At 41.1% G+C, this 277,572-nt stretch overlaps 16 protein-coding genes and 22 gene segments (V, D, J or C); 15 read left to right on the top strand and 23 right to left on the bottom strand.

The window, feature by feature from the left end:
• The first annotated feature begins 6,457 nt into the window (after positions 1-6,457).
• Positions 6,458-9,459, top strand: LOC118233490 (receptor-transporting protein 4-like). The gene is made up of 3 exons (XM_035429288.1): positions 6,458-6,618; positions 6,753-6,918; positions 8,470-9,459. Exons 1-3 carry the CDS (start codon positions 6,609-6,611, stop codon positions 8,807-8,809), a joined length of 516 nt encoding a protein of 171 aa, XP_035285179.1. The 5' UTR covers positions 6,458-6,608; the 3' UTR covers positions 8,810-9,459.
• Positions 9,460-9,831: 372 nt separating this feature from the next.
• LOC118233633 lies at positions 9,832-10,467 on the bottom strand. The segment is given in 2 exon segments: positions 9,832-10,157; positions 10,338-10,467. Coding segments are annotated over 2 exon segments (375 nt in total).
• Positions 10,468-11,870: 1,403 nt separating this feature from the next.
• On the bottom strand, positions 11,871-12,415 carry LOC118233536. The segment is given in 2 exon segments: positions 11,871-12,178; positions 12,364-12,415. Coding segments are annotated over 2 exon segments (360 nt in total).
• A 2,206-nt stretch (positions 12,416-14,621) lies between these two features.
• Positions 14,622-15,191, bottom strand: LOC118233533. The segment is given in 2 exon segments: positions 14,622-14,929; positions 15,115-15,191. Coding segments are annotated over 2 exon segments (360 nt in total).
• Positions 15,192-16,367: 1,176 nt separating this feature from the next.
• On the top strand, positions 16,368-18,999 carry LOC118233632. The segment is given in 3 exon segments: positions 16,368-16,388; positions 16,657-16,720; positions 18,411-18,999. Coding segments are annotated over 3 exon segments (405 nt in total).
• Positions 19,000-20,688: 1,689 nt separating this feature from the next.
• LOC118233631 lies at positions 20,689-21,229 on the bottom strand. The segment is given in 2 exon segments: positions 20,689-20,996; positions 21,195-21,229. Coding segments are annotated over 2 exon segments (330 nt in total).
• Positions 21,230-23,960: 2,731 nt separating this feature from the next.
• Positions 23,961-26,596, top strand: LOC118233630. The segment is given in 2 exon segments: positions 23,961-23,970; positions 26,277-26,596. Coding segments are annotated over 2 exon segments (330 nt in total).
• A 1,866-nt stretch (positions 26,597-28,462) lies between these two features.
• LOC118233629 lies at positions 28,463-29,764 on the bottom strand. The segment is given in 3 exon segments: positions 28,463-28,485; positions 29,271-29,549; positions 29,730-29,764. Coding segments are annotated over 3 exon segments (324 nt in total).
• A 1,619-nt stretch (positions 29,765-31,383) lies between these two features.
• On the bottom strand, positions 31,384-32,029 carry LOC118233541. The segment is given in 2 exon segments: positions 31,384-31,810; positions 31,994-32,029. Coding segments are annotated over 2 exon segments (348 nt in total).
• Positions 32,030-32,352: 323 nt separating this feature from the next.
• Positions 32,353-35,520, top strand: LOC118233628. The segment is given in 3 exon segments: positions 32,353-32,494; positions 33,604-33,681; positions 34,935-35,520. Coding segments are annotated over 3 exon segments (540 nt in total).
• Positions 35,521-40,525: 5,005 nt separating this feature from the next.
• Positions 40,526-41,096, bottom strand: LOC118233511. The segment is given in 2 exon segments: positions 40,526-40,874; positions 41,045-41,096. Coding segments are annotated over 2 exon segments (378 nt in total).
• A 1,682-nt stretch (positions 41,097-42,778) lies between these two features.
• LOC118233498 lies at positions 42,779-45,048 on the top strand. The segment is given in 2 exon segments: positions 42,779-42,914; positions 44,464-45,048. Coding segments are annotated over 2 exon segments (438 nt in total).
• Positions 45,049-47,346: 2,298 nt separating this feature from the next.
• On the bottom strand, positions 47,347-47,951 carry LOC118233527. The segment is given in 2 exon segments: positions 47,347-47,663; positions 47,848-47,951. Coding segments are annotated over 2 exon segments (369 nt in total).
• A 6,085-nt stretch (positions 47,952-54,036) lies between these two features.
• Positions 54,037-56,235, top strand: LOC118233494 (receptor-transporting protein 4-like). Of its 2 annotated transcripts, none has more exons than XM_035429293.1 (3): positions 54,037-54,178; positions 54,310-54,475; positions 55,216-56,235. In XM_035429293.1, exons 2-3 carry the CDS (start codon positions 54,348-54,350, stop codon positions 55,553-55,555), a joined length of 468 nt encoding a protein of 155 aa, XP_035285184.1. In that variant the 5' UTR covers positions 54,037-54,178; positions 54,310-54,347; the 3' UTR covers positions 55,556-56,235. The 2 variants fall into 2 exon arrangements, with proteins under 2 accessions (XP_035285184.1, XP_035285185.1); XM_035429294.1 differs by having other exon boundaries at positions 54,043-54,178; positions 54,315-54,475.
• Positions 56,236-56,576: 341 nt separating this feature from the next.
• Positions 56,577-63,069, bottom strand: LOC118233627 (immunoglobulin lambda-1 light chain-like). The gene is made up of 5 exons (XM_035429434.1): positions 62,987-63,069; positions 62,501-62,801; positions 60,744-60,786; positions 57,108-57,159; positions 56,577-56,927 (listed from the first exon to the last, which is right to left on the bottom strand). The coding sequence occupies exons 1-5, from the start codon at positions 63,036-63,038 to the stop codon at positions 56,602-56,604; spliced, it is 774 nt and encodes a 257-aa protein (XP_035285325.1). The 5' UTR covers positions 63,039-63,069; the 3' UTR covers positions 56,577-56,601.
• A 595-nt stretch (positions 63,070-63,664) lies between these two features.
• LOC118233626 (immunoglobulin lambda-like polypeptide 1) lies at positions 63,665-66,860 on the top strand. The gene is made up of 4 exons (XM_035429432.1): positions 63,665-63,806; positions 64,443-64,576; positions 64,938-64,989; positions 66,271-66,860. Exons 1-4 carry the CDS (start codon positions 63,665-63,667, stop codon positions 66,588-66,590), a joined length of 648 nt encoding a protein of 215 aa, XP_035285323.1. The 3' UTR covers positions 66,591-66,860.
• A 2,696-nt stretch (positions 66,861-69,556) lies between these two features.
• LOC118233625 lies at positions 69,557-85,847 on the bottom strand. The segment is given in 3 exon segments: positions 69,557-69,873; positions 75,180-75,204; positions 85,804-85,847. Coding segments are annotated over 3 exon segments (369 nt in total).
• Positions 79,301-79,858, bottom strand: LOC118233504. The segment is given in 2 exon segments: positions 79,301-79,635; positions 79,805-79,858. Coding segments are annotated over 2 exon segments (387 nt in total).
• LOC118233535 lies at positions 82,810-83,356 on the bottom strand. The segment is given in 2 exon segments: positions 82,810-83,117; positions 83,305-83,356. Coding segments are annotated over 2 exon segments (360 nt in total).
• A 385-nt stretch (positions 85,848-86,232) lies between the features above and the next one.
• On the bottom strand, positions 86,233-86,838 carry LOC118233624. The segment is given in 2 exon segments: positions 86,233-86,567; positions 86,738-86,838. Coding segments are annotated over 2 exon segments (387 nt in total).
• A 671-nt stretch (positions 86,839-87,509) lies between these two features.
• On the top strand, positions 87,510-91,719 carry LOC118233623. The segment is given in 3 exon segments: positions 87,510-87,551; positions 89,797-89,848; positions 91,131-91,719. Coding segments are annotated over 3 exon segments (414 nt in total).
• Positions 91,720-94,024: 2,305 nt separating this feature from the next.
• On the bottom strand, positions 94,025-94,552 carry LOC118233544. The segment is given in 2 exon segments: positions 94,025-94,332; positions 94,501-94,552. Coding segments are annotated over 2 exon segments (360 nt in total).
• A 7,181-nt stretch (positions 94,553-101,733) lies between these two features.
• Positions 101,734-103,386, top strand: LOC118233492 (receptor-transporting protein 3-like). The gene is made up of 3 exons (XM_035429291.1): positions 101,734-101,964; positions 102,096-102,261; positions 102,948-103,386. Exons 1-3 carry the CDS (start codon positions 101,955-101,957, stop codon positions 103,285-103,287), a joined length of 516 nt encoding a protein of 171 aa, XP_035285182.1. The 5' UTR covers positions 101,734-101,954; the 3' UTR covers positions 103,288-103,386.
• A 472-nt stretch (positions 103,387-103,858) lies between these two features.
• On the bottom strand, positions 103,859-105,882 carry LOC118233622. The segment is given in 3 exon segments: positions 103,859-104,598; positions 104,769-104,828; positions 105,809-105,882. Coding segments are annotated over 3 exon segments (438 nt in total).
• A 1,475-nt stretch (positions 105,883-107,357) lies between these two features.
• On the bottom strand, positions 107,358-107,967 carry LOC118233502. The segment is given in 2 exon segments: positions 107,358-107,698; positions 107,883-107,967. Coding segments are annotated over 2 exon segments (387 nt in total).
• A 1,951-nt stretch (positions 107,968-109,918) lies between these two features.
• LOC118233545 lies at positions 109,919-112,339 on the top strand (the record flags this gene model as incomplete). The annotated part of the segment is given in 2 exon segments: positions 109,919-110,036; positions 111,788-112,339. Coding segments are annotated over 2 exon segments (438 nt in total), but the record flags the coding sequence as incomplete, so codon positions are not given.
• A 2,358-nt stretch (positions 112,340-114,697) lies between these two features.
• On the bottom strand, positions 114,698-115,710 carry LOC118233523. The segment is given in 2 exon segments: positions 114,698-115,466; positions 115,652-115,710. Coding segments are annotated over 2 exon segments (372 nt in total).
• A 2,568-nt stretch (positions 115,711-118,278) lies between these two features.
• On the top strand, positions 118,279-128,195 carry LOC118234574 (lysine-specific histone demethylase 1B). Its single transcript, XM_035431193.1, has 21 exons — positions 118,279-118,478; positions 118,848-118,996; positions 119,594-119,715; positions 119,858-119,947; positions 120,244-120,355; positions 121,026-121,139; positions 121,233-121,271; positions 121,452-121,644; positions 122,200-122,384; positions 122,904-123,074; positions 123,600-123,674; positions 124,005-124,139; positions 124,555-124,726; positions 124,892-125,019; positions 125,422-125,553; positions 125,883-125,957; positions 126,094-126,210; positions 126,315-126,440; positions 126,641-126,763; positions 126,998-127,150; positions 127,324-128,195. Exons 1-21 carry the CDS (start codon positions 118,424-118,426, stop codon positions 127,405-127,407), a joined length of 2,550 nt encoding a protein of 849 aa, XP_035287084.1. The 5' UTR covers positions 118,279-118,423; the 3' UTR covers positions 127,408-128,195.
• Positions 128,196-129,434: 1,239 nt separating this feature from the next.
• On the top strand, positions 129,435-145,656 carry LOC118234575 (probable C-mannosyltransferase DPY19L4). Of its 6 annotated transcripts, XR_004766687.1 has the most exons (21): positions 130,629-130,880; positions 131,797-131,946; positions 132,464-132,598; positions 132,860-132,984; positions 133,797-133,887; positions 134,006-134,127; positions 135,598-135,743; positions 136,138-136,261; positions 137,144-137,278; positions 137,691-137,822; positions 137,937-138,038; positions 138,279-138,352; positions 139,679-139,837; positions 139,980-140,099; positions 140,503-140,623; positions 140,845-140,901; positions 141,448-141,530; positions 142,125-142,257; positions 142,450-142,608; positions 143,420-144,074; positions 144,234-145,656. XR_004766687.1 is itself a non-coding variant. In XM_035431199.1 (20 exons), the coding sequence occupies exons 2-20, from the start codon at positions 131,802-131,804 to the stop codon at positions 143,582-143,584; spliced, it is 2,328 nt and encodes a 775-aa protein (XP_035287090.1). In that variant the 5' UTR covers positions 129,435-129,457; positions 131,797-131,801; the 3' UTR covers positions 143,585-145,656. The 6 variants fall into 6 exon arrangements, 5 of the variants coding, with proteins under 5 accessions (XP_035287090.1, XP_035287087.1, XP_035287086.1 ...); XM_035431199.1 differs by lacking the exon at positions 130,629-130,880 and adding an exon at positions 129,435-129,457 and having other exon boundaries at positions 143,420-145,656; XM_035431196.1 differs by having other exon boundaries at positions 132,467-132,598; positions 143,420-145,656.
• A 1,468-nt stretch (positions 145,657-147,124) lies between these two features.
• On the top strand, positions 147,125-159,119 carry ints8 (integrator complex subunit 8). Of its 2 annotated transcripts, none has more exons than XM_035431191.1 (27): positions 147,125-147,274; positions 147,548-147,863; positions 148,027-148,167; positions 148,337-148,408; positions 148,511-148,562; positions 148,735-148,917; positions 149,122-149,229; positions 151,211-151,366; positions 152,015-152,115; positions 152,459-152,600; positions 152,694-152,761; positions 152,960-153,135; positions 153,739-153,869; positions 154,621-154,731; positions 155,261-155,462; positions 155,692-155,813; positions 156,137-156,321; positions 156,659-156,692; positions 156,791-156,850; positions 156,935-156,996; positions 157,520-157,638; positions 157,746-157,849; positions 158,009-158,059; positions 158,346-158,419; positions 158,499-158,563; positions 158,675-158,718; positions 158,917-159,119. In XM_035431191.1, the coding sequence occupies exons 2-27, from the start codon at positions 147,559-147,561 to the stop codon at positions 159,031-159,033; spliced, it is 2,985 nt and encodes a 994-aa protein (XP_035287082.1). In that variant the 5' UTR covers positions 147,125-147,274; positions 147,548-147,558; the 3' UTR covers positions 159,034-159,119. The 2 variants fall into 2 exon arrangements, with proteins under 2 accessions (XP_035287082.1, XP_035287083.1); XM_035431192.1 differs by having other exon boundaries at positions 147,156-147,274; positions 147,545-147,863.
• Positions 159,120-159,951: 832 nt separating this feature from the next.
• Positions 159,952-170,493, bottom strand: nagpa (N-acetylglucosamine-1-phosphodiester alpha-N-acetylglucosaminidase). The gene is made up of 11 exons (XM_035431200.1): positions 170,359-170,493; positions 168,478-168,966; positions 167,424-167,563; positions 167,209-167,317; positions 166,513-166,641; positions 165,724-165,926; positions 164,879-164,926; positions 164,333-164,461; positions 163,779-163,910; positions 163,360-163,441; positions 159,952-162,920 (listed from the first exon to the last, which is right to left on the bottom strand). The coding sequence occupies exons 1-11, from the start codon at positions 170,442-170,444 to the stop codon at positions 162,614-162,616; spliced, it is 1,854 nt and encodes a 617-aa protein (XP_035287091.1). The 5' UTR covers positions 170,445-170,493; the 3' UTR covers positions 159,952-162,613.
• A 1,732-nt stretch (positions 170,494-172,225) lies between these two features.
• Positions 172,226-178,143, bottom strand: LOC118233163 (vesicle-associated membrane protein 2-like). Its single transcript, XM_035428547.1, has 6 exons — positions 177,852-178,143; positions 177,354-177,373; positions 176,545-176,668; positions 176,132-176,290; positions 175,012-175,063; positions 172,226-173,995 (listed from the first exon to the last, which is right to left on the bottom strand). Coding segments are annotated over exons 2-6 (354 nt in total). The 5' UTR covers positions 177,356-177,373; positions 177,852-178,143; the 3' UTR covers positions 172,226-173,978.
• Positions 178,144-179,297: 1,154 nt separating this feature from the next.
• On the bottom strand, positions 179,298-185,968 carry LOC118232902 (glyceraldehyde-3-phosphate dehydrogenase-like). The gene is made up of 12 exons (XM_035428142.1): positions 185,788-185,968; positions 185,116-185,155; positions 183,480-183,579; positions 183,116-183,222; positions 182,923-183,013; positions 182,270-182,385; positions 181,643-181,724; positions 180,543-180,694; positions 180,200-180,278; positions 180,011-180,094; positions 179,776-179,873; positions 179,298-179,590 (listed from the first exon to the last, which is right to left on the bottom strand). The coding sequence occupies exons 1-12, from the start codon at positions 185,951-185,953 to the stop codon at positions 179,521-179,523; spliced, it is 1,185 nt and encodes a 394-aa protein (XP_035284033.1). The 5' UTR covers positions 185,954-185,968; the 3' UTR covers positions 179,298-179,520.
• A 4,309-nt stretch (positions 185,969-190,277) lies between these two features.
• LOC118232864 (inhibitor of growth protein 4-like) lies at positions 190,278-197,149 on the bottom strand. Of its 2 annotated transcripts, none has more exons than XM_035428044.1 (8): positions 197,018-197,149; positions 196,437-196,508; positions 195,978-196,144; positions 195,211-195,325; positions 194,211-194,325; positions 192,889-193,033; positions 191,836-191,897; positions 190,278-191,517 (listed from the first exon to the last, which is right to left on the bottom strand). In XM_035428044.1, the coding sequence occupies exons 1-8, from the start codon at positions 197,052-197,054 to the stop codon at positions 191,478-191,480; spliced, it is 753 nt and encodes a 250-aa protein (XP_035283935.1). In that variant the 5' UTR covers positions 197,055-197,149; the 3' UTR covers positions 190,278-191,477. The 2 variants fall into 2 exon arrangements, with proteins under 2 accessions (XP_035283935.1, XP_035283936.1); XM_035428045.1 differs by having other exon boundaries at positions 194,211-194,322.
• A 5,021-nt stretch (positions 197,150-202,170) lies between these two features.
• LOC118234710 lies at positions 202,171-224,344 on the top strand. 11 transcript variants are annotated; one of them, XR_004766703.1, is made up of 10 exons: positions 202,171-202,381; positions 209,342-209,379; positions 213,589-213,624; positions 214,516-214,630; positions 216,361-216,579; positions 217,758-217,898; positions 219,107-219,405; positions 219,590-219,844; positions 220,081-220,823; positions 222,231-222,367. XR_004766703.1 is itself a non-coding variant. In XM_035431480.1 (9 exons), the coding sequence occupies exons 1-9, from the start codon at positions 202,303-202,305 to the stop codon at positions 222,447-222,449; spliced, it is 1,392 nt and encodes a 463-aa protein (XP_035287371.1). In that variant the 5' UTR covers positions 202,171-202,302; the 3' UTR covers positions 222,450-224,344. The 11 variants fall into 11 exon arrangements, 8 of the variants coding, with proteins under 8 accessions (XP_035287371.1, XP_035287370.1, XP_035287373.1 ...); XR_004766704.1 differs by having other exon boundaries at positions 220,084-220,827; positions 222,231-222,359; XR_004766702.1 differs by having other exon boundaries at positions 220,081-220,827; positions 222,231-222,359.
• Positions 224,345-224,801: 457 nt separating this feature from the next.
• Positions 224,802-248,354, bottom strand: LOC118232754 (chloride channel protein 1-like). 4 transcript variants are annotated; one of them, XM_035427824.1, is made up of 23 exons: positions 248,102-248,354; positions 242,228-242,447; positions 241,702-241,833; positions 238,852-238,980; positions 238,087-238,220; positions 237,780-237,857; positions 237,012-237,090; positions 236,118-236,243; positions 234,301-234,385; positions 233,999-234,100; positions 233,639-233,723; positions 233,070-233,225; positions 232,559-232,628; positions 232,241-232,351; positions 230,646-230,859; positions 230,308-230,441; positions 229,872-230,068; positions 229,633-229,714; positions 229,420-229,505; positions 228,433-228,477; positions 228,225-228,329; positions 227,873-227,959; positions 224,802-227,733 (listed from the first exon to the last, which is right to left on the bottom strand). In XM_035427824.1, exons 1-23 carry the CDS (start codon positions 248,150-248,152, stop codon positions 227,365-227,367), a joined length of 2,877 nt encoding a protein of 958 aa, XP_035283715.1. In that variant the 5' UTR covers positions 248,153-248,354; the 3' UTR covers positions 224,802-227,364. The 4 variants fall into 4 exon arrangements, with proteins under 4 accessions (XP_035283715.1, XP_035283716.1, XP_035283718.1 ...); XM_035427825.1 differs by having other exon boundaries at positions 233,112-233,225; XM_035427827.1 differs by having other exon boundaries at positions 229,884-230,068; positions 248,102-248,167.
• A 1,309-nt stretch (positions 248,355-249,663) lies between these two features.
• On the bottom strand, positions 249,664-269,871 carry LOC118234141 (solute carrier family 2, facilitated glucose transporter member 1-like). The gene is made up of 11 exons (XM_035430517.1): positions 269,156-269,871; positions 268,372-268,501; positions 265,575-265,676; positions 261,783-261,943; positions 260,814-261,054; positions 260,270-260,432; positions 256,882-257,069; positions 255,145-255,249; positions 254,664-254,762; positions 253,758-253,961; positions 249,664-253,263 (listed from the first exon to the last, which is right to left on the bottom strand). The coding sequence occupies exons 2-11, from the start codon at positions 268,384-268,386 to the stop codon at positions 253,000-253,002; spliced, it is 1,542 nt and encodes a 513-aa protein (XP_035286408.1). The 5' UTR covers positions 268,387-268,501; positions 269,156-269,871; the 3' UTR covers positions 249,664-252,999.
• A 122-nt stretch (positions 269,872-269,993) lies between these two features.
• LOC118234143 (adaptin ear-binding coat-associated protein 1-like) lies at positions 269,994-277,190 on the top strand. The gene is made up of 8 exons (XM_035430518.1): positions 269,994-270,345; positions 272,281-272,381; positions 272,855-272,959; positions 274,282-274,363; positions 274,559-274,667; positions 274,815-274,962; positions 275,277-275,370; positions 275,667-277,190. Exons 1-8 carry the CDS (start codon positions 270,251-270,253, stop codon positions 275,722-275,724), a joined length of 792 nt encoding a protein of 263 aa, XP_035286409.1. The 5' UTR covers positions 269,994-270,250; the 3' UTR covers positions 275,725-277,190.
• The last annotated feature ends 382 nt before the right edge of the window (positions 277,191-277,572 follow it).

The following is a 277,572-nucleotide window of genomic DNA, read 5'->3' as shown; positions in this document are numbered from 1 at the left end:
GGTGTTCCAGAACAGTGCCTCCCCGCTCAGCACCTGCAGTCGGTCCCAGCTGCAGCAGTGCAGTCTGACTGAGGGAGGTTTTTGTACGGCTCTGTATCACTGTGTGAGCGGCGTGCTATAACCCTGCTGACAGTAATAATCTCCTGCATCTTCAGCCTGGACTCCAGTGATTTTCAGTGTAAACTGAGTCCCAGATCCACTCCCACTGAAACGATCAGGAATCCCAGACTGGCGTTCTGTGGAAACATAAATCAGAAGTTTAGGAGCCTGACCAGGTTTCTGCAGTACCAGTGGAGGTAGTGGTAGTAGCCAGTAACGCTCTGACTGGCTGTACAGCTGATAGAGACAGTGTCTCCCAGGTGAACAGACCAAGCTGCCGGATCCTGAGTCAGGACTATATCTGCCATTGATTCTGAAAAAGAGCACAAGGAAATGGATGTCAATACAAATCAATATAGTCAAACACTAATATTCTCGTAACTCTGGCCAGACATTAATGGCCCTGTTGTGAAAACAGTTGTGTTGTGAAAAATAAACAACAAATATGTGAACTATAACTAAAATCCCAAGTTAAAATAATTCCATCTTTCTCACCTTCTACAAAGAGTCCCAGTGTAACCAGCAGTAGGAAGACCGACATCATCATATTTCTGTCTGTGTCAGTGTCTGTGAAAAGACTGGACAGTCATTGATCAGTACTGGAGGTCTTAAAGTGTGAGGAGCAGTGAGGCAGGACAGGTATGCAAAGCCCCCTCCTCTATACAAATCCTGTCACACACAGTTAGAGGAGCTCTGGTGTGTGAACAGCAGTGGGTCTGTAGAGGGCTGGGACATGTGGACTATTCACCGCTATTTTTATCTGTCGTGATGCAAGAACTTCATGCCCCACCCAGGGGTGCTCGCTTTTATCTCTCTTGCCCACACTCTCAAAAAAGATTTGTTAATATCCCACACACAGCTTTTGTGTTACTACTTTTGCATTACAATTATGCTGTACAATTAATGTGTTAGGAAGTGGGACTTTTTTTAACACAGACTGTGTTGAAATTACACAAAATGTTTTTTTCTTAACCAGGCACAGATGTGTGTTAAATAATGATACATTACGTGTTGTTTTTAACACTAGAAAGGCTGACACCATCGGATGTCTGGACTTTAAAATGCAAAGTACTCCAACAATGCAAATGTAATACCCTCCTCCATCCATAACTTTTCCAAAATAACTGGGCTTAAAATAACTGCATTGTCAGAACTGTAAAAAAAACAAATAAAAAACATAAAAATAAAGAGTCATTGAAGAAATACAGGCAGTTTGTGCCATTTTCTTCACAAAACCCCCCACCAAACAATCGGTAGCAGGTGCTGATAACCAGGTGTGGATTGGTTTCTCTCTTCTCTGGCACGCTATGCAGCAACTGAATGGCTGATGTTACAAATTTCTCAGTCAAGAGCCATCAAAACTAATTTTGCTCATATAATCACACAAAATTAATTCACTGCAATTATTTGATGAACGTGATTTGCTTTGATTATTGACATCAGTGTGGGGATCAATGACTGTGGCCATTGTATTCTAGAAAAGATCGGTTTATAACTCCCTGAAAATAACACCCCTGACATACGTTCAGGTTTTCACTGAAAAGGTACCTTCAGATATAAACTCTGAATAGACTACAGGATGGCAAAATCATGCAAGTGAATGGGACTGGAGGAAGCACTGAAATTCAGAAGCAGCAGCTGCCAAAGCAGCCATGGTCACAGCATCACCTCACACACACATCACTCCTGGGAAGAAAACTGAGTGCCAGGTTGGCAATGCGGTCGGAACGTAACTAAAGATGACTGTGTGACAAATCAATTTGTGTGTGGTACCTGCCCACGCAAACAACCAAAACAGTGCGTTCCCTGTGGAATTGATGTGTAAGAGGACAGAAAGTACATTTATAACCTCAATCAAAATAGCGGGAGCCAACGAAAGATGAAGCGAGCGGAATTTGTCTTAAATATTGCACTTAGTATTTCAACTACTTTTTCCAGGATGTGTTTTGCTTGTTTTAAGTGCTTTTCTGTCAGGGAACGGGGGCCAGGACCCAAACGCAGAGTGTGAAAAACTCAAACTCAAGGCAAATCCAAGATAGTCGGGCAGAATACACATAGGCAGGAACACACAGGCAGAAAACACAAGCAGAAACACATGCGGAAACACAAGAAACCAGCACCTGAGTCAGGGAAGCAAAGAACTTAAATAGACAGGAAAACTGATCAGACAAAGGTGAGCACAATTCACAATTAGACCAAACAGGGAAGGGATAACTTGTTAAAGAATCTCCAGCTTGTGCAGAATGCAGCTGCTCGTATCTTGACTAGAACTAAGAAGTATGAGCACATTACACCAGTACTAGCGTCACTTCACTGGCTACCCATTAAGCATAGGATAGACTTCAAAGTTTTGCTCCTGACTTTTAAAGCTCTGCATGGACGTGCACCTGTGTACATATCTAACCTGCTCCTACCATATAAGCCCACAAGGTAACTCCGATCCCAAGACGCAGGCTACTTGGTCATCCCAAGAATTTCCAAAAACCTAAAAGGTGGTAGGGCTTTCTCCTACAGGGCCCCACTATTGTGGAACCAGCTTCCAAAATTTATAAAGGAGTCAGACACAGTCTCAATATTTAAATCTAGATTAAAAACGCACCTCTATGCTCTATTGTTGTCTACCCCTCATCACTGCATGGGCTCTCCATCCCTGTCCTAGTAGATATGCAGCTATATTCTACTCCTGGCGGGGTCCCCCCAATACATACCACTGCCACCTTACTCACTGTCTGCTATATTGCAAATTCCCTAATTACCGTTTCTACCCTCTTCCCCATGCTGCCGGCGGGGCTCTTGCCCCAACCCTCGAGAGTACTTCGAGAGTCGTCTGGTCTCCCCCACCTCTGCGGTCCAGCCCCTCCTTCGTCATTGCCTCCACCCTGCCCACATCTGTCGCCACCTGCTGTTCCCCATCACCGCCACCCGGCCCCACCCATCATATGAGCCACATCACATATCTTATAAAACTGGCTGACATTCTGGTCACCAGTCGGCACCCTGAGCCGACCAGAGGAGGATAGGTTTCCCCCTTGAGCCTGGTTCCTTCCAAGGTTTCTTCCCATCTGCCACAGGGAGTTTTTCCTTGCCACTGTTGCCTTAGGCTTGCTCCTGTGGGGGTTTAGGCCAGGGTTGTCTGTAAAGCGTATTGTGACAACTGCTGTAAAATACGCTATACAAATAAAATTTGATGGTTGATTGATTGATGGATAACGAGACGCAGAGAGAAACAATGATAGAATCATAGAAAACAACGATCCAATTAACACTGGGGAAACTAAAGGGGGAGCGAGCAGAAATTCAAACTGAAGTGCTGCCATCTGGTGGCCCAAAAAGGAAAAATAGAAACAGAGCCGAATCCTGACGTTTTCTCAAACTGCTTGTAATAAATCTTTATGCATTTTCCCTTACCAATATAACAAAACCTATATAAATAAGAAATAAATATGTTAAACTTGAATTTCAAGAAAATAGTTTTGCAACGTTTCATAATATTCATGAAATTAGGTCACCGTGTGGCTAGACCTTGGAGACCTCACTTTGGGACTGCTTTACTAATGGTAGATTTTCCCCATAGACATAGACTGAAGCTTGGAAGCCTTTTTGAAATCAGATCTTGGCATTACTGTACAAAATTAGTCAGACAATGGGAGTATAAAGATTGAGTCCTGGTTTCAGAGGACATTTCCCCTTAACTTGGAGTAAAACTGGATGTCCAGCTGCATTTCTTCGCAGTCTAATTTGTGAGTTCAGCAATCAGTGAACCTAAGTTTCCAAACTAAATTTGGTCAATGAAAAAGTGTAATGCTTGTAAAGTAAAATATAATGAGGACACATGTTAAGTATCTGAGATGAGAAATTTTTCAGTTAAAATATTTTGAAAAAATATTGTTTATTGTATATTTGAATGTCCCCGATATTGTGGGATTTTGCACAGTAGAAGGCATGGCCATTGATATTAGGAACAAACCAAGTAAAACATATCCTCTCTAGAGTGTAAGTTTTCATAAGCTATTTAAAATATGAATTTAAATAATGTTTTCTTCCATGAGGCAATGCTTGTTATTTGATACTTTCATGTGACACATTAATGATGAATGACCACATTCTCTTCAGCTGATTTAACAAGTTTTAATTAAAGGCTTTTAAACAGTGCTTCGTATGCATGAGTAAATTGGCTGTAGGAATAGTAGGAAACCCTGAAAACTGCCAAACTCTTGGTGCTGTATATAGGTATGGGCCATGCCACCCGCCAAGGCATAACTAGGAGGGATGGCATACCTGTCATTCCAATATATGCATATTTATCTGAAAATTGGCATACATACATGTTCCCACTTTCCAGCCTGAACGAGCACAAACTTAGCAAAGCCGAAACTAACCCTGCTTTCAAGTGATGACCCTGTCATAGTTTTCTAAGAGTCAAGAATATGTTGGAGATCCCATTAGGTTGGGAATATCAGACTACTGAAGGCAACATAAAACATCAGATGTAGCCATACAGGCCCAAGCCATCACAATGCCTCCGCCATGCTTAACAGAAGAAGTAGTATGTTGAGGGTCCAGAGCAATTCTGCTCTTTCTCCACACTTTCACCTTTCCATCACTCTGGTCAAGGTTTATGTTTGTCTCATCTACTAATCAGGCTTATCTTTGTTTTTGTTTTTTTGTTTTTTTCTTTTTTGTTGCAAATTCCAATCTCTCCTTTCTGTCCTTGTTGCTGATGAGAGGTTTACATCTAGAAGTGTAGCCTTTGTAATTTGCCTCTATGTTTTTTCACACTGTGTCCTGTGATACTTTCACTCCTAATGTATAGAGATCACCAGCAATTATTTGAGGATTTAGATTTTTTTCCCCCACAACTTTTTCACCACTTTCTCATTTCCTCCAGGTTTCATTGCAAGCAAGTTTAGAAAGAACCCATTTGTCCTAATGCTTATGTTGACTTAGAAAAAGAGTATTTGAATGGCATTGTTGTAATATATTTCAATATGAGTTAAAAACATATGAAATCAATGCACATACTGAATTTAGCACCATGGTCGTTTGCTTTGAAATACAAATTTGATTACTACAGAGGGAAACAACTGCAACACAACTGTCCCAATACATTTGCATGAAACTGTAGTGGATCCCAAACATGATAGTGGCAGAGGTTTCCTAACAAGTTCATACCTCAATTGAAATCAGAATGCGTAAGCTGCTGTATACTAAAGATTTATTTACATTAGTCCACTGTATTAAAACTATAGTACGTGTAACAACGTATTGTTGTAAGGGATGCAAGGGAATGAAAGGGATTAGTTCATCCCACAATGGTAAAATCAGGGAAAATGTCGTAAAGATATATAACTAGTAAAATAAATATTTTAGGCCACACTGGACGCTCCATATAAACAAAACAACTCAGCTCTTACTCCGCACTTTCACCTTTCTATCACTCTGGTCAAGGTTTATGTTTGTCTCATCTACTAATCAGGCTTATCTTTGTTTTTGTTTTTTTGTTTTTTTCTTTTTTGTTGCAAATTCCAATCTCTCTTTTCTGTCCTTGTTGCTGATGAGAGGTTTACATTTAGAAGTGTAGCCTTTGTAATTTGCCTCTATGTTTTTTCACACTGTGTCCTGTGATACTTTCACTCCTAATGTATAGAGATCACCAGCAATTATTTGAGGATTTAGATTTTTTTCCCCCACAACTTTTTCACCACTTTCTCATTTCCTCCAGGTTTCATTGCAAGCAAGTTTAGAAAGAAGCCATTTGTCCTAATGCTTATGCTGACTTAGAAAAAGAGTATTTGAATGGCATTGTTGTAATATAGTTCAATATTAGTTAAAAACATATGAAATCAATGCACATACTGAATTTAGCCCCATGGTTGTTTGCTTTGAAATACAAATTTGATTACTACAGAGGGAAACAACTGCTACACAACTATAACAATACATTTGCATGAAACTGTAGTGGATCCCAAACACGAAAGTGGCAGAGGTTTCCTAACAAGTTCATGCCTCAATTGAAATCAGAAGGGATTAGTTCATCCCACAATGGTAAAATCGGGGGAAATGTCGTAAATATATAACTAGTAAAATAAATATTTTAGGCCACACTGGACGCGCCATATCAACAAAACAAAGCTACAAACCAAACGCCGCGTAGAGTAGCCTACGTGTTTTGATCTCTGTTGCCTTGCTGTTGAAATAAAAATAAATGCATTATTATAAATACAGTGGAGTATAAAACCTACGCACGGTGTTTACGAATCATGGAAACTTGGCTGCTGGCCACATGCTGACTCAAATTTGCAAATCGAAAGTTGTTTTTACAACAGCGGCGAAACAAAATAGAGGACTTAAGTTTCGTTTTCCAAATTCCACACGTGATGAGAGGGACGGACAACAACATGAGCTGTGCAGCGAAGCCTATAAAAGTGCTCGGGCTGAAAAAGTAGACTACATCCTGGACATTTCAGCAGTTTGGAAAGCTTACATCTTACGAACAGAAGAGATACAGAATGAACACAGGTGCGTATGTTGATAGCAATTCTTCAGTTAGCTTGACGAATATTGTTCGAAATTCTAGATGTACCGCCTATAGATCCAGTAAAGAGAATAAAGTGACTTACATTGCCATGTCTAAATATGTACTAATTTACCAGATTGGACTCCCACGCTGTGGCGTGATACTTTCGACGAAATGTTGGAAGAAGAATTAGAATACAATGACAGCTGGGTTTTTCAGTTCAACTACAGCCTACAAGATAATCTCTCTGAAGAGGAGAGGAGGAGGGGATGGAAGATCTACTGCCATCGTGCCTACGGAAAGTACGTATTCAGCTGTCTTTTCGTGAGAAAACAATGTTCTACAAACTGCGACTGTCATTAACCATCTTCGTTGTATGTATAAACAAGCAGGCAAAAAACAAACAATGAAATAAATATATAAATAACGTCCCTATAAGTGAGGGATCTTATTAAAATACCCTGTGTGTGTGTGTGTGTGTATATATATATATATATTGAAAGTCTAGTCTTTTGTTGACTTAACCTTAATTTTGTGGCAATTCAAACATTTATATGTTAGACATTGTATTGTGAGGGAGGGGAAGTGTGAAGATCAGACGCGACCAAACAGGGGATCTATAAGTTACCGAAGGGCACTCCAGTACCCACTAAGTTTCGTGAGAGACGAAATAAGGGGGTGCTATACTCCTAAGGGACGTATCCCAAATAATTAATAATAAACCCCTAAACGGGTAACTGAGGAAGGAGTATTAAAAAAAAGGAACAGGGAAACGAGAATTAAAGAACAAACGACTTCAAACCGAAGCTGAGAACAAGAAAATGTCTTTTCACAAACAAACAGAAGACGTTCTGAGGCCAACTAAAACCAGGGGGAAAACTGGTTAGTAAGAAGCGGAAAGATTTGTGCCACGAAGGTGACACAGTCACCCCTAAAAACCGCCAACCTCAGAATCTGGACAAATTCCGTCCTAATACCTTTCTCCCAAAAAAAAACAAAACTGAAGTCTGAATTCCTTGGTTCATAAAATACTTGTACCTTGCTCAGAAAAGAGCCAGGGAACTGGCTAGAGCAAAACACGTTACACTCAAGCACCGTTCCACTGCCTACTGACGCTTTAAATACCCAGCCACAGGTGTGGCTGGTAATCAGCGGAAGATGTGAGCAGCCAACAGGTGAAACAGATCACCATGGTAATCCTGCAGGAATGCAAGGAATGTTAGGGCAGGAACAATCATCCCACAGGAACCAAAAATAATGATTAGCCGAGCGGCTAACCTGCGAGCTCGAAACTAATCGTCCCCAAACACCAAAAGAACGATTAGCCGAGTGGCTAATCTGAATGCTAACAACTGAGCCGGTGCAGACACGGAAAAATGATCTACCCTGCACAGAAACCGTGACATGTATGTGTCCCCCCTGACTCCTGCATTGGTGGTGTATTTCCTTAGTCCTTAATCAGGGGTAGACTGCTAGAGATGCTTCTAGAGAGGTTTCTGGATTTATTCTTTCCTGGCTTGATTTAACTGCTTGATTGATTATTACGAGACTAAGGCTGAATATTCAGTCTGAATGGTGCCATGCTGCACATCCCAAGCTTATAGTCATCTGTATTCAATAGCCTATTGAATCTAATTGTTGAGTTCATTATATTGTTGCTCGTTGTAGTTACCTCCAAAAAAGCCATTTTTGGTCAGTCACACAAATATTGCGCTGTCACTTTTGTCAGCAAATCAATGATGGAACACTGTCACCATGTGGTTCAAATGCAGTCCCGTATGTTTTCAGTTGATTAATGGAAATACAACAAAATACAAAGACTGAACAATCGCCTTCTTGGCCTCTTATCTCAGATTTAGGTGTGGTAACTGTTCCAAAGATTGGCCATCGGCCCGGGTTACTCTTCTCTTCCACTACCGCCTGCGCAGCGAGGCAGCCCGGGGGACGGTGATCATGCGACCCTTCGGACAGGCGTGCCGGGGCTGCAGTGGGAACTTTGAGCTCCCAGGGTTCTCCACGGCGGAAGTAGAGAAGGTCCTGCTCAAGCTGATTGGCAAGATCAAGAAGAACTGCTACGGTGAAGAGGAAGAGGACAACAGCGATTCCTGCTCCCCTGAGAAAGTGCGGACGAAGCCGCATGAGAGTTCGCTGTGTGAGGCCTGTAGTCAGGGGATCTGCTGTGTGGAAGACTAGTTTCCACAGAGCCTAGTCTAGGAACTGGGAAAGGAAACATGATTACCTCAGGAGCCCCAACAGGCAACATGAGGTGCTCAACTGGTTACCTGAGACAAATAATTTCAAAATGGTTTTTTGTTTTTTTTATCGATGACAGAAAAAATGCACTTTACGCAATATATATTTAACCAACGTAATATGGAAGAACATATTTTGTCTAATAATATGTTTGGAACCATATATATATATATATACATATGTGGAGGTGTAGCAGGGCGGTATGGTTATGGCTCTGGGCGGAGATAAGGGGGGAGGAAATGAGATAATCAGCGTTAACCATAATCTGCCTGCAGTGCCATCGCAGTCTCTGAGAGGAGACTCACATGAGAGAGAGAGAGAGAGACAGAGAGAGAGAGACAGATGGCGTGAGGGCTAGGAGCTTTTTGCAGGGGTGATTAATGAAAACTCATGTGCATCTCACAACTCTTTGGAGTGATATTGTGTATACGCGTTAGTGTACTTTTTATCTTTTTTAATGGTACTTTTGATATGATATTTTTGAATACTAATGATCTAAATTATTGTTGCAATGCTTGAGGCTCATAAAAATGTTGCCAGAATTGTTTATTTGTTGAGATAATTGCTTTTAATAAAATACTTTTGTATTATTTTGAGAAATGTTTGTCATTTATGAGAAACAATGCTTTACGCAATTTAAGGTCTTTAAGAAAAATTCAAGTTATCTTCCTTATGTTGCTGTTAATACAAAACTTTCTCATTATTTTATATGTTAAATGACTAGATAAATACATTTTAATGTCAACTTGTAGTGTTACTAGCTTGCTGAGAACACATGGAACGTTTGTACTCTCTTGTCAAATAACAAACAAAAAATGTATTACGGAAGTTTGGTGTTTTAGCGCTGAGCCCCTCAGTGTCCCGGGTCAGTGCCTCCCCCCTCAGCACCTGCAGTCGGTCCCAGCTGCAGCACTGCAGTCTCTGTGCAGTCTGACCGAGGGAGGTTTTTGTACGGCTCTGTATCACTGTGTGAACACATAGCCACTGTGGTAACTCTGACAGTAATAATCTCCTGCATCTTCAGCCTGGACTCCAGTGATTTTCAATGTAAACTGAGTCCCAGATCCACTCCCACTGAAACGATCAGGAATCCCAGACTGGCGACTCGTGGCATAATAAATCAGAAGTTTAGGAGCCTGACCAGGTTTCTGCAGGTACCAGCTGAGTCTGCCACCACTGCTGTCAGTGTAAACACTCTGACTGGCTGTACAGCTGATAGAGACAGTGTCTCCCAGCTGAACAGACTGAGCTGCTGGAGACTGAGTCAGAACTACATCTGCAATTGAATCTGAAAAAAAAATGGAAATGGATGTCAATGCACATTTTAATTTAGTAATTTGCAGTATTCTGGTAAATTTGATTACTCTATAATGGCAGCTTGCTTCAAAACAGTTGTTTTGTGAAAAGAAAAAACAAAAATGTGAACTATAACTAAAACCTCAAGTTAAAATAGTTATTTCTTTCTCACCCTGTACAAGGAGTCCCAGCATCACCAGCAGTAGAACGACCAACATCATTATAGTGCTGCCTGTGTCAGTGTCTGTGAAAGGACTGGACAGTCACTGATCAGTACTGGAGGTCTTAAAGTGTGTGGAGCAGGGAGGTAGGACAGGTATGCAAAGCCCCTTCCTCTATACAAATCCTGTCACATACAGTTAGAGGAGCTCTGATGTGTGAACAGCAGTGGGTCTGTAGAGGGCTGGGACACCTGCTCTTTTCACTGCTGTTTTTCCCCAGTCAAGCATTTGAAAGTCAATATTACTGATTCTGACTGTGCTGTATGATTATAATGTTTGATTATGGGTGTGTAACTAGTGAAAACAGGCTAAATATGAGGTATAATTGTGAAATATGTGGTTAATTAATTTAAACATTGTGTGCACTGATGACAAGTTCATTACAAGACATCAAACAGTCTGGGATATCAGTCAGGCTCAAGGAATTATTCATTCACAGTATATCCATATGGAATCAATGAAAAGTTGAATACTTTATTACTGTGAAAGTTTCCTGATTTAATTCAGAAGACCTTCTCACCCTGTATTTAATGCAGTTTTATTTTGACAACTAGCACTGAACATTTTTGTTTTTAAATACAGGAAATACTAAGTTGATCTTGGTAAATGTAATACATGTTTTAAACAAAGATTTATCCTCATTTTTGTCCTAAACAGTAATTCCTCCATCCATACTGGAAAGCTCAGAAACTCCTGCTCTTCCCCATGTGCAGCCAGCAGCCACTAATTTTCCTTTAGCTCTCAGCCAGCTGAGCAGCACAGCCACTGAAACTGGGAGCTCACATTGTGCAGCTGGTACAGGCAGACTGCAGGCAAACAGTCAACCAGAGGAATCACTTTGTCCTCAGTGAGAAAGGGACAACTGAGCTGAATGAGTCCCTCCCTCCCTCCTGTGGTGACCTCACAGATAATGACATATTCCCTTCTACACAGCGGCTCACAGGATTGGTCAGCAGTGCCTATCAGACTGTAGTTTGTGCTCTTTTATTATGGTGTTAGAGGATCAGATCAGAAGCAGCAGTGGAGCTCTCTGATTGGTCAGGGTGTGTAGCAGCAGTCTGTGCAAGGTGTGCTGGGAGAGCTCTGGACTGAGTGATTCCACTGTGCTGGACTGCCTGCTGTTCACTGCTGATACATGCTGTGATATCTTCGTTTAAACTTTTAAAGAATGAACTCATTTGGAAATGTGATATTTTATGTGAGAGCACTGCTTCAGAACAACATATGTCTATTGGCCAGGGAGAGATTATAAAGCAAAGTAACCGGAAATTCTTCAACATTGTATTCCTAATTAAAAGTTTTGATACACTGAAATTGAAACATATGATAATTATTTAGATTTGAGAGTATAAACATTTTTATAATTTACCATTGCTCAGTGTTCCAGATCAGTGGCTCCCCCCTCAGCACCTGCAGTAGGTCCCAGCTGCAGCAGTGCAGTCTCTGTGCAGTCTGACTGAGGGAGGTTTTTGTACGGCTCTGTATCACTGTGTGAACGGGTAGCTGCTGCACTGCTGACAGTAATAATCTCCTGCATCTTCAGCCTGGACTCCAGTGATTTTCAGTGTAAACTGAGTCCCAGATCCACTCCCACTGAAACGATCAGGAATCCCAGACTCGCGACTTGTGGCATCATAAATCAGAAGTTTAGGAGCCTGACCAGGTTTCTGCAGGTACCAGTTTAGACAAGTGCCCACACTCTGACTGGCTGTACAGCTGATAGAGACAGTGTTTCCCAACTGAACAGACCGAGCTGCTGGATCCTGAGTCAGCACTTTATCTGCTTTTGATTCTGAAACACAAAACATGGAAATGGATGTCAATGCATATTAATATTTTCAAACAATGTGCTCAATTCTGGTACATTTGACTATATTATGATGGCAACTTGTGTGAAAAAAGGTTTCTTGCGAAAAGAGACACAGAAATGTGAACTACAAGAAAAATCTCAAGGTAAAATGGATCCATCTTTCTCACCCTGTACAAGGAGTCCCAGCATCACCAGCAGTAGAACGTTTGACATCATCATAATGCTGCCTGTGTCAGTGTCTGTGAAAGGACTGGACAGTGACTGATCAGTCCTGGGGGTCTTAAAGTGTGTAGAGCAGTGAAGCAGGACAGACATGCAAAGCCCCTTCCTCTATACAAATCCTGTCACACAGTTAGAGGAGCTCTGATGTGTGAACAGCAGTGGGTCTGTAGAGGGCTGGGACACGTGCACTATTCACTGCTATTTTCATCCAGACAGCATATTTATAGTATGCGTTAAGTGAATTACTTTTTTAAATTAGATTGCACTTTTATAGATCCATAATATGTCACGGGTGACAGCATACTGACTAATATGCCAGAAAATGTGTATTTAATAAATATCTGTGTTGTTTGTTCTGATAGACGTTTCAGTACCAGAAATAAAACATTCTGTGACATCATGCATGCACAGGAAAAGATTCAAATGTGGTATATCCTTGTCAAAAGAATATGTACTAAAACACTGTTATAGTGAGCTTTTCCTCTTGTCATTATGAGCCGGTCCTTCCTCATATTTAACACTATAGTTTTCAGATGATTATAATGAGATTATTTGTGTTATCAGAGGGAATACTGTGCTAACTGTAGAAGGGAACTCTCTACTTCACTCTCTACTGCTATGTTCTCCAGTGTAGCAGTGGAACGTCCATTATTATTTCACCATTTATTTATTTATTTATTTTTCTATCTGAGGTCATATTTATTGAGTCATGCCTTCCACCTTCTATGCGCAGTTTATCAATGTCCTCCATCACTTTGTGAGAGCACAGATAAACTGCATCTCCCATAATGCACATTCTCCCAGGAACCACTTGCTTTCCCCCACTGCAGATCACTTACTTACATGTACAGGGGGAGAGAACATCCTGTGCAGCTTATATAGTCAGACTACTCCATTGTGGGTCTGCTTCACACTGCACTGGTTAGGTCTAAGTGTAATACCAGCCTGGGTTTTTTCACAAAGCAGGGTTACTGAGTTAGCTGGGTAACTGTGCTGAGTATAACCCAAAACAGCTCTTTTTACTTCAGACCATGTGCCATATGTTGGATGGTTCTGGGTTTTACTCAGTGCACTTATCCAGCTAACTCAGTAATCCTGCTTCATGAAACAGGGCCCTGTAGTTTCCTCCCCCTCATTATACTGTAGTACTTTTATATCAGAAGCAAAACAGCACTCTCTGTCTCTGCCCTGTGGTCACACAGTGTAATGGCAGCTTGTGCCATGTATGGAGGTTCAACCCATAGTGGTGTGCTCTACAGCCACAGAATGCTGATTACTTGAAATTTTGGAAGGAATCACAAGGTCAATCCTGCATTACTTATTCAAATTTGGCCAAAATTATACTTAAATGAGTCTTCAGTAAGCATGAAAATTCCACCCATTGTAAATCATGACGATACTTTTGAACAATGCTTTTGCTCACACCTGCATCCATGCAAATGAATGAGCGAGATTTCCTATGATGTATCAGTTTTATCACAACCAAGCGTGAAAGTGAAGTCAGTGCTGAAGTTGGAGCTGAGTTTGGAGTTTGGGAAAGAGCAGGAGGAACACTGCTGGGGGGTGTGAGAGCCACTCTCATCACTGAATGCCCTGTAGCCGGTAGCTCATTGGTATTCCGTATTAATTTCCAAAGATGCTGTGCAACTACAGGACATGAATTATCCTAGAATGTTTCTGGGTCTCATCATCATCATTAAGGTAACATTGACCAGTGTCCAAAAAATCTGTTTAGATCCATAATTATAATTTACCCCTGGAAAAACCTCAAATACGTACAAACTTTACATTCAAGATATTTCACTTGTGTGTTGAGTCCCACCTCTCGTCCAGGAAATGTAATTGAATTGCAATTCACCACTCCAGTTTTTTGTTAAATCGGTGCATCTTTTCCTTGTGTTTACAAAGTGCTGATATCTCAAGTGTATAAGTGCCAGTATCTCAAGTGTATTCATTCAATGAAAAGCTAATATAATTAAAACGGATCTTAAAAGGAAGATTTTGGATGTGCTCACATTTGGAGAAATTGTATTAAATATTTAAAAAATGAGCGTTATTAATGCACAAAACAGCTCAGAATTTGAGCAGAGCCCTTCAGTGTCACAGATCAGTGCCTCCCCCCTCAGCACCTGCAGTAGGTCCCAGCTGCAGCAGTGCAGTCTCTGTGCAGTCTGACTGAGGGAGGTTTTTGTATGGCTCTGTATCACTGTGTCGGCGAGCTATATCCCTGCTGACAGTAATAATCTCCTGCATCTTCAGCCTGGACTCCAGTGATTTTCAGTGTAAACTGAGTCCCAGATCCACTCCCACTGAAACGATCAGGAATCCCAGACTGGCGAGTAGTGGCACTATAGATCAGAAGTTTAGGAGCCTGACCAGGTTTCTGCTGGTACCAGTGGAGGTAGCTGCTGGAAACACTCTGACTGGTTGTACAGCTGATAGAGACAGTGACTCCCAGCTGAACTGACTGAGCTGCTGGAGACTGAGTCAGAACTATATCTGCCATTGATTCTGAAAAACAAAACATTGAAATGGATGTCAATACATGTTACTATTCAAACAATTTGCTGAAATCTGTTTATTTGGACTAGGCTATAATGTCAACTTTTGTGAAATCATTTATTTTGTGAAAAGTGAACAATGATAATGTTATCTATAACCAATATCTGAAATTAATGTGGATCTATCATTCTCACCCTGTACAAGGAGTCCCAGCGTTACCAGCAGTAGAAAGTTTGACATCATCATAATGCTGCCTGTGTCAGTGTCTGTGAAAGGACTGGACAGTCACTGATCAGTACTGAGGGTCTTAAAGAGTGTGGAGCAGTGAGGCAGGACAGGTATGCAAAGCCCCCTCCTCTATACAAATCCTGTCACACACAGTTAGAGGAGCTCCGATGTGTGAACAGCAGTTGGTCTGTAGAGGGCTGGGACACATACACTATTCACTGATGTTTTTACCCAGTCAAGTATTTGAAAGTAAATATTACTGATTCTGACTGCATGATTATTGATGTGTAACCAGTGAAGACTGGCTGAATACGAGGTATAATTGAGAAATATATGGTTAATAAATGTAGATATTGTGTGCACTGATGACAGGTTCATTACAAGAGATCAAACAGTCAGGGACATCAGTCAGACACAGTGAATTATTCATTTGCTGTATATCTATACAGAATCAATGAAAAGTGAAATACTGTATTGCAGTGAATGTTTCCTGATTTCCAGACACGTGCTCTATTCACTGCTGTTTTTATCTCTCGTGAGGCAGGGATTGGATGCCCCGCCCAGCTTCCATCTCTCTCTCTCTCTCTCTCTCTCTCTCTCTCTCTCTCTCTCTCTCTCTCTCGTCACCTCTCCCGATCCCCAGTGTGTGCAGGACCATGGACAGCAGCCGCTGGCCAGAGTAGATCAGCCCAGTCAAGGCCCTGGAGCTACAGCAACTATCCCACACCTGGGAGCAGCCTGTCTTCCAGGAGCGGCTCCAGCTGCAGCACATAGAGGCTCCCCACCGCCAGATAAAAGGTCCACTGCCCAGATCCTGGTGACTTCACTCTGGGACTTCTTCACTAGTGCTGTATGATCGTCCCCACAGATGCTGACCCAAGCCTGTGAGACAAGCCCAGCTGAGCACACACAGAGTCAAGGAATACACAGAGGTCTTATTGCTTACTTTAACGGACTGGGATCTCTCAGTGACACAAGATTAAAACTTCAACTTTCACATCAGTCTTATTATCCTTGGTATAGAACTGGCACTGATCAAGACAAAACTCTAAATTAACTTAAAGTGGCCATTGTATCAAGAATATTTTCTGTTTAAGTTGTGTTCAAAATGAGGTCTGAGTAAGACTAAGAAAAATTCAAATTAAAAAAGGTTGAATGAATACCTGTATGGCTGTCCATGGCACTGAATTCCTCTGGGATTCGACGATAGCAGGAAACTATGACGCTTTCCAAAGAGGAGGTGAACAGCGCTCCTCTGCTCATCTCGCGCTACTACACCTGTCACAGTCACATCATTTATCATTTCACCTGAATCGAAGAGCATTTGTCACAGAATGTATTTTGAAACATATTTAATATTGATGACTCGTACACCGAAACGACTTTCGTTGATGAGCTTTCATAACATCATCTTCGTTGTCGTTCCACGATTCTCCAGCAGGGGACTTCCTAAGGCTACACAGGTCTGACGGATCAACAGTGTGCACAACAGGCAGGTTTTTGTATAGCCAGTTAATCAGACTGAATCACTGTGGTGGACTTTCGGTGGCGGGACCAAACTGGAAGTCGGCAGTAAGTGGCTATACAAACAAGGCTTTTCAACATTTTCCACAGAAATATTAGAAGATTCTATCTGTTTTAATACATTCATTTTACATTACGTTTCTGCGGGTTGTTTGCATTTTACATTCCACATTCTATTTTCTGCCGGCTGAATCAGCCGTCGAGCTAGAAATAAAATAAAAGATATGCATGTGAAAAGCTCAAAAGAGTACTATACATTTTCACATACAAATCCAAGTACATGCAACATTTTTTTTACAAGCGAATCGTTGATACATTTGAAAAGCTGCGTGAAGTAGTAAAGAATGGAAAAGCCAACGGTCGGCTGTGTCTCTAGAGTGAGAGGTTTTTGTACGGCGCGTGAATGAGTCTGTATCACTGTGGTACACTTTCGGTGGCGGCACGAAACTGTCAGTTGGACGTAAGTAATTCTCTTCCACATCCCTCACTGTCGATGTTTTTGCCTTCTTTTTTAAATATGCTGTAATTTTCCGACGTTCGATGTCGTGAATCAAAATTGTAATTCTGGAGATGCGTGAATGAAAAACAGAAATGTTAGTCAAATGATGTCAAATACTTTTTATTCTAGGACATTTTGACTTCAGGCAGTTTGTCTTTATCGTAGACCTGTTGATGTTTAGATGACCGACCTGCAATAACTTTCTATTTTGCGCTCGAGAGTAACTAAATTAAATTGCATTGGCTCCTTTGCCGTCGGCAGGATCACTCTGTACGAGCATGTATTTTATGGCACAGTCTGCAAAACGACAATCTCTTTCTCAGTAATGTAGAATAAAATAGTGTTGTCCACCTAACCCTAATGTAAAAAATTTAAATGATTTAATCAGAGTTATTTATTTTTCACACTTGAAAATGAAATTGGATCATAGCCTACTTCATACACTTCGTCGTTTGTGTTGGTTATGAAATCCGATCGTTTTATTCATTCAAATTTTATTTTAATGTTTATTTGCGATCGCATTATTATATTACGAATGTTGTTACATTACAGACTTATGTTCTGATGTCATAACATTCTCTAGTCTACAGTATATTATGTTTATAGATTTATATATATATATATTATGTTTATAGATTTTTTTTTTAAAGCGAGGAATTTCCAATGCAATGAAAATATTTACCAAATGCTTTTGATAACTTGATGTAAAAGTTTTATGAAAATTGTTTCTTGCTGCCGGAGTGCGTGTTCAGTTCATATACGTGAGGGAACACAACGGGAACCTGGTGGTTCATTCTATATGTTTTCAGCGTGAATATCATTATGTATCATTCTTTTGCAAGACGTTCTGCGTATTGTATTGGGTCTATGGTGGGCTACTGAAATAATCGACAGTTCAAGCTGCAAAAGTGGAGTAAATTGAAAGTGCTGCACTAGAAGCAGTTCTGGTTGTGATGAAGAATTTTATCATTACTAGTACTACCGTCACAATCTGATAATAATGGAATGCATGCAGACAGAACCTTTAATAATGCCAATGTACTTTATATTGTAGAATATAAAGCAAATGCAAGTAAAGTCTATTCAGACATTCCAAATAAGTTGTAAGTGATAACTTCTGTATGACATTTCACGTCTCAGTCTCATTTTAACGACAGAATGATTGACACATGGGGGTGGAGGGGGGGGGGGGGGGTGGTGTCCACTGTCTGACCTCACTGTTTCTGACCTGTCTCCCAGGTGACACAGTCCCCGCCCTGACAGTCCTGCCCCCCTCCAGTGTGGAGGTGAAGCAGGGGAAGGCCACACTGGTGTGTCTGGCCAACAAGGGCTTCCCGTCAGACTGGACTCTGCGCTGGAAAGTGGACGGTACCAGTAGGAGCTCGGGCGTGGCCGGGAGCGCCGGGGTCCTGGGGAAGGATGGCCTGTACAGCTGGAGCAGCTCCCTGACTCTCAGTGCGGATGACTGGATGAAGGCGGGGTCACTGACCTGTGAGGCCACAAAGGGCTCCCAGGCTGCCCCCCCTCAGACACTGAGGAGAGCTGACTGTGCTGAGTAGGGCGGGTGCAGGCCCAGCTCACACACTCTGATCACACTGTGTTTACCCTGCTCTGCTCTCAGCCTCTCTGCTCCTTACTGCTGCACACTGAGCTGGGCCTGTGTGTGAATCCTTCCTCCAGCCTGAGCTGTCACTGCTAATGTCTCACATGTGCTCTGCTTGTGTCCTCAACAAATATGCATACCTGCCTTCTTATTTGTGTTTGTGTGATTTTGGCAATAGCTGTTAGATAAAAGTCATTGAAATAATAAAGATTCTTTGAAAAGTTATTGTTTAACTGGCTGTTATTATAAAAAATATACTTTTGTGCTCCTGTTTTTTGTGTGCAAAACCTATAGTGATTCCACCAAGAGGCCAGCCCTCACTCTGATGAAATCACAGTTACGTTCTTGCCACTGAAAATACTTTTGCAATACTCCCAAAAATTCAAATAAGATAATAACAATAAAACTTTTAAAATGTGTTAATTGAAAAAGTATATATATATATTATTTATTGGGTCAGTGGTTTAATTCTAAATATATTTGTACAGTATATTTGACACAAATGTATTGAGAACCCACTAAGAAATATTACGTGAGTTTTCTTTTCATGGAAAATACAATTATAATTAATTACGAAATTACTATATACGGGAGGGGCAGGAGGGGCAGTCCCAGCTCTGGAGGCCTGCTGAGAGGAGCAGTGATGTGTGACCGTGCTCAGTGCAGTTCTGTGCAGCAGGATGTGTGCTCTGCTCACACTAACCCCCTGGGGATGGCCCAGACACCTGGCCACAGTGCTGCTCTATTCCCAGATTGAGTCAGTCCCACTGAGGGACAGCAGAACCAGCCTGCCCCGCCCTGCATATGCAAATCTGAGTTTCACCCCAACAGCTTGCAGTTTCTCAGCCCAAAATACCCCAGCACTGAGACAGCTGTTTGAGCATGAGGAGGTGGAGGAATCATTCTGTAGTGAGGTGAGAAAGGCGTGTTAAGCCTGCCTTAGCAGAGTATAAGATTTGGGATTGCAAAGCTGAGTGATATAATTTTCATAATTTATAATCCTTATTTCATCTATACTGGAACATGTTGTGAAATTACATAACACCAAGCATGACATCATAGCTGAAGATCTATAAATACAATATAATCAATGAATTCAACATTACATTCAAGCGAAAGGGCCTTTTTAAAAGCAATAAAGCAAAACGATAGTTTAAATTTAAACACAAAAATGATTTACACCGAAATGGATTAATTCTATGCTATATTAAATAATAAAGGAAAAGTGTGTAAAATATTCTTACGTTAATTTAATGATTACGTTTTCCATCAGCATTTTACATTGTTCAAAGCTTGCACATAAAATATCATATTCATTATATTAATATGTCATCGGCATGTCATGGAGTTCCGTATTTTTCGTTTTAGTGTTTCAATAATGCTTTTACAGTAAATGAGAATTTTAATCCTATATGCTCCACTGCTCAAATATGCATGAGCATTGCATATTGAAATGGCCTGTTGAGGATGCTGGTTTGAGTACAGTATACATCCTCTGCTTTTGTGTCTGCTCAGAGACAGCAGGGCTCAGTCCGAATTCAGTCTCCTAACTACTGTGTCGACTAAGCATATCCAACTATAATGATAATAAGCAAGTGTACTGATTCAGACACAGCCTTGGTGATCATTGCTACTTGTGAAATGATACTCTGTGTGTTTCCTGTGATGTTGTGGTACAGTAGTGTGTGTGGTTCAGCAGAAGCTTGCTATGGGTTCTGTGTGTGACACAGAGCAGCTCCTCTTCAGCACAGAGAGGCATACATTCAGGGCTGAAGCTCATTGTCCCCCCCTACTGGTCTGCTGGCAATTTGTCCCAGACCCGTGACTCCCCCCTCAGCACCTGCAGTAGGTCCCAGCTGCAGCAGTGCAGTCTCTGTGCAGTCTGACTGAGGGAGGTTTTTGTACGACTCTGTATCACTGTGTGAGCGGGAAGCTGCTGTAATGCTGACAGTAATAATCTCCTACATCTTCTGCTTTTACTCCAGTGATTTTCAGTGTAAACTGAGTCCCAGATCCACTCCCACTGAAACGATCAGGAATCCCAGACTGGCGACTCGTGGCAGCATAAATCAGAAGTTTAGGAGCCTGACCAGGTTTCTGCAGGTACCAGCTGAGCGAGCTGCCCACACTCTGACTGGCTGTACAGCTGATAGAAACAGTGTTTCCCAGCTGAACAGACTGAGCTGATTGAGACTGAGTCAGACGTACATATGCCATTGATTCTGAAAAAAAAAACATGGAAATGGATGCCAATGCACAATGATAAATGCCGATTAATATTTGAAATCAAAACAATATTCTGATTAATTTGACAAGATAACAATCACAACTCTTGTAAAAAGATTAATGTCTTTAAAAGTAAGAATAGAAACTGTGAACTATGACTAAAATCAAGTAAAAAATGGATCCATCTTTCTTACCTTGTACCAGGAGTCCCAGCATCACCAGCAGTAGAAAATTTGACATCATCATAATGCTGCCTGTGTCAGTGTCTGTAAAAGGGGCTGGACAGTCACTGATCAGTACTGGAGGTCTTAAAGTGTGTGGAGCACTGAGACAGGATAGGTATGCAAAGCCCCTTCCTCTATTCAAATCCTGTCACACACAGTTAGAGGAGCTCTGATGTGTGAACAGCAGTGGGTCTATAGAAGGCTGCTGTTTTTATCTTGTTAAATGTTTAAATGTCAGTCTTATTTTTTGTGGCATTGTAATGTATGATTTTAGACAAATAACTGGTGAAAAATGGCTTGCTGAATATGTCTCAACATTGTATAAAATATGTGTTGAATAAATTCACATTGCGTGTTATTATTGCAGTTTCTTTATGGGAGATCAGAAAGTCATGGACATCAGTTAGGCATTTTGAATTATTCAGTTGAAGTATATCCATCTGGAATTAATGAAAACTGAAATACAATATTATTTTGAATGTTTCCTGATTTATCTCATTCTCAGTTTTTAAATTGCATAATAAATAATGCTCCCATCAATGCACATTTCATGTTCCTCCTTCATCTTTCAGCGAAATCATTACATTTCTTTCACAAGATTACAGCAGTAACTCAGTGGGTTTACAAAGGGAGTGATGCAGTATTCACTGTCTGTATGGTGTGTGTAAGAGCCCTTATGTGTCCTGTAGTTAAGACATGCAGATCAGTCTCATCTCTTCTGAATAAGGTGAGGCACCCCACTGAGGGTGACTGCTTTACTGGTATTCATGGCTCAGATCTCTACACTGGCAACCAGACTGTCAGAGAATTGAATTCAAAATACTGCTAATTGTCTATAAATCTTGGACCAAAATACATATCAGACCCCCTTTCACCTTACATTCCAGCGAGACCCCTAAGGTCAGCTGGGTCCAGTCTAGTAAACACTCCAAGAGTGAAAACAAAACACGGTGAAGCAGCTTTTAGTCACTCTGCCTCGTGCATCTGGAATAAACTCCCTGAAGAATTCAAACAGGCCCAAACACTAAATATATTCATAACTAGGCTTAAAAACTTCATGTTCTGCAGTTTCTATGACTAATTAAGTTTTATTTATTTGTACTTTTTAATCTATTCTTATTACTCTATTTATCGTTTTTTTAAATTATATATTCACTTATTTGTATTTTCGTACCTATTCTCCCTGATCTGTATTTTTATGCACTTGTAAAGCACTTTCAATTGCCATTGTTGTATGAATTGTGCTATATAAATAAACTTGCCTTGCCTTACCTTGAATATGAGGTATGATTGTTAAATTTGTGTTTAATATATTCATATATTGTATGCTCTGATTGCAGGTTCATTACCCGGAGTTCAGAAAGTCAAGGACACCAGTCAGGTACATGGAATTATTAATTTACAGTCTATGCTATTTTATCCAGACAACATATTTATTGCATGCATGAAGTGAATTATATCTGAAATGAGATTGCACTTTTATAGATCCATAATTGCTCACGGGTGACAGCAGATTGACTAATATTCCAGAAAATGTGTATTTAATAAATGTCTGTGTTGTATGTTCTGATAGACATTTCAGTATCAGAAATAAGAAATTCAGTGACATCATACATGCACAGGAAATGATTCAAATGTTGTATATCCTTCTGGAAAGAATGTGAATTAAAACACTGTTAGAATGACCTTTTCCTTTTGTCGTTATGAGCAGGTCCTTCCTTCATATTTAACACTGTCATTTTCAGATGATTATAATGAGATTCTTTGTTTTATCAGAGGGATTACTGTGCTAACTGTAGAAGGGAACTCTCTACTTCACTCTCTACTGCTATGTTCTCCAGTGCAGCAGTGGAACGTCCATTATTGTTTCATCACTCATTTATTTTTCTTTTTTTAAATGTGAGATCACATTTATGGAGTCATGCATTCCATCTTCCATGTCCATTGTTTCAATGTCCTCATCACTTTGTGAGAGCACAGAGAAACTGCATCTCCCATAATGCACATTCTCCCAGTAACCACTTGCTTTCCCCCACTGCAGATCACTTACTTAGATGTACAGGGGAAGTATACATCCTGTTCAGCTAATATAGACAGACTACTGTATTGTGGGGCTGCTTTAGACTGCACCGGTTAGGTCTAAATGTAATACCAGCCTGGGGTTTTTTTCACAAAGAAGGGTTACTGAGTTAGTTGGGTAACTGTGCTGAGTAAAACCCGGAACAGCTCTAATTACTTCAGACCATGTGCCATATTTTGGATGGTTCTGGGTTTTACTCAGTGCACTTATCCAGCTAACTCAGTAATCCTGCTTTATGAAACAGGTCCCTGTAGTTTCCTCTCCCTTATTATATTGTTGTGCTTTAATATCAGCAGCAAAACAGCACTCTGTCTCCTCTCTGTGGTCACGCAGTGTAATGGCAGCTTGTGCCACGCATAGAAGTTCAACTCACAGTGGTGTCCTCAACAGCCACAGAATGCTGATTACTTGAAAATTTGGAAGGAATCACAAGGTCAGTCCTGCATTACTTATTCAAATTTGGCCATAATTATACTTAAATGAGTCTTCGGTAAGTAAGAAAATTCCTCCTATTGTAAATCATGACGATACTTAAGAAAAAATGCTTTTGCTCACAACCCTCACAACCCTCACATCCATGCAAATGAATGAGCGAGATTTCCTATGATGTATCAGTTTAATCACAACCAAGCGTGAAAGTGAAGACAGTGCTAAAGATGGAGCTGAGTATGGAGTTTGGGAAAGAGCAGGAGGAACACTGCTGGGGGGTGTGAGAGCCACTCTCATCACTGAATGCCCTGTAGCCGGTAGCTCATTGGAATTCCGTATTAATTTCCAAAGATGCTGTGCAACTACAGGACATGAATTATCCTAGAATGTTGCTGGGTCTCATCATCGAAATTAAGGGAACATTGACCAGTGTGCAAAAAATCTATTTCGATCCTTAATTATAATTTGCCCCTGGAAAAACCTCAAATATGTAAAAAATAAAAAAAAAACAAAAAATAAAAAAAAAAACATTACATTCAAGATATTTCATATGTGTGCATTGAGCCCCACCTTTGGTCTAGTAAATGAAATTGAATTGCATTTCACCATTTCTGTCTATTGTTAAATCTGTGCATATTTTCCTTGTGTTTACAAAGTGCAGGTAGGGTCCTCTTTCCTATTTCTGTTTCATAAGAAATTAAGCAAATTGATTCTGACCACTTCCAGTATCTCAAGAGTATACCATCAATGAAGGGTTTATGCTTATAAAATTAATAGATCTTACGATGGAAGTTTTGTATATGCTCACATTAACATTTAGAGAAACTTAAAAATTAGAATATGAGAGTTATAATTGCACAAAACAGCTCAGAATTTGAGCAGAGCCGAATCAGTGCCTCCCCCCTCAGCACCTGCAGTAGGTCCCAGCTGCAGCAGTGCAGTCTCTGTGCAGTCTGCCCGAGGGAGGTTTCTGTACTGTTCTGTTCTGTATCACTGTGTGAGCGGGTAGCTATAACCCTGCTGACAGTAATAATCTCCTGCATCTTCAGCCTGGACTCCAGTGATTTTCAGTGTAAACTGAGTCCCAGATCCACTCCCACTGAAACGATCGGGAATCCCAGACTGGCGAGTTGTGGCACGATAAATCAGAAGTTTAGGAGCCTGACCAGGTTTCTGCTGGTACCAGTGGAGGTAGTTGCCACTGAGAACGCTCTGACTGACTGTACAGCTAATAGAGACAGTGTCCCCCCAGCTGGGCAGAACGAGCTGTTGGATCCTGAGTCAGAACTATATCTGCCATTGATTCTGAAAAACAAAACATGGAAATGGATGTCAAAGCACATTAATATTCTCAAACACTGTGCAATATTCTGGTAAACTGGACATTAATGACAAATGCTGTGAACACAGTTGCATTGTTAAAAGTAAAGAAATAAAATATAGCATGACGAAAATTCAAAGTTAAAATGGATCCGTCAATCTCACCCTGAGCAAAGAGTCCCAGCATCACCAGCAGTAAAATATTTGACATCATCATAATGCTGCCTGTGTCAGTGTCTGTGAAAGGACTGGACAGTCACCGATCAGTACAGGGGGTCTTAAAGTGTGGGGAGCAGTGAGCAAAACGAAAAAATCTCTTTCTCAGACATGTGGAATAAAATAGTGTTGTCCACCTAACACTAAATATAAAAAATTGAAATGATTTAATCAGAGTTATTTATTTTTCACACTTCAAAATGAAATTGGATCATAGCCTACTTGATACACTTTGTCGTTTGTGTTGCTTATGAAATCCGATCGTTTTATTCATTCAGATTTAGTTTATTTTAATGTTTATTTGCGATCGCATTATTATATTAAAAATTGTGTTGCATTACAGACTTATGTTCTGATGTCATAACATTCTCTAGTCTACGGTATATTATGTTTATATTTTTGATTTTTTTTAAAAAGCGAGGAATTTCCAATGCAATGAAAATATTTACCAAATGGGTCATTCTTTTGAAGACTTAATGTAAAAGTTCTATGAAAATAGTTTCTTGCTGTCGGAGTGCGCGTTCAGTTCATACACGTGAAGGAACACAACGGGAACCTGGTGGTTCATTCTATATGTTTTCAGCGTGAATATCATTATGTATCCATTCTTGCAAGACGCTGCGTATTGTATTGGGTCTATGGTAGGCTACTGAAATAATCGACAGTTCAAGCTGCAAAAGTGGAGTAAATTGAAAGTAGTGCACTAGAAGCAGTTCTGGTTGTGATGAAGAATTTTATCATTGTTAAGTACTACCGTCACGATCTGATAATAATGGAATGCATGCAGACAGAACCTTTAATAATGTCAATGTACTTTATATTGTAGAATATGAAGCAAATGGGAATAAAGTCCCTTCAGACATTCCAAATTAGTTGTAAGTGATAACTTCTGTATTACATCTCACGTCTCAGTCTCATTTTAAGGACAGAATGATTGACACGTGGGGGGGGGGGGGGGGGGGGGGATGTCCACTGTCTGACCTCACTGTCTCTGCCCTGTTTCCCAGGTGACACAGTCCCCGCCCTCACAGTCTTGCCCCCCTCCAGTGTGGAGGTGAAGCAGGGGAAGGCCACACTGGTGTGTCTGGCCAACAAGGGCTTCCCGTCAGACTGGACTCTGCGCTGGAAAGTGGACGGTACCAGTAGGAGCTCGGGCGTGGCTGGGAGCGCCGGGGTCCTGGGGAAGGACGGCCTGTACAGCTGGAGCAGCTCCCTGACTCTCAGTGCGGACGACTGGATGAAGGCGGGGTCACTGACCTGTGAGGCCACAAAGGGCTCCCAGGCTGCCCCCCCTCAGACACTGAGGAGAGCTGACTGTGCTGAGTAGGGCGGGTGCAGGCCCAGCTCACACACTCTGATCACAGTGTGTTTACCCTGCTCTGCTCTCAGCCTCTCTGCTCCTTACTGCTGCACACTGAGCTGGGCCTGTGTGTGAATCCTTCCTCCAGCCTGAGCTGTCACTGCTAATGTCTCACATGTGCTCTGCTTGTGTCCTCAACAAATACGCATACCTGCCTTCTTATTTGTGTTTGTGTGATTTTGGCAATAGCTGTTAGATAAAAACCATTGAAATAATAAAGATCCTTTGAAAAGATATTGTTTTACTGCCTGTTATTATAAAAAATAGACATTTGTGCTTCTGGTGTTTTTGTGCAAAATCTGTAGTGATTCCACCAAAAGGCCAGCCCTCACTCTGATGAAATCACAATTATGTTCTTGCCACTGAAATACTTTTGGAATACTCCCAATAATTCAAATAAGATAATAATAATAGAACTTTTTGTGTTAATTGAAATAGAATATATCTTATTTATTGAGTCAGTGGTTTAATTATAAATAGGTTTCCATTCCTGTCTGTACAGTATATTTGACACATAAAATAAAATAAAGCTAAAATTTATTGAGAAACCACTAAGAAATATTACACAAGTTTTCTTTTCATGAAAAATACAATTATAATTAATTACGAAATTACTATATACCAATTTATAGGAGACTCTGACAGAGACCAGATGGAGGTGATGAGCGGTTGTGTGTGAAATAACTGATCTGGAATCAGTTAAGGAGGGGCAGTCCCAGCTCTGGAGGCCTGCTGAGAGGAGCAGTGATGTGTGAGCGTGCTCAGTGCAGTTCTGTGCAGCAGGATGTGTGTTCTGCTTACACTAACCCCCTGGGGACGGCCCAGACACCTGGCCACAGTGCTGCTCTATTCCCAGATTGAGTCAGTCCCACTGAGGGACAGCAGAACCAGCCCCGCCCTGCATATGCAAATCTGAGTTTCACCCCCACAGCTTGCAGTTTCTCAGCCCAAAATACCCCACCACTGAGACAGCTGTTTGAGCATGAGGAGGTAGAGGGCTCATTTTCATAGTTAGCTAAAAATAGGATGTGTGTGTACCTTACGTCTGCCTTAGTGTGAATCTCAGATTAGAGATTTCACATCTGAGGGAACTTGCACCCTTACTTATCTGTGCAAAAAAATAATGTGATACTTAAATTTTAAGTATCGCAATATAAGAAAACTTAAAGTGTCTATAATCATAAATACAGCGAAATCTAAAAATTCAATTGTGCAATCAAGTGAGAAAATATTTTTTAAATGAAGATAAGCAGCCAAGTAATAATTATGCTTTCATTTTAAATGCAATGATGAATAAAGTAAAGAAAAATGCATTCTCAATTCATAAATATTTAAAAAACAACATATTCTTACAAAAATTTGATGATTACAATTTATATTTGTATTTCACATTCTCCAAAGATTGTCGAAAAAATAGTATTTTCTGCATTTTTAAAAATTTTCAGTGACTTCAAGGAGTGTTTTAGTCATTTTGTGTTTCCTTGTCATATCATGGAGTGAAAATTTTAATTGTATCTGTTCCACTTCTCGAATGGATAAAAAGAAGTCTCCATAACTATTAAGTTATGGGTTAAAACATAATTTTGTAGTTAAATAATTGAAATAATATTAAATTAGTCCTGTTCCATGCAGCAGCAGGTAAGACTGCACGCATTTCTTCTCCACTCAGATACTTCTGCTGTTTGGTGCATCAGAGGGGTCTCTTACAGTTGGTGACCTGACACTTGACGGGTATCTGAGGGGTTTTCTTACACTTTTATATATTCCATCCTTCATATTTCCAGATACACAATGCTGCATTTATTCAGCAACCACAAACAGGTTTTGGTAATACTAACCCTGTACTGACTCCATGCCTGAAATATAATGGATGTCTGTGCAATTGAAAACATTAAGCTCAAGGGATATCAATTCAAAATGAATGCATTGATATCTTTTGAGTTTAAAATGATCTAATTTAATAATATGGGAGCTTGTTATGGAATTCTGTCCATGCTGTATCATGCAAAGTTGTGTTTAAATTGAATAACTAACGAGAAAATTTGAAACTTTTTTTTTTTTGAAAAAAAAAGATGATTGTGCCAATCAAAGAAATACTGTCGCAGAAAATAATAAATTCTGCGATTCAGTGCATCGTGGCTGAGATGTCACCAGGATCCCATCTGAACAGAAACACCATTAATTACATAAACTCTAATGTATGTAACTCAAAATACCCTTCAGACAGCAGTTCATTTGAAATCCCACTCATTCCTCCTTTAGGAGAAAGTACACATCCTCTGCTTAGGGTGAACTCCAGGTGATCATTGCTCCTTGTGAGTTGATATACTACGTGTTTCCTGTGATGCTGTGGTACAGTAGTGTGTTTGGTTCAGCAGCAGCTCTGCTATGGGTTCTGTGCATGACACAGAGTAGCTCCTCTTCAGTACAGAGAGGAATAAATTTAGGGCAGAAGCTCATTGTCGCCCCCTACTGGTCCACTGGCAATATGTCCCAGATTAGTGCCTCCCCCCTTAGCACCTGCAGTAGGTCCCAGCTGCAGCAGTGCAGTCTTTGTGCAGTCTGAGTGAGGGAGGTTTTTGTACGGCTCTGTATCACTGTGTGAATATATATTTACTGTTGATGTAGTGAATACTCTGACAGTAATAATCTCCTGCATCTTCAGCCTGGACTCCAGTGATTTTCAGTGTAAACTGAGTCCCAGATCCACTCCCACTGAAACGATCAGGAATCCCAGACTGGCGACTTGTGGCAAGATAAATCAGAAGTTTAGGAGCCTGACCAGGTTTCTGCTGGTACCAGCTGAGGTAGCTGCCACCGAGAACACTCTGACTGACCGTACAGCTAATAGAGACAGTGTCTCCCAGCTGAACAGACCGAGCTGTTGGAGCCTGAGTCAGGACTATATCTGCCATTGATTCTGAAAAAGAAACGGAAATGGATGTCAATGCACATTGTTATTTAGTAATTTGCAGTATTCTGGTAAATTTGGCTCGTCTGTAATGGCAACTTGCTTCAAAACAGTTGTTTTGTGAAAAGAAAAAACAAAAATGTGAACTATAACTAAAACCTCAAGTTAAAATAGTTCTGTCTTTCTCACCTTGTACAAGGAGTCCCAGCATCACCAGCAGTAAAAAGTTTGACATCATCATAATGCTGCCTGTGTCAGTGTCTGTGAAAGGACTGGACAGTCACTGATCAGCACTGGGGGTCTTAAAGTGTGTGGAGCTGTGAGGCAGGACAGGTATGCAAAGCCCCTTCCTCTATACAAATCCTGTCACACACAGTTAGAGGAGCTCTGATGTGTGAACAGCAGTGGGTCTGTAGAGGGCTGGAACACGTGCTGTTTTTACCCTGTTAAATGTTTAAATGTCAGTCTTACTGTTTGTGGCATTGTAATGTATGATTTCAGACAAATAACTGGTGAAAAAAGGCTTGCTGATTATGTCTCAACATTGTATAAAATATGTGTTGAATAAATTCACATTGCATGTTAGTATTGCAGTTTCTTTATGGGAGATCAGAAAGTCAAGGACATCAGTTAGGCGCTTTGAATTATTCAGTTGAAGTATATCCATCTGGAATTAATGAAAACTGAAATACAATATTATTTTGAATGTTTCCTGATTTATCTCATTCTCAGTTTTTAAATTGCATGATAAATAATGCTACATCAATGCACATTTCATGTTCCTCCTTCATCTTTCAGCTATATCATTACATTTCTTTCACAAGATTACAGCAGTAACTCAATGGGTTTACAAAGGGAGTGATGCAGTATTCACTGTCTGTATGGTGTGTGTAAGAGCCCTTATGTGTCCTGTAGTTACACATGCAGATCACCCTCATCTCTTCTGAATAAGGTGAGGTACCCCACTGAGGGTGACTGCTTTACTGGTATTCATGATTTTAATTCTGTGTGAATCAGACATGTTTGCTGGTTTTACATTCCCTCTGTTTGAAAATTCTAGGCACACAATGCTACGTTTGTTCACTGAACTACACATGTTCTGGTTTTGTTAATCCAATACCTAATCCATGCCTGAAATATGATGGATGCATGTGCAACTCCTTCATGTCCCTTAAATTAAAAAAAAAAATCCCCTGTCTAATAACAAGTGACTTTTTCAATGAATTTTATTCATGTTGTTTTGTATGATGTAAGAAAATGCTTAAAGGGTGATAAATAATAATGATATTTGCTATTATTATGCTTCGTAAAATCCGAAGGCAATGCTTTGGAATCACTCATTTGAGTCACAAAATTGCACCATGACCATTTTCACTGATTATTACAAAAATGATGATCAGCGAAATCAAAAACATTATATCTCAGAAAACAGTCAAATCTGAGACTGTGATTTAGTCCAGCACAGCTGTGATGAAACGAGGATTCCACCAGAATAGATGCACCATTAATAATAAATCATCATGAATGAACTGAATACATACTCATAATAGCTTTCTGGAAGCAATTAATTTGAAACCCCACTCATTCCCCCTCTGGGAGAAAGTACACATCCTCTGCATTTGGTGGAACTCAGGAGCAATATGGTGATGATTGCGGCTTGTGAGCCGATATACTCTGTGTTTCCTGTGATGTTGTGGTACAGTAGTGTGTGTGTGTTTCAGCAGCAGCTCTGCTATGGGTTCTGTGTGTGACACAGAGCAGCTCCTCTTCAGTACAGAGAGGTGTGCATTGAGGGTGGTGGATCATTCTCGCCCCCTACAGCCCAGCTGGTAGTGCTGCTGTCCCAGATCAGTGCTTCCCCACTCAGCACCTGCAGTCGGTCCCAGCTGCAGCAGTGCAGTCTCTGTGCAGTCTGACTGAGGGAGGTTTTTGTACGGCTCTGTATCACTGTGTGAACACCCAGCTACTACTGATATAATGAGCACCCTCACAGTAATAATCTCCTGCATCTTCAGCCTGGACTCCAGTGATTTTCAGTGTAAACTGAGTCCCAGATCCACTCCCACTGAAACGATCAGGAATCCCAGACTGGCGACTTGTGGCAGCATAAATCAGAAGTTTAGGAGCCTGACCAGGGTTTTGCAGGTACCAGCTGAGGTAGTAGCCATTGTAAACGCTCTGACTGACTGTACAGCTGATAGAGACAGTGTCTCCCAGCTGAACAGACTGAGCTGCTGGATCCTGAGTCAGAACTATATCTGCCATTGATTCTGAAAAACAAATTATGGAAATGTATCTCAGTGCAAATTACTTTTGTCGAACACTGTATTATTCTGGTCAGTTTTACTAGACTATAATGGCATTGTTGAGAAAACAGTTGTATTGTTAAATGTAAGAAATTGAATGGTAAATCATAACAAAATCCCTAGTTAAAACAGAGTTGTCTATCTCACCTTGTACAAGGAGTCCCAGCATCACCAGCAGAAAAACATTTGACACCTTCATAATGCTGCCTGTGTCAGTGTCTGTGAAAGGACTGGACAGTCACTGAGCAATACTGGGGGTCTTAATGTGTGTGGAGCAGTGAAGCAGGACAGGTATGCAAAGCCTCTTCCTCTATACAAACCCTGTCACACACAGTTAGAGGAGCTCTGATGTGTGAACAGCAGTGGGTCTGTAGAGGGCTGGGACACGTGCACTATTCACTGCTGTTTTAACCCATTGTCATCCAGAGACTGGGTGCCTCACCCAGCTGTGCTTGTTTTCTCTCTCTCTCCAGTCACCTCTCCTGATCCCCGGTGTGTGCAGGACCATGGACAGCAGCCGCAGGCCAGAGTGGATCAGCCCAGCCAGGGCCCTGGAGCTACAGCAACTATCCAACACCTGGGAGCAGCCTGTCTTCCAGGAGCGGCTCCAGCTGCAGCACATAGAGGCTCCCCACCGCCAGATAAAAGGTCCACTGCCCAGATCCTGGGGACTTCACTCTGGGACTGCTTCACTAGTGCTGTGTGATCGTCCCCACAGATGCTGACCCAAGCCTGTGTCTCCCAGCTGAGCACACACAGAGTCAAGGAATACACAGAGGTCTCATTGTTTACTTTAACTGACTGGGATCTGTCAGTGACACAAGATTGAAACTTCCACTTTCACATCAGTCTTCTTATCCCTGGGGTAGAAACGGCACTGATCAAGACAAAACTCTAAATTAAGTTAAAGTGGCCATGGTATCAAGAATGTTTTCTGTTTAAGTTGTGTTAAAAATGAGGTCTGAAGACTAAGAAAAATACAAATTAAAAAAGGTTGAATGAATACAGTTATGGCTGTCCATGGCACTGAATTCCTCTGGGATTCGACGATTGCAGGAATCTATTACGCTTTCCAAAGAGGCGGTGAACAGCGCTCCTCTGCTCATCTCGCGCTACTACACCTGTCACCGTCAAATCATTTATCATTTCACCTGAATCGAAGAGCATTTGTCACAGAATGTATTTTGAAACATATTTAATATTGATGACTCGTACACCGAAACGACTTTCGTTGATAAGCTTTCATAACATCATCTTCATTGTCGTTCCACGATTCTCCAGCAGGGGACTTCCTAAGGTTACACATGTCTGACGGATCAACAGTGTGCACAACAGGCAGGTTTTTGTACAGCCAGTTAATCAGACTGAATCACTGTGGTGGACTTTCGGTGGCGGGACCAAACTGGAAGTTGGCAGTAAGTGGCTATACAAACAAGGCTTTTCAACATTTTCTGCAGAAATATTAGAAGATTCTATCTGTTTTATTACATTCATTTTACATTACGTTTCTGCGGGTTGTTTGCATTTTACATTCCACATTCTATTTTCTGCCGGCTGAATCAGTCGTTGGGCTAGAGATAAAATAAAAGATATGCATGTGGAAAGCTCAACTGACTACTATACATTTGCGTCGGATACATACAAATCCAAGTACGTGCAACTATTTTTTTTACAAGCGAATCGTTGATACATTTGAAAAGCTGCGTGAAGTCGTAAAGAATGGAAAAGCCAACGGTCGGCTGTGTCTGTAGAGTGAGAGGTTTTTGTACGGCGCGTGAATGAGTCTGTATCACTGTGGTACACTTTCGGTGGCGGCACAAAACTGTCAGTTGGACGTAAGTAATTCTCTTCCACATCTTTTACTGTTGATGTTTTCGCGTTCTTTTTTTAATATGCTGTAATTTTCCGACGTTCGATGTCGTGAATCAAAATTGTAATTCTGGAGATGCGTGAATGAAAAACTGAAATGTTAGTCAGATTGTCAAATGATGTCAAATACTTTTTTATTCTAGCCCATTTTGACTTCAGGCAGTTTGTCTTTATCGTAGGCCTGTTGATGTTTAGATGACCGTACTGCAATAACTTTCTATTTTGCGCTCTAGGTGAACTAAATTATATTGCATTGGCTCCCTTGCCGTCGGCAGGATCACTCTGTAGGAAAATGTAATTTATGGCACAGTCTGCAAAATGACAATCTCTTTCTCAGAAATGTGGAATAACATAGTGTTGTCCACCTAACACTAAATATAAAAAAATTAAATGTTTTATTCAGTTATTTATTTTTCACACTTTAAAATTAAATTGGATCATAGCCTACTTCATACACTTTGTCGTTTCTGTTGGTTATGAAATCTGATCGTTTTATTCATTCAGATTTTGTTTATTTTAATTTATTATATGAAAAATTTTGTTACATTACAGACTTATGTTCTGTAGTCCGATGTCATAACATTCTCTAGTGTACGGTATATTATGTTTATATTTTTGATTTTAAAAAAGCCAGGAATTTCCAGTGCAATGAAAATATTTACCAAATGGGTCATTCTGTTGAAAACTTAATTAAAAAGTTTCATGAAAATTGTTTCTTGCTGTCGGAGTGCGCGTTCAGTTCATACACGTGAAGGAACACAACGGGATCCTCGTGGTTCAATCCTAGGTTTTCAGCGTGAACATCGTTATGTATCCATTCTTTTGCAAGACGTTCTGCGTATTGTATTGGGTCTATGGTAGGCTACTGAAATAATCGACAGTTCAAGCTGCAAAAGTGGAGTAAATTGAAAGTACTGCACTAGAAGCAGTTCTGGTTGTGATGAAGAATTTTATCATTGTTAAGTACTACCGTCACGAATTGATAATAATGGAATGCATGCAGACAGAACCTTTAATAATGTCAATGTACTTTATATTGTAGAATATAAAGCAAATGCGAATAAAGTCTCTTCAGACATTCCAAATTAGTTGTAAGTGATAACTTCTGTATGACATTTCACGTCTCAGTCTCATTTCAAGGACAGAATGATTGACACATGGGGGTTGGGGGGGATGCGTGTCCACTGTCTGACCTCACTGTCTCTGCCGTGTCTCCCAGGTGACACAGTCCCCGCCCTCACAGTCCTGCCCCCCTCCAATGTGGAGGTGAAGCAGGGGAAGGCCACACTGGTGTGTCTGGCCAACAAGGGCTTCCCGTCAGACTGGACTCTGCGCTGGAAAGTGGACGGTACCAGTAGGAGCTCGGGCGTGGCCGGGAGCGCCGGGGTCCTGGGGAAGGACGGCCTGTACAGCTGGAGCAGCTCCCTGACTCTCAGTGCGGATGACTGGATGAAGGCGGGGTCACTGACCTGTGAGGCCACAAAGGGCTCCCAGTCTGCCCCCCCTCAGACACTGAGGAGAGCTGACTGTGCTGAGTAGGGCGGGTGCAGGCCCAGCTCACACACTCTGATCACACTGTGTTTGCCCTGCTCTGCTCTCAGCCTCTCTGCTCCTTACTGCTGCACACTGAGCTGGGCCTGTGTGTGAATCCTTCCTCCAGCCTGAGCTTTCACTGCTAATGTCTCACATGTGCTCTGCTTGTGTCCTCAACAAATATGCATACCTGCCTTCTTATTTGTGTTTATGTGATTTTGGCAATAGCTGTTAGATAAACGTCATCGAAATAATAAAGATTCTTTGAAAAGTTATTGTTTTACTGGCTGTTATTATAAAAAATAGACTTTTGTGATCCTGTTGTTTTTGTGCAAAATCTGTAGTGATTCCACCAAGAGGCCAGCCCTCACTCTGATTAAATCACAATTACGTTCTTGCCACTGAAATACTTTTGGAATACTCCCAAGAATTCAAATAAGATAATAAAAATTAAACTTTGTATTAATTGAAAAAGAATATATATTATTTATTGAGTCAATGATTTAATTCTACATAGGTTTTCATTCCTGTCTGTACAGTATATTTGACACAAATGTATTGAGAAACCACTAAGAAATATTACATGAGTTTTCTCTTTTTTTTCATGGAAAATACAATTATAATTAATTACAAAAATTACTATATACCAATTTATAGGGGATTGAGACAGAGGCTAGATGGTGGTGATGAGAGGTTGTGTGTGAAATAACTGATCTGGAATCAGTTAAGGAGGGGCAGTACCAGCTCTGGAGGCCTGCTGAGAGGAGCAGTGATGTGTGAGCGCGCTCAGTGCAGTTCTGTGCAGCAGGATGTGTGCTCTGCTCACACTAACCCCCTGGGGACAGCCCAGACACCTGGCCACAGTGCTGCTCTATTCCCAGATTGAGTCAGTCCCACTGAGGGACAGCAGAACCAGCCTGCCCCGCCCTGCATATGCAAATCTGAGTTTCACCCCCACAGCTTGCAGTTTCTCAGCCCAAAATACCCCACCACTGAGACAGCTGCTTGAGCATGAGGAGGTGGAGGAGTCATTTCTGTAGTGAGGTGAGTAAGGGAGGGGGTTGAGCCTGCCTTAGCATGAATTTCAGAATCTAAGATTTGGGATTTCATAGCTGAGTGAATTTATATTCACAACATATATCCTTATTTCATCTATACAGGACCATGTTGTGGTAGTACATAAAACCAAGCATAACATCACAGCTGAAGAATCATAAACAAAATACAATCAAAGAATTCAACATTACATTCAAGTGAAAGGTCCATATTATTCATAAAGACAAGAAATTAATCAAAAATTATGGTTTACAATTAAACACAAAGATTAAATACACATAAATTGATTAATGGTAAGTTATAATAATTAATAAACTTTAATTTAATAATGAAATATTCCATCTGCATTTTACATTGTACAAATCTTTCAGGTAAAATATCATATTTATTATATGAATATGTCATTGGCATGCCATTGAGTTCTGTATTAGTTGTTTTAATGTTTCAATGATGATTTTAAGTGAAAGATTTAATCATATATGCTCCACTTCTCTAATATGCACGTACAGCACATTGCATATTGAAAAGGTTTGTTGAGGATGCTGCTTTGAGTACGTGTTTTTCCGTAAAAAACATCAATGTCGGCACAGAAGGCATTCCTGTGAGAGCAGAGAGGTTTATTAGACGGAAGGCAGTTACTGTGCAGCAGATTCATCTTTGATGAGTTGATGAGTGGATAATAAAAGAAATGCAGTGTCGAATTCACACAGTAGTCTTTTCCATGCTGGTAGGGTGATTCAAACAGTTTGACTTCTTAATACAGAAACATGCCCCCCTCTTAACATAAAATGTCAATGGAAAATGTATCAGCAATTCTTTTGCCTAAATGTAAGCATATGTATGAACATATATTTCATTATGTCAGTGTAAGCTCTAAAGTGACAGAAGGCTGACAGACAACTGAACATAATTACAGTCAGATTATTACCTTCACGAACTGTACACATATGTAAATTAGATTTAAGAACAGGACTCACATTGATTTCAAACTACTACCGTGGTAGACAAAATTCAGGAGGCTGCATACATGCTTACTGGTTTCATTTAATGACTGCCTAGAAAGCCCAAGAACTTTGAATTTGGACCAGCAACCAACCAATTACAAGTCATCTTTGAAATCACATGATACATATAATGCTGTCATCAATTCCTATTTCACGTTATTCTTCAATCTCTGAACGAAATAATGAAATAAGGTTTTGCAGTTACTGCATGTTATTTGTAGAGGGACTGATACAGTAAACACTTTCTGTATGGTGTGTGTAAGACCCCTTGTGTGTTCTGTATCCCATCTTTGACAATTCAAGGTACACAATTATACACTTGTTCACCAAAATCAAACCTGTTCTGGTAATAATAATCAAGACCTGAATCCATATCTGAAATATAATATGATGTGGATATCTCCCGTATATACTAACATTTGACTTTGACAGAGAATTATATTTTTGCTGATTGTGCAAAGTAAAATGCTTGAAGCTTAGAACTGATAAGAATATTGCATACTTTAAACTTGGAAGACATGGATGAAAGGACAAATTCATCCAATCACTGGTTTTTCTGACACAATCACACCATTTTTAGGAAAATAATTATCAGATCAATCAAAGGAATTATATCACAGCAAAATGTAAAATTTGATACTGTGCTTCAGTCCAGGGCAGGTGAGATCCCACCTGGATAGAAGTGTAATTGATGTGAATTTTCCTTCTGAAAGCACTTAATTTGAAATCCCACTTGTTATACCTCTGGGTGAAAGTACTCATCCTCTGCTTTTGGGTGAACTTAGAGACTCAAGAGCTTAGTCCAGATTCAGCCTCCGAATTATTGTATCCTCAAAGCATGTACTGTCTACTAAACACAAAACTGTGGGTATTTAATCCAGCTATTTTTAAGTGCACTCCATTTTTGGAAATTTACCTTAACAACCTTTAACAAAGCATATCCTACTAGAATGATCAGTAGTAAGAAATTGCTCTGATTCAGACACGTCCTTGGTGATGATTGTTACTTGTGAAATGATAGTCTGTGTTTCCTGTGATGTTGTGGTACAGAAGTGTGTGTGGTTCAGCAGCAGCTCTGCTATGGGTTCTGTGTGTGACACAGAGCAGCTCCTCTTCAGTACAGAAAGGTGTGCATTGAGGGTGGTGGCTCATCCTTGCCCCCTACAGCCCAGCTGGCAGTACTGCTGTCCCAGGTCAGTGCTTCCTCTCTCAGCACCTGCAGTAGGTCCCAGCTGCAGCAGTGCAGTCTCTGTGCAGTCTGACTGAGGGAGGTTTTTGTACGGCTCTGTATCACTGTGTGAACACACCACCAAGGTGGTAACTTTGACAGTAATAATCTCCTGCATCTTCAGCGAGGACTCCAGTGATTTTCAGTGTAAACTGAGTCCCAGATCCACTCCCACTGAAACGATCAGGAATCCCAGTCTGGCGTGTTGTGGCATGTTGAATCAGAAGTTTAGGAGCATGACCAGGTTTCTGCTGGTACCAGTGGAGAGTGTGAGCGCTCTGACTGACTGTACAGCTGATAGAGACAGTGTCTCCCAGCTGAACAGACCAAACTGTTGGATCCTGTGTAAGAACTATGTCTGCCATTGATTCTGAAAAACAAAACATGGACATGGATGTCAAAGCACATTAATATTCTCAAACACTGTGCAATATTCTGGTAAATTTGACTATACATTTATGACAATGCTGAGAACAAAGTTCCTTTGTTAAAAGTAAAGAAAGAAAATGTAGCATGACAAAAATCCAAAGTTAAACTGGATCTGTCAATCTTACCCTGTGCCAGGAGTCCCAGCATCACCAGCAGTAGAAAGACTGACCTCATCATAATGTTGCCTGTGTCAGTGTCTGTGAAAGGACTGGACAGTCACTGATCAGTACTGGGGTTCTTAAAGTGTGTGGAGCAGTGAGGCAGGACAGGTATGCAAAGCCCCTTCCTCTATACAAATCCTGTGACACACATTTAGAGGAGCTCTGATGTGTGAACAGCAGTGGGTCTGTAGAGGGCTGGAAAATGTGCACAATTCACTTCTTGTTCGACCCACTAAAACATTCAAACTTAAACTTTATTGTTTCTGATATTGTATTGTACAATTATAGATGTGTAACTGGTAAAGACTGGCTGAATATGAAGTATGATTGTGAAATATGTTTTTAATAAATGTGCATGTTGTGAGCTCTGATGCTAGGTTCTTTACAAGATTCCAGAACATCAAGGACATAAGTCAGGCACTGGGAATCAATCAGTTATAGTGTATTTAATATACTATTAATGAAGACTGAAATACTGTAGTATCGTGAATATTTCCTGATTTCGCTCAGAAGATCTTCTTTCTCTGTATTTAATGCAGACTGAGAATGATGCATCTTCTTTTTAAATAGTGGGAAAGCAGAGTAAACCTTGGAAAACTTATTTCATGTTTTTAAACCAAGTTTTAACCTTTTATCTGTCATCATCTGTATTTGCTTCATTAGTTTTGGTGTGCACAGATACAAAAGGTCTTAAACACATGCAGCCAACTGTCACTAATTTTCATTTTGCACTCAATCAGCTGAGCAGCACAGCCACTGAATCTGGGAGCTCACATTGTGCAGCTGGTACAGGCAGACTGCAGGCAAACAGTCAACCAGAGGATTCACTTTTTCCACAGTGAAAACAGGACAAGTGAGCTGAATGAATCCCTCCCTCCTACGATGACCATGCAGATAATGATGTGTTCCCTTCTACACAGCAGCTCACAGGATTGGTCAGCAGTGCCTATCAGACTGTAGTTTGTGCTCTTTTATTATGGTGTTAGAGGATCAGATCAGAAGCAGCAGTGGAGCTCTGATTGGTCAGGGTGTGTAACAGCAGCCTGTGTGATGTGTGCTGGGAGAGCTCTGGACTGAGTGACTCCACTGTGCTGGACTGCCTGCTGTTCACTGCTGCAAGGTTCTGTGACATCTTGTGTTAAACTCTTTTACAATGAATTCAAAATGCAAAGTCATTGGAAATTTATCCAAATTACATTCCTAAATAAAGGCTAAGATGCACTGAAATTAAAATGTAGTGTAATCCTTTTGAATAGGGAATCTGAATGATTTCATAATAATCCACTGAACTCAATGTTTTTGAGCAAAGCCCCTCAGTGTCTCTGTTGAGTGCCTCCCCCCTCAGCACCTGCAGTAGGTCCCAGCTGTAGCAGTGCAGTCTCTGTGCAGTCTGACTGAGGGAGGTTTTTGTACGGCTCTGTATCACTGTGTGAACGGCCAGCTACTACCGATCTGATGTAAACTCTGACAGTAATAATCTCCTGCATCTTCAGCCTGGACTCCAGTGATTTTCAGTGTAAACTGAGTCCCAGATCCACTCCCACTGAAACGATCAGGAATCCCAGACTGGCGAGTTGTGGCATAATAAATCAGAAGTGTAGGAGCCTGACCAGGTTTCTGCTGGTACCAGTGGAGGTAGTTGCCATTGTAAACACTCCGACTGGCTGTACAGCTGATAGAGACAGTGTCTCCCAGCTGAACAGACTGAGCTGACGGAGACTGAGTCAGGACTATATCTGCCATCGATTCTGAAAAATAATAAACGTTAGTTTGAACATAAATATTTCAGTAATGTTTATATATAATTGTGAATTTGAATATAAAAACAGCAAAAGATTTTGTGAAAAAATACCAAACATTTATTAAAATATGACAAAAACCCCTAGTGATCAATTACAACAAAATGAGATTTTCTCACCCTGAGCAAAGAGTCCCAGCATCACCAGCAGTAGAAAGACTGACATCATCATAATGCTGCCTGTGTCAGTGTTTGTGATCACTGATCAGCACTGAGGGTCTTAAAGTGTGTGGAGCAGTGAGGCAGGACAGGTATGCAAAGCCCCTTCCTCTATACAAATCCTGTCACACACAGTTAGAGGAGCTCTGATGTGTGAACAGCAGTGGGTCTGTAGAGGGCTGGGTCACGTGCTCTATTCACTGCTGTTTTTCCTCATTGTGATGCAGGGACTGGGTGCCCCGCCCAGCTGTGCTTGTTTTCTCTCTCTTTCTCGTCACCTCTCCCGATTCCCAGTGTCTGCAGGATCATGAAAAGCAGTCAGAGGCCAGAGTGAAGGAATACAAACAGAACCGCAGTAATTACACCAGTTCTTCAGTGATTGGGAGCAGGCTCTTCCAGGAGGGGCTCCAGCTTCAGCACTTAGAGCCCCCCCCCCCCCACCTCCAGATTAAAAGGCCACTGCCCAGAGCCTGGGGACCTCACTCTGGGACTGCTTCACTAATGGTGTGTGATTCTCCCCACAGATGCTGACTGTCTGTGGCCCTCATTGAACCCCAGGAAACTGGGAGTCTGTTCTCACCTGTAACCCTTTAACTCCAGTTGAAGACATGGGGAAACCCACCTCACAGTATTTTTTCCTTACTGCTTAACTTTTGTGTTTATCAAATACAAAGCTGGCAGCTTTAGACATTATAAAGATCCCAAAACATGTTTATATTACTGTCTATGACACATTTTAAAGCTGTAAATGATTTCCAGACGTTAATAACGTATGTTTTCTTCAGTTCTGTAGTTGGTATCATTGTGAATAATTAGCCAGACACTGGGATTGGAAAGTTCTGGATTCAGGGAGGATTGCTTCACTTTCGCTTAGATTTACATGCAAATCTGGATTTTGCCTTCACAAACACAATTTGACAAGTTCAACAATGATAAATCCCAACTTGCTAGAAAAAGTGTAATGCTATCATTTTCAAGTAAAAGATAAGCACGCACATTAATTGAATACAGACTAGAATTTTGCTCTAGTTTGGGACGACAAATCATATTTGAAGGCCTACATCATGAATGAAAACATTTATTTCAGATCCTCGATGGACACAGTTGTAACTCCATCCTGGATAGTGCTGAAAATCATTCACTCTCCCCCAATGTGTGTGCTGTTACCCACCATGTCTTTACTGCAATGCACAGACTCAGCAGCACAGGCACTGAAACATATTTAATATTAATATTTCAAACTTAATAATGAGAATACGATCTTAACAGCTTTCAGAATATCATCTTAATTGTTCTTCCACGATTCTCCAGCAGAGGACTTTCTAACACTATTCAGTCAGATGAACGATCTGTCCAACAGGCAGGTTTTTGCACGTCCGGTTAATTAGACTCAGTCACTGTGGTTGACTTTCGGTGGCGGGACCAAACTGGAAATCGGCAGTAAGTGGCGACACAACCCGCCTTTCTAAACTTTTTCTGCAAAAATTTTATAAGATTCGACCAGATTCTATCAGTTTAAACGAAGTGTTAGCATTGTAAATTCCACATTTTATCATATTCAAGCTGTTTCAGTAGTTCAGTTAGACGAACAAAACAGATCCACATAAAGCTCATCAAAGTAAACTACATTTGCAGAGGATATAGTGTACAAAAATCAAAGGGCATGCAACATGTAACAAATTCAACAAACAAAAGCCACGGAAGTCAGAAAGAATGAAAAATGGCAAAGGCAAACGGCTGTCTCTTGAGTGTGAGGTTTTTGTACGGCGGGTAAATGAGTCTGCATCACTGTGGGTCACTTTTGGTGGCGGAACAAAACTATCAGTTGGACGTAAGTAATTTCTCTTTCAGACCCATCACTATCGATTTTTGTTTCATTTTAAGATGCTGCAATTTTCTGACGAAGTAAATCAAAATGCTAATCATTTTTGTGATGCGTGAATTAACAAGAAACAGTAGGCTTACTATTTGCAAAATTGGCAATTGATCTCAAATCCTTCTGAATTCATTTTAATTCACTTCACAAATAGCTTTTTCTCACTGTAAACATTCCACATTTTATATAATTCAGGCTGAATCAGGTGTTCAGCTGGACAGATAAAAGAACACGTGAAAAGCTCAACAATGTAGCTAAGCTGCGTTTGCGTAAAATATTTAAAAATCAAAGGCCATGTAACATTTAATGGTCAGAAAGAACGGGAAAGGGTAAAGGAAAGCTGTGTCTCTTGAGTGAGAGGTTTTTGTACGGCGGGTGAATGAGTCTGTGTCACTGTGGAGGACTTTCGGTAGCGGAACAAAATTGTCAGTTGGACGTAAGTAATGCTCTTTCAGATCCATCCTTTGCGGTGTTTTTGCTTTCTTTTAAAATATGCTGTAAATCTTCCGACGTTAGACCTTGTAAATCGAATTGCTAATCATTGTTGTGATACGTGGAAAAATAATTCTCAAATTATTTTTAATCTATCCATCTTTGACTTCAGTCTGTCAGTCTGTTTGATGCTTAGATGACAGTACCGATTGTCAGATGCAGTCCATGCCTTTTCGATTTTGTGCTCCAGATGGACTAAATAAATTGCATTGGTGTACTTCACGTCCATAGGATCACAACGGCTTCATTGATTTTTGAACAGTCCAATGGTATTAATGGTACAGTCGAGGGAACTACGAACATCATCGTTTTCTCAGTGACATGCAATGCGACTGTTATCCACGTAATTAAAAATAAATAAATAAAATAATAATAAGCCATGTCGTAGCATTCTGTAGGCTGCGGAATATTGGTTTCAGTGCTAAAAATGTGAGAAATTTCCATTTTTGCTGAATTAGTTTTTCTATTTGATACATTGTAGTAAGGTTTAAGAAAAGTTGGTAATGCTGTTTTCAGACTGCGTGTTTAGTTCATAAATGAGAAGGAACACAAAGGAAACTTCAGAAAATGTGATTCATTCTGTAGATTATCAGTGTTTAATGCCATTATGCATTTATTTATTCTTTCGTTAACAGTTGAGGATATTATTTAGGGAACTGATTTATAATTTACAAAAGCAGGTCAAGCTGTACAAGAGCTGAAGAATGCAATTAAACCTTTAATAAAGAGTTCTGTTGCAGCGCAAAATTTTCTCATCATGAAGTGCACTCACAGTTTATAATAATAATAATCATAATAACTAAAAAAAAGCAGACTGAATATTTAATCGTGTCAGGATGCATTTTATTCTACAATGTGAGGTGAATCTGGATAAACTCACTTCAGCCACTGCCTGAGTGTGACGCCTGATAATTTCTGCATCACATTCATATCTCATTGTGCCGACAGAATGATTGACACATGGGGGCGTGTCCACTGTCTGACCTCACCACATCTCTGCTCTGTCTCCCAGGTGACACAGTCCCCACCCTCACAGTCCTGCCCCCCTCCAGTGTGGAGGTGAAGCAGGGGAAGGCCACACTGGTGTGTCTGGCCAACAAGGGCTTCCCGTCAGACTGGACTCTGCGCTGGAAAGTGGACGGTACCAGTAGGAGCTCGGGCGTGGCCGGGAGCGCCGGGGTCCTGGGGAAGGACGGCCTGTACAGCTGGAGCAGCTCCCTGACTCTCAGTGCGGACGACTGGATGAAGGCGGGGTCACTGACCTGTGAGGCCACAAAGGGCTCCCAGGCTGCCCTCCCTCAGACACTGAGGAGAGCTGACTGTGCTGAGTAGGGCGGGTGCAGGCCCAGCTCACACACTCTGATCACACTGTGTTTACCCTGCTCTGCTCTCAGCCTCTCTGCTCCTTACTGCTGCACACTGAGCTGGGCCTGTGTGTGAATCCTTCCTCCAGCCTGAGCTGTCACTGCTAATGTCTCACGTGCTCTGCTTCTGTCCTCAACAAATATGCATACCTGCCTTCTTATTTGTGTTTGTGTGATTTTGGCAATAGCTGTTAGATAAAAATCATTGAAATAATAAAGATTCTTTGAACAGATATTGTTTTACTGGCAGTTATTATAAAAAATAGACGTTTGTGCTCCTGGTGTTTTTGTGCAAAATCTGTAGTGATTCCACAAAGAGGACAGCCCTCTGTTGAAATCACAATTACGTTCTTGCCACTGAAAATACTTTTGGAATTCTCCCAAGAATTCAGATAAGATAATAAAAATAAAACTTTGTGTTAATTGAAAAAGAATATATATTATTTATTGAGTCAGTGGTTTAATTCTAAATAGGTTTCCATTCCTGTCTGTACAGTTTATTTGACAGAAATGTATTGAGAAACCACTAAGAAATATTACATGAGTTTTCTTTTCATGGAAAATACAATTATAATTAATTACAAAAATTACTATATACCAATTTATAAGAGAGTCAGACAGAGACCAGACGGAGGTGATGAGAGGTTGTGTGTGAAACAACTGATCTGGAATCAGTTAAGGAGGGGCAGTCCCAGCTCTGGAGGCCTGCTGAGAGGAGCAGTGATGTGTGAGCGCGCTCAGTGCAGTTCTGTGCAGCAGGATGTGTGCTCTGCTCACACTAACCCCCTGGGGACGGCCCAGACACCTGGCCACAGTACTGCTCTATTCCCAGATTGAGTCAGTCCCACTGAGGGACAGCAGAACCAGCCTGCCCCGCCCTGCATATGCAAATCTGAGTTTCACCCCCACAGCTTGCAGTTTCTCAGCCCAAAATACCCCACCACTGAGACAGCTGTTTGAGCATGAGGAGGTAGAGGGCTCATTTCCCTAGTTAGCTAAGAATAGCATGTGGGTGTACCTTACGCCTGCCTTAGAGTGAATCTCAGATTAGAGATGTCACATCTGAGGGGACTTGCACTCTTATTTATCTGTACAGAATAATAATAATGTGATACTTAAACTTAACCTTTAAGTATCATAATATAACTAAATTAAAGTGTCTAGAATCATAAATACAGTCTAATCTCAAAAGACAATTATGCATTCAAGTGAGATAATATTTTATAAACGAAGATAAGCAGACAAGCAAAATTATGCTTTCATTGTAAATGCAAAAATTATTTTTTTTTAAATGGGTTCTCTATTCATAAATATTCAGAAAACAACATATTCTTACAAAAATTTGATGATTACAATTACTATTTGCATTTCAAATACTCCAAAGATTTTCAAAAAAAAAATTATTTTCTGCATTTTAAAATTGTCAGTGGCTTCGATGAGTGTTTTAGTCATTTAGTGTTTCCTTGTGATTTCATGGAGTGAAACATTTAATTGTATCTGTTCCACCTCTTGAATGGAGAAAAAGAGGTCTATTAAGTTATTGGTTAAAACATTATTTTGGAGTTAAATAATTGAAATAATATTAAATTAGTCCTGTTCCATGTAGCACCAGGTAAGACTACACGCATTTCTTCTCCACTCAGATACTTCTGCTGTTTGGTGCATCAGAGGGGTCTCTTACAGTTGGTGATCTTGATACTTGACGGGTATCTGAGGGGTTTTCTCACTTTCATATATTCCATCCTTCAAATTTACAGATACACAATGTTGCATTTATTCAGCAAACACAAACAGGTTTTGATAATACTAACCCTGTACTGACCCCATGCCTGAAATATAAAGGATGCCTGTGCAATTGAATGCATTAAGCTCAAGGGATATCGGTTCAAAATGAATGCATTGATATCTTTTGAGTTTAAAATGATATAATTTAATAATATGGGAGCTTGTTATGGAATTCTGTCCATGCTGTATCATGCTACGTTGTGGTAAATTGAATAACTAATAACAAAATTTGAAACTTAAAATAATATGATGATCGTGCCAATCAAAGAAATACTGTCGCAGAAAATAAAAAATTCTGCGATTCAGTGCATCGTGGCTGAGATGTCACCAGGATACCATCTGAACAGAAACACCTTTAATTACATAAACTCTGATGTATGTATTTAACTCAAAATAATTTGAAATCCCACTCATTCCTCCTCTAGGAGGAAGTACACATCCTCAGCTTAGGGTGAACTCTAGGTGATCATTGCTCCTTGTGAGCTGATATACGACGTGTTTCCTGTGATGCTGAGGTATAGTAGTGTGTGTGGTTCAGCAGCAGCTCTGCTATGGGTTCTGTGCATGACACAGAGTAGCTCCTCTTCAGTACAGAGAGGAATAAATTTAGGGCAGAAGCTCATTGTCGCCCCCTACTGGTCCACTGGCAATATGTCCCAGATTAGTGCCTCCCCCCTCAGCACCTGCAGTAGGTCCCAGCTGCAGCAGTGCAGTCTGACTGAGGGAGGTTTTTGTACGGCTCTGTATCACTGTGTGAACACATTGCCACTGTGGTAACTCTGACAGTAATAATCTCCTGCATCTTCAGCCTGGACTCCAGTGATTTTCAGTGTAAACTGAGTCCCAGATCCACTCCCACTGAAACGATCAGGAATCCCAGACTGGCGTGTTGTGGCATCATAAATCAGAAGTTTAGGAGCCTGACCAGGTTTCTGCAGGTACCAGTAGAGGCTGTCGCCAGCGTAAACGCTCTGACTGGTTGTACAGCTGATAGAGACAGTGTTTCCCAGCTGAACAGACCGAGCTGCTGGATCCTGAGTCAGAACTACATCTGCCATTGATTCTGAAAAAGAACAAAATGGAAATGGATGTCAGTGCAGATAAATATTTTCAATTTATGCACAATTCCTTTGTGAATTTGACTACACAAAATGCCAATTGTTGTAAAAACATTTGTGTTGTGAAAAAGTAAACAAAGAAGAAGAACACTTTAAAATCTCAAGGTAAAATGGATCTGTCTTTCTCACCTTGTACAAGGACTCCCAGCGTCACCAGCAGAAAACAGTTTAACATCATCATATTGCTGCCTGTGTCAGTGTCTGTGAAAGGACTGGACAGTCACTGATTAGTTCTGGGGGCCTTAAAGTGTGTGGAGCAGTGAGGCAGGACAGGTATGCAAAGCCCCTTCCTCTATACAAATCCTGTCACACACAGTTAGAGGAGCTCTGATGTGTGAACAGCTGTGGGTCTGTAGAGGGCTGAGACATGTGCACTCTTCACTTCTTTTTTGCCCAGTAAAACATTCAAACATCACCTTTACTATTTCTGACATTGTATCACGTGTGACTGGTGAAGACTGGCTCAGATCTCTACACTGTCAAGCAGTCAGAGAATTGAATTCAAAGTACTGCTAATTGTCTATAAATCTTGGACCAAAATACATATCAGACCTCCTCTCACCTTACATTCCAGCTAGACCCCTAAGGTCAGCTGGGTCCAGTCTATTAAACACTCCAAGAGTGAAAACAAAACACGGTGAAGCAGCTTTTAGTCACTCTGCCTCGTGCATCTGGAATAAACTCCCTGAAGAATTCAAACAGGCCCAAACACTAAATATATTCATAACTAGGCTTAAAAACTTCATGTTCTGCAGTATCTATGACTAATTAAGTTTTATTTATTTGTACTTATTTATCTATTCTTATTACTCTATTTATCTTTTTTTAAATTATATATTCACTTATTTGTATTTTCGTACCTATTCTCCCTGATCAGTATTTTTATACACTGTGTAAAGCACTTTCAATTGACATTGTTGTATGAATTGTGCTATATAAATAAACTTGCCTTGCCTTGCCTTGAATATGAGGTATAATTGTTAAATTTGTCTTTAATATATTCACATATTGTATGCTCTGATTGCAGGTTCATTACCCGGAGTTCAGAAAGTCAAGGACATCAGTCAGGTACAGGGAATTATTCATTTACAGTCTATGCTATTTTATCCAGACAACATATTTATTGCATACATGAAGTGAATTATTTCTGAAATGAGATTGCACTTTTATAGATCCATAATTGGTCACGGGTGACAGCATATTGACTAATATTCCAGAAAATGTGTATTTAATGAATGTCTGTGTTATTTGTTCTGATAGACGTTTCAGTATCAGAAATAAGAAATTCAGTAACATCATACATGCACAGGAAATTATTCAAATGTTGTATATCCTTCTGGAAAGAATGTGAATTAAAACACTGTTAGAATGACCTTTGTCTTTTGTCATTATGAGCAGGTCCTTCCTCATATTTAACACTATAGTTTTCAGATGATTATAATGAGATTATTTGTGTTATCAGAGGGATTACTGTGCTAACTGTAGAAGGGAACTCTCTACTTCACTCTCTACTGCTATGATCTCCAGTGCAGCAGTGGAACGTGCATTATTGTTTCATCACTGATTTATTTTTCTTTCTTTTTTCTATCTGAGATTATATTTATGGAGTCATGCCTTCCATCTTCCATGCCCATTGTTTCAATGTCCTCCATCACTTTGTGAGAGCACAGAGAAACTGCATCTCCCATAATGCACATTCTCCCAGTAACCACTTGCTTTCCCCCACTGCAGATCACTTACTTAGATGTACAGGGGAAGTATACATCCTGTTCAGCTTATATAGACAGACTACTGTATTGTGGTGCTGCTTTAGACTGCACCGGTTAGGTCTAAATGTAATACCAGCCTGCGGGGGTTTTCACAAAGCAGGGTTACTGAGTTCGCTGGGTAACTGTGCTGAGTAAAACCCGGAACAGCTCTTTTTACTTCAGACCATGTGCCATATTTTGGATGGTTCTGGGTTTTACTCAGTGCACTTATCCAGCTAACTCAGTAATCCTGCTTTATGAAACAGGTCCCTGTAGTTTCCTCTCCCTTATTATATTGTTGTGCTTTAATATCAGCAGCAAAACAGCACTCTGTCTCCTCTCTGTGGTCACGCAGTGTAATGGCAGCTTGTGCCACGCATAGAAGTTCAACTCATAGTGGTGTCCTCAACAGCCATAGAATGCTGATTACTTGAAAATTTGGAAGGGAGCACAGGGTCAATCCTGCATTACTTATTCAAATTTGGCCAAAATTATACTTAAATGAGTCTTCAGTAAACATGAAAATTCCACCTATTGTAAATCATGACGATACTTTTGAACAATGCTTTTGCTCACACCAACATCCATGCAAATGAATGAGCGAGATTTCCTATGATGTATCAGTTTTTCACAACCGAGGGTGAAAGTGAAAACCGTGCAGAAGATGGAGCTGAGTTTGGAGTTTGGGAAAGAGCAGGAGGAACACTGCTGGGGGTGTGAGAGCCACTCTCATCACTGAATGCTCTGTAGCCGGTAGCTCATTGGTATTCGGTATTAATTTCCAAAGATGCTGTGCAACTACAGGACATGAATTATCCTAGAATGTTTCTGAGTCTCATCATCAAAATTAAGGGAATATTGACCAATGTCCAAAAAATCTATTTCGATCCTTAATTATAATTTACCCCTGGAAAAACCTCAAATACGTACAAACTTTACATTCAAGAAATTTCACTTGTGTGTGTTGAGTCCCACCTTTGGTCCAGTAAACGTAATTGAATTGCAATTCACCACTCCAGTCTTTTGTTAAATCGATGCATCTTTTCCTTGTGTTTACAAAGTGCTGATATCTCAAGTGTATAAGTGCCAGTATCTCAAGTGTATTCATTCAGTGAAAGGTTTATGCTAATATAATTAAAACGGATCTTAAAAGGAAGGTTTTGGATGTGCTCACATTTGGAGAAATTGTATTATCTTTATATTAAAAAATGAGCGTTATTAATGCACAAAACAGCTCAGAATTTGAGCAGAGCCCTTCATTGTCACAGATCAATGCCTCCCCCCTCAGCACCTGCAGAAGGTCCCAGCTGCAGCAGTGCAGTCTCTGTGCAGTCTGACTGAGGGAGGTTTTTGTACGGCTCTGTATCACTGTGTGAACACCCAGCTATCACTGATATAATGAAGACTCAGACAGTAATAATCTCCTGCATCTTCAGCCTGGACTCCAGTGATCTTCAGTGTAAACTGAGTCCCAGATCCACTCCCACTGAAACGATTAGGAATCCCAGACTGGCGATTGGTGGCACGATAAATCAGAAGTTCAGGAGCCTGACCAGGTTTCTGCAGGTACCAGTGGAGCCAGTTGCCATTGCTGTCATTGTGAACACTCTGACTGGCTGTACAGCTGATAGAGACAATGGTTTCCTGCTGAACAGATTGAGCTGATGGAGACTGGGTCAAAACTACATCTGCCATTGATTCTGAAAAAGAATAAACGTTAGTTTGAGCATAAATATTTCAGTAAAGTTTTTATATAATTGTGTATTTGAATATAAACACAGCAAAAGATTTTGTGAAAAATTACCAAACATTTTCTAAAATATGACCAAAACCCCAAGTGATCAATTACAATGAAATGAGATTTTCTCACCCTGAGCAAAGAGTCCCAGCATCACCAGTAGTAAAATGTTTAACATCATCATAATGCTGATTGTGTCAGTGTCTGTGAAAGGACTGGACAGTCACTGATCAGTGCTGGGGTCTTAAAGTGTGTAGAGCAGTGAGGCAGGACAGGTATGCAAAGGCCCTTCCTCTATACAAATCCTGTCACACACAGTTAGAGGAGCTCTGATGTGTGAACAGCTGTGACTGGGACACGTGGACTCTTCACCGCTATGTTTAGCTGTTGTGATGCAAGAACTTCATGCCCCATCCAACTGTGCTCACTTTTCTCCCTCTTGCCTCACTCTCAAAAAAGATCTGTTAATATCCAACACACATTTTTTAAAAATGTTTTACTACTTTTGCATTACAATTATGCTGTATAATTAATGTGTTAGAAAGTGAGACTTTTAAACACAGACTGTTGAAATTACACAAAAGTTTTTTTTGTGTGTGTTTTTTTGTGTTCTTAACCTTGCATGGACGTGCGTTAAAAAATGATACATTATGTGTTGTTCTTAACACTAGAAAGGCCAGAGCAGACCCCAAAAAAACTTTTCCAAAATCACTGGGCTTAAAACAACTGCATTGTCAGAACTGTAAAAAATAAAGAGTCATTGAAGAAAATACAGGCAGTTTGTGCCATTTTCTTCACAAAACCCCCCACCAAACAATAGGTTACAGGTGCGGATAACCAGGTGTGGATTGGTTTCTCTCTTCTCTGGCACACTATGCAGCAACTGATTGGCAGACGCTTTGTTACAAATTTCTTGGTGAAGCGCTATCGAAACTAATTTTGCTCATATAATCACACAAAATGGATTCACTGCAATTATTTGATGAACGTGATTTATTTTGATTATTGACATCAGTGTGGGGATCAATGATTGTGGGCATTGTACTCTAGAAAAGATGGGTTTATAACCCTGAAAATAACACCCCTGACATACGTTCAGGTTTTCACTGAAAAGGTACCTTCAGATATAAACTCTGAATGGGCTACAGGATGGCAAAATCATTCAAGCGAATGGGACTGGAGGAAGCACTGGAATTCATCACATGGTTAAATTCAGAAGCAGCAGCTGCCAAAGGAGCCACGGTACATACATACATGTTGCCACTTTCCAGCCTGAACGAGCACAACCTTAGCAAAGCCGAAACTAACCCTGCTTTCAAGTGATGACCTTGTCATAGTTTTCTAAGAATCAGGAATATGTTGGAGATCCCATTAGGTGAATTGGGAATATCAGACTATTGAAGGCAACATAAAACATCAGATGCAGCCATACAGGCCCAAGCCATCACACTGCCTCCACCATGCTTAACAGAAGAAGTAGTATGTTGAGGGTCCAGAGCAATTCCGCTCTTTCTAAACACTTTCACCATTCCATCTCTCTGGTCAAGGTTTATGTTTGTCTAATCTACTAATCAGGCTTTTTTTAAAAATTATTTATTTATTTATTTTTGTTGCAAATTTCAATCTCTCCTTTCTGTCCTTGTTGCTGATGAGAGGTTTACATCTAGAAGTGTAGCCTTTGTAATTTGCCTCTATGTTTTTTCACACTGTGTCCTGTGATACTTTCACTCCTAATGTATAGAGATCACCAGCAATTATTTTAGGATTTCGCTTTTTTTCCCCACAACTTTTTCACCACTTTCTCATTTCTTCCATGGATGGCCTGAATGCTGGTGACTCCTAAGTCCTCCAGTATTTGGCTTCATTGCTATCAAGCAAGTTTAGAAAGAAGCCATTTGTCCTAATGCTTATGTTGACTTAGAAAAAGAGTACTTGAATGGCATTGTTGTAATATAGTTCAATATTAGTTAAAAACATATGAAATCAATGCACATACTGAATTTAGCACCATGGTCATTTGCTTTGAAATACAAATTTGATTACTACAGAGGGAAACAACTGCAACACAACTGTCCCAATACATTTGCATGAAACTGTAGTGGATCCCAAACATGATAGTGGCAGAGGTTTCCTAACAAGTTCATACCTCAATTGAAATCAGAATGCGTAAGCTGCTGTATACTAAAGATTTATTTACAGTAGTTCACTGTATTACAACGATAGTATGTGTAACAATGTATTGTTATTATGTATGTAAGGGATGCAAGGGAATGAAACTGATTAGTTCATCCCACAATGGTAAAATCAGGGAAAATGTCGTGAAGATATATAACTAATAAAATAAATACTTCAGGCCACACTGGACTCTCCATATAAACAAAACAAAGCTAAAAAAGCTAACGCCGCGTACAGTAGCCTACGTGTTTTGACATGTGTTGCCTTGCTGTTGAAATAAAAATAAATGCATTATTATAAATACAGTGGAGTATAAAATCTACGCACGGGACATTTCAGTGTTTATGAATCATGGAAACTTGGAGCTGGCCACTTGCTGACTCAACTTTGCAAATCGAACGTTGCTTTTACAACAGCGACGAAACAAAATAGAGGACTTAAGTTTCGTTTTCCAAATTCCACATGTGATAAGAGGGACGGACAACAACATGGGCTGTGCAGCGAAGCCTATAAAAGTGCTCGGGCTGAAAAGTAGACTACATCCTGGAAATTTCAGCAGTTTCGAAAGTAAATGGACTGCATTTATATAGCGCTTTTGTCCAAAGCGCTTTACAATTGATGCCTCTCATTCGCCAGAGCAGTTAGGGGTTAGGTGTCTTGCTCAAGGACACTTCGACATGCCCAGGGCGGGGTTTTAACCGGCAACCCTCCGACTGCCAGACAATCGGTCTTACCCCCTGAGCTATGTCGCCCCGAAAGCTTACATCTTACGAACAGAAGAGGTACAGAATGAACACAGGTGCGTATGTTGATAGCAATTCTTCAGTTAGCTTGACGAATATTGTTCGAAATTGTAGATGTACCGCCTATAGATCCAGTAAAGAGAATAAAGTGACTTACATTGTTATGTCTAAATATGTAATTTCCTAGAATAGACTCCAACGCTGTGGCGTGATACTTTCGACGAAATGTTGGAAGAAGAATTAGAATACAATGACAGCTGGATTGTTCAGTTCAACTACAGCCTACAAGAGAATCTCTCTAAAGAGGAGAGGAGGAGGGGATGGAAGATCTACTGCCACTGTGCCTACGGAAAGTACGTATTCAGCTGTCTTTTCGTGAGAAAACAATATTCTACAAACTGCGACTCTCATTAACCATCTTCGTTGTATGTATAAACAAGCAGGCAAAAAACAATCAATGAAATAAATATATAAATGACGTCCCTATAAGTGAGTGGGATCTTATTAAAAATATTCTATTTATGTATATATTGAAAGTCTAGTCTTTTGCTGACTTTACCGTAATTTTGTGGCAGTTCAGACATTTATATGTTAGACATTGCATGTGTCCCCCCTGACTCCTGCATTGGTGGTGTATTTCCTTAGTCCTTAATCAGGGGTAGACTGCTAGAGATGCTTCTAGAGAGGTTTCTGGATTTATTCTTTCCTGGCTTGATTTAACTGCTTGATTGATTATTACGAGACTAAGGCTGAATATTCAGTCTGAATGGTGCCATGCTGCACATCCCAAGCTCCTAGTCATCTGTATTCAATAGCCTAATGAATCTAATTGTTGAGTTCAATATCATCTGCATTCAATAGCCTAATGAATCTAATTGTTGAGTTCATTATATTGTTGCTCGTTGTAGTTACCTCCAAAAAAAGCCATTTTTGGTCAGTCACGCAAATATTGCGCTGTTACTTTTGTCAGCAAATCAATGATGGGGCACTGCCACCATGTGGTGTATGCATGTTTCGTATGTTTTCAGTAGATTAATGGAAACACAACAAAATAAAAAGGCTGAACAATCGCCTTCTTGGCCTCTTATCTCAGTTTTAGGTGTGGTAACTGTTCCAAAGTTTGGCCATCGGCCCGGGTTACTCTTCTTTTCCACTACCGCCTGCGCAGCGAGGCAGCCCGGGGGACGGTGATCATGCGACCCTTCGGACAGGCATGCCGGGGCTGCAGTGGGAACTTTGAGCTCCCAGGGTTCTCCACGGAGGAAGTAGAGAAGGTCCTGCTCAAGCTGATTGGCAAGATCAAGAAGAACTGCTACGGTGAAGAGGAAGAGGACAACAGCGATTCCTGCTCCCCTGAGAAAGTGCGGACGAAGCCGCATGAGAGTTCGCTGTGTGAGGCCTGTAGTCAGGGGATCTGCTGTGTGGAAGACTAGTTTCCACAGAGCCTAGTCTAGGAACTGGGAAAGGAAACATGATTACCTCAGGAGCCCCAACAGGCAACATGAGGTGCTCAACTGGTTACCTGAGACAAATAATTCAAAATTGTTTTTTTTTTTTTTTCCCCGATGACAGAAAAAATGCACTTTACGCAATATATATTTAACCAACGTAATATGGAAGAACATATTTTGTCTAATAATATGTTTGGAACCATATATATATATATATATATATATATATATATATATATATATGTGGAGGTGTAGCAGGGCGGTATGGTTATGGCTCTGGGCGGAGATAATGGGGGAGGAAATGAGATAATCAGCGTTAACCATAATCTGCCTGCAGTGCCATCGCAGTCTCTGAGAGGAAACTCACATGAGAGAGAGAGACAGAGAGAGAGACAGAGAGAGAGAGAGATGGCGTGAGGGCTAGGAGCTGTTTTCAGGGGTGATTAATGAAAACTCATGTGCATCTCACAACTCTTTGGAGTGATATTGTGTATACGCGTTAGTGTACTTTTTATCTTTTTTAATGGTACTTTTGATATGATATTTTTTAATACTAATGATCTAAATTATTGTTGAAATGCTTGAGGCTCATAAAAATGTTGCCAGAATTGTTTATTTGTTGAGATAATTGCTTTTAATAAAAAGCTTTTGTCTTATTTTGAGAAATGTTTGTCATTTGTGAGAAACAATGCTTTACGCAATTTAAGGTCTTTGAGAAAAATTCAAGTTATCTTCCTTATGTTGCTGTTAATACAAAACTTTCTAATTATTTTATATGTTAAATGACTAGATAAATACATTTTAATGTCAACTTGTAGTGTTACTAGCTTGCTGAGAACACATGGAACGTTTGTACTCTCTTGTCAAATAACAAACAAAAAATGTATTACGGAAGTTTGGTGTTTTAGCGCTGAGCCCCTCAGTGTCCCGGGTCAGTGCCTCCCCCCTCAGCACCTGCAGTCGGTCCCAGCTGCAGCAGTGCAGTCTCTGTGCAGTCTGACTGAGGGAGGTTTTTGTACGGCTCTGTATCACTGTGTGAACACCCAGATACCACCGATCTGATGCAAACTCTGACAGTAATAATCTCCTGCATCTTCAGCCTGGACTCCAGTGATTTTCAGTGTAAACTGAGTCCCAGATCCACTCCCACTGAAACGATCAGGAATCCCAGACTGGAGACTTGTGGCACGATAAATCAGAAGTTTTGGAGCCTGACCAGGTTTCTGCTGGTACCAGTGGAGGAAGTTGCCACCGAGAACGCTCTGACTGACCGTGCAGCTAATAGAGACGGTGTCTCCCAGCTGAGCAGACCAAGCTGTTGGATCCTGAGTCAGAACTATATCTGCCACTGATTCTGAAAAACAAAATATGGAAATGGATGTCAAAGCACATTAATATTCTCAAACACTGTGCAATATTCTGGTAAACTGGACATTAATGACAAATGCTGTGAACACAGTTTCATTGTTAAAAGTAAAGAAATAAAATATAGTATGACGAAAATTCAAAGTTAAAATGGATCCAGCAATCTCACCCTGAGCAAAGAGTCCCAGCATCACCAGCAGTAAAATATTTGACATCATCATAATGCTGCCTGTGTCAGTGTCTGTGAAAGGACTGGACAGTCACTGAGCAGTCCTGGGGGTCTTAAAGAGTGTGGAGCAGTGAGGCAGGACAGGTATGCAAAGCCCCTTCCTCTATACAAATCCTGTCACACACAGTTAGAGGAGCTCTGATTTGTGAACAGCAGTGGGTCTGTAGAAGGCTGGGACATGTTGACTATTCATCGCTAATTTTAGCTGTTGTGATGCACGGACTTTATGCCCCACCCAGATGTGCTCGCTTTTCTCTCTTGCCACTCTCAAAAAAGATCTGTTAATATCCAACACACAGCTTTTGTTTTACTAATTTTTGTTACAAATAGGATATACAATTTATGTGTTAGAAAGTGAGACTTCTTAACACAGACTGAGTTGAAATTACACAAAATGTGTTCTGAATTAGACATGCAACCGGCCTTATTTAGACATCAATCTCTTGCTGTTTCATAGGTATGAGGAATGCCGCCCCACCAAGGCATAACTTGGGGAGATATGACTGCATAGCAGTCATCGCAATATATGAACAGCTACCTGAGAAATGGCACACATACATGTTCCCACTTTCCAGCATGAATGAGTGCAAACTTAGCTAAACCTAGACTAACCCTGCATTTATATTATTAATAAAATAAAATTAAATAAATACTCCACAATGGAGTATTCAATGCCCCTAAAGAGTAGTTAAGTTAAATGCATACTTTTTAAAATTCCATAAAACTCAACTAGATTCTAGAAGAAGTCGTCCTTCTTCCCAGGTATTTATGCAAAAAATTTTTGTGAATTTTTATCATAGGAATGTGGAAATATCGGAAGGCAAAATACTCCAAAATAGTGATTCAATTCAATACATGCCACTTTTAAAAATTCAATAAAATAAGGAAATCAAACTGTTTTCTGCTATATCCAGTATATTCTTGACGAAGACCTTCCCAGGTATTTTTGCAATGAATTCCGTGCATTTTTACTGATGGAATTTTGAATTATAGGATGGCAAAATCCTACAAAATGGCTATTCAATTAAAGACATGAAACTATTAAAAATTAAATGAAATAACTAAAACAAACTGTTCTCTACAAACTCCATGACATTCTTGAAAAAAAGCCTTCCCAGGTATCCATGCCATAGATGTGCATACAGTAGACTAGACAGGAAAGGACGCCTTCAGCTTGCCTAAGCTTGTGAAGTCCCTGGAGTAAGTCTGTACTGCGCATGTTGAGAACAAAACGTTGGAGCTCCCATTAGGTGAATCAGGAATATCAGACTATTGAAGGCAATATAAAACATCAGATGCAGCCATACAGGCCCAAGCCATCACACTGCCTCCACCATGCTTAACAGAAGAAGTAGTATGTGAGGGTCCAGAGCAACTCCGCTCTTACTCCACACTTTCACCTTTCCATCACTCCGGTCGAGGTTCATGTTTGTCTCATTTACTAATCAGGCTTATCTTTGTTTTTTTGTTTTTTATTTTTTGTTGCAAATTCCAATCTCTCCTTTCTGTCCTTGTTGCTGATGGGAGGTTTACATCTAGAAGTGTAGCCTTTGTAATTTTCCTCTATGTTTTTTCACACTGTCCTGTGATACTTTCACTCCTAATGTATAGAGATCACCAGCAATTATTTTAGTATTTAGCTTTTTCCCCCACAACTTTTTCACCACTTTATAATGTCTTCCATGGATGGCCTGAATGCTGGTGACTCCTAAGTCCTCCAGTATTTGGTTTCATTGCTATCAAGCAAGTTTAGAAAGAAGCCATTTGTCCTAATGCTTATGTTGACTTAGAAAAAGAGTATTTGAATGGCATTGTTGTAATATAGTTAAATATTAGTTAAAAACATATGAAATCAATGCACATACTGAATTTAGCCCCATGGTCGTTTGCTTTGAAATACAAATTTGATTACTACAGAGGGAAACAACTGCGACACAACTGTCCCAATACATTTACATGAAACTGTAGTGGATCCCAAACATGATAGTGGTGGAGGTTTCCTAACAAGTTCATACCTCAATTGAAATCAGAATGAGTAAGCAGCTATATGCTGAAGATTTATTTACAGTAGTCCACTGTATTACAACTACAGTAGGCTATGTGTAACAATGTATTGTTATTTCGTATGTAAGGGATGTGTCATGGTTCGGTGTTTCTGTTTCTGTTTTTCCTTTTTGCGTCGCCAGATGGAGGCACTTCAGTTTTTAATTTCTGTTCGTTCCCTCTTTGGTTTCCCATGTGTTAATTGTATTATTGTTTTCTATTATTCAATCATTGTTTCTGTTCATGTCTCGTTAACCCATCCCTATCTTGTTTGATTATGTATTGAGTTCACCTGTGTCTGGTTTATTTAAGTCCTTCATTTCCCTGACTTGGGTGCTGGTTCCTTGTGTAGCTGCCTGTGTTTCTGCGCATTGAAGATGCTTGTTATTTCAATATTCAGTTTTTTCAATTTTCAATATTCAGTCAACAGCACTAATCTTGAAAAATGTATTCCATGTTTTTCATTAAGTTATATTCTCATATTTTTTCCCAAACAGTAATTCCTACATGAAATCTGGAGCGCACAGATTCTCATGCTCTTTCCCATGTGCAACCAGCAGCCTCTAATTTTCATTTTGCTCTCAGCACAGCCACTGAATCTGGGAGCTCACATTGTGCAGCTGGTACAGGCAGACTGCAGGCAAACAGTCAACCAGAGGAATCACTTTGTCCTCAGTGAGAAAGGGACAACTGAGCTGAATGAATCCCTCCCTCTTATGGTGACCATAGAGATAATGATGTGTTCCCTTCTACACAGCGGCTCACAGGATTGGTCAGCAGTGCCTATCAGACTGTAGTTTGTGCTCTTTTATTATGGTGTTAGAGGATCAGATCAGAAGCAGCAGTGGTGCTCTGATTGGTCAGGGTGTGTAACAGCAGCCTGTGTGATGTGTGCTGGGAGAGCTCTGGACTGAGTGACTCCACTGTGCAGGACTGCCTGCTGTTCACTGCTGCAGGGTTCTGTGACATCTTGTGTTAAACTCTTTTACAAAGTATTCAAAATGCAAAGTCATTGAAAATTCTTCCAGAATACATTCCTAATTAAAAGACAGGATGCACTAAGATTAAAATATAGTGAAATCTCTTTGAATAGAGAATATGAATGATTTCATAATAATCCACTGAAGCTCAATATTTTAGAACAGACCCCTCAATGTCTCGAGTGATTATCTCCCCCCTCAGCACCTGCAGAAGGTCCCAGCTGCAGCAGTGCAGTCTCTGTGCAGTCTGACTGAGGGAGGTTTTTGTACGGCTCTGTATCACTGTGTGAACACATGAACACTGTGGTAACTCTGACAGTAATAATCTCCTGCATCTTCAGCCTGGACTCCAGTGATTTTCAGTGTAAACTGAGTCCCAGATCCACTCCCACTGAAACGATCAGGAATCCCAGACTGGCGTCTCGTGGCCTTATAAATAAGAAGTTTTGGAGCCTGACCAGGTTTCAGCTGGTACCAGTGGAAGTAGTTGCCATCGTAAACGCTCTGACTGGCTGTACAGCTGATAGAGACAGTGTTTCCCAGCTGAACAGACCGAGCTGCTGGATCCTGAGTCAGAACTACATCTGCCATTGATTCTGAAAAATAAAACATGGAAATGGATGTCAAAGCACATTAATATTCTCAAACACTGTGCAATATTCTGGTAAATTTGACTATACATCTATGACAATGCTGTGAACAAAGTTGCTTTGTTAAAAGTAAAGAAATAAAATATAGCATGACGAAAATTTTAACTGGATCCGTCAATCTCACCCCGAGCAAAGAGTCCCAGCATCACTAGCAGTAGAATGTTTGACATCATCATAATGCTGCCTGTGTCAGTGTCTGTGAAATGACTGTTCAGTCACTGATCAGTACTGGGAGTCTTAAAGTGTGTGGAGCAGTGAGGCAGGACAGGTATGCAAAGCCCCTTCCTCTATACAAATCCTGTCACACACAGTTAGAGGAGCTCTGATGTGTGAACAGCAGTGGGTCTATAGAGGGCTGGGACTGTACTACTCACTGTTGTTTTTACCCAGTCAAACACTGAAATGTCAATATTACTGTTTCTGACATTGTTCTGTATGCTTTGATGGCATTACAAGAGTTCGGAAAGTCAATAACATCCATCAGGTTACAGGGAATTATTCATTTTCAGAATATCCATATATAACTCATGACAAGTGAAACACTGTAAATTGTCAATGTTCCCTATATTCACGCAAAAGACCTTCTTTCTCTGTATTTAGTGCATTTGTATTTTTACAACAACCAATGAAGATGCTTTCTTTTTCAATATTCAAACAACAGCACTAACCTTGAAGTACGTATTCTACATTTTAAATAAAGATTTATTTTCATTTTTGTCCCAAGCAGTAATTCCTCCATGAAATCTGGAGAGCACAGAAAATCCTGCTCTTCCCCATGTACAGCCGGCAGCCTCTAATTTTCATTTTGCTCTCAGCCAGCTGAGCAGCACAGCCACTGAATCTGGGAGCTCACATTGTGAAGCTGGTACAGGCAGACTGCAGGCAAACAGTCACCCAGAGGAATCACTTTTCCTCAGTGAGAAAGGGACGACTGAGCTGAATGAGTCCCTCCCTCTTAAGGTGACCTCACAGATAATGATGTGTTCCCTTCTACACAGCGGCTCACAGGATTGGTCAGCAGTGCCTAGCAGACTGTAGTTTGTGCTCTTTTATTACAGAGTTAGAGGATCAGATCAGAAGCAGTGGAGCTCTGATTGGTCAGGGTGTGTAACAGCAGCCTGTGTGATGTGTGCTGGGAGAGCTCTGGACTGAGTGACTCCACTGTGCTGGACTTCCTGCTGTTCACTGCTGCTGGGTTCTGTGACAATTTGTGTTAAACTCAAATACGTACAAACTTTACATTCAAGATATTTCACTTGTGTGTGATAAGTCCCACCTCTCATCCAGGAAATGTCATTGAATTGCAATTCACCACTCCAGTTTTTTGTTAAATCGGTGCATCTTTTCCTTGTGTTTATAAAGTGCTGATATCTCAAGTGTATAAGTGCCAGTATCTCAAGTGTATTCATTCAATGAAAAGCTAATATAATTAAAACGGATCTTAAAAGGAAGATTTTGGATGAGCTTACATTTGGAGAACTTGTATTAAATATTAAAAAATGAGCGTTATTAATGCACAAAACATCTCAGAATTTGAGCAGGGCCCCTCAGTGTCACAGATCAATGCCTCCCCCCTCAGCACCTGCAGTAGGTCCCAGCTGCAGCAGTGCAGTCTCTGTGCAGTCTGACTGAGGGAGGTTTTTGTACGGCTCTGTATCACTGTGTCGGCGAGCTACTGCTTTGCTGACAGTAATAATCTCCTGCATCTTCAGCCTGGACTCCAGTGATTTTCAGTGTGAACTGAGTCCCAGATCCACTCCCACTGAAACGATCAGGAATCCCAGACTGGCGACTTGTGGCATAATAAACCAGAAGTTTAGGAGCCTGGCCAGGTTTCTGCTGGTACCAGTGGAGGTAGTTGCTCACACTCTGACTGGTTGTACAGCTGATAGAGACAGTGACTCCCAGCTGAACTGACTGAGCTGCTGGAGACTGAGTCAGAACTATATCTGCCATTGATTCTGAAAAACAAAACATTGAAATGGATGTCAATACATGTTACTATTCAAACAATTTTCTGAAATCTGTTTATTTGGACTAGGCTATAATGTCAACTCTTGTGAAATCATTTATTTTGTGAAAAGTGAACAATGATAATATGATCTATAACCAATATCTGAAGTTAATGTGGATCCATCATTCTCACCCTGTACAAGGAGTCCCAGCGTCACCAGCAGTAAAAAGTTTGACATCATCATAATGCTGCCTGTGTCAGTGTCTGTAAAAGGACTGGACAGTCACTGATCAGTACTGAGGGTCTTAAAGACTGTGGAGCAGTGAGGCAAGACAAGTATGCAAAGCCCTTTCCTCTATACAAATCCTGTCACACACAGTTAGAGGAGCTCCGATGTGTGAACAGCAGTTGGTCTGTAGAGGGCTGGGACACATGCACTATTCACTGATGTTTTTACCCAGTCAAGTATTTGAAAGTAAATATTACTGATTCTGACTGCATGATTATTGATGTGTAACCAAAGAAGACTGGCTCAATATGAGGTATAATTGAGAAATATATGGTTAATAAATGTAGATATTGTGTGCACTGATGACAGGTTCATTACAAGAGATCAAACAGTCAGGGACATCAGTCAGGCACAGTGGAGTATTCATTTGCTGTATATCTATACAGAATCAATGAAAAGTGAAATACTGTATTGCAGTGAATGTTTCCTGATTTCCAGACACGTGCTTTATTCACTGCTGTTTTTATCTCTCGTGAGGCAGGGATTGGATGCCCCGCCCAGCTTCCATCTCTCTCTCTCTCTCTCTCTCTCTCTCTCTCTCTCTCCTGTCACCTCTCCCGATCCCCAGTATGTGCAGGACCATGGACAGCAGCCGCTGGCCAAAGTGGATCAGCCCAGTCAAGGCCATGGAGCTACAGCAACTATCCAACACCTGGGAGCAGCCTGTCTTCCAGGAGCGGCTCCAGCTGCAGCACATAGAGGCTCCCCACCGCCAGATAAAAGGTCCACTGCCCAGATCCTGGTGACTTCACTCTGGGACTGCTTCACTAGTGCTGTGTGATCGTCCCCACAGATGCTGACCCAAGCCTGTGTCTCCCAGCTGAGCACACACAGAGTCAAGGAATACACAGAGGTCTTATTGTTTACTTTAACGGACTGGGATCTGTCAGTGACACAAGATTGAAATTTCCACTTTCACATCAGTCTTATTATCCCTGGGGTAGAAAAGGCACTGATCAAGACAAAACTCTAAATTAAGTTAAAGTGGCCATTGTATCAAGAATATTTTCTGTTTAAGTTTTGTTCAAAATGAGGTCTGAGTAAGACTAAGCAAAATTCAAATTAAAAAAGGTTGAATGAATACCTGTATTGCTGTCCATGGCACTGAATTCCTCTGGGATTCGACGATAGCAGGAAACTATGGCGCTTTCCAAAGAGGAGGTGAACAGCGCTCCTCTGCTCATCTCGCGCTACTACACCTGTCACCGTCACATCATTTATCATTTCACCTGAATCGAAGAGCATTTGTCACAAAATGTATTTTGAAACATATTTAATATTGATGACTCGTACACCGAAACGACTTTCGTTGATAAGCTTTCATAACATCATCTTCATTGTCGTTCCACGATTCTCCAGCAGGGGACTTCCTAAGGCTACACATGTCTGACGGATCAACAGTGTGCACAACAGGCAGGTTTTTGTACAGCCAGTTAATCAGACTGAATCACTGTGGTGGACTTTCGGTGGCGGGACCAAACTGGAAGTCGGCAGTAAGTGGTTATACAAACAAGCCTTTTCAACATTTTCCACAGAAATATTAGAAGATTCTATCTGTTTTAATACATTCGTTTTACATTACGTTTCTGCGGGTTGTTTGCATTTTACATTCCACATTCTATTTTCTGCCGGCTGAATCAGTCGTTGAGCTAGAAATAAAATAAAAGATATGCATGTGAAAAGCTCAAAAGAGTACTATACATTTTCACATACAAATCCAAGTACATGCAACATTTTTTTTTACAAGCGAATCGTTGATACATTTGAAAAGCTGCGTGAAGTAGTAAAGAATGGAAAAGCCAACGGTCGGCTGTGTCTCTAGAGTGAGAGGTTTTTGTACGGCGCGTGAATGAGTCTGTATCACTGTGGTACACTTTCGGTGGCGGCACTAAACTGTCAGTTGGACGTAAGTAATTCTCTTCCACATCCCTCACTGTCGATGTTTTTGCGTTTTTTTTTTTTTTTTTAATATGCTGCAATTTTCCGACGTTCGATGTCGTGAATCAAAATTGTAATTCTGGAGATGCGTGAATGAAAAACAGAAATGTTAGTCAAATGATGTCAAATACTTTTTATTCTAGGACATTTTGACTTCAGGCAGTTTGTCTTTATCGTAGACCTGTTGATGTTTAGATGACCGACCTGCAATAACTTTCTTTTTTGCGCTCGAGAGTAACTAAATTAAATTGCATTGGCTCCTTTGCCGTCGGCAGGATCACTCTGTACGAGCATGTATTTTATGGCACAGTCTGCAAAACGACAATCTCTTTCTCAGTAATGTAGAATAAAATAGTGTTGTCCACCTAACCCTAATGTAAAAAAAAATTAAATGATTTAATCAGAGTTATTTATTTTTCACACTTGAAAATGAAATTGGATCATAGCCTTCTTCATACACTTCGTCGTTTGTGTTGGTTATGAAATCCGATCGTTTTATTCATTCAAATTTTATTTTAATTTTTATTTGCGATCGCATTATTATATTAAGAATGTTGTTACATTACAGACTTATGTTCTGATGTCATAACATTCTCTAGTCTACAGTATATTATGTTTATAGATTTATATATATATATATATTATGTTTATAGATTTTTTTTTTAAAGCGAGGAATTTCCAATGCAATGAAAATATTTACCAAATGCTTTTGATAACTTGATGTAAAAATTTTATGAAAATTGTTTCTTGCTGCCGGAGTGCGTGTTCAGTTCATATACGTGAGGGAACACAACGGGAACCTGGTGGTTCATTCTATATGTTTTCAGCGTGAATATCTGTATGTATCCATTCTTTTGCAAGCCGCTGCGTATTGTATTGGGTCTATGGTGGGCTACTGAAATAATCGACAGTTCAAGCTGCAAAAGTGGAGTAAATTGAAAGTGCTGCACTAGAAGCAGTTCTGGTTGTGATGAAGAATTTTATCATTGTTAAGTACTACCGTCACAATCTGATAATAATGGAATGCATGCAGACAGAACCTTTAATAATGCCAATGTACTTTATATTGTAGAATATAAAGCAAATGCAAATAAAGTCTATTCAGACATTCCAAATAAGTTGTAAGTGATAACTTCTGTATGACATTTCACGTCTCAGTCTCATTGCAAGGACAGAATGATTGACACATGGGGGTTGGGGGGGGTGCGTGTCCACTGTCTGACCTCACTGTCTCTGCCCTGTCTCCCAGGTGACACAGTTCCCGTCCTCACAGTCCTGCCCCCCTCCAGTGTGGAGGTGAAGCAGGGGAAAGCCACACTGGTGTGTCTGGCCAACAAGGGCTTCCCGTCAGACTGGACTCTGCGCTGGAAAGTGGACGGTACCAGTAGGAGCTCGGGCGTGGCCGGGAGCACCGGGGTCCTGGGGAAGGACGGCCTGTACAGCTGGAGCAGCTCCCTGACTCTCAGTGCGGACGACTGGATGAAGGCGGGGTCACTGACCTGTGAGGCCACAAAGGGCTCCCAGGCTGCCCCCCCTCAGACACTGAGGAGAGCTGACTGTGCTGAGTAGGGCGGGTGCAGGCCCAGCTCACACACTCTGATCACACTGTGTTTACCCTGCTCTGCTCTCAGCCTCTCTGCTCCTTACTGCTGCACACTGAGCTGGGCCTGTGTGTGAATCCTTCCTCCAGCCTGAGCTGTCACTGCTAATGTCTCACATGTGCTCTGCTTGTGCTCCTCAACAAATATGCATACCTGCCTTCTTATTTGTGTTTGCGTGATTTTGGCAATAGCTGTTAGATAAAAGTCATTGAAATAATAAAGATTCTTTGAAAAGTTATTGTTTTACTGGCTGTTTTATAAAAAATAGACTTTTGTGATCCTGTTGTTTTTGTGCAAAATCTGTAGTGATTCCACCAAAAGGCCAGCCCTCACTCTGATGAAATCACAATTATGTTCTTGCCACTGAAATACTTTTGGAATACTCCCAAGAATTCAAATAAGATAATAATAATAATAAAACTTTTTGTGTTAATATAAAAAGAATGTATATTATTTATTGAGTCAGTGGTTTAATTCTAAATAAGTTTTCATTCCAGTCTGTACTGTATATTTGACACAAATTTATTGAGAAACCACTAAGAAATATTACACGAGCTTTCTTTTCATGAAAAATACAATTATAATTAATTACGAAATTACTATATACCAATTTATAGGAGACTCAGACAGAGACCAGATGGAGGTGATGAGAGGTTGTGTGTGAAATAACTGATCTGGAATCAGTTAAGGAGGGGCAGTCCCAGCTCTGGAGGCCTGCTGAGAGGAGCAGTGATGTGTGAGCGCGCTCAGTGCAGTTCTGTGCAGCAGGATGTGTGCTCTGCTCACACTAACCCCCTGGGGACGGCCCAGACACCTGGCCACAGTGCTGCTCTATTCCCAGATTGAGTCAGTCCCACTGAGGGACAGCAGAATCAGCCTGCCCCGCCCTGCATATGCAAATCTGAGTTTCACCCCCACAGCTTGCAGTTTCTCAGCCCGAAATACCCCACCACTGAGACAGCTGTTTGAGCATGAGGAGGTAGAGGGCTCATTCTGTAGTGAGGTGAGAATAGAATGTGTTTGCATCTTACGGTTGTCTTAGCGTGAATCTCTGATTAGAGATTTCACATCTGAGGAAACTTGCACTCTTATTTATCGGTATGGAAAAATAATGTCATACTTAAACTTAACCTTTAATTATCACCATATCATAAATACAGTCTGTGGCAAACACACCTGCCACAGGCCACCGAAGTGGCTTTCTTTGGGCCCCTCCAGCACAGAGACACAGGGAGAAGATGTTAAAACAGTCCACATTTATTCCACGAGGGTTTGGCAAGATGGTAACGCCAAATGAGCAGATGTTAAACCCTGTCATGACAGAGAGCTCCTGGTGTGGGTGGGGATGGCAGATTTAACCTGTGCGCAGTGATTACCTCACTACGCACAGGTGCAGCCACTCCTGTTCCTGGGTCCAATTAGCCTGGCCAATTATCTAATTCTTCACCAATTATCCAATTGGCCAGGTCTAATTAACTTGACCCAGGGCAGGTGTGGCTGCTTAAACCAGCCATCCCCACACCACACAGTCTAATCTAAAAATTTGATTGTGCATTAAAGTGAGAAAATATTTTTTAAATGAAGATAAGCAGTCAAGCAAAACTATGTTTTCATTTTAAATGCATAAATTAATAAAATAAAGAAAAATGGTTTCTCGGTTCATAAATACTCAGAAAACAACATATTCGTACAAACATTTGATGATTACAATTGTTATTTGCCTTTCACATACTCCAAAGATTGTCAAAAAAATTATTTTCATCATTTTAAAATTTTCAGTGGCTCCAATGAGTGTTTTAGTCATTTAGTGTTTCCTTGTGATTTCATGGAGTGAAAAATTTAATTGTATCTGTTCCACTTCTTGAATGGAGAAAAAGAGGTCTCCATAACTATTAAGTTATTGGTTAAAACATTATTTTGGATTTAAATAATTGAAATTTTATATTAAATTAATCCTGTTCCATGTAGCACCAGGTAAGACTACACGCATTTCTTCTCCACTCAGATACTTCTGCTGTTTGGTGCATCAGAGGGGTCTCTTACAGTTGGTGACCTTGACACTTGACGGGTATCTGAGGGGTTTTCTTACACTTTTATACATTCCATCCTTCAAATTTCCAGATACACAATGCTGCATTTATTCAGCAAACACAAACAGGTTTTGATAATACTAACCCTGTACTGACCCCATGCCTGAAATATAATGGATGCCTGTGCAATTGAATACATTAAGCTCAAGGGATATCAATTCAAAATGAATGCATTGATGTCTTTTGAGTTTAAAATGATCTCATTTAATAATATGGGAGCTTGTCATGGAATTCTGTCCATGCTGTATCATGCTACGTTGTGGTTAAATTGAATAACTAATAACAAAATTTGAAACTTAAAATAATATGATGATCGTGCCAATCAAAGAAATACTGTCGCAGAAAATAATAAATTCTGTGAGTCAGTGCATCGTGGCTGAGATGTCACCAGGATCCCATCAGAACAGAAACACCTTTAATTACATAAACTCTGATGTATGTATTCAACTCAAAATACCCTTCAGACAGCAGTTAATTTGAAATCCCACTCCTTCCTCCTCTAGGAGAAAGTACACATACTCTGTTTTTGGGTGGACTCAGTACACCCAGGTGATCATTGCTGCTTGTGAAATGATACTCTGTGTTCCCTGTGATGTTGTGGTACAGAAGTGTGTGTGGTTCAGCAGCAGCTCTGTTATAGGTTCTGTGTGACACAGAGAAGCTCCTCTTCAGTACAGAGGGGTGTGTATTCAGGACTGTGGCTCATTGTCGCCCCCTACTGCCCTGTTGTTAATACTGGTGTTCCAGATCAGTGCCTCCACCCTCAGCACCTGCAGTAGGTCCCAGCTGCAGCAGTGCAGTCTCTGTGCAGTCTGACTGAGGGAGGTTTTTGTACGGCTCTGTATCACTGTGTGAACACATGGCCACTGTGGTAACTCTGACAGTAATAATCTCCTGCATCTTCAGCCTGGACTCCAGTGATTTTCAGTGTAAACTGAGTCCCAGATCCACTCCCACTGAAACGATCAGGAATCCCAGTCTGGCGACTTGTGGCATAATAAATCAGAAGTTTAGGAGCCTGACCAGGTTTCTGCTGGTACCAGCTGAGGAAGTTGCCACTGTAAACGCCCTGACTGGTTGTACAGCTGATAGAGACAGTGTCTCCCAGCTGAACAGACTGAGCTGCTGGTATCTGAGTCAGAACTATATCTGCCATTGATTCTGAAAAACAAAATATGAAAATGGATGACAATTACCTTAATACTGACAAACAACATGCAATACTCTGGTTAATTTTATAATACAATGAGGGCAATTTTTGTAAAAGCAGTTTTGTTGTGAGAAGTAAAAAAGAAAATGTGAATTATAACCAAAATCCCAAGTTAAAACAGAGTTGTCTAGCTCACCTTGTACAAGGAGTCCCAGCATCACCAGCAGTAAAAATTTTGACATCATCATAATGCTGCTTGTGTCAGTGTCTGTGAAATGACTGTTCAGTCACTGATCAGTATTGGGAGTCTTAAAGTGTGTGGAGCAGTGAGGCAGGACAGGTATGCAAAGCACCTTCCTCTATACAAATCCTGTCACACACAGTTAGAGGAGCTCTGATGTGTGAACAGCAGTGGGTCTATAGAGGGCTGGGACTGCACTACTCACTGTTGTTTTTACCCAGTCAAACACTGAAATGTCAATATTACTGTTTCTGACATTGTTCTGTATGCTTTGATAGCAGGTTCATTACAAGAGTTCGGAAAGTCAATAACATCCATCAGGTTACAGGGAATTATTCATTTTCAGAATATCCATATATAACTCATGAAAAGTGAAACACTGTAAATTGTCAATGTCCCCTATTTTCACGCAAAAGACCTTCTTTCTCTGTATTTAGTGCATTTGTATTTTTACAACAACCAATGAAGATGCTTTCTTTTTCAATATTCAAACAACAGCACTAACCTTGAAGTACGTATTCTACATTTAAAATAAAGATTTATTTTCATTTTTGTCCCAAACAGTAATTCCTCCATGAAATCTGGAGAGCACAGAAAATCCTGCTCTTCCCCATGTACAGCCGGCAGCCTCTAATTTTCATTTTGCTCTCAGCCAGCTGAGCAGCACAGCCACTGAATCTGGGAGCTCACATTGTGCAGCTGGTACAGGCAGACTGCAGGCACACAGTCAACCAGAGGAATCACTCTGTCCTCAGTGAGAAAGGGACGACTGAACTGAATGAATCCCTCCCTCCTAAGGTGACCATACAGATAATGATGTGTTCCCTTCTACACAGCGGCTCACAGGATTGGTCAGCAGTGCCTATCTGACTGTAGTTTGTGCTCTTTTATTATGGTGTTAGAGGATCTGATCAGAAGCAGCAGTGGAGCTCTGATTGGTCAGGGTGTGTAACAGCAGCCTGTGTGATGTGTGCTGGGAGAGCTCTGGACTGAGTGACTCTTCTGTGCTGGACTGCCTGCTGTTCACTGCTGCTGGGTTCTGTGATATCTTGTGCTAAACTATTTTACAAAGAATTCAAAATACATAATCATTGGAAATTCATCAAAATTACATTCCTAAATAAAGGCTAGGATGCACTGAAATGCAAATGTAGTGTAATGTTCTTGAATAGGGAATCTGAATGATTTCATAATAATCCACTGTAGCTCAATGTTTTCGAGCAAAGCCCCTCAATGTCTCGGGTGAGTGGCTCCCCCCTCAGCACCTTCAGTAGGTCCCAGCTGCAGCAGTGCAGTCTCTGTGCAGTCTGACTGAGGGAGGTTTTTGTACGGATCTATATCACTGTGTGAACACACCACCACTGTGGTAACTCTGACAGTAATAATCTCCTGCATCTTCAGCCTGGACTCCAGTGATTTTCAGTGTAAACTGAGTCCCAGATCCACTCCCACTGAAACGATCAGGAATCCCAGACTGGCGAGTTGTGGCAAGATAAATCAGAAGTTTAGGAGCCTGACCAGGTTTCTGCTGGTACCAGTAGAGATGGTTGTTGCCGTAAACACTCTGACTGACTGTACAGCTGATAGAGACAGTGTCTCCCAGCTGAACAGACTGAGTTGATGGATCCTGAGTCAACACTATATTTGCCATTGATTCTGAAAAACAAAACATGGAAATGGATGTCAAAGCGCATTCATATTCTCAAACACTGTGCAATATTCTGGTGAATTTGACTACACATCTATGACAACGCTGTGAACAAAGTTGCTTTGTTAAATGTAAAGAATGAAAATATAGCGTGACGAAAATCCAAAGTTAAACTGGATCTGTCAATCTCACCCCGAGCAAAGAGTCCCAGCATCACCAGCAGTAAAACGTTTGACATCATCATAATGCTGCCTGTGTCAGTGTCTGTAAAAGGACTGGTCAGTCACTGATCAGTACTGGGGGTCTTAAGGTGTGTGGAGCAGTGAGGCAGGACAGATATGCAAAGCCCCTTCCTCTATACAAATCCTGTCACACACAGTTAGAGGAGCTCTGATGTGTGAACAGCAGCGGGTCTGTAGAGGGCTGGGACATGTGCTCTATTCACTGTTGGGATGAAATGACTGAGTGCCCCACCCAGCTGTCCTTGTTTTCTCTCTATTTCTTGTCACTTCTCCCGATTTCCAGTGCGTGCAGGATCATGAAAAGCAGCCAGAGGCCAGAGTGAAGGAATACAAACAGAACCGCAGTAATTACACCAGTTCTTCAGTGATTGGGAGCAGGCTCTTCCAGGAGGGGCTCCAGCTGCAGCACTTAGAGCCCCCCCCACCTCCAGATTAAAAGGCCACTGCCCAGAGCCTGGGGACCTCGCTCTGGGACTGCTTCACTAATGGTATGTGATTCTCCCCACAGATGCTGACTGTCTGTGGCCCTCAGTGAACCCCAGTAAACTGGGAGTCTGTTCTCACCTGTAACCCTTTCACTCCAGCTGAAGAAACCACTACACAGTTTTTTTTTTCCTTACTGCTTAACTTTTGTGTTTGTCAAATACAAAGCTTGCAGCATTAGACATAATAAAGATCCCAAAATTTGTTTGTAATACTGTTTATGACCCATTTTAAAGTTCTAAATAATTTCCAGGCATTACAAATGTATGTTTTCTTCAATTCTGGAGTTGTAAAATTGTGAATAATTAGCCAAACACTTCTGGATTCAGTGAACATTGTTTAATTTTGGCTTAGATTTACATGCAAATCTGCACTTCACCTGCAGAAACCCAGTTTGGCAAGTTCACCAATAGCATTACATTACAGGCATTTAGCAGACGCTCTTATCCAGAACGACTAACACTGTATCCAATTATACAGCTGGATATATACTGGAGCAATGCAGGTTAAGTTCCTTGCTCAAGGGTACAATGGCAGTGTTCTACCAGGGAAGGGAACCTGTGACCGTTAGGTTGCAAGACCAACTCCTTAGCCATTATACTACACTGCTGCCTGGCAGGAATCAAGGACAGCATCCAAAGAGAACGTGAATCACTCATCTGCTCATCTCACACTACTACTCCTGTCACAGTCACGCATTTTATCATTTCTTCTGAATATATGAGTATTTGCCACAGAATGGGCATTGAAACATATTAAATGTTACTGATGGAAACTTAATTAAAATAGCACCATAACCCAGGGCTTCCCAAACAGTACAGGTTGGTCACCTGACATGAGTAGCCTATAGGGGTCGCATAAAAATTTGGATTAAAAAAAAGTTTTAAAAAAATTGTAATTGTAATTAGCATTTTATTTATTTATTTATTCATTCATTTATTTATTTTGTCTCTTTAAAAAATGTGAATGTAGGCTTCTACATGTGGGACATCACAACAACTTAACCACAATAAAGCAATGACACATGAGAGGTCGCGGTATATCGTGAATATAGTCATGGCTAAACGGTGTTGTTAGGCACAAGGTGCGTGTGGATGTTTACGTCTCGCAATTTTTGTCAAAATTTATATGGGATCACATCAGAAGAAAAGTTTTGGAACCCCTGCCACATCCATCAGGTACAGGGAATTATTAATTTACAGAATATCCAAATATAACTAATGAAAAGTGAAATACTGTATATTGTCGATGTTCCCTGTTTTCATGCAAAAGACCTTCTTTCTCAGTATTTAGTGCAGTTGTATTTTTACAACATGCAATGAAGATGCTTTCTTTTTCAATATTCAAACGCCAGCACTAACCTTGAAATATGTATTCTACATTTTAAATAAAGATTTATTACCATTTTTGTCCCAAACAGCAATTCCTCCATGAAATCTGGAGAGCACAGAAAATCCTGCTCTTCCCCATGTGCAGCCAGCAGCCTCTAATTTTCATTTTGCTCTCAGCCAGCTGAGCAGCACAGCCACTGAATCTGGGAGCTCACATTGTGCAGCTGGTACAGGCAGACTGCAGGCAAACAGTCAAACAGAGGAATCACTTTGTCCTCAGCGAGAAAGGGACAACCGAGCTGAATGAATCCGTCCCTCCTAAGGTGACCATACAGATAATGATGTGTTCCCTTCTACACAGTGGCTCACAGGATTGGTCAGCAGTGCCTATCAGACTGTAGTTTGTGCTCTTTTATTATGGTGTTAGAGGATCAGATCAGAAGCAGCAGTGGAGCTCTGATTGGTCAGGGTGTGTAACGCAGCCTGTGTGATGTGTGCTGGGAGAGCTCTGTATTGAGTGACTCCACTGTGCTGGACTGCCAGCTGTTCACTGCTGCTGGGTTCTGTGACATCTTGTGTTAAACTTTTTTACAAAGAATTCAAAATGCATAATCATTGGAAATTCATCGAAATTACATTCCTAAATGAAGGCAGGATGCACTGAAATTAAAATGTAGTGTAATCTTTTTGAATAGGGAATCTGAATGATTTCATAATAATCCACTGAACCTCAATGTTTTCAAGCAAAGCCCCTCAATGTCTCGGGTGAGTGGCTCCCCCCTCAGCACCTGCAGTAGGTCCCAGCTGCAGCAGTGCAGTCTCTGTGCAGTCTGACTGAGGGAGGTTTTTGTACGGCTCTGTATCACTGTGTGAATATATCTTTACTGTTGATGTAGTGAAAACTCTGACAGTAATAATTTCCTGCATCTTCAGCCTGGACTCCAGTGATTTTCAGTGTAAACTGAGTCCCAGATCCACTCCCACTGAAACGATCAGGAATCCCAGACTGGCGTGTTGTGGCAGCATAAATCAGAAGTTTAGGAGCCTGACCAGGTTTCTGCTGGTACCAGTGGAGCCAGTTGCCACCGTGAACGCTCTGACTGACTGTACAGCTAATAGAGACAGTGTCTCCCAGCTGAACAGACCGAGCTGTTGGATACTGAGTCAGAACTATATCTGCCATTGCTTCTGAAAAACAAAACATGGAAATGGATGTCAATGCACATTAATATTCTCAAACACTGTGCAATATTCTGGTAAATTTGACTATACATTTATGAAAATGCTGTGAACAAAGTTGCTTTGTTAAAAGTAAGGAAATAAAATATGGCATGACGAAAATCCAAAGTTAAACTGGATCCGTCAATCTCACCCTGAGCAAAGAGTCCCAGCATCACCAGCAGTAGAAAGACCGACATCATCATAATGCTGCCTGTGTCAGTGTCTGTGAAAGGACTGGACAGTCACCGATCAGTACTGGGGGGTCTTAAAGTGTGTGGAGCAGTGAGGCAGGACAGGTATGCAAAGCCCCTTCCTCTATACAAATCCTGTCACACACAGTTAGAGGAGCTCTGATGTGTGAACAGCAGTGGTTCTGTAGAGGGCTGGGACCCGTGGACTCTTCACTGCTATTTTTATCTGTTGTGATGCAAGAACTTCATGCCCCACCCAGGGGTGCTCGCTTTTCTCTCTCTTGCCTCAATCTCAAAAAAGATCTGTTAATATCCAACACACAGTTTTTTTTTCTCTTTTACTACTTTTGCATTACAATTATGTTGTACAATTAATGTGTTAGAAAGTGAGACTTTTTAACACAGACTGTGTTGAAATTACACAAACTTTTTTTTTTTTGTGTGTGTTCTTCTGTGTTTTTAACCTTGCATGGACATGCGTTAAAAAATGATACATTATGTGTTGTCCTTAACACTAAAAAGGCCAGAGCCGACCCCATCGGATGTCTGGACTTTAAAATGCAAAGTACTCCAACACTGCAAATGTAATACCCTCCTCCTTCCATAACTTCTCCAAAATCACTGGGCTTAAAACAACTGCATTGTCAGAACTGTAAAAAATAAAGAGTCATTGAAGAAATACAAACAGTTTGTGCCATTTTCTTCACAACACCCCCCACCAAACAATAGGCTACAGGTGCGGAAAACCAGGTGTGGATTGGTTTCTCTCTTCTCTGGCACACTATGCAGCAACTGAATGGCAGACGCTTTGTTATGAATTTCTTGGTGAAGTGCTATCGAAACTAATTTTGCTCATATAATCACACAAAATGGATTCACTGCAATTATTTGATGAACGTGATTTACTTTGATTATTGACATCAGTGTGGGGATCAATGATTGTGGGCATTGTATTCTAGAAAAGATGGGTTTATAACTCCCTGAAAATAACACCCCTGACATACGTTCAGGTTTTCACTGAAAAGGTACCTTCAGATATAAACTCTGAATAGACTACAGGATGGCAAAATCATGCAAGCGAATGGGACTGGAGGAAGCACTGGAATTCATCACATGGTTAAAGTCAGAAGCAGCAGCCGCCAAAGCAGCCACGGTCACAGCATCACCTCACACACACATCACTCCTGGGAAGAAAACTGAGTGCCAGGTTGGTAATGCAGTCAGAACAAAACTAAAGATGAGTGAAATGCAATCGATTTGTGTGTGGTACCTGCCCACGCAAACAACCAAAACTGTGCGTTCCCTGTGGAATTGATGTGTAAGAGGACAGAAAGTACATTTATAACCTCAATCAAAATAATGGGAGCTAACGAAGGATGAAGCGAGCGGAATTTGTCTTAAATATTGCACTTAGTATTTCTTCAACTTCAACTTTTTCCATGATGTGTTTTGCTTGTTTTAAGTGCTTTTCTGTCAGGGAACAGGGACCAGGACCCAAACGCAGGGTGTAAAAAACTCAAACTTCAAAAGGCAAATCCAAGATAGTCGGGCAGAATAAAACACAGGCAGGAACACACAGGTAGAAAACACAAAGGGAAACACATGCGGAAACACAAGGAACTAGCACCCGAGTCAGGAGAGCAAAGAACTTAAATAGACAGGGAAACTGATCAGACAAAGGTGAGCACAATTCACAATTAGACCAGACAGGGATGGGATAACGAGACGCAGAAAAAAACAATGATAGAATAATAGAAAACAACGATCCAATTAACACTGGGGAAACTAAAGAGGGAGCGAACAGAAATACAAACTGAAGTGCTGCCATCTGGTGGCCCAAAAAGGAAAAACAGAAACAGAGCCGAATCCTGACATTTTCTCAGTGTGCTTGTAATAAATCTTTATGCATTTTCCCTTACCAATATAACAAAACCTATATAAATAAGAAATAAATATGTTGAACTTGAATTTCAAGAAAAGAGTTTTGCAACGTTTCATAATATTCATGAAATTAGGTCACCGTGTGGCTAGACCTTGGAGACCTCACTTTGGGACTGCTTTACTAATGGTAGCTGATGTTCCCCATAGACATAGACTGAAGCCTGGAAGCCTCTTTGAAATCAGATCTTGGCATTACTGTACAAAATTAGTCAGACAATGGGAGTATAAAGATTGAGTCCTGGTTTCAGGGAATATTTCCCCTTAACTTGGAGTAAAACTGGATGTCCAGCTGTATTTCTTCGCAGTCTAATTTGTGAGTTCAGCAATCAGTGAACCGAAGTTTCCAAACTAAATTAGGTCAATGAAAAAGGTTTAATGCTTGTAAAGTAAAATATAATGAGGACAAATGTTAAGTATCTGAGATGAGAAATGTTTCAGTTAAAATATTTGTAAAAAATATTGTTTATTGTATATTTGAATGTCCCCGATATTGTGGGATTTTGCACAGTAGAAGACATGGCCATTGATATTAGGAACAAACCAAGTAAAAAATATCCTTTCTAGAGTGTAAGTTTTCATAAGCTGTTTAAAATATGAATTTAAATAATGTTTTCTTCCATGAGGCAATGCTTGTTATTTGATACTTTCATGTGACACATTAATGATGAATGACCACATTCTCTTCAGATGATTTAACAAGTTTTAATTAAAGGATTTTAAACAGTGCTTCGTATGCATGAGTAAATTGGCTGTAGGAATAGTAGGAAACCCTGAAAACTGCCAAACTCTTGGTGCTGTATGGGCCATGCCACCCGCCAAGGCATAACAAAATAATATATTTTTTTTACAAAGACAGAAAAAATGCACTTCTGTCAGGACCACTGTCATCAAAGTAGAACTTTATTGACAATAAAGGCAATATAGTTATGTTTGGCGGTATGGCTCTGTTCTGGAGCTCTCCCGCCAACCACACAGCCCGCGTGGATAAGGCCGGGAGGCCAGCAGCCAAACCCCCCTAGAGGGGTACACACAGAACAGATCCAGCAGCAAAGCAAGTTCTTAACACATAGGGATGGAGCAATGCAAATTCTTGACACATAGGGATGGAGCTGGGGTGGTGGAGGGGATTTACAAAGCAACGTGCAGCAGCTTGCATGCAGGAGGAGCAGCCGAATGAGTAGAGGGAGGCTGTTTAAGTAGACCGCCCTGTTAAGTAAATGTACTGTGATAGGCGAACATCACTCAGCTAAGCCATCAGCTGATTCAGCCGGAGCGCTTGACTCTCGTGGCCTGCCAGAACTACGCGATGCTCCATTTTATGCAATATATATTTAACCAATGCAATATGGAAGAACATATTTTGTCTAATATGTTTGGAACCATACACATATATATATATATATATATATATATATATATATATATATATATATATATATATATATATATCTCCTCATAGATCACAGTCCCTGAGGAGAGAGAGAGAGACGGCCTGAGGGCTAGGAGTTGTTTACAGGGGTGAGTAATAAAATCTCATGTGCATCTCACAACTTTCTGGAGTGATATTGTGTATACGCAGAAACATATTACTGTTATAGTGTGCTTTTTATATTTTTTAATGATTTAAAATACTAATGATCTAAATTATTGTTTAAATGCGTGAGGCTCATAAAAATGTTGCCAGAATTGTATATTTGTTGAGATAACTGTTCTTAATAAAATACTTTTTTAATAAAATACTTTTGTCTGATTTTGAGAAATGTTTGTCATTTGTGAGAAACAATGCTTTACAAAATATTTTTAAGGACTTTAAGAAAAATTCAAGTTATCTTTCTTATGTCGCTGTTAATACAAAACTTTCTCATATTATTTTCTATGTAAAATGACTGGATAAATACATTTTAATGTCAACTTGGAGTGTTACTAGCTGGCTGAGAATTCATTTAAAACACAAGGACGTTAAGTACTTTCTTGTCAAATAAAAAACAAAAAATGTATTATGGAAGTTTGGTGTTTCAGTGCTGAGCACCTCAGTGTCCCAGGGTCAGTGCCTTCCCCTTCAGCACCTGCAGTAGGTCCCAGCTGCAGCAGTGCAGTCTCTGTGCAGTCTGACTGAGGGAGGTTTTTGTACAGCTCTGTATCACTGTGTGAACGGCCAGCTACCACCGATCTGATGTAAACTCTGACAGTAATAATCTCCTGCATCTTCAGCCTGGACTCCAGTGATTTTCAGTGTGAACTGAGTCCCAGATCCACTCCCACTGAAACGATCAGGAATTCCAGACTGGCGACTTGTGGCAAGATAAATCAGAAGTTTAGGAGCCTGACCAGGTTTCTGCAGGTACCAGTGGAGCCAGTTGCCATTGCTGTCAATGTAAACGCTCTGACTGACTGTACAGCTGATAGAGACAGTGTCTCCCAGCTGAACAGACTGAGTTGACGGAGACTGAGTCAGGACTATATCTGCAATCGATTCTGAAAAAGAATAAACGTTAGTTTGAACATAAATATTTCAGCAAAGTGTTTATATAATTGTGAACTTGAATATAAAACAGCAAAAGATTTTGTGAAAAATTATCAAACATTTTCTAAAATATGACGAAAACCCCAAGTGATCAAATTCAATAAAATGAGATTTTCTCACCCTGAGCTAAGAGTCCCAGCATCACCAGCAGTAAAAAGACCGACATCATCATAATGCTGCCTGTGTCAGTGTCTGTAAAAGGACTGGACAGTCACTGATCAGTACTGGGGGTCTTAAAGTGTGTGGAGCAGTGAGGCAGGACAGGTATGCAAAGCCCCTTCCTCTATACAAATCCTGTCACACACAGTTAGAGGAGCTCTGATGTGTGAACAGCAGTGGGTCTGTAGAGGGCTGGGACATGTTGACTATTCATCGCTAATTTTAGCTGTTGTGATGCACGGACTTTATGCCCCACCCAGCTGTGCTCGCTTTTATATATTGACACTCTAAAAAAAGATCTGTTAATATCCAACACACAGCTTTTGTGTTACTAATTTTCATTACAAATAGGATATACAATTTATGCGTTAGAAAGTGAGACTTCTTAACACAGACCGAGTTGAAATTACACAAAACGTGTTCTGAATTAGACATGCAACCGGCCTTATTTAGATATCAATCTCTTGCTGTTTCATAGGTATGAGGAATGCCGCCCCACCAAGGCATAACTTCGGGGGATGGCATAGCAGTCATCCCAATATATGAACAGCTATCTGAGAAATGGCACACATACATGTTCCCACTTTCCAGCATGAATGAGTGCAAACGTAGCTAAACCTAGACTAACCCTGCATTTATATTATTAATAAAATAAAATTAAATAAATACTCCACAATGGAGTATTCAATACCCCTAAAGAGTAGTTAAGTTAAATGCATACTTTTTTAAATTCCATAAAATGATAAAATCTAATTGTTTTCAGAAAACTCAACTAGATTCTAGAAGTCGTCCTTCTTCCCAGGTATTTTTGCAAAAAATGTTTGTGAATTTTTATCATAGGAATTTGGAAATATCGGGAGGCAAAATGCCTCAAAATAGTGATTCAATTCAATACATGCCACTTTTACAAATTCAATAAAATAATGAAATCAAACTGTTTTCTGCTAAATCCAGTATATTCTTGAAGAAGACATTCCTAGGTATTTTTGCAATGGATTCCGTGCATTTTTACTGATGGAATTTCGAATTATAGGATGGCAAAATCCTACAAAATGGCCATTCAATTAAAGACATGCAACTATTAAAAATTAAATGAAATAACTAAAACAAACTGTTCTCTGCAAACTCCATGACATTCTTGAAAAAAAGCCTTCCCAGGTATTCATGCCATAGACGTGCATACAGTACTTAACTAGACAGGAAAGGACGCCTTCAGCTTGTCTAAGCTTGCGCAGTCCCTGGAGTAAATCTGTACTGCGCATGTTGAGAACAAAACGTTGGAGCTCCCATTAGGTGAATCAGGAATATCAGACTATTGAAGGCATCATAAAACATCAGATGCAGCCATACAGGCCCAAGCCATCACACTGCCTCCGCCATGCTTAACAGAAGAAGTAGTATGTTGAGGGTCCAGAGCAACTCCGCTCTTTCTCCGCACTTTCACCTTTCCATCACTCCGGTCGAGGTTCATGTTTGTCTCATTTACTAATCAGGCTTATCTTTGTTTTTTAGTTTTTTCTTTTTTGTTGCAAATTCCAATCTCTCCTTTCTGTCCTTGTTGCTGATGAGAGGTTTACATCTAGAAGTGTAGTCTTTGTAATTTGCCTCTATGTTTTTTCACACTGTCCTGTGATACTTTCACTCCTAATGTATAGAGATCACCAGCAATCATTTGAGGATTTAGCTTTTTTCCCCACATTTCACCACATTCTCATTTCTTCCATGGATGGCCTGAATGCTGGTGACTCCTAAGTCCTCCAGTATTTGGTTTCATTGCTATCAAGCAAGTTTAGAAAGAAGCCATTTGTCCTAATGCTTATGTTGACTTAGAAAAAGAGTACTTGAATGGCATTGTTGTAATATAGTTCAATATGAGTTAAAACATATGAAATCAATGCACATACTGAATTTAGCCCCATGGTCGTTTGCTTTGAAATACAAATTTGATTACTACAGAGGGAAACAACTGCTACACAACTGTCCCAGTACATTTACATGAAACTGTAGTGGATCCCAAACATGATAGTGGTGGAGGTTTCCAAACAAGTTCATACTTCAATTGAAATCAGAATGAGTAAGCAGCTATATGCTGAAGATGTATTTACAGTAGTCCACTGTATTACAACTACAGTAGGCTATGTGTAACAATGTATTGTTATTTCGCATGTAAGGGATGTGTCATCGTTCGGTGTTTCTGTTTCTGTTTTTCCTTTTTGTGCCACCAGAAGGAGGCACTTCAGTTTTAAATTTCTGTTCGTTCCCTCTTTGGTTTCCCATGTGTTAATTATATTATTGTTGAGAGAGAGAGAGAGAGAGACACACGCACACACACACAAACACATAAACGGCCTGAGGGCTAGAAATTGTTTGCAGGGGTGATTAATAAAATCTCATGTGCATCTCACAACTCTTTCTTGTGGTATTGTGTATACGCATTAGTGTGCTTTTTATATTTTTTAATGATACTTTTGATATGATATTTTTTTATACTAATGATCTAAATTATTGTTGAAATGCTTGAGACTCATAAAAATGTTGCCAGAATTGTTTATTTGTTGAGATAATTGCTTTTAATAAAAAGCCTTTGTCTTATTATGAGAAATGTTTGTCATTTATGAGAAACAATGCTTTACGCAATTTAAGGTCTTTCAGAAAAATTCAAGTTATCTTCATTATGTTGCTGTTAATACAAAACTTTCTCATATTATTTTATATGTAAAACGACTAGATAAATACATTTTTATGTCACCTTGTAGTGTTACTAGCTTGCTGAGAACACATGGAACGTTTGTACTCTCTTGTCAAATAACAAACAAAAAATGTATTACGGAAGTTGGGTGTTTTAGCGCTGAGCCCCTCAGTGTCCCGGGTCAGTGCCTCCCCCCTCAGCACCTGCAGTCGGTCCCAGCTGCAGCAGTGCAGTCTCTGCGCAGTCTGACTGAGGGAGGTTTTTGTACGGCTCTGTATCACTGTGTGAACGGGTAGCTGCTGCACTGCTGACAGTAATAATCTCCTGCATCTTCAGCCTGGACTCCAGTGATTTTCAGTGAAAACTGAGTCCCAGATCCACTCCCACTGAAACGATCAGGAATCCCAGACTGGCGATATGTGGCAGCATAAATCAGAAGTTTAGGAGCCTGACCAGGTTTCTGTAGGTACCAGTTTAGACAAGTGCTCACACTCTGACTGGCTGTACAGCTGATAGAGACAGTCTCTCCCAACTGAACAGACCGAGCTGCTGGATCCTGAGTCAGCACTTTATCTGCTTTTGATTCTGAAACACAAAACATGGAAATGGATGTCAATGCATATTAATATTTTCAAACAATGTGCTCAATTCTGGTACATTTGACTATATTATGATGGCAACTTGTGTGAAAAAAGGTTTCTTGCGAAAAGAGACAAACAGAAATGTGAACTATAACTAAAACCTCAAGTTAAAATAGTTCTGTCTTTCTCACCCAGTACAAGGAGTCCCAGCATCACCAGCAGTAGAACGTTTGACATCATCATAATGCTGCCTGTGTCAGTGTCTGTGAAAGGACTGGACAGTCACTGATCAGTCCTGGGGGTCTTAAAGTGTGTGGAGCAGTGAGGCAGGACTGGTATGCAAAGCCCCTTCCTTTATACAAATCCTGTCACACAGTTAGAGGAGCTCTGATGTGTGAACAGCAGTGGGTCTGTAGAGGGCTGGGACACGTACACTATTCACTGCTATTTTCATCCAGACAGCATATTTATAGTATGCGTTAAGTGAATTACTTTTTTAAATTAGATTGCACTTTTATAGATCCATAATATGTCACGGGTGACAGCATACTGACTAATATGCCAGAAATCTGTGTATCTGTGTTGTTTGTTCTGATAGACGTTTCAGTATCAGAAATAAAACATTCTGTGACATCATGCATGCACAGGAAAAGATTCAAATGTGGTATATCCTTGTCAAAAGAATATGTACTAAAACACTGTTATAGTGAGCTTTTCCTCTTGTCATTATGAGCCGGTCCTTCCTCATATTTAACACTATAGTTTTCAGATGATTATAATGAGATTATTTGTGTTATCAGAGGGAATACTGTGCTAACTGTAGAAGGGAACTCTCTACTTCACTCTCTACTGCTATGTTCTCCAGTGTAGCAGTGGAACGTCCATTATTATTTCATCATTTATTTATTTATTTATTTTTCTATCTGAGGTCATATTTATTGAGTCATGCCTTCCACCTTCCATGCGCAGTTTATCAATGTCCTCCATCACTTTGTGAGAGCACAGAGAAACTATATCTCCTATAATGCACATTCTCCCAGCAAACACTTCTTTCCCTGCACTGCAGATCGCTCACTTACATGTACAGGGAGAGAGTACATCCTGTTCAGCTTATATAGTCAGACTACTCCATTGTGTGGCTGCATTAAACTGCACTGGTTCGGTCTAAGTGTAATACCAGCCTGGGTTTTTTCACAAAGCAGGGTTACTGAGTTAGCTGGGTAACTGTGCTGAGTTAAACCCAGAACAGCTCTTTTTACTTCAGACTATGTGCCTTATGTTGGATGGTTCTGGGTTTTACTCAGTGCATTTATCCAGCTAACTCAGTAATCCTGCTTTATGAAACAGGGCCCTGTAGTTTCCTCTCCCTCATTATACTGTAGTGCTTTTATATCAGAAGAAAAACAGTGCTCTCTATCGCCTCTCTGTGGTCACACAGTGTAATGGCAACTTGTGCCATGTATAGAAGCTCAACCCATAGTGGTGTCACCTACAGCCATAGAATGCTGATTACTTGAAAATTTGGAAGGGAGCACAGGGTCAATCCTGCATTACTTATTCAAATTTGGCCAACATTAAGCTTAAAAAAGTCTTCAGTAAGCATGAACATTTCTCCTATTGTAAATCATGACGATACTTATGAACAATGCTTTTGCTCATACCTGCATCCATGCAAATGAATGAGCGAGATTTCCTATGATGTATCAGTTTTTTCACAACCGAGGGTGAAAGTGAAGTCAGTGCTGAAGATGGAGCTGAATTTAGAGTTGGGAAAGAGCAGGAGGAACACTGCTGGGGGGTATGAGAGCCACTCTCATCACTGAATGCTCTGTAGCCGGTAGCTCATTGGTATTCGGTATTAATTTCCAAAGATGCTGTGCAACTACAGGACATGAATTATCCTAGAATGTTGCTGGGTCTCATCATCGAAATTAAGGGAATATTGACCAATGTCCAAAAAATCTATTTTGATCCTTAATTATAATTTACCCCTGGAAAAACCTCAAATACGTACAAACTTTACATTCAAGATATTTCACTTGTTTGTGTTGAGTCCCACCTCTCGTCCAGGAAATGTCATTGAATTGCAATTCTCCACTCCAGTCTTTTGTTAAATCGGTGCATCTTTTCCTTGTGTTTACAAAGTGCTGATATCTCAAGTGTATAAGTGCCACTATCTCAAGTGTATTCATTCAATGAAAAGTTTATGCTAAAATAATTAAAACGGATCTTAAAAGGAAGGTTTTGGATGTGCTCACATTTGGAGAAATTGTATTAAATATTAAAAAATGAGCGTTATTAATGCACAAAACAGCTCAGAATTTGTGCAGAGCCCCTCAGTGTCACAGATCCATGTCTCCCCCCTCAGCACCTGCAGCAGGTCCCAGCTGCAGCAGTGCAGTCTCTGTGCAGTCTGACTGAGGTAGGTTTTTGTACGGCTCTGTATCACTGTGTTCGCAAGCTGTTCTGATCCTGAGTCAGAACTATATCTGCCATTGATTCTGAAAAACAAAACATTGAAATGGATGTCAATACACGTTACTATTCAAACAATTTGCTGAAATCTGTTTATTTGGACTAGTCTATCATGTCAACTTTTGTGAAAAGAAAACAATGATAATGTGATCTATAATATCTGAAGTTAATGTGGATCCATCATTCTCACCCTGTACAAGGAGTCCCAGCGTCACCAGCAGTAAAACGTTTGACATCATCATAATGCTGCCTGTGTCAGTGTCTGTGAAAGGACTGGACAGTCACTGATCTGTACTGGGGGTCTTAAAGTGTGTGCAGCACTGTGCTGGACTGCCTGCTGTTCACTGCTGCTGGGTTCTGTGACATCTTGTGTTAAACTATTTTACAAAGAATTCAAAATACATAATCATTGGAAATTCATCAAAATTACATTCTAGGATGCACTGAAATTAAAATGTAGTGTAATCTTTTTGAATAGAGAATCTAAATGATTTCATAATAATCCACTGTAGCTCATTGTTTTCGAGCAGACCTCTCAAAGTCTTGGGTGAGTAGCTCCCCCCTCAGCACCTGCAGTAGGTCCCAGCTGCAGCAGTGCAGTCTCTGTGCAGTCTGACTGAGGGAGGTTTTTGTACGGCTCTGTATCACTGTGTGAATATATATTTACTGTTGATGTAGTGGAAACTCTGACAGTAATAATCTCCTGCATCTTCAGCCTGGACTCCAGTGATTTTCAGTGTAAACTGAGTCCCAGATCCACTCCCACTGAAACGATCAGGAATCCCAGACTGGCGACTTGTGGCATAATAAATGAGAAGTTTAGGAGCCTGACCAGGTTTCTGCTGGTACCAGTAGAGGTTGTTGCCATTCCTGTCAGTGTAAACACTCTGACTGGCTGTACAGCTGATAGAGACAGTGTCTCCCAGCTGAACAGACTGAGTTGACGGAGACTGAGTCAGGACTATATCTGCCATTGATTCTGAAAAAGAATAAACGTTAGTTTGAACATAAATATTTCAGTAATGTTTATATATAATTGTGAATTTGAATATAAAAACAGCAAAAGATTTTGTGAAAAATTACCAAACATTTATTAAAATATGACTAAAACCCCAAGTGATCAATTACAACGAAATGAGGTTTTCTCACCCTGAGCAAAGAGTCCCAGCATCACCAGCAGTAGAAAGACTGACATCATCATAATTCTGCCTGTGCCAGTGTCTATGATCACTGATCAGCACTGGGGGTCTTAAAGTGTGTGGAGCAGTGAGGCAGGACAGGTATGCAAAGCCCCTTCCTCTATACAAATCCTGTCACACACAGTTAGAGGAGCTCTGATGTGTGAACAGCAGTGGGTCTGTAGAGGGCTGGGACACGTGCTCTATTCACTGCTGTTTTTCCCCATTGTGATGCAGGGACTGCGTGCCCCGCCCAGCTGTGCTTGTTTTCTCTCTCTTTCTCGTCACCTCTCCCGATTCCCAGTGTGTGCAGGATCATGAAAAGCAGTCAGAGGCCAGAGTGAAGGAATACAAACAGAACTGCAGTAATTACACCAGTTCTTCAGTGATTGGGAGCAGGCTCTTCCAGGAGGGGCTCCAGCTTCAGCACTTAGAGCCCCCCCCCACCTCCAGATTAAAAGGCCACTGCCCAGAGCCTGGGGACCTCACTCTGGGACTGCTTCACTAATGGTGTGTGATTCTCCCCACAGATGCTGACTGTCTGTGGCCCTCAGTGAACCCCAGTAAACTGGGAGTCTGTTCTCACCTGTAACCCTTTCACTGCAGCTGAAGACATGGGGAAACCCAGAGCACAGATAAAGACAACTGGAATAATTGAAGACCAAATTGTCTAGTTCAGTATAGTGCAGTTTAGAGAGTCAGAGTCCAGGTGATACATCTGGAGCTCCAGGCTGCGTCGAGGCATGGTTATGGAAGGAACAGGTCTGCAGCGGTCCATGACCAGAGTGAGGGACAGGGCTGCAGCAATCCCTTGAACTCAAGGCAAGGAAGCAAGGAAAATTGATCTCTGAACTCAGGGCAAGTGAGGGGAAGGATCCCCAGGGAAAAAGAAACAGAGACGATAAAGTCAGGCACTATAAATATTTTTAACATGCAAGGTAAATGTAGTCTTTGCCCAAAAAAACTAGAATAAACATTATATGGACTTTACCGAACTACCAATTGTATCTGCTCCATGTAGACCAGCTTGACGCTTGATGCTAAGCTACCTAGAGTGTGAGCTCTGTAATGGTTCGCTTGACACATTGAATGTGTGTAAACAGCCCATTGACAAGTGCTCCTTATATTTGATAAGTGAGCATCTGGTCCTGCTGGTTTGAGTGGCATTACTGCAAGTTTGCCCCGGTCTGCTCAGCAACCCAGACACCCACATCAAAGTTCATAAACTCCATGATTATACTTGACCATTTAAGAGTATATAGATCTATAGGAATGACTAACCTATAGGATCGACTGAAGAAGTATTGAGCCTACACTTAAAGATGGCGATGCGTATGAAGCCTGCATATGCAGAAGGAGATGGAAGCTCTATAAGAGAAGGCTCTACCACCCATTGTAATTTTAAATAAATATGGAATTTTCACATACCCATTATCTTGTGAGCCAAATAATATTTGTGAGTTACTTATTCCTTGATGAGGAGAGTTTGGAATAAGTCACTCACAAAGATATTCTGGAGGAAAACCACTGAAACCATTTTTTCAGCATCCTGGAGGGACATCATCTTTCATAATAAAGATATGTTCCTCAGGTGGAAGAGGGCCACATTTATGATATAATTAATGTGAGCCTGAAAGGAGAAATTTGAATGAAACGTATGATAACTACTTTGGCAGAGGCAGAGAAGCCATTTATATTTAAAGAAAACTGTAAAAATTTATCTCTAGGAGATTTGGGACCTACTACGAGTATCTCAGTCTCAATAGAATTCAACATAGGGAAATTTTGGGTCACCCAAGCCTTTACGTGTTTAAGACAGGCTGCTAACTTGGCTAGCGGATCAACATCACCTGGTTTAAAAGGTATATAAAGTTGTGCATCATCTGCAATGCAGTGATAGTTAACACCGTGTCTGCTTATGATATTACCCAAGGGGGACTGTGTACAGAAATTAAGAGCATAGGACTAAACACAGATCCGTGAGGTACTCCTGAGTTTACCTAGGAATACACAAAGTACTTATTGTTCACTTTAACAGACTGAGATCTGTCAGTGTCAAGAGACTGAAACTTCCACTTTAGTATCAGTGTTATTACTTCAGGGGCAACAGTGGTATTGATCAAATAAAAATACTAAATGAAGTTGAAGTGGCCATTGGCTCAAGAATGATATCTTTTAAAGTTGTGTTCAAAATGCGGTCTGATAAAGACAAAGAAAGATACAAGGACTAAACTGTTGAATAATTGAATAATTACCATTGTGGCTGTCCTTGGTACTGAATGCCTCCGAGGTTTGCCAATAGCAGGTATCTACGATGCCATCCAGAGGAGGTGATGAGCGTTCATCTGCTCATCTTGCACTACTACTCCTGTCACAGTCACATAATTTATCATTTCATTTGCATCTATGAGCATTAGTCACAGAATATGCTTTGAAGCATATTTAATATTAATGACTGAAACACCATGTCCCCTTTAGTTGATCTGTTTTTCGATCGTCTTCATTGTCGTTCCAAGATTCTCCAGCAGGGGACCTCCTAACGCTACACAGTCCGTCGGATCAAAGATCTGGGGAACAGGCAGGTTTTTGTACGGCCGGTTAATTAGACTCAATCACTGTGGTGCACTTTCGGTGGCGGGACCAAACTGGAAGTCGGCAGTAAGTGGCTATACAAACAAGGCTTTTCAACATTTTCCGCAGAAATATTAGAAGATTCTATCTGTTTTAATACATTCATTTTACATTACGTTTCTGCGGGTTGTTTGCATTTTACATTCCACATTCTATTTTCTGCCGGCTGAATCAGTCGTTGAGCTAGAAATAAAATAAAAGATATGCATGTGAAAAGCTCAAAAGAGTACTATAGCCTACATTTGCGTCGGATACATACAAATCCAATTACATGCAACACATTCTTTACAAGCGAATCGTTGGTACATTTGAAAAGCTGCGTGAAGTCTTGAAGAATGGAAAAGCCAACGGTCGGCTGTGTCTCTAGAGTGAGAGGTTTTTGTACTGCGCGTGAATGAGTCTGTATCACTGTGGTACACTTTTGGTGGCGGCACAAAACTGTCAGTTGGACGTAAGTAATTCTCTTCCACATCCTTCACCTGTCGATGTTTTTGCGTTCCTTTTTTTAATATGCTGCAATTTTCCGACGTTCGATGTCGTGAATCAAAATTGTAATTCTGGAGATGCGTGAATGAAAAACAGAAATGTTAGTCAGATTGTCAAATGATGTCAAATACTTTTTATTCTAGCCCATATTGACTTCAGGCAGTTTGTCTTTATCGTAGGCCTATTGATGTTTAGATGACCGTACTGCAATAACTTTCTATTTTGCGCTCGAGGTGAACTAAATTAAATTGCATTGGCTCCCTTGCCGTCGGCAGGATCACTCTGTAGGAGAATGTCGTTTTGCAGACCGTGCCATAAATTACAATCTCTTTCTCAGAAATGTGGAATAAAATAATGTTGTCCACCTAACACTAAATATAAAAAATTAAAATGATTTAATCAGAGTTATTTATTTTTCACACTTTAAAATGAAATTGGATCATAGCCTACTTCATACACCTTGTCGTTTGTGTTGGTTATGAAATCCGATCGTTTTATTCATTCAGATTTAGTTCATTTTAATGTTTATTTGCGATCGCATTATTATATAAAAATTGTTGTTACATTACAGACTTATGTTCTTATGTTCTGATGTCATAACATTCTCTAGTCTACGGTATATTATGTTTATATTTTAGATTTTTTTTAAAAAGCGAGGAATTTCCAATGCAATGAAAATATTTACCAAATGGGTCATTCTTTTGAAAACTTAATGTAAAAGTTCTATGAAAATTGTTTCTTGCTGCCGGAGTGCGCGTTCAGTTCATACACGTGAAGGAACACAACGGGAACCTCGTGGTTCATTCTGTAGGTTTTCAGCGTGAATATCATTATGTATCCATTCTTTTGCAAGACGTTCTGCGTATTGTATTGGGTCTATGGTAGGCTCCTGAAATAAGCTGCAAAAGTGGAGTAAATTGAAAGTACTGCACTAGAAGCAGTTCTGGTTGTGATGAAGAATTTTATCATTGTTAAGTAATACCGTCACGATCTGATAATAATGAATGCATGCAGACAGAACCTTTAATAATGCCAATGTACTTTATATTGTAGAATATGAAGCAAATGGGAATAAAGTCTATTCAGACATTCCAAATTAGTTGTAAGTGATAACTTCTGTATGACATTTCACGTCTCAGTCTCATTTTAAGGACAGAATGATTGACACATGGGGGTGGGGGGGGGGGGGGGGGGGGGGCGTGGGGGTGTCCACTGTCTGACCTCACTGTCTCTGCCGTGTCTCCCAGGTGACACAGTTCCCGCCCTCACAGTCCTGCCCCCCTCCAGTGTGGAGGTGAAGCAGGGGAAAGCCACACTGGTGTGTCTGGCCAACAAGGGCTTCCCGTCAGACTGGACTCTGCGCTGGAAAGTGGACGGTACCAGTAGGAGCTCGGGCGTGGCCGGGAGCGCCGGGGTCCTGGGGAAGGACGGCCTGTACAGCTGGAGCAGCTCCCTGACTCTCAGTGCGGACGACTGGATGAAGGCGGGGTCACTGACCTGTGAGGCCACAAAGGGCTCCCAGTCTGCCCCCCCTCAGACACTGAGGAGAGCTGACTGTGCTGAGTAGGGCGGGTGCAGGCCCAGCTCACACACTCTGATCACACTGTGTTTACCCTGCTCTGCTCTCAGCCTCTCTGCTCCTTACTGCTGCACACTGAGCTGGGCCTGTGTGTGAATCCTTCCTCCAGCCTGAGCTGTCACTGCTAATGTCTCACATGTGCTCTGCTTGTGTCCTCAACAAATATGCATACCTGCCTTCTTATTTGTGTTTGTGTGATTTTGGCAATAGCTGTTAGATAAAAGTCATTGAAATAATAAAGATTCTTTGAAAAGTTATTGTTTGACTGGCTGTTATTATAAAAAATAGACTTTCTGCTAGTGATGTTTTTGTGCAATATCTGTAGTGATTCCAGCAAGAGGTCAACCCTCACTCTGATAAAATCACAATTACATTCTTGCCACTGAAAATATTTTTGCAATAATCCTAAGAATTCAAATAAGATAATAAAAATACAACTTTAAAAATGCGTTAATTGGAAATGAATATATATCATTTATTGAGTCAGTGGTTTAATTCTAAATAGGTTTTCATTCCTGTCTGTATAGTATATTTGACACAAATGTATTGAGAAATCACTAAGAAATATTACATGAGATTTCTTTTCATGGAAAATACAATTATAATTAATTACAAAATTACTATATACCAACTCAAAGGAGACAGAGACCAGATGGAGGTGATGAGAGGTTGTGTGTGAAATTACTGATCTGGAATCAGTTAAGGAGGGGCAGTCCCAGCTCTGGAGGCCTGCTGAGAGGAGCAGTGATGTGTGAGCGCGCTCAGTGCAGTTCTGTGCAGCAGGATGTGTGCTCTGCTCACACTAACCCCCTGGGGACGGCCCAGACACCTGGCCACAGTGCTGCTCTATTCCCAGATTGAGTCAGTCCCACTGAGGGACAGCAGAACCAGCCTGCCCCGCCCTGCATATGCAAATCTGAGTTTCACCCCCACAGCTTGCAGTTTCTCAGCCCAAAATACCCCACCACTGAGACAGCTGTTTGAGCTTGAGAAGGTAGAGGGCTCATTTTCATAGTTAGCTAAGAATAGATTAGAGATTTCACATGTGAGGAAACATGCACCCTTACTTATCTGTGCTGAAAAATAATGTGATACTTAAATTTAAAGTTTAAGTATCACAATATAAGAAAACTTAAAATGTCTATAATCATAAATACTGTGAAATCTAAAAATTCAATTGTGCATTCAAGTGAGAAATTATTTTTTAAATGAAGATTAGCAGCCAAGAAATAATTATGCTTTCATTTTAAATGCAACAATGAATAAAGTAAAGAAGAATGCATTCTCGATTCATAAATATTCAGAAAACAACATATTCAAAAATTTGATGATTACAATTTCTATTTGTATTTCACATTATCCAAAGATTGTCCAAAAAATTGTATTTTCTCCATTTTAAAATTTTCAGTGGCTTCAATGAATGTTTTAGTCATTTAAATGTTTCCTTGTGATTTCATGGACTGAAAAATTTAATTGTATATGTTGCACTTCTCGAATGGAGAAAAATAGGTCCCCATAACTGTTAGGTTACAGGTTAAAACATTATTTTGGAGTCAAATAATTGAAATAATATTAAATTAGTCCTGTTCCATGTAGCACCAGGTAAGAGTGCACCCATTTCTTCTCCACTCAGATACTTCTGCTGTTTGATGCATCAGAGGGGTCTCTTACAGTTGGTGACCTTGACACTTGACGGGTATCTGAGGGGTTTTCTTACACTTTTATATATTCCATCCTTCAAATTTCCAGATACACAATGCTGCATTTATTCAGCAAACACAAACAGGTTTTGATAATACTAACCCTGTACTGACCCCATGCCTGAAATATAATGGATGCCTGTGCAATTGAATACATTAAGCTCAAGGGATATCAATTCAAAATGAATGCATTGATATCTTTTGAGTTTAAAATGATCAAATTTAATTATATGGGAGCTTGTTATGGAATTCTATCCATGCTGTATCATGCTACGTTGTGGTTAAATTGAATAACTAATAACAAAATTTGAAACTTAAAATAATATGATGATCGTGCCAATCAAAGAAATACTGTCGCAGAAAATAATAAATTCTGCGATTCAGTGCATCGTGGCTGAGATGTCACCAGGATACCTTCTGAATAGAAACACCTTTAATTACATAAACTCTAATGTATGTATTCAACTCAAAATACCCTTCAGACAGCAGTTCATTTGAAATCCCACTCCTTCCTCCTCTAGGAGAAAGTACACATACTCTGCTTTTGGGTGGACTCAGTACACCCAGGTGATCATTGCTGCTTGTGAAATGATACTCTGTGTTCCCTGTGATGTAGTCGTACAGAAGTGTGTGTGGTTCAGCAGCAGCTCTGTTATAGGTTCTGTGTGACACAGAGCAGCTCCTCTTCAGTACAGAGAGGGGTGCATTCAGGACTGTGGCTCATTGTCGCCCCCTACAGCCCTGTTGTAAATACTGGTGTTCCAGAACAGTGCCTCCCCGCTCAGCACCTGCAGTAGGTCCCAGCTGCAGCAGTGCAGTCTCTGTGCAGTCTGACTGAGGGAGGTTTTTGTACGGCTCTGTATCACTGTGTGAGCGGGTAGCTGTTGTACTGCTGACAGTAATAATCTCCTGCATCTTCAGCCTGGACTCCAGTGATTTTCAGTGTAAACTGAGTCCCAGATCCACTCCCACTGAAACGATCAGGAATCCCAGACTGGCGACTTGTGGCATAATAAATCAGAAGTTTAGGAGCCTGACCAGGTTTCTGCAGGTACCAGCTGAGCCAGCTGCCCACACTCTGACTGGTTGTACAGCTGATAGAAACAGTGTCTCCCAGCTGAACAGACTGAGCTGATGGAGACTGAGTCAGAATTATATCTGCCATTGATTCTGAAAAACAAAGCAGGGAAATGGATGACAATCACAATAATATTGACAAACAACATGCAATATTCTGGTGAATTTGATGATAAAACAAGGTCATTGTTTAAAAGAAGTATAAAAGAAAATGTGAACCAAAACTGAAATTCCAATTTAAAATCGATTTGTCTTTCTCACCCTGTTTAAGGAGTCCCAGCATCACCAGCAGTAGAAAGTTTGACATCATCATACTGCTCCCTGTGTCAGTGTCTGTGAAAGGACTGGACAGTCACTGATCTGTACTGGGGGTCTTAAAGTGTGTGGAGCAGTGAGGCAGGACAGGTATGCAAAGCCCCTTCCTCTATACAAATCCTGTCACACACAGTTAGAGGAGCTCTGATGTGTGAACAGCAGTGGTCTATGGAGAGCTGGGACACGTGCTCTATTCACTGCTGTTTTCCCCAGTCAAGCATTTGAAAGTCAATATTACTATTTTTGGCTTTGTAATGTATGATTTTGTAAGTATAACTGGTGAATACATGCAGGCTGAATATGGCTTATCATTGTCTAAAAAATGTGTTGAATAAATTCACATTGTGTGTTATAATTTTAGTTTCTTTATGGGAGATCAGACAGTAAAGGACATCAGTCAGACTCCGGAAATAATTCAGGTGCAGTCCATCTGTTTAGAATTTATGAAAAGTGAAACACAAGATTATAATGAATATTCTCTGATTTCACTCAGAAAACATTCTTTTTTAAATTTAATGCAATTGAATTTTGACAACTAGCAATGAACATGCTTGTGCTTAAATATTGGAAAACTGACTTAACCTTGCAAAATTGTATTCCATGTTTTAAACAAAGGTTTATCGTAATTTTTTATCTAAACTGTAATTCCTCCATCAGTCCTGGAGAGCACAGAAAATCCTGCTTTTTCCCATGTCCTGACAGCAGCCACTAATTTTCATTTTGCTCTCAGCCAGCTGAGCAGCGCAGCCACTGAATCTGGGAGCTCACATTGTGCAGATGGTACAGGCAGACTGCAGGCAAACAGTCAACCAGAGGAATCACTATGTCCTCAGTGAGAAAGGGACAACTGGGCTGAATGAATCCCTCCCTCCTAAGGTGACCATTCAGATAATGATGTGTTCTCTTCTACACAGCGGCTCACAGGATTGGTCAGCAGTGCCTATCAGACTGTAGTTTGTGCTCCTTTATTATGGTGATAGAGGATCAGATCAGAAGCAGCATTGGTGCTCTGATTGGTCAGGGTGTGTAACAGCAGCCTGTGTGATGTGTGCTGGGAGAGCTCTGGACTGAGTGACTCCACTGTGCTGGACTGCCTGCTGTTCACTGCTGCTGGGTTCTGTGACATCTTGTGTTAAACTCTTTTACAATGAATTCAAAATACATAATCATTGGAAATTCATCGAAATTACATTCCTAAATAAAGGCTAGGATGCATTGAAATTAAAATGTAGTGTAATCTTTTTGAATAGAGAATCTGAATGATTTCATAATAATCCACTGTAGCTCAATGTTTTCGAGCAAAGCCCCTCAATGTCTCGGGTCAGTGCTTCCCCCCTCAGCACCTGCAGAAGATCCCAGCTGCAGCAGTGCAGTCTCTGTGCAGTCTGACTGAGGGAGGTTTTTGTACGGCTCTGTATCACTGTGTGAGCGGCGTGCTATAACCCTGCTGACAGTAATAATCTCCTGCATCTTCAGCCTGGACTCCAGTGATTTTCAGTGTAAACTGAGTCCCAGATCCACTCCCACTGAAACGATCAGGAATCCCAGACTGGCGTTCTGTGGAAACATAAATCAGAAGTTTAGGAGCCTGACCAGGTTTCTGCAGATACCAGTGGAGGTAGTGGTAGTAGCCAGTAACGCTCTGACTGGCTGTACAGCTGATAGAGACAGTGTCTCCCAGCTGAACAGACCAAGCTGCCGGATCCTGAGTCAGGACTATATCTGCCATTGATTCTGAAAAAGAGCACAAGGAAATGGATGTCAATACAAATCAATATAGTCAAACACTAATATTCTGGTAACTCTGGCCAGACAATAATGGCCCTGTTGTGAAAACAGTTGTGTTGTGAAAAATAAACAACAAATATGTGAACTATAACTAAAATCCCAAGTTAAAATAATTCCATCTTTCTCACCTTCTACAAAGAGTCCCAGTGTAACCAGCAGTAGGAAGACCGACATCATCATATTTCTGTCTGTGTCAGTGTCTGTGAAAAGACTGGACAGTCATTGATCAGTACTGGAGGTCTTAAAGTGTGAGGAGCAGTGAGGCAGGACAGGTATGCAAAGCCCCCTCCTCTATACAAATCCTGTCACACACAGTTAGAGGAGCTCTGGTGTGTGAACAGCAGTGGGTCTGTAGAGGGCTGGGACATGTGGACTATTCACCGCTATTTTTATCTGTCGTGATGCAAGAACTTCATGCCCCACCCAGGGGTGCTCGCTTTTATCTCTCTTGCCCACACTCTCAAAAAAGATTTGTTAATATCCCACACACAGCTTTTGTGTTACTACTTTTGCATTACAATTATGCTGTACAATGAATGTGTTAGGAAGTGGGACTTTTTTTAACACAGACTGTGTTGAAATTACACAAAATGTTTTTTTCTTAACCAGGCACAGATGTGTGTTAAATAATGATACATTACGTGTTGTTTTTAACACTAGAAAGGCTGACACCATCGGATGTCTGGACTTTAAAATGCAAAGTACTCCAACAATGCAAATGTAATACCCTCCTCCATCCATAACTTTTCCAAAATAACTGGGCTTAAAATAACTGCATTGTCAGAACTGTAAAAAAAACAAAAAAAAACATAAAAATAAAGAGTCATTGAAGAAATACAGGCAGTTTGTGCCATTTTCTTCACAAAACCCCCCACCAAACAATAGGTAGCAGGTGCTGATAACCAGGTGTGGATTGGTTTCTCTCTTCTCTGGCACGCTATGCAGCAACTGAATGGCAGATGCTTTGTTACAAATTTCTCAGTCAAGAGCCATCAAAACTAATTTTGCTCATATAATCACACAAAATTAATTCACTGCAATTATTTGATGAACGTGATTTGCTTTGATTATTGACATCAGTGTGGGGATCAATGACTGTGGCCATTGTATTCTAGAAAAGATCGGTTTATAACTCCCTGAAAATAACACCCCTGACATACGTTCTGGTTTTCACTGAAAATGTACCTTCAGATATAAACTCTGAATAGACTACAGGATGGCAAAATCATGCAAGTGAATGGGACTGGAGGAAGCACTGAAATTCAGAAGCAGCAGCTGCCAAAGCAGCCATGGTCACAGCATCACCTCACACACACATCACTCCTGGGAAGAAAACTGAGTGCCAGGTTGGCAATGCGGTCGGAACGTAACCAAAGATGACTATGTGACAAATCAATTTGTGTGTGGTACCTGCCCACGCAAACAACCAAAACAGTGCGTTCCCTGTGGAATTGATGTGTAAGAGGACAGAAAGTACATTTATAACCTCAATCAAAATAGCGGGAGCCAACGAAAGATGAAGCGAGCGGAATTTGTCTTAAATATTGCACTTAGTATTTCAACTACTTTTTCCAGGATGTGTTTTGCTTGTTTTAAGTGCTTTTCTGTCAGGGAACAGGGGCCAGGACCCAAACGCAGAGTGTGAAAAACTCAAACTCAAGGCAAATCCAAGATAGTCGGGCAGAATACACATAGGCAGGAACACACGGGCAGAAAACACAAGCAGAAACACATGCGGAAACACAAGGAACCAGCACCTGAGTCAGGGAAGCAAAGAACTTAAATAGACAGGAAAACTGATCAGACAAAGGTGAGCACAATTCACAATTAGACCAGACAGGGAAGGGATAACTTGTTAAAGAGTCTCCAGCTTGTGCAGAATGCAGCTGCTCGTATCTTGACTAGAACTAAGAAGTATGAGCACATTACACCAGTACTAGCGTTGCTTCACTGGCTACCCATTAAGCATAGGATAGACTTCAAGGTTTTGCTCCTGACTTTTAAAGCTCTGCATGGACGTGCACCTGTGTACATATCTAACCTGCTCCTACCATATAAGCCCACAGGGTAACTCCGATCCCAAGACGCAGGCTACTTGGTCATCCCAAGAATTTCCAAAAACCTAAAAGGTGGTAGGGCTTTCTCCTACAGGGCCCCACTATTGTGGAACCAGCTTCCAAAATTTATAAAGGAGTCAGACACAGTCTCAATATTTAAATCTAGATTAAAAACGCACCTCTATGCTCAGGCTTACAATCAGTTGTAGTCTGGAGACAGGATGCGAGAAGCCTGTAGTCATAGAGCTTTGTAGGTGGCAATCCTTTCCTTACTGTCACCTGTCAATCAGCTGTGACACAACTTTATATGGGCTGGCTCTTGATAGGCGGGTATTGTTGTCTACCCCTCATCACTGCATGGGCTCTCCATCCCTGTCCTAGTAGATATGCAGCTATATTCTACTCCTGGCGGGGTCCCCCCAATACATACCACTGCCACCTTACTCACTGTCTGCTATATTGCAAATTCCCTAATTACCGTTTCTACCCTCTTCCCCATGCTGCCGGCGGGGCTCTTGCCCCAACCCTCGAGAGTACTTCGAGAGTCGTCTGGTCTCCCCCACCTCTGCGGTCCAGCCCCTCCTTCGTCATTGCCTCCACCCTGCCCACATCTGTCGCCACCTGCTGTTCCCCATCACCGCCACCCGGCCCCACCCATCATATGAGCCACATCACATATCTTATAAAACTGGCTGACATTCTGGTCACCAGTCGGCACCCTGAGCCGACCAGAGGAGGATAGGTTTCCCCCTTGAGCCTGGTTCCTTCCAAGGTTTCTTCCCATCTGCCACAGGGAGTTTTTCCTTGCCACTGTTGCCTTAGGCTTGCTCCTGTGGGGGTTTAGGCCAGGGTTGTCTGTAAAGCGTATTGTGACAACTGCTGTAAAATACGCTATACAAATAAAATTTGATTGGTTGATTGATTGATGGATAACGAGACGCAGAGAGAAACAATGATAGAATCATAGAAAACAATGATCCAATTAACACTGGGGAAACTAAAGGAGGAGCGAGCAGAAACTCAAACTGAAGTGCTGCCATCTGGTGGCCCAAAAAGGAAAAATAGAAACAGAGCCGAATCCTGACGTTTTCTCAAACTGCTTGTAATAAATCTTTATGCATTTTCCCTTACCAATATAACAAAACCTATATAAATAAGAAATAAATATGTTAAACTTGAATTTCAAGAAAATAGTTTTGCAACGTTTCATAATATTCATGAAATTAGGTCACCGTGTGGCTAGACCTTGGAGACCTCACTTTGGGACTGCTTTACTAATGGTAGATTTTCCCCATAGACATAGACTGAAGCTTGGAAGCCTCTTTGAAATCAGATCTTGGCATTACTGTACAAAATTAGTCAGACAATGGGAGTATAAAGATTGAGTCCTGGTTTCAGAGGACATTTCCCCTTAACTTGGAGTAAAATTGGATGTCCAGCTGCATTTCTTCGCAGTCTAATTTGTGAGTTCAGCAATCAGTGAACCTAAGTTTCCAAACTAAATTTGGTCAATGAAAAAGTGTAATGCTTGTAAAGTAAAATATAATGAGGACAAATGTTAAGTATCTGAGATGAGAAATTTTTCAGTTAAAATATTTTGAAAAAATATTGTTTATTGTATATTTGAATGTCCCCGATATTGTGGGATTTTGCACAGTAGAAGACATGGCCATTGATATTAGGAACAAACCAAGTAAAACATATCCTCTCTAGAGTGTAAGTTTTCATAAGCTATTTAAAATATGAATTTAAATAATGTTTTCTTCCATGAGGCAATGCTTGTTATTTGATACTTTCATGTGACACATTAATGATGAATGACCACATTCTCTTCAGATGATTTAACAAGTTTTAATTAAAGGCTTTTAAACAGTGCTTCGTATGCATGAGTAAATTGGCTGTAGGAATAGTAGGAAACCCTGAAAACTGCCAAACTCTTGGTGCTGTATATAGGTATGGGCCATGCCACCCGCCAAGGCATAACTAGGAGGGATGGCATACCTGTCATTCCAATATATGCATATTTATCTGAAAATTGGCATACATACATGTTCCCACTTTCCAGCCTGAACGAGCACAAACTTAGCAAAGCCGAAACTAACCCTGCTTTCAAGTGATGACCCTGTCATAGTTTTCTAAGAGTCAAGAATATGTTGGAGATCCCATTAGGTTGGGAATATCAGACTACTGAAGGCAACATAAAACATCAGATGTAGCCATACAGGCCCAAGCCATCACAATGCCTCCGCCATGCTTAACAGAAGAAGTAGTATGTTGAGGGTCCAGAGCAATTCTGCTCTTTCTCCACATTTTCACCTTTCCATCACTCTGGTCAAGGTTTATGTTTGTCTCATCTACTAATCAGGCTTATCTTTGTTTTTTTGTTTTTTTTCTTTTTTGTTGCAAATTCCAATCTTTCCTTTCTGTCCTTGTTGCTGATGAGAGGTTTACATCTAGAAGTGTAGCCTTTGTAATTTGCCTCTATGTTTTTTCACACTGTGTCCTGTGATACTTTCACTCCTAATGTATAGAGATCACCAGCAATTATTTGAGGATTTAGCTTTTTTTCCCCGACAACTTTTTCACCACTTTCTCATTTCTTCCATGGATGGCCTGAATGCTGGTGACTCCTAAGTCCTCCAGTATTTGGTTTCATTGCTATCAAGCAAGTTTAGAAAGAAGCCATTTGTCCTAATGCTTATGTTGACTTAGAAAAAGAGTATTTGAATGGCATTGTTGTAATATAGTTAAATATTAGTTAAAAACATATGAAATCAGTACACATACTGAATTTAGCCCCATGGTCATTTGCTTTGAAATACAAATTTGATTACTATAGAGGGAAACAACTGCAACACAACTGTCCCAATACATTTGCATGAAACTGTAGTGGATCCCAAACATGATAGTGGCAGAGGTTTCCTAACAAGTTCATACCTCAATTGAAATCAGAATGCGTAAGCTGCTGTATACTAAAGATTTATTTACAGTAGTCCACTGTATTACAACTATAGTATGTGTAACAATGTATTGTCATTATGTATGTAAGGGATGCAAGGGAATGAAACTGATTAGTTCATCCTACAATGGTAAAATCAGGGGAAATGTCGTGAAGATATATAACTAATAAAATAAATACTTTAGGCCTCACTGGACGCTCCATATCAACAAAACAAAGTTAAAAAAAAAAGCTACAGTACAGTAGCCTACGTGTTTTGACATGTGTTGCCTTGCTGTTGAAATAAAAATAAATGCATTATTATAAATACAGTGGAGTATAAAACCTGCGCACGGTGTTTACGAATCATGGAAACTTGGCTGCTGGCCACATGCTGACTCAAATTTGCAAATCGAAAGTTGTTTTTACAACAGCGGCGAAACAAAATAGAGGACTTAAGTTTCGTTTTCCAAATTCCACACGTGATAAGAGGGACGGACAACAACATGGGCTGTGCAGCGAAGCCTATAAAAGTGCTCGAGCTGAAAAAGTAGACTACATCCTGGAAATTTCAGCAGTTTCGAAAGCTTACATCTTACGAACAGAAGAGGTACAGAATGAACACAGGTGCGTATGTTGATAGCAATTCATCAGTTAGCTTGACGAATATTGTTCGAAATTCTAGATGTACCGCCTATAGATCGAGTAAAGAGAATAAAGTGACTTACATTGTTATGTCTAAATATGTAATTTCCTAGAATGGACTCCCACGCTGTGGCGTGATACTTTCGACGAAATGTTGGAAGAAGAATTAGAATACAATGACAGCTGGATTGTTCAGTTCAACTACAGCCTACAAGAGAATCTCTCTAAAGAGGAGAGGAGGAGGGGATGGAAGATCTACTGCCACTGTGCCTACGGAAAGTACGTATTCAGCTATCTTTCCGTGAGAAAACAATATTCTACAAACTGCGACTGTCATTAACCATCTTCGTTGTATGTATAAACAAGCAGGCAAAAAACAATCAATGAAATAAAGATATAAATGACGTCCCTATAAGTGAGTGGGATCTTATTAAAAATATTCTATTTATGTATATATTGAAAGTCTAGTCTTTTGCTGACTTTACCGTAATTTTGTGGCAGTTCAGACATTTATATGTTAGACATTGTATGCCCCCCCCCCCCCGACTCCTGCATTGGTGGTGTATTTCCTTAGTCCTTAATCAGGGGTAGACTGCCAGAAATGCTTCTAGAGAAGTTTCTGATTTTTATTCTTTCCTGGCTTGATTGATTATTACAAGACTAAGGCTGAATATTCAGTCTGAATGGTGCCATGCTGCACATCCCAAGCTCATAGTCATCTGTATTCAATAGCCTAATGAATCTAATTGTTGAGTTCATTATATTGTTGCTCGTTGTAGTTACCTCCAAAAAAAGCCATTTTTGGTCAGTCACACAAATATTGCGCTGTCACTTTTGTCAGCAAATCAATGATGGAACACTGCCACCATGTGGTTCAAATGCAGTCCTGTATGTTTTCAGTTGATTCATGGAAATACAACAAAATACAAAGACTGAACAATCGCCTTCTTGGCCTCTTATCTCAGTTTTAGGTGTGGTACCTGTTCCAAAGATTGGTCATCGGCCCAGGTTACTCTTCTCTTTCACTACCGCCTGCGCAGCGAGGCAGCCCGGGGGGCGGTGATCATGCGACCCTTCGGACAGGCATGCCGGGGCTGCAGTGGGAACTTTCAGCTCCCAGGGTTCTCCATGGAGGAAGTAGAGAAGGTCCTGCTCAAGCTGATTGGCAAGATCAAGAAGAACTGCTACGGTGAAGAGGAAGAGGACAACAGCGATTCCTGCTCCCCTGAGAAAGTGCGGACGAAGCCGCATGAGAGTTCGCTGTGTGAGGCCTGTAGTCAGGGGATCTGCTGTGTGGAAGACTAGTTTCCACAGAGCCTAGTCTAGGAACTGGGAAAGGAAACATTATGATTACCTCAGGAGCCCCAGCAGGCAACATGAGGTGCTCAACTGGTTACCTGAGACTTTTTTCACAATGACAGAAAAAATGCACTTTATGCAATATGTATTTAACCAACATAACATGGAAGAAAATATTTTGTCTAATAATATGTTTGGAACCATATATATATATATATATATACATATATATGTGTGTGTGTGGAGGTGTAGCTGGGCGGTATGGTTATGGCTCTGGGCGGAGATAATGGGGGAGGAAATGAGATAATCAGCGTTAACCATAATCTGCCTGCAGTGCCATCGCAGTCTCTGAGAGGAGACTCACATGAGAGAGAGAGAGAGAGAGAGAGAGAGGCCTGAGGGCTAGGAGCTGTTTGCAGGGGTGATTAATGAAAACTCATGTGCATCTCACAACTCTTTGGAGTGATATTGTGTATACGCGTTAGTGTACTTTTTATCTTTTTTAATGGTACTTTTGATATGATATTTTTTAATACTAATGATCTAAATTATTGATGAAATGCGTGAGGCTCATAAAAATGTTGCCAGAATTGTTTATTTGTTGAGATAATTGCTTTTAATAAAATACTTTTGTTTTATTTTGAGAAATGTTTGTCATTTGTGAGAAACAATGCTTTATGCAATTTAAGGTCTTTAAGAAAAATTCAAGTTATCTTCCTTATGTTGCTGTTAATTCAAAACTTTCTCATATTATTTTATATGTAAAACGACTAGATAAATACATTTTAATGTCAACTTGTAGTGTTACTAGCTTGCTGAGAACACATGGAAGGTTTGTACTCTCTTGTCAAATAACAAACAAAAAAGTGTATTACAGAAGTTTGGTGTTTTAGCGCTGAGCCCCTCAGTGTCCCGGGTCAGTGACTCCCCCCTCAGCACCTGCAGTAGGTTCCAGCTGCAGCAGTGCAGTCTCTGTGCAGTCTGACTGAGGGAGGTTTTTGTACGGCTCTGTATCACTGTGTCAGCGAGCTATATCCCTGCTGACAGTAATAATCTCCTGCATCTTCAGCATGGACTCCAGTGATTTTCAGTGTAAACTGAGTCCCAGATCCACTCCCACTGAAACGATCAGGAATCCCAGACTGGCGAGTTGTCGCATCATAAATCAGAAGTTTAGGAGCCTGACCAGGTTTCTGCAGGTACCAGTGGAGGTAGTTGCTGAAAACGCTCTGACTGGCTGTACAGCTGATAGAAACAGGGTCTCCCAGCTGAACAGAGTTGACGAAGACTGAGTCAGGACTATATCTGCCATTGATTCTGAAAAAGAATAAACATTAGTTTGAACATAAATATTTCAGTAAAGTTTTTATATAAATGTGAATTTGAAAATACAAACAGCAAAAGATTTTGTGAAAAATTACCAAACATTTTCTAAAATATGACAAAAACCCCAAGTGATCAAATTCAATAAAATGAGATTTTCTCACCCTGAGCAAAGAGTCCCAGCATCACCAGCAGTAGAAAGTTTGATATCATCATAATGCTGCCTGTGTCAGTGTCTGTGAAAGGACTGGACAGTCACTGATCAGTACTTGGGGTATTAAAGAACTCAAAGAGGCCCAAACTCTAAATATATTCATAACTAGGCTTAACAACTTCATGTTCTGCAGTATCTATGACTAATTAAGTTTTATTTATTTGTATTTTTTTATCTATTCGTATTACTCTATTTATCTTTTTTTTTAAATTACATATACACTTATTTGTGTTTTCATACCTATTCTCCCTGATCTGTATTTTTATGCACTGTGTAAAGCACTTTCAATTGCCATTGTGGTATGAATGGTGCTATATAAATAAACTTGCCTTGCCTTGCCTTGAATATGAGGTATGATTGTTAAATTTGTGTTTAATATATTCACATATTGTATGCTCTGATTGCAGGTTCATTACTCGGAGTTCAGAAAGTCAAGGACATCAGTCAGGTACAGGGAATTATTCATTTACAGTCTATGCTATTTTATCCAGACAACATATTTGTTGCATGCATGAAGTGAATTATTTCTGAAATGAGATTGCACTTTTATAGATCCATAATTGGTCACGGGTGACAGCAGATTGACTAATATTCCAGAAAATGTGTATTTAATAAATGTCTGTGTTGTTTGTTCTGATAGACGTTTCAGTATTAGAAATAAGAAATTCAGTGACATCATACATGCACAGGAAATGATTCAAATGTTGTATATCCTTCTGGAAAGAATGTGAATTAAAACACTGTAAGAATGACCTTTTCCTTTTGTCATTATGAGCAGGTCCTTCCTTAATATTTAACACTGTAGGTTTCAGATGATTATAATGAGATTCTTTGTGTTATCAGAGGGATTACTGTGCTAACTGTAGAAGGGAACGCTCTACTTCACTCTCTACTGCTATGTTATCCAGTGCAGCAGTGGAACGCGCATTATTGTTTCATCACTGATTTATTTTTCTTTTTTTATGTGAGATCATATTTATTGAGTCATGCCTTCCATCTTCCATGCCCATTGTTTCAATGTCCTCCATCACTTTGTGAGAGCACAGAGAAACTGCATCTCCCATAATGCACATTCTCCCAGTAACCACTTGCTTTCCCCCACTGCAGATCACTTACTTAGATGTACAGGGGAAGTATACATCCTGTTCAGCTAATATAGACAGACTACTGTATTGTGGGGCTGCCTTAGACTGCACCAGTTAGGTCTAAATGTAATACCAGCCTGCGGGGGTTTTCACAAAGCAGGGTTACTGAGTTAGTTGAGTAACTGTGCTGAGTAAAACCTGGAACAGCTCTTTTTACTTCAGACCATGTGCCATATTTTGGATGGTTCTGTGTTTTACTCAGTGCACTTACCCAGCTAACTCAGTAATCCTGCTTTATGAAACAGGGCCCTGTAGTTTTCGCTCCCTAATTATACTGTAGTTCTTTTACATCAGGAGTAAAACAGCACTCTCTGTCTCCTCCCTGTGGTCATGTAGTGTAATGGCAGCTTGTGCCACGCATAGAAGTTCAACTCACAGTGGTGTCCTCAACAGCCACAGAATGCTGATTACTTGAACATTTGGAAGGGAGCACAGGGTCAATCCTGCATTACTTATTCAAATTTGGCCAAAATTATACTTAAATCAGTCTTCGGTAAGCATGAAAATTCCTCCTATTGTAAATCATGACGATACTTTTGAACAATGCTTTTGCTCACACCTACATCCATACAAATGAATGAGCGAGATTTCCTATGATGTATCAGTTTTATCACAACCAAGCGTGAAAGTGAAGACAGTGCTGAAGATGGAGCTGAATTTGGAGTTTGGGAAAGAGCAGGAGGAACACTGCTGGGGGGTGTGAGAGCCACTCTCATCACTGAATGCTCTGTAGCTGGTAGCTCATTGGAATTCGGTATTAATTTCCAAAGACGCTGTGCAACTACAGGACATGAATTATCCTAGAATGTTTCTGGGTCTCATCATCGAAATTAAGGGAACATTGACCAATGTCCACAAAATCTGTTTAGATCCTTAATTCTAATATACCCTTGGACAAACCTCAAATATGTAAAAAAAAAAAAAAAACATTACATTCAAGATATTTCACTTGTGTGCATTGAGCCCCACCTCTGGTCCAGTAAATGTAATTGAATTGCATTTCACCATTTCTGTCTATTGTTAAATCTGTGCATATTTTCCTTGTGTTTACAAAGTGCAGGTAGGGTCCTCCTTCCTATTTCTGTTTCAGAAGAAATTAAACAAATTGATTCTGACCACTTCCAGTATCTCAAGAGTATACCATCAATGAAGTGTTTATGCTTTTAAAATTAAAATAGATCTTACAATGAAAGTTTTGTATGTGCTCACATTAACATTTAGAGAAACTATTAAAAATGAGAATATGAGAGTTATAATTGCACAAACCAGCTCAGAATTTGAGGAGAGTCCCTCATTGTTCCAGATCAGTGGCTCCCCCCTCAGCACCTGCAGTAGGTCCCAGCTGCAGCAGTGCAGTCTCTGTGCAGTCTGACTGAGGCAGGTTTTTGTACAGCTCTGTATCACTGTGCGAACGGCCAGCTACCACCAATCTGATGTATACTTTTGCAGTAATAATCTCCTGCGTCTTCAGCATGGACTCCAGTGATTTTCAGTGTAAACTGAGTCCCAGATCCACTCCCACTGAATCGATCAGGAATCCCAGACTGGCGTCTTGTGGCATAATAAATCAGAAGTTTAGGAGCCTGACCAGGTTTCTGCAGGTACCAGTAGAGCCAGTTGCCATCGCTATCAGTGTAAACGCTCTGACTGACTGTACAGCTGATAGAAACAGTGTCTCCCAGCTGAACAGACTGAGTTGACGGAGACTGAGTCAGGACTATATCTGCCATTGATTCTGAAAAACAAAACATGGAAATGGATGTCAAAGCACATTAATATTCTCAAACACTGTGCAATATTCTGGTGAATTTGACTATCCCTCTATGACAATGCTGTGAACTAAGTTGCTTTGTTAAATGTAAAGAAAGAAAATATAGCGTGACGAAAATCCAAAGTTAAACTGGATCTGTCAATCTTACCCTGAGCAAAGATTGCCAGTATCACCAGCAGTAACACATTTGACATCATCATAATGCTGCCTGTGTCAGTGTCTGTAAAAGGACTGGTCAGTCACTGATCAGTACTGGGGGTCTTAAAGTGTGTGGAGCAATGAGGCAGGACACGTATGCAAAGCACCTTCCTCTATACAAATCCTGTCACACACAGTTAGAGGGGCTCTGATGTGTGAACAGTAGTGTTCCGGTGGAGGGCTGGGACATGTGCTCTATTGGGATGTTGGGATGAAATTACTGAGTGCCCCACCCAGCTGTGCTTGTTTTCTCTCTTTTTCTTGTCACTTCTCCCGATTTCCAGTGTCTGCAGGATCATGAAAAGCAGCCACAGGCCAGAGAGAAGTAACCCAAACAGAACCACAGTAATTACACCAGTTCTTCAGTGATTGGGAGCAGGCTCTTCCAGGAGGGGCTCCAGCTGCAGCACTTAGAGCCCACCCACCCCCCCCACCCCCCCACCTCCAGATTAAGGTGCCACTGCCCAGAGCCTGGGGACCTCACTCTGGGACTGCTTCACTAATGGTGTGTGATTCTCCCCACAGATGCTGACTGTCTGTGGCCCTCAGTGAATACCAGGAAACTGGTGGCCTGTTCTCACCTGCAACCCCTTCACTGCAGCTGAAGAAACCACTACACAGTTTTTTTCCTTACTGCTTAACTTTTGTGTTTATCAAATACAATGCTGGCAGCATTAGACATTATAAAGATCCCAAAATGTGTTTATATTACAGTCTATGACACATTTTAAAGCTCTTAATTATTTCCAAGCATTAAAAATGTATGTTTTCTTCAATTTTGGAGTTGGTATCATTGTGAATAATTAGCCAAACACTTTTGGATTCAGTGAATATTGCTTAATTTTGGTTTAGATTTACTTGCAAATCTGCACTTCGCCTTCAGAAACCCAGTTTGGCAAGTTCACCAATGATAAAACCTAACTCGCCAAATTTAATTTGCTGGAAAAAACGTGTAAGGCTATCATTTTTAAGTAAAAGATAAGCCTGAATGTTGATTGAATACAAACTAGAACTTTGCTCTAATTTTAGATGACTAATCATATTTGAAGGCCTACATCATGGATGAATTTCAGATCCTTGATGGAAACAGTTATAATGATTGGTTAATTACCATTGTAACTGTCTATGGTCCTGAATGACTCTGGGGTTTGGCAATAGCATTGCATTACAGGCATTTAGCAGACACCTGGGTATACTGGAGCGATGCAGGTTAAGTTCCTTGTTCAAGGGTACAATGGCAGTGTTCTATCAGAGAAGCGAACCTGTGACCTTTAGATTACAAGACCAACTCCTTAGCCATTATACTACACTGCTGCTTAGCAGGAATCAATGACAGCATCCAAAGAGAACGTGAATCACTCATCTGCTCATCTCACACTACTACTCCTGTCACAGTTGCATCTTTTATCATTTCTTCTGAATATGTGAGTATTTGCCACAGAATGGGTATTGAAACATATTGAATGTTACTGGTGGAAAATTAAGATAGCACCATAACCCAGGGGTTCCCAAACGGTACAGGTTGGTCACCTGACATAAGTAGCCTATGGGGTCGCATGAAAATTTTGAGGAAAAGATTTTTTTTTTTTAAATTGTAATTGTAATTAGCATTTTATTTATTTATTTATTTATTTATTTATTTATTTATTTATTTATTTATTCATTTATTCATTCATTCATTTATTTTGTCTCTTTAAAAAATATGAATGTAGCCTTCTACATGTGGGACATCACAACAACTTAACCATAATAAAGCAATGACACATGAGAGGTCGCGGTATATCGTGAATATAGTCATGGCTATAACGGTGTTGTTAGGCACAAGGTGTGTGTGGATGTTGACGTCTCGCAATTTTTGTCAGAATTTATATGGGATCGCATCAGAAGAAAAGTTTTGGAACCCCTGCCATAACCACTTAAGTTAATCAGCTTTCAGAAAGTCATCTTAATTGTCGATCCAAGATTCTCCAGCAGGGGACTTGCTAACACTACACAGTCTGTCAGATCAACGATCTGTACGACAGGCAGGTTTTTGTACAGCGAGTTAATCAGACTAAATCACTGTGGAGGACTTTCGGTGGCGGGACCAAACTGGAAATCGGCAGTAAGTGGATACCCTAGGCTTTCAAATATTTTCCGCGAAATTATGAGAAGATTTGACTGGTTGTAATACATTCATTTTGCAAGTATATTCAATTTTTTTTAACAATGTAAATTGTTCCATATTCTATTGTATTCACGCTGAATCAGTTTAGCTAGACGTAAATCGTACAGAACGCGAAAAGCTCAGCAGAGCAAGCTAATTTTGCTTGGATATATACAAATTATAGGACATGTAACTCATTTTACAAATATAAGATTCCCTAATTTGAAAAGCTGCGTGAAGTCAGAAAGAAGGGAAAAAGCAAACGAATGCTGTGTCTCCTGAGTGAGAGGTTTTTGTAGGCTACGGCTGCGGAATGAGTCTGTATCACTGTGGTACACTTTTGGTGACGGAACAAAACTGTCAGTTGGACGTAAGTAATTTTTCTTTCAGATGCATCCTTATCGATGTTTTTACTTTCTTTTAAAATATTCTTTTATTTTGCAACATTGGAGGTCGTAAGTAAAAATGCTAATAATTATTTTGATGCGTGAATTGATTATTATTATTATTTATTTTTTTTAAAGAGCTTTGGTAAGATTGACTATTTATTTAAAGTCGTTTTTATCTAGCCCACTCATATTTCGAACAATCTGTTTGTCTGTCTTCATCGTGTTTAATGTGTCGAGGACAGTACTCATTGACAGGTGCATTCCATACCTTTCTCATTTTGTGCTTGAGATGGACTAAACTAATTGCACTGGCTGATATTGCATTGGCCCGTCCATAGGATCACAGCGGCTCTGTACGATTTTGAGTATTTAGCCTCCGCAGCTGTGTAGCCAAATGTTATTTATAGCGCAGAACCCAGCTTCTATCTCAGTAATGTAAAATAAAACCGTTTTGTCTATCTCATTGAGTTATTTAAATAGAAATATTTATTCAAATAAAATTCGTCATATATCCATCGGCATAGCCGTACTATTTTGAAAGTTATTACTTCAAATTATGAAATGAGTTATTTATTTTGCATACTTTTAAATAAAATAATAGTGTTATGCACTTTATGTGTGCATTTCTGATTGAATCCAGTCGTTTTTAATTGTTTTTATTATTTTTTATTATAGTATTCGACCATATCATTATGTGAGCAACAAATATATCGCATTACAAACGTTTTTTCTGTAGCCTCAAATTAAAATATAACATTCTTTAGCCTATAGAATATGGGTTTGAATCCAAAAAAATGTGAGAAGTTTTCAATGTATTGAACATTTTTCTGAATTGCTTATAATTATCAATAATTTTTGTTATTAATTGTTATGAAAATTGAATGAGAAGGAACGCAAAGGAAACCTCATTAAACTTCAAAATGCCATTATTCATTAATCTATTCTTTTGTAAACAGTTGTGTATATTTCATTTATTTAAGGTACTAATATATGATTTGGAAAAACAGGTTGAACTGTAAAAAAGCAGGAGAATGCAATTGAAACCACTAATAAAGAGTTTTGGTTGTGCTGCAGAGGCTTCTCGTAAAGTGCACTTACCGGTTGGAATAATACAAATTATTATTATAATAACTGAACACAGGAATATGGAACATTTAATAGTGTCAAATAGGAATACAGTAAACTCAGTTCAGCCGCTGCCAATGTGTATCACCTGATATTCTTTGTATGGCATTCTCGTCTCATTGTGAGGAAAGAATGATTGGCACATGGGGGCATGTCCACTGTCTGACCTCACCACATCTCTGCTCTGTCTCCCAGGTGACACAGTCCCCACCCTCACAGTCCTGCCCCCCTCCAGTGTGGAGGTGAAGCAGGGGAAGGCCACACTGGTGTGTCTGGCCAACAAGGGCTTCCCGTCAGACTGGACTCTGCGCTGGAAAGTGGACGGTACCAGTAGGAACTCGGGCGTGGCCGGGAGCGCCGGGGTCCTGGGGAAGGACGGCCTGTACAGCTGGAGCAGCTCCCTGACTCTCAGTGCGGACGACTGGATGAAGGCGGGGTCACTGACCTGTGAGGCCACAAAGGGCTCCCAGGCTGCCCCCCCTCAGACACTGAGGAGAGCTGACTGTGCTGAGTAGGGCGGGTGCAGGCCCAGCTCACACACTCTGATCACACTGTGTTTACCCTGCTCTGCTCTCAGCCTCTCTGCTCCTTACTGCTGCACACTGAGCTGGGCCTGTGTGTGAATCCTTCCTCCAGCCTGAGCTGTCACTGCTAACGTCTCACATGTGCTCTGCTTGTGCTCCTCAACAAATATGCATACCTGCCTTCTTATTTGTGTTTGTGTGATTTTGGCAAGAGCTGTTAGATGAAAATCATTGAAATAATAAAGATTCATTGACAAAGCTATTGTTTTACTGGCTGTTATTATAAAAAAATAGACTTTTGTGATCCTGATGTTTATGTGCAAAATCTGTAGTGATTCCACCAAGAGGCCAGCCCTCACTCTGATGACATCACAATTACATTCTTGCCACTGAAAATACTTTTGCAATACACCCAAGAATCCAAATAAAATAATAAAAATAAAACTTTAAAAATGTGTTAATTGATAAAGAATATATATTATTTATTGAGTCAGTGGTTTAATTCTAAAAAGTTTTCTTTTCATGGAAAATACAATTATAATTAATTACTAAATTACTATATACCAATTTATAAGAGACTCAGACAGAGACCAGACGGAGGTGATGAGAGGTTTTGTGTGAAATAACTGATCTGGAATCAGTTAAGGAGGGGCAGTCCCAGCTCTGGAGGCCTGCTGAGAAGAGCAGTGATGTGTGAGCGCGCTCAGTGCAGTTCTGTGCAGCAGGATGTGTGCTCTGCTCACACTAACCCCCTGGGGACAGCCCAGACACCTGGCCACAGTGCTGCTCTATTCCCAGATTGAGTCAGTCCCACTGAGGGACAGCAGAACCAGCCTGCCCCACCCTGCATATGCAAATCTGAGTTTCACCCCAACAGCTTGCAGTTTCTCAGCCCAAAATACCCCACCACTGAGACAGCTGTTTGAGCATGAGGAGGTGGAGGAATCATTCTGTAGTGAGGTGAGAAAGGCGTGTTAAGCCTGCCTTAGCAGAGTATAAGATTTGGGATTGCAAAGCTGAGTGATTTAATATTCATAACTTATAATCCTTATTTCATCTACACAGGAACGTGTTGTGAAATTGCATAACACCAAGCTTAACATCATAGCTGAAGATCCATAAATACAATATAATCAAATAATTCAACATTACATTCAAGCAAAAGGGCCTTTTTTCATTAAAAACAAGCAATAAAGCAAAAATGATGATTTAAATTTAAACAGAAAGATGAATTACACAGAAATTGATTAATTGTACGCTATATTAAATAACAAAGGAAAAGTGTGTAAAATATTCTTACGTTAATTTAATTATTACATTTTCCATCTGCATTTTACATTGTTCAAAGCTTGCACATAAAATATCATATTCATTATATTAATATGTCATCGGCATGTCATGGAGTTCTGTATTTGTCGTTTTAGTGTTTTACAATAAGTGAGTATTTCAATCCTATATGCTCCACTGCTCAAATTTGCATGAGCATTGTATATTGAAAAGGCCTGTTGAGGATGCTGGTTTGAGTACAGTATACATCCTCTGCTTTTGTGCCTACTCAGAGACAGCAGGGCTCAGTCCGAATTCAGTCTCCTAACTACTGTGTCGACTAAGCATATCCAACTAGAATGATAATAAGCAAGTGTACTGATTCAGACACGGCCTTGGTGATCATTGCTACTTGTGAAATGATACTCTGTGTGTTTCCAGTGATGTTGTGGTACAGTAGTGTGTGTGGTTCAGCAGCAGCTCTGCTATGGGTTCTGTGTGTGACACAGAGCAGCACAGAGAGGTGTGCATTCAGGGCTGTAGCTCATTGTCGCCCCCTACTGGTCTGCTGGCAATTTGTCCCAGACCCTTGACTCCCCCCCTTCAGTATCTGCAGTAGGTCCCAGCTGCATTTAGACTGGCAATGATGCAGCTTCTTTTTAAATAGTGGGAAAGCAGAGTAAACCTTGGAAAACTTATTTCATGTTTTTAAAAAAAAGTTTTAACCTTATTTCTGTCATCATCTGTATTTGTTTTTTCAGTTTTGGATACAAAAGGTATTTAACACATGCAGCAAACTGCCACTAATTTTCATTTTGCACTCAACCAGCTGAGTAGACGAGCACTGAATCTGGGAGCTCACATTGTGTAGCTGGTATAGGCAGACTGCAGGCAAACAGTCAACCAGAGGAATCACTTTGACCTCAGAGAGGGACGACTGAGCTGAATGAATCCCTCCCTCCTAAGGTGACCATGCAGATAATGATGTTCCCTTCTGCACAGGTGCTCACAGGATTGGTCAGCATTTATTTTATTTAATTGAGGGGGGGGGGGGGGGGGCTTTTTCAGCTTTATTAGACAGGATAGTGTAGAGAGATAGGAAGAACTAGGAGGAGAGAGAGAGGGAGAGACATGTGACAGCGGTCAGACTCGAACCACCAATGTCGCGGCTCGCAATGGGCATGTGGAAAGCGCTCTATGGGCTATGCCACTGGAGGCCCCAGGATTGGTCAGCAGTGCCTATCAGACTGCAGTTTGTGCTCTTTTATTATGGTGTTAGAGGATCAGATCAGAAGCAGCAGTGGAGCTCTGACTGGTCAGGGTGTGTAACAGCAGCCTGTGTGATGTGTGCTGGGAGAGCTCTGGACTGAGTGACTCCACTGTGCTGGACTGCCTGCTGTTCACTGCTGATGCATGCTGTGATATCTTCTTTGAAACTTTTAAAGAATGAATTCGTTTGGAAATATGATATTTTATGTCAGTGCACTGCTTCAGAACAACAAATGTCTACTGCCCAGGGAGAGATTATGAAGCAAAGCCATTGGAAATTCTGCCACATTGCATTCCTAATTAAAAGTTTGAATACACAGAAATGAAAATATATGGTAATAGTTTTGATTTGAGAGTATAAAACATTTCATAATATACACTGCAGCTCAGTGTTCCAGACCAGTGATTCCCCCCTCAGCACCTGCAGTAGGTCCCAGCTGCAGCAGTGAAGTCTCTGTGCAGTCTGACTGAGGGAGGTTTTTGTACGGCTCTGTATCACTGTGTGAACACCCAGCTACTACTGATATAATGAGCACTCTGACAGTAATAATCTCCTGCATCTTCAGCCTGGACTCCAGTGATTTTTAGTGTAAACTGAGTCCCAGATCCACTCCCACTGAAACGATCAGGAATCCCAGACTGGGGAGTTGTGGCATAATAAATCAAAAATTTAGGAGCCTGACCAGGTTTTTGCTGGTACCAGTTGAGGTAGCTGCTCACACTCTGACTGGCTGTACAGCTGATAGAGACAGTGTCTCCCAGCTGAACAGACTGAGCTGCTGGATCCTGAGTCAGGACTATATCTGCCATTGATTCTGAAAAAGAAAATATTAAAATTGATGATAATTACATTAATATTGACAAACAACTTGCAATATTCTGGTTAATTTGATAATATAATGAGGGCAATTTTTGTAAAAGTAGTTGTGTTGTGAAAAGTAAAAATAAAAATGTGAACTATAACCAAAATCCCAATTTAAAATCGATTTGTCTTTCTCACCTTGTACAAGGAGTCCCAGCATCACCAGCAGTAGAAAGTTTGACATCATCATAATGCTGCCTGTGTCAGTGTCTGTGAAAGGACTGGACAGTCACTGATCAGTACTGGGGGTCTTAAAGTGTGTGCAGCAGTGAGGAAGGACAGGTATGCAAAGCCCCTTCCTCTATACAAATCCTGTCACACACAGTTAGAAGAGCTCTGATGTGTGAACAGCAGTTGGTCTTTCGAAGATTGTCACATGTGTAATATTCACAGCTATTTTTACCCAGAGAACTGATAGATCGTGTACTTTGACTTAACATTGCACTTTTATAGATGAGTAATAGGTAATGGGTCTGGTCTAATAATCTATAAAATGTGTGTTTAATAAATCCTGTGTTGTGTCTTCTGAAAGAGTTTCAGTATCAGAAATCTGAAAGTGGTTGATCATACATTCTTAGGGAACGATTCAGATTCATCGTATCCAAGTGAAATGAATGTGGACGAAAACTGTGTTATGGTGAGATTTTCTTTTTCTCACGATGAGCAGGTAATTCCTTCAAATCTGTAGTTTTCAGAATAGAATGAGAAGACCAGAGGGAAATACCAGACTCCCTTTGTAATGAAACATTCTACTTTCATCTCTCTAATTGCTGTGATATTTCCTCCAGATCAGCAGTGGAACCTATTCCATCATATTTCCATCACTTTTTTTCTTTTGTCCAAATTTGATATGGTAGACCATATTTACATACCCATGGAAATTTTTGCGATGAAACTCTGCATCTCCCATAAAGCACATTCTCCCAGCAGCCACTTCTGTTCGCACACTGCAGTTCGCTCTCTTTGATGTACAGCTGTCGTGATGGAGGCCTGTGCATCCTGTTCAGCTAATACATGCAGAGAGCAGCCAGATGGTACATGACCAGAAGAAATGCTCTTGTGTGATGAGACAGAGGAAAATGAGCCGACTGACACCCTCCTTCTGATCAGTGATGCGGCCAGTTCCGCGCTCTCTTGTGGGGCTGTTTCAGACGGTCAGCGCAGGACAGGTCTGAATTTAATATCAGACTTAATATCTTCTCTCTTATTGTATTGTTGTACTGTTACATCAGCTGCAAACGTAGCACTCTGTCTCCTTCTTGTGGTTGCTGAGTGTGATGACACCTTGTGTGATGTATGCAGAGAGTGCTCTCCAAGCAGAACACATACTGTAGTGGGGTTCTCTACAGCCAAACAATACTTCAATACTCAAAGGTTTTGGAGGGAGAACAGGGTCAGTCCTGTATTACGTATTCAAAGTTGGCCAAAATTATACTCAAATTAGCATTTAATAACCATGAAAATTACATCCTGACAACACCTAATAAAATGCTTCCCTTCACCCTGAAATATATGAAAAGGGAGAGAGAAATATCCTGTGATTTATCAATGTTTTCCACAGTGAAGGGTGAAGGTGAAGTTTCTGGAGAATATGGACCTAAATTTGGAGTTTGGGAAAGAGCAGGTGGATCACTGCCAGAGAGTGAGAGAGCATTCCTCATTCACTGTGGTCTCTAACTGTGGACATTATATCTGGTTTAATGTTTACATCTGGTTTTTGTCTATCCACTTAAATGGACAAACAAATTCATCACTCGCTGCTAAACTGCAACATTTCTCTGCATCTATGAATCTTGCCAACCCTCCAACCCCCCCACCCCCCCCCCCCCCACCCCCCCAACCCCCCCAGAAGGCTGTTCTTTCAATGAAATGTTTAAAACTTACAAAATAATGATGGATCTTATGTGGACTTGCAGACATTAAGTTTTAGAGAACATGTAATAAATTAGAGAATATTAGAGTTACTACTGCACACAGCTGCTCAGTATATTAGAACAGAGCCTCTCAGTGTCCCGGGTCAGTTACCCCATCTGCTTATTTGTGTTTACTCCGTTTCCCTTTGTTTAATATTACATATTGTCTAAAGCTCTGAAACCATTCAGTGTGACACATATGCAATAATAGAGGAAATCAGGAACGAGGGAAATGCTATTTCATGGCACCATACTGTTTTTTCCCCCTAGGAATGCTTGCTGGGGTTTGACAACTGCACATGTACCCTTATTTGCATATTTAAAATCTTCCTCTCCCACAAGTGAACAGGATTGTGACTGGATATGTGATAGTTAAACCCCAGCTACAATCACTAAGGAAATCATTTATTGTGGAGTCACCACACTCAAGACACTTTTATTGAGTTTGTATGATTTTGCAGTAGAGGAAGATATCTTCTCAGCAATATGTAAATAAGGGTGATTGCAGTCATCAAACCCTATGGTGAATGCATCATCTAGAACTCATCTGAATTAGCTGACATTCCACTTTATCAACTCTTATTGGGTTATAATCATTTGCTTTTGCAGGAGCACAAGATCTGCACTAGCTCACAGACCCAAATATTGCAGTGATATATATATGGTCGAAGTGATGAGATTTATTAATGGAACCTTTAGAACATGTTCAATAACCAAATAATGCTGTAATTACAGTATAATACGAGCAGATATAGTTCATTTTAGTTGAGTATTAGAAATCACTTGTATGGAAAGTCTAATCCTAGCTTTTATTTTGAAATCTATTGCCACGATATTACCGGAAGTTATTTCCTTATTGTGGTTTATTGTGATTACTTCACTGCTAGCTAGATAAAGCTAAAATTGGACGAGAAGGAAAAATAAAAATGGTTGTTCGATAGCTTTGTGACGCGAACCTGCATACTCTTCTAGCTGGCCACGTAGTACGTCTTCATAGATGAACATTATATCATCGGAGGAAGAAAACCACATTTTAATGCATTCAGATGCAGGTTAGTTCTTTTGCCAATTACTTCACCGTTGTTATCTAGCTCAGTTAACTATGAATATAACCCATATAGTAGCTTGGTAGCTGCTTGTGGAGATAATTGTGTTGTCTTAAAATAATTTTTGTTCACAATAACGTATGGTGTTTAGGTAAACATGACATCAGCTAGTCTTCCCAGCTAGACTGATTGTCCAATTAACGTTAGCTATGCAAATAGCTTGCAGGTCATCCAGTGAACTTGGACTGGACGTTAAAATGTTGAGGCGGCTAGTCTGATATATGAACCTGTATTTTAATACATTTTTGTATTACATAATGTGCTCTAAATTACTGTAATTGCTGTGGTTGTATAAATATAATAATTGTCTAACAGAGTGTCCCGGAGCCGTGTCTGGTGTACGGGTGCGGCCCAAGAAGAGAGCCGCTGTGGCTGAGCCGGCATCAGCCGAGAACCAGTTGACCCGTTCATCTGGGAGACAGGCCAACGTAAGGGTGAAGCGCTGCAGCAACTCTCCGGGTCAGGTAGGTGCACATGATACTAGATTTTCTTTAGCCAGTTCTTTTAAACTTATTTCCCAGCGGCATTGTTAAGCATATTACATGGGGACGATAATTGAGATCTGGTTATTTTTTCTCAATTTGGTGTGCTTGATGTATTGGGAATTCGAGTATCCACCGTGAAATCATGCCATTTCGATTTAATATATATATTTTTATAATCAGCTCTTGTTACTTATGTCACACATTTATCTTGATTTTTGGTCTTGATTTTTCAGGTCCATGTAGCATTAACAATACATTTCATTTGGTACATTCATATTAAACTGCATGCTAATCGTTTTGGTGACAGTCCAGAGTAATGTTATATAAATGGACTGCATTTATATAGCGCTTTTATACAAAGCGCTTTACAATTGATTCCTCTCATTCGCCAGAGCAGTTAGGGGTTAGGTGTCTTGCTCAACGACACTTCGACATGCCCAGGGCGAGGTTTGAACCGGCAACCCTCCGACTGCCAGACAATCGCTCTTACCTCCCGAGCTATGTCGCCTCGGTGTCTTTCTGGGCACGTGCCAGCCTGAAGGCATGACTCCGTATGTGCCGCTGACTTCCTTTCAGACAAAGAGGAAAGCAACAGACACAGAGGAAGATGAAGACCAGTCAGAGAAGAAGTACAGGAAGTGTGAGAAGGCCGGCTGCTCGGCCACATACCCAGTGTGCTTTGCCAGCGCATCCGAAAGGTCTGTGCTTATCATTCAGTCAGTAATCTTTAACTACCATCTAATGCGTCATCAGGTGCTCTCTCTTCAGTGGCGTACCATAGATGTGTCTCTCAGCAAGTGACTCGTTAACTTGCAACATTATTTTCTTCAATGCTTTCAGATGTGCCAAAAATGGCTACACGTCTCGATGGTACCATTTGTCCTGTGGAGAGCATTTTTGCAATGAATGCTTTGATCACTACTACAGAAGGTATAGTGGACTGTGGACGTATTATAGTATAGTAAATAGCCATGATGTGACAAAGTAAAGTTCAATCAGAAGGCGTATTTACCCTCAAACCAAAATATATTTTCACTCAAGTCATATTTTGATTCAAGTAGTCTTAATGCTGGGCTTGGGGTGTTAGTACCCGTTTATATTATTAAGTTACTTTATGCATTGCTTACGATAGACAATTGCCGTTAGCTTTACCAGATTTATTATATTCCCCCATCTCTACTGGTTTTTAATTGTATGTGTTTTCTTTTCCCGGTTTGGTTTCAAAGTCATAAAGATGGCTATGAGAAGTATGCCAACTGGAAAAGGGTGTGGACCGGCAATGGGAAAAGTGAGCCCAGTCTGAAAGCTTTCATGGCTGACCAGCAACTTCCATACTGGGTGAGGACCACTCTGCTTCCTGTTTCAAAAGAGAAATATCACACCTGGTCAAATTCAGATTACTGCAGCGTCTATGAAAATGGGGTATCTTTAAATGTAATGAAAAGGGTAATGGAAGAAAAAAATGTATCAATGCCAGTTGGAATCACAGTTTTAAACTGTATTTAAATAAAGCTGAATAATGAAAGATGTGAAAATGTTGCAAAGGGCTTGGCTAAACATGGCAACTTCAGACACGTCATCTTTCTATTTACCTTAAAGCAAGGGACAAGCTGTATTTCATTTTCTGACAGCTCTGATTCCAGCTTTTGTACTTGCACCTGGAAGAAGTGAGCGTTGTTGGATTCAAACTATTGTTTTCCAGAGGTGTCTTTCTCTGTTTCTCAGAAACGGAGCAATTAGATTCAGAGGGTAACCAGTGCATCCACTATTAGTAATGTGGGTTTTGTAAAGTATAGTCCCCTTCTCTTTATTAATGGGTTAGTGCAAGTTAGTTTTACAGCCCTGTCAAATACTGAGCATTTGAAGAGTTGATTCAGCATTTTAATTTTGCTTCTATTGTGACGAGTGCTTATTATCTGAGAGTAAACATATAGATGAATTAAAATGAATGAAGTATAGAGATTGACATAATGCTTACTGTATCATCAATGTGTTTGCTCCACCACAGGTCCAGTGCACCAAGCAGGACTGTGGGAAGTGGAGACAGCTGACCAAGGAGATCCAGCTCACTGCCTCGTTAGCAACAACGTACCGCTGCGGGATGAAGTTCAATAATGTGAAGGTGCCATGCAGGCGTGTGGAAGGAGCATGTCGGCTATGTTCAGGTCACGGGCCGTTAGTGTTCACGCTCACGGTTTTCTCATATCGTTTTTAGAGTGAAGGCACAGACCAGTGCTCCCAGCCAGAAGACATGGTGAGTGAGTGCATGCCAGCTATAGTACAAGCTCAACATGGTGGAAACCAACCTGATGCATGATCATATGTGCACAGTTTCCTTCCTTCATGTGAATTGCAGTGCTGTGGTCGTTGGTTTCGAGAAGGCCCGTGCTGTGAAGGCCAGTCTGGACTCAGAGTCTTGTGTCTCCCCCCCCAGAGGGTGGCTGAAGTGATTGACAGCTGGTGGCACTCCATGTTAATCCTCCCCCCGCTGCTGAAGGACAGCCCGGCCAGCGCCTTCCTCACGGCGTACTACCCGGACTGCGTGGGCATGAGCCCCTCCAGCTCCCCCGCCAACCTCTCCCTCAGCGAGCTGAAGGCGGAGCACTGCCGGGTCACCCAGCCCCAGAGTAAGAGCGCCGTGCGGACAGAGCCCCTGGGCTACAGGCCCTTGAGTGGGAGGCAGTGCTGTAGGCAGGGTGCCTGTGTTACTGTACATACTGTACAGAGGATCCCTGAGTTGCAGTCCAAGTTGAAGCCAGTACTGTACACAGGACACCTGTCCAGACCTGGGTCAAATACATATTTGTTTTTGATTCAAATACTCTTCTACGGTCTACTGATCTTGTCTGGTGTATTGGAATCAATTAGATGCTCTCAAATAGTGAAAACCCTGCCTTCTGATCATATTGGCAGGCTCAATTACACCAGGCAAGCTCAATAGAGCACAGAAAAGTATTTGAATCCAAAACAAATATATATTTGACCCAGGTCTGCACCTGTCTTTTGGGGCCAAAAGTGGGAGTCAGTTCTGTTTATGTCCTTAGGCCTATGGGGCTTACATTCAAAATTGACTGCCTTTAGCAGCACTTATCTCAGATCAGGGAGAAATGTATTTTTATTTATTTATTTATGTATGTATGGATGTATGTGTGTGTTTGTGTGTGCGTGTGTGTTCTTCTCAGTCCCAGGGCTGTGCCCCTACTTCCAGCCCTTTTACCAGCCTAACGAGTGTGGGAAGGCCCTGTGTGTGAGGCCTGACATGATGGAGCTGGACGAGCTGTATGAGTTTCCGGAATATTCCCGTGACCCCACCATGTACCTGGCTCTGCGCAATCTCATACTGGCCTCCTGGCACAGAGACTGCAAGGTACCCCACCCCTTGCCGTGGGTTTCATGCATAAGGTAGTATGTGAGCTGTATTAGGAGAATTAAATGGTAGAAAGTAAAACATTTTTTTTATTTCCCAATAAAGCTGCCTACAATTCCCACCTCTTTGTCCCAAAGTTGATCCAACCTAGCTTCATAAGAATGCAAATGTATGTATCCAATTTTAATACATTAGCATTTGCAAATTCAAAAAGGTTGTTGTGGTATTTGACCCAATAGAAATGCAAACAAAGATGTGTAAAATGACAGATCAGTGTTGCCTTTTCATTGTAATGTCTAATTAAAAGTTTGGGAAAGCAGAATTAGTGGCACGATCTGTTTAGGAAGGTAGGCCTAGCCATTAAGATCACGGAATCACGGTTATGTCATTCTCTTTGAGTTCCCTGGAATTGCATCAGGCCACCTTTGCTGTTGCTTTATCTGGCGAGCCGGCGTCTGCAAAAAAACAAGAAGTGTGAATCTCGCGTTGCGATGCCCCCTTCCTTCCTGTGGCGCGCAGGAAGTGCTGACCCCGCAGAAGTGCGCGCCACACATCGTCGTGCGAGGCCTGGTGCGGGTGCGCTGCGTGCAGGAGGTGGACAGGGTGCTCCACTTCATGACCCGGAAGGGCCTGATCAACACCGGAGTGCTGTCCGTCACGGAGCCCCTGCTGCCCAGTCAGTACCACGACGTACGTGCGCCCGTCGAAAAAGAAAAAAACCAGCCCCCGCGCGCCCGTGCTCCCTTACGCCCGCCGCGTTTATGGAGGTTTCGCTGGCGTGTTCTCCACCGCGAGCTGCTTTGTGTGTTCGGTAGATCCCCCCCCCCCCCCCCCCCCCCCCCCCTTTCAAAGACACTCATGTTACATGTACCCCCATTCCAGCACTTTTTTGTCATTTGTATTTTTGTCCAAATATCGTAGCTTGCTCTTCTCCCTAGTTTGGCTTGGCATAAGTTAGGTCAGAATAATGTTCACTGCATGAACTGAACTGCGTTCTTGGCTATAAGTAGCTGTAGGAAATTATTATTGTACCTTATTGAACCTGTGTTTTGTAGTTGTCTTATGACCATGATGTGCACTTTTTTTGTACGTCGCTCTGGATAAAAGCGTCCGCTAAATGAATGCAGTGCATTGTAATGTAATGGTAGTGAGTGAGGTAGATGGTAGATAAGATGGCAGCGGTAGGGCTGAAGCGATGGGGCTTTGTTCTTGCAGAAGAAGGCGGTCGTGATCGGCGCCGGGGCGTCGGGCCTGGCTGCGGCGCGGCAGCTGAAGAACTTCGGCATGCAGGTGAGCTGAAGCTGACGGCGCGGCTCAGAAACAGGCCTCCATCTTGGCTCCAGCACGGTTTATAGGTCATCATCCTGACATTGGTAATATTTCTAAACCCCGAATGAAACCGCAAACCGCCAGTATGACGGTTTCTTATGAAGGCACGAACTCTGATTTCTTTGCGCCGTTAACCTGTGAGGTAAGTCTTCTGGCACGTTTAGTTTCCCGCGACAGCGTCTCCAGCTCGCCCGGCGTCCTGGCTGACCTGCGTAACTGGTGTTACTCTTGTTTTCCCGCGCGTAAAGTCTGGCTGCCCGTGTGGCCTGGCCCGTGTCTCTCTGCTCGCAGGTGGTCGTGCTGGAGGCGAGGGATCGCGTCGGAGGGAGGGTCTGGGACGACACGTCGCTGGGCGTGACGGTGGGGAGGGGAGCCCAGATCGTGAACGGCTGCATCAACAACCCCATCGGACTCATGTGTGAGCAAGTGGGTTTCTCTCAGCTGAATCAATTCTACATAGCATTCAATATAGTAATTATCTTGCTAGTTTATTCCAACCCTAACACAATATAATAGTAATAATAATAATAATAGTCTTTATTTGTATAGCACCTCTCACAAACAGGTTTGCAGCTCTACAGTGCTTTACAGTTAGTAGAAATACAAGTGTTAGAACTTTTATTTTGAGTTACCTTAAAATATTATTTTAAACAGTATCTTTGATATCTGCTATCTCAATAACTGTTAGTGACTTCAATTTTCCATGCGATGGTTTCACCATATTTCTCCAATCCCAGTTAGCCCGTTGCTGCGGCAGTAGTAATAGCCGTGTTGAGAGCGCACTTTGCGTCTGCTGGATCGATGTGGACTGATGTTCCTCTCGGTGCCTGCGGCTGTGTAGATGGGCATAAAGATGCACAAGCTGGGGGAGCGGTGTGACCTGATCCAGGAGGGTGGGAAGACCACAGACCCGGCCATAGACAAGCGCATGGACTTCCACTTCAACGCCATCCTGGACGTGGTGTCCGAGTGGAGGAAGGACAAGTCTCAACACCAGGACACCCCGCTAGGAGGTACAGTACAAGGCGAACTGTGCGTGTGTACAGTCGACGCATTGAGAATGCGTTACAATTATTTTTACTTTATTCCCACAATAAAAAAAACAATTGTAGCTTTTTTTGTATTCGTTTTATTAAGAAAGGCTACAATAGATGCAATCCTTCTTCTTTTATGAATAGAAAAAATCCAGGAGGTCTATAAAACGTTCCTCCAGGAGTCAGGGATCCAGTTCAGTGAGCTGGAAGAGAAAGTGCTTCAGTTTCATCTGAGCAATCTGGAGTACGCCTGTGGCAGCAACCTGGACCAAGTAAGTGTCCACTATTTTCCAAGTACAGCACCATAGTTCTGAAAATAGTGGAAATAGTCTCGTCTTTTGCTGCCACTGATGTTATTTTATTTTGAGTGGCATCAACAATGTTTCAACCCTTGTGTTAACAGGGTAAGTAGTAAAGAGTGTTTTTTTAAATGTCATTTATGTTGAGTTTTGATAAATCGATACTTAAAAATCCATCAATGTGTCCTCGACCATGAATTATTTCATAATTCGCATTTGATACTTTTTAAATTGTCAGTATTTAGGCTGTGTTCGTCCTTATGAAATAGCGTGAATGAATATTAAATAACATTTCTGTCGGCTGTGTGTGTGCGTGTGTGTGACTCGCCCTTTAGTTTAGAGAGCAAAGCCTTCATTCTCTGCTGCGTTCTCCAGGTTTCAGCGCGTTCCTGGGACCACAATGAGTTCTTTGCCCAGTTCTCTGGAGACCACGCGATGCTCACTCAGGGCTACTCCGCGCTGCTCAGCAGACTGGCCGAGGGCCTGGACATTCGCCTCAGCACCCCGGTGCGTTTCCGCGGCCCGCTTGGTTCGTCTCGTTCGTGCCCCGTTCTCAACTGACCTGTCCGCCCCCTGGTTTTATCTGTTGCTTTTTTTGGATAAACTCAGTCAGAAAAGTTGCATGTATGTTATGAAGGTACTTACGGCGGTTTTATTTTTCTTTGTTTTCCCAAAATAAATATGTGTGTATTTACAGTTTTGTATGAAATGTATATTAGAAGAATGTGTTCTGATTGACCATAAATGGGATGACTTGGGGTAACGTTGGCTGGCTAACCATTGTTATTTTCTTGCTAATCTCGTGTCACGTTAAATGCTAACCTTACTGTTTGTAGGTTCAAGCGATTGACTACTCGGGGGAGCTGGTCACGGTCACTTCATCGACTGGGTCCCAGTGGACAGCACACAAAGTAAGAAGCCAAAATAACTACAACAACCAGAAGTGTCAAATGTTTTCTCAGTGGACATGATTTATGCGGTTACACTCATTTGAAGCGTATCATTGCTGCGATGGCGCTGTAATGCGGATGAATCGCTTTGTTTCAGGTGTTGGTGACCGTACCGCTAGCTTTGCTTCAGAAGAACGCGCTTCAGTTTGCCCCGCCGCTTCCTGAAAGGAAGCTGAAGGCTATTAACAGTCTCGGTGCCGGGGTCATTGAAAAGGTCAGGGAAAGGCAGATGAAAAGGTTCAGTAATAATAACATGGGGACAAATGGAACCTGTAACCACATTTCATCTGTCAGTTGCATTAAACTCTTTTCTTTCAGATTGCCCTGCAGTTCCCCTACCGGTTTTGGGACAGCAAGATCCAAGGGGCGGACTACTTTGGGCACATTCCACCAGGTCCTGACAAGAGGGGGATGTTCAGTGTGTTCTATGACATGGATCCACAGGTCAGACAACACGATTTTGCCATGCCATTTTATATACTCTCCTGAATTTTTCCTGCTCCACTCATGGTTGCCCTGAAGTTATTTAGATTCATTTCATGGTTGTACACTGAGACTTTTAAATAGGAATTCTATTGCTGCCAAGTCCATACACAACATTGCATGTTGAATGAATGTCGTGTTTCTGTCTGCCTAACCCGCAGGGAAAGCATAGCGTCCTCATGTCCGTCATCACTGGGGATGCTGTGGCCACTATCAAGGATCTGGGGGACAAGCAAGTGGCCAACCTGTGCATGAAGGTCCTGCGCGAGCTGTTTAAGGAACAGGTGAAGGTCAAAATAATTAATACACCATAATGGCGTCTTTCCTGCTTCACATGTGCATCTGCATACTGGGATATGCATAAATAGATGCTAAAAGAAAACAGCTAATGATACTGCTGTTTCTCTGTCCAGCCTCATGATCAGGTACTGGAGGAGTGTTTTCCATGCAGAGGAAAACACTAGACACCCAAAAACCCAAATGATTATTTTGTCGTGTTCTCCCCCCATTCTGTGCAGGAAGTCCCAGAGCCAGTGAAATACTTTGTGACACACTGGAGCAAAGATGTGTGGTCACAGATGTCTTACAGCTTTGTGAAGACAGGGGGCAGCGGCGAGGCCTACGACATCATTGCTGAGGAAGTGCAGGGAAAAGTATTTTTTGCTGGAGAGGTTAGAATCTACGGTCAACATCTCATACGCATCACGGTCATTGTTACAAATATATTTTTCAGCACAGAACATTACAGCATCCCTAATTAACAGACAAATAAGAAAGAAGAAATCTCTCCTTTGTTTTGCCCTACAATTGGTCTAATGTGTTAATTATCTTCTTATGTTCTTAGGCGACAAACCGACACTTCCCCCAAACAGTCACAGGAGCCTATTTGAGTGGGGTGAGGGAAGCAAGTAAAATTGCTGCTTTGTAACCCCTAAGAGAGAATGGGTGGTGATGGAGAAACCAGCATGAGGACAGCCTTCAGAAGACGCTACTGTATGCCATGCTGCAGACTATGCCCTACAGCCATTGGTTTAACCTGGTGTTACACAATACCAAGAGCCAGTCACTGCAGTCGCACCTCTCCACTTCTCTCAGGCTCTCAGGATGAATGGCTGTGGTCTTTTCGTTTCATTGCGTGGGTGCGGATTTATAAATGGAAAAAATCTTCTGTGTGGTTAGTTGTTTTTTTTTTTTTTTAAATGGTTTATGAAATATTAAACTGCAGCATAACACTAAATCATGATTGCTAATGAGGGTAGCATTATGGCTTTTACATTTTTAATTTAATTTTGAACAATAACCCTGATGATATGACGTGGTTTGCACAAAAAGGTGTTTGTTCATTACATGATATTTATAATTCATGCCATAAATCTGAGAATTATTTAATGGCATATTTGCATGTGTGTACAAATAACTGCTCCATCAGCAATTGGCTTTCATAGAGCCAGTTCCTTTTTAAAACATCTTGTAACTTATTTCCATAACCTATATATTTCTTCACATGTTTGAAGGCAGAAATGTCTGAAGTGCTCATTTGCAGAAATGTATGAAATGTATGTTCTTTTGTTCAAGGATTACTTTTAAGAACAGTCTTATGTATATATTTTTATGTATGTGTGCAGCATGTAACTGTTGTAGTATGGCCTGTTTGACTGTGCAGAACTATTAACTTGTTTATTTCGACATGAATATTTATAAACCCACCTACCAACAGTTATCGGTTCTGTGCATTTTTGTATGAGGCATTTTGCCACTGTGTTCTGAAGTCCACGTACGATTGTTTTTGGCAGACTATCAGTGTGCCTTATTCTAATTTAAAATTAATGTCTATATACTTTCTGACGCCAATCTCAATATTACCTAATCAAATGCCCAGTCCTACCATTGTGTACCACCTGTTCTTAAAATTTGGCATATCAGCTATCACTATTCCTTGCCCATTTCCCACTATTGCAGAAGTCAGTATTTCCTCAGTGCAAGGAGCACTGTTCCATTTCTCACAACCTTCCAGTACACTTGGCTCTAAACCAACGACTTGTTTCCACACTACGGTGTGCATCATACGGGGCTAGCACTGTTAGGAAGGGATGACAACTGGTAGCCTGTAGGCACCTGCCTGATTGTAAGTCACATTGACGTGGAAGCAGCTGAGGAACCCCAACTGTCCCATCCTACCTCCGTGGGACAAATCCTGCTGGTGGTAATTCGGAAATGACATTGCCCAGATATGAACTGGTGATGTCAGTTACAGAACTCAGCCTGATAATGCATTAGGGCTACTCTGGGGCCCTGTTACGAATGGCGTTTTACGAAAGCAGACCAATACCTGTTGCGCCTTAAACTTATAGACGACGCTATTTCAATATGTTGATGATTTCATTTTCTTCAACTGTCCCCACGTTTCGACTATGAAGTGTGTGTATATTAAACTTACTTCCTGTAAGCGGACTGACCACAAGAGACATTTCTTTTAAATATTTTACGTTCGATGCACAAAACTGAATATACCATAACTTCGGCGTAGTATTTAATTTTCACCAAATGGTTCTACGAAAACTATTCCATGCCTTATTCGGAACACCGACGGTTCTGATTACGGAAAATATTCTGCAACCGTGTAAAAAGAGCTATGAACACCTACGAGGGGGGTCCAGGGACGCAATAAGACTAGGGTAGCATTTGATACAACAATAAAATACAATTTCACGCAAATAGTTCTTAATAAATTAACTCCATTTAGATATACCTCTTGATATTCAATGTAACTTCTTCAGGAACCTTGTGTGATTTTGGACGCACACGGACGCGCTTCAATGAAACAAAATTGTTTCGGATGAGGAAGTATTTTCAGCCAAGATACACCATAGCATAGACATATATCTGTCTATGCACCATAGTGGAACCGAGTGGAACAGAACTCCGTGAAGCTAGCAACAATTGGACTTTCTGTATATAAATTCCGGTCAAAACTTCCGGTGAGTTTCTATCAAAATACAAGCACAGAATTAACGTTAATAGCGTTAATTAGTCCCGAAGAATAACATTACAGTAACCACTGTTTCTGAGGTTTGATAAAGACTTACCTTTTTGTAAAAGCATTTCAGATACAATTTGTATACAATCGCTAGCTACTCGCTAGCTTCTATCTTGCTATTGACTGGTTTAAATTACTAGCTACTTCCTTGCTATTTGGCTGGTTTAAATTAAGCCTGGGATATTACTTTGTATGTATATTTTTTTAATTATGCAATAATTTCTTTGAAATCACGATCCCAGTGTAGCCTGGCCATGCATTGCTATACACTGTCAGTTCAGTACAGGCTCATTTGCATTAAAGATTACTGCCAAAACTAAAAACGGTTACCAAATGAAAGGGAGTATACATTTATTCTACAGACCCATGCCTATAACATTATGCAATCATTTCTGTGAAATCATGTTCCTAGCAATTGTTGCTGGTGTTTACAAATACAAATACAAATACAAATACAAATCTACAAAGACAAGTCTACAAATCGACAGATCTACAAAGACCTGTGTTGCAATGAATACTATAGCCCAAAGTTATTAGATAAACTATTAGATTACTTTGTCCCTGTAATTCCAGTGCAATTTAATGAAGCATATTTGAATAAAAAGAACAAACTAAATGTAATTCCCCATCTTCTTGATGAGACAACATCACTATGTGAAGCCAGTTTTAAAAACACAAAAGTCCTTTTTTTCAACAATGAAAAATACAGAATAAATGCATAAATTATATAAATGTGTATATGTATATAGGTTAGAGAGAGATAACTTTGTGATAAAGTAAGATTGAGTGTTCTAAAAGAGAAAAGAAAATAATTGCATAATCTTGAAGATATGGGTCTGTAGAGTAAATGTATACCCCCTTTCATTTGGTAACATTTTTTAGTTTTGGCAGTATATAGAAATGCATGGCTGGGCTACAATTAAACACCAGCAACAATTGCTGGGAACGTGGTTTTCCAGAAAGGACTGCGTAGTGTATGGGTTTAAATATGAGTATATAATGTGTAATTATATCCAACTGTATTAGTTACAAGAAGAAAAACGACAAATTCGCATGAAATTATTGCATTTACCGAGCTTTTAGTTTGAAATCTTCTAACCGGAAGTCTCCAATTGCAGCCAGCAACATTTGCCAGCTTCACGGAGCTCTGTAAGCTACCATACTGGCTAGACTACTACCGTTTAGAATATTTGGGTTGAAAGTTGATGAAACTGCAATTCTCAAGTACAATTTAAAAAATCTATAAGGAAGTTAACAAGGATTCCCCCTAAATTCTTCTGTCCTCTTCTGTTTCGACATTGTAGCTTGTTAGCTAGCTAAAGTGTCGTTCACACATGGAGCTGCCATGAATTTCTTAGATACCGGTAAGGAAATAAAGTCAGAAACGTCAGCTATTCAAGAACTCTGCAGTCGAAAACCCCGGGTTAGCGGACTTGCTTGCTAGCCAGGTACATTTATTTATTATTATTTTAATTTTTAAAATATCTAGCTTGCGCATTATTCTCTTGCACGTTTTAACGTTATGCAAAAGTGTTTATAACGTTATAGGCTATGTGCTCCTTCACTCTCAGATGACAGTATGCTTCCGGGCTAGTTCAATGATTTGGCCTATGTGTTTACTAAAAGTGACTGGCTTGCAGCCTACACAGCTATCCTTTAATGCATATGCACAGACTGATGCGACTGTTCAAACATTAGAAATTACTCTGTACTTTTTTACACTGAATTTTACTGCGCAGTAACAGTTCATATACAGTGTGTCAAACATAACGTCTAATTGCAAGCGTATGTAATTATAACTACATTAATAACAACCCCTTTTTTGTTAATGAAACTGTTGAGGTAACAATATAGCACTCCGACATGCAGAACAAGGCTGTTGCTCTCATTAAATATATTTTGTAAAGCTTTTGGCGGTGAGGACACTCTGGAGGTTTAGTGTTATTGGCACAATACGCATTCAGTAAAAGAGGAACTAGCTGATTCTAACAAGGACCCCTGTCAATGTTTCATTGTTTTCTTGCCAGTGAAATTATGACTGGTTTAGTGGCAATATGAGAGTTTCTACACAAATTTTAAGTGACTGGGATAAATGCATTACCAGCAGTTGGTTGTAACAGATCACTTTGACGGTACTCCTCCTCCCTTCATTGCCAGCCTTCTGCAGGAATTGGCCTTATGCCATGCTTCCCTGGATTCGAATCAGCTGCTCGAAGTAAACTGTGTGTTTTATCTTTTGGAAGCGGTCAGTATCCCAGAGAAATCTTGTCTTGTGCACAGGGGAAATGACAGAATTGAGACACTCGAAGGAAGAAACATGCATAGAATCCGAGGTGAATATTCTGAAAGAGAAAGACCAGGACCAGGACCAGGAGCAGGAGCAGGAAGGTGGTACTGCAGCTGCTCAAACTCATGAGCATGAAAACACAGGTAATTACGATCAACAATACTGCATACCGTATATGGCATTTATATCTATGCATATGCTTTTTCCCCCCAGCAACTGACCTTTCTGCTTCAGCATTTTGCATTAATCTTGTCATTGGGACATGCATGTGACCTCACATTACCCCAGAGCATGTAGGGACTGAGCAGTTCTCTCAGATGATCAGATTATAATACATTCAAAGATTCACAAGTGAGCAGCAGGTTAAAAAAAATTATTATGCTATAAACCAATTATCAGTGTATTGTGCTTCTCCCTGGCAAGTTAGTGGTTAAAACAACAGTGGCAAGATGGTGAGTTTTATAGGAAAGATATTATTAAGCAATGTGCTCACATGATCCTGAGAGATTTTAATTTTAATGTTTCACATACAGACAAGTAATCTTTAATGCTGTTTTTGTCCTGAGGAGTGAATATGTAGGGCACTTTTTTAAAAGATTTTGCTGGATCTGAATGAAGAGAGTGGTTAAATACATTGGCTGGTCCACCTTTTCCTCTTAGCAGGAGATGGCAGCACTGAGGGACAGGAGTGTCCAGAAAATGGGGGTTCAGACACTGCTGGTGACTCGAAGGATAAGGAGACGGAAGACTCCGTGAAACAGTCCCCAGTCAAAAGACCCCGTAAATCTGATAAATGTGAGTATAAATAGCCTTTTGTGGTTTTAATTGGGTCGTAAAGGTTGCACTATATAGGCGCACATTTGGTGGTATCGCTGATTCACACCTGATTCAGTGATTTAAAGGCAGCGTTACCATTTTGTACCCCTCTAATCAATGACCTTCTCAGTTTATCACACATACACTTTATGTGCAGAGAAACCAGAGAACTGCATCACAATGGTAATGTTGTAATGGTAACGCGATGCGTTGTGCGATTCGTCCTCCTGCCGCCTGCAGCTCTCCTGTTCCAGCAGTTGGTGAAGCTGTTTTTTGGTTGCCTGGCAGCCGTGACGTGTGGCATGATGTACGCCGTGTACCTCTCCACCTACCACGAGAGGAAGTTCTGGTTCTCCAGCAGGCAGGTGAGTTTTTTTCGGCAGTCCGGTTCCAGATGACGCCGCGATGTTTGCCCCGTGAGATTTCAGCATCGCGCTGTTTCCTGTTCCATGTACTCCTCTGGGTGCGCTTTGAACCGAGCTCGGCACGGTGTCTTGGCTCTTAAAACCACTCCCACCGTATAGTTTAGTCTTAGCCCTGAGCGTGAGACTGTGGCACACTGGGTATGTAGATGGTAAATGGGAAATGGACTGCATTTATATAGCGCTTTTATCCAAGGCGCTTTACAATTGATGCCTCGCATTCACCAGAGCAGTTAGGGGTTAGGTGTCTTGCTCAGGGGCACTACGACACACCCAGGGCGGGGATCGAACTGGCAACCCTCCGACTGCCAGACAACCGCTCTTACCTCCTGAGCTATGTCGCCCCATGTGTAGATGTGTAAATGTCACTGTGGTCAGGGAGCGCATTGAGATGAGGATGGGGCGGGGTGTCTCTGTCTGTCTCCAGCCTGGTCCTGCAGGCCAGCGTGTCCCAACCTGATTCCTTCCACGACACACTTCCCAAATGTACAGAATCTCATCACACACCGCTCTCAAAGGCATAAAAAATAAACATCCTGCAGCCCCCCATCCCACACACACACACACACACGCATGCATGCGCACACACTCACGCACACGTACACATGCATTTTAATGACATTTATTTAGGCTTTTATGAATGGGATTTCTTCATTTCAGTTTTAAACATTAATTTCCCACAGCACACCGGTTGGGACACGCTGATGTAGGCCATAGCCCCTTCCGCTCTGAGTAAATCTGTTGTGTTCCATCAGGAGTTGGAACGGGAAATCACCTTCCTGGGTGGCAGCGGCCTCTACTACTACTACTACAAGCACATGCTGGCCGTACCTTCCTTCGAGAGAGGTAACTCGGCAGGAGTTTTTTCTTATTAAATGCAACAGGAGGGAAGGAAGAGCATGTTATTTCAGTCTGTTGACACACTTTTTTCCATGGCTTGGTTTTTATTGTTGCTGTGTGTCAGGGATGCAGGAGCTGATGCAGGATAACAGGACCGTCTCGGCTCAGACCATCAACGCGGTGGAGCAGCTGTTCCTTTACCCTGAGCTGGTCACCAGCTTCCTGTACAGAGTTACGGGGAGCCAGGTCAGTCGCTGCTGCTTACATTCACAGACCCGCACCAGAGTTACAGGGAGCCAGGTCAGTCACTGCTGCTTACATTCACAGACCCGCACCAGAGTTACAGGGAGCCAGGTCAGTCACTGCTGCTTACATTCACAGACCTGCACCAGAGTTACAGGGAGCCAGGTCAGTCACTGCTGCTTACATTCAGAGACCCGCACCAGAGTTACAGGGAGCCAGGTCAGTCACTGCTGCTTACATTCACAGACCTGCACCAGAGTTACAGGGAGCCAGGTCAGTCACTGCTGCCTACATTCAGAGACCTGCACCAGAGTTACAGGGAGCCAGGTCAGTCACTGCTGCTTACATTCAGAGACCCGCACCAGAGTTACAGGGAGCCAGGTCAGTCACTGCTGCTTACATTCACAGACCTGCGCCAGAGTTACAGGGAGCCAGGTCAGTCACTGCTGCCTACATTCAGAGACCTGCACCAGAGTTACAGGGAGCCAGGTCAGTCACTGCTGCTTACATTCACAGACCTGCGCCAGAGTTACAGGGAGCCAGGTCAGTCACTGCTGCCTACATTCAGAGACCTGCACCAGAGTTACAGGGAGCCAGGTCAGTCACTGCTGCTTACATTCAGAGACCTGCACCAGAGTTACAGGGAGCCAGGTCAGTCACTGCTGCTTACATTCAGAGACCTGCACCAGAGTTACAGGGAGCCAGGTCAGTCACTGCTGCTTACATTCAGAGACCTGCACCAGAGTTACAGGGAGCCAGGTCAGTGACTGCTGCCTACATTCAGAGACCTGCACCAGAGTTACAGGGAGCCAGGTCAGTCACTGCTGCTTACATTCAGAGACCTGCACCAGAGTTACAGGGAGCCAGGTCAGTCACTGCTGCTTACATTCAGAGACCTGCACCAGAGTTACAGGGAGCCAGGTCAGTCACTGCTGCTTACATTCAGAGACCTGCACCAGATTTACAGGGAGCCAGGTCAGTGACTGCTGCCTACATTCACAGACCCGTACCAGGACCTGCACACAGGAGTGTTCTAAGAGGGCTAGAGATCATATACAGCTGCTGTGGTTTTTGCACACCGGGACATGGACGGAACACTACTTGTCTGGGGGATGGGGAGGAGTCTGCGAAATTAAAGCATGCTTTTTTGTGCACAGAAATTCCAATTCCTTCATCTTCTATTTCATGTCATATTCTGAATATCAAAGTTCAGTATGGTGGGGGTGGGGGGGGGTACACAATGCCTTATCTGTGCATTTCCTTATATGGTATTTGGCTTTGGATACCCCATTCGTTTGTATTACTGCCTTCTTCTCGCAGTCAGAAAATGTGCGCTTCGTGTAAGAGCGCGCTCTGCGTGCGTCGCCGGTCGGGCCCTCCGTGACGCTGATCTCGCCCTCCGTGACGCTGATCTCGCCCTCCGTGTCGCTGATCTCGTCCTCCGTGACGCTGATCTCGCCCTCCGTGTCGCAGGACGTGATCGAGCCGGTGTACTTCTACATCGGCGTGGTGTTCGGCCTGCAGGCCGTGTACGTGACGGCGCTCTTCGTGTCCAGCTGGGTGATGAGCGGCACCTGGGTGGCGGGGATGCTGGCGGTGGCGTGGTACATCATCAACAGGTGAGCCGGAGCAGCCGCCCAGCCAGCTGCCTTTCCCTCAGCCATCTTGCGCAGCGTTTCAGGAGAGTCACCGTCCGTCCCATTGCACCATCGTCTCATGGTGGATGGGCACGGCAGTGGAGTAAAATGGAACGGAATAAAATGCAATACAAATGTTTTGTGTATGTGCAAGTATGTGAACTTCTTCAAAAATATAAATGTATTTCACAGCAGGGTATAAAATATATATATATATAATGCAGATTCTGAAAGTACAAAATGTCATATTTGCCCATACATTGTGAAGCGTTGGAGTTTTTTGATAATCTGTTTTGTTCCACTGTGTGTTCATTTTTGAGAGTTCTTTCTTCCTGAAGGTAGCACTTTTTATTATTTGTGTTTTGTGTTCCTCCAGGCCGGACACGACCAAAGTGGACTACGCCATCCCTCTGAGAGATAACTGGGCTCTGCCGTACTTCTCCTGCCAGGTGCTGGCCTTAACCGGATTCCTCCGGAACCGCAACAGCTCTGCAACAGAGGTGGGATTTCAGTCAGATTCAAACGTGCTACATAAAACCTGCTACGTATTACTGACGACAGCTGTGGTTCAGCTACTAGACAAGGTATTACAGACGACAGCTGTGGTTCAGCTACTAGACAACATATTACAGACGACAGCTGTGGTTCAGCTACTAGACAAGATATTACAGACAACAGCTGTGGTTCAGCTACTAGACAACATATTACAGACAACAGCTGTGGTTCAGCTACTAGACAACATATTACAGACAACAGCTGTGGTTCAGCTACTAGACAACATACTACAGACAACAGCTGTGGTTCAGCCACTAGACAACATATTACAGACAACAGCTGTGGTTCAGCCACTAGACTGAGTTTTTAATTATGTAACGTACATAAGGAGTGATAGGGAAAGCCTACCATTGAAAAATAGTATGTAGTAATTTGGGGTTTCTGCACGTACTGTATGTCAGTCCCACAAATTCAGAAGAAAAATATTATGAATTGCATTGATTTAAAAGTTGTTTTAAAAGCTGTAAAGTCATATAGTATTTGCAAAGAACTGTGATAGGCAAACAAATATTTTAATTGCTTAAATTGTTGTTGACATTATTTATTTGCTTAGCAAATACCCTTACCTGTATAAATAACAAAATTTTATACTAAGATTACGCCATTGAGTCTTCAGTTCAATGGTACAATAAGCAGTATTTTAACCAGGATTTGAACTTGCATCCTTCTGGTTACAGGATAAGTTCATTACCCAGTGTGGCCACTGCTATTCGTAATCACAGGGAGTACACATATGTCTGTGGACTCTCCACAGGCTTCGGTCCAGTCACTATGTGTTTTATACGTACGGTGTGTGTGCACATAGTTGAGGTGTCCTTGTGTTGCAGATGTTCTGCTATCTCCTGATGGGAGCTTCCACCTTCACCTTCATCCTGATGTGGGAGTACAGTCACTACGTGCTCTTCGTCCAAGGCCTGGCCCTCTTCTTCCTCGACTGCTTCGACCTCGTACAGCCTCGCAAGGTGCTTCACAGGAGAGGCAGCCCTTAGTGCACACGCCGTCTTACGTGTCCTGATATCATTACACTGAATTACCTTTAGACGCAGACATCTTTTCTGTGTGGAATCATTTCTTTTTACGCAACGCATGTCCTCACACAGTTCTGAACAGAAACGCCGTCTCCTACTTTAAGCCTGTGTCAACTCCTGAAACTGTAACATAAAAATTGTATGACTCCAGGGTAAACTTTTCTGTGGAAGAAATTCTTTGTATGTTATGCAGCATATTCCACAGCATTAGCGGTCCCTATTATGTTAGAGGAATCATCACAATTTGTCATCTAATGTATTAAATACATCTCAGCTAATCAAGCTCCAGTTGCAGAAAGCATAAAGCTTCACTTATGAAAAATGGCTCTCCTCCTGTGCTCTCCAGATGGCGGACATTCACAAGGTGTACCTGTGCTCAGTGGTCCTGGCCTATGTGCTGCAGTTCCAGAACCCCAGCCTGCTCAGTTCCCCTCTCCTCAGCCTCCTCGCCGGCTCCACGGTCGCCAGGTACCTGCAGGTAGAGCCAACTCCCTTCCTACAGCCTGAGAGCTGCTAACGAAAGTCCTTGAGGCCAAGCCGAGAGCGCGGACATCCTCATGAGCCAAAATGTCCGCCCTCCCCTTTCTTTCAGCACAACATGAAGATGGGCTCCCTGGTGGCCAGGCTGATGAAGATCCTGCTGCATTTCTACTTGGTCTTCACTATCGGGATCACCTTCAGCTATGTGGTGAAGGTAAGGGTCACCCCTCCACTATTAGGTTCAGCGAGCATGCACATTATACGTTTCATGTGCTTTTACTGAAATGATGTATAGGTATTTAGAAATGATTACCAGCACTTTTCCGTGTAATTCTTTTGTGCTGTATTATTTTAACTGTATAAAGTACTGTGTTGTGATGTTTTCATTTTTATTATGTATGCCATTGCATTTCACATTTTAATTTCCTGTTGTGTATTTGCTTTTTATCTTCAGAAAATCATGCCTGTCAATGAAAGCGACCACATGCTAAAATTCCTTGAAGTTAAATTTGGACTGAACACAACAACGTGAGTCTCTGCAACATTCCTTTGCACATGTTATACAACTCAGCCTGAAACATTGACTTTTTGAAGAATGCTTGTGAAAATATGCATATATAGAAGTTAGATGCCTGCGTTGTGGTGAAAATTTTTCAGTGATGTTGTTTGTACTGTAATTCTACCATGAGCCCTACAATGTTTGGGACAAAGACTCATTTTTTATTGATTTGGCTCTGTACTCTACTATTTTAGATGTGTAATCAAACACTTCATATGTGGTTAAAGTGCAGATTCTCAGCTTTTATCTAAAGTTATTTATACACTTTGGTTTCACAATATTAAAATTTGAGCACTCTTTATACAGTCCCCCCCATTTCAGGGCACCATATTGTTTGAGACATTTTTATGTTAATGAAAGCAGTCATGTTTAGTACTTTGTTACGCATCCTTTGCATGCAATGACTGCTTGAAGTCTGTGACTGATAGACATCGCCATGTGCTTAGTATCTTCCCTGGTGATGCTCTGCCAGGCCTTTACTGCAGCCATCTTCAGCTCCTGTTTGTTTCAGGGGCTAATTGCCTAACATTTTCTCTTCAAAATAAGAAACACATTCAATTGGATTCAGTTCGGGTGAATAACTTGTGAAGAATTTTCCAGTTTTTGGCTTTGAAATACTACTTCGTTGCAACTGTAACCTGGCCATCCTGTTTTTTCAGTGAACTACCAGTAGTTTGCATCTTGTAATGTAGCTTCTGTAGTTTTGTTTGTGAAGTCTTCTATGGGCAGTAGTCACTGACAAATCCACACCTGCCTCCTGAAGAATGTTTCTGATCTATAGGACAGGTGTTTGGGTTTTTCTTCATGATGGTGAGAATTCTTCGGTCATCAACTGTAGAGGTCTTCCTTGGCCTGCCAGGCCCTTTGCGATTACTGAGCTCACCAGTGCTCTCTTTCTTCTTAATGATGTTCCAAACAGTTGATTTTGGTTAGCCTAGCCTGACTGTTTATTTATTTATTTATCAGCCTCATAATGGCTTCCTTGACTTTCATTGGCACAACTCTGGTCCTCATGTTGACAAACGGCAATAACAGACTCCAAAGGCAACGAAAAGCCTGGAATCGAGACTAGACATCGAAAGCTCTCTTATACCTGCACTAAGGAAGTAAGTGAACACACCCGGCTCACCAGAAACACCTGTGATCTGTACCAAACATTACGGTGCCCTGAAATGGGTGGTCTATGTATAAAGCGTTCATTTAGGGTTTCCGTCGGTTTGTCGCAGAAGGGGTGAAATAACAGCGCTGTGTAAAGAGGGATGCTCGTATGAGCTGCGCTATGCCGTCCTATCCAGGGACTTTGTGCCAAACTTGCTGCTGTGCCAGGAGGGCTTCCAGTCCCCCGGCCAGGACTTCTTCCTGCGCCTGACGCAGGCCTCGGTGCTCCCCTTCTACCTGCTGGTGCTGCTGGTCTGCCTGCTGTCCACACTGCAGGCCATCTACAGGAGGCTCAGGTCAGCTCTGCGGTCAAGTGCAATTACGGTATTTTAGCTGTTAGGGCTGAGAAATTCTGAATCTGTTCTTCCTGTTCTTGTTTCTCATTGGCTGTGCCGTGGTGTGAATGGTTACGTCCCTGCCGATTGATTGATTGGACAGTGGGGAACCGATGAAGTCCAACATCAGGCTGGAAGATGGGCGAATAGGGGAGAAGCCAGAGGTCATCTACCACGTGTTTCACACGATGCTTTTTGGCATGCTGGCAATGGTGTTTGAGGGGTATGTTTAAAAAAAGTCCGTCTGGTGTGTTCTTTTTCATTTTAAAATTAAGTTTTATAAGTAAATCATTTATTAATATTAATATAAACAACTAAGTTTTAGAATACACAGATGGAACCCTGTCTTGGTCTTGTTTTGCAAACAGTTTCATGCTCATTGGCCCAGAATGATTCAGTGGGGTGCAATTTTGGCACTGAGGATAATTACTGGTCACCTTGATCAGCTTCTGAGCCAACTTCACTTTCTCCGTGTAAAACGATTTTCTTGTCATTATCAGTTAGATAATGCACAGCTCTTGAGCATTTCTTATGTATGTAGGCTTTAGTAGTGTGAAGCATACCTCATACGTTATGTATATTGAATCTGGTGTGATGTGATTGGATGTCCTCTCTCTCTGCTGCAGGATGAAGTACCTGTGGACGCCCTATGTTTGCATGTTCACGGCGTTCGGCGTGTGTTCCCCGGAGCTGTGGATGACCGTGTTCAAGTGGTTAAAGCTGAAGTCTGTTCATCCCGTGGTCCTGGTAAGACCTTTCTCATCACTGGACTTGAGATGGGAAAGATAAAGCCCTGTTATAAGGCACTGAACCACACATCCACAACTTGAGTTACAAACGCACTTCCCTAATCGTTATACTACACTGACACCCAGTCTAAAACCCAGACAGTTATGCACGTGTTTTGATTTTAGTCACCACAGGCATTTTCTCTTGCCTGATTGCTGCCTCTTTGTTTGACCCAACAGGCTCTTATTTTGAGTACGGCCGTTCCTACAATCATTGGATTCAGTTTGTGGAGGGAGGTGGGTTTTGCTTTATATTGTTAACTTCAAGTAACCTTGGGTCCTGTTCAAAGCATTGCGGCCTCTCGCTCTGATACATCTGATGAGAAAGATAATTTAAGTGCTGTGAGCTCTGTTCCTGCTTTGACATATCTGGAGATAATTTCATAGCCCTCTTCTTTTGATGCAGTATAACAGTGCAGTGAGCTCTACCCCTGCCCTGCTCTCACACACGCCCCAGCTGAAGCTGAAGAGCTCACTGCACTGTAAATGATCTTTTGATGCAGTATATCTGATGAAAAAGATCATTTACGGTGCAGTGAGCTCTACCCCTGCCCTGCTCTCACACCCACCCCAGCTGAAGAGCTCACTGCACTGTAAATGATCTTTTGATGCAGTATATCTGATGAAAAAGATCATTTACGGGGCAGTGAGCCCTACCCCTGCCCTGCCCTCACACATACCAGCTGACGGTGTGTCGGCTGCAAGCAGCAGGCGCTGCAGTGTGGACTCCGTGTCTCTGACGCTGACCTTTGCCCTTTGCCCTGACGTTTCCTCCCCCCGCAGTACTTCCCGCGTGTGATCGCAGAACTGACTGAGCTGCAGGAGTTCCACGACCCGGACACAGTAGAGCTGATGAACTGGATCAAGTAAGGAGATTTCCAGCCCTGCGTACACTGCCGAGTGTGATGCACTCATGTTTTTTCACCGTCATTCTTGCAGTGTCATTATAATCTTATTACAGGGGCTATGATATACAAGGGACATAATATAATTTTTTTTTTAAATAAGGTAAACATATCTATGCTGTCCAGTGCCTCAAACCAAGGGAACAGCAGTATTTCAACAGTGTGTCATTGGGACTACTGTGGCTGGTGTGACATAAAAATGGCAATAGACATCTGGGTGCTTTTAAAGAGAGTGCAGGACTGGAGAACAAACAGTTTTACAGACCAGAGCATGGCTAATGTGTTCATCAAAGATGATTAAATGTGTGTGTGTGTGTGTGTGTGTGTGTGTGTGTGAAACAGAGAGAGAGAGAGAGAGAAAGAGAACAAGAGAATGAGTTATTCTTCCATTATCTATCTATTTATCTATCTATATCTCTCTGTCTTTCTATCTCTTACTACCCTCTCCCTCTCTTTCTCCCTCTCTCTGTCTCTTTCTCTCTCACTCTATCTCCCTCTCCCTTTCTTTCTCTCTCTCTTGTACTCGCACTCATACCCCCTCCCTCCCCCTCTGAGGAGGCAGGCTCCAGTGATGGCAGTGTTTGCAGGCAGCCCCCAGCTGATGGGGGCAGTGAAGCTGTGTTCTGGCTGGACCGTGACCAGCCTGCCCCTCTACACTGACATCAACCTGCTGAGGAGGAGTGAGAATGTAAGTCTGTCATGTGGTGTGTCTCCTTGTTAACCCATCAGCCAGTCTTGCTGCATATGCCTAAGGACCGCATAGGGCCTCATCCATTTTAATCCCAGCGTAGTTCCTCAGGCCTCGCAATAGCGTTGCCTTGTTGAAACTGATATGTAAATGCGCATAACACTTACACGCGTTGCTGCTGATGTCGCACAGATTTACCAGGTCTATGCAATGAGGTCTGCGGAGGACATCTACAAGATCCTGACGTCGTACAAGGCCAGCTACGTGATCATCGAGGAGACGCTCTGTGGCGAAATGAGCCCCGTGAAGGGCTGTCGAATTAAGGACCTGCTGGACGTCTCCAACGGACACGTGAGTCCCACACCCGGACCAGCCAATGAGAGAACCCCGGCTGTGGATGACGCTAGAGAGCAAGGGGTGGGGAGGGGTTGGAGGAGGTTAAGAGCCAACGGGGGAGTCGATCCTCGGTGCCCTAGTCCACAAAGCGGAATCATTACCATGCTGCCAAAAGGCCGAGCCTCTTTATGAGGTGAAATCAAATGCTGCCGTTTATGCCTTTCTAGTGACATCACCCTTTGTCACCTTTTTATTATGCAGCAACACGAATCGCCATTTTTGGTCGAGGTGACCTTTTTGAAGGAAGGTCGCAAAAGGTCACCTTGACTGAATCGTTGGTTTGTGTTGCTGCGACAAAATTCAGCAGGGAGAATTCACATTCTTCTAAGGGGGCGACATAGCTCAGGAGGTAAGACCGATTGTCTGGCAGTCGGAGGGTTGCCGGTTCAAACCCCGCCCTGGGCGTGTCGAAGTGTCCTTGAGCAAGACACCTAATCCCTAACTGCTCTGGCGAATGAGAGGCATCAATTGTAAAGCGCTTTGAATAAAAGCGCTATATAAATGCAGTCCATTTACCATTTACCATTCTACTAGGAAAACCATTCATGCAGTTCTGGTTTGTGGATTTTTTTTTCACCCTCTTTGAATCAATGCAGAGATATCACCATTGGTGAACATCAAAATATGTTGTTGAACACACTGACGTAACATTTTCCACCTCAAATGAGGTAAGCCCAAAACGGAGTTACATCATGCAGGTAGAGCGCAGCATTATCTTGGTGTATGGCATTGACTGTGCATATGCTTGTGTTTGAATCCCTCCAAGGTGATGTATGAGAAAGGAGAGATGTATGCCTTTTCCAAGTACCGTCGGTTCTGCCACGAGATCAAGATGAACTATTCCCCCTACGTCAACTACTTCACCAGAGTCTTCTGGAACCGCTCGTACCACGTCTACAAAGTCAACTCAGTCATCTCCTTCCAGTACTGAGAGCTCTGCAGGCCCAACTTCTCTGTTTCTGTACGAATAGAGACAGCTGTGGTATTATACTTCACAACTGATCTGAGAAACTTCTCTGGAACTTTGTTGAATGGGGCAGGGACACATTCTACAGAACAATTTGCTGTAACAAATATGGCAGAGTAGCTAGACTATTTGGTGTGCTTGTCAGTATTACAGAACGTTGGCTTGGGATCTGTACTGTAGGTAGTTAATGTTGCTAGTCAGACGGACGTGCTCTTCCACACTTTGCTGTGCCGTGTTCACGTGGCCTTGGCAGTAATAGCGTGTGAAGTCTGATGTATGTGTAAGGCGGTGTATGTTTAGGTGTGCGCTTGCACGTGGACTGGCGTGTGTTTGAGTGAGTGAGTGCATGAGACCCTTATTAAGGTTCTTCTTTGGTGTTAATGTCAGTGACCATGTTTGTGACCATGGAAAGGAGTCCCCTGCAGTGTAGTGTACGGTTGCCCTTATAACAGTGGTCTCCAACCCTGGTCCTGGAGAGCTACAGGGTCTGCTGGTTTTCATAGTGACTCTGCACTTCATGAATCAATCAGAGCAGTTGATTACACAGTTAACTCAACTCACCTGGTGTCTTGGGTCTCAATTGGGTGCTGATTTTAACCAGCAGACCCTGTAGCTCTCCAGGACCAGGGTTGGAGACCACTGCCTTAGCATCACCCAGGGAGGCAACCCTACCTTATCACTCAATGGTGACCTCTGTGGTTGATCTAGTGCCTGCAGTCATAGTGCAGTCCTCCAGCTCAATAGCTGTGAATCTTCGATGGGGATTACAGAGTGTGAAGAACCGTACTCACTTTTGAGCAGAAGTGTGGGGAAAAGGGATTGTGAGTGTGTCTGCCATTGATGCCAGTAGTCTGTTTGCATCAGGATCTAAGTCAAGTCAGTGCATTACCCCACAGTCATGAAATTAAGCAGGACTTCCATTTCTCCAAGGGGATAAAATTTAAATAAAACTGCATGCTTTCATTCACAGCATTAAAACAGACCGTTCTCTTCCTTCTGTTTCTGATGCTTTTACATTATATAGTCAATAAAAATCATGACAGGAGATATTAAGAATTCTTCACTGCTTAGTGCATCTTGGTCATTAGGGAGATGCTTTCTAACTGACACTTCAGGTTGCCTAGTGACCTGTCTAACATGTCATTCGTCAGTGCTTATCTTCTGGAAAAGGTATGAGAAAGTGATTCAGTGAATTCTGTCTGTCAATAGAGTTTCACTCCTCGTTATTGTAAAACCACATTTTGATACTGAAGACATGCAGTCAGTACATGCATGTTTATTTGCTGTTTATTTTTTATTTTTACATTGCACATGAGCTTAATGTGAATGGCCAGATAGATTGCGGTGCTACCTGGCTATCTGCTGTTTGATGTGGAAAGGCCAAATGAGGGCAAGCGGCGCTCACCTCAAAGCCTGATGGGTAGTGAAGGCTGGCCCAGAGTCTACCCATTGTATTATATGCAAGGGTTATTAGACTTTCATCTTCTTTATATTTACTCAAAAAAGGTGTATGTACTTTTCCTTACCGAAGGCTTTGGCTGCAGTGTTGGCCTACTCATGTGGTCTTTTGTTAAACCCCAGCCATCCTTAAGCATTGTTACTGTAATAGGTCTTGCATGATGTTGAGTATAAGGTCATGTAAAATGGAGCTCAAACAGCATTACTTTGTGCGGGACTGTCTCACTTGCCTTGATGTCCTACGTATGTTGCTGAGCTGTCATGTCACTGTACCGTGAAAGGCCTGCGTCTGTGAATGCCAGTTTTTTTTTTTTTTGTAGGCTGAAGTTGGAATTTGACCATTAAGTGTATTTTCAGATGATGGCAAAGAAACTGTCCATGAACCCTAATCTGCAATTAAATGCTTTATATTTTCTTAGTGCTTTTTGTGGGGGCTTAACTTACGACTGTGTGCTAAGTGCATAATTTAACTCTGAAATGTGATTGTTGTACATTTTTGAAATGTAAACACTGATGTGACCCTTATTCCTTTTTCCTCTCACTTTGGAATTCCCTATTAAATTTTCAGAGGGCTGTTACTTATTTTCACTCTGCAGTACAGTAGTTCACCTAGTAAACTGTGCAGTCATTGGAGAAAATGAGCCCCTCTTGTGTAATGAGACAGGGATTCTCTGCTGACTGTAGCCCACCCTCCCTGGACTATGCTATGGGCAATTACCCACCACCCTGCAGGACTACCTGTCATTGACCTTTTCATATCGTTACCCTATTCTTTATGACAACATGTACATTTCTGTTGAAGTTAAATGGTTTACACACACACACAAAATATTTTCTCTGAATGCTCACAATATTATTAATATACACTACATGGCCAACAGTATGTGGACACCTGACATCCAACATCTTATCCAAGATTATGGGAATTACTATGGAGTTTGTCCACCCTTTGCTGTTATAACAACCTCCACTCTTCTGGGAAGGCTTTATACTTGATGTTGGAGCATTGTTGCAGGGATTTACTTCCATTCATAGTGAACCTGCCAGACAAAGCAAAAGCACAGAAACGATTACAATGGATTAGAATCAGTACTCATTTTCAGATGCCAGAAGAGCAGAAGAGCATTAGTGAGGTCGGGCACTGATTGGGCGATTAAGCCTGGCTCGCAGCTGGCTTTCCAGTTGATCCCAAAGGTGTTTGATGGGGTTGAGGTCAGGGCTGTGTGCAAGCCAGTCAAGTTCTTCCAAACCATTCTAGACAAAACCATTTCTATATGGATCTTGCTGTGTGCCCAGGAGCATTGTCATGCTGAAACAGGAAATGGCCTTCCCCAAACTGTCAGGGAAGCACAGAATCATATAGAAGGACCACTGGAACTACTGTGTGGACTTCCAACTGATTCAGTTAAACTAGAACTTGTCCCTTTCATGCAAACTTAATCAGAAAGCACAAAATGCATGTCCCATCACATTCACTAGAATCAGTCTTGGGTTGTGCATCTCTCTATTATTTTATTTTTTTTTACTCAGATTCATGTGTTGCCACTTCATTTTTATTGTTATTCTGATATATTTGATTAATTTGCTTATCTTGAGTTTTCTATAGCAATGCATCTTATCAAAACATCCAGCCATGTTTATGTACTGTTAAAATTATATTTGAGAAAAAATGAAAGTAGTTTGCTGATGCATTTATAAATATGTAAATAATGTGATACTAGTTACACATCATACAATTTGATTTATAGCCTATGGTTACTGTCCATAGAGATCCATGCCTTCCATGAAAGATGGATACCTCGTCAGCATGTGCTGATCTTGAAAGTATCTTCTATTCCATTTTTACATTCCAGTGATCGTTCTGGTATTCCGTTCAATGATTTCAATTTACTCCATATTTCATGGAATTAAATAACTAGTTTTACGAATGCACTTGCGCAGAGCACCGTGGCTGTGGCGAACTGCTTTTATATCCCAGGCGTAACAGCGGCGCTATTCTCGCGCTCTAAGAGAAAACGGTGTTAGCAATTGCTATATCTATACTACTTCCCCTTGCTGACTTACCCGGAAGTGGTTCTTGTGTTGTGATTGTGGAGCTCAGTTAAAGTTAAAAGTGTTAACTTGATTTAGAAGTGGAACGTTAGCTAGCTGGTGGGAAAAAATATTTTCAGCACAATACCTCAGTCACTGTTAAGGGTGAGTAACGCTACCCTGTTAACTTGTAAATTAGTGTAAATCGATTGCCAATATTTAATCTGGCAAGTATCACTATAACCCATGCTATACACACATCATGTGTGCATAATTTCTTATGTTCGTACGCTGAGTGTTCATGGGATGTGCACCAGCAAGGTTAGCTAAACAGTTATAACTGTTTTGTCTGTTTTACAACCATGTGTTGTTGTGGTGCACGGGATAGCTATCACTAAATTCAGGCTGTACGTGTTGGTGTATGCCGCTTTTAAGTAGGCTATGCGAAGATGAGTGCTGAAACGGCAGACCGGGTGGCCGTGACCGGCAGTCGGCCGAACACTCCCCCACAAACCTCCTGGTTCGAATTCCTGTTGGACGAATCGCTGCTGGAAAATCATCTGCAGAAGAGCTCTCCAGACCCATCGCCAGTGCAGCTCGTGATCCAGTTCTTGGAGCAAGCTTCCAAGCCCTCTGTGAACGAACAAAACCAAGTCCAGCCTCCCGCGGATAATCGCAGGAACCGCACCCTGAAGCTGCTGGCCCTCAAGGTTTCTGCTCACTTGAAATGGGACCTGGACACACTGGAGAAAGGGTTCGTGCCGCTATAAAAACAATTTCACCCCCCTTTAATCAAAGGGCTACACCGGAGAGTTGATGCACATATGTTAGCCTCTAAAAGCGCTAGAATTGTAATTAGGCATCATTCTTAATGTAGTGGACAGGATGGTTTATGCTTGTACCCGTTGTTCCCACAGCCTGTCCATTCCTGTGTTGAACATGCTCCTGAATGAGCTGCTGTGTGTCAGCAAGGTTCCCCCTGGGGTGAAACATGTGGACCTGGACTTGTCCACCTTGCCCCCAACCACCGCCATGGCTGTGCTCATCTACAACCGGTGGTATTGACATTCATCTCCATACGCTTAAAACCTTTGACTAAAAAAAGCAGAACCTTCATTAGGCAGCATTGAGCTGAAGGGGCGGTATGCTTATATGTTTGGGTTATCGTTTGTTACACCTTTAATGCGTAAGGAGCTTATCCTGTTCTGATGTTTCTTTCCCCCTAAGGGCCATCCGGACTATCGTGCTGAACAGTTTCCCAGAGAAACCAACTAAGCTCGGACCTCACCAGATGAACATGTCAGCACCTCAAATAATTGTCCTTTTCAAACATTTGGATTCAAATTTCATATTTTTATTCCAGATTTCTTGTGGGAGTGACTGTGTTCCTTCTGTTCTCAGGTTGAATCTCGTACAGCAGGAGAAGGAATCGACTGAAAATATATTAAAAGTGGTGAGTGTTGATTTCCTTGAGTTTCTATGGGAAAATTATGATAGATTTCAGAATTAGGGCATGGATTGGATAGTGGTTTAGCTAGATGACCAAGGTAATCATTAAGAAATGAGCTAGCTGTTCCCAGTTGCTCATTGAATGAGGAAGAGTGAGACCATTTTGCCTGTTGCAGCTAAAAGAGCAGTCGGAAGACTCCATCATGGTCTTGGAGGGGGCCCTGGGGATCAAGAAAGACTTCTACATCCACACCCTGAGGACTCTGGACCTCCTGGCAGCCGAACCCCCTACGACCAATGGAGAAACGGAGTGTTCCACGGCTGGGCTCAAGATCAGCGCTGACGAGCTGCACTGTCAGGTGCAGTATGTTACTCGAACCTGCACTCCTCTGCGCATTTTAAATTATGTCTGGAAATTGATTTAAGCATTGGGACAATATATTGATCTTTCTAGTGCTAATGTGACTTTTGTTTTTCATTTTTTTTTTTTTTTGGAAATGATGAAAATGAGTACTGATTCTAATTCATTGTAATCGTTTCTGTGCTTTTGCTTTGTCTGGCAGGTTCACTATGATCTGGGCGCCATTTTCTTTCAGCAAGGCTGTTCAGAGCCCTCCTCGTATGAGAAGGCCAGAGAACACTTCTTTAAAACCAAGGAGCTGCTGCTGAAGGTACAGAACCAGGTTAAAATGTGCCCTTTTCTAAGAACTGCCAGCAGTTCTGTGAAAATAATTTTTTTTAGTTTTTGACGACAATAACGCAGGAAACGTATATTTAACGGAGAATTACAGAAAAGCCTCCATCATTACATATAATATCAAATCTATCAGCATTTGTCCACTCTTTCTTTTGTGCACCCTGCTGCCACTTTGAGTCTTCCATCCTTCCAATCAACAAACAAGTTAAAGCTGTGTCCTCCCTACAAAATGTGTTACCAAATGTGCCAATGACATTATGTTAGAGCCCTGAAAAATAAATAACTTGCAGTTATTGGCTGTTTTCACTGGAAAGTAAATAAGTGAAAGGGTGGTCTCTGACATTTGCACAGTACAGGGTTCGTACGGTCATGAAAAACCTGGAAAAGTCATTGAAATTTAAAATGCAATTTCCAGGCCCTGGAAAAGTTATGGAAAATAATATTTTTTGAAAAGTTTTGGAAAAGTAATGGAAATATAGCTAAAGTTGCATCAAATACAATTGCTAATTAATCCAATCATAAAAATGGTATGTATAGTAATAAAACGTAAATTGGCACGTAACCTTCGCGGTATTTTGGTGGTGTGAGAAGTTAATTCGGTCTGGCTCAGTCTGTTTACAGGCACGCCCAACAGGTACGCTTCTGCTAATGTAGCAGTTAGTAAACGTAGGCCCTACTGTGCCAACAATATGCCAGGGAAGTGCAGCTTCAATAATATATCAGGGCTCGAAATTAACTTTTTTACTTGGTAGCACTGGTGCTCCCAATTTCAAAAGGTTAGGAGCACCCACCAAAATTTAAGGAGCACCAACAATATATGCAATAGATTTTTTATTGATAAAAAACGACAATATAACAGTACGGTTTACAAGTAACAGTTAAACTGTCACGCCTAAAACGTGTCGACTCTTCATGGAATTGCGTGTTATGCATTCAAACGACAAAGCGCTTCTCGTCACATTGATACCGCTAATTAAATCAACCGCCAGTAAACTGCATCGGAGAAATTAGCTGTTTCAACCGGGTCGCTACACAAAACACTAAGTTAATGTTTCAAAAAAAATGCCGTAATCGTTCGCTTCAACTTTTCAGCTTTCGATAACGCTAATAAATTGAACATTAACTTTTGTCTTCAGGTAACATAAGTAAACGCATTAGCTCTCTGTGTCGCGTGACAGTGGAGTGCTGCAAAAGGGAGTGACTGAAGGCTAATATTAACCAATTTAAAATCAGCATTAAAGGTAAGAATGTCAAGCTCACGATTGGTTAGAAGGGTCACCGTCAGCTCACAAGGCACATACTCAGTGTCATAACTAGCGAATGTACAGAGGAAGAGACGTTTGAATGAAAAAAGAAAGATAAAAAGGTTGCACCAGAACAATTATTTGCACTCGCACAAATTCTCCCAATTTCGAAGTCGCACAGATTAAATTTTGGGAGCATATGCGACCAAAATGGTCGCAATTTCGAGCCCTGTTTGAGACATTGACAAAATGTTAAACTATTCGAATTAAAATATGAAAGAATGTATCTAAGTGTGTCTGTCTGGTGTTTATTTGTTTTAGAGAGGCACCATATGTTTCAGATGCAGACCTAATTTTACTTAGTGTTACAATAAATAATTTTAAATTGTCCCGCTGAGATAAAGTCATTTGTTTTGGTCATGGAAATTCAGTTAAAGGTTGTGGAGAAGTCATGGAAAAGTCATTGAAAATCATTGGTGAAAAAGTGTATGAACCCTGACAGTACTGTATTTTTTTGTTGTTGAAAATGCATGTGTGCTCGGCAATGTTGGAGTCAATTCCAAGTCATCGTAGCGCACTAGGGCCATGTGCCAATTAATCAATTAAATTTCAATTCATTTCCTGAACTGACTTTACTGAAGTGCACTTTACTGAATCGAGCACTGCCCTGTTGCGTGGGTGGTGATTTCCCCTCTGCTGGCTCTGTTGCAGCTGGACTCTAAGGCCCTTCACTGTCGTCTGGATGAGAGGCGCTTGGCTGGGTACTGGAACGCCTGCAGGGTCCTCACTGGAGCGTCTGACCCCAGCGATGCACAGCTCACCCCCTACAGCCTCATCAACAACTTCATAAAAAGCAAAAACTATCAGGTAGGAAAGGACACGCGCATTTTCCATTACCATGTCACCCGTGAGCTCAAACCCTGTGAGATGGAAGAGAAATTTCAAATGACGCAAATTTGATTGGAAAGATAATCAAACGGGGCAGGTGCTTCCTGTTTCCTGCATATGCAGACAGTATGGCTGAGCTGGTACCAGCATAGTGTACCATTGTTCCTTAACACGGTGTACCACCTTGTGTTGCACTAGCATAGTGTACCATTGTTCCTTAACACAGTGTACCACCTTGTGTTGCACTAGCATAGTGTACCATTGTTCCTTAACACAGTGTACCACCTTGTGTTGCACTAGCATAGTGTACCATTGTTCCTTAACACAGTGTACCACCTTGTGTTGCACTAGCATAGTGTACCATTGTTCCTTAACACAGGGTACCACCTTGTGTTGCACTAGCATAGTGTACCATTCTATCATACAGTGTACCACCTTGTGTTGCACCAGCATAATATGGCAGAAAATTCTTTGACCTATTGTGATAGGAAGAGGTAAATGTAAGTTCCTTTGCTGTTATGTGCTGTACAGACAACTTTGTTTTCTTACCATATTTTTGCCTGTCATTCCTCAGTAGATACTGAGATGGAACATGTTATCGGTGCTCTGTTCCCTTCTCCGTTCCAGGCTCTTATTGAGACGTTCATCAAAGACAATGTGACCCTCAGCCTGCCCAACTATTTCAGACAGTCCATCCTGAGGGAGTTTGTGCACAAAGTGCAGCAGGGGTGAGTGCACGTTGCAGGGGTCGTGATGCTTCATGGGTCTAAATGACCGTATGACGTTAGTCACGATGTCTCCCACAGCAGATTTCTTTGACTATGCATGTACATCCTCTGCAGGCCATTGACCGATTCCAGAGCCAACGGGATAGTTTCAATATGCAGGATAATGTGACTTGTGGAGTAATTGCACTTCCATGTTAAGTTAATTTTCGTATCAGTTGCTAGCCTGTTCTCAGAATGCATTCACCTTTGATTGTGCACACTTGCGTGCATACGTGTGAAGGGCTGGGTTTGGTAGAGTCAGCTGCCCTTGTGCGCGCGGTTGAGCTCTGTCCGCTTTCCTCAGGGACAGGACGTTGGAGGAGGTGTGTCACAAGCTGTGCGTGTGCAACGCCGTGCGGGAGGCGCTGGAGGGCCAGGTGGTCAGCGTGTTCTTCCAGCAGCTGCTCCTCAGACCCAACAAGCGCACCGTCGACTTCCTGCTGGAGGTGCTGACCTGTGGGCCTCATGAGGGCACTTTAAAGCGTTACGCTTAGTACTCTGGTGAGAACTGTTCACTAACTGGTGTTCTGCTAATGTAGGTGTGCACAAGGGCGTTGGACGCGGAACACGCAGAGACATCCAGAAGAAAATTAGCGGCTCTCCTGAAGTAAGTAGAGTGGAACTGTGTTCATGCTGAGCTGTTGGGGCTGGAAATGTCGGTGTCCCTACGCACTGGTGTAATGGGAGACTGAAACCTTTTGTGTGTCTGTGTCTGTCTGTCTGTCTGTGTGTGCACGTGTGTCTGTCTGTCTGTGTGTGTGTGTGTGCACGCGCGTGTCTGTGTTTGTATGTCTCCTCTGTGCAGAGCCGTGTGTGAGAGTGTCGAGGAGACGTCTCTGGTCTTCATGGTGTTCGCCCACAAGCTGTTCGTGGAGCTGTTACCGGAAGAGGAGAGGAAGACCCTGGTGGAGCAGATGAGGAAGAGGTCGGCCAGTATCAACCTGTCTGCCAAGCTGCTTCCCTCCTTCTACGACATCCCAGGTACCCCGAAACCCAGAGAAAGGTGTCAATTCATGCAGCAGATACGTTTCATATTTGGCGACAGTACATCCCACTTTCTCCCTGATTTCTGAGGGAAGTGCTCATTCAAAGTCCTGTTCCAAACCAAAGCTACAAAGGACAGTGGCCCTCTGAATGTACATTCTTTGCTGTGTGTACACATGCAAGTGTCCAATGTCCTTTGTAGTGGTGTATTTTGAGTATTTTTTTGTGACAAGTGTAAATTATGTTGGGAAACTATTATCTACTGACAAGATTATGGGTGTAACTGATATTCCGTTTTAAGATGCAATGGACAAACCAAACCAGACAAACTTCTGATGTGAAGTCTACAAACGCCATGGTGTACACTTCACATCAGACATCTTGCACTTTCCCAAATGACCAAACCGAAGGGTACAGCATTCCAATATGAATATGCACCTCTACACAATTGGCACTCAACATTCCGCACTTCATAGGCTATAGGGCACAGGTCATGTGATCTGCATCTGGAGCACGGCCTCCAGTAGTGTTCCAGGCTTGTTGTCAGGGCGCCCGGCAGCCTGTGCTCGCTGAGCCCTAGCGTCCGTCTCTCCCTCTCAGCCTCCGCCAGCGTGAACATCGGGCAGCTGGAGCACCAGCTCATCCTGTCGCTGGACTGCCGCCGGATCCGCCAGATCCTCATCGAGCTCCACGGCATGGCCGAGCGCCCCTTCTGGCGCGTCAACAGCAAGGTGAGGGGCCCCCGGGGGCCGCGGCGAGGCGGCGCTGCTCGTACGGCCCTCAGCAGCGATGGGGAGCCGGGATTTGGGCTCCTCCCCGAAGTCAGCGGAGCTGTTCGGTGATGCGAGACTCAGTTCTTTGAGCCATAGTCAGATGCATGAACAGTGGTCTGCATGTAACTGCCTTAACTTTGACAAACAAATGCTCCTTATACTCACCGAACTCTGTTGTTGAAGAGAAAAGGAACATTTATTTGCAAGTCTATACTACCAGCTGTATTTTTTATGATCATTAGAAATGTTATTACTTACATTTTTATGCACTATATATCCATTGCTTGATGTCTTTTTTTCAGTATATCTGTTATTTGGTTCAGCTTTAAATAATTTATTGCTAATGTCTGTCTGATGTAAAGCACTTTCTAGTGCTTTTTGAATGACAGGTGCAATATAGTAAATAGTTTATTAGGGTATTATGCAAGTAACAAGTAAATGTAAAGTAGACAATCTTAATCGAATCTATTTCATAGTGTTTATTTCTGTACTGAGAAATTATTTTTATTTGTAAATGTAATTGTAAAACGTCTTCGGATTGGATCGTGAATCTATCCCATCACCCCCTCAGTTAAACACACCTGTTATAGACCCTTAAAACATAGTGTTAATCTTCATAGACATTCCAATGTGTAATCAGTGTTGTCTGGATTTCTCTGGTCAGCTGTAAATACTCAGGCTGTTTCCCTTTTTTCACTTGCATATGCAGTGGGAGGTTCCTCAGGACTACGTCAGCGTGATATTGGGCATTAAGGACAACCTGACGCGGGACCTGGTGTACATTCTCATGGCAAAAGGCTTGCACTGCATCACAATAAAAGTGAGTTACGCCAGTTTACCTGAGCCCCTCCCTCACTGCTGAAGTAACTGATGGGTTTTAAGGGGAAGTCAGAAAGATGGCACCATAGCTGTGTTTCCTTGAGGATAACTAGTTGAGGTTGCTGCTGCTGAATTACTTTTAAGCCTTTAAAGTGTAGGATCACAAATATGTGTTCTTAGCTGAACATTCTAATGGTGATGTAACGATCACTACTGGTAACTGAATACAATGGAGTTTTAGAACTGGAATTCTAGTTCTGACTGGAATTTTGAATAAAATATTCTGAGAAACCTACTCCTCAAAGAGTTAAGCAAAGGCAGTATGCTTTATCTGTGTTTCTCTGAAGTTGTATTACAAACTTTAGTGTCATGCTTTTTTAAATGAATGTCTTCATTTGCTAATAAATAAATGGTTGGTGACTGGCTGATAAATGTTACTTGTGCTCAAGCCCATGTCCAGAGGTAGCTTTTGAATGCTAATAAAGTGCAGCAGTGAAATTTGGTGCTTGTGGTTGCTCCTCTTGCCGCAGGACTTTGCTCACGCGCGGCAGCTGTTCTCTGCCTGCCTGGAGCTGGTGACGGAGTTCTCGCCCAAGCTGCGTCAGGTGATGCTGAACGAGATCCTGCTGCTGGAGGTGCGCGCCCACGAAAGCGGGGGCGGGTGCACCCGAGAGCGCCCCCCTCCGGACCTGGTCAGCAGGGTGCGCGGGTACCTGGAGATGAGGATCCACGGTGAGCCCGCAGCTCTCCTGCATACCGCCATTTCCGAATATCTCTCCATAAACCGTGAAAATGCGCCATGGGAAAACACCTTCCACAAATCTGCCCTTCAGTTCTGTTATTTTCACTCATAATCACCCGTTTCGATTTATTTCTTCTCAATCTCACTGATTAACTTCTACGTGATTCTGCTCAGTAACTGTGCGGTCTTTACTAGCTGCCTCGTTTCGAACCCCTCCAGATATTCCTCTGCGGCAGCTCGTGGGGGAGGAGTGCGTGGCCTTCATGTTGAACTGGAGAGAGAACGAGTACCTGACTCTGCAGGTGCCCCAGTCGCTGGTTATGAACAACCCCTACATCAAGGTAGGCTATGAGCCGCCCGCGTGGCTGGGGAAAAAGGCTTCTCGGCCTATCAGGATTCACGCCTTTACCTCACAACCCATGAAGTGTGATCTTTGTAGTGAAAGTGTAGGATGAAATTGTGAGTCTCACCACTCCTTTAACAAGTATAGAGACAAATTGCCTCAGTTGGGCGCTATTTGATCATGAATCTATCACGATAGTTCAGGTTTCTTTCCCATATGTTTGTGTGCTCTGAAAGAATGAAACAGATTGATTTGTGTAAGGTTGTTCTGAGTTCCTCCCCATGTCTCTTCCCTCTGTACCCCTGCGGTGGCGTCGCTCAGCTGGGGCAGCTCTTGGCCGCCACCTGCAAGGAGCTCCCGGGGCCCAAGGAGAGCCGGCGGACGGCCAAGGACCTGTGGGAGGTGGTGGTGCAGATCTGCAGCGTGTCCAACCAGTACAAGAGAGCCAGCGACGGGCGCGTCAGCCTGATCAAGCAGCGAGACTCCACCATGGGCATCCTGCACCGGTACGGGCTCCAGGGCACCACAAAATGGCCGCCACCTGCAGCTCTCATCAGAGATTATCCTGTTATACTGGGTGCTTTCCAGTGTATTGGGAACTCCCTACCCGTGTTCATGGCAATGAATAACTGTTACGTAATGAGTATTGTACTTTATTGGACTTGTGTTTGTAGCCGTTCCAATGACTTTTGGTACACACTTATTGTCTTGTTGCTTTGGATAAAATGAATGGCAAATAAATGCAATGTAATGAAATGTACCCAATCTTACTCATTAGCCTACGATATGTCTCCCTAAGAAAAAGTCAGACATTCCTTATATGTCGTTTGTGTTTTGTTTTAGGAGCAAATTTGTCACGTTCATCAAGAAACTGCGGGTGAGTAGAGGCGGGGGCCGATGGCCTGTGAAATGGCGGCTCTGTGCGCAACCTTGGGTGGGGGCACTGACCGAGCGCCGATCTGCCGTCTCTTCCAGGAGCCGCTGGTGCTGACCACCCTGATCTCGCTGTTCGTCCGGCTGCACAGCATCGTGCGGGTAGGGGCCCCGCGCAGCCCGCCTCTGCTCTCTGAGGAGCGCCGTCTGGCCCGCGGCTCACCTGTCCTCTGCTCTCTTCTGCAGGACGACATCGTCAACGAGGTCACGGCGGAGCACCTGTCGATATGGCCGTCGACCCTGCCAAAGTGAGGCCCGCGCGAGTGTGTGTCTGCCCGCACACCGCTCAGCAGGGCTCGGTGCATTGTACTGGGGGAAATAGACTCCATTTGCTTGGATGTACCAGTTTAGGTTCTCTGGTCTTAGAATGTGTACTGCTGCAGGGTACCTATTTTTTTTTAGAGTACAGCATACAAGGAGAACCCACTACGAGCCTAAAGCAGAAATTAGACAAGTGTTGCGGTTTTCACCTTGAAAGAAGTAACAATGTAGCCCAGCAGAACTTGATGTTGGTACATAAATGTACTCTTGGCTGTTGGTGAAAGTCCCCAGCTGTTTAGCTTGTGATTGTATGCAGTTGCTTGTGGTTATTCGTATGCAGCCTGGCATTTTGTTATGAGATTGAAAATTTACTTCAATGAACGTTCAGGCACATCGCTTCATGTTGGTTTATGACGGAAGTATTAAATTGATTACACAGAAACTGAACGTGGCTCAAATGTAAAAGGCAGAGAATTGAGTGTTAAATGGAAGACCTGCCCTCTCCTTTAGCCTGCAGTCTGTGGACGTCGAGGCAGTGGCCGTGACCATGAAGGAGCTCGTTACTTATGCCCTGACCCTTAACCCCAACAACCACTCCTGGCTAATCACACAGGCTGACATCTACTTTGGTAAGTCGTAGGGGGATACAGGGTTAGGAATCGGTGCAGGGGACGCTAACGTGCTAACGTGGTCAGTTTTAGTGTGAAAACCTTTCGTCTTCCGTCTTATTCCTCAGTGACCAGCCAGTACTCCGCGGCTCTGCACTACTACCTCCAGGCCGGGGCGGTCTGCTCCGACTACTTCAGCAAGGCGGTGCCCCCCGACGTCTACACCGACCAAGTATTGAGAGAGCCCTCATTCACATTCCTAAAGCTTTGTGATACTTTCTGTCTGCTAACGTGCTGCAGCTTTTGTTCCATGCTGGAATGATATTGGCACTGCATGTCTTTTTTTAATGATTTAGAATAGTCATGTGAGAATGTGCTCTCTTCCTCACAGGTTCTCAAGCGAATGATCAAGTGCTGTTCGCTGTTGAATTGTCACACTCAGGTATTCTGTCTCATTATGTTGTTTTAATGTCTCTATGGAAGTCAAAGGCGACAATATTCAAATGCAACTGTTCATTGGAAAATGAAAATTCCATATTGCATTTTGGATAATACAAAAGTGTGCATTTTTCTTTTCCTCATTTTTCTTTTTTTTCAGGCACACGACATGCATTTTACATTAGAACACTGAAACATCCACACATTGTGGATCCTACACCACTGTGACAAGAAAATTGTTCTTGGTATTGAATTATAAAACTATGTTGTGTCTCCACCATGTCCTGTAGGTGGCAGTACTTTGCCAGTTTCTCAGAGAGGTGGACTATATGACTGCGTTTAAAGCTCTTCAAGAACAAAACAGGTAATTACTTTTTGTTTCGGTGGTAGTGTGGGAGATTTCATGAATTTGACAAAAAATAATTCTTATGTTTTTCTTCTAGTCATGATGCCATGGATTCCTTCTATGACTACATCTGGGATGTCACGATCCTTGAATATCTGACGTGTATCCTTAACTTTTGTGTGGTGCTGCTTTGTGTCTTGCTTTGTGCTGTTTCATTAAGTGAGGTTGTTTCACATTTTTTCTGTGTATTTATTATCTTAATGATGTATCCAGACATACACCATAAACGGGGAGAGAACGAAAAGAGACAGATCGCTGTGAGTAGTTCAATCTTAATAACTTTCCTATACATACACAAAAGTCATTTGTAGCATGGTGTCTGGTGTAAAGTATGTGCATTATACAAGAAAGTACTGTGTTGAGTAATGTTATGTCTTGCGGTGTCCAGTGATGCAATATGGTCAGTTTGAGGCAATGCAAAGACAGGGCGTTGAGCAGGGTGTTGTGTTCCTCAGATCAAAGCCATTGGACAGGCGGAACTCAACGCCAGCAACCCTGAGGAGGTACTGCAGTTGGCGGCTCAGAAGAGAAAGAAGAAGTTCCTCCAGGCCATGGCCAAGCTCTACTTCTAGCTCAAAACTGAACGAGCTCTTTTAAATGACTGTATATATCATTCGTTTTCTACTTTAAATTGGAAAAATAAACATTTCCAGCATTTGGTTTGTTCCGTTGTTTTATGTACAGTTACACACTACAGTGCATAGTTTTTAATGCATTTTTCAATTCAGTGGCTCATACAAACATGCTAGTGTGAAGTCTCCGCGTTTTTCAATGGAACTCAGCAGCCGCGGCAGGTGTTGCATAGAGATAGGGTTAACGAGAATGGACATGGAGGCTATATACTGTATGTTCCCTTGACCTCAATGCCAAATGTTAACACCTTTTACTCTAGAACTAGAAGATGCAGAATTGAACAAAATGCATTTGGTGAGATGTACGCAGTAACTCAAATGTGACGGACTGCGTCAGTGAATAACAAATGCGACTCTGTGCTTACTGATGATCTGTCTCACAAGTCCCTTTGATGCATGTAGTGAAAACTAGTAGATTCGCGTCAAAATCATAGCAGCATTTGATTAATGGTAATACCATCCCAACAATTGAAATTAGGAGGACTGATAATTATCCAACTATCTCCCATGGTCTAAACTGTGAGTGAGCAACTTATGTTTCCCTGGAAACTTCTAGGGAAACAGTCTCCTTCAAGGGCTAACAAATGACAAATGTGGCTCATCCGCATGGACTGCTGCCTGTATCATTTGAACAGTATATTGATACTGTTAAAATGAACAAACTGGGATATGGAGCACTGAAAATATTTTGGAGACCACTTTTGGTAGTACCTTCCAACACTTGTTAGCGTGATTCATCATTTTCGTAAAAGAAACGTGTGCTTTTCATAACATTACATAGAAAAGGCCATTTCCTTCCTCTGCTTACAATGCAGAATAGACGTTAAAAGTGTCTGAAAAATATAAGATCAAAGTGACATCATTCTTCCACAATTTTTTAATGTTCAAAATATTCCAGTGTAAAACAGCATTTGACATGCGTTAATTATAAGAACAGAATGACAAGCAGAATCTGTTACACATCTCTCCTTGAGTTGGATGTGTACTGCATACCAGAAACATTTTCACATTTAAAAATGAGTAATTTCTTCATTTCAATTTGAAAAAGAAACCTATAAAACTGCTTTACATTAAAGTTAGCAATTTGGTACTTGATAAGCCAGCCTGCTAGCCTACGATAAAGAACATTAAGTTTGACAGCTAATCAAACATCATTTAACTTGACACTTTCTGTGAATTGTTCTCACAAGACTGTGGAGATCAAATGTTAGAAAGCAAGACCATGCCATTTTATGCAAAATGTGTGCATAATTGTATTCCATAGCAAAACACAAAAAATAGGAATTCATGGAGGCCACATACATTTCTCTGACAAGTACCAAATGCTAATACATTCCTTCAAACCTCTAAATTAATAGCACACATTTCTTCCAAGCTTTAACTTTCATTTTATAAACAATTCTGGAATGCACATTTGCATCTCACAGCAACGATATGAAAAACCCTGAGATCATCCTAATGCAAATTACCTGCTCAGAACACATTGTTGGTCACACTGGTTGGTTGCTAAATGCACGTGTATAACATTCATAGTGCAAAATTATCATAAGAAAATACAAAATCGTAAAATAATTTTAGAAAACTGTGTAGACAAATACACAAAATTTAAAATACAAGTTATTTTAATGAAATATTTGTCTCCACTATAAATGATTTTTTCACCAATTAACTCACCACGCTTGATCGTGGATAAGCCAGTAAAATATGCAGGTTAAATGGAACTGTGTTGAGTCAATAATGATATGGGACAGACTGCCCTATCACAAACGGCAACTAATCCAGGTATCCACGGACATTACTAAACTGTTTTTTTTAATACTGCGGTTAGTAGGAAGATCAAAAAAGCACAATGGACAAAAAAGCGTCCATTAGCTTTATGCTCCCTGTGCCTTTTTTGTTTGTCATGGGACACTATCAATGAGCAAGTTTTGATGGACAGGTTAAGAAAATAAAACGTCATATATGAAAATTATTCTATAAACAAATAGGTGAAAATCCAATATTGAGGGATTACGATGAAAAATGAGATTACAGTGTAAGCCATCAACACCATTTTGATTTGGTACATCTTGCCTTGCTTATATAACTGGAGAGTTTTGCATGCCATATATGCCTTGCTGCTATGAATGAATTGCCACATGGCAGACTGGCAGTATCATACATTTCAAGTTTCAAGCCAAATTGTTTAATGTGCCAAGAAATTGTGTTTTAGGCAGATTTTTTAAAAACACAACATGGCTGCAAAACTCATTTTCCCAGGTCGTCTCAGTGGATCAAATTTTTAAAAAGATGCAACCCAGGGCAACAGTAATCAGCAATTTTGTCTAAAGGTCACTCTGACCAGTAACAATTTTCCTAATATACATTTTCCCTCTAAATTAATTTAAGATCACGTGCTGAATGGCTGTCTATAAAAAGAAACTTTATTTGGCACTATCTGAACTGTGTTTTATGATAATTCACCCTTAAACTGATTACAGGTACAAGTTTAAAATCTAAATTTGGCAGTAAATCACAAATGTATGGTCTACGTAAGTCATATGGACCATGCACATTGATTGCTGTGCAATCAGTAAAATATTAAGATCTTAAGGAATTCATCTTAGCATCTTAATATGCTGAAAGGTAACACCTCCTTCGATCACATGGATCTTAAATACCCATATGTTCCTATAGTAACAGCCTACATTTCTAATTTTGATACAAAGATATCCAGGTCTCCATTTTGATGACCTCACCGAACAGCTGAACAGCGAGGAACACTGCCACCCTAAAGCATCAGCCCTGTAAAAACATTCAAGATCTCAAATATAGGGACAGGGACAGGGTAATACTGGTTGTCTTAAATGATAAAAAAGATAAGACTTCACAGTGTAGGATTAACTAGGAATGGAAACAATAAAACTCTTCAGGTTAAGCAGATGACATCATTAAATCCATTTATGTAGTACCTTTCATGGATTTTAAAGTGCTTTATAGTGAAGGGGTTGGGGGGGATGGTCAACTGTCACCAACTTGTAGCAAACTTGAGCGATTTTCTATAGCTATTTTATGCTAGAGCATTCGGCACACATAAACTGAGATGGACAAACAGGGACTTACATGTACATACCCGAATGTACAATGTGACAATGAAGTAGAAACAGTGGGCTGCACGGAGAGCCTTACCATACCTTTGGATGGGACTCCGAGGAATCCCCTACACCAGAGGTTCTCAAACTCAGTCCTGGGCCCCCCTGTGTATGCTGGTTTTTGTTCCAACCATAATCTTAATCCCTCTAAACGTGAAAAGAACCTAATTAAGAAAAAATCACAGCTTGTTAAAATTCTGGGATTGCGACTGTTTGGAACGAAAACCAACATACCCATGGGGCCCCAGGACCGAGTTTGGGAACCTCTGTCGTACTCTTTGGGAAAAATTCCATTAACAGCTTTAACAGCTTCAGCACGGCCTCAACGTCAGAGACATCTGCCGCGTCTGGGGTCACCAGAAGCCTCACAATCCCGGACAGCCCTGGAGTTACCGGCCAAGCTGGTCGCCCGACTCCCCTGGAAAGCTCTCTGAAGAGGGCCGGCTGGTCCCCTGGTTTCCTGGCGCTTTGCAGGATTCGTCCTCCTGACACACGTCCCTGTAGCCGGGACCGAAGGACGCTGGGTCGGTGAGGTCCTCCAGGCTCAGCCTGCCGTTGGTCTCTGACAGGGGGATGTAGGAGTAGTCCCTCCTGCGGGGAAGTGCCCCGGAGGTCCTCCTGCTCTGGACCAGGTTACAGACCACGCTGGCCAGGAGCAGGGCACAGAGAACAAAGCTGATAACCATCCAGGTGGATCTGAAAACAGGAGGAGGAGGAGGTAACATGGCAGCCTTTTAATCTTTGCACACGCACCCTACAGTCAACAGCTTTCACAGTCAACACACTAGAGCAGAGCTGGCATGGCGTAGGTTATTGTTCATCTTCTTATCTGCTGTAAGGCTGGATGCAAATATAGACTCTGTGCAGAAATTATATTTGTATTCATGTGTACCTTTTATAAATCTTCCAACTTTATGGTTGAGTGAACAAGTGAAATTTATTCATATTATACTGTACAAACATTTCCATAAAACTGCCAGTCAAATGTATCAGCATATTGAATCTTGGGAGCTGCTTTTGATTAGACAGAATTTAATACGGCCAATGTATGATGAACATATTTAATTCTCTTCAAAACCTCTCATGCCAATCCTGTCAAAGAAAGATGTTCTGGTGAACACTGGGTACAACTTACTCTGTAAAGTAAGGCTTTGGTTGGTGAGCAATATCCTCCTCTTTCCAAGTTTTAAACATCTGGGTAGCCAAGCAGTGGCCAACTACAGGAACAAAAGAATTCAGATAGAGTCTCATCACAAGCATGTGGAATCGGCAGTAAATACAAGATATGTCCAAAGAGCAGCGTAATCCGACGGTCTGATTTTGACACATCCAGGCCCAATCCTCAGTGAGGGCTCTACTAATAGTTTTCTGGCTTACAGTGGTGGATTTCTGTCAATTAAAACTGCAAGTAATTTCAAACTGAAATTTATCCAACTGAAACGATTAAAGGTTATGTATTGAAAACTGACTAAAAATAGATGGCAATTTGGTCAGAAGTCTCGAGACCTGCTATCTTTTTCACATCAGTCATGTGCTGCCCCATGTGTAAGGTACCTCTGTGCATTGTGCTGTTCAGCTCCGCCTTCCTTGTGATGTTGCACGTGCCTGTCACCGGGTCACATGGACACATGTCCTGACAACGGCACTCCTGTGCACAGTTAACCCCATAGAAGCCTATGGGGCATTCTGGGAGAAAAAGAAACCTCCATAAAATACACTTCAGAGGTGTATTTTGGGCGTGCGATAATGAGAAAGGTACAACCCTGCTTTCCTGGAAGTGGCAGCTATTTTGCTGAAAATTGTCAGGGAGGATATTTACATTGCAAAATTGTGCATTTTATTGACATTATTTAACATTTGTGGATGTATGTTCTCTGCACTCACATCACACTCAATATTCATGGCAAAGATCTGCAATGCGCAGATATTGTAATTGAATCAATCTTGAAGAGCAGGTTTTGTTTGACAACTTGTATTGCAGGCTGTGCCGAAAGCGAACGCGGTAGTTAACAGGGTGTTTTATTTTATTTTTCTGTTAAGTGTACTTCATGATTAAAACTGATTTAATAAATTTAGTAAAACTTTTCCTAAATTTATTATTTACCCACCATGCTCACAAGAGGCCCCCTGGTAGCCAGCAGGACAGGTGCAGTGCCCATGCACTGGGTCACATGACCCCCCGTTCCAACATTCACAGGTCTGGTTACAGCCGTCGCCATAGAAACCAGTCAAACACACTGCAATATAAAGACAATGATTAGTATTTATACAGTATACCTTCTTTTCTGGAGATAACCCTCACCTTTACAGGATTCAGTCACATAAGGCAGGGGTGGGCAATGAGGGCCGTATCTGTTTCTGGTTTTCAGGTCAATTTCTGGCCTTAATTGCTTAATTACATTTACGCCCTCTGGCATTTTATCCACATTTGTTGATAAGCACATAAATGAAAGTTGCTACTCTGTCTGTATACGAGACATTTTACTGTGATCTAATCTACGAGTGATACCGGGGTTGGTGTGTACAGTCAATTAGCTAATTTAGCCAGAGTAACTGGTGGAAACAAAAACCTCCTCTTGTTTGAGTCAGAGACAGACACAAGCAGTGCGGTAAGTGTAATCACATGCTTTTAAAGAGGTTAAGCAGAATTGTACCTTCGCTACAGTTGCTCCCCGTCCAACCGGCATCACAGACACATCCATCTGAATCAAAGCCAGAGAGAGAATGATGTTTGAATGACAGAACTGAAAAGGTGAAAAAGTTCATTGATGAATGCTTCAGCCTCAAAGAGATTGAGGCACCATGTAGATACCGGCCTATGTCCAAGATACAGCCTACAGTGATAAAGGCTCAGTATATGCATGTGCTGGAAAATCCTACAGATGAGCTAAAAACTTCCTCAGAAGTTAATCTGTGATAGTACCTAGCAGTTGGCAAGGAGGCACTGTTATCAATAATAGCAACTGAGAGCTGTCAAAAAGGGGGGGGGGGTTACTGTAGCAACAAGACATATCAAATGTCAAATATGAACATATGAGATATGAATATGCAAATGAACAGATAAATAGAAAAACCCACCCATGCCTGAATCCATCCTACTGAACATGTCATTTGCCATGCTAACCTCCCTTACGGTTTGCGCATTTATACAAACTACAATAAGAAACACATGCATAAACTGCAACAGGAAAGTTTTAAATGTGCTAACCGTAGAGGGAAGTTAGCATGGCAAATGAACAGATAAATAGAAAAACCCACCCCTCCTTGAACCCATCTTACTGAACGTCATTTGCCATGCTAACCTCCCATACGGTTAAAACATCTATACAAAGCACAATAAAAAACACATGCTGCAACGGGAAAGTTTTAAAATGCGCTAACCGTAGGGGGGAAGTTAGCATGTGCCCCGCTAACAGTTAGCGCATTTAAAACTTCCCCGCTGCAGTCAAAACGGGCGCGGGGCGCAGAGAGGGAGGCCGGCCGGCCCGTCGCCGCTCACACTGGGTGCAGACGCCGTGGTCGCCGCAGCCGGGGGTCTGGCAGGCCAGGGTATCGCAGGCGGGTCCCCTCCAGCCCGGCTGGCACACGCAGGACCCGTCCACGCAGGCCCCGTGCCCGCCGCAGTCCTCCGGCTGGCACAGCGGCTCGTGGATGCACAGCACCGTGGACACGTTGCGCGGGCACCGCCACATGGGCTCGTGACTGCGCAGAACGGGGACGGGAGGTGCAGAATAGCGGCATTGCTTTTAAATCAGCTGCCTAGCTTAGCCGGCTCCAATAAGTAGTACAATAAAAAACACATTTCATATGACAGAAATGATCTTCAATGTACTTCTACTGTATATTGTCTTGTTTGGAATCTATATTTGGAACAAGATAAGACTGCAGCCCTTTTGATGCATAGTAAATATAAAAAGGGTTTATATATTCCTACGTGGATAAGCCTATATGGACATAAATGTCCTTAAATTAAAGCTGACAGCCTGTACTTTATCATCATGTCTATGGCTTCATTTCAAAACCAATGTGCTGGAGCACAGAGCCAAAAAAAAAAAAAATAAATACTTAGCAGCTGTATTGTATGCTGTAATTCAGCTTTTTTTTTTTTTTTATCAGACATGGATTGTAAAGATAACTCAAACAGGACAATGTTTGTAAAACAAATTGAATCCCTTCAGAAAGGTTACAATTGCAAACAATGGCAATGATGTGAAAATTAGTCTAAAAATCCAGTATTTTAAATATTTGTTGGTCTGTAAATACCATAAGGTGGTTTTCTTTAACATACCAGTGATCCGAGGGGTAGCTGGCCAGCGATCCATCGACCACGTAAGTCGCAGAGCCTCCCCCGTCTAGGTTAATGGCGTTGACGACCCCCTGGTCTTTAAGAAATTTTGCCACCTGCCACAAATTCATCCTGGTAGGGAAAGACACCCCCACTGCCATGACTACATTCCACTGCAAATATACTAAAAAGCAGGAACAATTTGCTTTGCTACACTAAGCAAATATGAAGCGAATGCCTACACGCTACAAAGGCAATGGCTACATAAATTTGACGAGTCAGGCTTCAGCACTGTTAAATAAATATACCCATGAAGTCACTGAAGAAGCAAACAGTGTTAATCTCTACAGAAACTGATAAAAATGTGGGCAACAGCAGATCAATTTAGCGTGGGGTGAAGTGAAAATGCGTCTATTCTAACACACATTTAATGCAACTGTTTAGATGTCTGATGTACAGAGTCAAATCATATCATGCATAATATGAAGATGGTCTACTTGGTTTAGATGACATACCACTCACCCCTGCTGTCAGCACAAGCAAGTTTACAGTGAGAGTACGTACCACTGCCTTGCTGCTATGGATAGCCTACATCTAATACGGAGCCGTGGAGATGGAGCTCTGCATCAACAGCGCGCGACTCTTTAAGATCGATATCCGTGCTAATGAACCTCGGTCGGCTCCGGCTCGCGGTCTCACCCTCGAATGCCTGTCTGCCCGTCGATGTGGAAGAGGACCAGCCGGCCGTCTCGATCGTGCCCCACTGCTGTCCTCGCAGACACCGTGTTCACAAACTCCGGGAAATGCCCTGCAAACACAGCCAGGTAGCCGGCAGAAACGTAAATGCGAAACGAAGGCAATACGCGGATTACGCCCACGCGCAGCCCGTTGTGCGAGAAGCCTTGCCGATTTACCGGTCTCCTCGGTCTCCTCGCACTCGACTGCCGTGCTCTCCGTGATGTAGGTGGAACCGTTCCTCAACAACCAAACCACTCCGCTGACTAGCTGCACGAAGGGGTTTGCCGTATCTAATACGTCTTCTTCCGATAGGTACCTGGAGGCAAAGACAGACAGATATGGACCAACAGAACGAAAGACAGCTGAGAGTCTGGATCAAACACATGCTTGACGGAGTACTGAAATGACATCACAAAGACAGATAAAACATACTTTATTGAACCCCACTGGATAAATTCGTCCTCTGTATTTAACCCATCCTAGTCGCTACTGGGCAGCCACAGTGCAGCGCCCGGGGACCAACTCCAGTTCTAAGGCCAGCGCCTCGGTCAAGGCCAATGGCAGGAGTGTGCTTAACCTGACACGCATGTCTTTCGGAGTGGGAGAGAGGACCTGGCCGGGACTCAAACTCAGAATGTCCTTGTCCGTGAGGCAACAGCGCCACTGTGCCACCCGTGCTGACAAGCAGCGAAGCATTGTAAATGAGCCAGAATCCTCCTATAGGTCATCCCTTTCAAATAAAAACCCCATAAAAACCAATAGTGACAGCACAGACAAAATGGTGCCACACAGTTACTCGTACAAGGTGCATACATTATGAGCTACACTTTCCTGTCCTGCAGGAAGTCTGTGAGCAGTCAATGTTCCATTCATTTTTTGTGATTCTAATATTCTTCATCACAGAGGAGTCATCACATGCAATTCTGGGGCATGTGTACTTTCTCTGTTCATGCTCGGTTAATCAATTAAAGAGCATTCCCAGCAAATTCTGTCAGTCATTGTTTGTGTGCATATATTTACATAAAGTACATGCACAAATAAAATGCCAAATTCAAAAGGCAGCAGAACACAAGACAAAATATGTATCCATTTTACATATATCCATTGGATATACATGTATTATACACACACACTACACTACAGACTACATTTTGTCTTTTGTCCTTGTGCCACATTTCCCATTAAAAAACTGCACAAAATGAGTGTACACCAAAGAAGTTCTTCTCTTACCCGAACACCAAAGTCCCATCCTTCTTGATTCCGAACTGAGCATTCTGTATCCCCTTGCTGTTTCTCACCAGTGTTCCATCACTCACCACGTTTCCCAGGCACTGCCCAGTCTTTGTACGGAAATAACCACCATTTTGAGAATATAGGCACTTCTTTGGTCTGGAAGTCCGTTCCACCGTTTCTAATCGGCCAATCCCGCAGCCCCCCGCACCACCTGGCTCTAACACCGAAACAGTCTGCAGCGGGTTGTTAACAAAGGTCATGTGACCGGTGGCCCATATGGGCTTATCAAAGCCAGTGGCGATGTTCGAAACAAACGTTTGGGACTCTGCCACAGGCAGACCCGGTCTACTGCTAGACCTCCAGGATTCGTGTGTGACGTTGCCATAGGCGACTGCTTGACACTCCCTCACAAACCGATGGGAGTGGGAAGGGCCATGTCTCTGGAATGGGGGGTATGGCAATAAAAGATCTTCATATAAAGAATTTCTGTTGAAGGGAAGAAGACCATAAGAGAGTTTAAAAAAAAAAAAAAACTAGATTCATCAAAAACATGCATGGTATAACTGTCCTTTGAAAGCACAACTTTAATAAGCTGAAGTTTTGTAAAATTACAAACATATTTGAAGCATGCTTTAAAGCATTTTTCCAGACAATAGTTTGCAAATGTAATTCATTCTGATTCCAACAGCTACTACAATTATAACTGCTGAGAGGACAAATATCAAAGTCAAAAGACTGAGATGAAATGCTTTGTCCTGGGAGAGCCAGAATTAGTGTGAATAGTGTGAGTGACTACAGCATCTGAACTGCTAAAATGATAAAGACCATCAACCCCTGGTTGACCAGTAAACCTTGTAAAACCTAGAAACACTAGACAAGATATTTTACTCAATGGATGAGAGATAGTTATATGTGATTAATTAAAAAAGAAAGGATGAAGAAGGATAAACCTGTTTTATCACCAGAGGCAGTTCAAAAGGTTCAACACAAAGGAATGCAGACATTTTGATAACAGATTGTGCTTGTCTTCAGCACAAATGGCACAAATGACACACTACAGTACACAGAAATGTTCATATATACCAAACAATTTTAATAACATGTAACTATATATTCCTCCACAACCTATGAGCTTTCCATTCATTTCTGTATTAAATACTAATATCAATCCAGCAAAATATTTATACTCCAAAAATAATATCTGAATAACCCAAATTTGAGTTTACAGTAAGTTGAGTTATGCCCATAATTCATTTAAAAAATAATGAAATAATTAGGTGGGGATACATTGTGAATTCAATATACGGGATCACCATGGATACAATGTAGCAAGACTACAAAGGCTGACTTTCAAGATGCAATGCTAAAAGCCAATGTTTCAATGTGCATTGAAACGGAAGAGGATGAACATGTATCCAGACTTTCACTGTCAACACAGCAAATAAATATAAAGTTGCAGCTTGTCATTAGGTACTGAATTGAATGCAGGAAACCGGTGATCATACACCGCATTGGACAAAAGGTTACATATCTGAATCCAGAAAAAAAAAAGAGAGACCTTCTCTAGGTATCGAATGCACGTTGTACAGCTGAGCCCATGTCAGTTATTTTGTAAGGTGCCATATTGCCGTTAGATATATATTTTTTTTAAATTAAGTGCTAAAAGCCACCGACATGTTGCCACATGTTGTACAGTATAATACGCAACCATTCTATTAGTTTATAGCAAGCTTTGCAAAACATACGTGGCTAGCTAGCAAGCCTAATTTAGCCCCCATGCAACAACTTCCTGGCTATCTAACTCGCTAGTTCCCAAGCCAATAGTACAATTCGCCAGCAAGCTACGTGGTTACTGTTAAAATATAGTCCTTAACTTACCCATCGTTTTGTTCCGACAACTGAAACGTTATCAAAAAGTACTGAATCAGCAAAAGAAATAAAATATCTACGCGGTATGTAGCCATAAAGCTATTTAAAATGCTGCACTTTTGACACACACTCCAGTCACATGACTATAACTCACGTGATTTGTAGCCATTGGTCGAATTCTACTAAACTAATCTACCATCTACCAATGAAAGTGGAATCTACGGAACGGAAGTCTCTGTATTCAAACTAATAATTGTAGGCCTATTGTAACACTGCAGTGAATACAGTGAGTACACTAAATAGGGTAATTAAAACAAATAATTCACATATATTTCAGCTTTATCATAAATCGACATTATTTCAGATAATTTCTATAATTCCACTGCACCAGTAACTTGCAGGTATCTGTCAGCAGCTAACAGACATAATTCAAATCAAATTATTGAGTGTATCAGCACAGAACAGTGGGTCCATGGCCTGCAGTTTGCACTGAATAGCACAGCAAAAGTTTTATCACCTCTGTCACAACTTTCAGGGACAAAATTATTGGATTTTACTGTATGTTGTCAGCATAATTTTTAAAACTAATTTCTGAGTTAGTGTAGCACAGTGGGTAAGGAACTGGGCTTGTAACCGGAAGGTTGCAGGTTCGATTCCCGGGTAGGACACTGCCGTTGTGCCCTTGAGCAAGGTACTTAACCGAAATTGCTTCAGTATATATCCAGCTGTATAAATGGATAAATGTAAAAATGCTATGTAAAAGTTGTGTAAGTCGCTCTGGATAAGAGCGTCTGCTAAATGCCTGTAATGTAATGAGTTCCAACCAAGGGCTGTACTGAAATCAAAATTGAGATTTGCTGAATAGCAGCAAAAGGGACATTTTAGGGTCTGCAAATCCAGCATCTATTAAACAGTTGTCAAGTTGTTACAGTCAGAAGTCAATTACCAAGGCATTCATGTAACTTCAAAATACTGAAATTATTTAATTGCATCAGTGCCTATTGATAGCATTTGATGCAGTTTTGAAATAAATCAAACATACTTTGTGGTTATCATTTTATGCGCCTTATGAGTCCTGAATATGATAAATCTGTCAATTAATTAAAAAATGCATTTCTTCCCAATGTCTCCAGCCTTGGCTTCAATACTGAGGAAATATGAATATTGATTGTTGTATTGTTTTATTATCATTGTGTTTCATCACAAAAACGGAATAGAGAGAGCAACGAGACATTTCCTGCAGTGTACAACACTGATCCTGAGACTACGCTTCAAAGTTGCATTAAGCCATAAGCTCCACCCATAATTATAAAACTATAGCCTATATCTGCGAATGCCCTCTCCCATTACCACAGTAAATTGCTCATAAATATTTAATATTTAGCTAATTGTCCATCCTGTGCCCCACCCTGCACTCCAGTTGTCATTGAAGATCAGTCCCTCCTTGTCACACTCACACTAGCTTTGCTTTATAGAATAGGAGAAATGCGATTTTATACACCTGCAGAAAACTAGCAAAAACACAGACTGTGCTTCACTTTCAAAATAGTGTTTGTCATTTGACCAGACCATTCAACTTAATACAGATTTATTTTGCAAATGATTTAATAGTTTTTGTCAATTAATGTTTGCTTGCATTAATTCATCTTTGTCTTATCGATATACAGTATGAGTGTGTATGTGTATGTATAATGTATAATAGAAAGCGCCATCAATGTCATAACTTGCTGAACTTTTCTGACTGAAAAAAATATGTTTAATTGTGAGCCAAAGTTATTTGTTTTGATCAGAGAATGAATGTTCTTTATATGAATAATGATATGAAATATGATGTATAGGTATCAGAAATTCATAATAAAGGCCATGAACACAGATACACAACATATGTTATCTCTATTAGCATCAGCAAAAATAGTCTACAGATTGACATGCTTTTAAATCAACAAAATACACAATTTAGCAACAGGTCCCACAGTATTGTATCATAATTACAATTCATGACTCATAAACTTTAGTTTGATTCTATTAATATATCTATTAATATATAAATATTTGTTACAACATTTCACAGTTCCTTTAACAGAAACCTTTCAATTTCCACCATGAAACAAAAAAGGGAAAAACACTAGAAACTGCTTACATTCAGCAAAAGTTGAAATACTTGATCACAGTTCCTTTTTTTACAGCCGGTAAGAAAATAAATTTTATGAGCAAATTTGAGCCACATTAAGTACATTTAATATTGCACAGGAATTGGTTATTTCTGTAACTTTGACAAATAAAGTGTTCCTAAAGCAGTGGTCAGGTGAAAAGAGTACATTAAGGAGTCGATTCCTAAAGTTAGAGGTAATAGGGTGTGAGATAAAGATACCTGCATTTGCCATGCGTGACATTGACCTGTACCAGCATGCACTGCACAAAAGAGATTTAATGGCATGGTGAGCTCCATAAAGACTGCTCTACTAGTCTGTCATGTCATAGGCCACTGCTTCTTAAGGCACACTTTCCACTTCACAGGTGCATCATGGGAACCCAGTACAGCAAATCCTCAGAATAAATACACAGGGAACTAATGAGCTAGGAATACTTAGTAGTCATTGCACATTGGCTGTCAATTGGTATATGACCATCAGAGCATTTAAATGGATTCAGCAACAGCTGAATTTGTGAACACAATATAAATTAAGATGATATCAATTCTGATGATATTCAGTATTTGCATTAGTCACTTAGTTGGTACCTTCCAATGCATTGTGTCCCTCTTTTTAATGTATTCAATTATATAAATATATGCAGACCTAAGTATGTATGTATTCTAGACAGATTGTTTTACTATACCAATACAAAGAAAATACTGCAAATATCTCTGATTGATCTGAATTTTTAGTAATTGCTCATTTTCTGAACCCCAGTTCCCAAAGTGCAAATGAAGAAAATCTGTAAAGTATACCACAATATGGCAATACAAGATGATGTGTATTGTATTGTATGTACTGTATGTAAGTAAGATTGTATGACACTCAAAGCCCATGTCCACAATGGACAAGGCTCAAATTTGTGAAGAATAGTTTCCCTTTTACTTTTTATATAGCAATCTGTCTTGCTTTCTGAGTGACACCCACAGAGAGCACACAGAATTAGTGTCCTTTGTGTGTACCCTTTCTCTGGCCTATCATTTACTTTCTCAGATTTGTTGTGAGGAAGTATTCCAGGCCATGATGCAGAGAAAAAATGAATGGCATGAACTCTCTCTCAAACAATAAATAAATAAATAAATAAATAAACTGACTTGTTTCACAAGAAAGCATACCAAAAAATGTTTTCAACATATTCACCATGATTTCAAACTAGCAACAGTAGCAGTGGCCATTATTGTAAAAAGTTGATTTTGGAAGGATTTCAACTTTCATTTTTAGGTATTTTACAAATTTAGGTATTTAAAAATTTCTGATTCATTTTGGCTTAAGATACACAAGAAGCAAGCCTCCAACCAAATGCCTGTTCCAACTATTTCTCTATTATTCATCCGAACCTTCAAGTATCCGTTTGATGCTGATGAGACAGGGATAAGGGATTACATATGTTCTTCACTCTCATTGTCTTCTGCATTCTTCCATGAAGAGGCCAGCTCAATAGAAGAAATACACTAAGGAGAAAAGAGAGCATTTCATTTTACACACCTAGTATTCCATATACAGTGAGCTCCATAATGTTTCGGATAAAGGTGTGTTTTTTTTTTTGACTCTGTACTACATAATTTTACATTTATAATCAAACACATGCGGTTAAATTGCTCATTCTTTGCTTTTATCTACGGGTATTTTATAAACCTGTAGAACCGTGTAGAAATTACAGCACTTTTTATACATAGCCCCCCATTTCAGGGCATCATAATAATGAAAGTATATATAAATGAAAGTTGTCATGTTTAGCACTTTGTCGCATATCCTTTGCATGCAAGGACTGCTTAAAGTCTGTAACCCATAGACATCACCAGGTGTTGTGCATCTTCCCTGGTGATGCTCTCGTACTACAGCCATATTCAGCGTGTGTTTGTTTCAGAGGCTAGGCATGTTACATTTTGTTTTCAGCATATGAAAGGCATGTTCAGTTGGATTCAGGGGAATTACTTGGTCAGTCAAAAACTTGGCCAGTTTTTGACTTTGTGGCTTTAACAGCATTGGGATCATTGTATTGCTGAAGGACAAAGAACCATCCAATTGGTTTGGAGGTACTTGCTTGAACTTGAGCAGATAAGATGCTTCTGCAGACTTCAAAATTCAATGAACATCTGCTGAGGCCCTTCTCATTTCCCACAGAACTCTACATATCCTTATTATGATTTATATAGCGAGTGCCTGCAATTCCCTGCAGTCCTTTAATTACTAGTCTCTTCTTGTTTTAGTACAACTTTGTCTGATATTGTTCTGCATTTGGCATGTGCTTCAAATTAATAAAGCCTTGTGTCATTACATTATGCAGGCTACCTAGAAAATTTAGAAGAAACAAAAAGAAATATTAGTTAACCATTTTAAGCAGTCCCATAATGTATACATCTGTTCAAAGTGTGTTTCCTGTTCCTGTCTGGCAGTGGAATGTGTGTGGAAATGTGTGGAATGAGCTGATTAGATTCAAAATTAGGCAGGACAAAGAAATACTCACAGAAAATGATTCCAACCAAGATGATACCTATAATCGCCATCATTATCATCATCTGAAAGAAAGACAAATGTGCTTTACTTTCTAATCCAAATCTTACCTTGCCAGCTCCATGAACTTTAATTTGGTGTAAGATATTATTGCTATTGTTCTTGCAGTATTAATCTCATATTCTTAAGGAACTGATTATGTTGCTGTCATGAACAGACATAGATATAGTTACATTGAACATCCTCATATTGTTGGTTGGTGGCTTTTAAAAGAATAATGCCTCTGATACAATTATGATGCGACTGCAAGTCCAGACAATTTTATATATGCACTAGCACTGGTCCTGAGCAATCAACAAAGCAGAGACAAAAGTATATTTTGCAGTGCAAAGACCAATGTTGAAAACTTGAGAATGGATGCTGCCATGAAATATACAAGGGAGAGTGAAAAACTTTGTGAGATAAAAAGATATGCAAGCCCAAATGCCAGATGAAGAAGATTAAAGGAGATAGAGTTGGGGGTGAGGTGGGGGGTGTGCGATTGGATGATTAGAGATTGCAATAGAGGTACTGGGAGGGAGAGAAAGGATGATTTGTCAGTCATAGGTCACAGCTGGATTAATCACTTTCCACTGTAATCCAGATTGGGATTTCCCTTTTTCCCCCATAGAACCGTGACACATGATTGGACGGGAGATAGACCAACCATCTGTCTGCAGGCAGCATGGTTTAGGAATTTATATTCAGCAAGAAAGATAGACTGACTGATGTACCGAGCAGAAATGTAATGTGCAACTCAGACTGCAGTAGAAAGAGAGGTAAAAATAATGACATGATTCTGAAAGAAGACCTGACTTTAAACATGTTGTTGGATGCACAGAGTAAATAAATACAAGGGTTCCTTGTACAAGCAAGCAGCTAAATGACATTATTTGGCCCAAGTTTATGTTTATATAATGAACTGTTCTTTTTGTGAATGGGTGTCTGGATGATTGCATATGACGCACTTTGGTTGGTTTGCCAGGACTGAAATCAGAGTCTATGTCTCGTGGCAACACTCCATTTTTGCGACCCTGCCAACCGTCCCATTAATGAACGAGCTGGCAGCCAGTCTCTCCTCAACCTGAACCAACCTTGCAGTTTTTCCACCAGTACTTGTTCTTGAGCTTGGCAGCACTGCTCTCGAACTGGGAGGCTCCGGCTTGCAGGGCGTCGGCCCGGTCGTCCAGCTCCGACAGCTTCGTGTCCCTGTCCAGCACCTTGTCCACGTTCACGCGCATGAGGTCCACCACCTGGGGGAGAGACGTGGAGCAGGATTTTAATATTCCCCGCATGGACGGGCCAAGCGGCTCAATCGGTTTCATTTATGCACTGTCACCACACCTGATAGAACCGGGGTCCGCAATCTGTAGCTGAGGCCAAAAGGACTTGGATTGGGAAATAAGTGCACTTTACATATGCACCTCACTAACGTCTTTTCCCCTGTCCATTTCGAGCCTTTGTCACTGAAGGCCTGCCCGCTTCCTGCCCCGCCCACACCATTTACCTCGTCAACTTGGGCCTGGGTCTGCTGTAACCTGCGGTTGCTTGTGAGGTTGGGGGGACCCCCTTCTCCCTCCGGTGCCCCTGGGGCACCTCCTGGGGCAGGAACATCAGAGGCAGGGGACGACCTAAAAACATAAAAAAAGAGAGTGGATTTCCAACCTAGACAAACAGGGTGAGACTAAACTGGACAACGCAGGACCTGTCTGGACTCAGAAAGTGTTTTTAGAATCAGCGTGACTAAACTAGACTGGATATGAGCGCACTGTAAAACTGAATGCTGATTCAAAGACAATAGATTTGATGTGCCATGACTAAACTGGACTTGAACAGAATATGCACTGCAAATAAGAGAGAGGATAGGGCAAGTGGAACTGTCCAAATGAGAGGACAGTGTAATCCATCATCCACCTATAAACTAGGTAGGTTATTGTGTCTGCTCATAAGGAAGAATTAAAGAATGATTAATATACTCCTGAACAGAAAAATCTAATTGATAGCTCCAGCAGATGCATAGCTTGTTCGCTACGCATTCTATGTCTTCACACACTCATCCATGCACACGCACGCACACACATACATACACACACGCACTCAAACATTCGTAATGGACATCTTAATCTGCTACAATGTTTAAAAATGATATTGGCTAACAGTGGCCATATTAAAAATCTAAGTAGCCTAAATATGTCATCAACAAAACACCTGATAGGCTACAATATTGTGTGATTTACATTGCGAAGTAGAAATATAAAATAATTTCTCAAACTGAAAATGAACACATTGACATACAGAACATTTTTGGGTACTCACATTTTCTTTTCAGGTGCTCGCTGGATGCAAGACGCAAGTGAGAAAGGGAGGAGGAATTACACAGATTACTAAAGGTAACTCCATTTTCAAAAGAAACATGAAAGTTGTCACTAACAACGTTTTTAAATCTACTTCATAAATGACTACTTTTTAGTATTATCTATTTCAGTAGTGCTGAAATCTTTCTCGGGACATTTTAAATTCGCCAAACAGAACACCGCATACGCATCACAAAAGCAGACGTTGAAAAATTAAGGCTAGGTCACGCCGACCGAGCAGATCCATGCGAGTTTATGAGACGGGTGGTTTTATATGAAGGGAAATTATTCTTCTTTGCAACCCAAAGAAATTTAAATTCCAGGCTACTACCACAAACAAAACCCCACAACATATATGCTATGCCATTACATCGAAACTGTGACCCTTGATGATTTAAAAGTAAGCACTGACTGAAGATGGAAATGAAAGCAAAAGAAAGAAATTTAAAAATCAACTTACTTCGAAATCACATCCAACAGAGAGCAATAAAGTATGAAATAGGCTATTATTCCTCCAATATAAATAATTAAATCACTGCTAGGCTGTCTTCTGCGTGCATGTGTGTGTATCCCCACAGTAGCAATGTATTGTCTACCCTCTCCTCTCCGTTTCACGACGTAGGCTAGGGGGACCCAAGACAGTTATTCGACAGCTAGCTAACTGCAGATCTCTCTCACGGATAAGACGACTGTCGGCACTGCAGTGGTTCTGTGGGTAATGTTGAGTCGGCTCTCCCTCTCTCTCTCTCTCTCTCTCTCTCTCTCTCTCTCTCTCTCTCTCTCTCTCTCTCTCTCTCTCTCTCTCTCTCTCTCTCTCTCGGGGAAAATCCCCGGCGGATACAGTACATGAAGCCTGAAAAGGACATACCAATCGCCTTCTTTAAAGGAACAATGGACATACAAAATATGGCCCCCAAATGTTCCTAAAATATGCCCCCAAATTGACCAACAAAACAAAGGATATATGTAACACCGTTGCAAGGCTTATTTTTCTGGGGTTGCATCATTCTGCATCTTCCATCTTCCATAAATCCTTGCCAGCCACCTGATTCTGATTGTTTGCTCAGCAAAATGTGTTTTTTTTCCCTAATATTTTGACAAGTTAAAACAAATTTTTCTTATATGTTATAACAACTTGAATTTTCAGTATGTAACTGAGCAATGTTTTTTGGGGTATTATGCTGTGTAATCATTTAATAGTAAATCCTTACAAAAGTGTATGCAAGCTAGGTATGCGTTATAAGTATGCGTCCCACATGCCTTTGCTTACAAACCCTAGTTCATGTTTTAATGGCAATGAAGCCCACCTTAACAGTGAATTTACATCCTGGAACTGTGAGAGGGGACAAAATGGCCTGAATAAAGTTGTGGTAACAATAAGTGCAAAAGCTGGCATTAGGGTGGTGGTAATTGCAGTGCAAATGCAAAATACCAAACCTATTCCTTCCTCTACTCTGTTATGACAAAATGTTACAACGTATTTTCTCAGGAAAGAACTACTATAATTTACATCAATTGGTTTCATCTTGAATTGAATCTTTGGCCACTTTAACTGAAACAGTCTTCACACAGTTTGAGCCAGGTTTTGGAATGTGTTCTGTGGAGGAGATGAACTTGTAATGTAGTTTGTACAAAATTTTAAAAATGTATAAAACAGAGTCATTATGGGGATGAGTATGTTACACATCATACTAAGAGACTAAAGAAGGGTAATAGGCACTGAAACAGATCCAGAATCACTGATAAATCCTATAGTTCAGGTTCCAGACATGGAACATTTAACTGCAAGGAATGCAATTTGATAATTTCAAATTCCTCAAGAGATTGATTGAGATTGATTCATTGCAATGAACCATCACTGACATTCCAACTACCAGCAAATGAAACCACCACAAAACACACAAGCCATGTTTTCTCACAAACTGAGGACTTTATTATGTGACATAGCTAGCAGCTGTGCGTTCAGTGGTGGCACAGATGTGCAAAACTTTATTGATTTACACACTGTCATTAGTTTACTCACACAGAACAGAGTGCTTTAAAAAGTTGCCAAATTGTTGGATAGATCTTTGCAGGTGGTTGGTAAAAGGTGCATTTGGAAAGGACACGCTTTATGAAGAATGACAGCTTCACTCCTTTGTGGCCATGTGGAGCATCAGGTCGATGACACGGTGGCTGTAGCCGTACTCATTGTCGTACCTGTGTGCCAAGGGAGAGGGGGTATTAATGGCAATAGAGTGGGAAATTCATTGTTTTTGCACTGCACTGTGGACCAGACTGTGCTAGGGCTGCCCAAAGGGTCAAAACTTTTGATATCTACAATTTTGCATTAAATTGTCACATACAGGATGTCCCCAGGACTGACTGATAAAATGAAGACGTACCATGAGACGAGCTTGACAAAGTGCTCATTGAGGGCGATGCCTGCGCAGGCATCAAAGACAGAGGAGCGGACCTCACTGTTGAAGTCAGTGGACACCACCTGGATGGACGGACAGAAATTTCAGATGCATTACTGACATTACTGCTCAGCTAAGCTTCTTCACACTATTCCGAATTGTACCACAACTAATGCCGCTAGGACACAAACTGACTGCCATATTAGAAGGTGGCACTCACGGCATCCTCTGTGTATCCCAGAATTCCCTTCATGGGTCCCTCAGCTGCCTCCTTAATCACCCTCTTGATTTCGTCGTACTTGGCCTGGAGCAGAAAATGAGGAAAAAGAAAAAAAAAAAGTCAAGGACGACGGTCAGAAGTTAGGCCCAAAACACTGGAGACAGAAATGTGAGATAGTGATGGACTCACAGGCTTCTCCAGGCGGACTGTCAGGTCAACAACCGATACGTTGGGGGTGGGGACACGGAAGGACATGCCAGTCAATTTTCTGTAAGAAGGATTGGGAGAATTTGTTTTTGAAATTCCACTCAGCTCAAAATACACCAGCCGAAAATAGATCCAGGCAAGGGTTTCCACTATGAGAGGTGATGTAACAAGCCTTAGAGTATGCTTAAGAGTCGCTTTGCTTCAAATTGCTTATCCAGACTGTATGACGTTTGTACAGGGTGGCACAAGTAACTCATGATCAAAATTGAGCAGGGAATAAAGCACAATTGCTGTTACAGGAAGAGATGGACGTTCTGTGACTGACCCGTTGAGTTCAGGGATGACCTTGCCCACGGCCTTGGCAGCGCCAGTGGACGCGGGGATGATGTTCTGGCTGGCACCACGGCCATCTCTCCACAACTTGCCAGAGGGCCCGTCCACCGTCTTCTGGGTGGCTGTGACGGCATGTACTGTGCTCTGGTTTAAAGAGTAAAAAGACGGCAGATCAGCCAATCGTGTGCTTGCCACAAGACGAAGGCGCGGCTTGTGACAAGAATCAGTGGCCCGTCATAGAGGGTATATTGAGTTCTTCCACACACTTGACCTTGTATCATCAAAATCTTTGTCAGGGCACTCAGCCACACAAATGCTTGGGTCATAAATTAAGCAAAGTAACTGTGCCATTTCGTTCTTCTCCCATCCATGATGACAGTCATTCCAATCCACATTTGCATACAATATGCCATAATATGACTATGAACTATAACTATGACCAGCCAAAGCAGTCAGGGTAATGGAGAAGAGTCCTCAATAGGAAAAAATCAGGACTTGGACAGCCTGAAGGACCTCAACGAGAATAGCACAGATATGGGAACTATACACAATTCTTGTATAGTTCCAGTTAAAGTCCGGTTAAATAATATCTGATCTATCAGCCTGGCAATGAGGATGTCCAAATATGGAATGTCTGATATGCGCACACACATACATTTTTGTGCGCATACCGTATGCCATAATTAATCTCTTATCGACAGCTCCCAAATGATCCCAAGTAGTCTCTGTGGGTGTTAAGTTATAGTACACCCAGTAGCAAAGAGATGAACACTAACACAATGGGTCATTATGATGATATACTTAATAATGGTGTTACTAGATATAAATGGTTGAAGTGTCTGAGGGTCACTGTAATGTGAAATGATTTATGGCCACCACTTCATTTGTTTCCTTCTGAGCTGCTGATCAATGTGGTACATCAAAGCAGCAAAAAAAATCTTTGCTAAACATTTCCCAGTCTGAAACACATTTAGGCCAGTCAATTCACTTTCCAGCTGTGTCATTTGGGATTTTTTTGTAATGCTTGTATAAATGTGTTCCTGAACGTCTACAAGACTTGACGTTATGACGTTAGTGAAGTTCGGGCCTCACCATGAGTCCCTCAATAATGCTGAAGTGTTCATGGATGACTTTTGCCAGGGGAGCCAGGCAGTTTGTTGTGCAGGAGGCATTGCTGTCAGGAAAAAGACAAATTAAACGCTCTCTACATTGACATTGTCCATCTCACTACCAGCATCAGAGGATTCTAAACAATCAAAGTTACAATTGGTGCATACTTAAAATCTGGACATCATCTCCATTGACTTGGTATTAACATTTCCCTATTTCCTAAGCATTTCCATATTTATACCTCAATGTCTGGTAGCTAGTTATGTAGCACTGTGTGTTTTCATTAAAAAGTATATATAATATTACATTACATTACATTACAGGCATTTAGCAGACGCTCTTATCCAGAGCGACGTACAACAAGTGCATTAGTTCATTAGTTCATCAATTATTATTAATGGTGTGAGTGCAATCAATTTAGCATGAGTTTAAACTCCAGGTTTTAGACCACAGATCTGTATTACACCTGGAACAACTGCTATTTACCTCACAGATTAGGAGTGGTTGTTCCAGTGCAGTCCAGTCATTTAAATGTTTAAACTCTTACTAAAGTGGTTGCAGCTGTCCTCAAAACATCAGAGTTGGCCAGCAAAGGGCAGGTGGCCTTACCTGACAACCTTCATGGAGTTATCATATTTCATGTGGTTGACACCCACCACAAACATGGGGGCATCTGCACTAGGGGCAGAGATGATCACCCTCTTGGCACCTCCTTTCAGGTGAGCCTGTTGGTGAGAATTTGGAACACACGGGCACAGTGAGAACCAAACCGAAACCAGTCTTATGCACATTTCCAGGTCTCCACGTCAGATCAATTTGGCAACAGAATAGGGGCACAAACAAAACTATTTCACTTTGAATGGCAGCCAGTGCCAGAATAGGGCACCTCACTTCACTGATAAAAAAAACAATCACTAAAATGTGCAAATCAACAGTTTAATCATTGCACTTACAATAATTGAATAACAACTGTTAAGCGAGTGCAACATATAGTTGAGCCCATTGTAAACCATCCAGATGAAATGGTGCTAGTTTGTCTACTGTGTATCAGTATTAGCACCAATTCCATGAATTCAGGATGTTGAAAAGAATTTAAATTAGTAAATTGAATACTCCTCATTGAACATTACATTACAAGCATTTTTTTTTTTTAACTCAAGGAATTCAGTTCTCTCCAGCCTTGGCATGTATGCAAATGATTTTGCTTAATGTTGTTCTCACATCGTAGCAATGTGAGTCATGTTGCGTTACGTTTTACGTACAGAGGCTTTCTCGATGGTGGTGAACACTCCAGTGGACTCCACAACGTAGTCAGCACCAGCGTCAGCCCACTTGATGTTGGCAGGGTCCTTCCTGGAGACAGAAAAATGGAGGGGGGTTGAAAGATTTACACAGTACTCAACAGAACAGTGTATAACTCTGTGTAATAACTGCAGCAAACTGGGAGTCACTCACTCATGGAAGATGGTGATAGCGTGGCCATTGATGACCAGCTTTCCGTCCTCTGCCTTCACATCACCATGGAAACGTCCATGAGTGGAATCATACTTGAACATGTATACCTGGTGTGTATGGGGGGAAGGGTGTTAACACAGATTTCCAAGATTCATACCAGTTCTTCGCATTTGGCATTTGGATGCAATAATAATCATAATAATAATAATAATTATTATTATTATTATTATTATTATTCTTATTATTATTATTATTATATGCTGAGTATCATATAGTAGTATTTTAAACCAGTCCTCTCTCACCCATGCCAGAAACAATGCAATGAATATCATTTAACACATTCTGTTGCATAATCCAAACTCACCATGTAATCCACATCAATGAAGGGGTCATTGATGGCAACCACGGTGGCTTTTCCAGTGATGACAGCAGCACGGGTCACCAGGCGGCCAATACGGCCGAATCTGAAAATCAGAAACGCATTAAAAACCTTGGTTTCACCCAGGTCCCCATTTCTACCAGCAGATGGCAGACTTCCTTACAACAGTACCCTCTACTCACTACCTCATCTGCTCAGTCTCAACTGATACTACAACAAAGAAGCATATTTCATTTTGTAGCTTAGATAAAGCTCATCTTGCACATTATTGATTTTTTCAAATCATTAACTTCATTGACCAGAGAGGGTAAACAAACATAAATGGAATTGAAAGCTGGAGCAACAACTGCGATTCCCCTGCAGACGCCGAACCTGTGAAATTCTCAGTGACAGTTACTGTGGGACTTTATACACGAGAGAAAACCCCTACCCTGCCTGTCAAGCACAGAGTGCAGCTATAGTGAGTAGCTTAAGTTTGCTTGTGAAGAGCAAAATGGCTGAAAAAGATTAGTCATGTAGGGTTACTTGAAAAAATATAGATACAAAACCTATCAATAACCAACAGCAAATGGCAATTTTATTCTAACTGCTGAAATGGCAGCCTAGCATTCTTTATCCTTTGTGGATACTCCTCCCCATATTTCTGCAATTCTGAGGCAGGCAATAAAATGAAAGAAGTAAGTGACAGGAGTGGATTCACTGTGCAGTGCACAATGTTTAATGCTTTTGCACAGTAATTGAATTAATCAACATAGCTCAGGAGGTAAGAGCGGTTGTCTGGCAGTCGGAGGGTTGCCGGTTCGATCCCCCGCCCTGGGCGTGTCGAAGTGTCCCTGAGCAAGACACCTAACCTCTAATTTCTCCCAACGAGCTGATTGGTACCTTGCATGGCAGCCTTTCACTGTTAGTGTGCGAGTGTGTGCGAATGGGTGAATGAGAGGCATCAATTGTAAAGCGGTTTGGATAAAAGCGCTATATAAATGCAGACCATTTACCAATCTCTGCCATGTAGCCAGTAATCATATTTCCAGTCAGTGTGAAGTTCCCACAAGATATTAGGAACAGATAAAATTGCAGTTCAGCCTTGAACTAGCTCAATTACAATGACCTGTTAAGTGATAAGGGGGAGGGGTGCACACATGTTACTGGTTACAGTCTTTACTGAGTGTTACCCATGAACTTTGCCAGAAAGGTTGCCTGACTATTATTAGGGTGAAAGGAAAAGGAATGTGACAGCTGAGGAAAGGAGAGAGAGCAATAACATTACATAACCAAACTGTAAATACATACAGAATCGAAGACAGGCTAAACACGGTATTGTATATATAGAGAAAGGAAGGTCGTCTTACTAACACTGTGGAGAACATAATTCCTTAGAGGGCAAGATCAGAGCTTGTCTGTCCTCAAGCTGATGCTTACAAAATGTGAGTGAACATACTGTCACTGAGAATGTGTACCAGGATATCATTATTATGAATATATTGCGAACAACACACATATAGATGATATAGTCTGATATTTCTTAAACTGTCATTATAAGGATGAGACTGAAATATTGCCAGCATATTACTGCAAGGTACTTAACAATATATTGTAATATTTAAGAAGTTAAAATATTTACCCATTGATTCCAAATTTCACCATTTTCCCTGTCTTGTCCTCTGGAAAAAAAGATAATTATTTAACAGACAGTTAAATAGTGTACACTTTACTATCAATAGTCATTTGTTCGTAAATGGCAACAGTGTATGTGGCAACATAACACAATATGGAAAAAAAACTCAGTTTACTCCAATGATTTCAGATTTCAAACGTAGAACATTTTGCTGATAAGTGCTGTAGGTTACTATCACCGAAATACTCAAGCAATAATTAAGATTTATCAATAGTCTGCTAAAATCTTGAAGTATCATTTCACAGGAAATTCCAATCGTATGAATACAAAAACTGAACAAAACGGATAATCTACATAGTACTACAACAGATAAGCAAGCCGACTAAATATATGATTCAGCTCGTGCACAGTAGGCTATGTGCTTTGTTCGAAGTTTATGGTAAAGTAGGCTATAGATGATTTGAAGCATCAATTAACGTGGGCAATAATGTTGAGGTCCAGTACCGAAATGAACTTCAGCATAAAAAATTTGAAAACCATTCCTTAATTCAAATTATCACACAAGAGAACATGTTAAGCCACGTTATTCGAAAACAATAGCAGCGACTGCAGAGAGGCGTTGAAACCTTATTTAAACCAGACGATCACTGGGATGCTTTATTTAAATATTGCCGTTACCGTTTGTGAGAAGCCTCTGTCCCGGAGCTCCAGGTGTGAGTGGGACTGAGCCAAGATGCCGATGGGTTTTATCATAGTTCTGCCATATCAGCAACGCCCCTTTGCACACACCCACCTGTTTCCCCGCCTTTGTAGAATTCCAAGGTCGCCAGAAACTTGATGACATATTAGACCGAAGAAGGCAAACGCAACAGGTAGCAACATCTGGTAATTTTCAGGGTCCCCATCTATCAGACATAATGTATATCCTACTTATGATATTAGCCCCATATTTATCATTTGCACGCACACTCGGCATGTGATACACATATCAAAAATCATAATTGATCTACCGTAGGTTACTGTATGGACGTGTGCACCTGCCTGTCCCCAAATTAAGTATCTGTGTCTACATTTGCTATCAGTGTCTAACTTCCAGTCATTGTAATGTTGCAGCCATACCATAATCCACCTATAAAAGATTGCGGCTATGTTTATATTTTAATCTTTTCTTATTTTTAACTTTTTAAATAGGATATTGCAGAAAACAATTTGCAGTTTTAATTCGGCGTCACCATTTCGTTTAATTGTCGAGAGAAGTTGGTGCACTCAGTAACCCGTCTTTTATAACTTTTTGTGAAACGTCTTCAAAAAAAAAAAAAAAAATTAGTATGCACTGCATAGCTGTCAGTAATTTTGCACACAAAAAAAGATTATCCGTGGCAGCATTTTTTTACAATATATTTTTTAAACCACAGCTCCAAACCATCTGACTATTTATAGCCAATCGGTTTAATGCTCGCTTTTCTGGATTAACTTTATACTGATAACGAATAAAGCATAATATGTTTCTTCGGGTCACTTGTGGGTTGACAAGTGCTTCACGGAAACGAATTAAGCGGAGAATGTGTATTGTCTCTAAAACAGGATGCTAAACTCACAAAGTAGTCTATAAACACATTTTAATGCTACAAATTATTGTAACAAAAACGCCGAATATTAAATAAGTCAATATTTCAGGTATATATTCAGGCAAGATGAAAAATAACTAATCGCATTAATCTTAATGCATTGGTAAAAAGGGAAAGAAAGCAGCCGATCTGATTGGCCACAAACCAAATCTGCACCACACCCACAAGTCATTTACTAATCCAAACTTTTTTTACGGCTGCTCTGCAGGCGCGCTACCGCCTTGGTGAAAAAATTACCTAAATTGAATTTGGCACGCTTAAAATTCATCAGCGCATTGTGTTACCGCTATGACAGTTACGCTTTGACTGTGAAGATGACTGGGCCGATACACAGTAAAGTGTTAGTCCAATGTTAATTAATCTTTTACAAAGTTTAAGAGTCCACTCTGTAGAAACTATGTTGATTTAACATTGAACATTTCCATGTGTACATGTACAATGGGCCTAACAGTTGTTCTCAATTGTGCCTTGAAATTCTTGCATAGTACTACAAACATAAATCTATGTATTTTTAAAAAATTGTTGTCAACGTTATTGGATTACCGTAGCCCATGAGGAGAATTTGGAGACAGCCTAGAGTTAAGGCCTTCGGAGTGGGTGGAGCCTGACAGCGGCTATATGTTCTGACCTCTCTGGTGGGTTAGGGACCCAGTGAGTGAAGATGGGATTGCATTTCTTTCTTCCAGGTCATGACATTTACAGTAAAGACCAGGACTTCTCATGTTCCCCTGACCCTTTTCACTTACTCCCTTTCTATAGGCCGTACCGCCCATTCGCACAGGCCCGTCAAGCACTGACATCCAAACTGCTACGTGTGCAGTTTTAAAAAAAATGCCTTTTCAGTATAGGCACAATGCTGGTCTTATAATTTATATATTGGTTCTATTAAGTCCATAATCTATTCTCTTCTTAGTTGATACATTATGCAGACGCAAAGTATCTGAATGGTCATGAAAAAGAATGAAGGAAATTAGGAAACTATGTTAATTCTTTTCCAACACAATTCATATTAATTGTTGGAAAAAACTGAGGCAAAATAACTTTAAAAGTCTCTAAAAGGCTTTAACTGCACCATAGTTCATATATGTTCTGTATTCATGTAAAGGGATCTGCAGTTTGTATTTGGTGTTCAAGGCCATGCAGGTGTTATAGAAAATGACTCTGAATATTGTGCAGCAAAAAAACATATAGCTTATTTTTACATAAAATGTAAATTGCAACCAATCACAACCCAGCTGTACATTCTTTAAGTGAAAAGGTGAAGGAAATGTCAAACTAAAAATACTTTCAACGCATAGATAACCTTTTCAGCCACGTCACTCACAGTATGCACCATGGATAACGATTCCCCGATCTTATAGACAAGTGGTTTTCCAGCCTCTCCTCAGGTACTATCATCCAAACCCAGCTATTTGATGCGTTCCATCTCAAGCGCACCTGATGCAAATAATCAGCAGCTTGATTAGTTATATCAGGTATGCTTGAATTGGTTCACAATCAATACCTGGGTTTCGATGCGAGTACCCAAGGAGAGGTTTGGCATATAAGAATGGATGACCACCTTCATTGAAAAAATCATAATCTACTGAGCCAATTACATAATTTGGATTTGGTTAGCACAAAATATGCAACACAACCCTGGGGTAGCATTTAGCACAGAGGACTGTACTGTGATTCACCATAAATTTCAAAAACATGAGTTACATTGAGTGATAATATGCCATATGATGCAGAACTTCACAATGATTTCTGTTACATTACATTACATTACATTATAGGCATTTAGCAGACGCTCTTATCCAGAGCGACTTACACAACTTTTTACATAGCACTTTACATTGTATCCATTTATACAGCTGGATATATACTGAAGCAATGCAGGTTAAGTACCTTGCTCAAGGGTACAACGGCAGTGTCCTTACCCGGGATTCGAACCTGCGACCTTTCAGTTACAAGCGCAGTTCCTTACCCACTGTGCCACACTCCGTCCGTGTTACTGGTACCATTTTTATAAAAATTTAAACCATTAAATAGGCCTTTTACTGAAATACTCCAAAGCTGTTCTAATTTTAAAATTAAACGTACAGTAACATGTACAAAGCTTTCTTACGTTTTTTTCTTTGCGAGAAAGCGAAAGCCAATTTTTATTTTTAACAGGACAAAATGTTTGAATTACAAAAGCATAGCTATTTTTATGTTCCACTCAGAAGGACATTTTTAACAAATTCACTTTTTGAGCATTTATCAATCTCAGCCAGAGAATGATTGCTGCTACATCAAGTGATGTGGACTTGATTTAAACAGAACATGTATTACTAAACCGTACATGAAAACCATGAAATGGCCTAATATTTTTTTTTCAAACAGATTTGCAAACATTCAGTGGACCCTTTAGGGCAATCTGAAGGCCTTCTCTGGGTGGGAGGTGTTTCCCAAGCTGCCCTTGGTGAAGTGGTACAGAAAAGCAAGGCTTTTAACACCTACTGTAGGTTACAACAGACCTACCGTCCTGTAGGGTTTCACTTCAACCCTAACAAAGCACATCTCATCAAGCGGCTAGAGATTTCACTGAGCTGTCAATTAGTAGAATCAGGTGTGCCAAATCAGGGATGAAATGAAAACCTACAGGATGGTGCATCTCTAGGAACAGGGTTGGGCAGCCCTGGGTTACGGGTTAAAATTCCTGGTGGGACACTGATGTTGAACCCTCCAGCAACCAGAATTGTTTCCGTAAAATATAAAGCAGCATAATTTATAAATGTAATGTTATCTGATAGGGACATACACAGGTTTGCAGAGGGAAATAAAAATTGTGTATAGAAAACATAGAAATTGTGTATGATTCTTTAGTAGTGGATAGATATTTATAGGCCATAGCTGGACGACAGTGTTAATAGAATGCTAGAATGCTAGCAATGTTAGCGGCGCTCCAAACAGATGTCAGCGGGATCTCCAAACGGATGAAAGGAAGGACTTCAGATGAGGATCCGCTCATACTGACACTGGCGAACACATCCTCCCGGGAGCCAGCTATCGAGACACGCATTTTCAGCCTCACTGTACCATGAGTAAAACCTGAAGAATCTGTACACACTGAGCACTGAAATTCACACAAGGCAGCTCTTCACTCTCCTTTTGCCCTCCCAGCTTGGCTGTGGCTTGGCCTTCTCATACTACAAGCTCCTAATAACCACAGTGTTTCCCCAGAAGCGGTGGCGTGGCGAGCACGTTTCTCCAGACAGCTGCTGCCACACACAAGCAGAAGGGGGCACGTGCACAAGCATGCATGCACCTGGCAGGAGAATGTGCTCCTCACACACGACTGCATGCTGAAGGCCAAAGGCAGTGCTGATGAAAATAGTAAGTCAAACCTTCAGTTAACAGGCCTGAGGTTGGCAAGGGTCTCCCATATCAGCATTTACTTAGTCATGATTCATATGCACGCACACACGCACGCACACACGCACGCACGCACACACACAAACACCCGCGCACACACAAGCAGAATTTGAGTTTTAAATAACCACACCCATTCAATAGTGTACTTCAAATTAGTATTATATTATAGATGTAACAAAATAACAGTTCACTTTCAGAATAAGATGTACAGTATTTCCGTATGCATGTTTGATTTTTCAATTAAATAGAGTCAGCATTTCCACTGTACTTGTTCCATACTTGTATTTGTTCCCTGTTGTCAGTACGTACATAGTAAAGTCCACTACCATACTGTCAGTAAGTCCAGAACATAATACTGTCCAGACAGTACACCATTAGCTCAGTACTGCTCATTGCAGCTTCTTTTCAGAATAGCACACGCTTCGGTTAAACTAACAAATGGATTCAATAACAACAGTAACAAGGCGAATGTTACCCACCTATCCACCCCACCAAAACATGGGGAAAAGAAGTGGAGGGGGGAGGGGGCGGTAAACCAGTAAATGCCACCATTGACCTCACACTACACTGCATGGATGCACACCGTAATGACAATAGGACCATGTCGGAATTAACCACACGTATTTTTGCTTTAAAAAATGAAAAAGAAGCATGTTGCAACTTCCCAGCAACCTCTTTTCGTTCTTTTCATAACTTCTCAAGCTGGCAAATTTGCTATTGGCTTGAACAAAAAGCTACCATTCTTTGTAATTCTGAGGAAAATGAATGATGGTCAAGAAGAGGCTTCGTACAAATAAAACCTCAGCTGTGTCTGGAAAGGAACTGGAAAGAGTTACCTAGTCTCTCCAGGTTTGAATTGTGTCAAGTTATTCCAGTTACGGTTTAAGAAAAATAGTATCCAACTTATCACAGGACAAGTGCCTTACTCCTCAGTCAGTCCACACGCTTCAAACTGTCCAGGAGAAAATGTGACAGGTCGGGTCACAACAATCCTGAACATACAAAAAGAAACACAATAGATAATACAGTAATGGTCCAGTTAATCTGGTACAGTATAGCCGTGCATAGGAAGAGGAATGGCCGGTCAGACCTTAATGCTGTTTGTGTTCCTGTCAGTTCTTACCAATTCCATGGAAAAAATAAGACAAACGTTAACAAAAAAAAAAAAAAGTCAATAGCATTAATAATGATAATAATCACAGAACTTAAACTTGTTTTTCATCCATCAGTCTGTCAATCGGAATGGAATACGAGCACCAAATAATAGTGTACATTAACTGCCCTGTGAGGGTGAAAAGAGTAAATCCTTCTCTCATTTTCCCTCCTTCGCTGTCCTCTGCTTCATTTCTTCTTCCTTTCCTGGGAACAACGTGGGCAGTACCTGTCAAAAACCCCAGAAAAATAGGGATGCTCAACAGTCTTAATACTGTGCCCATGAGGGTCAGGTATGTTCTGAATAGCCTTCACTATACACGGTAGGAGGAAATCTATACATTCACAAACAAGCAGTCACACAGTGCTTCACAGTGGACGTTTTGAACAGACAAAACTAAACGAGCACACTTGTGAGAAAAACTGATAACTTAATCCTGAGAACTTGAAAAACCACCAAGCTGACATAAACTGGAGGTAATAGTATTATTATTGTGATTAATATTATTAACTGGGTGACCTGTGTTTCTCTTCACCCTCTTCTTACCATTTTCCTCTGGGCTTTGTTGTCAGTCCAACACAGGCAAAGTGGAACCACTCGATGGAACACTGCAAAACAGCAGCACAGCGCAGCTGAGTTTCCATACATTCCCCTCACAGTGCAGCGCAATAATACCAGCCTGCAGCACGGCGCATTCCCCTCACAGTGTAGCACAATAATACCAGCCTGCAGAACGGCGCATTCCCCTCACAGTGTAGCGCAATAATACCAGCCTGCAGCACGGCGCATTCCCCTCACAGTGTAGCGCAATAATACCAGCCTGCAGAACGGCGCAATCCCCTCACGGTGCAGCGCAATAATACCAGCCTGCAGCACGGCGCATTCCCCTCACAGTGCAGCGCAATAATACCAGCCTGCAGCACGGCGCATTCCCCTCACAGTGCAGCGCAATAATACCAGCCTGCAGCATGGTGCATTCCCCTCACAGTGTAGCACAATAATACCAGCCTGCAGCATGGTGCATTCCCCTCACAGTGTAGCACAATAATACCAGCCTGCAGAACGGCGCATTCCCCTCACAGTGTAGCGCAATAATACCAGCCTGCAGCACGGCGCATTCCCCTCACAGTGTAGCACAATAATACCAGCCTGCAGCACGGCGCATTCCCCTCACAGTGTAGCGCAATAATACCAGCCTGCAGCACGGCACATTCCCCTCACAGTGTAGCGCAATAATACCAGCCTGCAGCACGGCGCATTCCCCTCACAGTGCAGCGCAATAATACCAGCCTGCAGCATGGTGCATTCCCCTCACAGTGCAGCGCAATAATACCAGCCTGCAGCATGGCGCATTCCCCTCACAGTGTAGCGCAATAATACCAGCCTGCAGCACGGCGCATTCCCCTCACAGTGTAGCGCAATAATACCAGCCTGCAGCACGGCGCATTCCCCTCACAGTGCAGCGCAATAATACCAGCCTGCAGCACGGCGCATTCCCCTCACAGTGCAGCGCAATAATACCAGCCTGCAGTACGGCGCATTCCCCTCACAGTGCAGCGCAATAATACCAGCCTGCAGCACGGCGCATTCTGGACTCACGTCAGTGTTATCGCAGCCGATCATCTCTCCGTAGGACACCTGGTGGCACAGGCAGTAGGTGGGCTCATTGGGGTCCACTGGCATGTCCAGCACATCGGAGGGGTGGACGTTCCCAAAGTTGACTGTGGGGGCGGGGAACTCTACTCTGTGGACAGAGAGTGACACAGTTGACAATCTGCAGAGACTGAACACTGAAGTCATCATCCATTATACAACTGTGCAAACAAATTTTTATTATACGACAGAGAAAAATCCAATGGTTCTGACAGGGTGCTAAAACGGAGCACTCGATCGCATATGAAGGATGAATCTGAATGCTACATTTTCCCCTCAGCAAAGATGAGTGATGTTCCGTGTCATTGCGATTTCTCATTGTAATCTGATGAGTCCACTGAAGAGCCACAATGGCTCGAAACCTCACTCATATCTGTGCCAGATTTAAGGAGCAAACGCATGCTACTAAAAAACATCAGACCACAGACATCAGTCTGTAAAACGAGAAACAAAAAATATCAGTGGCTGGTCACTGCATTCTGATGTCAGAATGATATATTGCAGCTCCTCTAAAATCCGAAACGATGTAGCGTTCTGTTGATCTGCTCATTTCTCATGGACTTTCAGCTACAGACTGATAAGCGCCCAATTTATATAACTGGCATGTCTCGTACCGGACACAAAAATGGCCCTCTGGCTAAACAGGCGAAGCAGAAAGACAAGACGGAAGAGCTTCATGGTCAGGCTCGTCTTATAATAGACTGTGTACATTCACTGTCATCTGTATGAAGGATTTTAGTTGCTGTTGGCAAAGGAAGCCAGGTCAGGGGATCAAATGGATGCCACAGAGCCAGAGGGAGAGTGACAGGGAGCGGCGTAAGAGACTGGCTGGACAGACTGATCGGACACCCACACCACTGCCCAGACTGCCACTCAAAGTGTGTCTGTACCTTGTTATCATTCCTATACGGGCCTTTACTACGATACACTTATTTAACCTGTATTTTGTGGTCTGTGCAATGGTGGGGCATTTTTGTAATGTTAGTTTGGGGCTGTAATTTTTAAATAAATGAAATACATGAAAAAAAAAATGAAATGTACAGAGGGAATACAAGAATCTGCTGACTATTCAACCTTCAGCAAACGTCTGTCACAAAAAAACCACAACGTAAGTTCCATGAATGACGCTCTGAGGCTGTAACTACAAAGCACACAAACAAAAAAGGAAAAAATAAAAAAGGTAAGACTCATAAAAGACGAAGCCCCACACGCGGAGAGGACAGGAGGTCCTGAGAACGTGACACGCAAAAGCGAGCATATGTACGTACGTGTGTATGAGCTTGACTTTCTTCTGTCCGTTCTTGGGGCTGCTGTCGTCATCAGAGTTCTTTACCTTTGACCGAGTTCGGGCGACCTTCTTGTCTTTTAGCCCCCGTGACTCTGCTGAAAAAAAGAGCGGGAACAGACTAACACAGCAGCATTCACAACCCAATAGGACAGTGATCACAAGAACATGATTTAAATGCTGAAAATTTGTACTACCATTTTCAATTCAAAATTGTTTTCTCTGCCCAGTGTTTAAGAATGCCCAACTGCAATAGGGACCATTACAGTAAATTCCTCACATACACAGAATTTTTTCTCTGTTGAGTGTGTAGTTTTGAATGGTTACTGAAGTACGCAAGAAATTGTATTCCCTCTTAGTCGATAAGCACTTCTAGGAGATCAACACAGCGGTGTTTTAACTGGTGCTTGGTCACTGGTATTTTTCTCTCCTCTAGGGGGCAGCAGGTAAGGCATTTGGATATTATTACATTACAGGCATTTAGCAGACGCTCTTATCCAGAGCGACTTACACAACTTTTTAACATAGCATTTTACATTATATCCATTTATACAGCTGGATATATACTGAAGCAATTTCGGTTAAGTACCTTGCTCGAGAGTACAATGGCAGTGTCCTACCCGGGAACCTGCGACCTTTCGGTTACAAGTCCAGTTCCTTACCCCCTGTGCTACACTCCGTCCTACACTCCGATAGTGCATAGATTATAGGCTGAAGGCAGAGACTAAGATCCAGCACTTTTCCTCCATTGCTCTTCTTCATCAGGGTGTGAATCAGTGGTCATTAGTTGCACTTGGCCCTCAGAACCCACTCTTGCTCATCTTTGTAAATTGTGGGCACAGTACCAATAATACCACCAAGCAAACTGAGCACCACTCAACGCGCTTCACTTCATCACAAGCCACGTATCATTTTGCGCTCTCTTAAGAAAGAATAAGCCCAAACCCTAACACACAAAGACCACACACAGCTGTGAGACGCACCCTTGTTGCCCTTGCTGGAGGCGGAGTCGTAGTCAGTGCTCTCCAACTGCTTCTCTTTGAGGTCTGCCTCAAAGCGGGCCAAGTCAGTGTCTAGCCGACGGATGTGTTTGTCCACCTGAGAAACATGAAAAAGTAGAATTAAACTTACGGCAACACAAAAAATCACAATCAATCACAAGTGGGCAGCAGTGTATTATAATGGGTAAGGAACCGGTCTTGTAACCTAATGGTCACAGGTTCGATTCCTGGGAAGGGCACTGCCATTGTACCCTTGAGGAAGGTACTTAATCTGCATTGCTTCAGTATATCTCCAGCAGTATAAATGGATGCAATGTAAATGCTATGTTAAAATTGTGTAAGTCGCTCTGGATAAGAACGTCTGCTAAATGCAATGTAATGTAAGAAGTATACCAATATATTAATGGAAACAATTAGATTTCCATTAAAATCAAATGTATATATTCCATAACTTACGATAGATGCAAGATTAGCTGCTTGCAACAGTCAAACTCATGTGAAATTGAAAGGTGAGCGGGGAACTACTTCATGAGATTTATATCTTTCTAAATATTTTGTGTAGGTGTGCACACTTTTGAATATTAGTCACCTATGTTTCCATCTGTCATATTTAACTTCTTTGACACATAAGCAGTATTTGGGATTTAGAACTAGCATTTGATAAGTTGTACTGTGCAATACAATTCAAATGCACCCAACGGCCACCTCGGTGGACATGGCCAGGACGCCATATTGAAGCAGGTACTGACCATCTCATAGGTCTGCATGGCCAGCTGGATCTTGTCGTCCCCAAACTCCTTGCACTTGCCATAAGACTGCTGGATCTGCCGCAGAAGGGAAAGCTTTTGCTCTGAAGACAGAGTCCGCGCGCTGGTTGTGTACTCCCGCGCAAGTGAGTCGATCTGCCCCTTCAGGTCTAAGATATTACAAGGGAGAGGGTACTAAGCGTAAATGGGACATTAGACTACAAAGAATGAATACTGACAGAACTTCAGGGATGTAAACACAGTAAACTTCTGTAAACTCGCTGAATGTGTATTGACAAATAGAACGAGTGTTTTCGCTAAACCCGGTTCTGGACAGGAGTGTTCAACGTTGAATTAGCATTCTTCCAAATGACAGGAAACACGCGCAAGCAGAAAGGACCAGGTCAGGTTTAAACAAAATATCTAAAATAATACAAATTGGAAGTAACGATGGCGGTTTACCCTCAGTCCGCTCGTCCAGGTCTCTCATGAGCTGGAAATTCCTCTGCAGCTCAAACGGCAGATTCTCTATACCTGAGGAAACGACATCGATTGATTAACAAACCAGTCGTTTCATAAAATTGACTTTAATTCATAAAATACGTAAAATACATGTCTAAACCAGTAGGTCACCAGTTCTAAAGACGTTTTAGGTAGTCTAACAAGCTATAACCGTTAACTATTAACCACCAAAGCTAGGAAGCTAGCATAGATTGCTAGATAAAGAAAAAGGGTGCCGTAATACAGCAAGAGCTACTCATAAAAAAACACAGAACTTCCCGATCACATTCAGCAGCATGCAATGGCACATTCACCAAACCGAGTAAAAATATATCAACATGCTAATTTAGCTAGTTGTCTTGTAACGGTATACCAGACCAGCTTAAATACAATGTTGCCTTTTCTTGAAAATCTCTGATTTTAAAGCAAAATATACTGTATTAGACATACAATATATGTAATCTCAAATCAAGGATATAAGAAGTATCTAAAATTTAACAATCACAATAGCTTATGCAGAAAGCAAAAACAGCAAATCTTACTGTCCAGATAATGTTCTAAGTACACTCCTGCCGCCATCTTGACAACAAACGCGAATAAAAATCGTGCTTTTTCTTTTATGTTTACACTCGTAACTGGCGGTGCAATACCGCCACCTACTGGACTGGAGTATGCATCACACAGCTCCCCACAAGTTTCAGGAGTACGGGGCGGGCCTTACGTACGCTCTATGGGGCGGGCCGCGTCTAAAGAAAGAGGGTGTCAAAAGCAACAGGGGCGTGGGTCAATTGGTTTATATTTGTCGATGATCCGGTCAGTTACACACGTGCTATCCAATCCAAAGCATTCTCCAGTCAAGTAGGCGTTTAAAAATCGTTTTTTTCATGCATCTCATGCACTGGTGCAATTGCAGAGAACCGCTACATTTATACCAAACAAATCACTTACCAACCTTCTGTACGTATCAGCTTTACCCAAGAGATGAATGACTCACCAAACACAAATCTTTTAAAAGTTTCAGACATACACTATGTGGCCAAAGGTATATGGACACCCCTTCTAATTAGTCGGTTTGGCTACTTTAGCCACACCCATTGCTAACAGTTGCATAAAATCAAGCAGATAGTCATGTAATCTCCAAAGACAAACATTGGCAGTAGAATGAGTCATACTAAAGAGCTAAGCGACTTTCAATGTGGCACTGTCATAGGATGCCACTGTTCCAACAAGTCAGTTCATTACATTTCTGCCCTTCTAGAGCTGCTCCAGTCAACTGTAAGTGCTGTTATTGTGAAGTGGAAATGTCTAGGAGCAACAACAGCTCAGCTGAGATGCAGTAGGCCACACAAGGTCACAGAACGGGACTGCCGAGTGCCGACACAGATAACGTATAAAAATCGTCTCTCCTTGGTTGCAACACTCACTACCGACTACCCCATGGAACGGGTTCCCACGGCCGAGCAGTCGCACACAAACCAAGGATCACCATGTGCAATTCCAAGTGTCGGCTGGAGTGGTGTAAAGCACACCGCCATTGGATTCTGGAGCAGTGGATATGCGTTCTCTGGAATGATGAATCACACTTCACTATCTGGCAGTCTGAAGGACGAATCTTGGTTTGGCGAATGCCACGAGAACGCTACCTGTCTGAAAGAATAGTGCCAACTGTAAAGCCTGGTGAAGGAGTATTAATTTGTTCCAGTGAAGGGAAATCTTAGTGCTACAGCATACTATGACGTTCTAGAGAACTGTGTGCTTCCAACTTCGTGGCAACAGTTTGGGGAATGCCCTTTCCTGTTTCAGCATGACAATGTCCCCATGTACAAAGCGAGGTCCGTAAAGAAATGGTTTGCCGAGTTTGTTGTGGAAGAACTTGATGGACCTGCGAAGAGCCCTGACTGCAACCCCATCGAACACCTTTGGAATGAATTGGAACGGCAACCGCAAGCCAGGCCTTATCGCCCAACATAAGTGCCCAACCTCACTAATGCTCTCGTGGTTGAATGGAAATGAATCCCAGCAGACTAGATAGTATCTAGTAAAACACCCAGAGTTTCTGCCTCTACTACGTGACCTGGCAGGCTGTTCTACACATTGTCTACTCTGCGTGAAAAAATTCTTTCTAATGTCTATACGGAATGTACCTTCTGCTAATTTCCAATTATGTCTTTTATATCTTTCATACCAGGAATCAATTTGGTTGCTCTTCTTTGAACCTTTTCCAGAGCCTCTATATCTTTCTTGTAGTACAGTCCCCAGAACTGCACACAAAACTGCAAGTGTGTTCTAACAAATGCATTGTATAAGACAAGTATAACTTCCTTGGATTTATACTCAATACCTTTGACTATATATTCCAGCATCCTGTTGGTCTTTTTTTACTGCTACGGCGCAGTGCCTAGAACCTGAAAGGCTTTGATCAACCACTACTCCCAAGTCTTTATACACAAATACCACAACTTTTGTTTTTGAGAATTATTTACTCACCAACATGTCGCTCATTAGCGTGACGAGATGAAAACAGAGGTGCATTTCCTCAGGCACAAACCCTTGAATGATTTTGATACACCTACTTCTTTGGATGATTCTTTTGATTGAATAATGTCTATAACTAATGGAATTATTGACCCATAGAAACATTCTTTTGACACGACCCTTTTGGTTTTGATGTCACCCTTTATTTCGACATGCCCTGTACTCTAGCCAGCAGATACTCCTGACTCAAGCTGTCCTCGGTGAAGTGATTGCGTCATTCCCCTTTGTCACCGATTTCGTCTGCCAACGCCCGCCACTGAACCAGCATGGATTTGCTGTTATTCGTGGAATATCATGCATACTAAATGGACTTTTGCTGTCAAAACATTAGCTTCCACTAACCAGTACTGGCAAGGGTGAGCTTTTGTGGTAGTGACAGACAGTAATCTCCACAGTGACAAGAACTGCTCAAGGTCAGTCTAGAAGCAGTAGATTACTTTATGTGAGAAATTCATGTTTGTTTTATAGAGATATCAATTATCATGTATTTTGCGTTTAAGGTATGGAAACAACAAGCAGGAAATAAATGAGATTTCTTTGGAGAAGAACCAAAAAAAGAAACTCCATTTATGTGCAATGAATACTAAAATGACAGGGACAACCCTGCCATCTGGAGGACACTCCACCCAATTATGCAGTGGCCTGCAACACAGGCTCAGGCAGGGCTTGATACTCCATAGGGCATGCCACTACGCAAATAATCTGTTTTTTTTTTTTTAAACAGGAAGAGCAGCCTTACAGTTTCATTTAACAGCTTTACAGCTTTTGAAGAGTTGAATCCTGATATATAGAGTGAACAGAATTCAAGAGCTCACCCACTAGGTGTTGTATCCTTGATCTGAAGCTCTCAACCTTAACTGAACCATTTACCATTAGAACTCTTAACAGCTGAGTTCTAATCTCATTATAAAATGTATAATGTACAAATAGTTAATAACGAAAATCTTTCCTGTTATGTTGCCAGAGGCTGTACATATGACACTATTCATTTTTTTAATTGCTTTTAATCTTACTTTTCGGTGCAAAATTCACCTGTTCATATGAATAGCCACTGGAAATATAAAATTGCTGTAGAAGCTGCTTTGAAGTTACTTGAAGTTTGTGTGCTGGCAGGTGAACAGAATCTTCTGTATCTGAATTATCCTTCATTGCGTGCTAAAATGGTAGATCAAAAACATACACTAACACTAAAACTGAAATAATATTTAAAAACTCTGGAACGTGAACCTTTTAACATTTTATATCTGTGTATTCACTGTGAACAGGCTTTTAATGTTGTCAGCCAATTCTCTCTCCCCAGTAAAATGGGCAGTTTTGTAAAAGTTTATGCATTTAGATAATTCAGTGTGAATTCCAGCTGCCCATAATTAACACCTGGAACAATTAGCATGAGTAGTATTCTTTATTTTACAGGGAAACATTGGTAAGACAAATCCCAAATGATACTGAGCTTGTAATTCTCGATGACCTGACAGCTAAAAGTTTAAAGTAGTCTCCCTAGCTGAAAACTGATTATGATGCACTGTTGCCACATGTCTGGTCTTAGTTGGCTTTCAGGTGAACCCACGCCACAGATTCTCATGGGTTCTACTCACTTTATTATGCACAGTGAAACAGTGGGCAGTGTCAGAATTACTGATTATATATTGTGATTTCAGAGCTGGGTGCAGACTGGTCAAAGCCATGCAAAGAGGAGCACTTCACAATGCACTCCGATTGCTGTAATGGGTATGAATGTAGGCAGAATTATGGCAGTCTGAAGATGCCTCTCGCAATCGAATTCTGTCCAAGTACCATTCTGAGTACTATAAATTTATTGCGATGTCCACTTAAATATACCACTTCAATGTCTCCCTCCCCCATTTTTCACTCTCTATTTCTCTCTCTCTCTCTCTCTCTCTCTCTCTCTCATTCTCACACGCATGTGTACACACACACACACACACACACTTTAATACAGAAAGTAAGACAGATATAAATAGATATGTGTATGACATTTTTGAAATTCAGCCAAGTCAGTGTTATATATACCAACACAGTGTGATGTCTGGTATTTCATTGTCAATAGAGGCAGAGTTGTAACCTCTCTCTCTCTCTCTCGCTTACTCTCTGTCTCCTTTCCACCCCTCCCCCACTCCTCTATTCTCCCTCGGTCTCTCCAAGAATACTAATTTGTGCATCTCAGCTTCACCTCTGCTTTAGATGACTCAAAGCACTGCCCCCGCCTCCACTCTCCTGCTTTCTGCCTATCCACCCATCCCTTTCTCCCTCCATCTCAGTGCATGTGAACTCAAGGAAAAAAAGATTGACCTATCCCTTTTCCTTTTTCTGTCTTTTGGCAAGCACAGACAATGTGCACAGCGTCAACGCAATGACATACACGTGTGCATATGTGTGCTTCGACTACACAGATAATTTGTCTTGTAGAATATTAAGGTATATAAATCAACAAGATCAACTAGGTATTATTGTGGATACATTTGCAATTTAGACAGTATTTTCAATGCATATGTTTTGTCACAGAGAAGGGAGGAGTGTGGCTGAGATGGTGAAAGAGGAGAGAGTGAGAGTGAGGGAAGACAGAAAGGGCAGCTAGCAAAAGATAACAGATAATAGAATACTGTGTTTTGTTGGCTCCCACTTCAATATTAAATCAATGTGTGTATGCATGTTTGGGAGGAGGAGAGGGTGGGGGGCGTGCAAGTGACTGTGTGAAACAGCTGTACTGCATTGTAGAGAGAGAGAGGAGAGAGAGAGAGAGAGAGACAGAGGACAAAAATAGTCCAATTTTATATCAGCATAAGAATATCACAGCGACATGACACAGACGTGTATAAGTAGTTACCATATTTAACACAGTTAAATTGTTCATCAGAAAATTATTCAATATGTCATAACTCATGTGTTTTTTTTAAATGAAGTTGGTCAATTTGAACACTGACATCTTGTATTATAATTTTCTAAGTACATTACTAGTGCATTTCCATTCAGCTATTTTCATAATATTAATGTAAGCTTTGGTTTGTCATTGACAATGTCACCTTCAAATTCAGCCTTACGATAGCAACAGTCCCATTTTGGTAAAAAAAAAAAAAAGGAGGTGGAGATGGTATGGTAATAAAATTCTTTTTTCCCCCTCAACTCTCCTCAGACACACTGATTCACTTGGTCCGACTGACTGGTGCTCTGTGAGAAACCCAGAGAGAGAGAGACAGAAAGAGGGGGGCATGCACAGAGCGAGAAAGAGAAGGGGAGAGAGAGAGAGAGAGAGGGAGACAGAGAGAGAGAATGTATGGTGAAAGGGTGGTGCTTCCTTGCTTGTTTTCTGGGCCTTTGTAAAACCATGGGATGTATCGGCTCCAAGACTCTCAGTAAGGCGATATTTTTCTTCCTTTCGCTAAATGTTCGAAAGAGGGGAAAGGGATTAGCTTAATTGGAGCGCAGATTATAGGGGTGTGGGTTTCTATGGTAACATTTTGATAATGATGTCTGCCTTCAATGCTCAGGAGCAGATTGAGATTTGTATGGTAAGGACAGCAGGCTGCCGGTCCTTGTTATTTTTGATGAGGACGTTGAACACAATAGGTTGTTGAATGTGCCTCACGCTCCTGTATTTCTTTTCTTATTTCACGTTTGCATTTATGACAGGGTGTGTGTGTGTGTGTGTGTGTGTGAGAGGGGTGGAGTAGGGGAGGTGGAAGAAGGGAAAGGGTAAAAGAGACTGCAACCTTATGGTACAGATTATTTACAGTGGTGACAGGTAAAGACAAATAGAGAGAGGGGGAAGAGGAGGGAAAGTCTGTTATTGGCATTGCTTAAATGGTGTCGCGTTACACACAGACAGCGATAGGAAAGCAGTGAGTGAGAGAGAGAGCAGTGTGAGAAGCCATGCTGAATTTCATCGCAGGAACAGACAGGAGAGCGAGGGGACAGAAAGCATGTGAAAAATTACAGCTCATATTATTCGGCTTTATCACCACGCCGTATGTATTCAGTGTTTGACATTGACATTGTGGTTAACCAATGTCAGCTGTGTTCTAGACGCCGGTGTATGTGGTGCACACAGTAACTGGGGTACATTCAGGTGTACACCGCATTTCTGTTTGATCATATGGCATATAATAAATAGCGTAAATTGAAATATGATCTTGAGTGGGTGTTATTACTGCAAGGCTAGTCAGTACAAATGCCAGACATGTAGGTCAATCCTGTAACTTCAATAATGGTTATGTTATTAACACCGGTAAATTAAAAGATAGGATCTCGTGTAATATGATAAATAAGGAGAAAATGAGCAAGCAATATTCTGGTGATATGATGAACAAGGACTACCTTTAGATCAACCTAGCTAAGCCTGTCAGTATGCTAATGATTTCTATTTTAAGCACGTCTAGTTTTATACTTATTGGTTTATTCCTGGAATAGCAGAGTAAAAAAGATCAGTATTCAGGCTCTCCTTTTTAACAGTTCTTAATTTTGCAGCCATTGCATTTCTGTGTGAAATTAAAGTGAGTGTGAGTGAGACGTAAAGGTCATTAAATATAATGGTCTGTGGTGATGATGGCTATGGTTTAGATGGCATATTTAATGTGAAATGGAGCTCTTCCATACATCTTAATCTGTTGTTCCTGGATAAAGTTTAGTGTACTGTGATACAGTCATGTTACAGGAATGGTCTGTTAACATCTGATACCATGTTTAATATGGTAAATTAGTGTACTATACAGAGAGAAGTCATTCATCTACAATACATAATAGATGTAATACTATGATACTATGATAAAATAGAATACTACAACAACCACTTTAACTGCTCATTTAATTTTTAAAATTTTAATAAGACATTTTACACTTGTTTGCAACACAGTAAAATCTCAGGTGTCTATCTTTGACCAATGTGGATTTAGCTGCAGCAGTACACTGTTTCACTTTATGTATTTTGACTTTTCTTGACATGGTCACAAATGACATCGTGAATTTGCGGCCGCAATTTTGCCACAAATGCACAGCATGAGTTGTTGACTGTGCCCGAATTATTTTCCAGTACTACTAAAGATTTGGTGAGCAGCGAGAGAAAATGAAAGACAGGTCCTGAGTGGAGAGAGAATGGCAAAGAGGTTCTGAGTGAAAATGGGTGCTTTCTTACTATTCCAATAATGGATATGCCAGTCTGCCTATAGATTATTGATCGAATGTGTCTGTCTGTCTGTCTGTGTTTTGGTCAGCAAGTAGGTGATCTATCTTACCTTCAGCTCGAGTGACAGTGTATATGTGTCAGAGTTTACTGGCTTTGTTCAGTACTCTGCTGAATGTCCCTGTGATATTACATTACAGTTGGTTTACTTTCTATTGATTTCATTAAATCTGTTGACAGACTGACTTATGGGTACACATTAAACTGATACTCTTAGGCCTTGTACATGCGCTGCCAAAATATAGCCTAGATATCGCCTTTTCTGTACAACTGCAGAGGGTATAGACCATAATACTAGTAAGGCTTGTGTGCAGAAAATTTCATTTTGCAACTGTGTGCAAATTGTATTAAACTGCATTAAATATGGTGCAAGGTATTTAGTGAATCATAGTGAAAATAGTAATGTCAAAACAATATAATATTTTTGAAATTTTGATGAGTTATGAAATGTATGTGTGCACCAGGCCATTGCAATGCTTTTTTTAAATATGGTTGCCGTGCCAACTGCTTGCACATGGCCTCACTGATTCATATACCAAGCGGCTGACTCACTAACAACCCACTTTGACTGACTAATGCTTTCATCGACTGGTACATGGCTTATGCCTGCCAGACTGACCCGCAAATGTCTGAGCAAACTTGGCGGAGGACAACAAGTTAAAATGGGGTAGTTCAAGCACTAACAATGGTAAGAGTACTGCAGGTGGTTCAATCAAATAAATGATATTTGGGGACAGGGAAGCTTGCATAACCTTCCATGTAGATGTGAGATGAGTATAGTCGGTAGCCCTGCATACATGGCTGCAGTATGACTTAGTGGCTAAGGCAGGGTTTTAGTTGGCAGGTATGTCCTTGTCTCACCACAAGAGCAGCTCCCCTAGTCGAATGGAATAAAAAAGTCATTTTGCTCTTGCTTTTGATAGCGCCACCCTCATTGTAGTTTATACATGTATAATTATTAGCTTTATTATAACAGTCATTGGGATGTTAAATGTTCTATTTGTTTGGTCATCATTAAGGCTGAAAAAATTATTAAGGGTGAAGGGTATGCAGAAAAATGATTCAGCTGCATTTCGCTCAAATATAATGCGCTAGTCACGGCAAGATGCTTTAAAGACAAATAATGTGTCAGCTTGTAATTCAAAGACAGACATTTTCCCGCAAAACTGTAGGATTGTTTTTTTTCTTTTTTTACACCAGGCTATCACTAACCACTGATGGTGGTACCACAGCACATGAATAATCTTACATGAGTTCTTGCATCATTTGCAGTGTTTCTATTTTCTTCATTTTCCCCCCCAGCACCAGTTCTGCAGCATTGAACAGGCGAACCGGGATGAGTCAGGCCTCTCCTGCTGAGTTTTCATTGAAGCGCATGTCAGCGTGTGCGCTGGGGTGAACCCAAGGGTTGCCATTCAGCCCAGGTTGTCAACAGATAGATTCCTCTTTGTCCCGGACTTTAAACCTGTCAGCAGAGACCCTGCCCTGTCCACAGCGGTCGTAACTGTGAGGGTACTGAACGCACGGCTGCTCGGGATTAACACGGCGTTTGTTGATCTGGGAAGCTCCTTCTGGCTTCGTTCCCTATCCACAGGGACACCCGTGTCCCGGGGAATTTAATGATGTCCTGCCTCTAGTCCTTTTCAAGTGATAGGACCGAACTGTCACAAATGCTGTTCTGCTTAATGAGCGTTGGTTTGCCCTCTGCAGTCTTCACTGAGAATATTATAACTATTTATGACGACTGGAGATCACAACACGTCCTTCAGCGTTTCTGGAAATTTCTGCAACGGTCTGCGTTCAATAAATTACAAGTATGGTGAATAAAGAAATTGGCCATCGTATCAGCTGGAGACGGTTTACTATTGGACTATTGGAGGGTATAATTCTGCCTCCCCGTTTTTATACAGCATAGCAGTAAAGTGAGGCGAGGTTCTTGTTTTTATTGCACTCCAAGAAACCGAAAGGTGCAGGTGATAAACATGTTTATCACAAATAAGAGTAAATAAAGCGGTAAGCTGTGAGGATGAAGGCCAAAGGATTTCAGCACGTCTCGCGTTTTAAGATGAATACAAGCAGTACATCTGAGAAAAAGTACAATAGATTTGGCTTCCAATGCTAAAACTGGTGGATGGAGCACAGTAAATGACAGGCAAAGCTTCTCTAATATCAGGTACAGTGACGATCACTCAATGCAGCACAAGTCACATGACCCTTCATGGGCCAAAGTTCTCATGATAATAAAGGACAGGAAAATCATTAGGACACGAGACAAATGGGTTTTTAATTGAATTAGGTTTAATGATCTAATCTCTCCTACCATCCAATCTGCGAACGGACTAGTAATGAACACAGGACACTGAAAGGAGGCAGTAAATTCTCATATAGTTAGCAGTCAGCACAGAGTGTAACAGGTTTTGCTGAAAGACAGACAGTCTGGCTGAAACATGAGGCCCCTCTGTTGCATGGGTAATGAGAAAGTCAAAGAATCCCAGATAATAATCCCCTTCTGTGAACTTCTGTCCTGCCACTTGCTCAGTCCGCGGTACAAAGTTGTCGCTAGGCAGCATCTCTCTGCGGAATCCGTCTTTGCATTTGACTTTATTTCACTTTTCACTTCAAATGTTCCTTGATATGCATCTGTACATCTCATTAGAATTGTAAACGATTTCAAATATTTTTTTAAATTTTTGTATGGGGCGTTGCTATTGTTAGCCTGTCGCCTTTCCTGCATTTATGTTATATTTTTTTGTGCAATAAGCAACAGCAGCATGTGCATTTGTGTGCAAATGAGTAATGCTCTTAGGGGACAGTATGTCCTTCATATTTATGAATATGACATTTTGGCTGGAGTCCATATCCCCTTAGATTGGTGTTTGTCGTTTTTTTTTAATTTTTTTTACTAAACTGTAGAAAAAGAGAAACGAATGAGGGCAAAAATGAATGAGCTGGAATGAGCATTCAGAAACTGACCAGATGAAATGATGGACCTTGCCTGACAAGGCAGACGTGGTAGATGCCTTTGACATGCCTAGGCATAGTTATGTTTCTTAATCAGATGCAGACGTGGCCAATTCTGGTTCTGCACGTGTTTGATGTTATTCCACAGTTAATTTTGAAATTATAGCCGTTAATTGCACCGTTAACTCAGATCTCCAGGGTCCATTGGTCTAAATTGGTAGCTGATTGTAATGAAAACAAAAAACATGAGACCCTGGTCTCTCGTGCCAGGACCACTGGATTTATATTTTTTTTACCCTGAATTAAATACATCAATCTATCCATCCATTATCTATACCCGCTTATTCCTGGTCAGGGTCACGGGAGATGCTGAAGCCTATCCCAGCATGCACTGGGCAAGAGGCAGGAATATACCCTGGACAGTTCGCCAGTCCACCACACCATTCACTTACCCACTCATACCTATGGGCAATTTAGACTTTCCTAGCCTGCATGTGTTTGGAGTGCATGTCTTTACCCAGAGGAACACGGACATGGGGAGAACATGCAAACTCCACACAGAAAGGCCCCGGCCGGGATTCGAACCCTGGGTTACCCACTGCACCAACATGCTGCCCACCCTGAAATAAATGCATGCTCAAACCAACATCCTGCCACCATTCTCTATAATTTACAAACTTTATCTCCAGAGACAGAATTCTGATTGAAGAGATTATCCAGAGACCACACTTTAATTACACTCGGAAAAGTGAACCCTTTTCAAGTGATGTTTTAATTGAGATTAGTTGAAGGGAAAAGGGGACCCAAAGCCATTTATTGGCGCTTGAGAGTTGAGAGATGTATTCACCACTCATTTAAAGTGATTTTAATCCAAGTTTCAAATGAAAGAACAGGATATAAAATAGTCATATAAACTGAGTAAGAGAAAATGACTATTTTATATCCTGTTCTTTCATTTGCCAATGGGAAACAAGAAAATTAAATAATGTCCTGAATTGAAACCAGGCGTCCTGTCAGCATGAAGAAAACAAGCAATTGATCAAGTTAGGCAGAAATCATCAATACTCATATGGAAGTTTGAAATAGTTAAAAGAGATGGCATATATGTGCCTGTTATGGCTGCACCCTTGTAATCCCATCAGTTAGCAACAAATATTAATAGTCTTTAACATAGTCTTTAAAATGTCTTTAAAACTGTTTATTTTCAAAATAAATACTTACAATATTACGTCAAAGCTGGTCTGCAATGTTAAAAGAAATCTGTTTTATGTAGTTTAGGCCAATATATGTAGTAGGTTTTAATTATGTTTATGAGATAATATATTAATGCGTGTCCTTTTCAGTTTCTCACTCTACAGCTTTTTCCCCATGAAAATAAGTCAATTAAAATGCATGGCTTTATACGGTAAACCATACAGAACGTATTGAAACAGCTGAGGCACTGTATAGTCAGTTAAACTAGGGTTTCCAACCTGATATATAAAAATATCAATCACAACTCTGGTGCTGTTGCACATCTGCTGCCTGGCTTTTCATGCCTATATTTTTATCGAAAAATCGTTTTCTTCCAGATGAAACCGCAGTTGCAACATTTGTGTATAGAATCCATGCTGCATGTTGACCCTTGCACATGCAAAACTAAACATGCAAATCTTTTTCATCCAAAACTTTAAACATATAAATAATTTAAAAACGAACTGTATCTAAACCTGTATGTGGTTCAAGTGACATTAAAATAACAGGTGGCAACTTAAAAGAAGCTCAGTATGATAGCTCTAAATATCTTGTAAAGGTAACAGACATCTTGTGCATCACAATAAATGCTTGTTTGTATGTCATGGATGCCAGTCACCTATGTCACCTACTGTGTTTCTGGTTCCAGTGTGCTTAGCTACATTCTATAATGATCTAATACAAACATACATGCTTGACTCAAGTTATTGATCTTTCTGCCACTCGGCAGATATAAACGAACTTGTCTTTCCTTTCACCGGTTCAATGTGTGTGTATGTGTGTCTGCGCGTACTGATATGACGCACTTGCTGTCTAATCAGGTGGACTCTCTCTCTCTCTCTCTCTCTCTCTCTCTCTCGTAAATGTCTTTTATTAATATGATACGTGGTGCAATGTTTTATCGTATGTTCTTCCTTTTCTGTTTCCACCTTTCCTCCTCCAGTCGCAGATGGAGTTCCGGTACGGAAGGACGGGGAGCAGGTATGGCTGCTATTCACATGCAAAATCCTCTAATTTCCCACACTTCATCAGCCTGCTTCAGTTTCGCAAGTACACAAATTGTTACACTTATACCAAAATGTGATCTCCTGGCAAATTGGCACTGACAGTGTTTCCACATATTTCCTCGCATTGCTAATTTGCTGCTCGAGAAACAGCGATACTGCTGGTACATGTTCTTTAAACATTTCTTATGCCGAATTGGACGCAACAATCCTGTGTTGAAAAGCCGTTCGTGGTAAATCCGGAGACAAACAAAGCAAATGATTGATGAACATATTTCACATTTTGGTAAATGTCCTATACTCACATATCAGTACATATCTCAGATCTTGAAAATATGAATACACACCGGTCACCCTTCAATGGTTGCAGCACGCCAGATTCAGCTAGTATTCTCCAATATGACCAAGGGTAGTGAAGAAACTATTGTACAATGCAGCGGATGGACAATATTCAAACCTCTCACTTTTAATGTCTATAATCACAGCAGATACAAAGACAGGGCTGTGCACCTGTAGAAAGCATATAGATACCGCAAAACATTTTACCTGACATGATTTCTTAATATTACGTGCATGTACTAAAATATATTTTTAAGATGGCTTCAAAGAAATAGAAGCAATTGGAAACAAACAATAGGAAGAAGAACAGAGGCTAGAAACCAAGCAACATAACTGCCTGTTCGTTTCTCAGATTTATGGGCACCCGAGGATGGTGAAAAACACTGCAATGTGCCCTGTTTGAAAACAGGCTACTTACAGCTAATAATTTGAAACCAAAAAAATCTTACTCAACATTTAGAAACAAGGCACAGTGAACACGACAAGCACCAGATAGTAAATATCATACAACACTAGAATATTTTCAATATGAATGCCTGGAAAGGCACAGTTAACTTTCCTTTCAGTTGGAGTAAGAAGTGGCCCAGTACAAAAACCCATTACCATCACCGAGGAATTAATTCTGCAGCGATTAACATGCGACCGCCATTTAAGGCTAATCTTAAGTGCCGAACTGGTACCAAGTGGCCTCTCTCTGATGAGACAGCGCCTTAACAATATCAAGCTTTATTAGTGAGATTTGTCTAGGCACTAGCCTGTTGAAAAACACCCAGAGCAGCTTTCTCCTAAAAGACAATACAATGAATAGTAACGTAGATGGTGGGTTTACAGCCTAGACGGGACACACGGACTAAATCCATGAAAGAAGGTCCGCACTGAGAGCTGTTTCAAGGCAGCAATCGAATGAGCTCTTCAAAATTATTGATGGTGTTATGCAGTAAGCTGTACTGAAAAGGTAGAATCGCATTTAGAATTTGTATTGATGGGGCAAAGGCGTAAAAAAACGGGGCCTTTGTGCTTAGATAAAGAGTGACCTTACGATACACTGTGTGTGAAATTGCACTATCCACCAAAAAGTGTTAGCCTCCAGGTGACCAATGTTCTGAACCGCTGGACATGCTATAACCAATTTCACCAAAACTGTGAACTACAAAACCTTTTTTTAAATTTTTTTATTTTGCTCTACAGTATTCCATGAAATGTTTTAATGCACAAGGGGTTGCTTTTATATCGCAGTTCTTGACAGTTCTCACAAAGAAACATTTTTGACCAAAAGTGTTTGCACCAAGAGAAGCGCTTTGAATTTTCCTGGAGACAAACAACATTTCGCAGAGCAATATTTACAGGGAGAAAATTTCAGACACAAACCTTTGGAACTGGATTACCAAGGTGACATCGTTTAGAAAACAAGGGTTTTGAAGCAAGGAAACCTAGGTTCTCTCACTGCACGGTGCAGTTCTTTTAAACAGAATAATGGTAGGCAGAACACACAGAGGAAAGAAATATGAATCTGTTCTATAATCTGAGAGTGATAAATAAGGCACTGAGCTTCTGTGTGGCCCGACAGGCAACTCGTTGTCCCCAGAAACTACTCAAAAGATTTTTTTCCTGACATCATGACGTCAATGCTTTCCTGAAATCTGTTCAGAACCACCCCCACACCCCAAACCAGATGATGATTTCAGCACATTTATGAAACAAGAATGCATGGACATGACCTTGAATTTTTTGCAAGGATTATAGCCACAGTACCTGCTTACAAATATAGAAAAGCTATTTATATAGCAGGTAAAATTATTTAGGTACTTGCTCCCTTTGGCAACTTCTTATTTGTGCAAAAATAAGATTCTCTGCAGGCGCTTCAATGAAGACAAAGCACTGAACTCTGCTCAATGTGGAACAAGAACTAAGGGAGGCGATTTCAAAGTTTCAGCACTTCCACAAAAAACCAAGCATTAATAAGCGCATAAGCCATTAATTAAAGACAGTTCTTTAGTTATACTGTAATTGTATTGATTTGCCTCTTTGTCTTCACTGTGATTTTTTGAGCACTGTGCTTCTCCTCGATGTTTAATTTTATTGGTTCTTTGGGTGCTAAAAAAAACCCTTTTGAAGCACTGAGGCTGTTGGTATTTGTTGGCATGGAGTTGATTGTTGGGCCAGCTGTGTGACTGTCAGCTCATTTTCAGCAGTGCTGGGAATGGAAAAGTGCAGCTTTAATCTAAAGGAGGAGGCTCTGATTCAGTCAGCGAAACAGCAAGGCACATTATCCGTGTGTCAGCCTTTTATTTTTATTTGTATTATTCAGTGTAGGCTGTAGCAAGGTGGTAGGGTAGGGAAGGGTGGTGATGGGATGGAATCTCTTGCTTTGCTGTAGATCACCCTCTACAGCTGGATTATCATGGTGTTAGGTATGACAGGAGAAAAATTAAAAAGGTGGGCTCAGAGGTGGGATCATGAGTGTATGCTTGCTTAATTATAACAATTCATTCCTGGAAGCTTTGTTTGGATCATGTTTATAAATAAATGTCGACGATTTCTTTACTCATCAGGCTGTGTTCGAGCGCCATGGATGATACTGATATTTAAAAAAACTTTATATTGATATAAAAGCCAGAAATAATAAATAAACAGTTTGTATGAGAAAATAATGAATATACAGTTGGCATGAGAAAAGTATATTCACTGAAACCAGTCGCTGAATGGTGTGAATTTTCGGAAAGTTATATGATGGTGACTCATGTCTGAATTACATTATGAATCATACTCCCTGTTGGACTACATGCACCAAAAATAGCCCTGGCCTACTGTGAAGGAATTTAAAGTAATTTTTTAAAGTAATTATACTGTACCTGAAATTTGTCTCTGGTGCTTTGATTGATTAGGGATTTGCATACGGACTTTGGTATTTTACCTAAAGACTTTCACACGTGCCATTCTGTTTGATTGTCAGCTGTAAAATTCAATGTGAGACATTTGTTCGGATTTACATTTGCTAATGCTAAATGTTTCCTGTCAATGAGATACAGGATTTTTCAACAATTCCACACTTGCAAAGTTGCTCCTGTGGACAAACCACACCTCTCGTGAGTTACGTCTGTTTTGCCTGTATGCATCGTCAAAAAAAAACAAAAACAGAAATCCCTGCCAAGTCATGCTCTTCATGTGCAGCCAACCCAATGCCACAAGGCTACCTTTCGACCTTGGCTTAATTAGTTCAATTAGTTCATTTGCAAACACCTGCAAAGGTTATGAATTTAACCATCTTAACAGTCCATTTGCAGATTTTAACATTTACATTTCATGCAGCTCTTGCTGTTGCTAAAGGTAGCAGGGGTGCAGGATCTGGCATTGTGTCTCAGGACTTGCTGGTAATAAAGCTACTGCTTTTGTAACTGCGGAAACTGCAAACTGTCACCACCAATGGCTGTGCTGCCTTTACTGTGGATTTTTATATGTCATCCCAAAGAAAAGCACTGTTGCCAAGCTTCTCTGATTTCTATCTAAAATAGACTCCCTAAGACTAGAGTTGTAAACAACATTAATTACAGTTAAAGAGAGAGACTCCATTACTCATAGCATTCTCACTGCTATATAACTATGAACTGATCCCTCTTTCAACCCATCCCTTTCATCACTCTGTTTTTCACATCTTTCCCTTCCTTTTTCTCTGCTTTACCTCCCTGAATCATTCTGTATCTTGTCTACCGTCTCTTCTGGTTTACCTTTTACTCTGCTTATGTTCGGATCCCTCTCAATCTGTCACCCTTCACATCTCTTTCCCTCTTTTCCTCTTCTCTCTCTCTCTTTGCCTCTGTCTCATCTCTTCTTCTGCTCTTTCCCTCAGCATGGACGTACAGACTTTTCATGGGAAGGACTCAATGTAAGTCCCTGGGATTATCATTTCTGCGTCATACATTTGTTTTTGTTTTTCCTGCACTCATCTTGTATATCTCTCATTCCTCTTCTCCTTACCTCTCTGTCTGCTGGTCTCTCTCAGTGCAGTGTTAGCATATGGTTACATGTAGTCTAGCCAGACAGTGTTAGCGTACTGTTATAACACTGTGATTTTTCATCAAGTGCATTTAAGTATATTATGGTTAAAATTGAACATACCAAACAAAATAAAACAAAACAAAAGTCCCTGCCCACAAAGCAACTGCCATACCGATGAACTGCTAAACCCGATGAGAAATATGTCAAGTGGTGTTACATGGTATCTGAAGCAGTCGTGTGGTCCTGTGTCCAGTCCTGGTTTTTCAAATATTATGTACAGCACCCTCCAACATTATTCATCCCCTTTGTTGTAGGTGAGCAAGAAAGGCAATATAAAATCAACAACACAGCTTAGGAGCTGTATCTTTAAATATGAAAATTTGTATTAGAATAAAAATACACAATTTTACATTTTTTGAGCACACACTATAGCTGTACCATTTGTTTTATTCAGCCATTTCTGCTTTTTCATCAATACCGAAGGGTGCGGGTAATTTTGGAGGGCGCTGTGTGTGTTATATTGATTGAAACCTTTTCTCTCTAACTCAATCACACATTTTCTGCTGTGTTGCTCTCTCCATCCCCGTCACTTTTTCTTTTACCATACTGCCCCTTCCTCACATACCTCTTTTTCTGCATCACCCCATCATCTTTAACCTCTTACTGATTTTATTTTCACAATTCTCCATGTTACCGGTTGCTTCTCACGGGTCCCTGCACTTATTCTTCTGGAACATTCCACATAATCCATTGGTCTCTCTCTTCATCCTCCACTCAGCTCTCAATGGAAGACACCACCTCCATCCTCCCACGCCTGAAACGAAACTCCAACTCCAACTCCAACTCGTATGGGATTGGTGCTCTGGCTAAGTCCTCTCTGTCAGGTGTGTCAGGTGTGTGTCTGTCCTGTGGCTGGTAAACTGACCCCATGTTGGCTCTAGCCTGGTGGGAGCAGGAGAGAGGCGATGGAGCCAACATGGTCCCCCCGGGGGTACCCTCTTATTACATTCTGCTTCCATTGATATTGATTATCAATGACTATTTCAGTCATTGAGAGAATCCAATCAAACCCAATAATCAGAGACAATAACAATACTTTGCCAAAAGTGCATTTCCATGTGGTTTGTTGCATAAATGTGGTGGAAATGTAGTTGTTCTGTATCTGTAAAGTGATTGCATGTGATAGTGTCCATTTAGTTTCCGTCTATGTACCTTTCAGTGTTATATATATATTCTGTACTCCATAATTTTAGATTTGTAATCAAACAATTCATGTATGGTTAAAGTGCAGATTCTCAGCTTTTATTAAAGAGCATTTTAATACATTTTGTTTTTGCAAAAAAATAAAAAATAAATAAATAACAGCATTTTTTTATACATAGCCCCCCCCCAAACCATAGGCTTAGAGACATAACCCAAACCTCAGGCGTACCAAAATCAACAGTTTGAATATCATTAAGCATTAAAAAGAGAGCACGGGTGAGCTCAGTAACCACATAGGGCCTGGTAGGCCAAGGAAGGCTTCTATACTCCATGACCAAAGAATTCTCACTATAATGAAGAAAAGCCCCCAAACACCTTCATTCATTCTCCTGTTGCTATTAGCAGTTACATAATCAATGAAGACAAGTGAGCCAGTACATGTAACTGTAACGTATTAACCAAAATGTATTGAATTACTCTTTCTATTAAAAGCTGAGAATCTACACTTTAACCTCATGTGCATTGTTTGATCGCAAATCTAGAATTGTGGAATACAGAGCCAAATAATAATAAATAAATAAATATATATTCATCTTCTGATATATCTTCCCAAACGTTATGGGGCTCATTGTATATATATATATATATATATATATATACTGTTAGATTTACACACAAATCTACAACTCAGTTCTGTTTCAGAGCAGGTTAGAATATGAGAGCCATCAGATCAACAAGCCAATGTGAAAAAAAACAACCCTCCATTAACCACAATGCATCTCAACCATCACTTTTAGCTTTCAGCAACCAACAAGTACTGTAAAATACTCCTGGGAAATTAAGCCATGACATTCAAGTAGAAGATAATACTATTAGCATAGCAGCACCAAAAACCCACATCCACAAAATATTGGCACAGCCATTGCCTAAGTGCCCACTGTGTCATGAAAAAGCATTGTCCCTCTTCCTGATTCCCTCTATTATTGCATATTCTTTACACTGAATGGTTTCAGATCTTTAGGCAAAATGTAATCTTAGACAAAGGGAAACTGAATGAACACAAAATTATTATTTCGCTTATTTAATGAAAAAGTTATCAAACACCCATGTGAAAAAGTAATTTCCCCCATAAGCTTAATAACTGGTTCACCACCTTTAGCAGCAATAACTGCAGCCAAACACTCATGTCTAATATTACATTTCATCAAAAGATCCAAAATCATTCAGTGTGACAAATATGCAATAATAGAGTAAATCAGAAAGGGGCCAAATATTTTTCATGCCTCTGTAAGTACATAAAATAGATTTTTAACTATTTCTCCTCAGACTTCCTTTATTCACCATTCACTTACTCAACAACCTCTTTCCCCCATCACCCAATCCTTGCCCTTGTGTGTCTATCTTAAATCCAAACTCTCAGGTGTGACACGGTCCATGAAGGACAAAGTGACCAAGCCAACAGCAATGGCCCAGGGCCGTGTGGCTCACATGATTGAGTGGCAGAGCTGGGGCAAACCATCTGCCGGACCAGAGGGGGGTGCAGGCCGCGCCAACCTGACTCGCGAGCGGGAGAGGCGGCTAGAAAACGATGCCTACAGTGACTTGAGTGACGGGGAGAAGGAGGCACGCTTTGCAGCTGGTAAGAGAGAAATTGAGATAATTGGGATACAATCTCTATCTCTAAAGCTGACATTCAACATAATAGTATAATGATGGAGCCATCAGTCTGAACCAACACATTATTTTCCGTTTATTTTAACGTTGGACCAAAGTTCCCCTTCAAGAGACCTGGTTCATTCATTTTGCATCTTTTCCTAGTTCCTTCTGCATAAATATGAATTTAGTATTGTCTTTTGTAAAAATTGAAAATGATCTATACATCGTACACTAGCACTGTCAGATCTCATGACTTTAAGTGCAGCTGGCTGAATGTCAAGAAATAATAAATGTGTATGTATAGAAATGAGCAAGAAATGGATACAGCTTTGGCCTTTTCTACAAGCCTGTGCAACCCATTACAAATGGAATCTCTTTGTGCCTGCATTTTATTTAAACTGGCAACACTCCTGCAGGTGTGTGCAACTGAGTGAAGTGTTGCATGATGGGATGGAAGTGATGAAGCTGTATGCCTGTGACAAAGCCGATATTCTAAAATAATATTGATGACATTAATTTTATTTGAACAAATGACAGCATATTTTATCTGTGTAATATGTAGAAATGGACCCCAACTTCGCACCCCAAATCTCTCATGGCATGAATTGTACTGAGCTCTGATTGCATGGCTGTATTTTTATGTTTGTGTGATTAGCAATATTACGAATGTCACATTGTGAATTTAACAAAGGCATTGTACAATTGTAATAATTTATTTTTAAATTGACCTTAATCATAATCCTGTTTGCTGTTAGTAATTTGCCATTTGCTGCTTCTGCAAAATGTGTGCAGTACATGCTGACCGTGTTGGATGCAGTGCAGTCCTGAAGGTTTCTCTGTAAAGCATATGTCTCCCATAAAATACATTTTCCCAGCACGTTTATAATCAACGTTTGAAACTTCACATTATGTGAAATGTCGTTTGCCAGTTGTTTTGCAATTTCTCCATTTTATGGAATTCATCCAGTGTTATATTAATAGCTATTGTTCTGATCAGGCTGAGTCATCTGTATAAATTAGATTCAGCAGGAGATTCAGCACAGTTCACATGGGGACAGTGCTAAAACTCTATTTACATACTGTTGTATTTTTTATGCGGTTCTCCGTGACCGCAGAACACAGTCATCATCGTGAGTCATCATGACTTATTCACTTCTTCAGGAGTGATGCAGCAGTTTGCTATCTCAGAAGCAGCCCTGCTGACCTGGAACTCTATGGAGGGCGACAGTCTATGCGCAGGATCCAACCAAGGCAGCGTGGGCCACCTCAGCGATGCCAACCAAGAGAGCATAACCAGCAGAGGTACGGCCTCACGCAAAATGGCCACCATATCTTTCTTTGCTAATTTTAATACCCAGTGTTTTTATTCCTTTTCTCCACATTTGGAATTCCCAATTGTATGTGACGGCCTGTCTCGTCGCTGCAATATGTTCTGTCAATTTGGCAGAGCACCGACAAACCCAGGCACCCATCCAAGGCATGGGCTGCCAAGCCTCTACGTTTGGCAGGCACCCAAATAATCAGAGTATTTATAATTTATCATTCTGTATGTCAGATGTGCTAGTGACTACATGGTTCATAGCTATGACATTGCTGTCTTTATAACTCGTGAAATTGCTGCAGTACAAGTTGTTTTGATGCCAAGTGTCCTATTTAACCCCAAGATCTAAGGGTTTTATTAAGTGTTATTTTTAAGCACTGCATATTATTGAACATATTGTATAATACAATGTCTTTATCTACAATTTATTCTTGGACTTACATTGATATTAGCTCCTGGTGGCAAAATGTATTTTTGCCACCAGGAGCTAAAATTGTATCAATATGCCTGCCAACCTGGATTAAGGTCAATTTCATGTCAGTTCAGACAATTTAAAAAATGAAGTGAAATTCATTCTGTTAGAAATGAATCATTTAGAAATAATTTTTTTGGAAATTAATTTCAATTAACTTCCTGAATTGAAATTGGAACTGACCTCAATCCTGCTGGTAACAGCTCAGTATTAAATCATAGACCAGTGCTAAGCTGGTCTATGATATAATACTGAGCAGTAATGTTACAAGTGCTAGCTAGTCTAAGATATAATACTGAGCAGTAATGTTACCAGTGCTAGCTGGTCTAAGCTATAATACTCAGCAGTAATGTTACCAGTGCTAGCTGGTCTAAGATATAATACTGAGCACTAATGTTATCAGTGCTACAGTAGCTGGTGTGTGATATAATACAGAGCAGTAATGTTACCAGTGCTAGCTGGTCTATCATATAATACTGAGCAGTAATGTTACCAGTGCTAGCTGGTCTAAGCTATAATACCAAACAGTAATATTACCAGCACTGCTGGTCTAAGATATAATACAATACTGAGCAGTAATGATATCAGTGCTAGCTGGTCTATGATATAATACTGAGCAGTAATGTTACCTGTGCTAGCTGGTCTATGATATAATACTGAGCAGTAATGTTACCAGTGCTAGCTGATGCTATTTGGCCTCTGTTTTCTCTCTCCCAGATCAAATATTACACCAGTCTGCAGCGGAGGTGTGGCCTCACACATACGTGTCTCAGGGCCTCTACTGTCTCTCCTCCTCTGATGCCTGGGAGCCAATCACGGATGAGCCCGCCGGGGTGGCCTCCCCCAGCGGCGGGTCTTACGTCATGATGGGCGGGACTCCCTGCGAAGGCTACGATGGCAGCGGATCACAATATCTATCCCAGCAGCAGCAACTTAACCTGCAGCACAGTCAGCTGCAGCAGCTCCAGCAAATACAGCAATACCAGCAGCATCAGTTTCTGCAGTATCAGCAACAGGTGAAGAAGAACTCGATCGTTTTCCTAGTTTTCCAAGTTTTCCTTCGTTGATGAAAAAAATAACATTTATCACTTGTCATTTGTGTCATTTGTAATCTGAAATTGCATTTGGTGTGATGTTTCATTTTCTGCAGTGTCCTTGTTTTAACTAAACATGTTGTCTTGATTCTGAAATCATCTCAAGTCACTGGACCACAGGTTCCAGAGAGCCACCCGCTCCCTGCAAGCCACGCCCAACAGCACTATCCACAGTCTGGGCCCTCCCACTCACCCACGATTGGCTGATTTGTGGGGGATGGGCCAAACCGAGGTGTATCCGGTGGATGCTGGTGGATATGTGGGCGTGTCAGCAGTAGATGGGGAAGTGATGTCGACCAATGGAGTGGAGGTTGGAACAGAGAGCGAATGTCTGCTGCAGAAACAGGAAGAGGAGACCCAGGTGGGTGATTTTGTCCATATTTTTTATTGGGCAAAGCCTCTGTTAAAAATACAACCGTTAATGCTTCATGGTTACCTCAGGCTTAATGTGTTGTTCCTTCCCTTTAGTATAGAATGTTATGGATGTCACAATTTTTGCAGGTGAACTTTGGACGAAATATCAGTTGTAGTCTACTTATTGTACACTAAGGTGGTTTGTGTCTCTCTGAGTGGAATTTGAATTTACGTCCGTTTTAGCAGATTGATTGCCACAGAGGGAATACGTCCAGTTACAGAGTACATTCTGGGGATTGGAGACAGGAACGGCTTGCGAAGACTTTCACTTGGTTTCAACTAAACCTTTAAGAAATATCTTAAATGGTTCAGCAAAGCTACCAACACTTTCTTTGATGACTCATTTGTAGACTGGAGCACTTGAATTAGATTATTTAAATGCCAAGCTTGATTTATTACTTATTTATTGAAAAGGGGGATAAAAGTGAATATTTCTCTATGGTAAAATCTAATTTTATGTAAAGTTACCCTCTGTTCTTAGTTCATGAAGACATATTTATGATGTTCAGTGTTTGTGTTCTTTAATATTTATCACTAGGACAGTTAACATGACAGACAATTATGACAATATAAAAAATTTAAAAAACAATTGTGCTTATATCTGAAAAGTAGATATTTGTGGCAGATGGTCTGATTATAATACCATTGTCTTTTTTTTAAATTACATTTTATAATCACCTTTTTTTGTAAAAACAAGCAATCATTGGTAATTATGGCTAAATTAAGTGACCTTTAACTACATTCACATTTATTATAAACCTTCTTATACTGTATATACACAATTTTTCCCCCACATGCAATATTAATAGTGAATGCATATTCTTTTTAAAATATGTAAATTTTGCATGTTTTTGTGTAACTTTCTTAATTGTAATCACATTTGAAGTATTGATTCCACTTAAGAAAGCTATTGGAAAAATGGAAGGGTAGGTGAGTAGAACAAGAGAACAATTGCAAGAAACTGTAATTGTTACCACAGTAAGCATGCGCACCAGGATGCCACTGACTCCTCATATATGTCTATTACAGCCATGTAGAAACATCCCTCATTTTATGCTGGTTTTTTAAAAGCATATTTTACAATTTACAGCATTGCCCCGCCCCTTACAGTCAGCCTAAAGGTACTCAGTACATGAGTACATTATAATTTTTGCAACCCTGGATGCACATTGCAAAAAAAAAAAAAAAAAAAACAGATGCATGTTGGGAATTGTACTTCTCTCCACATTCACTGTAGTCCTATTTTCAACATATGTAGAGAGTTGACTCCTCTTTTAGAATTTTCTTGAAGTCTTGGCAAGAAATGTATGCTAATTGAAATTAAGAATCACTTTAACGTGCAAGTGAGGATCAGAATTAGGTACCTGGTTCATTGCATTGAGAATTTGCATGGTCAGCCACCGTCTGTCTATAAATATGGAGTAAGGTGGAGAATGTCTCTTGTTACTTTGCCTTCACGTTATTTTTTATATGTGATTTCTGCTTGAGGGACAACATATAAGGAATGTTTACCTTTGACCCTTCAGAGCCCAGTAGAATTCTATAAATATTTATCAGAATGTTCAAAGGAAGTACATTTTTATACTTTTATTGAAATATTTTTGATATTACAGAGCAAGTTCATATTTAAAAAGAACCATTAATCTACTGTATCTGTATCAAGTATTTCCACTATGTGATTGCAGCAAAGCCAAGCAAACGTGTACTATAGTAGGCTAGCACTCTTGCTAGCTAGTAAGAGCACTAACCTATAAAAATACAGCTATATGTTGTTGATACATTCAACATATACTGCATTGTTTGGCTTTTGCTTGCTATGTTTATGACAAGCTATTATGTTGTAGAGAGCATCTCACTGGTCAGGTGATTAGCCTGCAAAAAGAAGGTACATCCTGAACATTCTAGAGAGTGCCCCTCGCACCAGCCTCTACAGGTTCTAAAGGGTTAAAGGCCTTTTGCTGTTGCCTCAGTAAGTGTGACAGAGCTTTAATTGTGTAGGTATTGATTAATAACAATTTTTGCATGTTGTTTTTAAAGGCCATGTGCAGTATGAAACAAAAATAGAAATATATATTTTAAAAAAAAACATTTTTTCACATCAATTTTATACAGTAGTAAGGAGGCACAGATATACATATATATACCTTTCATGTACGTCAAAAGGTCACCTCCTGTTGGAGCAATACTGGCAAAAGACACTGGATTTTACAGTAAGCATTGTAATCCGCTCTGTAAAGGAGAAAATGCTGGTCAAACTGCACAGGGACTAAAATATCTCTGTTGATCACTACTCTTGATTACCAACACTTTATTCTGATTTAAATTTCATACAGGAAGAGGAAATTCCATCATGTACAGAGCCTGAGTCTGTTACTCTGACCCCACCTTTGCCAAGTGAAGAGATTCCCCCTACTGAGGCCTGCAGTCCAGGACAAGCACCAGAGTCAATCACGGAGTGCAAAACCTTTGATGTCACTTCCTGTGTTGTACAATCCTTAGAGGAGAAGAATGAAGGGGCTGAAGTTGAGGCAGTTGCTGTGGCAACCAACTGAGATGCAAGTTAATGCCAGAGACTAACAGACACTGACTGATGAAAATAATTTCTGAAATAATAATCAAACGGATCAAGGTATTCTGTTCCTTTCCAGGTATTTATCCTCTGTGTGACTGGTCAAATTTTAAAGACATTTTATGAGATGGAAAAGACGGACTGAACACCACAAACGACTGATGGCTCTGCGTATCTAGGATTACGCAGGGGCATTCAGCGGCATGGATGAAGATGAAAGAGAGAAAGGAGATAACAATACCAGCGGCACCAACGAAGGTATGACAGCGTGGAATAGCGAATGCCAAAAGTAAGTCATAAAGTGCATGCATAAGACTCAAGTCTGTCACCATTATGAATATAATCATGACAAATTATAACAAACAATTATCATTTTTAATAAACCAAAATGTGATATGTACATGTATAAATGGTCATAAAATATATATTGGCAGACATCGTTTTTGAATATCCCAACCGCATATGAAAAGATCCCTATATATCTGTGGTTTGAATTTAAATACCAGGTACAAAAAAAAAAAACTGCTGCCCTGTTCATGTCCTGTTCACTATGGCCACGTACTGGTGTATTTGGACTGTTCTGTATTAGCTTAATGACTTTAAAATGGTCAGTTGCATTAATTTCATTTATTTTTTGTCATTTTAAAACAAGTTTTGTCCTTGCTTCTCATAAAATTGGACACATTTATGTACAATTAATTTCAATCCAGCAATTAATTCCCTGATCACCTTGTGTACATCCTCAATGAATATCTCCTCAATTAATAGCATACAGTAAAGTGCGTGAGTATTTGGACAATGACACAATTTTTGTTGTTTTGGTTCTGTACTCCAGCACATTGGATTTGAAAGCTAAAGTGCAGACTGTCAGCTTTAATTAGAGGGTATTTGCATCCATTTTGGGTGATCAATGTAGCAATGTAAATGCGACAAAAACCAGTCATAACATGATGGCAAAGCCGTACAAAAAGAGTGGTCGTGTGCAATTGTACTCTTGCAACGTTTTCTTCCATAGAGTAAAAGCAGTATAACAACCCTCATATTAAAGAGTACTCTACATGAAAATGCATGCTCACTGCAGTTCTACACAGTATTTTATTATCCCATCTGAATTTTTATTTTGTTATTGTCACTAATTATACACACTGCGACGTTTTTTCTGACCATGTTAAAGCATAGCCAGTTTAATGCAGTACTTGCCACACAACAGTTCAACAGTTCAGTTTGCTTTGGGAAGGGACCCACAGAGAATTGCACCGGGCCCAGAATTTAGTGCTACACCCCCGGAGTATGCTAACATAACGGGTACTCCCCCTCACCATAGGGTCTTGATAAGAGTGACAGTTTCCTTTGATCAGTTTGCATTCTTTACAGATTTTTGTTTTGCACAGTCTGACATTTTGAACGATTTCCATTTCTTATCTTCAATTTTTAATTGTGGGTTCATGGAAGGATTTGAGGACACATGCTCCACAATTGTAGAAATGGTAATAAGAATGAAAATGGGCAAATAATTTATTAGCTGATACAAGTACTATGAAACCATTACCAACGGACACCAACAAAATGTATTGTTATAACAAATATTGTTGAATAGGAGTACTCTTCGTGGGAATCATTGCTATTTGACAGTGTGTCGACTGCCCTGTGCGTATGAGGAGTGTATTTGCCTCTGAAAAGAAGAGTGTTTGTTGGACATGGAATGAAAACAGATGTATTTTTGCAGATATGTATGGTACATGAGGTATCTTGCTGGTGAAAAAGCTATAAAAATGTAAAAATTGTGGTAATGATGATGGTATGATGAACAGAATTTATTTTTATTGTATGACTGTTGAAGATTGTGTCAAAAAAACAAAATATATCTTCTGACTTGAATTCTGAATTATTTATGCAAAGTTGGGACAGTGTTACACATGGTTTCTCACTTCCCCACTGTGTGTGTGTGCATGTGCGTGCACGTTCGCGTGCGTTTGCGTGTGCGTACGTGTGTGTGTGTGTGAACATCAGAGGTGGGTAACCCGGCTTCAAAGAGTAAAAAGACTGACCATGTATTTGCTCCACCAACATGCGCTAAACCAGCTGATTACAATAATTAGGTCTCCTATCATGCTGAAGAGTTATGCTAATTAGAGTCAGCTGGTTTAGTGCATGTTGGTGGAGCAAATACATGGTCAGTCTTTTTACTCTTTGAAGCCGGGTTACCCACCTCTGGTGAACATGTACAGTATGTAGAGCTGAATATCTTAAAGGACAGTAGAGAGTAATGGCAGATTGCAGATCTATTGCATTTGCACTCCAGTTTGACTGATTCAGTCTCAAAAAGGAACACTTCTGCAAATGTTATATAGGTTTATTTATTGGGGGCTGGGTGGGGGTGGAGAGAGTAAGTCAAAGTCATGCATAAACTCTATTTGTTATTTTAAACAGGAGAACATCAATAAAGAAAATATAGGTGAAATATATGGACCCCTCTCAATCAATATCAAACTGGTTTAATTGGTTTTTAAAATCCACTTAGCCGTAAATACAAACATGATGGATGTGTAAAAGGTAAGACAGCATAATAATTAAGGCAAAATTGATTAGGATGCTTTTGCTTATTAAAAAGGTGTGTCCAACTGTCCATTTATACAGGAATCTCCCATTCGTAGTTTGTTATTCTATTTGAATTGATTATGTCTTATGTGGATGCTATTGTGTACTCAATATTAACATATTTTTAGTTATAAACGACACTGGATTATATTAAAAAGCAGATTGTGATCTCTTTTTGAAAGAGATTGGGGATTATTGCACATTTTACATTTTTTGTTTTTATGGTAGAACAAAATCCCTGTGAAATACACAAAATTCTATAGAGATGATACAAATGCTACAAATCTCCATTTCCCGCTTTAGTGCAGTATTAACAAATTGGGAAATCTATTCCACAATAGGACATAATTTATTCAACCTTGAAAAAATAAAATAAAGGATTTCAATATTCACTGATCAGTGCATTTTGATTTAAATGCATTTATTATTAGGTAGTTTATTAAATTATCTGTAAAATGAAGACAGTTTTCCTCAATGTTTTGTATCAGTCAGCTACATTTGTTCATCATTTCACATATCTTCAGTTATTTAATACATGAACATTAACAAGGAAAGAGAACCACAAATATACATAAATGCTGCTGAATAGATAGGCAAGCAATACTGCATTTAACATTACAGACAAAATGATGCAGAGATCAACATTCTATACGAAGATACCTTCTGTTAATTATTTAAACATTTAAAGACATAGGGAAAAAACCTGAGAACACAGAGAGAAAGAAATAATATGGTCGGCTAAACCACACGGGGATACAAAAATAAGGTGACTTTCAAAAGACCACAGGCTGTTTCCCAACAGGCCTTTGAGTTCCATTTACAATGCAATGTGCATGCCAATCTTATGTGAAAATTACTGGCTGTTTGGAGGGCTGGACCAACTATTGATCTCAGTGAAGTGGCACGTCTAATGGTCAGGAATCTGGTCTTGACCATGCAGGCTACGACTGTGGCTGGTGGCCCCACAGGATGACGTTCCTCAGGGAGGGGAGAGGTTTCGGTCAGCAGGGTACCTCCCACCTCATAGTGCAAAAGCCCCTCCTCTGTCCTGCCTGCTCCATCTGTGGGGCTATTTCCAGAAATGACTAAGCAGTTCGGCTATAGATGGAAGCGGAAGCTGGCTATGTATATGTGAGCTAGTCTGTCCATTATCTGTACCTGCTTATTGCTGATCAGGATCGCAGGAGGTGCTGCAGCCTATCCCAGCATGCATTGGGGGACAGGCAGGAATACACACTTGAAAGTTCGCCAGTCCATCACGGGACGCACACCATTCACTCACACACTCATACCTAGGGGCAATTTAGACTCTTCAATTAGCCTACCTGCATGTCTTTGGACTATGGGAGGAAACCAAATTACCCGGTGGAAACCCACGCAGACATGGGGAGAACATGAAAATTCCACACATAGAGGGATTTGAACCAAAGACCTTCTTGCTGTGAGGCAACAGGGCTACCCACTGCACCACTGTGCACCATGTTTCTGTAATTGGGTGAGAAATACAAAGTTACATTCACTGGTTGACTGGTTGACTACTTATAGTGTATGCATTCAGCTTTTAGCAATACCAGCTTACAAAAGGTGCAAGCTGAACTGGATTTGAACTAACTCAGCAGAGATGTTCTCCAGCTGCTGTGCCTCTTTTGGGAATGTAGGCAGCTTTTTTCCTCCCTTGCTTGCCTTTTTAGGTCAGGTCTTTGCTTTTTTTAAAATTTATTTTCATGGAGTTTCTGTGTGCATGTCTTGAGCTGATACAGGACTTCTTGGGTTGTGGGGGAGGGTTAGGGTGTTGTTATATTTAGTTCAGAAATATAACACTTTTAAATTTCAGCTTACAGCATGACTTTACTCGACGGGGGTGACAGGGGTCCTGAGTGGTTCAAGTGAACCGTGTGAACCCCCAATGGATCTGCCCCTGCTATGACAGAGCTTTTATCACATTTGTTATTTCTGTTAAGACTGCTCTTAGATTTCACTTTGCTACTGCTGTCAGCCATTTTGAATGCAACCCATTTGAGTTTCAGCCATATAATTGCATCCACTACAATCAGTCACATAGTTCAATTTGATCATGGTAAACCAATAAATTGACACAGAATGAGCACAGTGTTGCACATCTTGTTTGCATTATTATGAAAATCACCCTGTGAGAATCTATGTCCTTCTTTTATGCACTTTCTGCAAAAAAAAACAGAACTGTGTTATCCAGATTGTAAGCCATTATGAATGTCCACACGCTGGTGAAAGGGTTTGTGAGGAAAGGAGTCCTTAAAAAATATCAAATGCAAAATCTTCAATTAAATGGGCTCTTCTTCACTCTCTCTATTTTCATCTTCCTCTTGTTCAAAAACAGAATCAAAGGATGAGAGGATGATGGGCGTGGGGGAAGGGGGAGAGAAGGTGGCACTAACTGTCCCTCGGCTGCTGTTGCTGTTGTTGTACCGTGTCCCACCGTCCACAGTGCTCCAGGCACCATTCCCTTCACCCTCCTTCATTTCCCTGTTTCCTTCCCTCCGTACCTCTCGGTCCCTCTCTCGTGCTGGGGAGGATGGGGCAGAAGAAGTTTGCGGCGGCTTCAAAGATTTCCGACTCCCGTCCCGGAAACTGGCCAAGGGGGGGCGTAACCTTACACCGCTGCGAGTGGAGCCCTCGATGGCTTTTTGCAGCTGAGAGAGAGGGCGCAAGGGGGTGAAGAAAGAGAAAAAGGAGACTCAGGCACCAGACATAGTATAAAATATTAAAGAGATGCAGGGCTAAAACAGTGTGTAACAGTGACAAATGGAGAAGGAGATGGGTGTGCCGTACCTCCTTCAGGGCCACTACTCCCACCAGTTTCCCAATACTGGTGACATAGGCATGGCTGAGACCCAGCAAGGAGAACAGGGTATGAGTCTGGCAAGGACAGCAGGGGATTAAAATCATAACAGCAAGCTCAGCTTGTCAGCTTAGACTGGACAACTGCAAAACGACTCCTGATTCATGTACTACAACCAGCTAACAATTAGCAAACAAGGCTGCTCCATCCAACTAAACTAGAGCCTTCTGACGACAATAAACTGATTAATTAGCTGCACGAATAACTTCTTTATAAAAGAGGATGGTTTCCGTCTTTATAAACACAAACAGAATTGACTGAAGTTAATTGTGAATGACCCACCTTGTGAAGGGATGTTCTCTCAACGAGCTGGAAAGGAGAGGGGTCAATGCGTATCTGATCAAAGCCCATTGGTTTATCCATTTCGGCCTCTTCCCAGGCCTTGATCTGCAGCAGCCAATAGATGAGATTATATAGTGTATCACAGTTTGCAATGGAAAGACACAGAGCTTTCATTAGGCCAAAACTGGAAAAGTAACAAGACAGTAACCTCTTCTGGTGTCATCGTATCTCTAAGGGGAGGAGGTGCAGGCTCCTAAATATAAACAAATGGAGAGAATAGAGAGACTGTGAGGGTCAAATGTACTTCAGATGATAATCCCTGAAATTGTCTATAATAAATATTTACAAGTGAACCCATTGAATGCAAAGTCATTGAAAACGTATACAAACAGATTATCACAAATTCATGGAATCTCATGGGTCTTCACTACCAGGCAACATTTTCAGTTTTTCATTCCAAAAAGCACAATTAAAAAAGCATTTTTTAGCATTTTGAAGAGAAACCCATGAAAAAACAATTGTGAAAGTAATACGTCTACAGGTATATGTCTGTGAAGGATGGACACTGGCCTATATGCTGTAAAACATGGCATTCTGATTGGGTGAGGTTAAAAAAAGACCTAGTACCAGTGCTGACATTTCTGTAAGTCACTAAAATATTAACAGTAATACCAGGATGCTTGGTTAATCTATGGTTTTTCGGTCTGATTAAGGTCAGAATGGTAGTGCAGTGGACACTCACACAAGGCACAATAAAAAAAATCATCACAAAACACAGGCCATGGGCTAAAGATTAATCAGCTGCAATGCAGAAAACAATATCATGTGCACTGCAGTAACAATCCAATTTTCACATTTTAAAAAATTAAAATCAAGAAAACTGGGGTACAATAAAAATTTAAAACATGCTGTGTAATAATACATCCTTCACAGATGATACATAAAAGTGACAGAAAAGTCAAAATTGTATTGAAAAACATCATAGGGTTTACTTATGTGGCATATAATTTGAACATACTAAAATGTGAAGTGCCACAATGACTTACTCCCCTTCTTCCAAATAATGATAATCTCTTAATAGATTAATTGTTAAGATGTGTCGGTTTCTGCCTGTTCCTCTTAAGGCTGAGAACATTGGCTCTCTGCTCGCATTAAATATTTCTGAAAAACAGAGGCTACGGTAACTGGGGCATACCTGCGTTTCTACTTCAGACGTCCTGTCAGCAGGAGAAGAGAACAGACCATGCAGGGCTTTTCTTACCGTCTTCAGGGAGTGATTGTCTGCAAGATAAAGCAGGAACAGGACAAAAGTAGAAAAGCATTCGGAAAGAAATAGTTTTTTCTTTCTGCCTAAAAAACACCTGCTTATGAAGCACCTTTGAGTGTCTTCTTGATGATGTCAACTCACCGGAAGTTGTGTGATTGGAGGATGGCTCTTGGGGTGTGGCAGATAGAACAGGCCCATTTCTCTCATCCTGCAGTGGGAGGTTCTGGGTAACCAAAACAAAAATAAATCAAACCAGAGTAAGGGTAAAAACCAACCGAATTGTGTAATTTCACTGTCAATTTTCATTTTCAGCCAATTTCAGATTCTCTAAAGCATCGCTGTCATTGTGTTCGGCCTTCCAACCCTCTTGGGACCCTCACTTTTTCACGAACCTCTCCATTCTCTTCACCTCCTTTCTCATCCACTAAGGCAAACGATTCCCGGGTTTGCTTTGAACTCCCACCATGACCTTGCACACTAGGCTGTTGGCTGAGGATCCGCCTTTCTGCGGAGAGCCACCAATCAGAGACAGCCTGCAGTTCAGACCGCTCAATGGAGCCCAAAAGGATCATCGACTCTTAAAGAATAAAGAACACATGATGCAGTAAGAGATAAGCCAAAAGAAACATTAATGCAAAACTACACTAAAAATAATTCCCAGTGTTATGAAATGCTTCTCTTCACAACCAAAGTCAGCAGCACAAATACCAGCGCTATGTGCTGACCTTTTTAAAGAGATCCCAAACTCATTTTATTTATTAAAACAGGAAAGCACTGGGCTATTAATCTTTATCTAAAGAAAAAAGCAAGCTTTACCTTTGGATTCAACTAGTGGAATAGTTTTGAGTGATGTGGACTGTAGAAGGTTGTTCAGCTCTCTGTATGTTGACCGTGAAGACAGGAATCGCACTTTCCTCACCATAATGTCCTCCACAAAGATGTTGTACTGACTGTGAAACAGGGACCCAAGGAGATTGTTAATGAAACACAACTTGCCTGACCTGAACTGTTCAGAGAGGCCCTCCCAGTCACAAAGTAAACATCACTGACAAATGAGTTAACCCAATGTGCCACAAGATTCAAATTTATATTGACAGCTAGACCTTAGACTGAGGATTAGAGCCCAAATGTCTGCAATTGCATTTCTGCCACACCTGATGTGTCCAAAGCCAAGCTCGGGCAGATAGGGCAGTTTCTTGACCTGGATGATTGAGTCATAGAGTGAGGGCTGCAGGCCTTGGGCCACCATGTTGGCCAGGATCACCGCCACCATCATAGGCAGGATGTGAGAGATCTGTCCCGTCAGCTCAAAGCAGATCACTGCAGTGGAGACGGTGTGAGTCACTGCCCCTGTCATAGCAGCTGCTCCTGAGGGAGGGAGGGAGGGAGGGAGAGAGAGACAGAGAGAGAGGGGGGAGGGAGGGAGAGAGGGAGAGAGAGAGGGGGGGAGGAAGGGGGGAGAGAGAGAGGGGGAGAGATAACAGTTTTTGAACAGTAATCTTGGTTTTCTTGGGACTCTCTTGGGAGAAACAAGCTGTGCTTTGGTAATTTCTTTTCTTCATTCCTTTTGTGACTTTAACCTGTCCATTTCTGAAACAGTCCTTGTTCGTTAAGGTAGCTGAACCTTCATCTTTAGATTAAACATTGAATACTCGCAATGTAATAAATTCCTTAAAATGTGGTTGTGCGTTTTACATTTTGATAAAGGTTGATCCAACATGTTGCTCTGTCTATCAACAAAGTCAGTAACTAAACTGATAATTGACATCTTTTTTAATAATTACCTACTTAAATCAAATAAATATGTTTCATATGTCAGATAAGCAAGATGTTTTAACTGCTGATGCACTTGTAGACTGTATTCAGAGTCCCAAACATTGAACGAGGGTATTAGTTGACAAAACAGTTGAATTCTGACAACTCATATTTTAAACAAATTCTCACTTCCCCAACGGGCTGTTCTTCAGGATTGCATCATACATTGCATATTGCATCTAAATCATACATTCAAATATTCATTTTTAGGCATAATATTAAAAATGTATACAATTACATGGGAGAATGTAATTGTAGAATTGTAGAATGGGAGAATTATTCTTTTGTTATTTTTTCAGTTACAGTGAGCTGTTCACTCCTTTCTCTCCAAATCTCACATTTCAATTTGGAGAAGGAAAAAATCCCTTCATGAAATAAAAAACTCACCATCAATTTGAATCTGTTTTTGAAAGTAACATTACTTGTGAATGCAGTGGGCTTTTCAAGTAGTTATGAAGCTGTCCTACCTTAAGAAATGACGATCTGTATAAATGTTGATTGATTTTTGGCTTTCAATGAACATTGAGATAAATGTCATTTCTCTTCACAGTGGTTTCAAGTTACAGACTAGTAAATCAAAAGCACGAGACAGGCAATGACTCTTTTTGCCAAGTAGGACAACATACAATAATATAGCAGTCATATAACTGTCCTATTAGAACCAGTGATATTAAAATTAAATACAGTTCAAATGTAAATGCCAAAATGTAATATTCTAGCACAAGCTAGAGAGGGAGGAGGAGATAGTGGATAATGGAGGAAAAAATGGGGTGATGTTAAGGCTTGAGAGATAAGCACGAAGAGTGGCAAAAAATAAAACAGGAGGATACAGATCTGTCGATAAGCTGATCTTAAAAAGAATAGCAGAGGAGAAGAGGACGACAGTTTTGCTGTGGTGAATCAATGACAGCGAGAGGAGGAGCAGCAGACTGACCAATGACAGCGTACCCTCCCGGCAGGATGCGGTAAACAATCCCGTCAAACAGGATCCCGTTGGGGAAGAGGGTGGCCATGATCTCTCCCACCAACCGGCCGAAAGCGGCTCCTGAAGGTCACAGAGAAGGGTGCGGTTACACCGGCTCTTTCACATTTGATATAAAGGGCCTCGCTGGCTACTCAACTATGCACAAAAAAAACATCAAATGACAGAGCAATGGAGGTAAAGTCAATACAGGGATCTTGCGCTTTCAATTTTAGCCTTTGAGCAAATGAGATTTCCTGTAAAATACCACGATAAATCTTTAATGCTCACCCAACACAAAGACTGGCATGAAGGCACCGGAAGGGATAGGCATAGTTGTTGAAACAGCAGACATCCAGAACTGAAAGATGAAGAGCCATTATGAACACATTTCCTTAAGCATATTTTCATCTGTAGGTATCTAGCAACAAAGATTATATTACATTACATGACAGGCATTTAGCAGACACTCTTATCCAGAGCGACTTATACAACTTTTACATAGCATTTACATTGCATCCATTTAAACAGCTGGATTTATACTGAAGCAAAGTACCTGCTCAAGGGTACAACGGCAGTATCCTATCTGGGAATCAAACCTGTGACCTTTAGGTCACAAGACCATTTCCTTACCCATTATATCACACTGTCACACCCAAGATGTCACAGTCTTTAATTGGCACTTGGCTACAATGATTTTAAAGGACTTTCAATGTCATTTGTATTGTAAGTTTCTGCCTGTTGGTCTCCATGCAGAAGTACACTGAGATAGCTTAGAGAGGAGGAGAGGAAGGAGGGTTACCTTCATGACGAAGAAGACAAGGAGGATAACAAAGACACTGACTTGAGGGTGCAGCCAGGCTGCCGAACGCCCCAGGCCAGGAGGAAGAGGGAAACCTGAGATTTTGGTCCAGGTGAAATTATCAAAGAGAGAATTGATGCACTCTCTGGGCATCAACTGGAGAGGGAGAGAGAGGGATGATGAAGAAGAGAGCATTGGAAAAAGGTAGGAGAAATGGACATGGGAAATTTGTGGAATATTGTACATAATGAAACAAAAGATGCCTGATTCAATAAGGACTGATGTCTTTTTATCGGGTATGGGTGCTCACTCTGATTTAATTTACACCCAGGTGACACCCCTAAAATGTCACCTGTTTTGGATTGTTATAAGCATAACGTATTCAAAGTAAGTACATAATTTCTGGAAGCAGTAAATCTCCCTTTTGTCCCAAAGCAGTCATTCAGTTATGGAAACACAAGCCACTGAGGCCACCACAGTTGTTAGTGCTTGCGCTACTCCAGGATATCAAAATAATGAAAGCTACTCATGAATGAACAGAGAGGGAACATCAGAGATCGATTTCTGACCTCTCCAGCCATGAACTGGCCAAATCCTGGAGGAAAGGTCAAAGTTGCAATCACAAAGGTCACGAAAGCTGGAAAAACCAGTCGACTGTAAAAAAAACAAAAAAAAACACGGGTTACACCATAAGATTGAAACATTACACAATGCATTGTAAATTGTATCCTTTCTTTATTGCTAATACCACAATTCTGTCTAATAAATGTAATTACATGTAAATTCCTGTCAGTCACAATAAGCTTCTGTGTTGAAATTTTTGAACCTTCTTTGAAGAGTGGCATACACACTTTGACCTGTATTATTGCAAGAGTGAGTGTGTTACTCTGGGGTGTGTACAGTAAATACTCCCTTCTCCGCTCCCTCACTGTTTTGTCAGAAAGCTGGTCAGTGCATTCTCCATCCTCATAACCAGAACCACTTGGCGATTCAGATAGACAAAGAAGGCTCCCAGAAATCCACACGAAATTCTGTAGGGAGAACAAAAATATTGAAAATTTTGATGCATCCACAATGACAAGGGCTGAATCTGTAACAAAGCAAGTCTACTACTTCAGTGTTATCGCAACATATTTGGTGCAGCGTATATAACACATGTGTACAGTTGTAACTAGATGTGGTTTAAAATATAATTGTTGACATGCTTTCACGTACTCTTTCTCCCTCTCACCCAATGATGGCGAATGCTGGTAACTCCTGCAGATCAAAGGGGAAATCCATCCGGAAATTGGTGCGGAAAAGAGCAGTGATGGTAACTGAAACAGGGTAAAGTTCCCATTATCCACCAGCCACTGTGGCTAGTGGGTTTCCAAAGTCACTAGCCACTCAGCATTTTCACCGGCTGAAATCCCCCCCCCCAAAAAAAGTAATAAATATGTTGGAGAATGTAACTGCATGCACTTGTTTGGACATATCATTTGACTTGAACAGAAACTATTATAGCTATCTGTAAGAGTAATTTTCTGATTGACAATATATGTGTGTTAACATAAAGACAAACACGTGATTAAATATATCCTTTATTACTGTTTTGATTATTGTTATACCATGTATCCCAATGTAAGTGATTAGAAATATACTCTTTATAGCAAATAGTTTCAGATCAAGTGTTTAAACCTTTGCATAGTCTGTTCTGAGTTCAGGAATGTGAGGAGGCACCCTGTACGATAGCTGTTCAGTAACATAAAAGATAAATGACCTAGGCCTAAGTGAAAAAAACAGGTTATCCCATCTTCCAGGACTTGGGAGGCCTGGTGGATGGCACCGCTGGAAGATTTATTGTACGCTCAAACTTATCTGAAGACTAAATACATTTAGGAGACCAAGGTGACTGGGTGTCCACTGCTAAAGAGGGTAAAGATTAATTAGGGCAGAGTGCAGCTGTTCGCGTTCGAAGGAAAAACAGGCCTCCTGTGCATAATGGAAAGTTACTGAGATTGTGAATATAAGGAACGGCCTATGTATCTAAAACTTAAGAGAGTTTTGTGAGTGCTCTCTCATTCTTTTTTCTCCTTGAAAGTTGAATAAAAGTCTTATTGATCTTTGAAAGTGCTGTGACTGTGTTATCAAAGAAAGGATCTCACCTCTGGGTATGCGGGGAAGGGAAACAGTAATTTCCCTGACACTATCCAACCTGAGTAAACCCTATGTATGTATGTGTGTGTGTCTGTGAGAGAGAGAGAGAGAGAGAGAGATAGGCTCAAGTATTGTATGCTACTGGGTTAAACCGAACACTGCAATAATGGACATCCATCTGTCAAAGTTTGTGCTCTTTGGCAGGTTATTGTTGTTTTCTGTGTTTGATACGGCACTCATTGTCAATTCCGTGTATTCCATTCAGTACAAAAATTTTAAAGCCACAATGAGAATACACAGTTTGTATGCAGCGCCACCTTTGGCAGTGGTTTGATTTTGGGCAAGTTACACCATGGCGGGCGGCACGGCCCATACCTATACAGCACCAATCAACTATACTCCGGGCACCACTGAGGAGGCAAGACATGAGAGAGAAAACTGGATGGGCCAATGGGATGATCACACAGTCTGAACCCAGAGCTCATGGGATTTGCAGTATTTTGTAGCATCACCTTATACATTTGAATGTAGACATATGTTCAGGGCTTGATATTAATTGACCTCTTGGTAGCATTTTCAATGAAAAAGTCATTGCAGCTTACAAAAGTCATCTGAAATTAAGTTAATATGTCTATCTCTTTTATATAATGCAAATGCTAGCCCTTCATGTGTGGTAAAATATATATAATTCAGTCACACAGAGATGTACAAAATTGTCTCATTGAAGTCATTGTTTATCTAGACATCCAGTTGACACATTAGATTGTGGATTTATCATTGGTATACACATTTGTATTCCATTGTAGTTTCTACCATTTTCAAGGTCAAATACTTTTCTCAGGAAATACTATTTATTCTATTTATTATTATACTATTTATTTAGATGTAATATAAATATAGGGAGTTTCTTACCAGCATCTTTATTCCACACAGACAGCACTCGGAATATGAACGCGCTGAAAGTGGCAGCAAAATATCCCCTCCAGTAATTTCTTACGGCAAAGTACGTGGATGTGACTTCAATACTGAATAGCACCCCTGGTGGCAAAAGACAGGAAGATGCCTGAGTATACCACGGACACTGGACTAAATATGTACAGATTCTAAACCTCAGATTTTCCTAAATGAAAAAGAAAACTGATTTGACTTGATTTTTTTTTTTAATTTACACAATTACACAATAAAAGACCTAAAAGGTTGCCAACATTATACATAAAATACAAGACATTTGTGCGGGAGAAGAAAGAACCCCTAGGGGGTTTATATGAGCCCTGCCCAAAATGATAATACATGCACATCACACCAGAAGTAAATAAAACCAAACCGTCAGAAAATATACCCTGCATCAACTATCAGCAGTTCATAACCACAAGGAAATACAGCATGATACGTGTCAGTGTTAACTTGGTAAAGATATCGCCGTTACATGCACTGCAGTTTGTGCGGTTTTCATCGAGCCTATATCCACTCATATAGCAGTTTGATTTGATAATGTAGTGTGAGGCTTAGATAGACCTAAATATGCCAGCTGAGATGTGCTGCTACAGCCAAATGCTCAATTCCTTCATAACTATATCACATTTTCAGAACGAATCTTTAAGAGACAAAATGGAGCACAGCATTCTGAAAAGATGATATGTGGGAGATCAGACTGAACTGAGAACGTCAGCCGAGGGAAACTCCTTAGGGTACATTTTGACCTTGTTTTTTGAAAGCACTTTTATTTTTCTCACTAAAGCTACAGCTTTATTCAGAAAAGAGAATAAGAGATGAAGAAAAGAGAACGAGAGATGTAGCGAGGTTTACCTCCCAGAGGAGTGCCGAAGCAGCAGCCCACCCCGACAGCGCAGCCCACCGTGAGGATGTCTGTGTAGCAATACGGGTTCTACTGACACCAGAGAGAAAGAGAGAGATGGGGGAGACATGGAGAACAGGAGTGGTAAAGGAAAAGAGAGAAACGGGGGACAGCGTCAAATGAGGAGCGAGCAAAAAAGGGAGAAAAGAGGCGCGTGGGAGAAGAACAAGAAAGAGGAAGATGCAAAGAAGAGAGTGATGGGTAAAAAAAAAAATACAGGCAGCAGCAGTAATCCAGGAAGAGAAATGGGTGCAAGAATGAAAGAAAAGAGTAAGAAAAGGACATGAAAGACATTGTGAATTATAAACACACTGGATAACACACTGGATTGCATGATCACCTATCAGAGCAATGATAGACTTAGTGAGAGTGGTAAATATCAGAAAATAAAAGATTTTTCAAAATGTAGAAGACCAGACTCATGTAAATGATATGAGTGTAGCTCGATCACAAATGACGGGCAGCGTGGTACTGGCAAAGCATAAGCACATTAAAAACAACAAGAATGAAATGCAGGGCATACACTGAGCATCAACATAGCATTACAATACTTATGCATGTACTGTACCATTTTAATAAAATCAAGTGTGCCAGTTTTGGATATTGCTGCATGGATTTTGGTGACAGTTTGTTGTTACTTTAACTCAGAGGAGATTTTTCAGGTGCTGCATTAGACTACTGCACCTGTGTTTCTTTTCTTAGTGTGGGACTCTGCTTACCTGGTAGGCACCGGAGAAGAAGGACATGAATTTGCTGAGCACGGCTGCACAGATACTGGCAATGTGTACAAACGGGCCCTGGAAAGGGAGAGGGGGGTGCATGAGGAAAAAGAAGACAATTGCACATCGCGTTTTATGCTTAAAAACTAGTCTATTTACGAGGGATTATTCATAATAATGTGTCTTTTGCGTGTCCGTACAAAAACAAAAGAGGAAATGATGTCATGGTAAAAGTTCCCTATGTTATGTAAAAAAAAAAAAAAAAGTGAAATGCTCTGAAAGATAAATGACAGCAGAATTTGTGCACCTCTTTCCCCACAGGTATCCCACTGCCGAGTCCAGCGGTCAGGCCGATGACCTTGGCCACAAAGGCCTTTAGAGTCAAATATTCCTTCAGTACCACCCCTCTGAGGATGGTCTTCAGTTCTGGTATTCCAGAACCTGAGAGAGAGAGAGAGAGAGCACATCAGAAGAAAGCAACAGGACTACAACAAAGTTATCAGTGTGGCAGGCACACCGAAGCTGTGCTTTATTGCGTTGTGCATTGGCATGTCGTAGATGACCTTATTACACTGATTTATGCTGGTTGTAAAAAGGGGGTTGATCAAAAAGAGGGTGTGAAAGGTGCCAGTACATAGCGTGGAAGCAGTGCAGGCCACACCTGCAAGGCACGCTTTGCCATAGATTGCAGGTGTTATGCCATTCTGTCCCCATTAATCTTGCAAACCCGGAAAGCATGTGCCTGTAAGATGATCCCCGAGCCACAAATGTACCTAGGGCCATGCTATCAGGCCGTAGTCAATCACAATGCGTAGGGTAATATAATGATTAGGGATTACACACAGAAACATGCATACACAAACACACACATACATGCACATGCATGCACCCACACCCAGACACATACTGTACATACTACTGGGTGAAACACGACAATCAGGTGAAACTAAAGATCTGTGGGATATATAAGCAGTGGCTGCTGAAAGAGGAGAGAGGAACTCCGGGATAGGTAAGTGAGATGGGGGTGTTAGGCGGGTGCAGGACAGGACGGGACGGGGACCGCAGTACACACCGATGGCCTGCGGGGCGACCAGCTGGCAGAACAGGGAGGAAAACAAGATGAGCATCATGGGATAGGCGACCCAGGCCAGGTACTGCAGGGGAACATTGCCATGTAGCTGGCTGTGCATCCACTTATACACTGAGATCACATGAAGAGAAAGGGAGGGAAGGAAAGAGGAAACTATTAATGCCAGGTTTAGTTTTACAGGCAGACACCATCACTGTGATCTATCTCAAACCTAAGCCCTCTATTTATAATAATAATAAGAATAATATATATTATTACTATTTTCTGTATTTTTTTATAAAGACTGAAATCACAGACAATCCTGATTTTCTGTTAAGTGTTGTGCTGTTGGCATGGATATATTAGTCATAAAGTATTCTGGGCTTTGAAAGTGTTTAGTGGGAAAATGCTATATTTGATGTTTTTTGAAAGCTTCAACATGGCAACCTGGTTTGTGCACATTCTCTTCCTTTCACTCATGCACCCGGGGGCTGCACAAAGTACATCCGATATTCCTCTCACTGCAGTTTGAAAAACAGCTTAGGTTTGATCATTTCTGTCTGACAGCGTGTTACATTAAAGAAGGTCATCATTAATAATCATTCAATGGATTAGTCCTGCAATCTGTAATGACATGTTAATCTTTTTAATGTATTCAGATATGATTACAGAAGGGAAGGTATTCATATACAGACAGGTGACAAATTAAAGGAAAAACCTGAATAAATGAGTGGAGAAACATAATGAATGCACATGCTTCCATACAGGTCTACTGCATGATACAATTAAGCAATTAACATCCAATCATGCTCTGTGGCGTGTATAAAAATGCTGAGCAGGTCCAGCTGACCTTGATTTTGGTTCAAGATGGCTAAGTGACTTTGAAAGAGGGTTCATTACTGGGGCACGGATGGAAGGAGCTTCAGTCACAAAGACTGCTCAACTGGCAAGTGTTTCAATAGGTGACATTTGTTGACCGTGATGCTTGTGCATTAGTGCAATATGTAAGGAAAAACAGAACAGAAACTCTTCCTCAGGTGACTGAGAATGTCAATGCAGAACGTGATCAGACTGTGTCAGCAAGAACAGACCGTCGACAACTACATGAAGAGGGATATTATTGCAGGGTTGCAGTGAATAAACTCCTCATTACAAAGACAAATTCACATTTGAGAGTTCAGTGGTGCAAAAACCATAGGCACTGGTGTACAGAGATGTGGAAAAAAGTGATATGGCCAGATGAGTCATCCATGAAGGATGGCTCATGAAATGATTAAATATTTCTATCCCGATGGATCTCTTCCAGGATGACAGTGCCCCCATCCACAGGGCACGAGGGTTCACCGAATGGTTTGATGAATATGAAAATAATGAACCATGTGAATCATATGCTATCGCCTTTGCAATCACCAGATCTCAACCCAGTTGAACACCTATGGGAGACTTTGGACCGATGTTAGACAGCGCTCTCCACCACCATCATGAAAACGTCAAATGAGGGAATATCCTTTGGAAGAATGGTGTTCCATCCCAGACTTGTAGAATCAATGCCAAATCGCACTGAAGCTGTTCTGGTGGCTCGCGGTGGCCCAACACTTTACTAAGACACTTTATGTTGGTTTCTCCTTTAATTTATCATCTGTCTGTAGGTATATATGTATATTGTATATGTATATAGATATACATATACGATATACATTACATATCAATAACATATCTCATCTTATCAAAGTCAATAAATTACAACTAAAAAGATCTCTTCATTACTGCTACGCAGTAGACCTACATATACATATTTGTGATAAGTTCATTTTTGGTAAACGGCATGTTATTCATTTTTTAAAAACTTTTTTGAAGGCTTATTAGTGACCTGACTAAGCAAAGGGGAGCGAGACAGCAGCAGGACTGCAAGCGGGACGTTATTGGCTTGGAAAAGGGACACACTCATTTGCGGTAGGTGCATGGATACCATATTTTATTGCTTCACGCATGGCACAGTTGACCTCATTACGCTGATTTATGTTGGTCATAAACAGAGTTGATCAAATAGATTGTGTGAAAGTGACGGGCCCATAGTGTGTGTGGACACCACTAGTAGCAATATAAGCTGTACGCAGGTGCTGCCTTGTGTGATTCTTATAGCAAACCTGGCAAGTTTGTGCCTTGTAGATGATTTCTGAGGCATCTATGTGCCTAGTGCCACGCTGTCTGATCACCATCAATCACTATGAGCGAGGTGGTTCATATATAAGCCTCCACATTATCCACAAAATTTTGGAACATTTGTATTGAATCTGTTAACTCCAATACAGTAACGCAGTAGTACAGGAGGTTAGTAATATCTTTTTGCTATTCAGGTTTATAGTGACATTACAACCTGGGTAATAGCCAACATCTGTAAATTTCCCACCATACATATAAAAAGATTTTTTCGCAATTGTTGCTATGGCGCTGGGAAGACCTTATGTTTATGCATTCTAATTTGGTAGCCTGCAATTTGGTTCAGGTCCACTATGTGTCTCTGTAGTGTCTCTTTTAATATACACAAGATGGTACATACTTAACTTGTCACAAAAGAAAGATTAATTACATAAAGAGATGTAACTACTTCAACTGAATGTATTTACTTCAATGGGTAAAGCAACATATCTGAGAACAGGTTCTACAACATCCTGTCCTAAAATTCACCTGATGCAAGCTTGCTGAACCAGTATTAATGAAATGATTACTTGAAATCATTCAGGTAACCTGATGTATTTAGACATTGATCAAAAGTCTTGATGTTGTGGCAGGACTGAAATACAGGTTAAAGAAGGCTCGAAGAAATACATGGCCTTGTGGGCATTGTAGTACCTTGAAGGCTCTTGGCACTGGCATAATCCATGCTCCAGCTCACCAGTGCCATACTGATACCCAGCAGCACTAAGAAGATCCAGTCTTCTCCCAGCTTTGTCACAATGTACCTCTGTACCCGTGCCACACAGTCTGAATAAGAAAGGAGACTATATGACAAATGGGCCTCACATAGCAGTACTGAATCAGAATACAATAATATAATAAGTAAAGTCATGAACATTATTGATGACTGTTGAGTCAACGTTTGTGCCAACTGACCTATTTAAATATTTTGATATTTATATTGTTTTACACAAATTACCAAAATTGAGGATGCGGGAACTTGTAACCTTTTACAGAAATATTCGTATATAATATAATTTTACAGCCCTGATTACAGTTACAGAAAATCCAATTGAACAAAACTGCATGCCACAAATGTCATTTCTTCTCTCTCCCCCCATTCTGTCCTGACCTTTACCCGTATCACTTACCCCCTACACCCCCAACCAAGCTTCCCCCCCCCCACCCCCACACACCTCACCTTGACATTTCGAGCAAGGATGGGGCTTCTTCGCCGGTGCATTGTGGGCCTGTTCAGGGGGAGGGGCTCCAGTTTCCAGGGCAGCAGGATGGCGCGGGTCGCCGGCACGCCCTGCTGGAGACGACTTATCGGCGTGTTTCTTCCATTCTTTCTCTGTCAGCAGGCGAGCGGCTTCGATCCGCGCAGAACTTCCCAGGTGCTCTCGGTACTCTCCATATAGCTACAAAGGGCGGGAGCGGAGAACACGGTACACGCAGTGCTTTCTGCTACGGCCAGCTTTTACTAAGGAATCATGCTGCCATTGAGAAATAGCATCGTCACGCTGCATGTGAATGGATGACATCTTCAGTGAGGAAAAAATAGGTTTGTTTTTGTTCATATATTTTGAGCCCTGACATGTTTTAATTTCTGACACCATACTTAATAGTTTTAACTATTTATTTGCTTTCTATCAATTAAGTATAACTTAACTGTGAGATCCTACTTCATTGTAAACTACCAAAATTATAAAAATAACTTTGAGTTGAATTCCCCTCCATCACCCACAACATCAAATCGGCAGAGGATAGCAATACAACCTTCCATAAGAGTTTGCCACCACCTCACTTCATAGCTGTAAGGTTGATGGAAGCATTTGAAAATCACCAGAAACCTGCATTAATTCCAATAAAATGCTGCTGATGACCATGAATATGATGAACACAAGAGAAATAATAGCATTATTGACAGCTTCCACCAAATTAAGCCTTGAAACCCGTCTTAATCAGCTTCTCCCCGATGATCTCTCTTCTCCGAGGCGCATGCCGATTGCCACTTCACCAGCTGAGCTGTGCATTCACTGCATGGGAAGAGTGCAGCTGGTGAAGGCAGGCAGCTAGTGCCCGGTTGATTAAATGAGCCAAGAAAAGGTAATGAGACAGAGTCAAAGCTGCCAAAGGAAACCCTCACTAATTGGGTGATGCTACGGCCAATTATGTGCCACCTTACTGGGTGGCTGGCCACAGTCTGAACTGGCACAGAGGGGACTCTATACTCGACCATGGAGCCTTGTATAGAATAAAGCCACCTGCATTTAAGATCTGTGTTGGGGAACTGTAGGTAGAAGATGAACATACAGCTGATGAACAGAATAACAATACAAAATGATGTAACATTGAGTCTAACTGGACCATGTGTACTTTCAACAGTGTTATATTGACAGACACATCACAAACACAAACTGATTAAATTGCACACTACACTAACCTACAGTATCATTACTAGTGTTTGCAATAAAACTAACAGAACATAGTACAGTGTCTGCTCATGCAAATATAATATGGTGTTTTAATCAGGGTTACTTGAACTTTGGAGAACAAACTGAAACGTGATTTTCACCATGTCAGGGTAGTGGTGGGCAGTGGTGGTTGGAATATATGCTGGGTTTTTTTTTCTACCAATACTTGTGCTCAACTAGCTAATTAGCAATATACACAAATGGTAGTTCACTTGGATTAAAGCACAGTAAAAGTAATCATATCAGGACAAATAGTCTTCAGCTGTCACTTGTGACCTTATCAACATCAGATAACATGCATGACTACATTAAATTTTATTACAATTCTCAGGAATTCAAAAATGCAGTATGATCAAGAAGGCACAGAGGCCTATTTATAATCAACTGTTGTAATGTTAACCTAACAAACATCTATTTGTATTGTCACTAAAGAAAGTACCACTAGGCATAACTGCCTAGCAACCTGACATGTAACAATATCGACTGATGCCATCCGGACCAAGCCACGCATGATAACGATCAGTTTACAGACTTTGTATGAAACTCCTTGTGAATGATGTGATGTTTGACAAGCATCCTGACCAGAACATTGAGCTTGTCTGTGCGTGGCTGCTCTCATCTCCTGGGCGCTTGCTCTAATATTGCCTGAGAACTGCACCCCTGTCTGTGCCTGATGTTTTTCTCTGGCTGCGGCCTGAGCCTGAGCTGTCTCTCCCCTGGTCCCTCCAATCCCTCACAGCTTTAACTATACATTATCCGAAAGGAAATCCAGAGGAAGAAAGATAAAAATAAAGGCTGTCTAATGGGGGTCAGGGGAGCCATGGCGCAATCTGAAGAGGTGAGTCTTCAGTCTCCGTCAGTAGGTGGGCAGGGTTTTCTGCTGCAGTGAGAAGCTCATTCCTGCACGGGGTGGTCAGAACAGGCAGAAACTATTCATGTGGTGTATGGTGACATTTTAGGCACATTTCTGAATTCCCTGTCAGTTCCAGCCATAAATTATGTAATTAATGGCTTAAAGCTGCTAATAACTTAATTAAGCAATTTAGAGAAGAAGCTGATGAGGCTATCTTTAGTCAACCATGGATCATGGTGATTAGGAAGCTCAACTCTGTGCAGAATACCACGAAAATGACAGAATGAATAAAATGAAACCTGAGCTAATTTTATTCTTTATGCTGAAATGCTTTTAAATTGTTCTGTTTTTATCCATACTTTTCTTAAGTAGATTCCCAAATCCCCACCACCACCCTCATATACAGCCACGTACAGGGGTGTCACTGGGGGGAGCTGATTACCCAGGGCCCAAAGGCAGGGGTGGGTGGTGGCTCAAAAGGCCTGGACTAAAAAGTTTGCTTTGGTCTACAATTTTAAGGGGGCCCACAGAGACTGCATATGCACAGGGCCCAGAACTCTGAGCCCACATGCTCACACGCATACCCCTCTGTGTCCCAAATTCTTACTCAACCCTCATCCTCTCCCTCTCTCCTGGTGAAATCCTACTCTGGGGATTATATATAGCCTCCGTGTGACCCACTGTTCACCGAAACTCTTTCTCTGACTACGTGTCTTCAAGTCCAGATTCAATTCTGCTTCATTTATTGGTGGGAAAAAATTGCAATACCCAAACACACATTGGCATCTATTAATCTAACTGGGCGGACATTTGTTGAAATTATATCAGAGAACCTTATCCAGGTGCAATAATATGAATGGCAATGATACCAAAGATGTTGACGATCTATTTTTCTGATGATAGATTCTGTTACCGCTTTGAGTTCTCGGAGCACCACCATAGCTGACACCTTGGAAATGTATCTGTACAGCAGAGCTTCCTGGGTACTGTATGGGACCCCACTCAAGAGGGTGACATCACCCCCTGAGTTAATATGCACGCTTTTATTATTACCTTTCAAAATGACTTGGCAGTAAAATTACACCGTGAGATAAACATGTTTCCAGTTGGGAACGTTTTGGTAAAAGGATATGTTTGAGATCGGCTCAGACTATAGCTGTTTCATATTCAGCTTTCTTTTGATTCTTCAAAAAAGAAATAAATGAACTAGACATAATTCAGTTCTAGAAAATATATTTATATTGTCCAGACTTCCAGAAGAACTTTATCATTTCAACAAATGGGTGTTCCATGTTAGTAGGCATTGTATCCCCCCCCCCCCCCGCCACCCCCCCTTATTTCATGTGTCTCAATGTGGTTTTGAATGGAGAATGTACTGTTATGTAAATATTTCATAGAACGCTGTATAAGAATTCAGTTACAGTATTAATGACCGTAGTGGGATACTGTGTTAATTGGACACTGGACATTTTACTGTGTAGGTGCTACGGTGTGGTTTGTTGTGTGCGCAAGATAAGTTTCCTTTGTATGGAAAAATAAAATCCCATTCTATTCTTAAGAAGCACCCTTACTTATTTTCCTTTACCGTTAACGTTTTCTTTCTTAAAGAAAATAATCATTTGGCACCCAATGTGCGGCTGATCATGTCCAATTCCCAAACTGATTTTAAATGTCTAATTAGCTGCTGCAGATGCAGCCGTGTTTACGCGCAAACTCCACTGCTGATTCGGGAGAGTGGAGACAACCGTGGACCTCCTCCAAAGTGTGTGATGTCACCAGCTTCCTCCTTTTCACACTACGGCCCACAGGCCAGCTTGCACTGAGCTGAGTCAGAGGAAGATATGCCACGATCGACTCCTAACCGACTCACCACGGGGCTCATCCATGCACCACAGCACGGTGGCTTTACCGAATGAGCCACCCGACAGCTCCATTCTTTTAACAGACATACATAATCAATCAGTGCATATTCCATAATAATGGAGGGAGAGAGACAACAATTAATTGAATTAAATTAGTATTGGGAAAAGGGGGAAAACAACAAGTGGTAATTATCATATCATATCACCGCAATAATAATTGGTGATGATAATCAGTAAAATGAAAAGGTGATACGTAACAGAAAGAAGCATTCATTAATCATTGGGTTACAGTTCTGCACTACCTGCATACTTATTATGTAATCAGTTTATCCTTCATTGCATTGTGGGATATGTTGGCATTCAAGAAAGGAAGAAGGCAGCCTACCATGGCAAAAAGGGAATATAACTTTAATGTAATTTCTTGCAGTCCTGGTGAGCTCGCAGTTATGCCCAGCTCAGTATGAAAATACGACAGAAAACACTACAATTTAACACTACATTTAAATAGAATTTCTCTTATAAAAAATGACATTTAACAAGACAGAATTAAACTGTGCATTTAATAGTCATTTGCAGTTGTAGCACGCCAATGTTGGTTTCACATCTGTCATTTTCCTTGCCGGTGTAACGGGCACACGTGTTTCTGTCTGTCTCTAAAGATAGGTCTTTCTTTCACTCCAGTTCATGGTTGGCAGAATAAGTTGATTGAATTGCATACTTTCCTCCAGCCTGCTACAGACAGAGAGTCTAAAACTTTCCAATAGATCTAAAATAATTTTTAAAGATTTTCTTTCTTATTAAAGCTATGTTTCATGCATATGTGAAGTACTTTCTGTTTAATGCAACCATAGAAAATTCTTCTGTCTCTGATTTCACAACCAATCACACAACCATACAATTGCAATTATAAGCCACAGGAAATTTCAGTTCTGATCCAGGCAAATGCAATTTTAATAGAAGCTAACCACAAGCTTAAATGCTAGAAGGGCGACATCTCTGGATATAGCTCTGTTCACTGGGTGACCATGTAAACACAAGGTTATTACGGCACACATGCAATACACAGCCTCATATTACAACAGACAGACAAACAGATAAAAGAGTGAGGTGATTGGGACAGAGTGACAGAGAGAGGGACAGACAAATGACCTATATTTACAATGCAATATTTAAAAAAAATACTGTGTGGGAAAATTATTCACAATATTGTTGTACAACGCTTGCTGAAACAGAATCAAAAATAATTTCAATCATGTCTGTATTTTAACTAATAAAATGCCATAGCGAAAAAGCTAAATACTAAGTGCTTAACTTTATATTTGGAATATGATTCACACATATCATAAATATAGATTTCTTGAGTCCATTAAAGACTTCTAACAGCAGACTGCACAATTCTGACTGATGACTAATTCTGACTAACTCACTGTAAAAAAGCATACGGCCATACAAGCACTGTTTCTACAAAATATACAAAAATAAAATGAAAGCACAGAGACATGGAGGTCAGATGAGATGCGTGTTCCCTAAGAAGACCCCAGACAGGTAAAAGGAGTTTCAAACAGGGGCAGGAAAAGACACAGCAGTACATTCACCTGCACAATATCCCTGGATACTAAACACTTGCATAATCAGGGAGTTTGAAAGCCACTGACAACCTAACGCCCGGTAAGAGAGGCATTAGACCAGAGAAATCAAGTTATACAGGGATTTTACAACACAACTCTGGCATTATGGCAAAAAAAGAAGGTTGACTCTGTAGATCACAGCATGAGACAGGTGTACAGAGGGAAAATGAAGGAAATGGCAGAGAGTAGAGAGTGAAAGAGAGAGACAGAGGTGACAGACAGACAGAGAGAGAGAGAAAGGAAAGGCTTACTGACCAGGGTATGCTGGTACCTTAGAGCTGTCCGTTGCGACGCATCTGCGGCCATTGACACACTGTCACTGATCCAAAAATAACCCCACTGTCTGTCTCAGCATTACCACCCGGGCAGTACGCGGCGTCTCAGACACACACACACACACACACTCACACACACACTCTCTCTCTCTCGCTCTCTCTCTCTCTCTCTCTCACACACACACACACACACACACACATGCACTCTCACACTCACACACACACACACTCTCTCTCTCTCACACACCCACACGCACTATTTCTCTCTCTCTCACACACACACATACACTCTTTCTCTCTCACACACACACACATACACTCACACACACTCTCTCTCTCTCTCTCTCACACACACAAAAACACACACGCGCATCCACTGTCTCTCTCTCTCTCTCTCTCTCACACACACATACACACACTCACTCTCTCTCTCTCTCTCTCTCTCTCTCTCTCACACACAAAAACACACACGCGCATCCACTGTCTCTCTCTCTCTCTCTCTCTCTCTCTCTCTCACACACACACACACACACACGCCGTGACTAGTCCGCGCGGTGGACAGGTCGGTACACTCTGCTCACTGCTGATTGTGCCAGATGGAGGATCACGGTGCGTGAAAATGATGACAGCACATGAACTTCACGCTTTCTTTTATTAGCTCCCTGCACTGGCTGCTTCACATTTACAATACTGGCATCCACGCACATCCTCCGGTTGCCCCTGGCAATAAGTGGCTTTGATCACCTGTTCATTCATGCGTTTGTGTCGGTGGCCATATTGGAGTCAGAGGGAGGCTGTATTTAACTGCATTGATTCTCTCGCAAACAGATTTTAATCTCAATGAGATTTCCTCAATTCAGTAAAGGTTAAAAAATATAAATCCTGCCACACTAGCTTCCTGGAAAACCTGTGTTCCTCAATTCAGTTCACATTAGGCAATATTTCAGTAATTATTGCTTTCCGTAAATTCCAATTTCGTCACCCAGATGATTTCATTTTTCTGTGTATCTGAGCCAATGGGATATTGATCAGGACAAGGTAATAATAAACTCCCTACATGCTGCTTGTTTTTGTTTTTTTGAGTATGTTTAATAGATCGTGCTAACCTGCTGAGTTGTGAGATTTTAAACAGCAATAATTCTGCAGTGAAATAACATATTATGCACCTCCATTTCAAGCGGGCTCGATACTCCTCAGTGATGACTCCAGGCATTCCTCAATTGCCTTATTTCTCACGTTTCCCAATCTTTGAAAAATACTTTTTCCAGCGTTATCTGTATACTGTGTGTTGGTTTTCATACACACTGAGGCATTGTGGTCAATACGTACATATTCAAAGATAGAGACTTTTAAAATAATGACAAAGCACAAACATAGATCAATACAGATATAGCGCACTGAGTAAATGTAATAACAAATGTGCACTAAATACCAAGGCATAACAGATAAATTATGCAAAATAATATTAAGCCATATGAAAGTGTCACCATGGAAATGAACTGGTCCTTATAGGAGAGGTAAGAAAAATGCTGTACACACTGCTGCCATAAAAAGGAATGTATTTAGCATTTTAACACTTACAGACACAAACATACTAAAAGCAAAGTTTGCACATCCTCCATTGTCATTTCACATCAACTCCTCATTTACCAATACAAATGTTCATGTATGACAATACCAATAAATAATTTGCACACCTATACACATAAGTGATTGCAAAGTATAGTTATGTGATATCGATGCACATACAGTATATGCCATATATACGAAATACAAATATTGCACCAGTGTCAATACATCTTTTCTGTTCCATAGTATTACAATGGCCAAGCAAACGAGATTCCACAGTCACTGAAAAAAGTACAGGCACGTTTTTTTCAGCATTAATTACGTTACATTTCCATTGCAGACATGTTCCAGCTACAACATATAAGACGACAAAGTAACATTCAACTTGAGTTTTCAAAAGCCATTTGGAGTTAAAATTGCACTAAAAGCCATAAATAGTCATCCCGTTCCCAACAGACCCTGTTCAATCCAGACAGAATTAGCACTGAAAGAAATACTGATTCTACTTCAGTTTAGCAACAAATAAAATTAATCACAGAATCGCCTCATTTTGGCTCAATTACATCAGTGAAAAAAGCACTCAGATTCACCGCAGGAAAGATCTAATATATTACTCTAATCCTTTTGTTTTTACCATTACAGACTTATAATGTCAAAGGAACTACAGTAAATTCAATACTTAAGGCTATGAGCACTTAAAGTTATGTAGACTAAGGTAAATAAATATGATCTCACAGTAAACTATTTATCATTGTTTGCTATTTATTCAATATATGAAATAACTAAAGATGCTCTTGGGCTTGGCCTGGCTATCTGAAAGATTTCTGTCCTAATTAATGCTGGCATTGATGGCAAAGGAAGATTAAATAGTGTTGCCAAAGCATTCTGAATTAAACACCAGATTTCTATGGATTAATTTGAATATTGTACTCTAAAATGCAGCATCTCCCTTCCTTCATCTTCATGTTCATTCAAAACTTAGTGAGTGACATTATAAGCCTGAGCATCATCAAAGTTCTCTTACAGCTCTACTCCAAGTCAAGCTAAGCTTCTTGCAACTTGTGAGGGAAATACCATCTAGAATTTGCCCCAGACATACGTATTATACTCTGTACGGCATTAACTCATGCACTTCAAAAGTGGTCTAAAAATATATTTTTTGTTATTTAGAATACAAATTCATCTGTCTATTTAAAATAGCGGTCGTGTTTTCAACAGGAACCCTGGAGATTTCAAAACCTCTGAAGATGTGTTGAGTGGGAGAGCGAGCTCAGGGCATCGGTGCAAGAGCACGAGCCAATGGCACACCCTTACCCACTGCGATCTAAAAGAAAACACTGAACCCAGATCAGACCCCGGTTATGCACTCTCAATCCTTACATCCATCCATTTCAATCAGTTCACTCAGTGTTCTCCTCCTTTTCCAGACACGCGGACCTTAATGAGAGAGATTATAGTCCTGGCTCAGGTAACCATTCTGAGACCTACCGGTAAAAGTTTATAAGCATGCAGGGACAATATAAAGCAAAAACTCAAAAACTGCCCTCAGTAGTGGATTCACTTTTCTTCTTAGGAGAGACACAAAAAACTGTTAAACATGACTGAAAAGCCACTAAGAAGAAACAACCTCATATCTAATGCGTATAATGGCCATTCTATGTTAGACACAGCACAAATGATCAACCCCTCAACATGTTTTCTTTTCCAGTGTTTCCTTTCGCAATCTGTAGACCTCTGGTGGCACACACTACCACACGGTACAGGCCTCCTTCAGTTTTGGACAGACATCCTTCCAGTGTTATTACATACCCAGCTGTGCTAAAGGCTTGCTCAGAAGCGCACAGTGCGAGAGCTCTGTTATGTTTTATGCCTTAACAAAAACTACCTTACTGATTTTCATTAGGTCTTTAGCTTTATGTGGTGAGCCAAGCTGACTAGTAGCAGCTGCTATTGCACCTTTGAAAAGAAAGTAACTGTACTGTAATGGTCGGCTTTACAGCAAACACACCTGCAAACATCTGCATTAATATCCAAAGAACTGGATGAGCTTACATAAAATGGGTCACAGTTTTACAATGTTTCCCAGAGGGCTTGCAATGGAAAAAAATCTGGAAATTTTCATTTCCAGGGAAGCTAGGCGTTAACATTACCATTTTGAAGACCAGCCTAAAATAGGCATATATATATAAAAGACATCTGACGTGGGGTGCATTCAATACACGGAACAGTTACGCAAAGCATTCTAAATAAGACATGGCGCCAAATTGAACAGTCAGCTGCGAAATCACTCCAGGCAGAGACCGCACTGGTCCTGTTAGAGTACTGCCTCAAGAAATAAAAACAACCCGTTGATACTGAGTAATATGAACTTCCTAAGCACTAATATAGCCACAATTTCATTTGAAATATAATACAAATATACATGTAGGCTATATATAAAAATAGCAAATGTGCTTGGTATGTCCTTTTACGATCCCTTACTGCAGTGAACTAGGCAGCACGAGAGCTACTATAGTAACGTGTGAGTTTAAGCCAACACTAGGATGATCGTGACACAGATCCAATCACATAGGCTATTTTGACATCTGCTAAAGAGCTCTACCTTTAGGGTTATAGCTGCACAGTGCAAACTAGTTTCAAGTGAACTGACCTTTTTTTAGGTGCAAATACTTTCACAATGTTTGGAACCCCGGTGGATATTGAATGCACCCCCTGCTCTATCGGCACGGCAACAGCAAAGGGCAGGGACCAGAAAATGTGAAACCCCAGGGGAAATGGGGTGGCCGAGCTGGTGGAACGGAGGGAGGTAACAGCCAAAAACCAAATATAGCCCGAGGCCACGTTTTTTTATGATCGTACCCCTACCCAAAAAGAATCATATAACCAATTAAAGCGAGGTACGTGCTCGTCATGATCTCGGTGTGATCCTGTGGACCTTGTTGTCATGACCACTACAAAGTCAATTGTTTGGCTGCTGGATCAGCGCTCTAATGAGGTATCTTCTGCGTTACTCTAGGTACATTTTGAGACATTTTGGTACGTTTTGCTCCATTAAATAATTATTTCCCTTGGGTGACTTTTGAATGCTAATAATTCTATAAAACCCTGAATTCCAATATCTTCATCCTCCATATGAACAAGTACATGTACATGTACATATACATATATATGGCATGTTCAAATGCTGAACTATTTCCCATGTTTAGCCCTCAGTAGATTCGCTCAGGCCTACAGTATGCATAAACTTGACCTGTGTCTTAGACCCTGCCCTTTGATGTAACAGCCTCTGCAGCACCCTGCAAGCGCTCCCTAAGCTTTGGAACTGGATTCAGCGGAGGTGCCCTCCTCCTGGACCCCCACCAGGGGCACTTTCTCCTTGCTGGGTGAGGCGGGCAGCGTAACGGCGCCCTCTGCAGTCGGGGCCGGGGCTGAGGTGGAATCAGCGCCGCCGAAACCACGGGCGATTTCGTCGAAGGTCCGCCCTTTGGTCTCCGGGACACAGAAGAAGGTGAAGATGAAGAATATAATGAGGAAGACCAAGAAGATGATGAAGACATAGGCACCGCACCACTCCTGGGAAATGAGAGGGGGGAATGAGAGAGAGGGAGCGAGGGAGAGAAAGGAGATTGCTTATTAAAAAGTTAATAATTTGCGCTGTTTGGACTTTGATAACAGTTTTCAGCTGCTTGTCCCAGACCTACCTCTCTGATGTTCAGAAAGTAGTAAACAAACAGGATAAGAGCTCATTAATGAAGTTCATTAATTCACTTTTTAGGCATTTCTTAGAAAGGCCAGAATGCTGTTGGATCCTATTGTTTAGCCCAAGAAATTGTCAATAAATCACACTGATCAAATCAAATGAAAATGTATTTATATAGCGCATTTCACGAACAATTGTCACAATATGCTTCACAGACAACCCTGGCCTAAACCCCCCACAGGAGCAGGCCGTTGGTTTCCTTGAAGACCAAAGAGGCCCATTGGAAACACAAATCAGACAGGACATTAATGCTAAAACGGCCAATCTACAGCCAGTCCTCCACGCTCCGACGAGAATGCGCACTCACCACCAGTTTTGGGAAGCTGAGGCCCACGAGGAAGTTGGCGGTCCAGTTAGAGCAGCCGGCCACGGCCATGGCGGCCGGGCGGGGCCCCTGGGAGAAGAGCTCGGCCACGATGAACCAGGGGATGGGGCCAGGGCCCATCTCAAACATGGCCACAAACGCAAACACGGCCACGATGCTCAGGTAGCTCAGGGACGGGTTTTCCTTCTGCACACCAAATTGAGAACGAGAGAAGAGAACATCATCAGCAACCCATATCCATGTGTAGCCCATGCCTCAGATACACAACGACAAGATTAGTATTCAACAAACACAAGCCTATTTTGGACGTTTGATGTTCAGTCAAAATTCACACACACACACACACTGTTAAGGCACACAGAAATGTTGTACGTTGTCGTGTAAGTTTTAGTGTATGTTCTCGATAGACCTTGGAGTTTTTTGTCCGATGACGGATGTTTCAGACACTCTGATGACTTTCCAGCTTTACACAGGCAGGTTTAGGGCTTCAGCGGTGGTTGTCCGATGCAAAAACACACTTCAAGTAACTCCAAAGCATCTGGTTCATTATATGTAACATGCAACGCTCCTTCAGTCCACAATTTTCAGTGAGTGTGTATCTGCATGTATTGGCGAGACTGCCCCCTCCATTTCTAATCCTGTATTTGCTCCGGTTTATGAAGTCCTCATTTTCCATTTAAATAAAATCAATGCACTTTCATGCGCTTCAGTGTGGATAAGAGCATCTGCTACATGCCTAACTGTAAGGGAAGTTCAGGGAAATCTATGCGTAGCCAACTCAATGAACGCCTGTCAGGCCCACTGATTGATTGGTCTGATGCGAAATGAATATTCATGAGATCAATGACCGTGAGAGGGAAATGACGTGGGATGACAAGCGGAACCCACCAATAGCAGGGCGACAGTCAAGAGGAGAGCGCTGACGGCCATTCCACCCAAACCGATGAGGTGCAGGGTCCTCCGCCCAGCCCTCTCCACGAGAAAGAGCTGATGGAGAGAGATAGAGAGAGAACGAGAGGGCGGGGGGAGAGAGCGCGAGAGAGAGAGAGAGCGGGCCGGAGAGAGAGAGAGAGAGAGAGAGAGAGAGAGAAAGAGAGAGAGAGAGAGCGAGAATTATGTTCTAAAAACTAAAAGACATGCACTGATAAGACTCGCATTAGGACTGTATTTTACGCCACCTGCCCCAGAATTCCTGCAAAGTACTAGATAAATATAACAACAATGTTGACGTTCTGTACTTTTGACATTTAATTGCACTCCTATGGTTCATCTTGACATAGGAGGACTGGCTATATAAAAGCAGTTGATTAACATGCGTATAGTACCAGGTAACAATTAGGGTTGAGTAAACACATGGATAAGTACTTACAGAAACCACAGTAAATACAGTGTTGACTATTCCAGCTCCAATCGTCGCATAGATGGGTTTGGTCACACCAGCAGATTGAAAAATACCTGTCGAGTAATAGAAAACCTGAAAGATGCAGACAGAAATGGATTGAGAGTATGAGAATGGGAGAGATATAAACTGAGTTTACATCCAACAGATCCAAAGATTCAGAAAACATGCTACACCACAAACCAGTAAAAATACGTGTGACAGTACACCATTTTGTCAGGAGATGTTTCTCTTTTTTTTCCCTGTTCATGTGTGGCTGCTTCCTGAGAAACCACCAGGTGGCATTAGGGTGACCAGTCCAATAAATGCATGTGAGATGTACTACTGCAGCTTAAGAGATTCAAAATCTAAGCCCTGCAATTTCTATGAATATGAATCTCCATTTAGAAATGACCTATTAGAGGCACACATACCACAGACACATCGCTGTCCCCATCTGTATTCATCCGGTTCAACCAACAAAATAGCCTATATCAAGAGGGGGTTGGTTTTTTTCACTGAGAAATGCATTACATCTTAGAATTATCTTTAAAATATCATTTGTCAACGTCAGGAAGAAATGTGCAATATCTGTGCATTTACAGATAGGGTATTTGGGTTCAGATATGCCGCTACTATAGACCTACTACCAATTACCAATACTGCAAATATATGTTTGAAAGATTGTGAGAAAAAAATTATAAGGATAACTTTAGTTTATTAGTGAGTAAAAAATATGGATGCCATTGATTTTCATTAAAAATACATATCGAATATGAAACTCGGAAAGACAGTGACGATGCAAATCCCCACTCTCACACAGCACCCCTGGCATTTTTAGTGCTAATAGCTTCCCCTTGTGGAGAATTTTCGGCTTGCTAAATGTGAGTGAGTGAGTGAGTGAGTGTGAGTTAGAAGTCAGGTCCATAAAGCGCTTCGCATCTAAAAAGGAGACACTTACAAACGCTACAAGTAACCTCGGATGCTTTTACCACAAAATCCATGAAACGTGGTTAGAACAGGTAATATAAGTACATATACAGCTAATACTATACTGTATGTATATACTTATATTATGATATTTAATCATAACCCACTGTATAAGTTACATGACTCAAAACATAAAAAACTCTTACTCTTAACAGAAATGACAAACTAGAGCACACAAAATTATGATGGTACACATACAGTTGGGCAGCAACGAATATACAAATTTTACTGAGCGTATGGTACACAGACTCCCTCCACTGGCAAAAAGTGAGTACTGCACCTGTCCTTGGACAGAATGACAGGCCACACTGCGTCGTGCTGCAACACGACCCAGTTTGACTCGATCGATCTGAATAGCCACATCAGTAGGTCATTTATTTACCTCCGAAGAGAATTCTGTGCCATAGTTTACCACTCCTTTTGCCAACCTAGATACTGTACTCCACGTTTAAAATGAAGCCCTGTTATTACATAAAAATCAGAGCAGTCTCATTGCGCCCTGCAGTTGCAGCCTGTTCTTTTCTGTGTCCTACAACAGCCAGTGTGGAACCTTTTCTATGATTTCCTCTATTTCCATCTCATGAGAATCCTACAGTACAACACAGGGGTGGTCAACCTTGGTCCTGGACAGTCTGTAGCTCCTGGACCAGAAGGACCTACAGGAAGACCCTGTAGCGCCACAGGACCATGAATACGGCAATGAACCCCGTTGCACCCTGGTACTTGTAGTCCGCTCACCGCATTGATTCCGGAGAGCTGCTGGGAGAGCTGGAGCATGACGGCGATGAGGAGCGGCTGCCTGTAGGCTGCGGTGCGGAACAGCTCGGGGATGGTCACCTTCTTCTCCATCGCCATCTTCAGACTCTCCTCCTTCATCTCCTGCATGTCCTCACTCACGTCCTCAGTGCCACGCAGCCGCACCAGGGCTGAGGACACGTCAGGACACCGGGAGGGGAGGAGGGCAGGGTCACACAAATAGGGAAGGACAGACAGGAAGAGCCACAACTGTTTAAACCATCCCCAATACAAAGTATAATGGCCAGCATAAATGTAACTATAACACAGTTTACATGAGTCCCAGAGGGATTAGGTGTACTCTATCAGAGTTCTTTTAACACCAAAAATTTTACTGCATACAAATACAAAATCCATTTTGCTATATCCACAGTTCTAGTATATGTAGGTACTAGTATGTACAAATGAAGGTCCTTTAGACTGAAATTTGGCCAAATGTTAGCACAAAAACTGGGAAACTTCTTATTTTATTCTTTGCAAGCTCTATCCAATAACGCATACAATCACAAAATAATTAATCATGAAGTCATTATACAATAATATTACAAAAAACTTATCAACAATATCTCTGCTGCTGCTAGCAGCACAATTCTTACGCAAATTGTTTTGATTAACAAATGCATATTCATGCATAATGCATGAATTAAATATTCACTAACATACAATCTACCATATAAACTACTTGGAAACAAAGGAAAAGACTTTTGGAACTGAATTCCATTTAGAATTATATTTATAATTGAATGTGTGTTTAATCAGCTAAGGTCATTCATCAGAGTTCCCATCCAAGGGCTAGCCCCTGAAAGCCTAGCAAATTAAATGAGAGCGGGAGGCTTCATTAATTTCCAATAACACTGCCTTAGAAAATATTCTGACACACAGTGAAAAATCTTTGTTGAAAACAGGATGAAAAAAATGAACAGCGAGAACAAAATGTTTGAGACAAACAAGGAAAGACAGGTGCTTGTGAAGAAGCAGGGAATGGTAAACACGAGAGCACTCAGCTGGTTTTGTCATACTAAGATGACCATAATCAACAAGAGCGGCCTTTCAAGGATACAAAGACACACGCCCCGTGTAAACAAGGACTTTTGTCCTTCCATAATAATGAGTTTTTAATCAATTGAATGCCAATAATTTCTAATGGCAAGAATTGTTTAACCATTAAGTTTGTTTAACCACTAAGACACCTGATTCTACTTATCAAGGCGTTGATTGAAGACCATGATTAGTTAATTAGTTGAAATAGGTGTGGCAGTGCTGGGCTAAAACAAAAACCTGTACCCACACCATCCCTTTTCGGATAAGATTGGACACCCCTGCCTAAAATATTCTGTAATATAATTAACAATGATTAATGTACATAACTCCAGTTTAGTTTCTACACTATCCAGCTAGATAAAACCTGAAACATTAAAGTGGCTGCTTGCTTCCATTCATGTCATGTGACTTTCGGAAAAACAGTAGTCCCCCAGGGCTTGATTTTTGGACCTGTCCTCTTTACTATTTATATAAATGACACTGGCTTATCTGTTAATAATTGCAAACTTCTGTAGACTGATGTTTAAGAAAATGTGCCCTCAGTAAACCAATCTACAGTGTGCCTTTACTACCATTCAGAACTCACTATTACACTTAAAATTAGTCTTAAATGCCAAAAGGTATACCCTTTTCCCTAGGGCTCACACTAAAAATATCCCAGACCTCCATGATTTTACAATTGGTAACACACAAATTGAAAGTCTCATCTTACAAATATTTAGGGTTTTATATTGATGACAAGCTGCCTTTGAAACAGCATATAGGCATTCTAAGACTTATGATTTTTGGGGTACTGATTATTTTATTTATTTTTTTTTTTAAATACAAAATCAAATCATGTCTCTCGTTTGAAGAAGAGACTATGGTGACATAATTTATTTGTGTGTGTCATCCAAGGCTCTAAAGCCTTAGATACAGGATACCACAGTGCACTTTGCTTTATTAGCGGTATCAAGTTCCAAGTACACCTTCTACCAAGATCTGCTATTCTGTCAGTAACACTGGAAGACCTCAGCATTGGTACATGCATCTGTCCTTCAGAAAATACCCTCATATTTACCACCACTACTGAACCGAAATGAAATGAGTCATCAAACATGCTTTCATGATTGCTCTACTGACTTGGATAAAACTGCTTTTAGTTTTTCTGCTCTTAGTGCTGGAATCTCCTGGGACCACCAGGACAAATTGAAATATTGAGTGCTTGTTGTCTGTGGGTCATTATCATACTCCAATCGATGGCTGACTTATGGAGGAATTTAGTGGCATTGTAACAACTGCTCAATATTCCATAGCGATTTTTAAATATTATTGCATGATTATAATATATACTCTAGTTTTCACTTTCCCATAGTTTTTAAAAATCTTTTGTTATGCTCTGTGCTCAGGGCTCACCTGTAAAAGACATTACATGGCCAAAGGTATGTGGACACCTGACATCCAAATCTGATATCTCACCTAAAATTACAGGTATTAATATGGAGTTGGTAAAGCCTTTGGTACAACCTCTTCTGGAAAGGCTTTATACTAGATGTTGGGGCATTGCTGCAGGGATTTGCTTCCATTCAGCCAGAAAAGCATTAGTGAGGTCAGGCAATGATTGGGTGATTAGGTGTTGGATGGGACTGAGGTCAGGGCTCTGTGCAGGCCAATCAAGTTCTTCTAAATTTTTCTTGTCAAAACCATTTCTATATGGACCTCGCTGTGTGTCCGAGGGCATAGTCATGCTGAAACAGGAAAAGGCCTTATACAAACTGTTGCCACAATGTTGGAAGCACAGAATAATCTAGAATTTGATTCTATCCTAGAGCATTAACATTTGCCTCAAGTGGAACTATACCAGTGGGTCATATAGTGTATAAATCAAAGTATAAATAAAAGATGAATAAAATGCATTTTAAAACTCTCAAATGGCAAAATGCCAGCTTATGAAAACACCCAGTGAATTACCCAGCAAAGTGCTCTTGATTACCTGGCTCTTTCAGTCTACTTTTACGACTTCTGCGTCTGTCTGGCAAATGCTTCTGTCTACGCATCAGACAAACCGCTGAACAGACCAGATTAAATCACTGTGCAACATCTCAGGACTCAACAAAACTGTGGACCCAGCTGGCAAAGCAAGGCAAAGGAGATGTAAATACTTCTGCAGCTCACAAAGGGAACGTTCTGATGTCATACGTTCTGAAAAATAATGACGGCACAGAGGCTTACGACAGCTTCCTCCAACAGCGGGACGGTTAGCCGCCGCTCGGGTCGCCGCTGCGCGTTCTGCGCTAGCGGGAAGGCTCACCTTTCTGCGCCTCGTCCTCTTTGTTGAGTTTGATGAGGAGGAAGCGGGGGCTCTCGGGGCAGAAGGGCAGCAGCACGCACTGCAGCACGGCCGGGAGGGCGGTCACGGCCAGGAGCACGGGCCACAGGGTGTCGGAGCCCAGCAGGGCCTCCAGGCCGAAGATCTACAACACAGGACAGCGGCTAACGCGGGCTCCGTGGAGACAGAGGAAACAGAGAAGCCCGTTCAAATGATGTCCACCAGACTCATGCTGGGCCAGAAGAGGCACCACAGAATGTTTCACTGTATATGAGTCTAACCATCTCTGCCTCCTTTAAGGAAAACAGAAATGACTACTATCTTTTTTTGGGCTTTATTAGACAGAATAGTGTAGAGAGACAGGAAGAGACATGCGACAAAGGTCGGTGGTTGGACTCGAACCGCTGACGTCGCGGCTCGTAATGAGCATGTGGAAAGTGCTCTATGGGCTACACCACTGGAGGCCCCCACGATTACTACATCTTAATGTGCTTCCACCAGCGGGAGCGGACATGTTCCGCCTTACCTGTGCCACCAGGATGCCGATCACCACCCCGAGCTGGTGCAGGGTTCCGAAGGCCCCCCTGAGGGCAGTGGGGGCCACCTCCCCCACGTACATGGGGGTGAGCCCCGTGCACAGGCCGCAGAACAGGCCGATGACCAGGCGCCCGGCGATCAGCATCTCGAAGGAGTAGCACAAAGCTGAGAAGCCCATCAGCGCAGCACCGATCAAGGCAAGGATGTTGGCGATCAGCATGGATTTACGCCTGGGGGGGGAGTGAGTGAGAGAGACAGAGAGAGAGAGAGAGAGAGAGAGACAGACAGACAGTGACAGAGAGAGAGGGAGAGAGAGAGAGAAGGAGAGAGAGAGGGAGGGAGAGAGAGAGAGGGAGAGATAAAAATATATGGGCATGGATGCTTGGTTCATGGTTCTTCTTCGCTCTTACACTACTTACACTAAATGACTTGGTCCAGTTAACTCAGCTCATGGCATCGTATTTCACTGCTATGCTGATGACACACTTGAACCCCAGGTTTAGGCACAGATCACTGCCTGGCAGGCTGACACGGCTGTAGCCTCAATGTCCACACGCGGCCACCACTCCTATTCCTCCCAGCAGCATTTTACACAAAGTTATAAAGACCTATTAAAAGTTCTATTAATGTTTTTGTATTTAAAATTTTTTTTTAAAAATGAAAAAATATCCCTTCTCTCCCTTTATCTTCACAGGACTTGAAACATCTTGGTGGTGGCACTAACGTGATTGTAACAAGACACCTTTGTCTATCTACATAAAGCGGTGCTTAGTTACCACGTGAAATGTACTTTTGCCAATTGCATTTCATTAAAAGCTAAATTATAATCAATTTATAAATTGCTATAAATAAATTGCTATATTGCTCATTCGTTAATTGTAATTTTAATCACGATTATTGCTGCGTCGCTGCATACCTGAAATTAAGAGCTGCTTCTTCTGTTTACCCCTTTACTCACCTCCCGAAGGTGTCGGCCATGACCCCGACGCTGAAGGAGCCGGCCATGCCGCCGACGCTGAACACGGCCACGGTGAAGCTCCAGATGGTGGTGTCCACGCCGTCGCTAATGGGCTCGTGGTACCTCTCCAGCCACGTGTTGTTGAAGAAGTCCCGGAGTTTCTGACACGCGGCGGGCACACGGGGAGAGAACGCGCGCGCGCGCCCGTAAGTGATTAATCACGCAAAAGCCACACGACACACACATGTCCACACTAAAAAAGAAATAAAAATACAACACATGCTGTGGTTCGCAAAACGTGTTCATCTGGCTCAAGGACAAATAATCTGTCTCAACAGCAAAATGCACAATGGGCCTACCTACACCATGGGCAAGTGACCCGTTTAGTAGACTCTTCCGTAAAGCGGCAATGCAGAGCCAGTTATGAACATTTTTTGCGAACTGATGGAGCTCAATGTTGCACGACCATCTCAGAATAGACTTTTTCTGCTTTTAAAAAGTCATGCAAATCTTATCTAATCAAATTTAACATAATTGAAAGCTTAGTACATCTTTAATGGCATTTATCTAAAGTAAATGTCAGTTCACCATTGTGTGTAGTAACGCAACCAAAGCCATTTTAAAGCAAAATTAATGTTCAATTTTCCTATATATTTTCAATGAATTTCCCGCTGGGAGACGGCAACATGTATATTTGATTGCATTTAACTTTGAGCCTATCCTATTCAGAGAACAAAAACACAGCATGGCCTTTCTGAATTTAACAGAGCAGCCAATTATGTATAATATCAATGTTATATATATATATATATATATACACAGTGGGCTCCAGATTTATTGGCACCCTTGATAAATATGCACAAAAAAATGCTAAACTAAAAAATAATAGTTATTGACATAAGATTTATTTTCCAACATGTGTAAACGAGTGTGCTTGATTAATGATTCATTGGAATCAACCAAAGTCTTAAATTTTTTAAATAAAAAAAATATTTCCCCAAAAAAACAGGTTCCACAATTATTGGCACGCCCGGTTTAGTACTTTGTGAAAACACCCCTGGCAAAGATGACAGCCATGAGTCTTTTCCTATAATTTGTGATAAGGTTAGAGAACACATTTGGAGGAATTTTTGACCATTGCTCCATGTAGAACTTTTCAGAATCATTGACATTATTGGGTTTGCGCTTATGGACCCCCCCTCTTCAGTTCAGACCACAGGTTTTTGATGGAATTTAAGTCTGGAGACTGAGATGGCAATTGGAAAACATGGATGTTGATTTCACTTAAGCATTTCTGTTTAGATTTTGATGTATGCTTGGAGTCATTGTCCTGCTGGACAATCTACCTATAACCAAGTCCTAGCTTCTTAGCAGAGATAACCAAATTTTCTGCCAGAATTTCCTGGTACTTTGTTGAATTCATTGTGCCATTGATCTAAAATAGTCCCCCGGGACCACTGCCAGAAATACATCTCCAAAATATCAATGACCCACCTCCATATTTGACAGTAGGTATGAGGTGCTTCTCCTGTATGCATTCCTCTTTTGCCACCAAACATGTCGATGGTGTGTATGGCCAAAACGTTCAATTTTGATCTCATCTAACAATAGTCAGTCATAATTCCAATGAGGTTTGGCAAGCTCCAGATTCTTGGTTTTGTTTATTGTGCTCAGTGCCACCCTTCCAAAGAGTTAGTTGATATGGAGGTGCCATTTTATGTTCTTTTTTAGACTTGTTGACCACAAGAAACAAACCAATCTCTGCAATTCTTAAACAGTGATCCTGGGGTTATTAATGGCCTCCCTCACCATCTTCCTCACCGTCCGTGGGGACACCATGCACTTGCTTCCTCTTCCTGGCAAATTTGCAACCATTCCACATGTTTTACACCTTTTTATTATTGCCCTTACAGTGCTAAGTAGTATGTTTAACCGTTTATGTCTTTTTTTTGTACCCATTACCAGACTTAAATTACGGTAAATTACCATCGGTCTCTTCTAAATTGACAGTTATTTGGCTTTTGGATGACTAAGGGATTTTGTATGCTTGTTACACATTTTTATTCTCTAGTGAAACTGGAAGTGATGGAATGACACAATATAGTTCCTTTAGACTGAGATGAACTAAATTAAGTAAAATTGTATTGCTAATTTCATTTTGTTTGATTTTACTTCCCATAATTGTTAGGGGTGCCAATAATTATGGCACCTATGGTTTTCAGAAAAAATTAATTACTTCATAAAAAAACATTGAAGCATGAGAGTAAATGTATTGAAATAAAAGTATATAGTTTTCTCATATGTTTGAACATAACATATAGATTACTATCTGTGTCATTTATTATATGCAGCCTTTTTTCTTCATTTTATTAAGGGTGCCAACTGTATATATATATATATATATAGAGTCAGGATTTCGGGAGAATGGACTCAGATGCAGAGTGGGGAAAAAACTCAGGAGGCGTCAAAAGGAAAATTCAAATAAAGACTTTACTTCAAAAACAAACAGGGAACAAACAAAAGGCCATGAGGGGCAAAATCACAAAATTCTTAAGAACAGAAAACATGAGGAACTCAAATCGCCAGGAAAAAAAAAAACAAGAAACAAGAAAACATGCTGGGGAACTCGAAATCCCTTGAAAACGTTGTAAACAAGCTCAGAATCCTTGAAATAAGCAAACTGTCAGGGCAGAACACACACAGGCAACAATACACACAGAAACACAAGGAACTTAACTTAAATAAACCAGACACAGCTGAACTCAATACATAATCAAACAAGAGGGAAGGGATGAACAGAAACAACGATTGAAAAATTGAAAACAATAATGCAATTAACACAGGGGAAACCAATGAGAGAACGAAAAGAAATACAAAACTGAAGTGCATGAAACATGCCATATATATACTAAAGGCCAAATGCCCGTAACATATATATATATATATATATATATATATATATATATATAAAGAGAGCCATCAAGGTACCTACTATATCTTGACTGCCATGCAAATAAACTTACAGGGGATGCAAGGTTGTTGCAGCACTGCGCACTATGGGCCACTAGAAGCAAAGCTAGTTTTAGATATAAATAGTTCATATAGGGCCTGAGAAAACTAAAACCTTTAGCACATGCAAAACCTTTTAGCACACGCAAAACTAATAACACAACCAATGATTGGTGCAAATTAATACAATGACCAATCACTGGTCAGGTTATTGGTTTTGTGTGTGTTAGAAGGTTTTGCACATGCTGAAGGTTTTAGTTTTCTCAGGCCCTATATGAACTATTTATATCTAAAACTAGCTTTGCTTCTTCCAAATTAAAGTCCAGAAATATGTAGTGAGACTGCAGTGAGATCAGACCATTACTGGCTGTCATTATGGCAGCATGAGCCAGCAGACATCAATCCATGTGTTACCATAGATAATAAAATAAATGACACTTTGAAATGACCCTGTAGAGGAAGATTTATTTATTAGCATCTCTCTCTAACACACAGACACACACACACACACACGCACACACGCGTACACATACGCACACACACGCACGCACGCGCGCAGAAACACACACATCCACACACAAGCACGCACGCACACACACATACACACACACACACATACATACACACACACACACGCACGCACACACACAAGCACACACACACGCATGCACACACACACATACACACACACACACATGCACACACACACATACATACACACCCACAAACACGCACGCAAACACACACACACACACATGCACACACACACACACGTACACACACCTGTTCAGGAGCATTGATGACCCCAGTATTGTAGCCAAACTGCAAGGAGCCGATGACTACCGTGGACACGGAGAAAAGGAGGTAACAGGTGACCTGTTTTTTCTGGGAGAGGGAAATAAAAAAGGGGTGGTGAATATACCATTAACACACTGACGCTAGGAAGCACTCACTGCATACCCAGAATGAGAGTCATCTTGCAATGCAGCTCAGAGACCGTGCCGAGGGCGGAGCTGTCCAGTGCTGAAATACGCAGACGGCAGTCCTCAGTGAACTCCAGCAGCTGCAGCACGTACTCCACGCACAGACGGCTGGGTAAAAGCCAACGCCCAGCAATGTCTCGAGAAATCCCCCAAAGACACAATAACTGCTCGAAAGATGCTGTACACCTACAGTGGCCACAGTGCTTCTGTAACCCCTGCATGGTGTCTGTCGCTGCACTGCCTGTGCCCTTCTTTCACGTATCCTGTTCCCTTTTAGATTACATTACAGTGACCTTGCAGACACTCTGTTCCACAGCAACTTACAAAAGTGTGGAACGTCACTTCTAGTCTGAGGAATACGAAAGGGCAGTATCACCAAGCAGTAACAAGGCAATGCGCATACATAAACACTGATTAGAATAATCATAATCGATAAGTGAAAGGTTAACCAAACAACCCAACAATTAGTATTGTAAAGAAAAACAAATATCACTACACACCCATCTTTAAACAGCAATATCGAAAAACACCCCAAACAGAAATACATTAAAAAAGAAATAAGATAGTTAAACAGAGTCAGGGGAGACATTTTGCAGTCTGAAGAGGTGGGTCTTTGGTTTGTGCAGGAATATGGGGCGGGATTCTGTTGCTGACCTTAGTGGGAACCTCATTTCACCGAGGGGGGGAGGGGGGGGCACACGCTACAGACAGGAGACGTGACCTGGGAGTGCAGGCACGCTGGGGGAAGCAGTCAGTTTGTAAACAATCTGTACGCATGTTGCGTAGTGTTTTAATTTTATGCTGTGACTATTGGCGATAAAGACATTCTTGGAATAAATAAAGCACTACTACTGCTACTGGAATACAGTTGGACGATGGCTTAATAGCACTGCTACACACCACTTACAAATTTCCAATTGCTAAAAGACCATGTAAACACAAACACTCTTCTCATGAACTTTTAATACCATTCAACTATATTTCCTGCATAAAAAATTAATCTTAATGCATTTGTAAGGTCATGTTATGGATGGATAATTTTGATTGATCAGAATTGATCCACATTAAGCCTGGATGCCTCCCTGTTTTTCATCATCCCCCTTTTCTCTCATTTTTGTGCAATATACCAATTACTATACAAGGTTTTCCCACATCTCCATTAAGGAACATGTAAACAAAAAAGGGTTTTAATTTTGCAAAGTGTTTCTAGCGCAGAGCCCATTTCTGTGGACAACTGACAGGTAAAAAAAAATCTAAATATACAAACACAAAAAAAGATAAGTTGGTTTGCAAAGCACTCATTTATTGAGTTTATTGGGAAGGTAAAATAGTTAAATACTCAAACGGCATGATGTTTGTTCTATCGCTGTGTCACCCAATCGGTTGTATTTTTTAGCATTACTGCTTTGTACAATTTGCTGACAGCAACAAACTGCTGAAAACTTAACTGCGTCATAAAAGCTACTTCAAAACCCACCCACCAGACCCAAAGTCATAAAAGTACAATCGTTTTTTTACATGCCCTGGTGATGGAGCACTGGCTTGATTATTGCCGGACAGCACACACGCACTTCCTCCCTTGATGACAACACCCCTAGATTCAACAATTAATTTTTTTTTTGTTTCAAAAATATTCTTCCTACCAAAGAAATTTCCCATTTTAAATGTTAAGAGTCTGTCGTTTTAATGTTTGCTCATTTTTTATTTTAGTTTTAAAGACTTCTGTACACTTAAACTTTGCACAAACAAATCATTAAGTGCACTTCAGTTTTGCAGAGCTGCACAGGTCTCAACTAGTTTATTGTGTGCATGCACAGTTAAATGCAAAAGTATTGGGACAGTGACACAATTTTGTCATTTTGCCTCTGTACTCCAGGACATTGGATATTAAATAAAACAATGATCAAAAAGCGCTGTCATACCTCCACACATCACCCAATATGGATAATATGACAGTGACTTGGTTGGAATGAAGACGCTGTTTTAAAGTAATACAGTAAACAAGATTGTCAACATCAGTGAAATAGCCAGTCAGGCACATAGGCAGCAATCATCAGCCTGCTGTACAACTACAGACTGGCTACCAAACTATCAAACAAACTCAAAAGAGGCTAGTTTGACTAAGATGTAGAACCACCTATTGAAGAAAAGTGTGTGGCTATCAAATCCTGGTTGCACAATCATGAGCTCACTCAACCAACACTCAGCCACTTCTTCAGTTAATGAGGTGTTTTGTTAACAATTACTTCTACGTTCTTATTGGTGCACAACACTGCCTACTTATTCTCCTGCAGAGCAGAGCCCAAAGCTATTTTGATTGTTTCATTCATACGTTAAACGAAGGCATGAGCAATACATTTCATTCCTAATAAATGTATGTACTCATGAAAGGCTATTACAATTAATCCAGCAGCATCAGTCTTTTCATTCATATTGTCACCCTGCATGTAGTCAAAAGTGGCACAGGCTTTTCCGGCAGAAGCATAGACAAAATGGCCACAACAAGGTAATGTACTCAGCTACACAAAGCATCGCTAAATTATCAGCTCACTCTGCTCAAATGGTCCAAAGGAACGTGTAAAAACAATGACACTCACCTTCTCCCCTTCCATCTTCTCTGAATGGGAAATGGCGGGTCCTGAGCTAGATGTTTTAGGCCTTTCGATTCCAATCACGATTCAGAGACACTCGCTTCTGTGCATGCCTCGGGAATCCCACAGGTTAAAGCTGGAAAATAAGTGTAGTAGCTCTACCTCCGAACTTGTATATAACTCCATATTCAAGCTTACGAACTAGTAAATAGTAAATCGAATATACTGAAGTTGACATGATATTTGGGCATAACAGAATCTCTATAGCTTGTCTCAGTGTCTTTCTCTGATAATTTTAAAACACATAATATTGGAGAACAAACCTTCTAGCAGAAGTAGAACCCAGAGATTACGTAAATGAATAGAATCGACACCTGTAATAACACCTTTTTCATGATAACATTTAATTATTCTGCAGGATTAGCCAGTGCCTGCAAAATGCACAACATGACTTCAGTGCAGCAGCAATAATGAAAATACACCTCGTCTACTTGGTGTCGGACATTAGTAATTCCGTTCCTGCTGATGTCAGAGAACAAACCAAATCTTGGAGAAAAATAATCCCGAAATAATCAGCATTACATTTTGTATTATACTGTGTATTGGCTTTAACCCCGTATAAAACTATGGCGTTTGCCTGCAATTAATGTCAGGAAAATATATATTATTCTGTGCAATCCCTAAACCACACATCATGCCATATTCAGGCACTGAATTTAATATGGGCATATCACCGCGCACAATTATATTCAAATAAATGATTACGCTATGTTAAAATTACTTAACCTACCGTAATTCACAAGGTGCGACGAAACGATATTCCTAATGGACACACCGCACATCAGAAGTCTCAATCGCTTTCACTTCCTTCGACGTTATTCTGTAGATTATGCTGTAAATTGCATTTGCAATAGCCTAGATACTCGGATATTTGTCCAGTTTCGGGAACGAGATACAGCTAATTGCGCGTGACCGCCCTTTTTCCCCTTATTGATCTCGTGACTGTATCGCAGTTCCTGACAAAACTGTCACGACCAGATGTGCAGCAAATCCGAGGCCCTATTTTACAAATTCGTGCGTGATTGGTTTGTGAGGATGAACCGCGGAATGTACCAAGCTCATATACCCGTCGTGCCCCGCGCCCGCGACCTTGAGAAGAACAGTTTATGGATGCTGCTGCAATTTTGCTGAATATCTCAGACTTGTACTACCACGGTAAAAACGGCTGGTTTCACAAATAGCGCTTCTTACTTTGTAGAAATAATAAAATAAGATCCCCTACAAAACATGTTCATTTCTTTCCATTCCAGTTTTAGTTATATTTTCCCACTTATCTCAGGTAGGCTACAGTAAATGGTCATGGATCAAATACTTGCTGAGATAGGTAGCCTACAGTGAGTAGAAGTGTCTTATCAAGATATGTGTGTTAGAAAATTGTGATGGGAAGTAATTTGGCAAAACCATTCATTTAAAAAGATGAGCTAGCTAACTACATTAGTTTGCCATCTTTAAATGAAAACATGTACGCGCACTCGCGCGCACTCTCTCTCTCTCTCTCAAGGCGTCATGCTGCGCATATTAACTGATCTGTAAAGTCGGTGAATGGCTAATGAAAATTGCTGCGTCGGCTAGTAACGTAGGATGATCGACATAAACATTTAATTAATTTACCAAGACCGTGCGCACCTTTACACCCTGACGCTGTAAGAATATGTTTACGCTAAAGTATTTTCTAAGCGGCTCCTTTAATCACGTATCTGCTATTTATCCGAACGGCCTATCTCATTCACTAGACTGTTTCACATGATCCACATGATGTAAAGATCAGTGAATCTGCGCAGATGGCGTCCTAAAAGACGGGCTGAGTAATTTATTTAAAATCAAAATGGCGACCGTCAGCGATTACGAGTCAATTCTGTGTGTTAAACCTGATGTAAATGTTTACCGCATTCCGCCACGGGCAACGAATCGTGGCTACAGGTAAAGAACTAAGATGTTGATGCAAACCAGTCTTCTTTTACTTCAGGGCTTGTTTCATTTTAGAAGGTCTGTTCCCAACAGTAAATCTAGCCTAATATATTGGCTAGCTAGCAACCTGGACCAGGCACGGAAGAGATTGCTTGTAAACAGAAATGTGTGGGTGTCATAGCGGGAATTGATTCTTAAGTGGGGACAACATATGTGCATGGTACTGCTTTTATCAGTGGTTTGTGTTTCACACCATTTTCTTGTCTGACAGCTTTCATAAGATAATGTTATGCGTATAATGCGTTAGTTCGGATGGAGCTCTGCCTGTGACAGAGATGCAACCAGAAAGATGGATTAGGAGGCTACTGTAGCTATAGACACGTAGACTACATATGAATTAGAAAATGACCAGAGGTAAATGTGACAAAGTCATCAAAAGAAATCCAGATATCACTACGAGTTGCCAATCGTTATGACGTCGATGTAACTGCAACTGTTACCAAGTAATTTACATTGAGCTTGCTGTTAGGGTTGGGGCTCTTATTTTTTAACGCGCATTAGTGTCTGTTGCTTTTATCAAATAATGTTTACTGGTTAAAGCGTTATCGTACCATTTCTTATTGTTGCTGGTGGTGTTTTATACTTTGCTTTGAGACAGTGGTGAATAGGAGAATATTCATTTTTTTGAAGATTTTTTTTTTTAGCAGGATGTAGTTACATCTGTCAGCTTGTCACTTGGTGTATTTAAAATACTTGGTATTTAGAATATATTTTCCTCTACGTGACTATTACCCCTAAATTCCGATAGCCTATTTCTATGTATTGATTTCACAAATAAAGGCGGTAAAGGAACAGATTCAATCGCAGGTATATAGTGTGTTTTAGTTGTTTTATTCGTTTATTCACAGTGAATTTTTGTTATCTTGAGTCCTTCTAAAGACTGCCATCTAATAGCGAGTAATGTTGCTGATGTATTACCGGGCCCTGGGTCAGTGGAAAATAATGACATCATGTTTTTGCTCTGAGTCAGTTTATGTAAAATAAAGAATGGCTTTCATGTCTTCAGGTATTCCATTCCTGATTGGATCTCATCAGCAGGGCCCTGTTGGGGAGGTAGCATGAACAGTCATCTCAATATTGTCAGAATGCTATAAATTAATTTTTGTTTGATGATGTACTCAAAAAAGCTTCAAATATATGAATAGCAGATGGCAGATGCAGAAAACTGTATTTTAAAATTAACGTCAGCCCTGTTTATACCCACGAATATAAAAATGCGCTAAAGTGACTCATCTAAAGGCAGTTACCAGAAGTACAGCTTGGGCCCGGCAGCCTTGACATTGCTGGGATGTGTCAATAGCCAGTGATGACAGGGTGCCCACGAGCACTGAGATGGAACTGGCTTGGTCCTGCCAGGGGTAGGCTGGATTTATGCTTGACAGCGTTCCTCGGGTCAGTGTTCCTCTGGCTTCACGTGAGCGCTTGGAGTCGGCTCAGGTTACCATTGCTTTAGCTTCTCCAAACAATGCACCAGGTGCCTACGAGCCCCCCGCTGTCATCAGTGAGAGAAATGCGTCTCCTCTGATTGCTGCTCGGTTTCCTGCAGCACTGTGCAAATGGCCTTCTGGGTGTTTAATAATCACTGACTCACAGGTGAGAGTGTATCGGCAGAGCTTCGACTCCAGAACTCCTTTTGTGGTTCTGGTGATGCAGAAGGCATCATTGGTGATTTAGAATTTTGGTGAAAGCTTGGTACTGAAAGCTACTATCAGTTGTGATGCTTATTACCTGCCTCTATATAATTTCTGCTCTTTGCCTAAGTCTTTATGCATGCACTTCATATGTAACAATGGCCAAAATCTGCTGAGAGCAAACTGTTCTGGAAAAAAGATGTGCATTTCCACTTTATTCACCTGCCATCTTGTATTGACTGTTGCCTGTCTGTAGAGCTTCGGACTGGAAGCTGGACGCGCCTGATTGGACGGGACGTATGCGCATAACTGCGAAAGGCAAAGTGGCATACATCAAGCTGGAGGACAAAATCTCTGGTGAGAGAGGGAGGGGAGTGGGAAGTGGTCATCATGCCGCGGTGTAGTCCTCATCTCTCGGCTTCCCCGCCATTTTCTGACATGTGCTTTACAATGGCGACTCCTGTCTTTAGCCCCCGTTCACAGTCCAGAGGCGTTTATTGCATAGGCTCCAATGCAAAGAGGAAGGGTACACCGCAATTCAGAATATTCATATTATGTATGCACACTGAAAAATTGTAAATTAAACACTAAGTTAACAGTGGCCAATTTTAGTATCATAAGCATTACGACAGACAGTCTAGCTGTAAAGGTCTTAAAATGATTCCTTAATATAACATTTTTTGGTGTAATCTACCAAATGGATGCTAGTTGCAGGGATATAAATGGTGCTATTTCCTGGATTTAGCATTATTACAGATAAACTGGTGATGTCCGTGAGATAATCAGTTATATTAGTGGTTTAACAATGCTATTACCATCCTGTCCTTTAGGGGAGCTCTTTGCACAGGCACCCGTGGAAGAATATCCTGGCATCACCGTGGAAACTGTGAGCGACTCCAGCCGCTACTTTGTCCTCCGAATACAGGATGATAATGGTATGGATATCTATCTATGGATTTCAAAACATGTTATTCTCTTTAAAAATCTGCCTCAGATTTTTTTGTTTTAATGTTGACGGAATGACTTTTCTCAGAGTGTAGAACAGATTTTACACTTTAATTTCCCCCCCCCCCCAGGCTACATATGGGTCATGTGAACTGAAAGCGGTCCTTAGTTTAACTCCTCACTTTTTGATTGTAGTGACTGTAACGACATATGTAAGTTTGGAAGCATGTCCATATTTAGCAAATTCTATTAACTGTGAAAATGACATTATATTCTCTATTCAGGAGCGGGTAGTTTAGCTACATACAACACAATTGAGAATCCATTTATTCAGTAGCGTTTTATTAAGTCATAGTTGCATTGAAATAGCTTATAGAATGTCGGTGCATCAGCTTAGCAAAGAGGTGTCAAATTCGAGTCCTTTGGGTGGTAGTTCTGGAGGTATTTGCAGTGTCCTTTCAATCAGCAGCCTCGTAAGGCCTTGAGAACAAGGTGTGTGGACTCTTCAGCCAGTCTGTGACTTAAGTTAATCACTTGTGCTGAAACACACCCAAAACGAGCTGACACTGCAACCCTCCGGGACTGGAGTTTGACGTTTGACACCTCTGGCTTAGAATGTCTTCCCAGCCAAAGCTCACCAGCATTGATAATTTGTGATGTGTTTGTGATGCCTGACTGCCACACTGTTTGAGGGAAGGTCTACACACTATACTGGTAGGTTGCCCAGGTTATGCCCAAGTTATGTCCCAACAGCAGCGTCTGAAGAAAGGATACTGGAATCAACGGTAAAGGCTGTCATTTAATTCAGCCGTATTTTTAAACCCATTGAAATTTACCTGTTGTTGTAGGAGGCCTGGTAGATGTCAGTTGTGATAAAGGTATGAGTCGCATTCTTTCAAACACATCGTCAAAAATGATTTGACCCAACAGTCCAATCTAATTTATTTCTAATCCTGGATCAGGGTACTCGGCCATAAATTTAACCCCAAGCTTGTGTGATAAAATCTGAAACTGATCCAGCCGCTACATGTGACTTAGCCTACCGTACCATCCTCCTAATCCTTGCTTACCTCTATGCATTAACCTCAGGCCACCTGAACGAGCAGCTGCCGTGGCCTTGTGTCTTCTTGGCTGTTACCTTAAGTCCATTGTCACTCAATGTGTGTAGGGAGGGGGTGTGTCTTGCCACGTGTTAATTAGTGTAACATGTTTTTGTTCATATTGTCCCCACTTCCCTCCCTCTCTCTCTCCCTCCCTTGTTCTCTCTCTCTCTCTCTCTCTCTCTCTCTCTCTCTCTCTCTCCCCCCCTCAGGTCGCAGTGCATTCATTGGTGTTGGGTTCGGGGACAGAGGAGATTCCTTCGATTTCAATGTGGCTCTTCAGGATCATTTCAAGTATGTTATCTGTGTATGTCATTTCTCTCCCCAACACAATGATGGTGTGTCATAGGCTGCTGTGGACTTTAGAAACCATAATTTTGAAAACCTGTCTTGAGGTTCACAGATAACTATTTGTGCACATTGCTACTCTCAGTGCCTTGTTGTACATGTTTTCCAGTTCAGCCACTTGAGTATGTGACTCCCTTGCAGGTGGGTGAAACAGGAAATTGAAATTAGCAAACAGTCCCAGCTTCCAGACACAGGACCAAAGTTGGACCTAGGCTTTAAAGAGGGACAAACCATCACTCTCAATATCGGGGTAAAGCTACTGCATGTATTTTAGTGTTGATTGTTTTTATTTCAAAATAGTCAAGCTCTCTTGGCAAATATGCTATAGGACTAATTATCTGTCTAATCCTTTAATTTGGTATCTCTGTCTCTCTCTCTCTCTCTCTCTCTCTCTCAGCAAAGCAGAAAAAGGGACAAACCCCGCCAAACAGGGTCAGGTGGACTAGGTCTCCTTCCTCCTCCACCTGGGGGCAAGATAGCCCCGCCCCCTCCCTCTGGCTCTTCCAATCACAACACAGAGCCACTCACGGGAGGTGGAGATACTGGTAAAGTTATAATCTGTTATCAATGCTTGTACAATTTTCAGACATAAATGTACTTGTGTGCCTATTTCTCTCCTCTGGGTATTGTAACTGCTATAATTGTTATAACCTGTGGGGAACACAGCAACCCAAATAACATTATCATGGCTTCCTGTTTCAGTTTGAAATGGATGCACTGATAATGATAGTGGTTCCATTAGAACCATAAGCCTTGCAGTATGTAAATAAATGTCCACTATTTCTATGTTAGATATATGAGCTTGAAGTGTAGTACTGAAGAGATGTGCTGAAATAATCCTGTCTTCTCTCTGTCTCAGGTTGTTTATTAGATCTAGATAGCAGTAATTCCAACTCAGTGGTCCAGTCAAACCACAGTTCTGACCTTTGGGGAGATTTCTCCACCTCTGCAAGGTAATCACTCTACTTCTTCCTTAATCGTGAATACAGTCCATCTCTAATGATGACATACAGTCACCTCCAAAATAATTGGTATGCTTTAGGTATTTTTCTTGCCAAGTTTACCTTGTTTCCTTGAACAACTTGTTACCTGTGTTGTTTATTTTAGACAGCCGTTTTTGCTAATGTTTATCCAAGGTGGCTATATGTAGTTAATGTGTTTTGGAGGTGGCTATATGTAGTTAATGACTACAGTTATTGTGACTTCATATATTCTAATATACTGGATTAATGCACTTATTCTTTCACAGTTCACTCCCACAACCAGCTCAACAGGACTCTTCCTCTACCAGCTGGGTTAAATTCTGAAACTTCACCCATTTTCCTTTCTGTCACTCTTTCCACCTTTGTCTACCATTTCTGCTCCACTCAAACAGGAACTATGTTCACAGTCATCTACAATACACCGGCCACTCTTACATTCATTTGCATCATGAGTATTTATGACTGAAAACTTTACGAGGCTTAGAACAAAGAAAACTGTATGAAAATGTTGGAATTCGTGGAGTCTTAACGCCACTACTAACCCTAATTTAAGCTAAATAATAGTTTTGGAAAAGGTAATGATAACAATATTAATATATGCGGTATGTATAATGTAAATAATTACCACTGTACAGTACATATATAAGTTAACATAGTAGGATATATTTAGTCAGTATTTAATATATTTAACTTTTTCCTGAAATGTCAATTCAGGTTTTAAGTTCCAAGTGTTGACTAAGGATCAGCGTACTAGAGGGATTTGTAAGATCCCTACATTTAAATTATGGTTTGGCCAGATCTGTTGGGTTGCATTAGGTAGCTTGTTTATTTGTTTAGCAGATGTCGTTATCCAGAGCAGCTTACACAGATTTATTTTTAAATGCTATTCATATTGGATATTTTACTGAAACCATTTGAGGTATGCATCTTTCTCATGGGTACAACTGCATTGCACCAGCTGTGATGTGAACCTGCAGATTCCAGTATCTTAACCACCATGTTACACTGCCCCCCATGTGTTACGTCCAATATGGCAGAAACCTCCAGTATGACGATCCTTTGTATTGACAAAAAAACGAGTTTCTTTGTGGTCACACTGAAATGTACCAAGAGCTATTTTTCAATTGGCAATAAAAATAGATGGCCCTCCATTGTCCAGTGAGGAGCAATGGACTAACATGTCATAATCTTCTGTTCTGTGTTACTAAGACTGGTGGCTTCAGAATGAACAGTAATCATTTGTTTGGAGATTTAAGGGAGTTGATATGCTTACTTTGTTAATCTTATATACCTACATTGTGTGGTCATATGTTCAAGAGAGTGTGTTCGTGATCGTATACATATTCTGTGACTTTTCTTATGACCCAGTGTATTACAGTATAATTAAGTACAAGCAAGCACATAAAACAGTACTTCATTTGTTTAGGTTGGATTAATGTTGGAAAGATATGTACCATAGACAGTAAATGTGCTGATAAAGTTATTTCAGCTGGGCCTGTTACTGAGCCAAAATAAATACACTAACACTTGCAGATATGGTAAATATGCATTTCCCAGAAGAGAACAGCCATTTGAGCAGTCATTTATCAGGTTAACCTGGAGCTCCATTTGGATGAAAGAACTGGGCTGTTATTCATTTGGTCTGTGTTATGGTTCTCTTCACTGTGTCCACTAAGTTTTACATTAATAATTCATCAATCTGCCTGTGATTCCAAAAACACTGTATGTATATTGACTGTACTGAGCTGTATACGAAATGACCATGCTGAAAATAAATGGTTATTAACTGAGTTTGTTTTCCTTGTCTTGGTATGAGTGGTCTTTGATTTTGTCGACCTAAGGGTCAAAAGATGTCTATGCTGAGGTTGCAAATATAGCATGCATCTTATAAATGTACAAAGCATTATATGACGAACTTAAGCCGAGTGTTTTCATTTCATTTCATTTCATTCATCGGGGTTTATAGACATGGACTAGGTTTTTGAATGGATCCTTTTCTGCCTGAAAATGAGTCAATTCCGTGAAACCCTCTGAAAGCTTTTCTGATAACACTACTTTTGTCTCCAGCCATCTTGCTAGGTTGAATGCTGAATGCTGCTGCCCTAGTCCCTAGGCCCCTGTCCCATCTGAGAACCTAAACTCCCAGTTGGCAGGATGGATTTTTAAAGTGGG

This window comes from Anguilla anguilla, chromosome 8, assembly GCF_013347855.1.
Source record: "Anguilla anguilla isolate fAngAng1 chromosome 8, fAngAng1.pri, whole genome shotgun sequence".
NCBI lineage: Eukaryota > Metazoa > Chordata > Actinopteri > Anguilliformes > Anguillidae > Anguilla > Anguilla anguilla.
The sequence above is the reverse complement of the archived record's forward strand: the minus strand, read 5'-3'. Positions and strand labels throughout refer to the sequence as shown.

Bases quoted from the DNA above. Each gene is read 5' to 3' on its own strand.
- LOC118234574 (XM_035431193.1), top strand. From the start codon at position 118,424: ATGAACATTATATCATCGGAGGAAGAAAACCACATTTTAATGCATTCA. The intron at 119,948-120,243 runs GTATAGTGGACT...TTGGTTTCAAAG, and splicing joins TTTGATCACTACTACAGAAG to TCATAAAGATGGCTATGAGA. The intron at 124,727-124,891 runs GTACAGTACAAG...TTTTATGAATAG, and splicing joins CCAGGACACCCCGCTAGGAG to AAAAAATCCAGGAGGTCTAT.
- LOC118233627 (XM_035429434.1), bottom strand. From the start codon at position 63,038: ATGATGATGTCAAACTTTTTACTGCTGGTGACGCTGGGACTCCTTGTA. The intron at 60,787-62,500 runs GTGATACAGAGC...TTTATTTTTCAG, and splicing joins AGCAGTAGCTCGCCGACACA to AATCAATGGCAGATGTAGTT. The intron at 57,160-60,743 runs GTCTGTTCAGCT...ACAGGCAGCATT, and splicing joins ACTCAGGATCCAGCAGCTCG to ATGATGATGTCAAATATTTT.
- LOC118234141 (XM_035430517.1), bottom strand. The intron at 260,433-260,813 runs GTAAGGCGGAAC...CCTGTGTTGTAG, and splicing joins TCGGCATCCTGGTGGCACAG to ATCTTCGGCCTGGAGGCCCT. The intron at 253,962-254,663 runs GTGGGTTCCGCT...TTTGGTGTGCAG, and splicing joins TGACTGTCGCCCTGCTATTG to AAGGAAAACCCGTCCCTGAG.
- LOC118233494 (XM_035429293.1), top strand. From the start codon at position 54,348: ATGTTGGAAGAAGAATTAGAATACAATGACAGCTGGATTGTTCAGTTC. The intron at 54,476-55,215 runs GTACGTATTCAG...CTCTTATCTCAG, and splicing joins TGCCACTGTGCCTACGGAAA to TTTTAGGTGTGGTAACTGTT.
- LOC118234710 (XM_035431479.1), top strand. From the start codon at position 202,303: ATGGTGAAAGGGTGGTGCTTCCTTGCTTGTTTTCTGGGCCTTTGTAAA. The intron at 209,380-213,588 runs GTATGGCTGCTA...TCTTTCCCTCAG, and splicing joins TACGGAAGGACGGGGAGCAG to CATGGACGTACAGACTTTTC. The intron at 219,845-222,230 runs GTGGGTGATTTT...AATTTCATACAG, and splicing joins AACAGGAAGAGGAGACCCAG to GAAGAGGAAATTCCATCATG.
- nagpa (XM_035431200.1), bottom strand. From the start codon at position 170,444: ATGGCTACATACCGCGTAGATATTTTATTTCTTTTGCTGATTCAGTAC. The intron at 168,967-170,358 runs GTAAGTTAAGGA...TCCCTTCAACAG, and splicing joins TTGTCGGAACAAAACGATGG to AAATTCTTTATATGAAGATC. The intron at 164,927-165,723 runs GTGAGCGGCGAC...GCTTTGATTCAG, and splicing joins CCACGGCGTCTGCACCCAGT to ATGGATGTGTCTGTGATGCC.
- ints8 (XM_035431191.1), top strand. From the start codon at position 147,559: ATGAGTGCTGAAACGGCAGACCGGGTGGCCGTGACCGGCAGTCGGCCG. The intron at 157,639-157,745 runs GTAAGTCGTAGG...CTTATTCCTCAG, and splicing joins ACAGGCTGACATCTACTTTG to TGACCAGCCAGTACTCCGCG. The intron at 157,850-158,008 runs GTATTGAGAGAG...TCTTCCTCACAG, and splicing joins CCGACGTCTACACCGACCAA to GTTCTCAAGCGAATGATCAA.
- LOC118233626 (XM_035429432.1), top strand. From the start codon at position 63,665: ATGGACAGCAGCCGCTGGCCAAAGTGGATCAGCCCAGTCAAGGCCATG. The intron at 63,807-64,442 runs GTCCACTGCCCA...ACGATTCTCCAG, and splicing joins TCCCCACCGCCAGATAAAAG to CAGGGGACTTCCTAAGGCTA. The intron at 64,577-64,937 runs GTAAGTGGTTAT...CGCGTGAATGAG, and splicing joins GACCAAACTGGAAGTCGGCA to TCTGTATCACTGTGGTACAC.
- LOC118234575 (XM_035431194.1), top strand. The intron at 137,279-137,690 runs GTGCTTCACAGG...TGTGCTCTCCAG, and splicing joins ACCTCGTACAGCCTCGCAAG to ATGGCGGACATTCACAAGGT. The intron at 138,039-138,278 runs GTAAGGGTCACC...TTTTATCTTCAG, and splicing joins CCTTCAGCTATGTGGTGAAG to AAAATCATGCCTGTCAATGA.
- LOC118232754 (XM_035427824.1), bottom strand. From the start codon at position 248,152: ATGGCCGCAGATGCGTCGCAACGGACAGCTCTAAGGTACCAGCATACC. The intron at 242,448-248,101 runs GTCAGTAAGCCT...CGCCCTTTGTAG, and splicing joins TAAGGTACCAGCATACCCTG to CTATATGGAGAGTACCGAGA. The intron at 237,858-238,086 runs GTGCACAAATTC...CTCCCTTTCCAG, and splicing joins GGATACCTGTGGGGAAAGAG to GGCCCGTTTGTACACATTGC.
- LOC118233163 (XM_035428547.1), bottom strand. The intron at 176,291-176,544 runs GTAAATGGTGTG...TCTCTCCCCCAG, and splicing joins CCCAGGCCCAAGTTGACGAG to GTGGTGGACCTCATGCGCGT. The intron at 175,064-176,131 runs GTTGGTTCAGGT...TCTTTCTTTCAG, and splicing joins ACTGGTGGAAAAACTGCAAG to ATGATGATAATGATGGCGAT.
- LOC118232864 (XM_035428044.1), bottom strand. From the start codon at position 197,054: ATGGCGGCAGGAGTGTACTTAGAACATTATCTGGACA. The intron at 196,145-196,436 runs GTAAACCGCCAT...GTAATATCTTAG, and splicing joins CCTGGACGAGCGGACTGAGG to ACCTGAAGGGGCAGATCGAC. The intron at 191,518-191,835 runs GTAAGAAGAGGG...GGTTTTTGACAG, and splicing joins ACAAAGCCCAGAGGAAAATG to GTACTGCCCACGTTGTTCCC.
- LOC118233492 (XM_035429291.1), top strand. The intron at 102,262-102,947 runs GTACGTATTCAG...CTCTTATCTCAG, and splicing joins TGCCACTGTGCCTACGGAAA to TTTTAGGTGTGGTACCTGTT.
- LOC118234143 (XM_035430518.1), top strand. From the start codon at position 270,251: ATGGCGACCGTCAGCGATTACGAGTCAATTCTGTGTGTTAAACCTGAT. The intron at 272,960-274,281 runs GTATGGATATCT...TCCCCCCCTCAG, and splicing joins CCGAATACAGGATGATAATG to GTCGCAGTGCATTCATTGGT. The intron at 274,668-274,814 runs GTAAAGCTACTG...TCTCTCTCTCAG, and splicing joins CCATCACTCTCAATATCGGG to CAAAGCAGAAAAAGGGACAA.
- LOC118232902 (XM_035428142.1), bottom strand. From the start codon at position 185,953: ATGTCATCAAGTTTCTGGCGACCTTGGAATTCTACAAAGGCGGGGAAA. The intron at 185,156-185,787 runs GTAACGGCAATA...CTTTTTTTCCAG, and splicing joins ACAGAGGCTTCTCACAAACG to AGGACAAGACAGGGAAAATG. The intron at 180,695-181,642 runs GTGAGGCCCGAA...TCTTTAAACCAG, and splicing joins GCATTATTGAGGGACTCATG to AGCACAGTACATGCCGTCAC.
- LOC118233490 (XM_035429288.1), top strand. The intron at 6,919-8,469 runs GTACGTATTCAG...CTCTTATCTCAG, and splicing joins TGCCATCGTGCCTACGGAAA to ATTTAGGTGTGGTAACTGTT.